The sequence below is a fragment of the Lissotriton helveticus genome, chromosome 2_1, assembly GCF_964261635.1.
Source record: "Lissotriton helveticus chromosome 2_1, aLisHel1.1, whole genome shotgun sequence".
Classification (NCBI taxonomy): Eukaryota; Metazoa; Chordata; class Amphibia; order Caudata; family Salamandridae; genus Lissotriton; species Lissotriton helveticus.
Window position 1 is genome coordinate 1,410,684,803 of NC_136059.1, and position 288,358 is coordinate 1,410,973,160.

Below are 288,358 nucleotides of genomic sequence, written 5' to 3' on the forward strand. Positions count from 1 at the left end.
CCCCTGTTTGCGGGCCTGCTGCTGCCTCCTCCTGCTGTGAGCTCTCTGATTGGGCCCTGCTGAGTCTGCTGCGGGACCCCGGAGCTGCGGGGTCTCCTCTTCATGTGCCAACTTCTTTCTACATTGGAGGGTGGCCTGACCTTGCCTTGGGGGATTCTGTGTGTTGGGGCCTGCCCCCCTCCGACTTCTACCTGTGCCTTTGCCGCTCCTGGTGGGGGTCTCCTGCTCCTGCTTCTCCCCGGGCTACCTGCTATGCTCACTCTCCACCTGCCTGGTTCTCTTCATTAAGTGGCATGCCTGCTCCCGGGTCATTGCGGTGGCCTCCCGCTTCCTCTGCGGTTCCCTGGTTTGCGAGGGAGTCTAGGTGTCTCAAGGCACTTTGGGACCCATTTTTTGCCACCTTCCTGCCATCTTTGTCGTGCTGAATTCGCTGGTGTCGGCTGAGCAGTAGTCTCCTTGTCAGCCCCCTATTCGACACTCCTGGCCCTCTTCTGCCCAAGTGGTTGCAGGACTTTCCCTGTCGCACTAGCCTGGCCACTGCCCCCTGCCTGGCTCCTCTCCAGATTTGACTGTCTGCTTCACGTGATTCTTCTCTCCCTCGTGGCCCACATCCGTCTGTAGCGACCATCGATATGGGGAAATCCGACCCTAAGCAACCCAAGATCGCCTTCGAGCTCAGAAGATCCTCCCGCCAGGACGGTGCTGGTTCAGACTGCTCCGATTCAGCTGGCGCGATAGACCCCCTCTTGAGCCGCGACAATGACATAAAGGCGATCATACTGGAAGTTAAATCCACTGCTACCGGCATAGCGGCTCAACTCTACCAAGTATCTGCGCGCCTCGATTCGGTGAAGGCCCGTGTGGACTCTCATGACAATAGACTGCTCCATGTCGAATCCAGGGTGTGTGACGTCGAGGACGCTGCTACCTAGGACAGGCAGAAGTTGCTTCAAATGGGCAAGATCCTGGCCGTAATTAGGGAGAAAAAAGAGGATTTAGAAGCCCGCTCCCGACAGAGCAATCTTCGAATCACGGGCTTTCCAGAGTCAACCAACATTGCCAGAATGGAGGACTTTGTCGAGCAGCTAGTCAGGGAACTCTTCGGGGACGTTCTGTCCCAGTTCTCCGTCGTTGAGTGATGCCATTTCCGAGCCGCACGTGACAAGGGCACCATCAAACACCAGGGCAATACTCTTTCCTTTTTTCCAGACTACACCCTCACTGTACAGGCTGCCAGGAGAGAGTTCCTGCCGGCCAAACGTATCCTCCAGAAACATGATGTCAGTTATTCCCTTGCCTACCCGGCGAAATTGAGAGTCTGGCAAGGCTCCAAGACTCTTGTCTTTCCAGACCCGAGGGAGGCTTTTGCATTTGCCAAGAGGCTGGAGGGGGAGGCCCGCTCCTCCCGCGCTGAGGCAACCCTGGAGAACACTGATAGGTTGAGCGACAATGATTGACTTTGCGGACCATTGTGATTTGTTTAATGTGTTGTCTATTTTGGATGCTATCTCCCACCCGCAGCTTGGCCACCCTGCTCCTTGCAGGGGTGTATGCCTAGCCCTGCCATGCCCTCATGGGATGATTCCCTTTTCTTCCACTGTTCTTCCCTCACCTAGTTGTGGGTTCCTGCGGTGGGGCGGGTGGACTTCTCAGCCTGTTTGGGGGGTAGGAGTGGGTGTGGGGCGGCTGGGGTTTTTTGGTCTGTGGCTTTTATGCAGGAATGGGGTGGGGGAGGCGGGGGGTTGTGGGATGTTTTGCTCCTCTATTGAGGTGGTGGCTTCAGTATGCCGCCATGTTGTTGCTCAATTTTGTCTTTGCATGTTTTACCATTGACACAGTACGTGCTTGCTGCTTTGGTCACTTGCTCTTAACTCCGTAGGATACGTTCTATTGTGCTCTTCGACTTGCCCTGCTCCTGCTCACTGGGCTTGGTTTGTAGGTCAACCTGTTGCTCTCATGGTCCTTTCCTCCCTCAATATGCAACTTCCCTTGCGGGTTGTCCGGTGTTGGACTCTCATTGTCCCCTGCAGTGATTTGCGCTTTAGGCGCTACCTGTCTGTTAGTTGCTTGCGCGCCTCTCCTTTACTTTCCCAATTGCTTATCTCCCCTGTGGGACGATCTAAGGTGTCTGTCCCCCCCTTCGTCTGGGTCGCTTGCCACTGCCCTCCTTCCCTCCTATTCCCTATGTTCGCTGCACTCCTCTCTGGAGCTTGCCTTTTGTGCCACGTGGTATAGTTTTTACTACTGTCTCCTTATGGCTGATTTAGTATGGTGGTCCTGGAATTCTCGCCAACCTTCTTCGCCCACCGCGCGCCGCTTCCAGCGTGGGCGTAAAATCCGTTTCGCGGTCGAATTTGCGGATTTTTGACGATTTCGCGAATCGCGCAAATTTGCCCAATAATTTGCAAATTCGCAAGTTACGAATTATTTTGCTTGGCCTCGCTTGAAAAATACAATATCGCGCACGCGGCGTTGACTCTGAGCCTGTGAGTTGTTTTTCTCTCGGTTTTGCGTGTGCTGCGCAATTTTCGATCTTGCTGCTTGATCGCGCGGGAGTTTTCTGAACGCAATTACGTCATCGCGGCTTGCCATCTTGCACGGCAAGAGTTTGACAACGCGAGTACGTCATAAAGGCCCGCGACGGCGTGCAGCTGAATTCCGGCGGGAGGTTTGAACAGCCAGCGTTCCTGAAATTGCAAAAATTGCAATTCTGCACAAGAAATCCACCGCAGGAAGCATAAACCTTGTGAAAATTATGATTTTGATCAGAATAACTCCTCAGATTGACATTTGGCTGCACTTTTTGGTGCAGTAGTCCATTTTTTGGGGTGGGGTGGGAGGAAGGAAGTGCCCCAGAGTCACCAACTTCCTGTTCCTCTCCAGCAGGCTCCTCCCAGTGCTTTGTCCATGTCCTGGTCACTTTTCATTTGGCTGTGGAGCTGGAAGGATTACTTTTTGTGGCTGTTGGTGGATATTTGTATTTGAGGACTTTTTGGACTTGGTTGAAGTTGGTGTTGTTTGTTTGGGGCATTGCAGTTGAGGCAAATCCAGTTCTAAAACTTTTTTCACAACTTTAACAAAATATATATTGTGGTGGGTAGCTAGCCACAGTATCCAGTAGGCCCATGGTTAGTCATGAGTGCATGATACAACTGTTTCTGTGATTTTTTTAAACTTAATTCTCATTTATGTAATGGAATTTTAGCTCACTGTTATATGTTTTTATTTTTTTATTTTGGGGTGCCTGTAAAGCCTCACTAGCCAGTAGGCCCAGGGGTAGTGAGTGGTAGACGACTTGAATGAAAGTGATTGCGCAGTATATAAGTTATGGTTTAAAACATGATTATAAAAAGATGAAAAGCTAAACATGAAACAATGGATGCATCAGCACATTTAAAAATAAGGCTGTCGCCGCTGCGGTGGGGTCAAAGAAGTACCCCACTACTTTTGTGTTTATGTTGTACACGTGCTGTGTGGGCTTGGCACGAATCAGCGAGCACGCCACTTTGAAAGAATAATGGTTGAAGAAGGAGATAAAAAACTAGGCTTGAGAAGACGGTGTGCAACTCTTTCCCTCATGTATCTTGAATTTAAACATAATTGAGGGCATGGATGGCATGGGATTAGGGTGATTTTTATGTGTTTTTTTATTTTTGGGGGTATTTTTGGGGCCTGGCCATGTGGGTGGGGGTCATTTTGAGGGCTGGTACAGGCAGGACCTGGCCATGTGCTGGGGGTCAAGGGGCCATTTTGAAGGCAGGCAGTGTGCTCAGGCCTGCACCCAGTTTGCCTTGCTTTCAACCATTATGCCCAGGGGTACTCAGTGGTGCATGGGCCCAGTCTTTCTGTGGGGTGTCTTGAATTTAAACATCATTGAGGGCATGGATGGCATGGGATTTTGGTAATTTTTATGTGTTTTTTGATTTTTTGGGGTGTTGTTGGGGCCTGGCCCTGTGGGTGGGGGCCATTTTGAGGGCTGGTACAGGCAGGGCCAGGCCATGTGCTGGGGGTGAAGGGGCAAGTTTGAAGGCAGGCAGTGTGCTCAGACCTGCACCCATTTTGCCTTGCTTTCATCCATTATGCCCAGGGGTACTCAGTGGTGCATGGACCAATCTTTCTGTGGGGTGTCTTGAATGTAAACATCATTGAAGGCATGGATGGCATTGGATTGTGGTGATTTTTATGTGTTTTTCGATTTTTTGGGGTGTTGTTGGGGCCTGGCCATGTGGCTGGGGGCCATTTTGAGGGCTGGTACAGGCAGGGCCTGGCCATGTGCTGGGGGTCAAGGGGCCAGTTTGAAGGCAGGCAGTGTGCTCAGGCCTGCACTCAGTTTCCCTTGCTTTCAACTATTATGCCCCAGGGGTACTCAGTGGTGCATGGGCCTAGTCTTTCTGTGGGGTGTCTTGAATTTAAACATCATTGAGGGCATGGATGGCATGGGATTGAGGTGATTTTTATGTGTTTTAGATTTTTTGGGGTGTTGTTGGGGCCTGGCCATGTGGGTGGGGGCCATTTTGAGGGCTGGTACAGGCAGGGCCTGGCCACGTGCTGGGGGTCAAGGGGCCATTTTGAAGGCAGGCAGTGTGCTCAGGCCTGTACCCCTTTTGCCTTGCTTTCATCCATTATGCCCAGGGGTACTCAGTGGTGCATGGACCAAGTCTTTCTGTGAGGTGTCTTGAATGTAAACATCATTGAGGGCATGGATGGCATTGGATTGTGGTGATTTATATGTGTTTTTCGACTTTTTGGGGTGTATAACTGATGTTCCTCTGTCTTCCATTGCTTTTAGGTGCACAAGAGAATCACCAGTGCCAGGAAGAAGTCCTGCAGCGGTGTGTGCAGCACAACGTCACGTGACGTCACGTGTGGCCACAGACAAGACAACTCTGCAACTCGTGCAACTGCGGCCTGCTGTTCTGACATCTCAAGAAGATGGCCCCAAAGAAAGTTGGCTGTAGCGCCTCAGCGAAAAAAGTTTCCAGTGCCACTGCCAGTAAGAAGGAGCAGAAGAAGCAAGTGGCACCACCTACAAAGGAGACTGGTGTGCCCACCGACACCTTTTTTGGGGGAAAAAAACTACGCCTGCAGCAGCAGCGGTGTCCGCCGGGGACCAAGCTGGAAGCAGCACCTCCACTTCATTGGGCTCAGTGCCACCACGCAAACTTAGGTCCAAGATCATGAGTGCTGCTGCGGCAGCCACTTTGGTTGTTCAATCACCATCGACCATTGATGTTGGCTCATCAGAAGAAAGTACCATCCAGTCAACCCCGGGTGTAACTCAGCTGACGAGTGTTCAACAACCACAGCCGCAATGACAACCACACGTGCAACTAGTACAAGCGCAAGTACATGGGCAAGGAGAGCCGCAAGGAGAGCCGCAAGGAGAGGCGGAAGTAGAACCGCAAGGAGAAGCGCAAGTAGTGCCGCAAGGAGAGGCGCAAATAGAGGCGCAAGGAGAGGCGCATGGACAGGTGCATGGAGAGGTGCAACTAGAGGTTCATGGAGCGACACAACTGCCTACAACGCTTGTTCCTCCAGAAGTAGGGGCACATCAGGAAATTGATATTCAAGAGTAGGTATCATCCGAGGAAGCCACTCCTCCTGATGATGATTATCCATTGTCTTCCAGATCCCCAGCAAGGAAAAGGTCAAGGAGGGATACTACTACTACTACAAGTTCTTCTTCAAGCCCCCTTCCTTCTGATGAACTTGATCATGATTGGAACCCAGCCATGCAGTCTGAGAGTGAGTCACGCCATGAGCCGATAAAAGTAGCTAAGCCTAAAAGGAAGGCTCCTGCAAAGCTTCCACATATGGGTGATGACGACGAACAAGAAGTGGTGTCTTCTGCTGCTGATGAACAGTCTGAGGATGACCCAGTCATCACAGTCATCAGCTGAGCGCGATATGGGCGGCGTGGCACTGGTACCACCACTGTTAACTACAACACCAACACGACCTACAGCTTCCATCTTTTTTAGTCACAAGGGCCGGCATGGACCTCCATCCAGCTCGACCTCAAGTAGTGGTGCTGTAAGTCAACAACAGAAACTAATTCAGCCATGCCCATCCTCCACTTCATCTGGCATTGAAAGTCAAAGTAGCACCTCCACCTTCAGCAGACAGCACCAGTCCCCAGTTTGGGACTGTCCTGCGCGCGTCTTGTTGTCTCAGAAGTGTCGTGGAAGCTTGTAGCTAATTACCCGACTTCCCCCTATCACCGTTCGATGTCAGGATATGACTCTAACACCAAAAAGGTAACCAGGGGGAAAGGGGGTAAACAAAACAAGGATAGAAGGGAAAGACACAGCACTCTTCAATCTTCACAGGACCAGATTCTGTAATCTTCAAAGACCAGGAACTAATGTAAAAGAAAACAGAACATCAATAAAAGTCCCCTGCCTGTCGCTTTTCTAATATTGTGTATCTGGGAAGATGGGTATACCTTATGTATGCTGTGTGTTGGCTTGAAACAGTAACTGAAACTTGTAACGTGTATACTGTCTTTCTATAGGTGCACAGGAAACCAAGTGTAACAGGAAACGATGTGTTCTAACTCCCAAAAGTAAGAAGGAATGATTAGGTAGGTTAAGGATAGGCAGAGCATATAACATAGACTTATCTCTTTAGGCTCACCTAATAGAACAGGTCAAATCGGCTATAAACTGAAACACAAAGGAAATAATACCAGATGGAAGGGAAACCCTTGTTGAATATCACAAGGTCACTTTCATCATGTAATGAGTACTGAGAGGGGAATTGTTTCATCTACTCGAAAACACAGTATGTAATCTGAGGGATACTTTATCCAGGATGTGGAAAATCCACCAAGGAATAAAACGGAACTTCAATCTATCCTACAACGGATGTAACAAAACGGCCCAAAAGCACAAAGAAAGGATAATTAATAACAAAAGGAGAATTCGTGAGGAACATGACAAACGTACTTACGACCCGCGGGAATTCGCCAAACTCGAGACGCCACAAACCCTGACTCCTCGGATGAACACCACACTGTGCCCCGGAACGAAGGCTCTGTCACTGGCTAAACGTGAAGCACTTCTGTGAACGTAGTGAGGGCTTAAATATGGTAGTAAGTTTACTGTGCATGTGCTAATAGTTGCGCATGCGTCTTAGAAGCATTTCAGGACTTTGCCAAACACGGATTTGCCAACCCCGTTTTCCACGTCGGCTAGCAAGCAGGCACGACAGGGACTTCTTTACTGTTAGCCAAAGGGCGGAAAACATGGTTGTTTGTTTGATTTGTAAAGTATTAGTTAGTCGGGGTAAGCTTGGTACCAACTATGGTACCGAAGGTCAGAGAGGTCATCTCCAAAAACACCACACTATCCAGTGGGATGGGCACCTAAGGAAAATCCGGAAAGACCAAAGTAGAACTGATCCAAATGTATCCATTCACATTGCATCTGATGCTGACGAGGGGCTGATTCATGTGCAGGGGGGAAGTGAAGAGGCGACAGACATTTTTTCTGGTACACCCAGTTCTGCTGGCAGCAGCACTGCAGTGGTATCGCCCACACCCTCTACCCCTGCAACATCTATGATGCACACTAAGAGTGTGGGTGAGACACCTATGCAAAAAACTACATCAATGGGCCTAACTAGTTTGAAGACGTCATCATCATCATCATCATCACGTAAAATGATCCAGCCCACCATTCGCCAAATGTTGTGGTCGGAGGCACCATTTGAACGCAACCACCCAACGGTACGTCTGTATAACGCAAAGCTGGCTAAAATGCTAGCGCTGGACCTTCTCCCTTTTTCTTTCGTGGAAGGGGTGGGGTTTCTAGAATTAGTGGCAACAGTCTGCCCTAAATGGAAGGTTCCTAGCCGGTCCTATTTTGCCAGAATTGCGGTTCCAGTACTACATCAAGATGTGCTGGAGGTGATTGGGGCAGCTTTGCAGAAGAGTGCTGTGCACACTATCCACTTGACAACAGACATGTGGACCAGTTGCCAAGCCCTTGATTACATGTACATCACTGCACACTGGGTCTCTTTTGCAGGGTCTTTGGCAGGGGTTAGAGACAAGTCAAGTGCAGTTGTTGACCTGGACACAGTTTTTCAAGCTACTCAGAAACATGCAACATTAGCCATGTTTGCCATGGAAAAAACTCATACTGCAAAAAACATTTTGGAGGAGTTTAACAGTAATGTCTCTGAATGGCTGCAACCAAGAAATCGCATAGTTGGTTATGTTTCCACGGATAATGGCAGTAATATAGTTAAGGCCATGCAGGATGGTAACTACTTCAGAGTGCCGTGTTTGGCGCACTGTATAAACCTGGTTGTGCAAGATTTCTTGAAAACTGAAAACACAGTCAAAAAGTTACTGACCACCTGCCGAAAAATCTGCACACATTTCAGCCATTCTTTTAAGGCCCGGAAGGAGCTGAGGAGCATTCAACATGAACGTAAAGTGCCAGTCAAAGGACTCATCCAGGAGGTGGCAACACGTTGGAACTCAACCTTTTACATGCTTGAGCGTCTGTCTGAGCAGTGCATGGTAATCAATAACTATGTCTTTAAACTAGGTTCTGATCATAAAGACAAGAGGCTAGAGTTGGAGGAATGGAAGTTAGTTAAAAGCCTGCAGACATGCTTCGTCCTTTTGAGGTCTTCACGCATGAAGTCAGCAGGGAGGACTGTTCTTTGAGCAAAGCTATCCCTTGTTGGTCATGCTAGAGCACCAACTGAAGGACGTGTCTTCAATGTTCAGAGATGATGTTGGAAAGCAAGATGCATATCAGTTGGCGGAGAACTTATTAAGCTGCCTAGTTGCCAATGAAAAGCTTCAAAACATACATGCAGAACAACATTACATTTGTGCCACTATTCTGGATCCACGGTACAAAAAGGCAGTGGCCAGCAAAGCATTAATTCCTTTTGATGATGCAAATGCTTCAAAGTACAAACATTGGCTAGCTGTGTCAGCCAGTCGGTTCGAAAAAGATCGGCAGAAAATTCAAGTAGCCGTCAGAAGTCCAACTGAATCAGCAGGCCATCCAGCGTCAAGTTCCACTTCTGAATCTGTGGGCGAAGGGAGTCACTTTCCCTCACGGCCGTTAACGACACCAGCAGCAACCGTATCATCATCCTCACCTGTACCAGGCCCAGCCATAATATTGTCGGAAGCGGATTGGCTAACTCATAAAGGTTTATTTGTTCCAGTGCTGAGAAGGCCACACATGGTACGCAAAGTGGAGCAACCGTGGTGAACCTTGAGTTGATGGTGCATGCCTATCTGGATGAGCCAACACAGGTCTTTGCTAATACGAACCCATTGCTGTATTGGTACAGGAAAATGGATCTATGGCCACTGATCACCAACCTGGCTATAAATGATTTGTCTTGCCCACTCGCAAGCGTGTCTTCTGAACGTGTTCTCAGTGCTGCTGGTGCCATTGTAACTTCAAAAAGGACCCGCCTCTTGGCCAAAAATGTGGAGAGGTTAACACTGATCAAGATGAATCAGCACTTGATACCACCAGATTACAAAGTATGTGAATGCACGCAGGAACAAGAGGACACCGACTTAGGTGACGGAAGTTCTTCTCTGTTACCTGATCTACTCCCGTCTCAATTCATGGAATTTGAAGACGAGCTCTACTTCCCTGACACCGAGCCCTGAAAATGACTTCCTTTTTTTCGTCCTTATTCACTTTTATTCCTGTGTGTCTTTCTTTGTTTTGCAACTTTTACCACAACAGAACTCTAATCACCTAATCACAACAAGTCCATCAGCAGCACTGTCTTCATCTTATATTCCTTATTGATTTGAAGGTGCCTCAGTCTGTATTCCTGAGGTTCACAAGTTCACAACTCAATCATGCTCCTTTATACTCCTCCTCCAGACTCCACCTATCCATTTCCCTCAAGGCAGATGGATGGATTACGACGAGTCCCCTCAAGTGGGACTGAAATTACTGACTATCATGCTTGCTGATTGCTGACAGAGTTACTACTGATATTGACAGGAGAGGCTGCCCTGTGGGCCCTCACTTTCCGAAGAAGATGTGGACAAAAAGTAGAACAGGTAATGAATAAATGAGAAGATGGCATGCAGTGGACAGCAATGGCTGTCTGGCTCTGATGAAACCAATTGCTGTTTGTTTTTTGTGCATGAAATGATGATTCATATGTCTTGTCTTAGTTATTATTTAATCTTACACACAGTAATTGTACCGCATGTCAACAACTCTGTTTTTTTACCTTGTTTGATTAAAATTGTACTTCAAATTCAGGGGCCACTATATTGCATTTCACAAAATATGTAAAATGACCTTGGAGCGGACTCACTTGCCAATATACCATGCTGATTGATTAAATAATATATCTTTTTTCTTTACAGTCACTCACTGGGATGGATGGATCATCAGCGTCGATTTACGGAAGAACAATGGCCAATTCTTGAGTGGCAAACAGGTAAACCAGTCTACAACAACTACTACAGCAGGACTAGATGTCTGTCTATTCGTGGTATGTATTGGTCGAGGGCGAGGCAGTGTACTGTTGTTGTTATGCCAGGCAGAGTCCACTCCAGACAGCAGTTCATGTAAAATTGGGGCTATGTGGCTTGCTGCATACAATTAGATCTGCTTTGTCTGTCTGACAAAGAGCCTAGGTATGCTACATCAGGTTGCTTCACTCAGTGGTGCCTGCCTTGACCCTCTGCATGGCACTACCTCAAGCTTGGGCCAAACATCTGTTATGTTTGCAAAATTTGCTGTTTTTCAGTATTTCGCAAATCTCACGAAAGTATCGAAAAATCGCAAATTCTTGAGCGGAACGGATTTTTGAGACATGCTTGCCGCAGGGCCATGCAGACGGTAAAGGCAGGCACCACTGAGTGAAGCATCCTCCTGATGTAGCATACCTAGGGGCAGATTTATGAAGGCCTTGCGCCGCCGGTGCGTCACTTTTTCCCATGTTAAAAATGACGCACCGGCGGCGCAAGGCCTTCATAAATCTGCCCCCTAGACTCTTTGACACAGACAGACGAAGCGTATCTACGGTTTAGGGTTCAGTCAGTGCGATTTACTAGGGTTTTTTGGATTAGGTTGGTATGGTTCACGCTGATTCTAGGGCTCGGGCCCGATGCAGGCTCGTTCATAATGATGTTGGCAATGTTTTAGGGGGGTTTGGTGTTCTTTGGTCCAGAATTGGCAGAATTTTGGCCTCTTTGGGTGTTTTGCGGGCGCGTGTGTTTGGTTGAAAACTAAGTGAAAACTAGTCATAGACCTTCTTCTTCTTCTTCAAAGAGCGCAGTGGTTCGATTTTGTTCTGCCTTGCTGAGATTCTTGTGAATCGCTGGAACAAGTGACTGTCCAGGTGAGTTTCAAGAGGATCGAAGTAGTGGAAGTGCTGAAAACAGCAATGTTTTGTGAACAGCGCAATTTGCCATGTTTTGAATATACCAGTATTGCATGTTTTTGGGGGGGCTGTTTGGGGGGCTTCTAGGTTTCTGTGGGTAGGTTTTGGGGTCTGGGAGCACTGCTGGCACAGTCTAATGTTGATTGCACTTGTTTTTCAGGAAATCCATGGTGGAAAAGGGGAGTTAGGGCCTAGCTGCAGAGCGTATTTGGACTGAATTGAAGGTAGGCCCATTTTTGCTTTTTGCCTGTTTGGGGGTGTTCTGCTTTTTGGCGGGTGGTTGCAGGGGTCTGGGGGCATAGCTCGGAAGGTCTAATATTCGATAAAAGTGTTTTGGATAAAATCCATGGTGAAAAGGTTTTTGCGTTTTTGCTAACTTGCCTGTCTTTGGGGTGCTGTTTGGGGGGCTTCTAGGTTTTTTGTGGGTGGGTTTTGGGCTCTGGGAGCACTGCTGGCACAGTCCAATGTTGATTGCATTTGCTTTTCAGGAAATCCATTTTGGAAAAGGGGAGTTAGGGCTTAGCTGCACAGCGCATTTGGACTGCATTCCAGGTAGGCCCGAATTTTGCTAAGTCTCACTTTTTGTGGTTTTGCTTTTTGGCTGTTTGGGGGTGTTAAACTTGTTTCCACCTGGGTTGACGGGTCTGGGGGCATTGCTAGGAATGTCTAATACCGGATAAAAGTGTTTTGGATAAAATCCGTGGTGAAAAAGTTTTTCCCTTTACAGAGTTTTCGCTCACTTTCGTGTTTTCGGGGGCCTGCTTGGGGGTTCCTGGTGTTTGGGGGGGTTGGGGGGTCTTGGAGCAACGCTGGGTATGGATACTTTTGATTGCAAGTGGCTTGAAGAAAATCCATGGTGGCAAAGGGGAGTTAGGGCCTAGCTGCAGAGCGCCCACGGAGTGATTTTGGAAATGTGCCTAAAAATTTCTAAGTCCCCATTTTTGTATTTTGGCTGTTTGGGGGTCTTCTACTAGTTTTCGCCTGGGTTGACGGGTCTGGGGGCATTGCTGGGAAGGTCTAATATAGGATATAAGTGTTTTGGATAAAATCCGTGGTGAAAAAGTTTTTCATTTTAAAGAGTTTTCGCTCACTTTCGTGTTTTCGGGGGCCTGCTTGGGGGGGTTCCTGGTGTTTGGGGGGGTTGGGGGGTCTTGGAGCAACGCTGGGTATGGATACTTTTGATTGCAAGTGGTTTGAAGAAAATCAATGGTGGCAAAGGGGAGTTAGGGCCTAGCTGCAGAGCGCGCACGGAGTGATTTTAGGAATGTGCCTAAAAATTTCTAAGTCCCCATTTTTGTATTTTTGCTTTTTGGCTGTTTGGGAGTCTTCGACTTGTTTTCGCCTGGGTTGACGAGTCTGGGGGCATTGCTAGGAAGGTCTAATACCGGATAAAAGTGGTTTGGACTAAATCCATGGTGAAAAAGTTTTTCCGTTTTTGCTCACTTGCCTGTTTTTGGGGTGCTGTTTAGGGGGTTCCTGGTGTTTTGGGGTGGGTTTGGGGGTCTGGGAGCACTGCTGGCACAGTCTAATTTTGATTGCATTTGTTTTTCAGGAAATCCATGGTGGAAAAGGGGAGTTATGGCCTAGATGCAGAGTGCGTTTGGACAGAATTGAAAGAAGGCCGAAAATATTCTAAGTATGAGATTTTCCATTTTTGCTTTTTGCCTGTTTGGGGGGTTTCTGCTTCTTTGCGGGTGGGTTGGTGGGTCTTGGGGCATTGCTGGGAAGGTCTAATAACAGAATCAAGTGGTTTAGACAAAATCCATGGTGAAAAAGGGGGTTAGGGCCTAGGGTTAGGGTTAGGGTTAGGGTTAGGGTTAGGGTTCTGAAATCACTGTTTCCACTTTACACATAGCTTGAGGGGAAAGATCAGCACATTTTGCCCACACTTATTTATCCTTGAAAAGGATACTCTGAGTACGTACTTTCGAAATGATGCTTGTATATTTTGTAATACTGTCGACTCTGAAACTGAAAGTGTTATTTTTGCACTACACAGCGTACCTTATATTTTTTTCTCCGTGGTGTTTAAATTTCACTTCCTGTTTTCCCATCAACAATTACAGGCCGGCTTTTCCCTGTGCAATGACAAAAAGGATGACCTCAGGCTTAGCGACCCGCAATTCAGCATCAGCCAGGCTGTCAGTGGACAAGGTGTCTTCTGGTCCCCAACATTGATCGGCGGAGCGTCAGATGGAATGGAGGAGTACCGCGAAAGAGGAATGGCTGGATGCATGCAACTTCCCAAATTCAACAGGACAACTACAACAACATAAACTTACGGTATCCATCTTCATTTCAACTTATCTTTTAAGTAATGTTATTGCTGTGAACTACTGTGAGTGTGACAGATCAAAGATAAAAAAAAAGTCCAAAGAAACAAAGGATTGCACAGATGAAAGGAGGATTAGAAAGCATGCACAGAACCATAGCAATGAATGAAAAATAAGATGGCCGCGCCCATTGAGGACCGCGTGGGTAAGTTTGCGCGATATTTCCCTTGCGAGCATGCGAAAACGCCCACGAACACGTAATCGCGCACCGCGTACGACGCGAGCATGCAACTAGCAGCCGGAAACGGAAACACGTCACGCAAACAAGATGGCCGCGCCCATACACGACCGCATGGGCAACCTCGGGGTCGGTGCACTGCAAGTGGTCCGCGAATAAGCAAAAAAACACGCGAGCACGGAAAAAAAAAGAAATCTGCAAATTCGCACGAATTTGCGGATTGCAAGTTCGATTTCGCACGAATTCGCGCCCCGCGAATCTCGCGAAATGGCAGAAAAACGAATTTGTAAGCATTCCCTGTAGTGCTTCCTGAGGGGCCCCTCCAGAGTTCAGTTGCCTACTTGCAACTATTCTCTGACCCTGCTCTGACCCTCAAAGCAGGGTCAGAGAATAGTTACAAGTATGGCACAATGCTCCTGTAAAAAAAATAACTGCAACAGGAAGCACTTACAGGTAAGGAAGCAGGTGCCAGACTTGAAGCACAAATTCAGTGACACATTAACCAGCCCCAAATTAATTCATCTCAGTTGAGGCTGGGCAGGTGTGCTTTCCCCCCATAATCTACAGTGGTGAACAAGAGGGTGGTAGTGGTGAACCAGAGGGTGACAGTGGTGAACCAGAGGGTGGCAGTGGTGAACCAGAGGGTGGCAGTGATGAACCAGAGGGTGGCACTGGTGAACCAGCGGGTGCTGTGATGAACCAGAGGGTGGCAGTGATGAACCAGAGGGGGACAGTGATGATCCAGAGGGTGGCAGTGGCAAACCAGAGGGTGGCAGTGATGAACCAGAGTGTGGCAGTGATGAGCCTGAGGGTGGCAGTGGTGAATCAGAGGGTGGCAGTAATGAACCAGAGGGTGGCAGTGATGAACCAGAGGGTGGCAGTGGTGAACAAGAGGGTGGTAGTGGTGAACCAGAGGGTGACAGCGGTGAATCAGAGGGTGCTGTGATGAACCAGAGGGTGGCAGTGGTGAGTGCTGAACCAGAGGGTGGCAGCAGGGGTGAACCAGAGGGTGCTGTGATGAACCAGAGGGTGGCAGTGGTGAGTGCTGAACCTGAGGGTGGCAGGGGTGAACCAGAGGGTGTCAGTGGTGAACCAGAGGGTGCTGTGATGAACCAGAGGGTGGCAGTGATGAGCCAGAGGGTGGCAGTGGTGAACCAAAGGTTGGCAGAGATGAACCAGAGGGTGTCAGTGGTAAACCAGAGGGTGGCACTGGTGAACCAGAGGGTGCTGTGATGAACCAGAGGGTGGCAGTGATGAACCAGAGGGGGACAGTGATGAACCAGAAGGTGGTAGTGGTGAACCAGAGGGTGACAGTGGTGAACCAGAGGGTGCTGTGATGAACCAGAGGGTGGCAGTGGTGAGTGCTGAACCAGAGGTTGGCAGCAGGGGTGAACCAGAGGGTGCTGTGATGAACCAGACGGTGGCAGTGGTGAGTGCTGAACCTGAGGGTGGCATGGGTGAACCAGAGGTTTTCAGTGGTGAACCAAATGGTGCTGTGATGAACCAGAGGGTGGCAGTGGTGAACCACAGGGTGCTGTGATGAACCAGAGGGTGGCAGTGGCGAAACAGAGGGTGGCAGTAATGAACCAGAGGGTGGCAGTGATGAACCAGAGGGTGGCAGTGGTGAGTGCTGAACCAGAGGGTGGCAGCAAGGGTGAACCAGAGGGTGCTGTGATGAACCAGAGGGTGGCAGTGGTGAGTGCTGAACCTGAGGGTGGCACGGGTGAACCAGAGAGTGTCAGTGGTGAACCAGAGGGTGCTGTGATGAACCAGAGGGTGGCAGTGGTGTACCAGAGGGTGGCAGTGGTGAACCAGAGGGTGCTGTGATGAACCAGAGGGTGGCAGTGATGAACCAGAGGGGGACAGTGATGAACCAGAAGGTGGTAGTGGTGAACCAGAGGGTGACAGTGGTGAACCAGAGGGTGCTGTGATGAACCAGAGGGTGGCAGTGGTGAGTGCTGAACCAGAGGTTGGCAGCAGGGGTGAACCAGAGGGTGCTGTGATGAACCAGAGGGTGGCAGTGGTGAGTGCTGAACCTGAGGGTGGCACGGGTGAACCAGAGAGTGTCAGTGGTGAACCAGAGGGTGCTGTGATGAACCAGAGGGTGGCAGTGGTGTACCAGAGGGTGGCACCGGTGAACCAGAGGGTGCTGTGATGAACCAGAGGGTGGCAGTGATGAACCAGAGGGGGACAGTGATGAACCAGATGGTGATAGTGGTGAACCAGAGGGTGACAGTGGTGAACCAGAGGGTGCTCTGATGAACCAGAGGGTGGCAGTGGTGAGTGCTAAACCAGAGGGTGGCAGCAGGGGTGAACCAGAGGGTGCTGTGATGAACCAGACGGTGGTAGTGGTGAGTGCTGAACCTGAGGGTGGCAGGGGTGAACCAGAGGGTGTCAGTGGTGAACCAGAGGGTGCTGTGAAGAACCAGAGGGTGGCAGTGATGAACCACAGGGTGCTGTGATGAACCAGAGGGTGGCAGTGATGAGCCAGAGGGTGGCAGTGGTGAACCAAAGGTTGGCAGAGATGAACCAGAGGGTGTCAGTGGTAAACCAGAGGGTGGCACTGGTGAACCAGAGGGTGCTGTGATGAACCAGAGGGTGGCAGTGATGAACCAGAGGGGGACAGTGATGAACCAGAAGGTGGTAGTGGTGAACCAGAGGGTGACAGTGGTGAACCAGAGGGTGCTGTGATGAACCAGAGGGTGGCAGTGGTGAGTGCTGAACCAGAGGTTGGCAGCAGGGGTGAACCAGAGGGTGCTGTGATGAACCAGACGGTGGCAGTGGTGAGTGCTGAACCTGAGGGTGGCATGGGTGAACCAGAGGTTTTCAGTGGTGAACCAAATGGTGCTGTGATGAACCAGAGGGTGGCAGTGGTGAACCACAGGGTGCTGTGATGAACCAGAGGGTGGCAGTGGCGAAACAGAGGGTGGCAGTAATGAACCAGAGGGTGGCAGTGATGAACCAGAGGGTGGCAGTGGTGAGTGCTGAACCAGAGGGTGGCAGCAAGGGTGAACCAGAGGGTGCTGTGATGAACCAGAGGGTGGCAGTGGTGAGTGCTGAACCTGAGGGTGGCACGGGTGAACCAGAGAGTGTCAGTGGTGAACCAGAGGGTGCTGTGATGAACCAGAGGGTGGCAGTGGTGTACCAGAGGGTGGCAGTGGTGAACCAGAGGGTGCTGTGATGAACCAGAGGGTGGCAGTGATGAACCAGAGGGGGACAGTGATGAACCAGAAGGTGGTAGTGGTGAACCAGAGGGTGACAGTGGTGAACCAGAGGGTGCTGTGATGAACCAGAGGGTGGCAGTGGTGAGTGCTGAACCAGAGGTTGGCAGCAGGGGTGAACCAGAGGGTGCTGTGATGAACCAGACGGTGGCAGTGGTGAGTGCTGAACCTGAGGGTGGCATGGGTGAACCAGAGGTTTTCAGTGGTGAACCAAATGGTGCTGTGATGAACCAGAGGGTGGCAGTGGTGAACCACAGGGTGCTGTGATGAACCAGAGGGTGGCAGTGGCGAAACAGAGGGTGGCAGTAATGAACCAGAGGGTGGCAGTGATGAACCAGAGGGTGGCAGTGGTGAGTGCTGAACCAGAGGGTGGCAGCAAGGGTGAACCAGAGGGTGCTGTGATGAACCAGAGGGTAGCAGTGGTGAGTGCTGAACCTGAGGGTGGCACGGGTGAACCAGAGAGTGTCAGTGGTGAACCAGAGGGTGCTGTGATGAACCCGAGGGTGGCAGTGGTGTACCAGAGGGTGGCACCGGTGAACCAGAGGGTGCTGTGATGAACCAGAGGGTGGCAGTGATGAACCAGAGGGGGACAGTGATGAACCAGATGGTGATAGTGGTGAACCAGAGGGTGACAGTGGTGAACCAGAGGGTGCTCTGATGAACCAGAGGGTGGCAGTGGTGAGTGCTAAACCAGAGGGTGGCAGCAGGGGTGAACCAGAGGGTGCTGTGATGAACCAGACGGTGGTAGTGGTGAGTGCTGAACCTGAGGGTGGCAGGGGTGAACCAGAGGGTGTCAGTGGTGAACCAGAGGGTGCTGTGAAGAACCAGAGGGTGGCAGTGATGAACCACAGGGTGCTGTGATGAACCAGAGGGTGGCAGTGGTGAACCAGAGGGTGGCAGTGGTGAACCAGAGGGTGTCAGTGATGAACCAGAGGGTGTCAGTGATGATCTTGAGGGTGGCAGTGGTGAACCAGAGGGTGGCAGTAATGAACCAGAGGGTGGCAGTGATGAACCAAAGGGTGGCAGTGGTGAACAAGAGGGTGGTAGTGGTGAACCAGAGGGTGACAGTGGTGAACCAGGGGGTGCTGTGATGAACCAGAGGGTGGCAGTGGTGAGTGCTGAACCAGAGGGTGACAGCAGGGGTGAACCAGAGGGTGCTGTGATGAACCAGAGGGTGGCAGTGGTGAGTGCTGAACCTGAGGGTGGCAGGGGTGAACCAGAGGGTGTCAGTGGTGAACCAGAGGGTGGCAGTGATGAACCAGAGGGTGTCAGTGATGATCTTGAGGGTGGCAGTGGCGAACCAGAGGGTGGCAGTAATGAACCAGAGGGTGGCAGTGATGAACCCGAGGGTGGCAGTGGTGAACAAGAGGGTGGTAGTGGTGAACCAGAGGGTGACAGTGGTGAACCAGGTGGTGCTGTGATGAACCAGAGGGTGGCAGTGGTGAGTGCTGAACCAGAGGGTGGCAGCAGGGGTGAACCAGAGGGTGCTGTGATGAACCAGAGGGTGGCAGTGGTGAGTGCTGAACCTGAGGGTGGCAGGGGTGAACCAGAGGGTGTCAGTGGTGAACCAGAGGGTGCTGTGATGAACCAGAGGGTGGCAGTGGTGAACCAGAGGGTGGCAGTGGTGAACCAGAGGGTGGCAGTGATGAACCAGAGGGTGGCAGTGGTGAACCAGAGGGTGGCACTGGTGAACCAGAGGGTGGCAGTGGTGAACCAGAGGGCGCTGTGATGAACCAGAGGGTGGCAGTGATGAACCAGAGGGTGGCAGTGATGAACCAGAGGGTGCTGTGCCCATACACAACCGCATGGGTAAATTCGCCGTGCAAGCGGCCCGCGAACACGCAAAAAGCCCCACAAACACGCAAAAAACAAAAATTCGCAATTTCGCACGAATTCGCGAATTATGCGGATCGCGAATTAGCTTTTGCACGATTTCGCAGACCGCGATTTCGCAGATTTCGCCCTTGTAACGGCCGTGTGTGACGTTGGTCCGTACAGGACTACCTCCCTGGATTACATTAAATCCCGCTTTCTCGACTTTTACTCACAGCTCTACTCCATTGGTACTCCCCTGCCATGGAAAGACCTTGATCAATATTTCGATTCCATCGCATTGGTCTGGTTGGAAGACTACCACCATAAATTCCTGGATGAACCGTTCTACAGAGAAGAAATATTGGCAGCCATCAATAGTTTACCCGGAGACAAGGCCCCTGGATTAGATGGCCTGCCTGCTTCTTTCTACAAAACGTTTGCCGATCTCCTGGAACCACATTTAGCTGCAATGTATAACGACTAATTCGACTCCAGCTTCTTCCAGGCTTACCTGCGCGAGGCGCTGATAACCCTTCTTCTTAAACCCGATAAGCCTTCCGACCGTCGTGATTCCTACCGCCCCCTGTCTCTATAAATATAGACAACAAAATCTTTGCCAAGTTGATCGCCTCCCACCTTCTCTTACTTATGCCCACCATTGCCCTTCCCGATCAATCGGGCTTTATCCCCGGAAGAGCGACTTCCCACAACCTCTGCACGATGTTCTCGGTATTGCATCAAATTAATCCGGACCTACCAGCCGCTGCTGCCCTGCTGGATGCCACGAAGGCGTTTGATACGCTGGAGTGGCCCTTCTTATTTTACATCTTGCCGGGTATGGGCTTCAGTAACCACTTTATGCGCAATGTCAGACTCCTCTATACCAACCCCTAGGCACGCCTCCGCATCAACGGCCAAGTCTCAGACCCTATTACCATCGCTCGTGGCACGCGTCAGGGGTGTCCGCTATCGCCCATGCTTTTTGCTATAGCAATGGAGCCCCTGGCCGCCAGGCTGCGGCAGCACCATTCCCACAGGGGTATTGGTTTCTCGTCCCGTTCCTTGCTCATCTCAATGTATGCGGATGACATTTTGCTCTATGTCCGTCATCGCCAAGAGAACCTTAGCACTCTTGTCCGCGAGATCATTCGGTTTAGTGGGCTGTCGAGCATCGAGGTGAACTGGAGCAAGTCGGTCCTTTTCCCACTGACTGACGCCACTGTGCCATTCTTACCTGACTTTCCATTTGTGTGGGCTTCCAGCCCCACGTGGCATCTGGACATCTGGCTCAGTAGGGATCTGGATGAACTGTGGAGATCGAACTTTGGTTGTGCGGTAGACTGGCTGGAATCCTGGATTCCATCGTGGAGCCGGCTCCCGCTGTCTTTGGCGGGCCGCATCGCAATCGCCAAAATGCTTGTCCTTTCAAAATTCCTCTACTTGTTTTTAAATATCCCCATCCCCCTCACCGCTCATTTTTTCTGCAAATTACGCTCCCTAATTATCTCATTGGTCTGGGCGGGTAAACAACCAAAAGTAGCTTACGATATCCTTACTCTAGCCATGTCTGCCAGCGGAATGGGCGCGCCTGACTTCAAGCTTTATGCCCTGTGCGCTCAGGCCAGTTTCCTGCATTTTTGGATCCACCCCTCCCCTTATCAGCCTCACGTCGCCGTTGAGACGGATGTAGCTTCCCCCTGGCCTCTGTCCACAGCTTTGTTTGCACCCGTGGTGCTCTCGGGCCGAGGTTGACACGGTCGGGATGCTTCGATGTGCCTGGTCTGGCCTGCGCTGGTTGTCCGGCATCCCCTTGCTCTCTGCTAACTCCGTGCCCATAGTTAACCACCCGGATTTTCCTTCACTTCAGGCCTCCAGCATGTCCAGGAGTGCGGCGCGCTTGGGCCTGATGACGGTGGCGGACCTCTATCCGGAGAACACCTTTACACACCCTGAAGCATCGAGCCATAGGACACGCTCCTATTTTACCAGCTGCGTGCCACGTGCTGGAAGATGCATTCCACCTTCCCTCAACCCCCAGTCAACATGCCGGCTCTGGATCTCATCTATACCTCCTCGTCCCCACACAAATTAGTAACCAAATTATATGTCCTCACTCTAGTGTCCGCCCCATCTCCTCTGATCGTGCTCGGGAGGCATGGGGTGCTGATGTAGGCACCGACATTTCGCCAGCTGACTGTTGTAATCAGACGAAGAAGTTGTCACCAAACTACCGGCTTTGTTTGATCCATTTCAAGTACTTGCATAGGCTTTACTGTACCCCGGTGCAGCTTCATAGGCTCAGGCTCACTCCCGGAGACAATTGTGTGCGTTGTGCTGCTCCTGCGGCGGATTTCGCTCATCTTGCTTGGCTTTGCCCTGGGTATCGGAGTTCTGAGGGGCGGTGTGTTCTGTCATTTCTGACATTACCAGCGCGATAGTGCGCCCCGGTCCACCTCTGTGCCTTCTCTGGTTTGTCAAGTTCTGCCCGCCGCCTCCCGCCGCCTGATCACTATGCTGCTGGTCCTTGCTAGGCATAGGGTGGCCATGTGTTGGGGTCACAGGCCGGCTCCCAAGGTTGAGAGTTGGCTGGAGGACGCCTCTTCGTGCCAGACTCTCCTGTCGGAGTTCTGGGATTTAATGCCTTCTAGGTCCCGACCTGTTGACATCTGGGGCCCTTTGATTGCCTACCTCCTCTCCCGTTCTCACCCTAGCGGCACTGACTATCCCGCGCTCCCCGCCGGCCTTAGGTCCACGGTGGCCATCGGTGCTGGTCAGTGACTGCCTCCCCCCCCGCAGCTGGCGCTTCCGCCCCTTTCCCCTTAGCCCTTCATTGCCGACAACGCTTAATCTGTGTTTCCCCATGAGGGAGGGACCTTGATGTGATGGAGTTGTGACATTCTCTTCATGCTTATTTACTGTGCTGACAATTGACACCTATGTATAATGGAGCGCATGACCTGCTTTCCGTTTTGTATATTGCACTGCGCTATTGCACGATGTACTGTGTCTGCCTTGCTTTTTCTCAATAAAGGTTTTTGAAAAAACCAAAAACAACTTTAAAATAATATAATAATTCAGGCCTAATCCCCAATAACATCCCAAGCCAAGACTGGCATGATCACTTTGGGAAGCTCTATTCTAGGGCAGAGGATGCATGTGTGGAGGGATCTCACAGACTCCTTTTTTGTTGGCAATACCAGTAAACCTTTTTCTTTGGCCGAAATAGAAGCTGCAATATGAAGGATAGTCCCCGCTAAAGCTCCTGGAACAGATGGTCTGCCTGGAGATTTATTTCTCACATACCCCACAAATTGGGCACGGTTTATTTGGTTACTCATTAATGCTATTTCCAGCGGCTGCCCAGTCCCAGAATATTGGAAGGGCGCAAAAGGTGGTCCCGATTTATAAAAAGGGTGTCCGAGAGGACCCCTCAAAGTACAGACCAATTAGTCTGATTGATTCAATGCGGAAGGTAGTTGGCAGAGTCCTGCTACAGAGGATTCAATCCTGGGCAGAGGATGAAGATGTCCTTTCTCAATACCAGGCAGGCTTTAGGGCAAACACTGGAACGGTTCACCAGGTATTTAGGCTGCTCCTTATATATTGGAAAGTCGTGGTGATTGGCAAAGGTAGTCTTTATCTCACATTTATCAATTTAAAGAATGCCTTTGACCTGGTACCCAGGATTAGGTTGTGGAAGATCCTTGAAGACATGGGCATCCTTCCCCTTATTCTTAACTTACTGGTCTGGCTTCATAAGGGCAATTACACACAGGTGAGATGGGAGACTCAAGGCCAGCTGACGGATCCCCATCAACAGGGGAGTCCGCCAAGACTCTGTTATGGCGCCCACCCTGTTCTCCTTATATGTAAACGTGGTGGTCAGATTCTTGCAAGAAGATCCAGCTGATGCTCCAGCCTTGGTGGGTGACAAGGTACCGACTCTCCTGTTCGCTGATGACACCCTGCTGGTGTCTAAGACCCCAGCTGGGCTGCAAAAACTATTGAACATATTTCAATCCTTCTGTGACTCCCGGGGGCTAGTCATCAATACCTCAAAGGCTACGTTCATGACATTCAACCCCCATAAATTGTTTAGAAACAACCTTATGCTGGATGGGACCCATTTAAAGAGAGTCTGCACCTTCGACTACCTTGGCATTCGACTCTCAGATAAAATGCTGTGGAGGCCCCACCTAGCTAAAATGGTTTGAGCCATAAACGTGTGGTCGGGGTTCTAGGTAAAGAACATCACTCTTCGCAAAGCAGACCAGTTGCCTTGGCCCTCACGATTTTTGATGCCAAGGCAGTCAGCTCAGCCCTTTACGGAGCTGAGCTATGGGGGTTTGACAACATAGATGAAATCTGCAGATCTGAGCATAAATGTTTGAGGGACCTGGTAATCCTTCCCCGTAATGTTACACTAACACCCTTAATGTATGATATGGGCAGGAGGTCATTCAGAGCTATTGCTAAGCTGCGCCCATTGCTCTTATGGACCCACTTAAGGCGGACTCCTGAACTCACTAAATATGCTTTAGCACTCACTGAGGTGATGAGCCTAGACGTTGACCATGGAGTCAACTGGATAACAAGTGTCAGGAAAACACTGACAGTCCTGGGTCTCAAGGAAATACTGGGACAGCCAAAACCCTCCTAGAAAAGTAGAGCTTGAACGCATATATTGGGACTGGGTAGATACCAAAGAACTCAGCAAGCCAATTGTGGGAAGATTAGCAGAAGAATTTTACCACCACAAGCAGCATTAACCACAAAATGGTGTCCCCCCCAAGCAGACAACAGAAGACTGTCCTTGCTGTGGAGCCCTGCTGGAGTGTGTCGCCCATGTTATGTTTGCCTGCCCAGTGTATAAAACAGCAAGGTCTAAATGGCTAAAACCAATCTGTAGACAAATGGGCACCCCTGACCACCAGGTTGCTCTGCGCATTCTGAAGTCTGACGCAAGGACCCTCTTTGCTTGTGGTGTGGCTAAGTTCCTAAGCTGTGCTTGGATGGTTAGGCAAAAAGCCTTGCGAGGGGTGGGCGAACCTATATCTTAGGCCTTATGGATAAAATACCCTAGCCTAAGAAAAATGTATATCCATCACAAAAAACACTTTTTACGCACTGGCACTTTACACAAGGAATATTGGGTTGGACTGTTATCATTATAGCATCTAATTTAAACTTAGCTATGATCTTACCAATGAATTTGTAGGAATTTTATTATACAGTTTCTTTTATAAGGCATCTTTTTTGGTTGAGTAAACTTCTCCGGCTATCTATGTACTTGGGGCCCGATGTAGGTCGCCAATTACCGGTCGGTAACGGCCGGTTTCGGCCGTTCGGCCGTTACCGACCGGTATTTGTGATTTGACATGTAGGTAGGCTTAATTTACAGAATCAGTATATTTACCGATTCGGTAAATTTACCGATTCTGTAAAATACCGAATCGGTAAATTTACCGAATCGGTAAATACAGATGTAGGTGGCACTGAAAACAGTGCCACAGGCCATTACCGATTCGTTATTTACCATGTAATACTATTACATGGTAAATAACGAATTCCAGTGTACATGCACATCTGTGCATGTACACCTGTGCCATGTGGCACATAGACATGCCCTAAGGGCATGTATGTGTGTCACATGGCACACAAGCCAGAAACAGGGGTGCAACAGGATGTCAAAGTGACACCCTGTCCCCCTTGTAAAATCGGTAATTTTACCGATTCGGTAATTACCGAATCGGTATTTGCTATTGAATCCTATGGGCTTCAAGGCCCATTGGAATCAATGGCAAATACTGATTCGGTAATTACCGGATCGGTAATTACCGAATCTTACCAAATCGGTATTTTTACCAAATTTTTTTCCTACATAGCAATTGCCGATTAGTAAATACCGAATCGGTAAAATTCGCTATTTACCATTCGGTAATTTGCTATTACCTACATCTAGCTCTACATGACAATTTGCATTCTTTTTAACTTTTTTTTAAAAATGCTGCTTGATGCTTTTATGATACCAGTTATCCAAATAAAGCAGTTGACTGACTGACTGATAAAAGATTTGGATGTTTTTTTAAAAGGGGTGGGGGAGGATTACACAATAATTGGGTAGGGGATTTTAATAGTGAAAGATGTCTTATTACAGTAGGAGGACAATGTGGCTATTTTGATGACACTGGAGAAGAAATTCCTCATTTTCCCCACGATATCTATAGGGAAGCAATACATTTGGTAATCCATAAATATAACCTAGTGGTATTAGAATTGAATGATGCAGCAGGAGAAGCACCATCCCAAACATATTTAGTAGCCCGTTCCTCCTCAACAATTTATCATTTTAGCCTGTCTGAGCACAGTAGGAAATTAGTTCGAAACTATTCAATTATAACAAGCTTACTAACTGACCACCATCCGCTGTGCATGACCTTGAGACTGACTGACCACCCCACAGCAAAAAAGGGGGAGGGCAGCAGACTTAAATATCATGCACCATGGAAGGATTGGAGTGTCAATAAAACGGTCAGGTGTTAACCCAACTACTTTTATGGAAAATCTTGTAGCTAAAAAAAAGAGAGATATTAACATCTGTAAAGCGGGTACTTCAAGTAATATTTACATTATTAGTGCTTTTTGTAATGTCACTAGTGAGATAGCAGCCGATCTAAAACAGAAGCAAAAGAAGAAAACTCCTAACCATGAACCCAGATGGTTTAATAAGGAATGCAGTAGCCTAAATAGGGAATTAAAAACTACACTAAAAAAGAGTCCTAGGGACAGTGCAAGAATAAAAACGATACGGAAATCTTATAAAGAAGCTGTGAACTTAAGAAAAGTAGAGATTCGCGAGGTAGCCTGGGACAAGCTGGCCCAGGCCGCTGAAACATGCGATACAACCCTTTTCTGGAAAACTATAGATCATCCCTTTTTTAAAGATAGTTAAAGATAGTTCAGCAGCAAAAATAGATGTGTTAGTAGGGGAAGAATGGATAGCGCACTGTGAGGCCCAGTTCGGCTTTAGAAGGGGTATTGTGATGGCAGAGCAATGTGTTAACCTGGAATTATTAATGGGAAAATATACCTTAGCCAAAGAAGGGGTTCTACATTTGTGTTTTGTGGGCATCACCAGTATGTTTGACATGGTAAACCATGCTAAACTGGGAAACACTTATTGAATTAGGGGCACCCACTGACATAGTAACCTACGTCTCACAGATATATACTTTTTTAACATAAAGAGTTCGGTTCGGTATAAATGGCGATGACAATTTAATTATGGGCGACCTCAACCTAAGATGGAATGACCACAATAACCCGCTGATTCAATCTCTCAACTCCCTTCTGCAAGACAACGATTTGGTCCAACATTGCACAGAAGAAGCACACTACAGAGGAGCGACCCTGGATGCCATCATTGCGAACAAAAATGCAGTCTCGATTGATCACATCATCCCGGTGGACTGGTCTGACCACCACATCATTCTATTTCATATCATCCAGCCGGCCGTATCCCTCCCACACACTCAAGCCCCCCCTAAGTGGGTCAGGAACACCTCCAGAGTTCCCCGAGACAAGCTTGAGGAAGGACTCAGCACTCTCCTCCCGAACATGTCGGAGCCCCTCTCTACCTCGGAACTCTCCTCGCTCTACCATTCCAACCTGAAGCGCGTCCTAGATCAGCTGGCACCTCTGAAACTAAAAAAACCCAGAAGCATCCCCTCCAGATCATGGTTCTCTACTGACAAATAATGAGGAAAGAAGACACCTTAGATCCTTGGAAAGAACCTGGAGAAACAACCCCTCCGCACTTCATCGGGAACAACTCAAAGCAGCTCGCAAAATTTACTATACTCACATCAAAAGCAAAAAGACCTCCTTCTTCAGTTCTGCTTTAGACAATGCCATAAACCGCCCCAAAGAACTCTTCGACATCATTAGAAACCAAACCTCCATTCCCAAGGCAGCCAACTTAGCTGCCTCCAAAACCCAATGCGACAACTTCGCAAGCTTCTTCAACGAAAAAATCACCAAAATCGATCGCTCCTTCAACCCGAGTCCTGCAATCATCCACTTCCCCTCAGTAACCCCATCTTTCCGCTGGTCTTCCTTCCAGCCGGTCGAGGTTGAAATGATAAGCAATCTGATCGACGCAGCGAAACCCTCTTCTCACTCCCTCGATCAACTTCCCTCGAGACTGACCAAGGATCTGAAGCTCACCTTAGACCCAATCTGGGGCAAGATCATCAACAGCTCCTTAAGCGAGGGCCACATCCCTGACTACCTTAAACTAGGACAAGTCACACCTCTGCTCAAAAAACCCGGCCTTGATCTCACAGACATGAACAACTTCAGACCGGTCTCGAATCTTCCGTTCCTAGCCAAAATTTTGGAAAGATGTGTGCTCTCACAATTAAACCAACATTTAGAGAATTCTAACCTACTGGATCCACTCCAATCAGGGTTCAGAAAGGGCTGCAGTACGGAAACCGCTATCCTAAATGTCCTTGATGATTTGCACATGTCACTCAACTCCAACAAATGTAGCCTTCTCATTCTCCTTGACCTCTCGGCTGCGTTCGACACAGTTGATCACACCCTCCTACTTAATGTCCTTCGAGAAAGAGCGGGCATCGAAAACACAGTCCTAAAATGGTTCTCCTCCTTTCTTAACAACCGCTCTCAAAGAATAAAGATCAACAGCTTCGAGTCAGACCCCCTCCCCATCAACAGAAGTGTTCCTCAAGGATCAGTACTCTCCCCGCAATTCTTCAACATCTGCATGGAACCCCTCACCTCACTCCTAAGGAACTCCAACATCCCCTTCCACCTTTACGCGGACGACACTCAACTCTACTTGGAAACCTCTTCGATCGCTGACATTCACAGACTTAATGCTACACTCTTGGAGGTTCAACTCTGGCTCTCAGTCAACCACCTCAAACTGAACGAAGAGAAAACGGCAGTTCTCCTAATCTCGAACAAAGATGAAAACCCACAAATAGTGGAATGGCTCAAAGCCTTAAATGCCCTCAATGTCTCTCTTACTCCAACGGGCTCAGCAAAATCATCCCTAGGAATCACTCTCGACCCCAAACTGGACATGAAGAAGCACATCTCTAAAACCGCTAAAAGCGCGTTCATGAACCTGAAACTTCTCTACAAAATTAAACCCTTCCTCCCCCCCAAAGATCTGAAACATGCCACCCAGGCACTTGTGCTCTCTAGAATTGACTAAGGCATTGCTGCACTGACTGGAACAGCCAAGTCACACCTGGGACCCCTCAACTCCACCCTCAACGCAGCCGCAAGAATGATCACAGGAACAAAGAAATTTGACCACATCTCGCCGGCACTCAAAGAACTGAAATGGCTCCCGATTGACCAACGAGCCAACTTCCGCACAGCCTGCCTAACACATAAAGCCCTGCATACAGGCAAACCAGAATACCTGGCCTCAAAACTCAAAAGGGCTGGTCAATCCAGGAACCTCAGAAGCTCCGAAACACTCCTACTCATCCCGCTGAAATCACAGAAACGCAAGACCTCAAATAATCCTTTGCGGGGAACGCGCCCAGGATTTGGAACTCCATCCCCCCTCATATCAGAACGACTGCCTCCTTCCCACTATTCAAAGCGCTACTCAAAGCCCTCTTCCTTGAACGCTCCGGTGCTTAGCGAGAACCCCATCGCCCAACAGCAGAAATCGGATATCCTTTTGCGGAACTCAGAACTAACTGATTCTCCCCTGAACTCCGTCTCATATTGCGCTCTAGATGTTGGTGTACAGTCTCTATTCTCCTCCTATCATGTCCGATTCTTGTTTTCTATGCTTATTGTCTTTGTTGCATTTCTCCATTTGCTGTGAAGTGCTCTGACACCCACCGGGTCCAGCTAGCGCTATACAAAACTTCAATAAAAAAATAAAAAAATAAATAAATAAAATAAATATAAAGGGTGAATATACCCGAGATTTTAGAGTAACAAGAGGAATACGCCAGGGATGTGTTTTAGCCCCTCTTTTATTTTCGTTGTACATAAATAAAGTGGACCCCTATTTACAAAATCTATAGATAGATGTCCCAAGAGTAGGCAACCGCCCAACCCCAGTGCTTTTATATGTGGACAACGCTGTCCTAATTTCAAGGAGAGTGAATAGATTGCAATGTCTCTTAGAAAAATGTACCCAATTCATGACGGGAAAAGATTTACAGCTGAATCTCACAAAAACATTTGTCATGACTTGTGGGAAAACCAGAGCAAGGATTAAACAGGATCATATGGGATGCGTTAAAATTGATAGTCTCAAGCTTTACTTATCTGGGCCTAACATTCAACAAGAATGGTACCTGGGGAGGACACATTTCAGCGACCAATTTAAGATTCCTACTTACAATGAAGGGTATTTTTAGATTTGGCAATAAGATAGGTAACAAACCTGTAAGGGAAATTCTTACTCTATACAGGAGCAAATCGATTAACACAGCCTGTTATGGGCAGCTCGAGCACCACTTCCTTACAAATTCAGGAGAACAAGTTTTTAAAAAGACTGTTGGCAGTCCCTAGTTCAACATCTAATTATATTGTGTATAGCGAATTAAATGTTCCATATATAAGTGACCTTATAGGCTTGGCAGGAATCGTCCTATGGCATGGGATATGGTCTAAAGAAGAGACGATGTTTGCCCAAAAAATAATTATGGACTGCCTGGCCGTAGGAAATTGTAGGAAAATCCCTTGGCTAGAGTATATATTCACTCACTGCTAAATGGCTGTAAGATACACTTAGACCGAAAAGATCCTTTGCTTATACAGGAGTATAGCAAAAATTAGTTGAAGTCAAGGTATATCACCGCAAAACATATGGAGAGAGAGGTGGCAACTGGCCGAATGCAAATCGTGATTTCCGATCGTGAGTATCCATTGCTTATGGGTACTGAACCATATCTTATAACGATGAGAAACACGCAGCAAAGGTTTTGTCTAACGAGGCTTAAGTTTGGCACTTTACATTATTAAAATTGCTTTCCCAAAAATGGGAGAGTGGTCTCCAAAACTCCCGAATTGCCCATGTGATTGGAAGTCTCCCCAGCCCACTTTGCACTTTGTATTATTTTGTAATTTTTATAGAGATATTAGAAAAACCGTACTGAAACCACTCTTTTTAGCAATTTTATTATTATAGAAAAGCTTTTAACTTTTTCTGTACTTGGGGCGTGGCTTGGCCGTGCAGCGACATGGCCACTTAATACAGCGGCTCCGCCGGCCGGCACCATAAATCCAACACTAATCCGCAAATTACCCCGAGTGAGGGCAGCCCGCCCGACCCTACCGGACATCCCGATACCTGTGGGATGCGGTGGAGGATCCCGCTGCAGCTGAGACCGCCCACGCACCGGAGGAATATCGGGCAGCCGACTGTGGCCTAAGCGTGAGGCCGCTGAGAGAAGACGCGGCCTCGCGTAGGAATTGCCCCTGAAGCGCGCTGCATGCCGGTCGGAGCACGGAAGGAGGGCGGCTCACGGTGGTCTCCTAAACTCCCGAATTGCCCATGTGATGGGAAGTCTCCCCAGTCCACTTTGCACTTTGTATTATTTTGTAATTTTTATAGAGATATTAGAAAAACCGTACTGAAACCACTCTTTTTAGCAATTTTATTATAATAGAAAAGCTTTAACTTTATCTGTACTTGGGGCGTGGCTTGGCCGTGCAGCAACATGGTCACTTAATAGAGCGGCTCTGCCGGCCGGCACCATAAATCCAACACTTATCCGCAAATTACCCCCAGTGAGGGCGGCCCACCCGACCCTACCAGTCATCCCGATACCTGTGGGATATGGTGGAGGATCCCACTGCCGCTGCCCACGCACCGGAGGAATATCAGGCAGGCGACTGCGGTCTAAGCGCGAGTCCGCTGAGAGAAGCCATGGCCTCGCATAGGGATTGCCCCTGAAGCGCGATGCATGCCGGTCGGAGCACGGAAGGCAGGCGGCTCACGGCGGACTCCGTGGGAGAAGGTAAGCTGTGTAGTGCAAATCAGGCCATGAATCTGCACACAGGACAAGAGGGTGGTGCAGCTGTGGTCAGAGGGACGGCGCATTGACTGAAGTTTTCTGGCTGCCGTAGCGCCGCAAGACGGAGCACCCGCTGAGGTCCCTGAGGTGTGGCTGTCTGCGGCACTGTGCGGGACATGTTGGGAGAAAATGAGTAAGTGCCCAGGAGATTGCAGGGGGTAAAGCGCACATCGGACACACGGCGCAGGACCCTGGTGTGCAAAAACAGATGCTGTGCAGCCGCCATTTTATGCCTGCAAATTAGGAACAGAGACTAGGAGGCACTGGGTTGCGGGGGTCCTTGGCTACACTGGGAGGATCACGGCGAGCCTTGATAGTGGCGTGGGACAAGAGGATTGTTATGGTCCCTGGAACAGCTCCTTCTGTGGAACCACCATTAGAGCTGGGACAGGTGGGTGACAGACTGCTGTGAGGAGACAGCCAGTAAGTAGTATAGCGGCACACGGCAGACTGAGCGCCACAGACCATGGGGGACGTTGCCCACATAGCGCTGTGAGGTGGGACGCTGCGCAGATACCTGAAGGTGTGAGGAGGGGCCACGAGGTTGGGCAGAGTGCCATAGAACAAGAGATGGGCTGGCACTCTCAGACTCATAGGAAAAATGGCTCCTTTGCGACCAGTACGACGCAATAGTGAGGAGGGCATACTTCCTGTGAATTGGGGAAGACTTGGTGCCAGTGCGGTACGGAAGGCGATCGTGAACCTCGCCGTGGGCACGCAGTAAAGGCATGTTGAACTAATTAGAATAGGGAGTATATACGCACAGTGGTACATAACTGGTTGGAATCGCTGAAGGAGTGCACTGCCCAACCCACTGGCTAGGCCGAAAGGAATACAACAGTGGCACTAATTGAACAGAGAATACTACATTCCTATTAGGAACCCCTGCGAGGTGACAGATGTTGATGTTCTCCGCTGGCGGGTAGAGGAGCAAACACTTGGGACCTGTATATGGCCGATTTACCAACTATAGTTGCAGAAAGTGAGGGTCTTGCCCCAGTTATTGGAGGGACTGCCATATCTATTCTAATGTATGCAGATGATATACTAGTTTTAGATCTGACCCCAAAAGGTCTCGCTAATCGTCTTCATACATTGAATTATTTCGCGGATAAACACTATATGAAAATTAATAGCTCAAAAAGTAAGATCATGTGCATCTTCGGTAAGAAGAAATGCAGATCTAGGAGCTTTAATTGGTCATTAAGCGGAGAAAAACTGGAGGTAGTTAACTCCTATATATTTCTGGGCAAGACAATATCTTCTAATCTTAGTGAGAAGCCTCACATTGAAAATAATTCTAGAAAAGCAATGGCCCATGGCAGGGGATTACGTTCCTTATATAATGCAACAGGGAAGAGGCACTTCTCTTCTTGCTTGGAGGTATTTCGAGCGAAGATTCCTGCCACCCTCCTTTATGGAATAGAATTGGTGGACTTAACTCAATGGGATTTTATGCAAAAAACGGAGGGAAAGGTATTAAGGAAAATTTCCTCTCTTAATTCAGCCTGCTCCACATCCTCTTGCAGACTGGAATTTGGCCTGCGAAGCTGTTGGACTCAAGGGCTGGCTGCTCTTGTAAGGTGGGTAGCATGCTTGGCCAGAGGTAAACCAGGAACCCTACGTGAAATCTTAAAAAAGGAGCTTTTAGGTAACTTTAATGAGTTCTCGCAGCTGTTAAAAAACTTCAGAAAAGCTGTTTTATTTTTGGAACTCGATGAAAGTACGTTATTTTCTCTTTCTCCATCAGAGTTAAAGCTAAAGCTAAAAAGTAGGTCCTGGGAACTGTGTTATAAGATGGATATACTTGCCCAACAGAAGTATAAAAAAAGGGAAGCCCTGGTCCTAACCTATACACCTAAACAAGCACAACAATACTTAAGGTGGAATATTCCACATGGTGTCCGGAGGACATGGTTCCTTTTACGCCATAATTTGCTCCCACTTAATACACTCCTCGCAAGATGGTATGGTGTGTCTCCCTTATGCAACCTATGTAATAATGCTGCTCAAGACCTCAACCATGTATTGTTTATTTGCCCGATATTACGCTTATTGCGTAAAAAATGGATAAAACCAATTTGTCTTCAGTTGGGAATTTTGAATATAAATATGTTTTTCAATGCTCTGTATTGCCCCCCAAACGAAATGTTCTGTTTCAGATTATTTAATTATTTTAAATAATTTTTAGACATATATTAATGTGATTTTGGGAGAGGTTGATGACTGTATTATGTGTCTATATTCTAGTGCTTATTGTTTTTTGAAGTTGTATGTAATCTTTGTTTATTTTATCATGATAATTTGTATGTTATTTTATGTGGCCCTCAATGAGAGCCAAATCATAATCAATAAACTTTGAACTTTGAACACTTGGGAGTCTATCAACAAACCAGTGTCGGTGAAGAGCGAACCTGATGCGTGTGTAAGGCAAGAAAGCAGGGGGCGTCGTTTGGCCACTCCCGCAGCGCTGTGCAAAGGGTGACACCATGGGGAAACCAGACACGCGCCAACCCAGACTTACTTTCGATAAAAAATTCAAGGCGGTGGAAGGCGTTGCAGGGCAGCAGGAACAGTGTGAGGAAGCTCGTATGACACAGCCACCACCGGAGGATATCCGTGCGATGAAAACCAGCCTCCAGGGAATAGACACGAAAATGGATTCCCTGGCAGAGAGAATGAATAGAATAACACAACGGGTTGAGAAGCGGGAGGGCCACATCAGCGTGCTGGAGACAAGAGTGACGGAGACGGAAGAGAGGCAGACGGCGGATCAGGACAAGAAGCTGCGAGGAATGGACGGAGTGTTGCAGGCCATCAGATTAAAGAATGAGGATTTGGAAGCCAGGTTGAGGAGGAATAACATACGCATAAAGGGGATTGCGGAGACAACAGACATTCGGAACATGGAGAAATACATTGAGATGATGATGCCAGACTTGTTTGGACAAGATTTCTCTGCAATGTTCCTGATAGAACGTGCGCACCGCACCTTGGGGCCCAGGCCCAGACCGGGTGTGCCACCACGACCAATACTGGCCAGAGTGCTTAATTACAGAGACTGTGACACAATATTACCATTGGCCAGGGAAAGAGTGGAGTTTCAGTATAAGGTAAACAATATCGCCCTGTACCCCACTTCACACTGCAGGTGCAAGCGGCCTGCTGGGAGTTCATTCCAGGGAAAAAGATCTTTCAACAGATTGGCACTAAATATGCTTTGATATACCCTGCGAAACTGAGGGTTCAAGGCCCTGGCAGGCCGACCTTCTTCACAGATGTGAAGGCGGCACTGAACTACGCAAAGCAGCTGGCGAAGGAGCAAAAACAGAAGGTGGCAGCTGTTGACTCACACTCTGAAAATACTCTAGATGATAATGATTGAAGCTCCAGGACATGATCGCTGGATGGGCAGATACGTGGGGAGCAGGGGGCCAGCCATTGTGATGTGTGTTGAGAAACTGCTAAATGGTCAATATTGATATGATAGATAGATAGAGTGGGTCGTGTGGTGGTTGGGTGGGCCTGTCATCCTTGGTGGTATAGCGTTTGCCTGGCCACCCTGCCGGTTAATGGAGGTGGGTGGGGACGTGACACAACCTGATTGGGGATTGTGTCGGTGGGGGGGAGTTCTATTTGTTTTGTTCACTCTGTCATATGCTGCACTGGTCATATCACAATCTTTGTCTAGACATGACACTGAGATACTGGCACCGATGTATCGAACATGTAGAGCTGGACGAGCACACGTGATGTTATATGAGAACATTGATGACTGGTACACATGAAATGCACATGACCACGCTTCGATGCCTTTCTTGGAATATACGTGGATTGAATGACCGTAGGAAAATGAGATTGGTGCACTCCTACCTTAGAAGACACGGAATTGATATTTTCCTGCTGCAGGAGACACACCTAGCGACCAAGACAGGGGGCACACTCAGAAACTGTAGGTGGGGTGAAATAGTGGAAGCGGAATATTCAACATATGCTATGGGAGTGGCCATTTTGGTACGTAGGGGGCTTCAATGGAAGACACACCATGTAAACGAGGGAAGATATATACTCCTGTAGGGAACACTATACAATACCCCAACGGTGATAGTTTTTTTTTTAAACTCTTTATTCTTGACCGTACAATAATCATTACAACAAGACGCACGTATGTTCTGTACAGCATAGTCTTTTTCTCTCAAAGAAACGCATTGACAATTTGCATAGATACCATGGCATGTCACGTAGTAAAATTTTGGCAGAGCACTCAAGATAAGTCTCTAGCTGGTTTGATATCGAAATACCACCAACTGGAGCATCAATATTCAGTGCATAATGTCAGCGAAGAACCAATGAAACATAAAAACAATCATAACCCCTAAACCACCCTCGTCCCCGCAGCTCCTACCCCCACCCACCCATCTCCTGGTCACAATAAAAACAATATGTGTCACTCCTCAACATTGATGTCGAACAATCATATTACATTACAAGGGGTCCAAAGAGCCAGAGTGTCTGTGGGCTCTTGTGCACTTCAATTTCACTTTTAACACACAATGTGTTCACCGTCCTGCTCTATCCGCCTGCAGTGGTGCCATGTCCATCCCTTCCAGGTCTAACAGCATGGCCTCCCACTCCTGCGCTATGGGATACTTCCGCTGGCCTCTCTCCTCCTCTCGTCGAAGCATCACCCCCTCCGCCCTGCCCCACTTCACTAGGTCTGCCTGCCATAAAGATGTACTGGGTGGCCTGGGGGACTTCCATCTCACAATCAGTGCTCGAACAGCTAGTAGCAGGCCAAATCTAGAAACTTTAGTTTGGCTTTTTGTGTTTTGGGATGTTTACGGGACACCACTAGGCAATACAAAGCTTTTACAGGCACCAGCAGACAAGTAACGTTACGCAGTGCCTGACAAACCTCCGCCCAGTAACTTCGCAAGTGCGGGCATGTCCATAACATATGGAGAAGTCCAGCCTCATCTGCCCTACATCGTGGGCAACTGTTGGGGGAATCCGGGAACATTCTATGTAATCTCTGGGGAGTTAGGTATGCCCTGTGTAGCACCATCACCTGTATGAATTTAAATTTAACATTCCTAGACACTTTCTTAGGATGCTCAAGAACAGTCCGCCATGCCCTATCAGACAATACCCCTCCTGTGTCCTGAACCCAGGATTCTCTAAGTGCAGTAAGCGGAATGGCCGCATGCTCCCTGATCCCAGTGTAGAGCCACCTCACCAAGTGGCCTCCCACCCCCATATAGTAAAGCAAGTGGACTAGTTCGTGTTGCGTGGGTCGAAGTCGCTCTGGAGCCCAGGTGTGTCGAATATAATGGGACACTGTGGCGTATCAGTGTATCATCTCCGAAAAAGGCGCCCATCTCATCCACCCAAGCTTCTACCCAGGGACGTATTTTATGCTGTGTGAGCCTGCCCTGTGGTGTCGGGATGCCCCGTAGGGGGATGTTCCCTGCAAGGGTACTGCCACTGAAGTGTAGGCCAGAGCCTTCCTCCAACACAGTAGGGCTGTGCGCAGGAGGGGGTGACATTCTAGAGGGAGCTTGCCTCTGGGTAGTAACAGTGAGTGTAGTTCTCCTCGCGCCAGTCGGTCTGTTGAGTAGCCAATCTCGTGAGGGTTCCTGCCTGCTACCCAGCGTGCCAGCCACTGAAGTTGGCTGGCATAGTAATACCCACGAAAGTCCGGTGCCCCCAGGCCTCCCAACCTGGTCCCAAGTTGGAGCTTATGGAGACTGATACGTCGCCGCCTGGAGCCCCAAATGAGGTTTATCAAAATCGTGTTCAGCACTTTAAATATCTGTTAAGGAATAATGACCGGCATATTAACAAAATAATACAACAAGCGAGGAAGCATGACCATCTTTGAAATGGCAATCCTACCCATAACAGAAAGGGGCAAGGAAGTCCAAAATCCTACACTGCTACGGAGGCGTGTAATAGCCCTTCGGATATTGCCCTTTATCTGGTCCTCAGGTGACCTGTACACCTGTATGCCCAGGTATTTAAACGTGGTCTGTGCTACCGGGATCATATGTCCTCCAAAGTGAATGAAAGGGTAGTGGGGCGACTCTCTAAAATAGAAGCCAGTGGACTTGTCAGGGTTGATGGCCAGGCCAGATACCTCTCCAAATCGTCTATAAATGTCAAATAGTGTCGAGTGGTCTGCCTCTAGGTCACGAAAGTATAATAAAATATCATCTGCATAGATGGATATCAGATTGTGTGTCCCCCCAATCGGGATGCCCATCTGATCCTCATGAGTCCGAAGGGCTATGGCAAGGGGCTCCAAGGCCAATACAAACAGGAGCGGTGACAGGGGACAGCCTTGTCGAGTGCCCCTGTAAACTGGGTAGCTGTCCGATATGTATCGGCTCGTGCGTGCCCGAGCCGTTGAATCCGTATATAGTAATCTAATCCATTTCAATAATGAGTCCGGAAAGCCAAAGCGCTTCAGGGATTCAAACAGAAACAACCAAGACAGGGAGTCAAACGCCTGTTTGAGGTCCAGTGCTATGCAGCCTGCCTGAGAGTATTCCTGTGACATGGCCGTCAAGAGGGAGTGCAGCCTCCTCGTGTTCTGTGATATACTCCGCCCCGGGAGGAACCCACATTGATCTGGATGCACAAGAGTGGCCCAACGGTGATAGTTAACACGTACGGACCAAATTCAGATACTCCAGAGTTTTTCCAACATATTTGTCAGAAGATACAGGCAATGGGTAATGTGGCAATATTATGGGGGGGTGATTTTAATGTTGTGCTGTCATCAGTGTTAGACAGGGAGTGTCGCGTGAACATCATCCGAAATCCGCGGAGACATTGGCTGACATAATGTTGGATCTGCAATTGGTAGATTCCTGGAGGGCACTTCATCCAACTGCTAGAGAGGGCACACGTGTGACACACCATCGAAATGCATGGTCCAGATTGGACTACTGGCTGGTGACTAAAGACATGCACGCCTGGGTAGATGACACTGTCCAGTGTCCTCGCACTTTATCTGACCATGCACCCACTTTGTTGACAATCCGCATACCACCGCCCTATAGACAACCGTTCGCCTGGAGGTTCCCTTCTGGAGCATTACTGGACCAAGTATTGAGAGAAGGACTCATGGAGAAAATAGAAGAATTTTTCTCATTGAATGAGGGGTCGGTAAAATCACCAAGGGTCCTATCTGAGTCTTTCAAAGTGGTCACCAGAGGTAACTGCATAGCTATGAAAGCGGGTGTCCTTAAAGACATTCATTCTACATTGCAGATGCTGGAATGCGAGATTGGGGAATTAGAATGGGATTTTCAGACAAATCCCTCCCCTTCTACCACAGCGTTAATATGGTCCACCTTGACGTTGTATCAGGAGGAGGCTGAAAGGGAGACGGCCTACCTGTATAAGTATACACAGGTAAGATGATATGGGAGGGAATTAGGCCAGGGAAGACACTTGCAGGGCTGCTACAAGCTCCAATAGGAGCTGACTATATCACCGAACTACAGCCAAACGGGGGAGGAATTGCCAGGATGCCACAAGACATTCTAGTACTCATGACACAGTATTATCGAAGGCTGTACATGTCTTGCACGAACCCGACTTTGGTCGACATGACAGACTATCTAGATGCGGTAGCTCAGGCGTGGTTTAACAACGGAGCCTGAGAATATATGGAGTTGCCACTAACGGTGGAGGATGTGCGACAAGGCTCCAGGAGCGGATGGTCTGACAGACCCCTTTTATAAAGAGTACGTGGATAGCCTAGCCCCCAGACTACTAGATATATATTGGGAGGCAATGGAAACTGGTGTACTCCCCCCCTCCTTGAGAGAGGCTACGATCGTAGCTTTACTTAAGCCAGATGAAGACCCGACATTGCCCGACTCATATAGACCGTTGTCTTTAATTAACCTTGACGCAAAAATGTATGCGAAACTCCTGGCCAATAGGCTGCAGCCGATGCTGCCGCAAAAAGTACTTCCAGATCAATCCGGGTTCATCCCGGGCCAGTCAACCACCCATAATCTACGTACAATATTTGGTTTTATTACATTACCTGGCCCCTAATGTACAGGCCGTGGCCGCTTTGCTAAACGCCACTAAGGCTTTCGACTCCCTGGAGTAGAATTTTCTTTTTCATTTGTTTTCCCGCATTGGCTTCAGTCCCACATTTATAAAACAGATCCAACTTCTGTACACAAATCCAGTGTCGAGGGTTAGAATTAACGGGCAAGTGTTGGAGACCTTTGACATCACGCGTGGTACCGGACAGGGTTGACCCCTATCACCGTTACTTTTTGCAATCACGACCGAACCACTGGCGGCTAGACTTCGCCAACACCACACACACCGAGCATAGGCTTCACATCCAGGGGGCTACTGATTTCAATGTATGCGGACGACATGATCCTCAAGACAACCTCGACATAATAGTGAGGGAACTGATTAGATACGGCGGCCTGACGGGTATACAAATCAATTGGGCTAAATCCATGCTCATGGCACTTACTGACGGGACTTTATCCCTTACCATGGGCGGGTAGTGAAACCCTGTATCTGGGTATTCAGATAAGTAGGTCTGTGCAGGAATTATGGACGGCAAATTATGGGAGAGTTATTGATTGGGTTGAAACTAAAGTACGCAGATGGAAACACTTACCCCTTTACTTGCTAGGGCGTATCGCAATAACGAAAATGGTACTGTTGCCGAAGCTCTTATATTTGTTTGTAAATATTCCAATGCCACTTACTGTGCACTTCTTTAGGTGCTTACTGTCGGCCATATTAAAATTGGTGTGAGCAGGCAGACAGCCACGAGTCGCATGGAGCCTCCTGACATTGCCTTTTAGCCAAGGGGGTTGGGAGCCCCAGACTTTGAACTGTACTCAAATAGTACACAGGCACAGTATCTGCACTTCTGACAACACCCGACTCCATACCAGCCACATGTGGCGATAGAAATAGACAGGGTGGCCCGACTCCCTTAAATACAGCAGTATACTGCCCTTACAAAGGAGATAGACACAGTCGAAGCAACGCGATGGGCATGGTGGGGTATCGCTCGAAGAGCGGGCATACAGGAGTTATATGCTCCATCTATGCCTTTAGGGGGAAATCCACTACTGACTACCGTAGCTAGGTGGCTACATACAGTCACATATTGTAAGGACCAGCTGACCCGATATTGGGAATTGTTACCCACCAGGTCGAGGCCTGTGGACATCTGGGGTCCCTATGTTCAGTGGTTGGAGGCTGGAGGAATAGATCACTGCAGAGTAAATAATGGATAAATTGTGAGGCCAATTGGCTGGGGAATGATGCGTGAAAGCAGTATACCAGGCATTAAGTAAGAACAATAATTACACCACGTTGTAGATGGTTGCAGATTACTTCCGGTGGCAGGTTGTCCAGGTCAAACAGCCGGTGAGATACATCGAGTACAGTGCTTGAGGAAAGTTACATGTGGAAATGACAGAGAACAGGGGGACGGGGTGAGTTATATGTTTGAATTGTTATTGTCAATCCTTAAGTATGTAAAGGACAATTGAACAAGGGGAGGTTACACATAAACTTCGATACAAATGCTAGTTTAAACCACTTTCGTTGCCGGGCCTCAGCAATGTCAGCCTAACAGCTGTGTATCATTTAATTGGTTGTGTTTATTTAGCGCTGCGGCCCCAGGGTTGTAGGCAATGTAGGCTGTGTAATCTGCAAAATGTAGAATAAAATGAGGTCTAAATAAAAATAAACATAAAAATAAAAACTTTACCGGTACTTTGGAGAATGTTAAAACTCTGAATGCTGTTATTAGTTGCATTCAGATGTGTATTAGGAGATGCAAGGATCTCTCCTTTCTAGAGGCGTTAGTCTATGAGTGATCATATGAGTGATTATTGTTTCTCAAAAGATATATGCACTAAATGAACCTCAAATCTGATTCCTATGACCTTGATGTATTTAAATTGTATTTTATGCACTTCAGGAGCTTATGTTATATATAAGGTGATAAGGCTAAGGAATTTTTTTTCAGCACTTTATTTCACAGATTTTTCATACTGGCGCAACAATAATTAAATATGTTGTTTTGCATGGTTTTTAGAAGATATTTATTAAATCCAAATCTTGATAGACTTAATATTTTGAACTATTAACTAAAATTGAACTGTACACATGTATATAAATCACTCTGTTTGGAATGTACTGTTTTTTACGACTTTATAACTATGTAAACTGTATATTATGATTAGAATGTTTTATGGTCGATTTTAACGTACCGAATAAAGCTGATTTGATGATGATGACTGATAATATAATTTGATGCCTCAAGTGAATGTATATCTCGATATGGTGAAAGAGTCCAAAGTCATGAACCATGTGTGGTACATGAAACCTCCAATTGTGGACTTCCCCAACATTACACCTCACACTCCTTGTATGAGAATAATTAAATTCAATGGCCCAAGTGTCACAGTGCAAATGAGTGTTTTAAATGTCATGTCCGCCCCATCAGGCTACACAGTAAATGCCTGCAATTGCATGATAAAAACCTCCTAAAAGGTTACATACAACATGTAACAAGCAAAAAATCCATGTGGACCTATTACAATAGGGGTATACATTAGACCACCAACATGTTGCCCCCTACACATCTTTAACTCCTGGCTGTGTACGTTATAGGATATGTAATGTGTATGTAACAATCTGTGAGCCATGACAGTGGATGTAGCAGGTGAGCCCAAAAAAAAGTATATATATATATATATATATTTGGTTTCCCAGTAGATTACCGTCACATACAAGATGATTCCTTAATGGTCCATATGGGCACAATTAAATAATTATAGGCAATATTAAAATAATTCTAGCACCATACAATGATAATACAGGGGCACATTTACTATTATTTCACGCAACGCAGCTCTGCAAGGAAACTTACTGCACTGCCTTGTGTGAATGGGAGAGAGCGGAAATGCTGCATATTTACAAAGATATGGAGCATTTCTGCTCTCTCCTTGCAGTGATGCACTGTGTGCTGCCTAGCATCAACACAGGCACCCTTGCACCATACTGCAAAGGTGACTACATTACGAGAAGGGTTGTGTTTGTGCAGGAAGGGATGCCTTCCTCCACAAAAACAATTCAAAGAGGCATTTTCTTGTTTCTAAGCATGATGCAGAATGCCAACTGTAACTTCACAGTGGTGAACGCTATGTGGATATCTTTACGGTACGCATGTGGAATTAAGTGTATTAAACCCATACTTACCCAAGTGTACATACCTTCACAATATTCAGTATTTGTCATAACATATTGACAGGTCAATATTAATACCTCAATATTATGATATTAAACCTAACAAGAACCTTTCAACAAGATTGGGATGTTCTGCCTTCTGTTCAAATCTAATTCACCAGCCTTAGTTGAATTTAATATGTAACCGGATGCAACTACAAATGGGTTTAAATGGGACATACTCTGGGACCAAAGACTAAACAGAAGGGGGACCCCCGGCACAATAGAGGCAGGTAAGCGGGGAAATTACAGTAACACAGAGGAAAAAGGATACCTGCCAAACAATTTCACTCAAGGCCCAGCTAAGGGGTCCGTTAAATACTTCAATACCCCGAAGCAAACAAAGGCTAATTCAAATAATCACGTGAACAATTAATGACAAATATATAAAGATTTTATTATATAGAAAATATTTTCTTCACTCCATAAACAAACATAATAAATATCAGACCATATAATGCTTTCTAACACAACATATCTCCATAAATACAGTCCCACATACAAAATGTGTACATTACACTCATACCATCATGCATCCCAGATTTACATACAAATCATACCACATACACACTACATATCCGGAAGGTACATAACAGCCAAGCTGATCTAGATAACCAGAAGAGAACAGTTCATCAGAGGGGAGGAGAAGAGATCAATCAAACTGTACCCAAACGAGAAAACGTCCTCTGTGTTACATAATCTGGGACCCCCAATACCAATGCTAACTCCCATATAGAAGCCAATGTATCTGTAGGGAGATTGAGAATCCAGAATCCATTTAAAAGCCTGAGGGCCAAAGGAACCAGCATTTCCAATCCTCCATAGAGCAAAAGGCTTTATGGCTTCCCACTGTACTTTTACCTTTGCTAGAGCCAGGCCCATGCAGAAACCAACCAACAGAATATCTAAAATTCTCAATGCTAGACATGATAATAACTTTATACATTTCAAAAAGCACAAGATTTGAAATGAGACCCGATGTTATATATAGGCCCTTCTAGTAGAAGTGCACCTGAACTAACCCTGGGCGAAGAACTACGCTCCGTTCGCGGAGCTTGCGGAGTTTCGGCAGCTCCGCGTTCCGCGGAGAACGCGTAGCTGTCGATTACTCCGCGATCCGGTGCGTAGCGTAGTTCTCGCGCGCTCAATAACATTATCGCGTGCGCGGCAATGGCTTACCTTCGTTCTGCGTTCGTTTTTTCCTGGTCGCGTGTGCCACCATGTTTGGAAACACTCTCGCACAATCCCGTGCGACTGTGCGAACGCGATAACGTCATTTGGATGCGCGATAGCGTCATAAGGGTGCGCGAGGATGCTTGTTGGTAAGATCGAGTTGCCGAACACGCAGAAACTGCATTCTTGCACAGAATAACTCGCAAGCATGTTAAAACCATTATAAATTACCATTTTGGTTAGGAAAAAAAAGCAAAAAAACCTTAAAGTTGTACCTTTGGCTTTATTTTTAGGGGGGAAGGAGCCCTCTTTTTGTTTCTACTCTTGTTTTGAAGAGTAAGGAGGAAGGGCTCTTGAGTTTACAACTTCCTGTTCCTGTCCACCAGGCTCCTCCCAGTGCTTTGTCCATGTGGTGCTCACTTTCCTTTGGATTTTGAGCTGGAAGGATCACTTTCTGTCTGTGTTGGCTGCATTACTGATTTATCTTGGATTTATTGAGGACTTTTTGAATTGGAATTCTCTTTTTCAAGTAAGTTTGTGTAATGTATGAGTGAGTATGATGTAGACTTGTGCTTGTTTGATTTGATTTTTTTTTAACTACAGTATTCAATCCTGGAATTAAATTATTGATGGAGGCCTGTACTTTTATGAGGTCCCAACTTGTATTTTTTTTTTAACTTGCATCCAGGCTACATAAAGAGGTACCCATGGGTCCAATCATGTTTCTGTAGTCTGTGTTTAAATGTTTATTCCAGTTTGTAAACAAACATCATGGATGGCATTGGATTATGTTCATTATGCAATAGCAATGTCTGTTGTGGAATTTCTGTTTGTGGAATTTAAAATGTTTCTAATTTTTAAGCCAATATCTGACCCTAGTACCCCATGTAGTTAGTGTGTAGGCATGCTTGAGTTCATTGTATTAACTTTCTGTGGTTGGCCTGGCCATGTGTTGGCGGCCATTTTATGTTTCCAGCCACTTTGCTCTTGCCATAGGCCTCCAACCTTGTGGCCTACTCTGGCAGTAGGCCATAGGTACTACTCATAGGGTCATGAAAGTTAATCAACTTTTTTTGTGGTGTAACCTTAATGTGAAAATCATGGATGGCTTGGATTGATGTAGAAAATCTTATTTTTATGTGTGGGGTATTTCTGGTTTTGGGTGTGTTTAAATACTCTGTCAATTTCTGCCATTAGGTAACCCTAGGAATACAGCTTGGGTAGTTTTGGTAACTTCGCACAGTGTGAGAACGTGAACTTACATTTTTTGTCTTGTTCGCGCACTCAATGTACTTGCTCGGGAACGCGAAAACGACTTTTTATTCCATTCGCGCTGCCGAACATGCCGATTTAGCATTCTCGCTGACAATATGTCCCGAGTTGCATAAAAGTTTCTCGAAAATGTTGCAGGTGTTTCTTGTGCACCCAAAAAGTCCTCATTTATGTTATGTTGTCATTTGGTTGTAGTTTTCTCTTTTTGGAGCATGGACCACTTCCATTTTCTGTCCTCTATGTAACGATTTCTTTTTTTTTGGGTGGGGTGACCAATTTGGGCGGTGGTGTGGTGTGTCCATTTTGTGAAGCAAAGCATTGTCCCTTTGCCATAGGCATTATTGTCTGTCTTCTCTTTCTTGTCATGTTGTTGTTGGTGGCCAGGCCATGTGGTGGCGGACATTTTGTGTATGCTTCCTTTGTGATTTTGCCATGTTGTTGTTGGTGGCCAGGCCATGTGGTGGAGGCCATTTTGTGTATACATTAAAGTTGTCCATGTTGTTGTTGGTGGCCAGGCCCTATGGTGGCGGTCATTTTGTGTATGCTTCCTTTGTGATTTATTTTGCCATGTTGTTGTTGGTGGCCAGGCCATGTGGTGGAGGCCATTTTGTGTATACATCCTTTGTGATTTTGCCATGTTGTTGTTGGTGGCCAGGCCCTATGGTGGCGGCCATTTTGTGTGTCCTTCCTTTGTGCTTTTGCCATAGGCATCCAAGGTTTTTGACTATTGTATTGTGGCAGTAGGGCAGAGTTACTACTACTCATAGCCATAGGTGCATTAAAGATAATCAACTCTTGACGCGACATTACATTTTTGTCTTGTTCGCGCGCTCAATGTACTTGCTCGGGAACGCGAAAACGACGTTTTCTTCTATTCGCGCTGCCGAACACGCCGATTTTGCATTCTCGCGGACAATATGTCCCGAGTTGCATAAAAGTTTCTCGAAAATGTTGCAGGTGTTTCTTGTGCACCCAAAAAAACAGAAGTTGTCATTTGGTTGTAGTTTTTGGAGCCTGGAACAATTCCTGTGTCTGTCTTCTTGTTTGTGGGTGGGCTGACCACGTGGGCAGCGGTGCGGCTACTTTGTGAAACAAAACAAAGCATTGTCCCTTTCCCATAGGCATTTATTGTCTGTCTTCTTTTTTGTCTTACTTTTCATGTTGCTGGTGGTGGCTAGGCCATGTGGTGGCGGCCATTTTGTAGGTACTTCCTTTGTGCATTTATCATTGGACTCCCAGCTTTCTGTCTGATCTCACAGTAGGCCAGAGTCCCAGAGGTAGTAGTTAGCGGGGGTGCTGCCTTTATGTAGCTGTTTTAATTCGGTGTATGCAATTAACATCATTAGGGCATGTGTGTGTATGGCATTGCATTCAACAATGTGTTGTCTGGGCAGGGGTTTGTTTGTATGTGTTTTTGCGGTGTTAGGTTTACAACCTCTGTCTTAGCCATGGGCTATTTATTCCTTGCACATTAACCTGTCATGTGCAGCAGGCATCCTCCTTTTTCTGTCCATATTGGTATATATAGGCCTGCTTGACTTTATTGGTTCTTTCTGGACTTCATGTGGCCTTTGAGCTGTGGTGCTGCTGGACTGGTATTATTAGTCTTCTGTTTTGTCTTTTATACATTGGCCTGTGTGTCTTTCAATTGTTCATGTTGCCTTACTGCTTGTTTGACTGATGTTGTTCTGCCTTCTTTACTTGTAGGTGCACAAAAAAAGACTGAGGAGGTGCTGGTTGTTTTTTCATCCATCGCTCGTTCTACTGCCAGACGGACGTCCTTCAGTTGTACGCCACGTGTGGTGTGTGACTCATCTGACCAGAAATCTCTGCAATTTGTGCTGCTGTGAGCTGACTGACATCAGAAGAAGATGGGCCCTAAGAAAGCTACCAGGTCCTCCACCGCAAAGAAAGTTGCTGAGAAGAAGGAACAGCAGAAGGAAGTGTCACTTAAGTCTGGTATGGACCCCAAAACCTTTTTTGGCACCCCAAAAGGTACGTCTGCAGCAGCGGTGTCTGGGGTGCAAGCTGGGAGCAGCACAGCTGCATTAGTGGGGGCAAGCCAGCATCCCAGGGCCAAGCACATGATGAGGGTCGAAGAGGTAGCCAGCCTTCTGCTTGCGAGCAGTGATACTGAGCCAGAACTAAACTTATCGCTGTCTCCAAGTAGTACACAATCCACGCAAGATGGAAGTGCTCAACAACCACTGCCAGCAGTAGATGTTCAACAACCACAACCACCGCCCGCAATAGGAGTTGTTCACCCACAACCACTTCCCGCAACAGTTGTTGAACAACCACAACCACCGCCCGCAACAGTTGTTGTTGAAAAACCCTAGCCCGCAATAGTACTTCCTCAAGAACAACAACCACCATCTCCGCACCAAATAGTAGTAGTTGTTCCTCCCGAAGTCGGGGCAGCTCAGGAAGTAGAGCCTCCTTCCGAGCAAGAAGAAGAGGAAGCCACTTCTGTAGGTGATCTATTTCCTTTGAATTCACCAAGGGAAAGGAGGGTTAGTGCATCGAGTTCTTCGCCAAGCATCCCTTCCGATGACCTTGATACGGATTGGCAGCCACAACTATCTGCGCATTCAAAGGAGAGACATCCCAAGAAGACCAGGCTAGGAAAAAGGAAGTTTCCAGGCAGGCTTGAACTTATGGAGGTCGATGTAGGTGAGCAGGATACTGCTGGTGATAAAGACGGGTCTGACACTGTCATCATCACAAGCGTTATTCCTGGTGCAGAGGATGTAGAGACCAACATTTTCACCCTATCCAGAAATGCTGCAATGAGTGATGAGCAGGTACCACGCATAACTCCTACACACTCATCAACACCCAAAGTAACACCAGCTCCAATTTTTTCATCAGCGAAGGCCCGGCAGCATCCGACATCCAGCAGAAGCGCCACTTCAACAGAAGGAGGTAGTGGCAGTACTAGGACTGAGCTGTCCCATAGTGAAATTCCACAATCCTCCAGTCCATCCGGCATTGGCAGTGGGTCCTCCTCTTCCTATGGCAGGAGACAAAAGTTTACCTCCCCAGTGTGGGACTTCTTTACGGTTCACCCAGTTCAGGAGAACATTGCTGTATGCACCATTTGTCATGTCAATGTTAGTCGTGGTAAGCTTGGTACAAACTATATAAGTAAGTATAATAAAATATCATCTGCATAGATGGATATCAGATTGTGTGTCCCCCCAATCGGGATGCCCATCTGATCCTCATGAGTCCGAAGGGCTATGGCAAGGGGCTCCAAGGCCAATACAAACAGGAGCGGTGACAGGGGACAGCCTTGTCGAGTGCCCCTGTAAACTGGGTAGCTGTCCGATATGTATCGGCTCGTGCGTGCCCGAGCCGTTGAATCCGTATATAGTAATCTAATCCATTTCAATAATGAGTCCGGAAAGCCAAAGCGCTTCAGGGATTCAAACAGAAACAACCAAGACAGGGAGTCAAACGCCTGTTTGAGGTCCAGTGCTATGCAGCCTGCCTGAGAGTATTCCTGTGACATGGCCGTCAAGAGGGAGTGCAGCCTCCTCGTGTTCTGTGATATACTCCGCCCCGGGAGGAACCCACATTGATCTGGATGCACAAGAGTGGCCCAACGGTGATAGTTAACACGTACGGACCAAATTCAGATACTCCAGAGTTTTTCCAACATATTTGTCAGAAGATACAGGCAATGGGTAATGTGGCAATATTATGGGGGGGTGATTTTAATGTTGTGCTGTCATCAGTGTTAGACAGGGAGTGTCGCGTGAACATCATCCGAAATCCGCGGAGACATTGGCTGACATAATGTTGGATCTGCAATTGGTAGATTCCTGGAGGGCACTTCATCCAACTGCTAGAGAGGGCACACGTGTGACACACCATCGAAATGCATGGTCCAGATTGGACTACTGGCTGGTGACTAAAGACATGCACGCCTGGGTAGATGACACTGTCCAGTGTCCTCGCACTTTATCTGACCATGCACCCACTTTGTTGACAATCCGCATACCACCGCCCTATAGACAACCGTTCGCCTGGAGGTTCCCTTCTGGAGCATTACTGGACCAAGTATTGAGAGAAGGACTCATGGAGAAAATAGAAGAATTTTTCTCATTGAATGAGGGGTCGGTAAAATCACCAAGGGTCCTATCTGAGTCTTTCAAAGTGGTCACCAGAGGTAACTGCATAGCTATGAAAGCGGGTGTCCTTAAAGACATTCATTCTACATTGCAGATGCTGGAATGCGAGATTGGGGAATTAGAATGGGATTTTCAGACAAATCCCTCCCCTTCTACCACAGCGTTAATATGGTCCACCTTGACGTTGTATCAGGAGGAGGCTGAAAGGGAGATGGCCTACCTGTATAAGTATACACAGGTAAGATGATATGGGAGGGAATTAGGCCAGCGAAGACACTTGCAGGGCTGCTACAAGCTCCAATAGGAGCTGACTATATCACCGAACTACAGCCAAACGGGGGAGGAATTGCCAGGATGCCACAAGACATTCTAATACTCATGACACAGTATTATCGAAGGCTGTACATGTCTTGCACGAACCCGACTTTGGTCGACATGACAGACTATCTAGATGCGGTAGCTCAGGCGTGGTTTAACAACGGAGCCTGAGAATATATGGAGTTGCCACTAACGGTGGAGGATGTGCGACAAGGCTCCAGTAGCGGATGGTCTGACAGACCCCTTTTATAAAGAGTACGTGGATAGCCTAGCCCCCAGACTACTAGATATATATTGGGAGGCAATGGAAACTGGTGTACTCCCCCCCTCCTTGAGAGAGGCTACGATCGTAGCTTTACTTAAGCCAGATAAAGACCCGACATTGCCCGACTCATATAGACCGTTGTCTTTAATTAACCTTGACGCAAAAATGTATGCGAAACTCCTGGCCAATAGGCTGCAGCCGATGCTGCCGCAAAAAGTACTTCCAGATCAATCCGGGTTCATCCCGGGCCAGTCAACCACCCATAATCTACGTACAATATTTGGTTTTATTACATTACCTGGCCCCTAATGTACAGGCCGTGGCCGCTTTGCTAAACGCCACTAAGGCTTTCGACTCCCTGGAGTAGAATTTTCTTTTTCATTTTTTTTCCCGCATTGGCTTCAGTCCCACATTTATAAAACAGATCCAACTTCTGTACACAAATCCAGTGTCGAGGGTTAGAATTAACGGGCAAGTGTTGGAGACCTTTGACATCACGCGTGGTACCGGACAGGGTTGACCCCTATCACCGTTACTTTTTGCAATCACGACCGAACCACTGGCGGCTAGACTTCGCCAACACCACACACACCGAGCATAGGCTTCACATCCAGGGGGCTACTGATTTCAATGTATGCGGACGACATGATCCTCAAGACAACCTCGACATAATAGTGAGGGAAATGATTAGATACGGCGGCCTGACGGGTATACAAATCAATTGGGCTAAATCCATGCTCATGGCACTTACTGACGGGACTGTATCCCTTACCATGGGCGGGTAGTGAAACCCTGTATCTGGGTATTCAGATAAGTAGGTCTGTGCAGGAATTATGGACGGCAAATTATGGGAGAGTTATTGATTGGGTTGAAACTAAAGTACACAGATGGAAACACTTACCCCTTTACTTGCTAGGGCGTATCGCAATAACGAAAATGGTACTGTTGCCGAAGCTCTTATATTTGTTTGTAAATATTCCAATGCCACTTACTGTGCACTTCTTTAGGTGCTTACTGTCGGCCATATTAAAATTGGTGTGAGCAGGCAGACAGCCACGAGTCGCATGGAGCCTCCTGACATTGCCTTTTAGCCAAGGGGGTTGGGAGCCCCAGACTTTGAACTGTACTCAAATAGTACACAGGCACAGTATCTGCACTTCTGACAACACCCGACTCCATACCAGCCACATGTGGCGATAGAAATAGACAGGGTGGCCCGACTCCCTTAAATACAGCAGTATACTGCCCTTACAAAGGAGATAGACACAGTCGAAGCAACGCGATGGGCATGGTGGGGTATCGCTCGAAGAGCGGGCATACAGGAGTTATATGCTCCATCTATGCCTTTAGGGGGAAATCCACTACTGACTACCGTAGCTAGGTGGCTACATACAGTCACATATTGTAAGGACCAGCTGACCCGATATTGGGAATTGTTACCCACCAGGTCGAGGCCTGTGGACATCTGGGGTCCCTATGTTCAGTGGTTGGAGGCTGGAGGAATAGATCACTGCAGAGTAAATAATGGATAAATTGTGAGGCCAATTGGCTGGGGAATGATGCGTGAAAGCAGTATACCAGGCATTAAGTAAGAACAATAATTACACCACGTTGTAGATGGTTGCAGATTACTTCCGGTGGCAGGTTGTCCAGGTCAAACAGCCGGTGAGATACATCGAGTACAGTGCTTGAGGAAAGTTACATGTGGAAATGACAGAGAACAGGGGGACGGGGTGAGTTATATGTTTGAATTGTTATTGTCAATCCTTAAGTATGTAAAGGACAATTGAACAAGGGGAGGTTACACATAAACTTCGATACAAATGCTAGTTTAAACCACTTTCGTTGCCGGGCCTCAGCAATGTCAGCCTAACAGCTGTGTATCATTTAATTGGTTGTGTTTATTTAGCGCTGCGGCCCCAGGGTTGTAGGCAATGTAGGCTGTGTAATCTGCAAAATGTGGAATAAAATGAGGTCTAAATAAAAATAAAAATAAAAATAAAAACTTTACCGGTACTTTGGAGAATGTTAAAACTCTGAATGCTGTTATTAGTTGCATTCAGATGTGTATTAGGAGATGCAAGGATCTCTCCTTTCTAGAGGCGTTAGTCTATGAGTGATCATATGAGTGATTATTGTTTCTCAAAAGATATATGCACTAAATGAACCTCAAATCTGATTCCTATGACCTTGATGTATTTAAATTGTATTTTATGCACTTCAGGAGCTTATGTTATATATAAGGTGATAAGGCTAAGGAATTTTTTTTCAGCACTTTATTTCACAGATTTTTCATACTGGCGCAACAATAATTAAATATGTTGTTTTGCATGGTTTTTAGAAGATATTTATTAAATCCAAATCTTGATAGACTTAACATTTTGAACTATTAACTAAAATTGAACTGTACACATGTATATAAATCACTCTGTTTGGAATGTACTGTTTTTTACGACTTTATAACTATGTAAACTGTATATTATGATTAGAATGTTTTATGGTCGATTTTAACGTACCGAATAAAGCTGATTTGATGATGATGACTGATAATATAATTTGATGCCTCAAGTGAATGTATATCTCGATATGGTGAAAGAGTCCAAAGTCATGAACCATGTGTGGTACATGAAACCTCCAATTGTGGACTTCCCCAACATTACACCTCACACTCCTTGTATGAGAATAATTAAATTCAATGGCCCAAGTGTCACAGTGCAAATGAGTGTTTTAAATGTCATGTCCGCCCCATCAGGCTACACAGTAAATGCCTGCAATTGCATGATAAAAACCTCCTAAAAGGTTACATACAACATGTAACAAGCAAAAAATCCATGTGGACCTATTACAATAGGGGTATACATTAGACCACCAACATGTTGCCCCCTACACATCTTTAACTCCTGGCTGTGTACGTTATAGGATATGTAATGTGTATGTAACAATCTGTGAGCCATGACAGTGGATGTAGCAGGTGAGCCCAAAAAAAAGTATATATATATATATATATATTTGGTTTCCCAGTAGATTACCGTCACATACAAGATGATTCCTTAATGGTCCATATGGGCACAATTAAATAATTATAGGCAATATTAAAATAATTCTAGCACCATACAATGATAATACAGGGGCACATTTACTATTATTTCACGCAACGCAGCACTGCAAGGAAACTTACTGCACTGCCTTGTGTGAATGGGAGAGAGCGGAAATGCTGCATATTTACAAAGATATGGAGCATTTCTGCTCTCTCCTTGCAGTGATGCACTGTGTGCTGCCTAGCATCAACACAGGCACCCTTGCACCATACTGCAAAGGTGACTACATTACGAGAAGGGTTGTGTTTGTGCAGGAAGGGATGCCTTCCTCCACAAAAACAATTCAAAGAGGCATTTTCTTGTTTCTAAGCATGATGCAGAATGCCAACTGTAACTTCACAGTGGTGAACGCTATGTGGATATCTTTACGGTACGCATGTGGAATTAAGTGTATTAAACCCATACTTACCCAAGTGTACATACCTTCACAATATTCAGTATTTGTCATAACATACTGACAGGTCAATATTAATACCTCAATATTATGATATTAAACCTAACAAGAACCTTTCAACAAGATTGGGATGTTCTGCCTTCTGTTCAAATCTAATTCACCAGCCTTAGTTGAATTTAATATGTAACCGGATGCAACTACAAATGGGTTTAAATGGGACATACTCTGGGACCAAAGACTAAACAGAAGGGGGACCCCCGGCACAATAGAGGCAGGTAAGCGGGGAAATTACAGTAACACAGAGGAAAAAGGATACCTGCCAAACAATTTCACTCAAGGCCCAGCTAAGGGGTCCGTTAAATACTTCAATACCCCGAAGCAAACAAAGGCTAATTCAAATAATCACGTGAACAATTAATGACAAATATATAAAGATTTTATTATATAGAAAATATTTTCTTCACTCCATAAACAAACATAATAAATATCAGACCATATAATGCTTTCTAACACAACATATCTCCATAAATACAGTCCCACATACAAAATGTGTACATTACACTCATACCATCATGCATCCCAGATTTACATACAAATCATACCACATACACACTACATATCCGGAAGGTACATAACAGCCAAGCTGATCTAGATAACCAGAAGAGAACAGTTCATCAGAGGGGAGGAGAAGAGATCAATCAAACTGTACCCAAACGAGAAAACGTCCTCTGTGTTACATAATCTGGGACCCCCAATACCAATGCTAACTCCCATATAGAAGCCAATGTATCTGTAGGGAGATTGAGAATCCAGAATCCATTTAAAAGCCTGAGGGCCAAAGGAACCAGCATTTCCAATCCTCCATAGAGCAAAAGGCTTTATGGCTTCCCACTGTAATTTTACCTTTGCTAGAGCCAGGCCCATGCAGAAACCAACCAACAGAATATCTAAAATTCTCAATGCTAGACATGATAATAACTTTATACATTTCAAAAAGCACAAGATTTGAAATGAGACCCGATGTTATATATAGGCCCTTCTAGTAGAAGTGCACCTGAACTAACCCTGGGCGAAGAACTACGCTCCGTTCGTGGAGCTTGCGGAGTTTCGGCAGCTCCGCGTTCCGCGGAGAACGCGTAGCTGTCGATTACTCCGCGATCCGGTGCGTAGCGTAGTTCTCGCGCGCTCAATAACATTATCGCGTGCGCGGCAATGGCTTACCTTCGTTCTGCGTTCGTTTTTTCCTGGTCGCGTGTGCCACCATGTTTGGAAACACTCTCGCACAATCCCGTGCGACTGTGCGAACGCGATAACGTCATTTGGATGCGCGATAGCGTCATAAGGGTGCGCGAGGATGCTTGTTGGTAAGATCGAGTTGCCGAACACGCAGAAACTGCATTCTTGCACAGAATAACTCGCGAGCATGTTAAAACCATAATAAATTACCATTTTGGTTAGGAAAAAAAAGCAAAAAAACCTTAAAGTTGTACCTTTGGCTTTATTTTTAGGGGGGAAGGAGCCCTCTTTTTGTTTCTACTCTTGTTTTGAAGAGTAAGGAGGAAGGGCTCTTGAGTTTACAACTTCCTGTTCCTGTCCACCAGGCTCCTCCCAGTGCTTTGTCCATGTGGTGCTCACTTTCCTTTGGATTTTGAGCTGGAAGGATCACTTTCTGTCTGTGTTGGCTGCATTACTGATTTATCTTGGATTTATTGAGGACTTTTTGAATTGGAATTCTCTTTTTCAAGTAAGTTATTGTAATGTATGAGTGAGTATGATGTAGACTTGTGCTTGTTTGATTTGATTTTTTTTTAACTACAGTATTCAATCCTGGAAATAAATTATTGATGGAGGCCTTTACTTTTATGAGGTCCCAACTTGTATTTTTTTTTTAACTTGCATCCAGGCTACATAAAGAGGTACCCATGGGTCCAATCATGTTTCTGTAGTCTGTGTTTAAATGTTTATTCCAGTTTGTAAACAAACATCATGGATGGCATTGGATTATGTTCATTATGCAATAGCAATGTCTGTTGTGGAATTTCTGTTTGTGGAATTTAAAATGTTTCTAATTTTTAAGCCAATATCTGACCCTAGTACCCCATGTAGTTAGTGTGTAGGCATGCTTGAGTTCATTGTATTAACTTTCTGTGGTTGGCCTGGCCATGTGTTGGCGGCCATTTTATGTTTCCAGCCACTTTGCTCTTGCCATAGGCCTCCAACCTTGTGGCCTACTCTGGCAGTAGGCCATAGGTACTACTCATAGGGTCATGAAAGTTAATCAACTGTTTTTGTGGTGTAACCTTAATGTGAAAATCATGGATGGCTTGGATTGATGTAGAAAATCTTATTTTTATGTGTGGGGTATTTCTGGTTTTGGGTGTGTTTAAATACTCTGTCAATTTCTGCCATTAGGTAACCCTAGGAATACAGCTTGGGTAGTTTTGGTAACTTCGCACAGTGTGAGAACGTGAACTTACATTTTTTGTCTTGTTCGCGCACTCAATGTACTTGCTCGGGAACGCGAAAACGACTTTTTATTCCATTCGCGCTGCCGAACATGCCGATTTAGCATTCTCGCGGACAATATGTCCCGAGTTGCATAAAAGTTTCTCGAAAATGTTGCAGGTGTTTCTTGTGCACCCAAAAAGTCCTCATTTATGTTATGTTGTCATTTGGTTGTAGTTTTCTCTTTTTGGAGCATGGACCACTTCCATTTTCTGTCCTCTATGTAACGATTTCTTTTTTTTTGGGTGGGGTGACCAATTTGGGCGGTGGTGTGGTGTGTCCATTTTGTGAAGCAAAGCATTGTCCCTTTGCCATAGGCATTATTGTCTGTCTTCTCTTTCTTGTCATGTTGTTGTTGGTGGCCAGGCCATGTGGTGGCGGACATTTTGTGTATGCTTCCTTTGTGATTTTGCCATGTTGTTGTTGGTGGCCAGGCCATGTGGTGGAGGCCATTTTGTGTATACATTAAAGTTGTCCATGTTGTTGTTGGTGGCCAGGCCCTATGGTGGCGGTCATTTTGTGTATGCTTCCTTTGTGATTTATTTTGCCATGTTGTTGTTGGTGGCCAGGCCATGTGGTGGAGGCCATTTTGTGTATACATCCTTTGTGATTTTGCCATGTTGTTGTTGGTGGCCAGGCCCTATGGTGGCGGCCATTTTGTGTGTCCTTCCTTTGTGCTTTTGCCATAGGCATCCAAGGTTTTTGACTATTGTATTGTGGCAGTAGGGCAGAGTTACTACTACTCATAGCCATAGGTGCATTAAAGTTAATCAACTCTTGACGCGACATTACATTTTTTGTCTTGTTTGCGCGCTCAATGTACTTGCTCGGGAACGCGAAAACGACGTTTTCTTCTATTCGCGCTGCCGAACACGCCGATTTTGCATTCTCGCGGACAATATGTCCCGAGTTGCATAAAAGTTTCTCGAAAATGTTGCAGGTGTTTCTTGTGCACCCAAAAAAACAGAAGTTGTCATTTGGTTGTAGTTTTTGGAGCCTGGAACAATTCCTGTGTCTGTCTTCTTGTTTGTGGGTGGGCTGACCACGTGGGCAGCGGTGCGGCTACTTTGTGAAACAAAACAAAGCATTGTCCCTTTCCCATAGGCATTTATTGTCTGTCTTCTTTTTTCTCTTACTTTTCATGTTGCTGGTGGTGGCTAGGCCATGTGGTGGCGGCCATTTTGTAGGTACTTCCTTTGTGCATTTATCATTGGACTCCCAGCTTTCTGTCTGATCTCACAGTAGGCCAGAGTCCCAGAGGTAGTAGTTAGCGGGGGTGCTGCCTTTATGTAGCTGTTTTAATTCGGTGTATGCAATTAACATCATTAGGGCATGTGTGTGTGTGGCATTGCATTCAACAATGTGTTGTCTGGGCAGGGGTTTGTTTGTATGTGTTTTTGCGGTGTTAGGTTTACAACCTCTGTCTTAGCCATGGGCTCTTTATTCCTTGCACATTAACCTGTCATGTGCAGCAGGCATCCTCCTTTTTCTGTCCATATTGGTATATATAGGCCTGCTTGACTTTATTGGTTCTTTCTGGACTTCATGTGGCCTTTGAGCTGTGGTGCTGCTGGACTGGTATTATTAGTCTTCTGTTTTGTCTTTTATACATTGGCCTGTGTGTCTTTCAATTGTTCATGTTGCCTTACTGCTTGTTTGACTGATGTTGTTCTGCCTTCTTTACTTGTAGGTGCACAAAAAAAGACTGAGGAGGTGCTGGTTGTTTTTTCATCCATCGCTCGTTCTACTGCCAGACGGACGTCCTTCAGTTGTACGCCACGTGTGGTGTGTGACTCATCTGACCAGAAATCTCTGCAATTTGTGCTGCTGTGAGCTGACTGACATCAGAAGAAGATGGGCCCTAAGAAAGCTACCAGGTCCTCCACCGCAAAGAAAGTTGCTGAGAAGAAGGAACAGCAGAAGGAAGTGTCACTTAAGTCTGGTATGGACCCCAAAACCTTTTTTGGCACCCCAAAAGGTACGTCTGCAGCAGCGGTGTCTGGGGTGCAAGCTGGGAGCAGCACAGCTGCATTAGTGGGGGCAAGCCAGCATCCCAGGGCCAAGCACATGATGAGGGTCGAAGAGGTAGCCAGCCTTCTGCTTGCGAGCAGTGATACTGAGCCAGAACTAAACTTATCGCTGTCTCAAAGTAGTACACAATCCACGCAAGATGGAAGTGCTCAACAACCACTGCCAGCAGTAGATGTTCAACAACCACAACCACCGCCCGCAATAGGAGTTGTTCACCCATAACCACTTCCCGCAACAGTTGTTGAACAACCACAACCACCGCCCGCAACAGTTGTTGTTGAAAAACCCCAGCCCGCAATAGTACTTCCTCAAGAACAACAACCACCATCTCCGCACCAAATAGTAGTAGTTGTTCCTCCCGAAGTCGGGCAGCTCAGGAAGTAGAGCCTCCTTCCGAGCAAGAAGAAGAGGAAGCCACTTCTGTAGGTGATCTATTTCCTTTGAATTCACCAAGGGAAAGGAGGGTTAGTGCATCGAGTTCTTCGCCAAGCATCCCTTCCGATGACCTTGATACGGATTGGCAGCCACAACTATCTGCGCATTCAAAGGAGAGACATCCCAAGAAGACCAGGCTACGAAAAAGGAAGTTTCCAGGCAGGCTTGAACTTATGGAGGTCGATGTAGGTGAGCAGGATACTGCTGGTGATAAAGACGGGTCTGACACTGTCATCATCACAAGCGTTATTCCTGGTGCAGAGGATGTAGAGACCAACATTTTCACCCTATCCAGAAATGCTGCAATGAGTGATGAGCAGGTACCACGCATAACTCCTACACACTCATCAACACCCAAAGTAACACCAGCTCCAATTTTTTCATCAGCGAAGGCCCGGCAGCATCCGACATCCAGCAGAAGCGCCACTTCAACAGAAGGAGGTAGTGGCAGTACTAGGACTGAGCTGTCCCATAGTGAAATTCCACAATCCTCCAGTCCATCCGGCATTGGCAGTGGGTCCTCCTCTTCCTATGGCAGGAGACAAAAGTTTACCTCCCCAGTGTGGGACTTCTTTATGGTTCACCCAGTTCAGGAGAACATTGCTGTATGCACCATTTGTCATGTCAATGTTAGTCGTGGTAAGCTTGGTACACACTATGGGACTGGAGGCCAAACGACCCATTTGAAAAAAACACACTTGATCAGGTGGGAGAACCACCTTGCAAGCTTACAAAATGTTAGCACTCGTGTTGGTGGGGATACAGTGGTACAAGGTCCACTCATGGTTGACCAGGAGGTAGAAGAAGAGGGAGACGATGACCTTCTATCTAGGAGTGGTACACAATGGACCCCTGTCGCCAGCACTGGAGTGGTAAAGTCCACATCCGCCGCATCAGCAACTTCTCAGTGGCACCAGAGTCAGCTGGAAACACCAAGGAGTGCAAAGTCTGCGATGCAAGGTGGTCCGTCTAGCATAACTCAAAGACATGCAAAGCAGCTTACCATTCCTAGCATGTTAAGGCAGGAGGGAAAGTACGAGCGGAACCACCCAGTAGCACGTTTGTACAATGCCAAACTTGCGAAAATGTTAGCACTGGACCTTCTCCCATTTTCATTTGTTGAGGCTGTTGGATTTCTGGAATTAGTGGCAACCCTCTGCCCAAAATGGAACGTTCCCAGTCGCTACTATTTTGCCCGAGTGGCTGTTCCAGCACTACACCACGACGTGCTGGAATTGATTGGGAAAGCCTTACAACAGAGTGTTGTCCATTGTATCCACCTGACAACAGACATGTGGAGCAGTTGCGATGCTACAGATTTCATGTGCATCACCGCACACTGGATCTCTTTTGCAGGTGTTAAAGACAAGTTAACTTCAGGCCTCCGTGACGTTGCTGGAATTTTTAATGATACGCGCAGACATGCAACTATAGCCATGTTTGGTATGGACAAAAGTCATACTGCTGAAAACATTTTGTCTGACTTTAACGACAAGGTCTTTGAATGGCTGAAACCAAGAGGCCTTAAGATTGGTTTTGTTGCCACCGACAATGGCAGTAATGTAGTGAAGGCAATGAGAGAAGGACATTATTTCAGGGTACCCTGTTTGGCACACTGCATAAACTTAGTCGTGCAAGACTTTCTGAAAAATGAAGCCAAAGTCAGCAACATACTGGCCATCTGCAGAAGAATATGCACGCACTTTAACCATTCTTTTAAAGGACGGAAGCTGCTACGGGTCATTCAGCATGAGCATAGGTTGCCAGTCAAAGCACTGATCCAGGAGGTCCCAACACGTTGGAACTCAACTTATTTCATGCTTGAGCGTCTCTTTGAGCAGTACATCCCACTGAATGCTTATGTCATGTCAAGAAGATTAGGGGATCCTACTGTTAATCTTAAAGCCCTGACCATTGAGATGTGGCAGTGGGACCTCATTAAATGCATCACAGAGATGCTACAACCCTTTGAGGTCTTCACACGTGCAGTTAGCAGGGAGGACTGTACTATGGGCCAAGCCATCCCATTGTTGTACATGCTTGAGCAACAGGTGAAGGAGGTCTGTCAAACATACGAAGGTGACGAACAAAAAGTTGATGCATATACCTTAGCCAAGGGCTTAGGCAACCGCTTGTGTGCAAATGTAAGGCTCAACAATATTGTGTCAGGTGAACATTACATAACTGCAACAATCTTGGATCCACGGTACAAATTATTTGTCAGCAGTAGCGCAGTAATTCCATTTTCAGATGAGGATGTTGACAAGTACAAAACTTCCATAGCTGCGGAAGCTAATGAGTTAGAAACTGAACGGCTGTTACTTAAAGGCCTGCCACTGCCAGCCCAGGCCAGTCCAAGTACTCCTGACGCAAGTTCTTCACAGCATGAGAGCAGTGCGTCTGCTTTCCAGCAGGCACCAACAGTACCAAAAGCAGCACCTACACGATCTGATTCAGCAGACCCAACCAAAAGCATAACTGCTTTTTTTCTACAGAAAGGGATGGGTAAGTCTGTTGCTGTTGCAAAGGGAAAAGAGGACCAGCAAAGCCGAGCCCCAATGAACATTGAGCGGATGGTTCAGGCCTATCTGGATGACACAACAGAGGTGTTCATGGAGCAAAGCCCATTGGTCTATTGGTATGAAAGAAGGAGACAGTGGCCAGTGCTGAGCAGGCTGGCGATAAAGTATCTGGCTTGTCCTGTAGCCAGTGTCTCTTCTGAGCGGGTTTTCAGTGCTGCTGGTGCCATTGTCACATCGAAAAGGACTAGTCTCTCCCCCAAAAGCGTGGAGCGGCTGACAATGATAAAAATGAATCAACGCTTCATACCACCAGACTATCAAGTACGTGAATCAGCGCCGGATGAAGAAAGCGAGTCAGAAGACCTCCTCACTACTGGGTTACATGACCTACTTCTGTGTGAACGCACAGAGTTTGAGGACGAGCTCCTGTTCCCTGACAACTAGGACAGGTATATTAAAGGAATGATGCAATGCATTGCATAGGATTGTTTAGCGGACTCTGAGCAAATGTGCATGGAATTAAAGTATACTAGTAACTTCAGACTCACGTGATGTGCAATTTTCCCATGTTATTTAATAATATAAATTATTTATGCACTTGTGACCCTACTACTACAGGTGCAGTCAGTACTTAATTTATCGTTCGTAGTTCATGTTCATGTTGCACAACGTACATTATTTGGTGAAACAGTCCCCCCTCCACCCCCCCAACAAACACAAATGAACTTCAAATGTTTTCTTGTGAAAATATCTTTGTCTGATTTTTATTTTTTCATAATGATGATAGAAAAATAAAATATATAACAAATGTAACCCCCTGACCCAGAGCTGTCCCTACCCTCCCCTAACCCCAACCAAATTTCAACCTTAAATGTACACCCCAACTCCCACATCCCACCCACCAACAAAAGGATTTAAAAAGGGGCAAAAAACAGGGTCCATTTCAAAGCCGGCGGGCTTTCAGGTGTTTGTCCACCATTATCTTCACACGCTCCTCTATACCGTCCTCCAGCTTCTTCCGCTCCTCCTCCAACTTACTCGCTACCCGGCGGAGAATCTTCACTTGGAATTCCCGGCACCTACACTTGCATGCATGTTGTTCCGGGGGGGGCGCCGAAGATGTAACAACGCGGCGGCGGGCGGCTGCCTGACCACGGCGACGTAGTCCTGCAGGCTTGGGGCCCGGGGCATTGGAAGAGGCAGCAGCTGCTGCCGCCGCCTCCTCCTCCTCCTCCTCGGCCTGATCCACCAGCCGGCGGTAGGCCTCTACGATTGCCTGCAGTTTCCGCTGCCGGGCCCGGACTGCCAACTCCTTCCTTGTTGGTTTTTGGGAAGGAGTAACTATAAAGAAAGAAACAGAATTGTTGTAATCCAAACTCCCCGCAAATCAAGAACACAACATTGATTCAACACATAGTGGGCGGCACAGTAGCACTAGCAAGCAAGCTGAGTACAAAAAATTGTGTTGCATCTATCTTGAACATTCTACAGCCTTTATTAATTTATTGGACTTTTTGGCACGGCATTATGCCTGCCCTATTAGCATGGGTGTACTTCAACGGTCACACACATTAGAACGAACACCTGTCTTTTTCATATCTCCTTTTGTATTATATACTCTGATTCCGGGAAGGCGGGAACACTCTCAAACTAACATTAATTAACAGGGGGCAGCTAGTAGTACATGTCTAGTAAAGACTATAATACTTTATACCGCGCAACAAACCTTATTTGGTTTGTGTTTCACCAGCAACGACCCATGCACCCAGTCGTCCCCTCCTTCCCTTGCCTTTGGGTTTGCCCAAAACACCGCTGCTGCTGAGACTATCCACTAACCACCGGTATTGGGTGTGTCTCCCAACCACACTGGCAGCTGTGTTTTCCCCTTTAAATGCTTTAACAACAACCCATGCATCCGACTGCTATCAGCCACTTACATTACTGTAGTGGTAATGCTTAGCATGCTAATGACAAGTAAAGGTAACATCATATATTTTCCAGTAGAGTACAGTGAGAAAGTTTTCCCCTCCCACCAAGTTATGCAGATCACTATTGAATGTAACTTACCATCGCCCGCCGCTGTTGGCTCCCCCCCCACTGCTGCTGGTGTAGGTGTAGGTGCCTCTGTTCCTCCTGTCCCCGCCGGGATCGCTGAAGCTGCGCCGCTGTCCCCGTCGGCACTGGTCGATGGTAAGGGTTCTGCACCTATAAAAATAAGTACACCTTTTTAGATGGATGCACAGCCCCCTTTGTACTTGTTCACCAAGAATGGAGTTCTTCAAAACAGTTAAGTACAACGTACGTAATCAGTAGGAGTCCACATTGCATAGTACAGCAGAGTCTCTACACATATTAGCATTCATTGTTATGGTATGGTACCCAAGCTCATCTCATCTGTCCTGCTACTCTAGTCCTTGGAAATTGGAAGTGAACTATGTAACCTTTGTACATCAATGTATCCAGTTTTGCGCATGTTAACTCGCAGCTTGTTGCGCAGTACGAGAAGACGCTCTGAGGCAACACATCATTGTTCAATGCATACACCTGAAGAGGTGGGAAAGTAAAAGGGCCCGTATTTAAGTTTTCTATGTGGATTGTGGAATAGAGTTTGCTTACAGGTTACAACTTCTTTTTAGCATGGCTGCATAAAACTGGCATAAATGTATTTCATACTGTCTAACGTGCACCACTTTTGTCATTAATTTTCGGCAGATGAGAAGATTGCCTTCTACGCAGCGGACATTTCCATAGCTTACAAAAAAAGAGGAATATCTGACCAGTATACGTTGGTGAGAGGTCTCCGATAGTTGCCACATTTCCCTATTGTGCACTAGTAGCTGTACAAATGTTGGTTACTTTATTCTGCCTTTTTTAACTCTGGATTTTATCTGGTGGGCCCTTCAACGTATTTGACGGAACAACTTAAAAACATTGATGTTACTTACTTACTTCTAACAAAATAAAGCTTTTGAATGACCACTTTGACTCTGAAGTTTATTTTCAGTGTCTGTTGTCTTGTAGACTCACACGAGTGAGTGAGCAAAAGGGGGTTTCTTAGGTAACGGTTTGTGTACTAAAAGCATTCGGCATCTTGGTATTGGGGTTCAGGAGTGTGAATTGAATAATTGACCAATGACTCAGGCCATATAGGTTGTCGTTCAGTGAATTGTGCGTTCCTCAGAGTTCTGTGACTGAGGTGTAAGTAAGGTCCAACCTGCCTATCAGTACCAACATCCAATTTTCGTGTGCATACATAGTTGTGTAATATGTATATAACTCCATAGGAGATAGAATACCCACAAGACTAGTAGTGGTATACTAACGTTTACAAAAATACTAGACAAACATCATTCTGGATGCATACTTGGTTGCTGTCAATTGCCAAAGCAGACACATTACAGAGGAAAAAACAAGCACTGTTGGACTTACTGGGGACAGCAGCAGGATCCTCAGTAGAGGAGCTCTGTGTATGTGGTTGTTCACCCGCCGACTCGGTCCCTGCATTCTGCTTGCCCCTGGGTTCTGTGGTTCATGTAAAAAATAATAAACAAAGAGAAAAACATTGAGTGCTGTGAAACATAGACATCATTGCAAAAAACACTGCCAGAACATTAAAAGAAACAAACATTGATCTAAGAAATGACTACTGCCTTGCAGGATTCACTGACTGTATACTTGTAGGAAACAAATCACATGTTCCATAAACATTCTGATTGCAGATTAATAAGTAACACAGAGGCAGTAACACCTGAACAACACCACTGATTCAAGAGATTCAAGAATGGGGTAATCAATTATCTGTGAGTGAGTAGTCATTTCTTTTTCATTTTTGCCAGCAAAATGACATAGATCATAAGGAGGAGACATGCAGAAATTTTGTGGATACACGATATTGTACATTACTTGCATCATATTTTGTTCTGCTACTGACTGAATGCTACTGCTGCCAAGCCTACCACTCATTAAAGAAACTACATCAGTTCTATGGAGGGCTGAGGCAGGGGTGACTCTAGTATCATGGTGGTCCTCCTGGGCAGGGAGCGTAGGTAGGGGTCCCCAGAAGAGGAGATCGGGGCGGAGGACGGAAGACAGTGAAGAGGGGGAGTCAGTCAGGGTGTTTGGAAGTGGAACAGAGCCGGAGGCAACAAATCCATGCCAGGGGCCGCAACGCAAATATGTATCCATCCTTAGAGTATTATTAAATTAAGGATATCTATTGGTGCGGTGGCCCCTGAAGTTTGGTGCCCCTGTGCAGTTGCACAGCTTGCACATGCCTAGAGCCGGCCCTGGCTGAGGTAAGAAGAACAAAGTAACGTTAGCATTCATTGCCAGAGGAGGATTCGATTCATGCAGAAGAGAAGGCCGTGAAAAAAATGCTACAATATGCAAACTACGTACAATTATCCATCCACCGCTATTTCACTGACGGACAAAGGAAGGACAATACTCTATTAATAGCATTAACTAACGTCAGTTCTCTACAATAAAGAAAATCTCACATCAATAAACAGCAACAGCTAGCGCCAAGTTGAAACAACACGCAAGAGCCAGTGAAGAAGAAGAACACTGTCATACAATTACAGTAGATATACCGGAATACATCGGAAATGTAACTAGGAGCAACAGTCATCGCATTACTTATTCAGCCAATATTTACAAAGACAAAGATACAATAACAATATTTATACTACTATATATATATATATATATATTCACAGAAAAAACCATAGGTTATAGACCATATATAGTTAGGAATTAGCATTTACAAAACCTTGAAAATTCACTGAAAAAACCATAGGTTATAGACCATATATAGTTAGGAATTAGCATTTAGAAAACCTTATTTTACTCACACAAAACCATTGAAATTCCATATATAGTTAGTTGCACTAACTATATATCGCGCACCCGCAATCCACTGCTGATGATGTCACATATTACATCATTCATGACATGGTCAGTGACATCACTGATAACAACATCCAGTGATTTTTTGTTTCTATAAAGTTTAAATATGTCTTACATATTGAAGAATGAGTGGATGTGTAAGTGTCTGGACGAAGGATTTAGTAGGTGCATGACTGACTGTATGAGTGAGTGATTAAATGTGTCTCACTGACTGCATGGGTTAGTGACTAAACTGTCTTAATTTGTGCATCATTATGTCTGTTGTTCTGTAAACTGCTGCATGTGTTGATCAGTAGCTATATGAGTAACTATATGGGTTATTGATTGATTGCCCAAGTATTTGTATGGGAGACTGAGTGTGTGTGTGGCTAGCTGGGAGGTGTGTGACTGTGCAGATCAATCTGTACTTGTATCAATGATTGTATAAGAAGGTAAGTATGTGTTAGTATATGTTTGAAAATGTAAGGTGCTCTATGTTTAACTGTATAGACAAGAAAATGGAAGTGTCATTGATTCTTTACAGGACTGACTAGGTGTGTGAGTAACTCCATGGATGAGTGGCAGACTGTGAGTGTCTGTATAGGTGTATGAGTGCATATGATAGTGTTGTAAAGATGAGTGATTGTATGTATGAATGATTGTATGGGTGAATGAGTGAAGGTGTGTGTAGACGTAGCAATCAGTGAGTGCGTATGTAGTAACTAGTATTGGTGTGTCAATGGTTTCAAAAATTATACTCTCTTTTTAACACTGGGTGAAACAGAGGTTATATTAAAATGTGAGGAGATGCATTGTATTGTCACATGAATGATATCATCAGTGATGTGGTCATTGATGTCAAATGAGATGTCATCAGTGATGTCATCAGTGATGTCATTTGAGATGTCATCAGTGATGTCATCAGTGATGTCACTGACCATGTCATGAATGATGTAATATGTGACATCATCAGCAGTGGATTGCGGGTGCGCGATATATAGTTAGTGCAACTAACTATATATGGAATTTCAATGGTTTTGTGTGAGTAAAATAAGGTTTTCTAAATGCTAATTCCTAACTATATATGGTCTATAACCTATGGTTTTTTCAGTGAATTTTCAAGGTTTTGTAAATGCTAATTCCTAACTATATATGGTCTATAACCTATGGTTTTTTCTGTGAATTTCATTGGTTTTTTAACAGCTAATATCTGTAGCTGTAAAATGTATTCTTCTTTAAATCCAAAAATATATTTTATATGTTTATGAATAATTTTTTTTTTAAATATTTTTTTTTCTTCGTTCCCGCTTCGCGAATCGGGAAGCTTCCTGTTAGCTGACCTTGATGCCGCGAAATAGACCGCGAGCCGGTAAACGTTTCTTTACCGCAAGTGCCGCGTTAGAAAACAACATCGTGACACCTCCCGTCCGCATGACGTTTCACGTTGTCGCGTGATACGTCATATGACGTGCTACGTTAGCGAACTGGTACGCGAAGCGAGTCGCAAAGCGCAGGTTTCTGGAAGCAAACCGGGAGGCCCTGCAAAGCGCTTAACGTAAACACAGCAAGTCATGTGACTTGGTAATAACACTTTTCATTGGTTCATTTCACTTTTGGTTTCCTAATGATGTAAGACTAGGTCATATAATCTAAAATGAACACTTTTGATTGGTTGAGAACTCTTGTTTTTCCCAAATGATGAAAATCCCTCCTTCTTTCCTCACTCTGACTTTCATCATTGTGAGAGAAAGACCCTTTGTGATCACTGAGCAATGGCTTCTTTAGTAGCTTCAGCTGGTGCTTCCCCACCACCTCCACCACATCCAAGGAAGAGTGGACCACCTGCTCAAGTTATAATTCAACAAGAAGAAGAAGAAGAGGAACAGGACGACGAGCACGAAGAGAGGCAGTTTTTGCCTGAGCAGCCCAGGACGTCTCACCGGAAAGAAAACTTCATTTGGCAATTTTTTAAAATTCCCAAAGGTCAGAAAAAAGTAAATGCAAGATACGTAACTTGCCTTATATGTCAAGATAGACTGTCCAGAGGAACCGAGAAAAAATACAGTTTCGGAAACTACACAATGCATCGCCATATGACTAGGTGGCATCCTAACAACTACAGTGCTGCACAGTTTCGGAACGACCTAGATAATCTCCCTATTATGGCCAGAAGATTTGTTGTACCGGAAGTAACGGGACCAGAGGGCAGGGAGATGGTGCCAAATATACAAATGAAATTTGGTGAAGTAAAACACACCTGCGTATTTTGCGATGGATTCATTTCCTACGGAGAAAAAAGCATCACTCTGATCAACAGAGCTATTGACTATCATATGCAAGTTTGTACGAAACGCCCAAAATAATAAATACTTCTTTTTTTGTTTTGTTGCTCCTGTTGAGCCCTTTACAATGAATCGTTTTCATTGCCCCCTCCAAGAAAAACCCCAAAAAATATAAAACTTCAGAAAAATTCAAAAAAAGTAAAAAAATGTTCCGAAAAATAATAAAAAAAATATAAAACAACAAAAACAATAAAAAAAAAAGTTCTTTTCAGAACTACCTCCCCGTTATTAAAAAATTGGTACAATATTTGGAACTGTGCCAACCTCTATTTCTCTTAGTTCGCTTCCCAGTTCGCTCGCCGGTACGCGAACTAGAAGCGAACCAAAAACAGTAAGTATAAGGGAAGGAAACAGACACTTATGTTAAAAGAAAGACACTATAGGGGAGTAAACTAGAGATACTATTACCCGTAATCCACTGCTGATGATGTCACATATTACATCATTCATGACATGCTCAGTGACATCATCAGCAGAGGATTGCGGGTTTTTTGGCAACGTGCCTTATCCACGGTTTAATAACGCTGCCTTTTGCTTTATATAAGTTTTCAAATTGTATGAAATATATACCAATAGGTCGTTATGAACCTTTAGGTAGTGCTTTTCTTCATGAGGTCTGGTCGCTTCCATACACATACAGATGTTTCAAAGATGATCAAGAAGTTTATCTGAATGGAGAGGAATGCACTGAGACGCCAGATCATTCACTAATGTGTAGGCACATACAGTTACACGGTTCATGCAACAAACACCGACCAAATATGGCTTGCGTGTTGCAAGGCACGCCAGTTCCTGCTATCATCCCCACGTTCAAGTTGTTGGAAAATGGTAGTTATTTGATGCTCAATAATGAAGATTGTTCTGAGTTAATTGAAAAGGGTCTGCACCTGTGTACGGGTGTTCGCTATGTGAAGCACGAAAGTTTCACGGGCCGAACTCAAGGCCACCTCTCTCTGAGACAAAAGAGCTCTTATTCTTGCCATGCCGTTGAAATCTGTCCCAAGGTTGGTATTTGTGGCCAGATTGAAAACTCCCTATGTTCATGTGTGGGAGGAAATAGAACATTTCTGCAGCAAATAACCCGTTCACTTACTGTTACGATAAAAGGAATACTTTTAATTCAGATTTGCCTTTCAATTTCAGCAAGATGGTTCCGACTATCTTTAACGCATCCTCCACAAAGACCCTGGCGCACTTTTTTAAAGTTGTTACCAGTGGTCTCGTGACTTCATTTGAGAAAATCTTTGGAGTCATCCCTGCTTCCTTTCATTCTATTTTCTCCACTCTGGTTCGTGGATTGGCATTTTTACTTGCATTACCAGCGGACGCTCTTGTGCTTTTTTACATTTTTAAATATGGATGTCCCTCCTATGCAACCTCCCACCCTGCAGCTGCTGACACTGTTCCGCAATCGCATGCTAGAATATTATGGCACAATGCCGTTGGCGATATTAAGCACGGCATATGGATTATCTTTTCGATTCTCCTACTTCACCTGTGTCCAGCCTGTATTTCACTGCCTGACCTGTGATTTCGATTGGGCCATTGATTTGTGTCTCTGCGGACCGGTTTCTCCTGACGTCGACTTTAATCAGCTGATGACTCCTATCATTACTCACGAGTTGGTTTGTCCTGGCGAAAGGATTATGGCTGTGGCATTGATGCATGGACTACTTGGTCCCTGGAATTTACTGGCGGCAGCACAGTCTTTCTTGGAACAGAGCTTTCTTGAAAACCCACCGAGCTGTCCTCTGATGGTGATAGAGGATCCGGTGCTGGGAGAGCACGTATGTTCTTTTCCGCTTTTAAATTGGATGGCTGAACTGTTTTCGGATGAAGACGGTGACTTCCTATTGGAGGCTGTTGCAGCTTATTTTGCATACACAGTTATGTCATAGACCTTTTTCATGTTTGATATGCTGAGTACTAGCATTTCATTGACAATTCATTGACTTATTTGTCAAGTTTTTATTATTTACCTTGCCTATTGGCTTAAGACTCGATAAAGTACTTGGCTGTTTTATTTTTCTTTAGCATTAAATTTTCCTAGTTTTTAATGCTTTACCTTGCGGACCGTCCACATATAAACATGCAATCTGCTCTCATGAGATGGCACTTCTATTATCTTATTCAGTTCGTTTCCGGATCATGGGGAGGTGTCATCTAGGTCCTGGATATCTTTACACCGTGTTAAGTTAGCATGGGCTCATTACCGGTTTAAACGCCATTTTTCCTTTTTTGCAACTTCTGCACACGACACTTAGTTGTTGCTTTAGCTTTCCACCTAGTAGTTCATCGTGGTTTACATGAGAATAATATGTTATTGCTCTACTATCTGCTTTGCTTGTTAAACTATATCTGTACAGCGAGTGCTAAAGTTTCAAGAACAACACGATACAGAATTGTTATGAGGTCTGATCTCCACGACTTCATACTCATAACATAAGTGCAACTTCTGCCAATTCTGGGCATGAGGCGGGTTTTATATTGCTTTGCCGAACACACATACACAACAGTTGATGCGGTTCACATGAAGAGAGAGCTGGTGTATGCTGATGTGATTCCTTCAAATCTAAGACACTAAAGTATGGGCACGCCCTAAACCAACACAAAGAGACCTTCTTAGCAAATAATATAATATGTGTATTAGGGAGGGTGAGATATAAGCAGCCGCGGGCCGTGGAGGGAGTTACGGTGAGGCAGGGAGGCGGGGAGGGGGAGAAGCAGGGTGGAGCCCTCTCTACCTTGCCCTCCCCCTCCCCGCCTCCCTGCCCCACCGTAACTCCCTCCACGGCCCGCGGCTGCTTATAAGTGTTGCTAACTCTTATTCATTTACAGCATGTTAACATACTGTCACCATTCGCTTTTTATGTACTAGTAACTATGCTGGTAATTTTGCTACTGATAATATGTGTACTTGTATTCTCCACCCTGCTTCTCCCCCTCCCCGCCTCCCTGCCTCACCGTAACTCCCTCCACGGCCCGCGGCTGCTTATAAGTGTTGCTAACTCTTATTCATTTACAGCATGTTAACATACTATCACCATTCGCTTTTTATGTACTAGTAACTATGCTGGTAATTTTGCTACTGATAATATGTGTACTTCTATTATCTAAGATACTACGCCTGAGAAGACGGCATTAGTAAATAAACATTTCAAATACACATGTGTTCTTCTTAACTCCATGTTCTGGTTTCTAAGAAATATATAACGACCGACTGTTCATGAGTTCCACGTATCCTGAGGTACTATAAGTTCATATTCTGGATTGTCTAAACATTGAGAGTTTGTTATATCCAATGTGACACTGTACCTAGCTTGCTAAGGAGTTTTTGATTACTAACGTGAGTTTTGGGACACCCTAATTCGCCGAGGTTCCAATCCTCTGTCCACAGTTCTGTGTGAGAACAGAAACCCTGCGACAGGGGCACCCCCGACCCTTGCTGGAGCTTCATCACACTTGCGATACAACTCCAGCAATGCGCCACCTTTACGGCACAGATACATCACGCATCTGTGCTGTTTTTGCCCCATGATGCGCCGCATTGTAAATGCAGCACACCATAGGTGACGGAACAGCGGCACAGAATGACTAACACATCCCTGGTGATGCGCCAGTCATCATAAATGTATCCCTATGCTTCTTATCTTGTTAGAGATGAACCGCCATATGTATCATCAAAGTTTTTTGCATTTCCTAAATAGCGAACTTTAAGGAATAAATAGCGATTCTTTACCATTCCTAGTTTGCGATGAGCTATTTGCTAATTACAAATTACCCATTCATTTCCTTCATTTCCGGTTGGACTCACTTTTAGCTCGAACGGCTGAATAGATTTCCACGAAACTTGGCAAAATTGTAGGGACTGGTAGCCCGATGTGCCTTTGCTATGTCTCAAGATATATGCTCCAGTGGTTTTTACGAAAATTAACTTTGAAAAATATATATTGGGCTACATTGGCCTATATATATGTTGGAGCCCTAATGTAGCCCAATGTAGCCCAATGAAGCCCAATGTAGCCCAATGTAGCCCAAAGATGGCCGCCAGACACACAAAAAAACAAATGTAGCCCAAATATCAGCCAGATGTAGCCCAACAATAGCCCAGTGACAGAATGACCAATCAGCTTCGCAAACCTCCGTTACGCGAAGCGGAGCGCTGTTACAGATATATATCTTTTTTTGAACGTTAATTTCTCAAAATCCACTGGAGCACATATATTGAGACCTAGCAAAGGCACATCGGGCTACCAGTCCCTAATATTTTGCCAAGTTTCGTGCAAATCCATTCAGCCGTTCGATTATTATTATTATTTTTTTTTTTTGCCCCGCGGGGCCCTTTTAAAACCTCCACATCAAACCTAGGGGGTCAGCGAGGATCTACTATGCCCCCTTATAGTTATTTCCCCCTTTGTTTTGACCTCCTCTTGTCTCTCGATCCTACCGAGAGACAAGATGGCGGCCGCTACAGACTTTTTGGAATGTTGACAGACGCCGGAGAACCAATCAGCTTCGCTTCACAAAGCTCCGTTGCGCGTAAAGTACGCGTCCTGGGACGCTACCAGGTCCGCTGTTACAGATATATATCTTTTTTTAAACGTTAATTTCTCAAAATCCACTGGAGCACATATATTGAGACCTACAAAAGGCACATCGGGCTACCAGTCCCTACAATTTTGCCAAGTTTCGTGCAAATCCATTCAGCCGTTCGGGCTAAAAGTGAGGCCAACCGCCCTATGGAAAACTCAATGTTAAAAACACGTTTTGGGACCCCCCTTTTTTCTCGGCCCCCCCTTGACGAACCCCCCCCAAATTTTCAAGGGCTGCTCAGAAACAAAATGTGCCATTTTCCTGAAAATTTCAGCCAATTCCGTCCACAAACGCCAAAGTTATTAGACATAGAATTTTCAAAAATCCCATAGAGAAAAAATCCTAACTATATATACCTACTGGCGACCGCCAGTAGGTAATATATAACTATATATATAATATATATATATATATATATATATATATATAAATATATATATATATATATAACTATATATATAATATATATATATATATATATATATATATATATATATATATATATATATATATATATATACACACTTTATTTTTGGGGTAGCCACTCACCAAGACCCACAACCTCCACACCAAGCAGGTCCAACAGGTCCTGCTCCCGGTCCAAAATGTCGGCCCAGCTGTGGGACAGCTGATGGTGAGTACGCCGGATACCGGAGCAGCGGAAGACTGCACGGCGCACCTTCGCCCTCCGCCGGAGACGCTCTTCAATGCGCTGGTAGCCGGAGCCGGGCCTGCCGCCTGCTGCCAAAGTCAAGGGGAGGTGGCGCTGGATAAAAAAGACCAGGGCGGCCACCTCCTCCTCCCCAAAAAGTTGGCGGGGCGTCACTCCTGCGGGGCGCATTCTGCCGCAAGGCAGCCGTTTTTTTTTAGGCACAGCCGCCTTGCCCTTTGAGCCGCCGATGCTGCTGGCACCCTTCACCATGGTTCTGGGTGGAGGGGAGAAGGAAAGTTGAAGACAAAAAGGTAGGGGAAGGAAGAAGCAAGGTAAAAGAAGGAAGTAATATAAAACAAGAGAAAAGTTGCAAAAAAAGTTGTAAAAGTAAAAATAAAATGAAAAATATAAACCTAGGCACAGAGAGAAATAGGTAATAAGTAAAGAAAGTTAGAAAAACTGAGTGAAAAGACCAGGATGGAAGAGATAGGAGTTAGATGCTAAAGTAGGCCCAAAACCATAGCCAGAGTGTGAAATCGAAGATGGCTCTGCCCGTCGCGACCGCCGCGGTAAGTTCGCGCGATATTTGACGCGATCACGCACTTTGGCAGTGCGAACGAGAAGATGAGTTCCCGAACATGTCTAACACAACGCGAACACGTTACTTGTGACCCGGAACCGGAAATAAGGGAACGCAAGCGGGCGGGACAAACCTCTTGAGTAACTTAGAGCGCTAGCTATCTCGAGCATGCAGGCAGCGCCCCGAACACGCGCACCGCGCTCCCGAAGACAAAAAACGGCGCGCGAACGGGTCTAGCAAGCTACTACGCATGTCCGCGGAGCTACGTGTAGCTCGCGGAGTGCAAGTGCGTCTTCGCGTAGCGTCGCGGAGTGCGGCTACGCGAACTACGCCCAGGGTTAACCTGAACCAACATCCAGGCTCCAAATTTCATGATTGACAGAGGAATCACTGAACAGGGAACCAGGGGACCCACTGCCTTTTCAACATCAAAAGGGAATCAATTCCTATGTGGTAAGTAAGGCAGCAGTATTAACACCGCTGCTTCTTCCCTCCTGATCTTGAAATGAACCTGCAGAATTAAAGGAAATGGGAGAAAACCATATAGAAGCCCCCCAGGCCAAAGTTTTACCAGGGCATCCACTCCCTCTAGGAACAAGTTGTCACATTTCGGGAAGACCTTTCTGCCTGTCATTCCTATAAAACCAATACAGGATCTGCAGATTCGGACAGCAGACACTGTAGGATTTGTGCCAAACTGATTCTGATCACCCCCACTGGGTATGTTGGCCTTTTGTACCAGCTAGCTCACAGTGCCACAGTGCCACTAGAAACTCCTCTTACCAAAGAGAGAATAGTTCTTGGCAATTATCGAAAATGACAACCCTAAACCCTCAGGACCATGGAAACAATATACTACTTTTCGCCCAGTCACTCAGGCTCACTTAGTCTGTCTTAGAGAGATACACAGAATAACAGGCTGGGCGTTTTCAATAAGTATTTATTGAACAGTTGTTATTCTGGTGTAAAATAGATGAGCTATAACAACCGTTAGACAGTAGCAGACATATAGGGTTAGAAGCACAAGGAAAGTAAACGGATGGTAAAGCTCTACCATTTTGCAGTAATCATGAATACATACAAGTACATAAAATACATGATAATAAAAAGATGCTTAATCCTACAATCTCACCCTAACTAGATGTACCTAAGTGTACCTAGCATGTTTGTAGGTGTTAAGCCAAGAATCCCTCTAGGAAAAAGTCAACCCCATTACCTGAAGTTAGAGACTGTGGGACCCTGTCATGGTCTGGAGTTGGACACCTTGCAAGGGATGTTTAGACCACTGCAAGCTGAAGTGTCTGCATGCTGGAACCTCAGCGTCTTTGGTCAGTGTGTCGGCTGAGAAGTCCTGATCTCCTCTATCTTACTTAGCAAGATGTGATGTATATATAACCATAGGTCTCCCCAGGGGTCCTACCCCGCTGTATTTCTGTTTTGGACTTAGGATGACATCGGGAATGAACTTTGTACACAGATATTATACAGGAGATCTTACTCCTGCTGCGCTTCCAAAAATCCTCATGCATAATGTATGAGATTTCGAACTAGGGAAAGCCCGCATTCTGAATGCAGTGTCGAATCTAGTTAAAAGGTCAGTCCCTGTAAACAGTTATAAGTGTAATGTAGGTAAGAATATAGGTGAAGGGTTACAAAGTTACCTGGGCCTATATCAGGGTACATATATGGAATATAACATGCCCATGATCTGATGTGCAAGACACTTCAGGCTGGACCGCGGGCGCTGGGCGCCTGGACCGCGCCCAGCGCCAGACCCCCTGGCCCCCGCAAAATCCACTCCACCCGCATAACGTATGACGCCGCAACCCTCTCAGCACTTAACTCCGGCCTACTCACAAACTGCTACAAAGCCGCCCCAGGACACACCCATGGACCCTTCACCTGCCACTCCTGCAAGTTTAACTGCATCAGGACACACACCAAATCCACAAACTCCAAACAGAGCTCCGACACTAACCACCTGAAGTGCATCCTGCTCAACACCCGCTCGGTCCACAGACACGCCATTGAACTTTGGAACCTACTCGACACCACATCGCCGGATGTTGCCTTTCTTACAGAAACCTGGATGAACGCCTCATCAACGCCCGACATCGCCATAGCCATCCCGGACGGCTACAAGATCATCCGAAAGGACCGCATCAACCAAACAGGAGGAGGCATCGCCATCGTCCATAAGAACACCATCCGCGTCACGACCAGTTCCGATGACAACCTCACAACCGCCGAACACCTTCACTTCCAGCTTCACACCAACCCTAAGACCACACTCAGAGGCACCCTCATCTATAGACCACCCGGATCCCGCACACAATTCAGCGAAGACATCACTGACTTCATCAGCCCACACGCCCTCCCCTCCGAGGACTACATTCTACTGGGAGACCTCAACTTCTACCTGGAAAAGAACAACGACAGCAACACCACCACCCTTCTGGACAACCTCGCCAATCTCGGACTCAGACAACTTGTTAACACCCCCACCCACTATGCCGGCCACACGCTCGACCCAATCTTCACCTCCAGCAAGCACATCTCCTTTGATCACACCACAGCTCTCCATTGGACTGACCACAGTTGCGTTCACCTCAACTACAAAAAGACTATGACCCACAACCACCCACAACCAATTCCCCGGAGAAACTGGAACAAAATTACAACCGACCAGCTCTTCACATCGCTTCACCAAAACGCTCCTGCAAAATCATCGGACCCAAACCAAGCAGCCACCAACCTCACACAATGGATCACCCACAGCACTGACGAATTAGCACCCTTGAAAAACCTTCAAATCAAGCAAGGCAGCAAAAAAGCCCCCTGGTTTAATGATGACCTTAAGAAATCCAAGAAGATCTGTTGCACCCTCGAGAAAGCTTGGCGAAAAAACCCAACCACTGACAACCTGGCCACCTTCAAGAACACCACCCGCAAACACCACCAACTGATCCGATCCACCAAGAAATCAGCATTGAAGGATCGACTCGACAACAACGCCCACAACAGCAAGGAATTATTCAACATCGTCAAAGAGTTTACCAACCCCACCGCCGGCACCAACGACATCACTCCCTCCCAAGACCTCTGCGACTCTCTAGCCTCGTTCTTCTACAACAAAATCGCTGACATACATAACAGCTTTGGAGACCAGCCCACCCCACCCACCTCCGAACTAAAACCCCCCTCCAACAACCTTTGCGCCTGGAACCCAATTACCACTGAAGACACCATCCACCTGATGAACACCATCCATTCAGGATCACCAACCGACCCATGTCCTCACCACATTTTCAACAAAGCAGACTCCATTATCGCACCCCATCTCCGAGACGTCATCAACTGCTCCCTCAACTCCGCTACCTTCCCGGAAAGCTGGAAACATGCCGAACTCAGCGCACTCTTGAAGAAACCCACAGCAGATCCCACTGAACTCAAGAACTACCGCCCCATTTCGCTCCTCCCATTCCCTGCCAAAGTCATTGAGAAAGCCGTCAACAGTCAACTCGCCGCCTTCCTCGAATCCAACAAATCCCTTGACCCTTCACAGTCCGGCTTCAGAGCCAAACACAGCACGAGACTGCCCTCATCGCAGCAACAGACGACATTCGAACTCTACTGGACAACGGAGAAACAGTTGCCCTCATCCTACTTGACCTCTCCGCAGCCTTCGACACAGTCTGTCATAGCACCCTTATACAACGCCTCAGCAACGTCGGAATACAAGGAAAAGCATTGGACTGGATCATCTCGTTCCTCTCCGGAAGAACCCAGAGAGTCCGCCTCCCCCCTTTTAAATCAGAGGCCACCGAAGTCATCTGCGGCGTACCACAAGGATCCTCACTCAGTCCCACCCTCTTCAACGTTTACATGAGTCCCCTCGCATCCATCGCGCGCCAACACAACCTCAACATCATCTCCTACGCAGACGACACCCAGCTAATCCTCTCCCTCACCAAAGACCCAAACACTGCTAAAACCAATCTACACGAAGGGATGAAAGAAGTAGCCGAGTGGATGAAGAACAGTTGTTTAAAACTGAACTCGGACAAAACAGAAGTCCTCATCTTAGGATCATCCCCCTCCGCCTGGGACGACTCATGGTGGCCACCGGCCCTGGGAACCGCACCCATACCAACGGACCACGCACGTAACCTGGGCTTCATCCTGGACTCCTCCCTCTCGATGACCAGACAAGTCAACGCCGTCTCATCATCATGCTTCAACATACTACGCATGCTCAAAAAAATCTTCCGTTGGATCCCCACCGAAACAAGAAAGACGGTCACCCATGCTCTGGTCACAAGCCGACTGGACTACGGAAACACCCTTTACGCCGGAACCACAGCCAAACTACAGAAAAAACTCCAACGCATCCAAAACGCCTCAGCCAGACTCATCCTACACATCCCCCGCCAAGCTCACCTCTCCGGTCACCTGAAAGACCTCCACTGGCTCCCCGTCAACAAGAGAATAACGTTCCGTCTCCTCACCCACGCACACAAAGCCCTCTACGACCTAGGACCCGAATACCTCAACACGCGCCTGTCCTTTTACACCCCCACCCGCCAACTACGATCGTCCAATCAAGCCCTCGCCGCAATTCCACGCATCAAAAGATCCACCATGGGGGGAAGATCCTTCTCCTACTTAGCGGCCAAGACCTGGAATTCTCTCCCCACCCACCTCCGCCTTACACAAAACCACCTCTCCTTCAGAAAACAACTAAAAACCTGGATATTCGATAAGTAAGTTCCCCCCCCTCCCTCAAGCGCCTTGAGACCCTCTGGGTGAGCAGTGCGCTATGCAAATTTAAACTTGACTTGACTTGAGGCTCCTCTCCATGGTTTCACCTTGAAGGTTTATGTATGTCTCGGCCACAATATTGTTTGTTCTCACTAGCTCTGATACACCCTTCAGTAAAGGAGTAAATGTCAATGGATGCTGGCTGAAAGCTTCCACTTCGTTCCAATTGGAGGATTGTGATTTTGCCCTCAATCTCCATCAACCTTGGCTTTCTTGGTCCATACATGTGGCACCCCAACTGCGTTCCATTAGTGATACCGTACCTATATGGAATATAACACCCACTCCTCTTCCGAATGGACGACAAACTTAAATTCTAAACGTACCACTAGGCAAACTAGAAACCAGTACACAAAGAACTACAAAATATTTTGTTTTCTTAAAATGATAAAAAGTTCTAAATTTTTTAAAAGAATGTTTAAAAAGGTAATTGTCACTCAACCCATAGCTTTGAATGTGTACGTAAATATAGTTTGAACCTCTACAAACATTTGAAAGCCAAGTGTGACAAGTTGGCCTGGTATATGATGTCCACAGTTCTGTGGGCACCTTGTATCAGTCCAAACAATCCCTTATGGTGGTGGTTGTAAGTTAACCTTATAGACAAGCTATCCTAGGGGTAGCATGGACTAAGCAGCCTTAAAGGCTTAACTCAAGAGGGCATGTGAAGCCAGCTGTTTTACCATATGCAATCCTGTAATACCAAATGAAAGGACACCACACAAGTTATATATTATATAAATATATGTATTTATTCTCAGAATAATCCCCACTACTCTTTATGAGCAATGAAGCACAAGCGTTTAAACAAAAGCCCAATATAACATATGAAAGTTGCACAATTATGGATTAGGCCGGTGGCCACTCAAACCATATATCAAAAAAGTGGTATAACAACCACTAATCGATCAGTGGTAAGGCCTAGGGCCTTGGGAATCGCTTGGACTACAGTGGACTAACAATAGTTAGGACGGGAGTAGCCCGCGGGATTCGGGTGCAGTGCCTAAAGCACACGTATGCACCAATGCAAAGTCAATGGTGCGTAAAAGTTATCGAGTTACAGTTTTAAGAGTCTTCCGACTTGACTAGAAGGACAAAACTTTAGACTTAGATACTAGAGGTGTAAACCACTACAGGAGCACTGGTGTTCAAGAGTTACCTCACCCACAGGAAGCGGGTGCACAGGTGCAAAGATGTGTTGGGTTTCGTCACGCAGTTCTATGGTGCCTGGAGATGAAGATGCTGCAGGCGTCCAGAAGAGAAGTGTCCGGTGTGATCCAAGGGTGGATCGAAGATGTAGAGTACCTGAAAGCAGAGGGGACAGAGTCTGGGTCACTAGCCAGTGACCAGGAAGGAACCAGGAAGGAACCAGGCAATGTTGGGCGCAATCAGGTGCTTGTTGTGAAGCTTGTCTCTGCTGCCACGTGTACTCTGGGGCACCGACGATGTTCAGGAGTGGATCACAAGCTGTCCCACAAAGGTTCTCGCTGTCGGCCGTGTCGGCTTCCGGATCGGAGTCAACAAGCCTTGGCAAAGGCAACCCATGCAGGATTCAAAGACCGCTTCTTGACCGGACCAGGAAGGTCAGATCGGGTGCTCCTTTTCAGGGGAGCGAGGGCCAGTCTGGAGCAACCAGACTAGCAGAGCAAATTCAAAGGTTCGTTGGTACTGGGGTCGCTAGCCAACAGACAAGCGACCAGACTAACGCGTCAAGCAGGAAAATACAAAAGGGCCCCACGCAGCACTCAAGCAGTGTGGAGGGGTGAGCTTCGGTGCAAAAGCTGCTCAGGGCTGAAGATTCTCAAACTCTAATGCACAGCTGCGAGGGAGCCTTGAATGCTGCACGGTCAGCGCTTTGTAGTTTTTCCAAGATGGCCGGCCCCACGCTTGAGGTCACCTCCACGGGTCTCAGCTCTGCATAGACTGTGGATCGGGCTGTTGGAAGGCAGGAACGCTGGCTCTTGTTGATCTCTGTTGCTCGAATTCCAGCGGGAACTGCAACAAAGCAAATGTTGAGGTGCTGGATGGGGCCTGTTTGCGCAGGGTGGTCACTCCTTGACCACAAGGGAGATTCTTCAGTCTTCCACGTCGAGTGGGATGTCGAAGGGTCCAGAGTTTTGTTTCATAAGTTTCAGTCAGGATAATCTGATGTGCATCTGCACAGCTCCTACCTTTATTCCAAATCAAGGGGCTGGATTACATGCTAGGTCCCTCCTATGGGTGGGACCCAGGAAGGGGGTAGTTACACCCCTTTTCCTTTGTCCAGTTCGCACCAGGACTGGGGCTGGAGTGCCCCAGAACCGGTTTGACTAGTTTTTGCCTGGGGACACCTTGAGCGCCCCAGGCAGTGTCTAGTTTCTTTCAACCCTCCCTGCTAGAATCCACTATCTCCTGTCTGGGGTGGTGTGACACCTCCCTGTGACAGGAAACCCTTTGTCCAGGCCTCCCCTGCCAAGTTTCGGTCAGCAGCAGGAGGTCAGACATGTGTCTGTGGCAGCAGCATCCATTTTGTGATGCTGGGGCTCTGGTTAGGATTAACCGCGTTTTCAGTAAAGTAACATGTCTTCTCCCTCTAGAAGGGTGGAATGCTACCCCCATCACCAGAACTGGCGAGGGGGTAGTATTCCAAAGTGTATGACACCAAACACGACATGTTTTGATAAAGCCAAGCCAAAGTTAGCATTAACCGCGAGGATTATAATGCACTTAAGAGTATATGGTATGGCAGTATCACTAGAACAGCAGTACGGAAATAGTTCCGACCACTGCAGACAGGCTCAGCTCATGCTAGAGCACCATCTCACATAAAACCAAGCACTCTGCCTCCAGGATTGTTAAGGCCAGCCATAGGAGTGACTTATAGGTATATATGTGTCCAGATATAGGTTTAGATATAGGTATACTATATCTAAGCAAGGGGTGATTACACCACCTTGCCCCAGCTGAGTGATCAGCCAGTTGTGTCGATTTAAGTACCAGCCAGGGGTGGCAAAAGATATGCTGCAGCCCCTGGTAGGCCTTGGATGCACCTATGCCCTGGGCACCTATAGTGCACTGTACAGGGGCTGATAAGGTGTTCAGTACCAAATTGGTGATGTACCTAGGGTACATGGAGGCCATTTAAAGAGAGAGCAGATAGCATGGGACCCTGATTAGCAGGATCCCAGGCCAACTAAGTCAAAAACCAGCTAAATACTAGGCAAAAAATCTGGGGTAACCATAGTCAGGTATCCACCCTCCTACATAACCCCCCCGCCCCCCCCAAACGAAAGGAGATAAGGCTTTCCTTGACCAGGTAAGCCTATATTACCTGAGTGGACATATAAGGCGGAACCTGCACTGGCATGGTTACCCCCTGTGTCATGGTCCACCAAGTAATCCCTCACCCTATGGGTATCAGAGGGTCTCCACCATGGGGAATTACTACCTGTGGTGTGTTTTGGCAAAGTAAAAGGCTGGTGTTAAGATGGAGTACTGAAGTCAGGCTCCACTAATGTAGGGCTCAGCTTCCTCCAATCATCTTCCACCATGTGTGCCTTTCTTTCCTTGACTGAGTTGCACTGTGCTCTCAGGGTCAACCTCTGGCTGCCTACAGCTGGAGGCTGGGTCCCTTTATTTGGCTTACTGGAGGGACAGGTCAGGTTTGGGGCCTTGGGGGTCCCAGGTTTGGCTGTGCCCAACAGTGTCCATTTGGGGGAGGTCCCTAACTAGTGGTAAGGGAGATCCCTCAGAAGTTTTTTAAGTTTTCACCTTGCTAGGGCTGCTAGCTTTGGTGCCCCTAATCTGCTGATGGGGTGCTTTATTTGACAGGGGGCCCTTTGGGGCTCACTGACCTCCTTGACCTCTGTAGCCCTGGGCTGACTGAGGCAGGGTAGATAGGGGCAGGTTACCTGCTCCAGACTGGGTCCCACCTTGGAAGGGTCCACTGACATCAGGGGTTCTGCCAGGCTAGGCCTGACTACCTCTGGGGCAGTTTCTTCACAAGGGGTAAGATCAGTTCCCTGAGGAGGCTGATCCTTTCCTAATGTCTGGTGGGAGGGATATTTCTCCTCCTCCTCAATGCTCTCTGTTTGTGTGGAGTGATCCATAGTTTCAGACTTCACAACACAGGAATCAGTTTGAGTTTGGGCTGTGGCCATTACAGCCCCACCAACCTTTTCAGGAAGGGACTCAGTTTGGGTATGGGCTGTTACCATAACAGCTCTGCTAACCTTTTCAGGAAGGGATTCTGCTGAAGATGGGACTGAGTCTTGCACAGCCCTACCAACCTTTTCAGGAAGGACATCTTGGATTGGGGCTGTGGCCATCACAGCCCCACTAACCTTTCCATGGAGATTTACCATTCTAGAATGGGTTTCTTGTTCAACCTCAGCCCAGGCTGAGATCTCTAAATCATTCCCAAGTAGACAATCTACAGGCAAGTTTGGTGACACTGCCACTCTCTTTGGGCCAGTGACACCTCCCCAGCTGAGATTTACCACTGCCATGGGATGATTTTTCTGCACTGCATCAATGTTTGTCACCTAGTATGTGGCACCAGGTAAAAGTTGCCTTGAGGGGACTAGATTCTCAGTCACCATAGTGATACTAGCCCCTGTGTCTCTATAGGCCTCAACTTTTTTACCATTGATTTGGGGCTCTTGCCTGTACTTGCTTAAAGTGTTTGGGCAATCGGTGAAGTTGGCAAACCCCATGCCATTTTCACAGACAAGAGTATCTGAATTAGGGGACCTGGTTAGGCAAGAGTCCACCTGAGTTCCAAAAGTAAACCCACTCAAATTCTTGGGGGTGCTCCCACTACCTGGGGGATTACTGCTGATAGTAACAGGAAGTGTTGGATCTCTACTTGGAGGAATATTCTCTTTATTGCTATTCTTTGGACAACAGCTGTCTGTTTTCCAGTGGCCAGGCTGTTTACAGTCATGGCAGTAAGGTTTCTTCTGGGTAGAGGAGTGGCTTTGGGACCCACCCCCATCCTTGGAGTTTTGGGGCCCTGTGGGAGACTTGTCTTTAGATTTATCCCCACCCTTCTCTTGAGCCTTGGAAGTATCCTTCTTTTGGTCATTACCCTGATTCTTAGGCCTAATCCTGGTTCTGACCCACTTGTCTGCCCTCTTACCCAATTATTGTGGAGAGGTCAGATCTGAGTCCACCAGGTGCTGGTGCAAAAGCTGGTTCTGACAATTACTTAGGATCTGCTCCCTCATAATCAAATTATACAATCCTGTATAGTCATGTACTTTGCTGCCATGTAGCCAACCTTCCAGAGCCTTAGTAGCACAATCTACAAAATCAGTCCAGTTCTGAGTCTGAGCTTTTTGGGTATCTCTGAACAACAACCTGTATTGCTCAGTGGTTAAGCCAAACCCATCAATAAGAGCACTCTTCAGGACAGTGTAATTTTTAGCATCCTCAGCTCTAACAGTGAGGAGCTTATCTCTCCCTTTCTCAGAAAAGGAGAGCAACAAGATTGCTGCCCACTGATCTTGAGGGACCTGCTGTACCATGCAGGCCCTCTCTAGAGCAGTATCCATTTGTGGATATCATCCCCATCTCTGTAGGAGGGCACAATCTTACTCAGGTTTCTATGTTCATAGGACCGGTCTTTATCCTTAGGGATAGTGCTGCCACCAGTGGGCATCTCCCCACTCAACTTCTGTTCTCTTGCAAAAGCAAGTCTAGCTTGGGCCAGGGCTACTTCCTCCCTCTCTATTTAGAGATTAGCAGCTCTCTTCCTGGCCTTATGCTCTCTTCTCTGGGGAGAAGTCATTCCCCTCTGAGATTCTCTTGAGGCACTAGAAAGGTGAGAGTCTCTTGAAAGAGATCTCTCCCTTCTATTGCCTGGGAGAACTCTGTTATGTACTCTGGCAAGGGGCTGGCCCTCTCCATTTCCATGTAGGTCCAAGTTGGCCTGGCTAAGCCTTCCAACTGGTACCTGGCTAACCCCCTGATCCTGATCTGAATCATTGTCATTTGAATCTGGGTTCACCTCCTCATCTTCTTCCTCTGGGGTGGTGTTCTCGGTATCTATGGGGTTCACTCCTTCTCCTGAGCCTGAGGGAACTACTCTGGCTTTCTCAATATCATCCTTCTCCAGGATGGCTATCAGGATGGGAATGGTAGGGTTGTGACCCTTTCTCAGCCCCCTTGCAGTGCATAAGGCACCCAAGTCCTTGTGGCTGAATTTGTCATAGCTGGAGGTTGCCTGTGGAGGGTCAACCACCACAGGTAGAGAGCTTGGAGCTTCACCTGTGCCAGGCATGATTCTAGTGAGGTGTAAGTGATGCACTTACCTACACTAAGTGTTTTCCTACTGTACCTTGCTAGTGAGTTGTAGTCAGGGTGTGCTAAGCCCTTTTATCTACAACTACTAAGTTCAGTAGAACTTAAATATGCTAAGCTTTGTTTATATGTACCTAAGGTACTTAATGTGATCTTTCAATTTGATAAAAAGATTGCAATGGTAAAACAACAGCAAGCTCAAATCCGCACCGCTGCCCGCCAATGTGAGAAGTTGGCCTGGTATATGATGTCCACAGTTCTGTGGGCACCTTGTATCAGTCCAAACAATCCCTTATGGTGGTGGCTGTAAGTCAACCTTATAGACAAGCTATCCTAGGGGTAGCATGGACTAAGCAGCCTTAAAGGCTTAACTCAAGAGGGCATGTGAAGCCATCTGTTTTACCATATGCAATCCTGTAATACCAAATGAAAGGACACCCCACAAGTTATATATTATAAAAATATATGTATTTATTCTCAGAATAATCCCCACTACCCTTTATGAGCAATGAATCACAAGCGTTTAAACAAAAGCACAATATAACATATGAAAGTTGCACAATTATGGATGAGGCCGGTGGCCAATCAAACCATATATCAAAAAAGTGGTATAACAATCACTAATCGATCAGTGGTAAGGCCTAGGGCCTTGGGAATCGCTTGGACTACAGTGGACTAACAATAGTTAGGACGGGAGTAGCCCGCGGGATTCGGGTGCAGTGCCTAAAGCACACGCATGCACCAATGCAAAGTCAATGGTGCGTAAAAGTTATCGAGTTACAGTTTTAAGAGTCTTCCGACTGGACTAGAAGGACAAAACTTTAGACTTAGACACTAGAGGTGTAAACCACTACAGGAGCACCGGCGTTCAAGAGTTACCTCACCCACAGGAAGCGGGTGCACAGGTGCAAAGATGTGTCGGGTTTCGTCACGCAGTTCTATGGTGCCTGGAGATGAAGATGCTGCAGGCATCCAGAAGAGAAGTGTCCGGTGTGATCCAAGGGTGGATCGAAGATGTAGAGTACCTGAAAGCAGAGGGGACAGAGTCTGGGTCACTAGCCAGTACCAGGAAGGAATCAGGAAGGAACCAGGTAATGTTGGGCACAATCAGGTGCTTGTTGTGAAGCTTTTCTCCGCTGCCACATGGACTCTGGGGCACCGAGGATGACCAGGTGTGGATCACAAGCTGTGCCACAAAGGCTCTCTCTGTCGGCCATGTCCGCTTCCGGATCGGAGTCAACAAGCCTTGGCAAAGGCAATCCACGCAGGATTCGAAGATCGCTTCTTGACCGGACCAGGAAGGTCAGATCGGGTGCTACTTTTCAGGGGAGCGAGGGCAAGTCTGAAGCAACCAGACTAGCAGAGCAAATTCAAAGGTTCGTTGGTACTGGAGCCGCTAGCCAATGGGCAAGAAACCGGACCAACACCTTGAGCAGGAAAATGCAAAAAGGCCCCACGCAGCACTCGAGGAGTGTGGAGGGGTGAGCTTCGGTGCAAAAGCTGCTGGGGGCTAAATCTTCTCAAACTCCAATGCACAGCTTCGAGGGAGCCTCGGATGCTGCACAGTCAGCGCTTCATTGTTTTTCCAAGATGGCCGGCCCCATGCTTCAGGTCGCCTCCACGGGTCTCAGCTCTGCATAGACTGTGGATCGGGCTGTTGGAAGGCAGGAACGCTGGCTCTTGTTGATCTCTGTCACTCGAGTTCCAGCGGGAACTGCAACAAAGCAAACGTCAAAGTGCTGGATGGTGCCTGTTTGCGCAGGGTGGTCACTCCTTGACCACAAGGGAGATTCTTCAGTCTTCCACGTTGAGTAGGATGTCGAAGGGTCCAGAGTTTCATTTCATAAGTTTCAGTCAGGATAATCTGATGTGCATCTGCACAGCTCCTACCTTTATTCCAAATCAAGGGGCTGGATTACCTGCTAGGTCCCTCCTATGGGTGGGACCCAGGAAGGGGGTGGTTACACCCCTTTTTCTTTGTCCAGTTTCATGCCAGGACTGGGGCTGGAGTGCCCCAGAACCGGTTTGACTGGCTTTTGCCTGGGGACACCTTATGCGCCCCATGCAGTGTCTAGTTTCTTTCAACCCTCCCTGCTACAATCCACTATCTCCTGTCTGGGGTGGTGTGACACCTCCCTGTGACAGGAAAACCTTTGTCCAGGCCTCCCCTGCCAAGTTTCGGTCAGCAGCAGGAGGTCAGACATGTGTCTGTGGCAGCAGCATCCATTTTGTGATGCTGGGGCTCTGGTTAGGATTAACCGCGTTTTCAGTAAAGTAACATGTCTTCTCCCTCTAGAAGGGTGGAATGCTATCCCCGTTGTCAGAACTGGCCAAACCAAAGTTAGCATTAACCGTGAGGATTATAATGCATTTAAGATTATATGGTATGGCAGTATCACTAGAACAGCAGTACGGAAATGGTTCCGACCACTGCAGACAGGCTCGGCTCATGCTAGAGCACCATCTCACATAAAAGCAAGCACTCTGCCTCTAGGATTCTTAAGGCCTGCCATAGGAGTGACTTATAGGTATATATGTGTCCAGATATAGGTTTAGATATAGGTATACTATATCTAAGCAAGGGGTGATTACACCACCTTGCCCCAGCTGAGTGATCAGCCAGTTTTGTCGATTTAAGTACCAGCCAGGGGTGGCAAAAGATATGCTGCAGCCCCTGGTAGGCCTTGGATGCACCTATGCCCTGGGCACCTATAGTGCACTGTACAGGGGCTGATAAGGTGTCCAGTACCAAATTGGTGATGTACCTAGGGTACATGGAGTCCATTTAAAGAGAGATCAGATAGCCTGGGGCCCTGATTAGCAGGATCCCAGGCCAACTAAGTCAAAAACCAGCTATACACTAGGCAAAAAATCTGGGGTAACCATAGTCAGGTATCCACCCTCCTACACCAAGCATACTCAAAAAGAATGTCAATTTTGTTTTGGAGTTCCAAATTTTCAGTTTGTTTTGCAAAAAGTTGAATTTCTCCCAGCACACGACGGGCCAAATGAATCAAGTGTTTATGTGTCTAGGCTGGTAGATGCAACATTATTGCTGCCTGCTGCCGCAGATTACGGTCCCTGTAACACCTCGCAGATTATGTCAATTGAGCACAGATGATTTTCCGTGCTGTCCACAGCTGACGCCGGGGCAGCCTGTGCACCGTCCAAGACATGGGGGTCAGAGGTGGAGCTGGTGTTAACCCCAACAGGAGCCGTTACTAACTGTGGTGGCTCTAGAAATCCCGCCATCAACATTGGAATATACTGGGAGTGTCAGACAGAGAGCCAACAAGGATTCTTCTCCGCAAAACAAAAATCGGAGTACAGGTAAGAAGCAGTCCATCTAGACTGGTCTAAACGACAAAAACCAAGATGTACTTGGTTCTCTCAGGTGAGGTGTGCCTAGATGTTTTACCATGCGATCACTGTATTTTCGCTCCAGGAGTACTGTTTCCATCTCCTTGGTAACTGGGACATCGATTGCATAACAGAAAAATTACGATCAGGATACCTGCTATTAGAAACAGGATCAGCGGAAGTCCTCCAAAAGTGCTTCCAAATACAGAGTGTATAAAGTTTGGTATAAGTCAGAGGATCGTCTGAAAGGTGCTTTATAGTCCAGAACCTTTGGTCTCAAATAGGTGGACGATGCCTGTCGTATCAGACAATTTAAAGATACGCTATGGAAGGGGCAATTCCTAAGTATGAGCGCCTGTATCTCTGCTGAAGACCGTGCGATCTGGATATCAAAAGAATCTTTCGAGCGGAGGTTAAGGGCAAAGACTTCTGTAAAAGCATGGCTTTCTTTCTGCTCAAAGCACCTTGATCATTCAGCATCAAGTAACTCCCATTCGAAAGTAGCCTGAACACTGGAGTGATAACGGCAGCTGGGGCACCCCTCAAATGACAGGATAAGTTTGCTACTGAACCGTTACACTCCCCATGCAGCATTATATCCTGACGTATGAGTGATCCACTTAAAGTGTCTTCACAGTTTGTACAGCTCAAAAACACTTCTCTATCCCCACTCCGGCATCGAAATTGGTACAGTAATTCTCAAGGCTCCTTGATGAATTCCCACCCATTTCTTCATACCTGCTGCCTGCTTTTGTTCAAGGCAATATTGAAATTGAAAAGTGGTGACCGGTAGAGTTATGTGGCCATGGATTAACCATTCTATGATTGGTGATTCTGCCACTGTAAAGGCTAATTTACCCAGTTTTTCAATATGCAGCATTGTATATGTTGCACCCCTTTATGCCATTTCTTTCTGTTGTTCTGTTAGGTTGTATGAATAAAACAGAGATGTACTGTTGATGGAATGCTAAGGCACATAGCCTGGGCACAAAATTTCAGCGTCTAGCTTAACAATAAAATAGAACGCAATTGCGATTGCCCGTGCTCTAATATGGACAAATCCTGTTCTAGTATATCTATTGCAGAAGATACAATGTTGCCCAGTGAATATATCCTGGAGGTTAGTGTAGTTAAACCATTGTCAACCACGGCTAGAGCTTTCTCTAGGTTTATACGATCTATTTCACGACATCTCTCCACGGCCTCTTGTTGTGATAGTTTCCAGATTTCATTATAGACAGCATGACAGAAACATTTCTGACGTGCCTTTCTAAGACCTAAACAGAATCCTGTAGATCCACATCCTTTGTAAGTAAGGATAAGTGTTGTCTCACCTGTGATAGTGTCGAGGTTCTTAGCCTATTGAGGCATAACTTTCCAACACTGTATGATGTCACTACCCCTGGATGTTCTCTCTGTACATAGCAGGGATCTGGCCTGTGGATATTAACCCCTTCAGCGCTAATGACAAGGGTAACTCGTCATGGACTTTCCATTGATTTCAATGGAAAGTCAATGGAGCTCATCGAACACCCTTAGCAGCCAAGTGGTTAAACCCTTTGTTTTACCCATGAATCTCTCCTGACATCTATTGGTGGCTGTGAGCCAAATAAACCATCCCTTCCAATCGGGGTCTGATCTATTGTATTGCATGATCTCATCTAACTCCAAACTCCAACTCCACCCTCCAACTCCACCCTCCAACTCCACCCTCCAACTCCAACTCCACCCTCCAACTCCACCCTCCAATTCCAACTCCACCCCCAACTCCACCCTCCAACTCCACCCTCCAACTCCACCCTCCAAACCCACCTTAAACTCCACCCTCCAACTTGGCCCTCCGACTCCACCTCCATCCTCCAACTCCACACTCCAACTACACTAGCCTTCACCCTCAAACTCCAACCCCAACTCCATCTTCCAACTCCAACTCCACCCTCCAACTCCACCCTCCAACTCCACACTCCAACTCCAACTCCACCCTCCAACCCCACCCTCCAACTCCACCCTCACCCTACAACTCCAACTCCACCCTCCAACTCCACCCTTCAACTCCAACTCCACCCTCCAACTCCAACTCCACCCTCCAACTCCAACTCCACCCTCCATCTCCACCCTCCAACTCCACCCTCCAACTCCACCCTCCAACTCCACCCTCCAACTCCAACTCCACCCTCCAACTCCACCCTCCAACTCTACCCTCCAACTCCACCCTCCAACTCCAACTCCACCCTCCAACTCCACCCTCCAACTCCACCCCCAACTCCACCCCCAACTCCACCCTCCAAATCCAACTCCCCCTCCAACTACACACTCCAACTCCACCTCCACCCTCCTACTCCACCTTTCAACTCCACCCTCCACTTCCACCCTCCAACTCTACCCTCCAACTCCACCCTCCAACTCCACCCTCCAACTCCAAACTCCAAACTCCAACTCCACCCTCCAACTCCACCCTCCAACTCCACCCTCCAAATCCACCCTCCAACTCTACCCTCCAACTCCAACTCCACCCCAACTCCACCCTCCAACTCCACCCTCCAACTCCAACCTCCAACTCCACCCTCCAACTCCACCCTCCAACTTGGCCCTCCAACTCCACCTCCACCCTCCAACTCCACCTCCACCCTCCAACTACACCCTCCAACTCCACCCCCAACTCCACCCTCCAACTCCAGCCTTCACCCTCAAACTCCAACCCCAACTCCACCTTCCAACTCCAACTCCACCCTCCAACTCAACCCTCCAACTCAACCCTCCAACTCCAACTCCACCCTCCAACTCCAACTCCACCCTCCAACTCCACCCTCCAACTCCAACTCCACCCTCCAACTCCAACTCCACCCTGCAACTCCACCCTCCAACTCCAACTCCACACTCCAACTCCACCCTCCAACTCCACCCTCACCCTCCAACTCCACCCTCACCCTCCAACTCCAACTCCACCCTCCAACTCTACCCTCCAACTCCACCCTTCAACTCAAACTCCACCCTCCAACTCCAACTTCACCCTCCAACCCCACACTCCAACTCGAACTCCACCCTCCATCTCCATCTCCACCTCCAACTCCACCCTCCAACTCCAACTCCAACCTCCAACTCCACCCTCCAACTCCAACTCCAACTCCACCCTCCAACTCCACCCTCCAACTTGGCCCTCCAACTCCAACTCAGCCCTCCAACTCCAACTACACCCTCCAACTACACCCTCCAACTCCACCCCCATCTCCACCCTCCAACTCCAACTTTCACCCTCAAACTCCAACCCCAACTTCACCTTCCAACTCCAAATCCACCCTCCAACGCCACCCTCCAACTCCACACTCCAACTCCAACTCCACCCTCCAACTCCACCTTCAACCTCCAACTCCACCCTCACCCTCCACCCTCCAAATCTACCTTCCAACTCCACCCTCCAACTCCACCCTTCAACTCCACCCTCCAACTCCAAACTCCAAACTCCAACTCCACCCTCCAACTCATCCCTCCAACTCCACCCTCCAACTCCAACTCCACCCTCAAACTCCACCCTCCAACTCCAACTCCACCCCCAACTCCACCTTCCAACTGCACCCTCCAACTCCACCCTCCAACTCCACCCTTCAACTCCACCCTCCAATTCCAAACTCCAAACTCCAACTCCACCCTCCAACTCCACCCTCCAACTCCACCCTCCAACTCCACCCCCAACTCCACCCTCCAACTCCACCCTCCAACTCCAACTCCAACTCCACCCTCCATCTCCACCCTCCAACTCCACCCTCCAACTCCAACTCCACCCTCCAACTCCACCCTCCAACTCCACCCTCCAACTCCACCCTCCAACTCCACCCTCCAACTCTACCCTCCAACTCCACCCTCCAACTCCAACTCCACCCTCCAACTCCAACTTCACCCTCCAACCCCACACTCCAACTCGAACTCCCCCTCCATCTCCATCTCCGCCTCCAACTCCACCCTCCAACTCCAACTCCAACCTCCAACTCCACCCTCCAACTCCAACTCCAACTCCACCCTCCAACTCCACCCTCCAACTTGGCCCTCCAACTCCAACTCAGCCCTCCAACTCCAACTACACCCTCCAACTCCACCCCCATCTCCACCCTCCAACTCCAACTCCAGCCTTCACCCTCAAACTCCAACCCCAACTTCACCTTCCAACTCCAAATCGACCCTCCAACGCCACCCTCCAACTCCACACTCCAACTCCAACTCCACCCTCCAACTCCACCTTCAACCTCCAACTCCACCCTCACCCTCCACCCTCCAAATCTACCCTCCAACTCCACCCTCCAACTCCACCCTTCAACTCCACCCTCCAACTCCAAACTCCAAACTCCAACTCCACCCTCCAACTCATCCCTCCAACTCCACCCTCCAACTCCAACTCCACCCTCAAACTCCACCCTCCAACTCCAACTCCACCCCCAACTCCACCTTCCAACTACACCCTCCAACTCCACCCTCCAACTCCACCCTTCAACTCCACCCTCCAATTCCAAACTCCAAACTCCAACTCCACCCTCCAACTCCACCCTCCAACTCCACCCTCCAAGTCCACCCCCAACTCCACCCCCAACTCCACCCTCCAACTCCACCCTCCAACTCCAACTCCACCCTCCAACTCCACCCTCCAACTCCACCCTCCAACTCCACCCTCCAACTCCACCCTCCAACTCCACCCTCCAACTCCAACTCCACCCTCCAACTCCACCCTCCAACTCCACCCTCCAACTCCACCCTCCAACTCCACCCCCAACTCCACCCTCCAAATCCAACTCCTCCCTCCAACTCCACACTCCAACTCCACCTCCACCCTCCAACTCCACCTTTCAACTCCACCCTCCACTTCCACCCTCCAACTCCACCCTCCAACTCCACCCTCCAACTCCAAACTCCAAACTCCAACTCCACCCTCCAACTCCACCCTCCAACTCTACCCTCCAACTCCAACTCCACCCTCCAACTCCACCCTCCAACTCCAACTCCACCCCCAACTCCACCCTCCAACTCCACCCTCCAACTCCAACCTCCAAATCCACCCTCCAACTCCACCCTCCAACTCCACCTCCACCCTCCAACTCCACCTCCACCCTCCAACTCCACCTCCACCCTCCAACTACACCCTCCAACTCCACCCCAACTCCACCCTCCAACTCCAACTCCAGCAGGCTTCACCCTCAAACTCCAACCCCAACTCCACCTTCCAACTCCAACTCCACCCTCCAACTCAACCCTCCAACTCAACCCTCCAACTCCAACTCCACCCTCCAACTCCAACTCCACCCTCCAACTCCACCCTCCAACTCCAACTCCACCCTCCAACTCCAATTCCTCCCTGCAACTCCACCCTCCAACTCCAACTCCACCCTCCAACTCCACACTCCAACTCCAACTCCACCCTCCAACTCCACCCTCACCCTCCAACTCCACCCTCACCCTCCAACTCCAACTCCACCCTCCAACTCTACCCTCCAACTCCACCCTTCAACTCCAACTCCGCCCTCCAACTCCAACTTCACCCTCCAACCCCACCCTCCAACTCGAACTCCACCCTCCATCTCCATCTCCACCTTCAACTCCACCCTCCAACCCCAACTCCAACCTCCAACTCCACCCTCCAACTCCAACTCCACCCTCCAACTCCACCCTCCAACTTGGCCCTCCAACTCCAACTCAGCCCTCCAACTCCAACTACACCCTCCAACTACACCCTCCAACTCCACCCCCATCTCCGCCCTCCAACTCCAACTCCAGCCTTCACCCTCAAACTCCAACCCCAACTCCACCTTCCAACTCCAAATCCACCCTCCAACGCCACCCTCCAACTCCACCTTCAACCTCCAACTCCACCCTCACCCTCCACCCTCCAAATCTACCCTCCAACTCTACCCTCCAACTCCACCCTCCAACTCCAACTCCACCCTCCAACTCCACCCTCCAACTCCACCCTTCAACTCCACCCTCCAACTCCAAACTCCAACTCCACCCTCCAACTCCTCCCTCCAACTCCACCCTCCAGCTCCAACTCCACCCTCAAACTCCACCCTCCAACTCCAACTCCACCCCCAACTCCACCTTCCAACTCCACCCTCCAACTCCACCCTCCAACTCCACCCTTCAACTCCACCCTCCAATTCCAAACTCCATACTCCAACTCCACCCTCCAACTCCACCCTCCAACTCCACCCTCCAACTCCACCCTCCAACTGCACCCTCCAACTCCACCCTCCAACTCCACCCTCCAACTCCAACTCCACCCCAACTCCACCCTCCAACTCCACCCTCCAACTCCAACTCCAACTCCACCCTCCAACTACACCCTCCAACTACACCCTTCAAATTCACCCTCCAACTCCACCCTTCAACTCTACCCTCCAACTCTACCCTCCAACTCCACCTTCCAACTCCCCCCTCCAACTCCACCCCCAACTCCACCCTCCAAATCCAACTCCACCCTCCAACTCCACCCTCCAACTCCACCTCCACCCTCCAACTCCACCTTCCAACTTCACCCTCCAACTCCACCCTCCAACTCCAAACTCCGACTCCACCCTCCAACTCTAACTCCAACCTCCAACTCCAACTCCACCCTCCAACTCCACCCTCCAACTCCACTCTCCAACTCCACCCTCCAACTCCAACTCCACCCCAACTCCACCCTCTAATTCCACCCTCCAACTCCACCCTCCAACTCCACCCTCCAACTCCACCCTCCAACTCTACCCTCCAACTTCACCTCCACCCTCCAACTCCAACTACACCCTTCAACTAAACCCTCCAACTCCACCCCCAACTCTACCCTCCAACTCCAACTCCACCCTCCAACCCCAACTCCAACTCCACCCTCCAACTCCACCTCCACCCTTCAACTCCACCCTCTAACTCCACCCTCCAACTCCACCCTCTAACTCCAACTCCAACTCCACCATCCAACTCCACCCTCCAACCCCACCCTCCAATTCCACCCTTAAACTCCACCCTTTAACTCCAACTACACCCTCAAACTCCACCCTCCAATTCCACCCTCCAACTCCACCCTCACCCGCCACCCTCCAACTCCACCCTCACTCTCCGTCTCTAACTCCACCCTCACCCTCCAACTCCAACTTTACCCTCCAACTCCACCCTCCAACTCCACCCTCCAACTCTGCCCTCCAGCTCCACCCTCCAAGCTCCTGCCTCCAGCTCCACCCTCCAGCTCCACCCTCCAGCTCCACCCTCCAGCTCCACCCTCCAACTCAACCCTCCAACTCCAACTCCATCCTCCAACTCCAACTCCACCCTCCAACTCTACACTCCAACTCCACCCTCCAACTCCAACTCAACCCTCCAACTCCACCTTCCAACTCCACCTCCACCCTCCAACTCCAACTCCACCCTCCAACTCCAACTCCACCCTCCAGCTCCACCCTCCAACTCCACCCTCCAGCTCCACCCTCCAGCTCCACCCTCCAGCTCCACCCTCCAACTCCACCCTCCAACTCCAACTCTACCCTCCAACTCCACCCCTCCAACTCCAACTCCACCCTCCAACTCCACCCTCCAACTTTAGCAACACCATACTCCTCTAGTATCTCTATAGGATGCTTAAGAGCAGGGTTTGAACCTTGCCTCAACTTTCTAGTTGTACATAAGTGTCTCAACTAATGGAAGGTAAATATGTCACATTTAGAAGGTACCTTGGGAAGGTCAACTTCTGCTGGGAGGGATCCACTAGGTTCTCCTCTCACTGACATCCTTCTAGTGAGGTGTGGTGTGTGCGCCTACCTACACTAAGTGTTATCTACTAAACCTCTCTAGGAGTTGTAGTCAGGGTGTGCTAGGCCCCTTGCTCTACAACAACTAAGTTCAGTAGAATTTAAGTATTTAAGACTTGATATATTTGTACCTCTAGGTACCTTAATGTGATCTTTCAAATGATATCTTAAGATTATATGGCAAAACAATCAGCAAGCTCTTATCCCAACCGCTGCACACCAATGTGAGAAGTTGGCCTGGTATATGATGTCCACTATTCTAGTGGGCACCCTGCACCAGTCCAAACAACCCATACGGTGATGGTTGTAAAGTCAACCTTATAGACCAGCTATCCTAGTGGTAGCATGGACAAAGCAGTCTTAGTCTAGATCTTGTGAAGCCAGCTGTTTTACCATATATAATCCCTTGAATACCAAATGAAAGTACACCACACAAGGTATATATCAAATATATGTGTATTTATTATTAACACAACCCCTCTGCACTCTTTATGAGGTCAGAGTTCGAGATACAGCACAAGTTACTCAATAAGCATGCTATAAGTTGCACAAATACAATTCTGCCCTAGGGGCCTCAGGAACCATATACTAAAGAAATGGTATAAGAACCACTTCGGGGAAAGGTGAGTAGGCCTAGGGCCTAGGAAATCGCTGGGGCTACACTGAACAACCAAGGGATTGGAAGTAGGAGGCCCACGGGAAGCGTGTGCAGTGTCTAAACACACACACAGGTTACCATAGAGTTTCAATGGGAACGTAAAAGTTACGAAGTAGTAGATTTTGGACACTTCCGGATGGACTACGGGAAAACCCTGTTAAACTAGGACACTTGGATAGTTAATACCCAAGGGAGCACCGGAGTACTCGAGTTACCTCATCCAGGGAAGCCAGGTGCATAGGTGTTCTTTCGTGTCAGGTTTCTTCGCTGTTTCCTATGGAGAGCTGCAAGAAAGTGCTGCAGGCGACCAGGAGAAAAGTGTCCGTGTGGATCCAAGGGTGGATTGGATTTGAGAAGAACCTGAAAGCAGAGGGGACAGAATCTGGGTCACTAGCCAGTGACCAGGAAGGAACCAGGAAGGAACCAGGCGATGTTGAGATGCAATCAGGTAAAGTGGTGAAGCTTCTCTCTGCAGCCACGAATACCAGGAGGTGTCGACGACAACCAGGAGCTGAAGTCTAGCTGTCCCATGATGGCTCTAGCTGTTGGCGGTATCGGTATCCAGATTGGACCCAACAAACCTTGGCAAATGCAATCCACGCAGGATAGGAAGATTGGCTTCAGTTCAGACCAGCAAGGTCTGGGGAGCTTCTCCTTCACAGGGAAGCTGGGGCAAGCCCGTAGCAACCAGACAAGTGGTTTAGTTTTACAAAGATGTCTTCAGAGGGCCTACTAGCCAATGGGCTAGCAACTGCAAAGACGCGTTGAGCTGAAATGCAGGCGCAGGCCCTACGCGGCACTCGTCAAGTGTGGCAGGCTGAGCTTCAGTGCAAATCCTGCTTGCGTCCGGGGCTTCTCAAAACCCAAGCCACAACTTCGAGGGTACCTCAGGAGCTGCACAGGTAGCAAAAAACAGGTAGTCCAGGATGTCTGGTCCCAAGTCTCTCGTATCCGCCACGGATCTCAGCTTTGCTGTGGATGTGGGTCGGAGTCAGAGAAGTCTGGAAGTCTAGTTCCTGCATGGTTAAGTATTCGGGTTCTAGCGGGAGCATCGACAAAGCAAACCAGCAAGTTACTGTTGGTGCCTGTTTGCAAAGGGTGGTCACTCCTTGACCACAAGGGAGATGTCTTCAGTCGAAGGTCCAAGAGTTTCATTTCAGAGTTTCTTTCCAAGATAAATCTAAAGTCTATAGACACAGCTCCTAACTTTATACTTAACTAAGGGGCTGGATTACATGCTAGGTCCATCCTATGGGTGGAACCTGGGAAGGGGGTGGTTACATCCCTTACCCTTTGTCCAGTTTCACACCAGAGCTGGGGATGGAGTGCCCCAGCAACTGCTTTGAACTGGGCTATACATGGAGCACCTCGTGTGCCCCAGGTAGTGTCTCATTTTGCAGCCCTCCCTGCCCCAATACATAAAAGCCTGTCTGGGGAGGTGCTAGCACCTCCCAAGGCAGGAAACCTATTGTCCAGGCCTCCCCTGCCGGAGTTTCATCCAGCAGCAGGAGGCCAGACTCGTGTCTGTGGCAGTAGCATCCATCTTGTGATGCTGAGGCTCTGTTTAACTTTAACCGGGTAAAGCAGTAACTACATGTCTTTTCCCTCTAGAAGGGAGGAATGCAACCCCCGCCGCCAGAACTGGCGGGGGGGTGGGTAGTATTCCAAAGTGTTTGACACCTTACACGACATGTTTTGATAAAGCCAAACTAAAGTTAGCATTAACCGCGAGGATTATAATGCACTTAAGAGTATATGATATGGCTATATCATAGAACAGCTATAAGGACATGGTTCCGAAAGCTGAAGACGGGCTCAGCTCATGCTAGAGCACCATCTCACATAAAACCAAGCACTCTGCCTCCAGGATTGTTAAGGAGTGACTTATAGGTATGTATGTGTATATATATATATATATGGGTAGATATAGGTATACTATATCTAAGCGAGGGGTGATTACACCACCTTGACCAAGCTGAGTGATCAGCCTGTGGTGTCAGTTTGGATGGCCAGCCAGGGGTGGCATCAGCCGCGGGCCGTGGAGGGAGTTACGGTGGGGCAGGGAGGCGGGGAGAGGGAGGGGCAGGGTGGAGAGGGCTAAAAACCGGCACATGGATAATTACAGGTAAGTAAACAATTTAAATAATAAAACGAATTTCCTAGCGCGCACTGCATCGCAAAATGCGATGCAGTGCGCGATACGAAATTCGTTTTATTAATTAAATTGTTTACTTACCTGTAATTATCCATGTGCCGGTTTTTAGCCCTCTCCACCCTGCCCCTCCCCCTCCCCGCCTCCCTGCCCCACCGTAACACCCTCCACGGCCCGCGGCTGGGTGGCATAATGCATGCTGCAGCACTGGGTAGGCCTTGGTGACCCAATCACCAATTATGTATATACCTAAAGTACATGGAGTCCATTTTACAGAGAGAGCAGAGAGCCTGGGGTCCTGAATAGCAGTACCCCAGGCCAACTAAGTAAAAAATCAGCTAAACATTAGGCAAAAAGGTGGGGTAACCATATAGTCAGATATATACCTTCCTACAATAATGCCCAGCGTAGATTCATTCTATTGCGTTTACGTATGAGTATGATGCAGTTACTTTTAGGGTAGCGCTGAAAAGAGGCATAAATTGGCAGATTTGTCATCCTGTCCTTGTAATAACCTTGCTGTGCAGTCAGACCTTCACATTTTACTATTTTGTAAAATATATTCTGATGAAAGGAAAACATTTATCCTCCAAATTCTGAGGTATCATAAATTTAAACAGTGTTGGGTGGCTATATATTTTATAAAGGCCCTATTGGACCCATTTCTATGTTTCTCTGTACCCTCATTTTTATGTGCCTGTCTACAAAAGAGGAAAATGGCGGTACCCTACCCTACCAGTATCAACTAATGTAAATTGGCCCTATATACATATTATGGACCTAGCTTGTCCCCAAAAGATCATAGTTTCCTTCTTCTTTTTAAATTGATTTTATGCGGTTTTAAATGAATTGTTCACTATGTAAATGTGTTTAATTATTTTTAAAAAAAATTGTATATATGTTAAAATATGTGTGTTGAAATTTGTATGATGATCTTGCGATTTTATGGTCTGCTGTTACAAAGAGCGAATAAAGATGTGTGAACTTGAAATTGATAACAGGGGTATCTTTATGACTTTTGGAATGTGACCAGATTTCAATCAGTCTTGACACAGCTTCGTTGTTCCTAAAATAAAACTCTCACTCGCTGATTTACTTTGGCTAAAGAAATTTTTTTCATATTCAAACAATTAGTCTTGACCTCACTGGGACACTATGCCTGTCATACTTGCACCTCTCTCACCACGGTTTGCATCTTTTCATAATCATCTGTGTGCACCTGCATTGTCTCAGTTCAGAGAGCAGCTCAAGGATGGAGCATTTCTGAGGAGACAACACAAGTATTCTCTGCCTCTTTATGTCAAGACTTCACGCAGAAACTCATTAAAACATATCCTGTAATGAGAAAGTAAAACATGCCGTTCCTACTCAACATATTTAACAACAAGGGGTGGTGATGGACAGAGTTTCTGAATTAAGCAGAATACTCTCACCCAGTCAAGAGATCAGGGCTAGATCCAACACCGTTTTTTAGCTCACTGCACCATCCCAGTTCAGAACCTGGCTATATGCAAATTAGTCTGTTCCTGTCCCAGTGCATGATGGGAACAGGGCAAACCAAACTACCAAGCCAATTCTTACACTGGGAAGGAAACAAGCTTCCGGGGACCGGTTTCTGGCATTTCAGCCATCGTCGGCCCGGCTTTCTTGAATCCTGATGGTGCAATGAGCAAGGGACTCACATCTGAGTATACCCTTCCACGCTTAGGGTGGACAAAATATTTAACAACAAGGGGTGGTGATGGACAGAGTTTCTGAATTAAGCAGAATACTCTCACCCAGTCAAGAGATCAGGGCTAGATCCAACACCGTTTTTTAGCTCACTGCACCATCCCAGTTCAGAACCTGGCTATATGCAAATTAGTATGTTCCTGCCCCAGTGCATGATGGGAACAGGGCAAACCAAACTACCAAGCCAATTTTTACACTGGGAAGGAAACAAGCTTCCGGGGACCGGTTTCTGGCATTTCAGCCGTCGTCGGCCCGGCTTGCTTGAATCCTGATGGTGCAATGAGCAAGGGACTCACATCTGAGTATACCCTTCCACGCTTAGGGTGGACAAAATATTTAACAACAAGGGGTGGTGATGGACAGAGTTTCTGAATTAAGCAGAATACTCTCACCCAGTCAAGAGATCAGGGCTAGATCCAACACCGTTTTTTAGCTCACTGCACCATCCCAGTTCAGAACCTGGCTATATGCAAATTAGTCTGTCCCTGGCCCAGTGCAATGACTAAGAACTTTTTCATATTCATGAACAAATTTTACCTACAGACATCTGGAGTGGCGATGGGGGTTCCCTTCACCCCGGATGTGGCAATTCTTTACATGGCGGCTTTTGAGGAAGACACAGTCCTCAATTCGGTGAACCCATTCAGAGACCAGCTCGGTCTCTGGATGCGGTACATCGATGACATTCTTTTAATCTGGAATGGAAATCATGACGATCTTGAGTCCTTTTTCACGTGGCTAAATCAACAATCGGCCAATCTAAAATTCACCATCCAATCTGACAGTCAAACCATCGATTTCCTCGACATTACCATCTATCAGGAATCGGGAATATTACTTACCAAATTATTTCGGAAACCAGCTGAAAGAAATTCCTTGTTGTCTTATAACAGCCACCACCCGCGAGCTCTTCGTGATAATTTGCCTTTCGGGCAATTTTTACGAATCCGAAGGAACTGCTCTAATAAAGAAAAAAATTTCTTTGAGTCTGAGGATTTGGCCAGCCGACTCCACCAACGAGGGTACCCTAGATGCTTAATCAAGCGGGCACGTAAACGTGCCTGGTTGAATCCCAGAGATGAATTACTTACACCCAGAGAGAGAAATATTCAAGAAGAAAAACGCATTGTTTGTGTGACTACCTTCAACACAAAGAGCAATAAGATCAAGCACATAATTAATCAACATTGGCACTTGGTATCTGATGAAGTAAACCAAACTGCACCACCTCTACATGCCTTCAAGAAGGCCAAGAGCATTAAAAACTTTGTGGTTCGATCCTTACTACCGACTCCTGATCAACCAACTATTGCATCCATGTGGGACATGCCTGCCAGGACAGGACATTACAAATGTGGCCAATGCAAAGCCTGTGACTCAACCATTCAAACCAATGAATTTTAATACCTTCATCACAAAATCAAGTTGAAGGGTTTCAGTAATTGCAACTCAGGGAACGTCAGTTATGCCATAATTTGCCCATGTAATAAGATCTATATTGGGCAAACACAGCAGAAGGCTAAAGTCAGGATCCTACAGCATAAAAGTCGGATCAGATGTGAGGTACAGGGGGCTCCATTAGTGGATCACTTTAAGGCTCTATCACACTCCCCAGATAGTCTGAAATGGGTGGTAATTGAAAAAGCTACTCTGGGCCCACGGGGTGGTGATATATCAGGAATTCTGAACATACGTGAGTTGAAATGGATGTATTTCTTTGATTCGATTGATACTGGTCTCAATGAGCATGACAGTTCATTTTCTCAACTGGCCACATTATCTTGAAGTGCATCCCAGTCACTATGCAATGTTAGTCTGCAATCTCATTATGCTGGTCGAGGTTGACTGCAGGAGGCTTCATCTTAGCAATTTTACACAATCAACTCTGCTTTGATATGATAGATAAGATCTGACATGCTTACAATGACTATTATGGCTTTACTCCCCTGTTAGGGATGTACGCCACCACTCATAATGTTTAATTATTTTTCTTATATGGTACATGAGGTTGGCACGTTTAGGCACTGTTTTAAACAATGTTGTGGCCTATACCCCCATGTTTGGTAGGTACGCCATCTTTTCGATGTTCGCATTGTTGTCATGCCCTTAACTTATGTGTACTACGATATAATGATTTCAAATTTTGGCACTTTGTGTGAGTGTTATCTACACATGATGGCATGCCAGTGACTTTATGTATCAGGGTTCAGATGCCAGTGGGTGGCGAATGCATTGCCATCAAGATGGTCTCCGTGAATGAAAATGATACACACTTGTTTTTCTGCCCTCGATCTAAAAAGTTTCGAAGCAACCACACTATGGCGGTAAATCCTTATTTTCTAAATCCCCATTTTCCATATTGTGGCATAGGTATTATAACACTCACACATAAGGATGTTTTATTTTGTGTTTTGCAAGTGTATAGAACTCCTGATATGACTTCAGTCTGTTTTCTAGTTCCACTGTGGGTCACATGATCCTGTAACCTAGGTTACTTTACTATCGAAACTCACTCGCAGCCTTGTCTGATGGCGCCCTTCAGCTCCGATTAACTCGGCTTTAGTAAGTTTCCTTTTGGTTTTTCTACTGGATTTATCGCTTCCCACACGTTTATTGCCAAAAACTCTTAAACGCGTGCATTTTTTATAGATATACCACGGAGGTTTTCAATCCCGTGGTATTTTCCAAACGGCACGGAACTCGTTACACGTTACCTATGGTGAGTGGTTCTGCTCCTCTTTGCTCCTCTGCATCTGTGGTGAGCGTGAATGCGGAATAACCAGTACTTAACGGCCTTTAATCTAGCGGTCTAATATCTGCACCTTCATTTTCAGGTGCGTTATTAATTACCAACATCGTCAACTGGGCTACGACTTTTTACCAACCGGTAAGCCTTTTGTCAACACTATCACCTTTTTGGTGATCGTAATTATGACACTTAGCTAGTCTTTGCACTGTCACTTTGTGAATAGCACGTGGTCTCTTTCAGATACATATCTGTGGATCAATCTGCACGTGACGCCATATGTGATCGTTGAGTGTCTTTGGACCTACAGGTATTTGTGCAGCATCTCGGCCTTTATGCCTCAGACCTTTCCATACCATCGTTTAATACCCTTTAGTATAGTCGCCTATTGATGTGCCTTACAAACTGAGCACTATCCATCTCCATTTGGGGATCAAGATTCTATGCAATCTGGCCTCCATTAGTCTCCAAATTGTATACCTCTGTGTTACTTAGAATTAATTTCGTAATTTAACTTAGTTCCTTAATATTTTTCATTAGGTTGCCTGCCCCCACACCCACCTCCCAACTGTCCTGAAGAAGACCCCACAGCAAGGGCACCATTTATCCCTGCGCACAATTGAGGGTCGAAACATCGACAACCATCTTATTTTGCGACAACTTCGTGCCATTATTGTTACATATATTGTACCATTTGAAGTATGTCTCTGAGTTGAAAGATTGGAACCTTTGGTCCTTTTTTGTGTTTTGTATTTTGATTTGTTTAGAAAATATAGCAAATTTACTGATTTTACTGTCACCAACTTTCTTTATTTTCACATCCTCACTTGACTTTCACTTCCTTTTTGCTTTACTGGGCACCTAGCAACTATTATGTCTTATGAAATTGTCATGTATATCAAATATACTTTATCCCATTGAGAATTAAACAGTGTGGATACATTGATTGCTCTATGAATGTTAGTTTGTAATGATTGTATAATAATCTTTGATTACACTGAGATCCCTTTCTCCTAGTACCAGGTTCTGAACTGGGATGGTGCAGTGAGCTAAAAAACGGTGATGGATCAAGCCCTGATCTGTTGACTGGGTAGGAGTGTTCTGATTAACTCAGATACTCTGTCCATCACCACCCCCTTTTTGAAATTATTTTGGCCACCATAAGTGTGGAAGGGTATGCTCAGACATGAATCCCTTGCTCACTGCACCATCAGGATTCAAGCAAGCCGGGCCGAAGACGGCTGTAATGCCCGAAACCGGTCCCCGGAAGCTTGTTTCCTTTCCAGTGAAGAATTGGCTTGGTAGTTTGGTCTGCCCTGTTCCCATGATGCACTGGGCCAGGGACAGACTAATTTGCATATAGCCAGGTTCTGAACTGGGATGGTGCAGTGAGCTAAAAACGGTGATGGATCAAGCCCTGATCTGTTGACTGGGTAGGAGTGTTCTGATTAACTCAGATACTCTGTCCATCACCACCCCATTTTGGAAATTATTTTGGCCACCATAAGTGTGGAAGGGTATGCTCAGACATGAGTCCCTTGCTCACTGCACCATCAGGATTCAAGCAAGCCGGGCCGAAGACGGCTGTAATGCCAGAAACCGGTCCCCGGAAGCTTGTTTCCTTTCCAGTGAAGAATTGGCTTGGTAGTTTGGTCTGCCCTGTTCCCATGATGCACTGGGCCAGGGACAGACTAATTTGCATATAGCCAGGTTCTGAACTGGGATGGTGCAGTGAGCTAAAAAACGGTGATGGATCAAGCCCTGATCTGTTGACTGGGTAGGAGTGTTCTGATTAACTCAGATACTCTGTCCATCACCACCCCCTTTTTGAAATTATTCCTACTCAACAGCACCGAGATTCCTTAAAAGACTTGGACCATTTATCAACTATCCCTCTGACAGTGGTGCAGGAACAGTTTTCAGAGTTGGGGTGGTGCAATTATTATAACATCACTGAACTTACAGGAACTGGGCAAATTCAAAGTGTTACACCAGGAACAAGTGTAGCAAATGAGCCATGCCTATCAGCAAGATAGCGGTAAGGGTGCAATATTCAACTGGTGGTGAAGTTGGAAGCACACTGTCCCGAATATACCACTAAAACATGCTACGAGAGGTAGGTGTATTTACAGATAGCACATTTCCCACTGGAATGGCCACTAACTTTGCACAGGTATTGTTTTACTTATAAAACCATATATCACACAAACAATAATGTATGGAAATCAGGTTTCAATGATTGTCATTTGGACATCACTGAGTACAGTGTCCTGATTTGCTTTGATCCTAATAACATTTTTGTTTCCATCTGTGAGAAGTTGGCCTGGTATATGCTGTCCACTAGTTAAATTGGGCACCTTGTACCAATCCGAACAACCCTTTTGGTGATTAGATCAAAGATAACCCTGATTGAAAGCTATCCTAGTGTCAGCTATGGGGAGCAGCCTTCGTAGCCTGAAGGAATGTTAAGCACCTTGTTTTACCTGAATGTAACCTTATAGTAATGGTTAAATGAGAGGGAAATAACACAGTAGTTATCAATATGTATTTATTATCTATAACACTCTCTAGTATCCTCTACATGAGGATAGAACACAAATCAAATAATACAGTTGCAAAGAATCAAAAGTAAGTAGCACAATACACAGTGGGCTCCAGGGGGAGACCGAACCATATACTAAATAAGTGGTATAAGAACCACGACTCAGGACTAGACTTAGTCTAGGAGGTGTAGAATTGCTGGGACATCAAGGAACCACCCAAGGTGAGTTAATCGGGACCCCACGGAGGACGGGTGCAGAGTGAGAACACAACAGCGTGCTCTGTACAATTCAATGGAAAAGTTGCATTTAGAAAATCAGAGATTAAGGATCCTTCCCAGGAGATTAAAAAGACAACCCTTGGAACTTAAGAGTTTGGAGAGCCCCCCCTCCCGTGGATATCTTTGAACCAGAGTTGCCAATCCCAGAGGAGCCGGGTGCATAGGCAAGAAGTGGTGGCAGAAACCCTCGTCATTTTCTATAGATATCGACAAAGTAATGCTGCTGCTGGAAGTATGAAAAGTGGTGGAATCCAAATGTGGATTCTAGATGAGAAGAACCTGAAAGCAGAGGGGCCAGAGTCTGGGTCACTTTGGAGTGACCAGGGGCTCGGTAGACGAATGCCCACCAATGTCGGCTGCTTCAGGTGTGTTGATGGTGATCTTGAGTCTTCAGCTGCAAGGACCCGGAGACGTTTAGAAGGACCAGGAGCCGCAGGTGAGCTTTCCACAAAGGATGTCGAGTGCTGAGGGGTCAGTGTCCAGCGGGAGCACCAGCAAGCCTTGGCAGCGGCAAACAACGTAGATGGTCAAATTCTGTATCGATCTGGCCCAGCAAGGTCCAGGGGACTCACCACAGCAAGGGGAGTTGGGGCAGGCCTGGAGCAACCAGGGGAGCACAAATAATGCAAAGTTGATCCTCAAGTGGACCCACAACACGGAGGCACAGGAGTCGCAAGGGAACTTCAGGTGGTTTCACAGGATACCAGCTAGCAGGGCACAGAGTGCGAGGATGCCAAAGTCCTTCTCAAAAAATATGCGCTGGGGTCAGGGCTATAAATGGCCGAATGCACGGAATTGTTGCTCAACAAAAAGCATGTGCAACTGCAAATGGATGCGGTACGCAGGAGTACAGGTATATGGTCCCCACGAGGGCTATCTGCCTCAAACTCAGTGAGAAGGCAGCTCAACCTTGGACACCTTCAGAAACCCACCTCCTGTATTGCTGGAGACTTTGGAGTCCTCAAGAACTCTAGAACAGCAAACCGGTCAGATGTGTTACGGTGCGTGAGTTTGCAGGGGAGTGACTCCTTCTTCCCAAGGGAGATTCTTCTGTTGTCTTAGAGGTCCACAGCATCTAGCACAGAGCCTGTATAGATCACAGACAATGGCGAGACTGGGGACGTCAAGGGAAGACGAAGTTGAGCCCAAGGGAGGTCCATTAAAGTCCAGTATGTGGTGGTATCTTCTTGCAGAATCTTGTCCTTGTAAAATCTAATGTCCTGTAGCCAGGTAACGCATTGTATAACCACGTGAAAGGGTTGGACATATTCTACTGGCCCCTTCTAAGGGAGGGACAGGACAGAGGGGTGTTACACCCCCTTTGTCCAGCTTCATGCCAGAACAGGAGAAAATGGCTCCCAGAACTGGTTTGAGCTGGACTATGCACAGGGACGCCAAATGTGCCCCTCATGCAGACTGTCTGGCATGGAGACCGTGCACCCACCCAGTTCCAATACACTAAATTATGTCTGGGAGGTGGTCACACCTCCCTGTGACAGGATGCCTATTGTCTGACCTTCCTCTGTGCAAGCTTGGCTCAGCAGCAGGAGGGCAGACTCGTGTCTGTGGCTGGCAGCATCCATTTTGTGCTGTAAGGCTCGAGAAAGTTGGTACCGGTAGACTGAGGTACCCCCAGAACTTCAGTTCTGAGGGAAGGAATCATACCTCCCACACCAGTTACTGGTGTGGAGGTATGATTCCGAGGTGTTTGACACCAAACACGACATCCTTCGTTGCAGTTGTTTTTGAGACATCTTTTACCAAGAGGTTATAATGCACCTCTACCTATATGTCTGGCAGTATCACGTACAGCTCGAGAGAATGGTCTCCGAAGGCTGCAGAGGTGCCCTACTCATGCAGGAGCACCCTCTCACGTAAAACCCAGCACCCTGCCTTCAGGATTGATAGTCCTGCTATAGGGGTGACAGATAAGGTTTTCAGGGTAGTGATATATATATATATATATAGATATGGTGAACCTACATTTTCCGTAAGTGGTGCAAGCACCAGCTTACACAGGCTGCAGTAGGAGACCTAAGGTTCCATTTTTCGTGGCCCCTCATGGGTGGCATAATACATGCTTCAGCCAAAGGGAGGCCCCTGGGTTAACTATGCCCTGGGTACATGTGTATCGTGTACTAGGGACTGATAAGGGTACCTCAGTATCCAATATGGAGTTGTACCAAAATACATACATGTCAATTTAGAGGAGAAAGCAGATAGGCTGGGGTCCTGAATAACAGGATCCCAGACAGACTAGTCAAAACAGTGGGAGCAAAAAGCAAAAAGTGGGGGTAACCTTAAGAAGCACCTGCTACTTTCCTACACCATCACACTTCAGAATTACCACAAAATCGCTCAATGTGTATTTTTTCTAAATGCTGACATTTTTAAATATGTGTACAATGAATTCATAGGTATTTAAAATGTTCTTTTAGTAAGAAAAGACAACATCCTTCATCCTTTCCTTGAACAGTGGCAAGAGTGGCAGGTTCTTCACTTTACATGTTCATCTCGCTGCAATCAGAGATATAACAGTAAATACCAGTCTCCGTGTTAGAAGAATAAGCAGCAATTTGTCAGAAAACATAGCCTGACATTTGTTCTTTGCCTTTGAATGAAGAGCAAATTTGGCGAGATGAAAAAAAAATGTAAATGCATCTTTATTGCTTATTCATCTTCTGAGTGTCATCGTGTTTTTTGGGGGTGCTGCAGCACTCCTACTTCCAGCGCCTATGTCCTTACGTAAATTCCTTGTTTGGATATATTCTTCTGAAAGCTCAGAAAGAGCGACTTGTCACCAGAGAGTGACTTCAACTCTTGTCAAGCCCTTTACACTGTCGGAATTGTGTTCAGACGTTTTTAATCCAAAGAAGAAACACATCAGCTTCCTACAGTGATAAGTCTTTAACTGTCTTTTAACTTGTCACAATATCAGCACATGCATGTAATCTAGCCGCATTCATATTTCTTAAGTGGCAGTATGTGACACAACTTAGTGCTTTTAATTCGTTGATAGTTATTTCTGAGCAACGTAGGTTGACATTGAAACATTGAAGAGAAAAGTAGCAAAATTGTACACCCACGTGGCAAATTATCTGGGCACATTAGACTGTTGTATGACTTCGTAAATAATAAAAACTTACAGCCTGTTAGCAGTTTTTCATTTGTCCCTGTTAGCAAGGCATTTCTGTCACATTTCTAACTGACGTTATGGTACAAGAAAACAGAACATGTGCATAATCTTTGTTAATTTATCGAAACGAACGCATTTATTGATACCATATTTACAGTACAACATGAGCTAGATGTAACAGGTGAGTGAGTGACTGAATGTTCTTATGTTGGGTTTGAAAGTGAGTTCAGTTGAACTAAATTAATGTTCATTTATGACCTGTAAAAACAGACAGAAAATACACATCACAAAAAATTAAGGGGCAGATTTACAAGCCCCTTGCGCCTCTTTTAGGCCGCCGTTGCGTCACTTTTGTGACGCAGCGATGGCTTAAAAGATGCGCCATGGTGCGGGGTATTTACAATGTGACACATCTGGGAGATGCGTCACGTTGTAAAGCCCTAGGCCAATAGTAGGCGTACCTGTGCAGGAACGCCTCCCAAAAGTGGCTGAGTGAAATCTACAAGATTTCACTCAGTTACTTTTGAGCCCATGCTGCGTCAAAACCCTGCGCCTGCTTGAAGAAGGCATAAGGATTGGCACAGCATTGTACAGATAGGGCCCCCCCAGAGCATGCTGGAGCTGCGTCGCGCTTGCGACACAACTCCAGCAATGCGCCGCCTTTACGGCACAGATGCGTCACGCATCTGTGCCATTTTTGCCCCATGGTGCGCCGCATTGTAAATGCGGCGCATCCATGGTGGGGGAGCCGAGGCGCACAATAACTGTTGCATCCCAGCTGATATGCAGAGATGTGCCACTTATTGTAAATCTGCCCCCGAGTTCGCATGTCACCATAACGTACATACGTAAAATTAACATATCTCAATGATGAGGGGGTGTGGCCAACCACCCTACATGGCGCACTGGTAACTCGTGGGCTCCCAGACCCAAGCCCTGTAATCTATTGGATTTAATGGCCTAGCAGTGGCATCGAGAAACGTGGGCATATTGGACTCAAGTATTACGGGTGTGCATGTGTTTTGGTGAACGTTATGCCCTTGTGATTGACCTGGAGCAAGGAGTGGCTGGACGCCGGACCACGTGGCCTGCGGGGAAGTGTCAGGAAAAAATCCTGGGATGGGCCGTGGTTGCGGGCGCCCTGTTGGACAAACTGGTCGCTCTTCTTGAATGCCCAGTGTGGTGCAGGAGCCAAGTGGAGTTGCACGCCGGGCCGGCTCCTGGTAGGAGCAGCCTGTCTGCCCGATTGGTAGCAGTGCATGGTTTGGCCGTGGTAGCCGAAGTCTAGCCTTGGCCCGAATATAGGATCCCATGCCCAGATATGAGGTGAGGCAGAGGCCCTGGAGGAGCGCCTGGGGGTCTCCACCATCCATTGTTGCAAGTGCTGTTGGCTGTGGAAGAGTGAAAGGGACTTGGCCCTCGGACCTGATTGGGTTGGGATACGCCACTAGGAGAGAGGCCCTACTGGCAGCTATGGGGCTGGGGGAAACTGCCTGGTGATATCCTGAGGTGGTGCCTGCAGGCCTCCACCTGTCCGGTGAAAAGTAGTAAAACAAACAGGACCATGGACCGGAGCCCTGCCACCCCGAGCTTACCCCTCCAAGACTCAAATCACTTATGAGACTGTATCTGGTTGAGCTGTGATGAGCCCCTAGATTTAGCTGGTGGTCCCTGGCGGTTAATGGCCTGGCAGTGATGTCAAGCTCTGGTAGTGGGCGGGAGTGATTCAACCTGTGGAGAAGTTGCTGGCTGGGCTGGGCCCAGTTCTAGGCTGACCCTTTTGTGAAAAGATCAGCGCTGAATGACTGCGTGGCCTCTGAGGTGATTTACCTCTGTGTCTGGTACAAAAATGGAGCAAGGCAGCCGAACAGGAGAGTAGATACGGTGGCCTAACCATTACACACAGGGCGGCTCTCTTGAGGCGCAGCGCTCCTGCAGTCTTCCAGAATTGGATTCCTTCTTACTTTAAATAATTTGGATTAATCTCACACTTGAAGACTTCATTATTGGTTGTCTACCCAGCACGGCCACACTGCAAATTGCGGACCTTCCACTCATGGATTAGATACCAGGCTCGCCCTACATTGGCTTCTGGCTACTTTTGACTAAAATACTGACGCGATCCTTGGCATCTTCATTAGGTTGCCTTATCCCCTTATCCTGAAGAAGACCCACACGCGGAGGCTTCAAGTCGCCCTCTTCGCATAAGACGGGTCAAAACGTCGACACATCTCCCCAGCAAGGGCCTGTACTAATATTTATCCCCTACAAAGCTGATGTTGCATTTAGGCACTCATGAGTAATGTAAATACATATAAAAAAAGATTGTGGACAGGCCTGATAATACTGGCTCTTATATAGACCAGTGTCCTTCTCTAATAAGGAACAGTGTGTATCTTCAAACCTCCTGATCTTCACTCTTTTCTCACGAGCACTTCTTTTCCCTTTCCCCGTGCAACCTTTTATCAATTCCATGTGGTAATAACATTACCTATTGATTGATGTCTGTACTTAACTATAAACAAAAATATATAAAACAATGAACTTACTCAACTGAAATATGTGTGGTGTAGTTTGTATATACAATTTGCATAATCTGAGGAATTAAGTGTTTTTCTAGGGTGTTTATTCATAAGTGGATTGTATTAATTACCTGTGGTTGAGCCTCCTGGCAACCCCTGTATCATACATTTTGACTATTTAATTACTTCCTTCAAGTCAGTCAAGGACCAACTTTTTCATAATATTGTGTACCCAGGTCCTGTGACGCTTATTGGGTTACCCCATTATTTTTTAATGGCACAAAAATGGAGCAAGGCAGCCAAACAGGAGAGTAGATACGGATGCCTGACCATTACACAAAGGCGCAGGGTGCAGTGAGGGGCTCCTGGTGGATGGTTGGGATCCCCCTGGGTGTTCCTGACAATACTGGAGACTTGGGCCTTGTTTAGGAATGGGCACCATTAATCTACTGGAGAACAAGTGGAAGGACTCCTTCTGGCTAAACCGGTGGAATGAACAAGTGCACAAACTACAGAGAGCTATTGAGAAATTAATGGGCAACAGAACGAAGTCAAATGCTTGGAACAGTTTGGGACCCTGGCCTTGCCTACTATCCCCATGGGATTGACGAGCTTTATGAGTGGTGTTTGACCTCCACCAATTAAGACTGTGTACACCCACTGGAGGTTGCATGGTGGAGTCCTGACTGGGGACACTGTAAATGCACACCCTTTTATATCTTCCAGAAAACTGCATTGCAGGACACACTGCAGGACCACTGGGTGGCCTCTGAACAGGTGACCCACAAGGGGTGTACCAAAAGCCAAGGAAGACAAAATCACACCCCACATTTGCTCCCGCTCCACTCCAGCTGACAGCTTGCTGGCTATGTCCACCAGAGACTGTGTACTGTCTACAAGAAAGACTCCTTCTGTAGATGAATTGGTAATAAATCTCCAAGAGATACGAGAGTCACAAGTGGCCTTGGAGCAGAGGATGTGGGTCATAACAACAAACACAAACCTGTTGAAAGATGATCAACGCAAACTATCAGACAGAGTCAAATCCAATAAATCTGCACTAAACAAGTTGTCCCTGAGTCACAAAGACCATTCTTTGCAACTACGACGGCTGCAGCAACAAGTGGATCAACTCCAGGAATGGGCAGAAGATGCGGAGGGCAGAGCCTGTCACAACAATGTGAGAATCGTTGAGATCCCTGAAGGGAAGAAGGGCCCCTGTGCCACAAAGTTGATCAAAACCTGGCTACGGACGGTGGTGGCCCTTGAGGGATTGTCAGACTGGTTCACAGTGGAAAGAGCTCATATGGTCCCTACTAGGAAAATGATCCCTGGTGCCCCACAATAGGCCATAGTGGCCAGAATTCGGGATTCAAAGACAGCATCATTATATTATAGGCCGCAAGGAAGAAAGCCCCTATTCTGATGGACATCACAAGGATATCCCTATTCCCTGACTACAACATACTAGTTCAGCGCAAACAGGCTTTCTTCCAGGAAGTTAAACAACAGCTCCGTGCCACCGGCCTTACCTATGCACTATTGTTTCCAGCTAAACTGAAAGTAATTCATGAACAGAACACCCATTTTTTGACACCACTTAACATACCTCGAGTGGCTTGAGCAACACTTCCCAGGCAGGATACCTACGAATGTCATGGGAACGATGCAACCCAAGGAACAACGCACCAAAGGTCGGAGATACAGGACAAGGAAAAAAGCAAGGTGATAACAGAGGGACTTCTTACTCTCAACTAGCATTGGAGGGACAATTGGCAGTGATAAGTTCAGCTCAAAAGATGCAGACATCTAAATCTGTCATTCATACCACAGCTGGTTAATGACTTGTTGTGATGAACAAGTTAATGCCATGAAAATGTGACTGTATGCTCAGGCATGTGGCTCCCGCTGGCTGAAGTTTTGCCAGACATGCTCATACACCAGATCAGGCATGGCCTATGGAAGCCATGGATTACTGTGACATTGTATTTTTGGATACGAAATCTGCTTTGTTAGAATGCTAACTGTTGGGCCTTTCTTTTATGTTTGTACACTATATGGGGTCTTGGGTCCGGGCGCCCACACCTAAACAGTAATGTACACGTTATTCAACAGCAGTGCCCCTACTGGGTCTGAGCTGGCCTCCTTCATAGGCGAAGGCACACAGTTAACATAGTTCTTGTTGCTACTGTTGGCTTTATAGTTTGGTCAAACGACAGATGGGTGCTGAATCGAGTATTTGATGAATGTTCTTACTAGTTTATTTATTTTTATTTATTTGAGATTTTTATTGCGCAACAATTACCCTTGGGTGTCTCGGCGCATGGAGTCGGAACGTGATTCTCTTGTTGACCGGGAGCCAGTGCAGGTCTCTCAGGTGTCCGGAAATGTGGCTGTGTCGGGGGATGTCGAGGATGAGTCTTGCTGAGGCGTTCTGGATCCGCTGGAGTCTCCTCTGGAGTTTGGCAGTGGTTCCGGCGTAGAGGGAGTTGCCGTAGTCCAGGCGGCTGGTGACGAGGGCCTGGGTGACCGTCTTCCTGGTCTCGGTGGGGATCTACCGGAAGATCTTACGTAGCATGCGCAGGATGTTGAAGCACGACGGGGAGACGGCGTTGACTTGTCTGGTCATGGAGAGGGAGGAGTCCAGGATGAAGCCCAGGTTGCGTGCGTGGTCTGCGGGTTTGGGTGCGGGGCCCAGGGCGGTGGGCCACCAGGAGTCGTCCCATGTGGAGGGTGAGGAGCCCAGGATGAGGACTTCCGTCTTGTCTGAGTTCAGTTTCAGGTGGCTGTTCATCATCCACTCGGCTACGTCTGTCATCCCTTTGTGTAGGTTGGCTCTGGCGGTGGCGGGGTCGTTGGTGAGGGAGAGGATCAGCTGGGTGTCATCACCCTACACTGCATACTCTAGGGGTGCAACAAAATGACTCTATGCATGGGTTCCACTTGCAGTATTAGACTCTAGAATCACAAGATTATCAAAGTCATTTACCATAATGATGGGGGGTAATGTGAAATGTAATCGAGATGTCATAAGTGAATGGTGCTAAACCAGGGATATCTGCTGTAATTAATACTTATAACGTGACAACATTGAATGTGAGGGCCATGGGGTTGACATAAAAATGGCACAGAATATTAGCACAATTGCATAGCCTGCGGACACATGTCACTTTCTTTCAGGAAACACAATTGGTTGACACAGAGGCAAAAAAACTGATTAGGCAGTGGATGTGAAAGGTTTTGCACAAATCAAATCAAATCAAAGCATTTATATAGCGCACTACTCACCCGGAGGGTCTCAAGGCGCTAGGGGTGGGGGGGGGTCCGCTACTGCTCGAACAGCCAGGTCTTGAGCTGCTTCCTGAAGGCGAGGTGGTCTTGGGTTAGGCGGAGGTGGGTAGGGAGGGAGTTCCAGGTCTTGGCGGCCAGGTAGGAGAAGGACCTTCCTCCAGTGGTGGCTCTTCGGATGCGGGGGACGGCGGCGAGGGCGTTGTTGGTCGATCGAAGCTGGCGTGCGTGGGTGTAGAAGTTGAGGCGGCTGTTGAGGTATCTTGGGCCTTGGTTGTGTAGGGCTTTGTGTGCGTGGGTGAGGAGTCGGAACGTGATTCTCTTGTTGACCGGGAGCCAGTGCAGGTCTCTCAGGTGTCCGGAAATGTGGCTGTGTCGGGGGATGTCGAGGATGAGTCTTGCTGAGGCGTTCTGGATCCGCTGGAGTCTCCTCTGGAGTTTGGCAGTGGTTCCGGCGTAGAGGGAGTTGCCGTAGTCCAGGCGGCTGGTGACGAGGGCCTGGGTGACCGTCTTCCTGGTCTCGGTGGGGATCTACCGGAAGATCTTACGTAGCATGCGCAGGATGTTGAAGCACGACGGGGAGACGGCGTTGACTTGTCTGGTCATGGAGAGGGAGGAGTCCAGGATGAAGCCCAGGTTGCGTGCGTGGTCTGCGGGTTTGGGTGCGGGGCCCAGGGCGGTGGGCCACCAGGAGTCGTCCCATGTGGAGGGTGAGGAGCCCAGGATGAGGACTTCCGTCTTGTCTGAGTTCAGTTTCAGGTGGCTGTTCATCATCCACTCGGCTACGTCTGTCATCCCTTTGTGTAGGTTGGCTCTGGCGGTGGCGGGGTCGTTGGTGAGGGAGAGGATCAGCTGGGTGTCATCACCCTACACTGCATACTCTAGGGGTGCAACAAAATGACTCTATGCATGGGTTCCACTTGCAGTATTAGACTCTAGAATCACAAGATTGCTTTGTATTGTTAAAGGGCACATTAGAAGGGGAGCCACTGGTACTGGAATGGAATTAAGCGCCCAACACTGACCAGGATACCTTCCACACCCACTTGTCAATGACACTGTGGGACTGGACCAAGAAGCCATGGATACTGGGGTCGACATTAACGGAGTGTTAGATACAACATTAGACAGATCCCCCCCCTTTCAAGGTATCGGCCTCGAGCTCCAAGCTTGGATGCTGAGACACTGGGTGGATGCTATATATCTGGGTGAAACAATCTCCGACCAGTGTCCTCTTGAGATAACGCTCACATGGGGTTGTGTGCCTGCCCCCATTTCTCAATGGAAACTACAGCAACTTTTACTCGAAGACAGGGTCTTTAGAGAGACCCTGGCTGTGGCTATTGATAATTCAATCTCTGGGAATGCTGGGACAGTCTCCACCCCCATACACGAGTGGGAGGCATTCAAGGTGGTTGTACAGAGGACAGCAACTACCACGGTGGTGAAAACGCCAGGAGGGAAACACTCCGGTAACTTGGGACCTTTGAGGAGTCCCGGGGTCTCTTGGAAAGAAGGGCAGCAGAGAATGATGAAAATGCACCCCAACCCCAAGAGGCCAGAATAACACATCCGGAGTGGCTAGAATGACTCCAGTTAATAGAATATAGGGTATATACACAAAAAGTGCATGCTGTAGCGGACAAATCCGGCACCTTGCTATTGCTTTTTAAATGACCTGACCCTTCCCTCATACCAATTCATAAGATTCCTACACCAGATAGGAGAATCAAGGCAACTCAAGGAAAGATAAATAGGGTGTTTTGGGATTTCTACCAAAAACTTGACAAGGCCCCTCCTCCCTTTGACCCAGCGCAGATTACAGCTTTCTTACAGCTGGCAAAATTGCCAGCTGTGCAGGCAGCAGACTGTGAGGTAATAGCTGTGCCTATAATGGTGTATGAAATCAGAGGTGCTACAAAGAATTAGCTAGCAATAGGATGCCGGGCTCTGATGGACTACAAGTGTAATTTTATTCCACATATGCTACCCGAATGATCCCACAGCTAGGGAAATTGTATAACGCCTCTCTTTTGCAGGCATGCTCACGGATTCTACCAGGAGGCATTGGTAACATCTCTACTGAAACCCAATAAGCCCACTGATGAGCTCCCCTCCTATAAACCACTGTCCCTGGTAAATACAGAATGCAAGATATTGAGCAAGAGCCTAGCCCAGTAATTGCTACCGTTATTACTGCAACTGATCCATATAGACCAATGTGGAAGTGTTCCCCGCCGCAATACCTCACTGAACATACGGCGGCTGTTTAAAATAATGGACACAGTGAGAGACCTTTACCCGAACGCTGGCTGCTGTCCCTAGATTTCCATCAGGCCTTTGTTATCCTCTGGTCTGATTTTATGCAAGTGGCACTGGCACAATATAAGATACCTCCTGCCTACATCAAGTGGGTCAACTTGTTTATTCTTCCCGACAGACAGATCGAGAACGGGTCATGCATATCAGATTCATACTCATTCAGGTAGGGTACACCATAAGTATGCCCTCAATCCCCACTCCGATTTCTTCTTGCAATCGTGCCACTAGCATAAAAGATGTGCCAGAGGCAAGACATCATAGAATTCCATGCTGCAACACAGTGCATACAATACCGCTGTACACAGATGATATGATATTTAGGCCTGGGCAGAGTTTGCAGTGTTCCTCTACATGAAACTCAGCGAAGTGACAAAAAAACTCTGCCCGAGAGCGGCGGAGTGCGTTACCTTGCGCCGTTCGCACTGATTTTCAGTGCCGGGTGTTTGTCCTCACTGTAAAATCAGTGCAAATTGTATCATATGCAGTGCAAGAGGGTGCTGCTTTTTCTGCTGCTGGAGTTGCATTCTACTTGTGCGGCAGCATCCTCAACATGAATGTAAAGTTTCCGAACGCGAGCGGTAGCTACCATCCGCACCCGCCCGTGTTGAGAAATCTCACTGGGAAGCGGTCTAGCGTTGGGTTTTCCTCGTTCACGTTTGCCAACTTACACTATGTGGAGCAGAGTTTTTCAGAACTCTACGAGCAGCTGGATTGAAATGGGCAAAAAGAAGGTGATTTATGTGGCTCCTGAAGAGGTAACCATTACATTACTAGATTTTTTCCTGGCAAAAGCGACTACTTTAACAGCAAAAGAGATCGCGCTTACAGAAACCTGGTTGTAAAACTCATAGCTAACACTATTATATTTTGTTGGACTTGGCCCTTTTTGCAGGGTCATCCCTGAACTTTTTGCCTTCCTCCTGTATTTCGTCTGACCTGTTTTTGTTGGTTTTATGACTCTGGGTACTTTACCACTGCTGATCAGTGCTAAAGTGCATATGCTCTCCCTGTCGTGAATTGATGTATTGATTAGTGATTCCATGATTGGATGTGTGGTTTACTTGTCAGACCCTAGTACAGTGCACTGAGTGTGCCCAGGGTGTGTTATCCAAATGCTGCTGGTGGGCCTGCAGCACTGGTTGTGCTACCCATAGAATCAGCCTTGTAAAATGTGTCTAAGGTCTACCATTGCGTGCAGTCTGTTACTGTCATGCTGACTGGGCAAGTGCACCCACTTGCTAGTCCCTAAACCTTCCCTTTTCTTCATATCAGTCACCCCTATGGTAGGCCCAAGGGCAAGGTGCATTGTAAGAATAAGATAGGACAAGCCCTGATGTGTGTGGCATGTCCTAATAGTGAATTACAGCCATTTTCGTTTTCACTATTGCAAGGCTATCTGTTCTCCATAAGCCAGAATGGGCTGTTAGATTATTACATTTTTATAATCCTAACAGACTCAAAGAACTTGGTAGAAATTCGAGTTTAGTATGCCTGCACACAGAATAATAAAATACATCTTTTAGTGAAGTTTATTTTATTATTATGTGTTTGCAAATACCACTTTTAGAAAGTAGGTATTTGCTTATCTAACTATTCAAAGCCTGCCTCTGCTAGTTTGTGTATTCCTTGTCTGGAGTTTGAGTGTCAGGGCTGGGGGATTCCAGGAGACAGAATGAGCCAGCCCAGTGGTGAATAGAGAGATCTGCATCTAGATGGGAGGGAGGAGTTGTACCTGGGACCTGAAATGGACTGTGCCCACCCCCCACAGTGCTGGCTCCACTCCCTGTGGTGCGGCTGATGTCTCTGCCCCGCACACTAAAAGAAGAGAAGGAGTCCTGTAAACAAAGTGCTCCAGGACTGTACTTGCCTTCCACAAAGCTGGCTCCACCTCCTGTAAAGCTTCTGATGTTTCTGCCCTGCACTGTGAGAGGAAAGGAGAAGTCTGGTAAACAGAGCGCTCAGGAACTGGTTTGGACTGGACCAAGGCCCCTCTCCACTCAGAGAACCAAGGATTTTGGGGTATAAATATTGGGACCATGATCCCAAGAAATTAGATCACTTTTTGGACTACAAGAAGAAACATTTACTGAGGAGAGGAGCCTGAAGAAACTGAGGAGAGACTATTCCCAAGCTGAAGTGCTGCTTGGGGGATTGGCCTGCAGTGGTTGCCTTACTGCCAAAGGAAGGAGAAAGGAACTTTGTGTACTTTGTTTTCAACTTGTGAAGGATCTCCAAGAGCTTGGAAAAGAGCTTGCCTCCTGCTGAAATCTCAGGGAGAACAGACTTCAATCCCCCAGCTCCCCAGAGTTCTTTGGAAGTGCCTGCTGCTGTTTTGGGCCTTCTGAGGGACTGCGTGCCGCAAGGAGCTGAAAGCACGACTCAACAAGAAGAAGCGTGTTGCCGTCGCTGGGCCTGCCGTCGCAACTCCGAAGGAGGGTGCCGCCGCTGGAACTGTCACACTACACCGCATCGGAGAGAAGCGTGCCGCGATGAAGAGGAAGCGTGTTGCCGTCGCTGCTGCTGCCGTCGCAACTCCGAAGGAGGGTGTTGCCGCTGTAGCTGTCACATTGCACTGCATCAAGAGAAGAATCTCGCAACGAGGTCGGAGTGTGTCGCTGTCGCTGTGCCTGCCGTCACAACTCCGAAGGAGGGTGTCGCTGCTGGAACTGTCGCACTGCACTGCATCGAAGAAGAGCACCTCGCATCCCTAAAGAAGCGTGCCGCCGTCGGAGCTGCTGCCATCGCATCGTGGATGTCATCGCTGTAGTTGTCGCATCATACGGAAGCTTCACACATCATGGGAGAAGAGTGTCGCCGCTGGAGCTGCTGCCGTCGCATCGCGGAACAAGGGTGTCGCCGCTGCAGTCCACACATCGAACCGAGAACTTCTCGCATCCCCGAGAAGCGTGTCGCATCCGGAAGATCTTCGCGTCTTTATTTCTTTGCACCTGAACTTTGCCGCATTTTCCTCGCTGCGACATTGCTTATCTTGGAAGCGCAACGCAACCTAAGGTACATTGACGCAGAGTGTCACATCTAAGAACTGAACTGAACTAAGCTTAATCTACCATCTTAAAGTAACAGTATTGTGTATTTTTGTCGCTTATGGTCTTGTGGTAACTCTATATAAAGTATACTTATTTTTGATATAAAAACCTGGTGTGGTGTCCATCTGTAGTGTTGTCAATGAGTTACTTTATGTGGTCACAAATGCTTAACACACTTCCTCTGAGATAGGCGTGTCTGCTCGTGCCAAGCTACCAAGGGGGTGAGCAGGGGTTATTTTAGAAGTGTAGTCCCCTTATCCTGACTAGAGGCAAGGGTCCCTATTTGTCACAAGTACCTACCTGTGCCAACTAGAGACCCCCACATATAACATTGGTGGTCAGCAGTGAGGATTCTGGACGTGCATTTGTGACTCATGTACAGTTATTGATGAACACTACGTAGTGAGTTCAGACCATAACGCAACCACATACTATTTTTTCTGTTTGATGGTGTCTTCCTGAAGGTATTTTTTGATACTATGGCTCTGGTTAGTTTTTGCAAAAGGGAACTCAACTTCTGGCACATGTTTGTCTACAAAATGAAGGAGCTACGTGTATTTTGCAAGGAAAGGGGGCTGCCTCTGAAGAAAAGGTCCAGGGAGGATCTAGAGGCATCCCTATTTCAGAATGAGTTACCCACCTGGAAGGCAACACTACCAGTTGAGTCTGAGAAGGAGTAATTCTCTAAAAATGAGGGAGAAACAGAAAAAGATAGCTGGCTTCTGGCTCATGAGCAGAGGCTGAAAGAGATTGATGAAGAGCTGTGAAAGCTTGATGAGGCCGAAAGGGCCTTAGCCCAAGAAGAAGAAATGTGGGAAGCTCAGGAAGTGAGCTTTGCTGAGTTGGAGGTGGAGTCCAGCTCAGATGGTGTCAGCAAAATTGAGGTATCCAGTGCTGAGGGAGTAGTACACACACCCAGAGATGTGACGCCTGACTTGAAGGGGGTTAAAATACACCCGGAGGTTCAAGGACATGAGGTAGCTCCAGTAGTGCGGAGCGTCCCGGAGGAGAATAGGGTAACTGGAACAGGGGTTCATGGTCCTAGTGGTGGGAGGGACACCTACTGACTCTAGATGAGAGGTGCAGGGAGTGGGGTTCCCCCAAGGTTGAAGTCCTGGTATGTAAGTGTGAAGACCGCCCAGAAGAGTGTGGGTTGAATGACAGAGACAGTCAGATACTGTCTTGCCAATCTCAGGAGAGTGGTGTGGAGTACATGTGCAAAGCACTGGATGGTGAGGTGAAGGATAGTTTGGTTAACCCCTGTAGTGGGCTGTGTGATCCAATTGTGGGAGAGCATATTGTAAGTCCCTGTTTTCCAGAGCTATGCCAACACCTGTTGGAGAGTGAGTTCTCTGACCCGAGGGAAATCACATTGGAGGCAGACCTTTTGGTGGATTCCAGAGGGTCTGGAGAGGCATTGGGGAATTACCCTGAGGGAGTGGCTCAGGTATCTTCCAACCCAGAGTGGTGGAAGTGGTGTAGAGTAGCCCAGCTAGGTCCCATTGTCGTGGGAGGGGTATAGGGGCTCACATCCTGTCTCAGTGGAGAAGGAGTGAGTGTGGGGCTGCATGTCCCCAGATGCCCAAAACCCAGTCTCAGAGCCTGGATGGTTCTTTAAGGGAACACCCGGTGGGGAGCCTAGGCTGTCCTGATGGGACGCCAGTTGAGTGGGATCCCCTAGTGTCTGGTTGGCTGGGAGTGTCAGTAATTAGACCTCCATCAGTTCTGGTGTCTGTCAGTGCCGCTCCAGTTGGGAGGGTACAGAAGTCCAGACTGAGGGGTGAGGGGGGAAAGAGTCCCTAGTGGAAGAACCCTTGGGTCGGGGGCCAGCCAGAAGGGCTGCGTCACCAGTCATTGACCATGGTGACATCACTTCTGTCCTGGGGGATCTTCGCACACTGTCAGACGGCAGGGGTCAGGAGTTCTGCGCCAGGCAGACTGTCACATGACACATGAGTTATGTTTCACCCTCGGGAAGGGTATATGCACTCCCCAGGACGTCCTGGTTTGCCAGGCAAGTGTTCAACAATAGGGTTTGGTCCCTGGGTTGGGAAGCCAGGTTCAGGTGTTGTCTGACCCGGAGGAAGGGGCAACTGTAATCAGTGTCCTGACCGAGGTAGCTTCTAGGGGTACCACTCCAGTTGGGAGGGTGCAGTGCTCTGGAGGGGGTGCAGAGGGAGGGAGCCCTCACCTCTGACCCCGATACAGCCTGAGGGTTTAGACACTAGGTTGGAGGGCCAGGTTCAGGGTGTCCCCCCTGACCTGGTAGCCCAGTTGCAGGATAGAACCCCTGAACTGATGGGCGGATTGTGCAGGACACTTGCTACAGGCACCCTGACAATTCTGGAAGGGGGTATTGCTCCAGGTGGGAGGGAACAGAGCCCAAAGGAGAAGGACTTGGTTTGGGAGATCCCACCCCAGTCTCTGGTCCAGCCTTCCGGTACAGGCCTAGGGCTGGTGGGTCAGTGCCAGGATCTCATACCTGATCTGACAGGAGGGAGAGTGGACAAAGGGTGCCAAGCACCTGGGGTTACTGCCCCCTGCTCTCTGAGGCCACAGAGTTTTGAGAGCCCTGAGAGGCATAAGGCCTGGGTCTCATTCCTGACTACTGTAAGTGGCCTGTGAGAAAGTTAAGGTTAGCTGCTGCACAGGTGGTGTCCACAGGTGAGGAGAAGGGTTCCACATGGTTTAGCTTGGTGGGCCCTGAGAGTATGGACAGAGGAATTGAAATGGGTTTAGATTGGCGTAGAACTGGAATATGCCACTTCTGTTGCGGGCCAGGTCCAGGTTCTATTGCCCACAGCAGGGAAGCCCATCAAGGTAGTGATTGGTCTACCCTGCGTTCTGGCTGGAAGGGGGTTGTGTTGGACTTGGCCCTTTTTGCAGGGTCATCCCTGAACTTTTTGCCTTCCTCCTGTATTTCGTCTGACCTGCTTTTGTTGGTTTTATGACTCTGGGCACTTTACCACTGCTGATCAGTGCTAAAGTGCATATGCTCTCCCTGTTGTAAATTGATGTATTGATTAGTGATTCCATGATTGGATGTGTGGTTTACTTGTCAGACCCTAGTACAGTGCACTGAGTGTGCCCAGGGCGTGTAATCCAAATGCTGCTGGTGGTCCTGCAGCACTGGTTGTACCACCCACAGAAGCAGCCTTGTAAAATGTGTCTAAGGTCTGCCATTGCAGAGCCTGCGTGCAGTCTGGTACTGTCATGCTGACTGGGCAAGCGCACCCACTTGCCAGTCCCTAAGCCTTCCCTTTTCTTCATATCAGTCACTCTTATGGTAGGCCCAGGGGCAGGGTGCATTGTAATTATAAGGTAGGACAAGCCCTGATGTGTGTGCCATGTCCTAATAGTGCATAAAAGCCATTTTCTTTTGCACTATTGCAAGGCTACCTGTTCTCTATAGGCCAGAATGGGCTGTTAGATTATTACATGTTTATAATCCTAACAGATTCAGAGAACATGGTAGAAATTCAAGTTTAGTATGCCTGAACTCAGAATAATAAAATACATCTTTTAGTGAAGTTTATTTTAATATTCTGTGTTTGCATATACCACTTTTAGAAAGTAGGTATTTGCTTGTCTAACCATCCAAAGCCTGCCTCTGCTAGGTTGTGTATTCCTTATCTGGAGTTTGAGTGACAGGGCTGGGGATATCCAGGAGACAGAATGAGTCAGCCCAGTGGTGAATAGAGAGATATGCATCTAGATGGGAGGGAGGAGTTGTACCTGGGACCTGAATAGGACTGTGCCCGCCCCCAACAGGGCTGGCTCCACCCCCTGTGGTGCGGGTGATGTCTCTGCCCTGCACACTGAAAGAAGAGAAGGAGTCCTGTAAAAAAGTGTTCCAGGGCTGTACTTGCCTCCCATAATGCTGGCTCCACCTCCTGTGGGGCGTCTGATGTTTCTGCTCTGCACTGTGAAAGGAAAGGAGAAGTCTGGTAAACAGAGTGCTCAGGAACTGGTTTGGACGGGGTAAAGGCCCCTCTCCTCTCAGAGAACAAAGGATTTTGGGGTATAAATATTGGGACCCTGATCCCATGAAATTAGATCACTTTTGCACTACAAGAGGAAACTTTTACTGAGGAGATGAACCTGAAGAAACTGAGGAGAAACTATTCCCAAGCTGAAGTGTTGCTTGGGTGATTGACCTGCAGTGGTAGCCTGACTGCCAAAGGAAGGAGAAAGGAACTTTGTGTACTTCGCTTTCAACTTGTGAAGGATCCCCAAGGGCTTGGAAAGAGCTTGCCTCCTGCTGAAGTCTCAGGGACAACAGACTTCAACCCCCAGCTCCCCAGAGTTCTTTGGAAGTGCCTGCTGCTGTTTTGGGCCTTCTGAGGGACTGCGTGTCGCAAGGAGCTGGGAGTTCGACTCAACGAGAAGAAGCGTATCGCCGTCGCTGGGCCTGCCATCGAAACTCCGAAGGAGGGTGCCGGCGCTGGAACTGTCGCACTGCACCGCATCGGAGAGAAGCGTGCCGCAACGAAGAGGAAGCTTGTCGCCGTCGCTGCTGCTGTTGTCGCAACTCCGTAGGAGGGTGTCGTCGCTGTAGCTGTCGCATTGCACTGTATCATGAGAAGTATCTCCCAACGAGGTCGGAGCGTGTTGCCATCACTGTACCTGCCATCGCAACTCTGAAGGAGGGTGTCACCGCTGCAACTGTCACACTGCACCGCATCAAAGAAGAGCACCTTACATCCCTGAAGGGAAGCTTCACGCATCGTGGGAGAAAAGTGTCGCTGCTGGAGCTGCTGCCGTCGCATCGCGGAACAAGGGTGTCGCCGCTGCAGTCCACACATCGAACCGAGAACTTCTTGCATCCCCGAGAAGCGTGCCGCATCTAGAAGATCTTCACATCTTTAATTCTTTGCACCTGAACTTTGCCGCATTTCCCTCGCTGCAGCATTGCTTATCGTGGAAGCGCAACGCAACCTAAGGTACATTGACGCAGAGTGTCGCATCTAAGAACTGAACTGAACTAAGCCTAATCTACCATCTTAAAGTAACAGTATTGTGTATTTTGTCACCTATGGTCTTGTGGTAACTCTATATAAAGTATACTTTTTTGATATAAAAACCTGGTGTGGTGTCCATCTGTAGTGTTGTCACTAAGTTACTGTATGTGGTCACAAATGCTTAACAAACTGCCTCTGAGATAAGCCTGTCTGCTCGTGCCAAGCATCCAAGGGGGTGAGCAGGGGTTATTTTAGGAGTGTAATCCCTTATCCTGACTAGAGGCAAGGGTCCCCTATTTGTCACAAGTACCTACTTGTGCCAAGTAGAGACCCCCACATCTAACATATTTGATAAGGTTTCTTTCCTGAATATTATGCCCCACTTTAAAATCCTAGTGGCAAAGGGACGTAATAGGGTAGATCTAATGATAATACATTTTTATAATAAGAATGTTGTCAAACCAATATCTGTGGTAAAGGATTTAGGTAGAACCATGGAGGATCTGATTTATCACCAACCTAAATCTTTATATATCATATGGGTGGGGGATTTTAATACATATAGTTGTATGAAAACTGACCCCTGCATGTGTGGGATAACAGACCTCAAAGGCAATCAAATCCTTCATTTTAACCATCAAACATTTGGAAATGCCCTAAATATCTTATTAATATCCTGGGAGCTGGAAATTGTAAACATAATAAATACCTCGATGAGTCTAATGTATTCTACTTTTTATCGTGCAGGATCCTCTTCAACTATTGATTACATAATTGCCCCCTTCAACTTCAGTAGTAATCACAAGAAGTTTGAGTTGAAGAGGACAGAGTTTAGTGATCTAATAACTTTCCAATGCAGTGCTCCCTAAAACCTTTTGTGTTAAACATGTCCACAAACCGATCCTAGGTAGGAAAAATTATTATATTTTAAAATGGAAGAAAGTTGAGCTAAATACCCTAATGACTAGGATATTATCCTCAAATTACCAGGACTTCTGCCTATGCTTCGATCTGCAAACCAATGAACATCAGGTGCTTGAGGCCATTGGTAAGATTGTAGCTGTTGTGAGAGCCCAATTAACTTATCCATTATCACCGAATAATCCTCTTCCCATCCGATGGTTTGAGAAGAATTGTTCTCAAGCCTCTGCTAATTTTCGCAAAGTGTAAAAAATGATACCCAGAAACAAAGACCTTATTAGAAATCTTAGTGTTATTTATAAAACAGCTAAGGAAGAGGGGAAAAGGCAGCTACACGTTGAAGCCTGGGGCATATTAAGACTAGCATCAATTAACAAAATAGTAAGGATTCCTAAAAAGTGGTCAACTCTCCCTTCCTACAGGAGAAGGAAGTTCCATCACTGCACCTTCACATCGATGAAGATACATGGTCTACCTATTTGAATAAATGAATGAAAAAGTTGTATAGAGCGTGCATTACCCGAGGGTGTCTTAGCGATGAGCAGATAAAAAACCGAGAGAGGTGCAGAGGGCTGAGGGTAGCTGGGGTGGCTCCGCTAATTAAAGTGGAAACAGTCAGGTCTTTAATTGCTTTCTGAGTAGCTGCAGGGTCAGTTGTGAACAGAGTGCAGAGGCAAGGGAGTTCAATAACTTCCCCTGCAGATAAGCAAGTGTGCTACTGCCCCAGTGTATTCTTCTAATTCTTGGGACCATGACCATGTGCGCAGAGCTAGATCTTAGGTTTATGCTAGGCATGTACCACGAGAACAGCTCTTGGAAATAAGAAAGGCCTGTCTTGTGAAGAGCTTTAGGCATTAAGCACAGATCCTTCCAGAATATATTTCACAAGCAAGTAAACACTGATTTGGAGGCTTTAGAAGCACCCCGATGTGACACTGTTGCGCTGGAGTTTTCCATTGAAGAAGTAGATCTTGCTCTGCCTCAATCTTCTATCTTGAAAGCCGCTGGTCCAGATAGAGTCCTGCTGGACATTTTTCTTGCTAATAAAGCATTGTGGGCACCGCTTCTGGCCATAGCTTTCAATACAATACCCAAAGTAGGCCCACTGTTATCCTGGAAGCAATCTTTAATAATCGTTATTTATAAGAAGGGGGAAGGACCCAAGCCCTGCAAACTACTGCCCAATCTCCCTAAAGCTATATTATTGGGAAGACTATTACTTAATAGGTTTGAGGAATGGGAGAGGAAAAATAATTTCCTTGCAGAGTTACAATTTGGCTTTAGGAAGGGGAGAGGGGTGATAGAGCAGTGTCTTAATTTAGTCTCAGTTGCAGCCAAATATGCAATTGCAAAGAAAAGGCAGTTTCATATAGACTTTATGGATTTGTCGGCGGCCTCTGATTGTGTGTCCCGCAGCACACTGTGGGCCATTATAGAAATAATATGCGTGGCTCCTACCATATTTTTTATTCATAAGACAGCTTTAAACAGAGGCAGGGGCAGTAATCTGCTATGGGAAATAAGAGGAATGTTTTAACCCATTTAAAATTGAAAAGTGTGTTAGACAAATCAATTACGCTTCCACTAGATGGCAGAAAGCTGGAAAAAGTAGCTTTTATGAATCTGGGTGTACTCTTCCATGATAAGCTAAATTAGAACGAATTGGTGAGGGATTAATTCCAGGGGGGGCGTGGCTTGGATGCCGCGCAAGATGGCCGGCTAGGTACGGAGCTCCGCCGCGTCGATAACCTCACGGAGTATTTTCCCTGATGTAAACGGGACGTTCCTGAATACCATCGCCGGATTTGGCTGGCGGAACATTCACGGAATCAGCGGAGTAGCTTTTCACCGCCTGTGGAGCCGTTTTCGCCCCTCTCCGCGATGACTTCTCTGCCCCTCACGGAGCCGCCGCCATTTTGAAGCTCTTCCGACCACCGGAGCCTCTGCTGACAGGAGCTGTTAATACGCGACGTGTCACTGGACACCAACGACCTTCCAGACGCCGACTCCACTTCAGGGGTGAGACTTATATATATTGTGCAAGCCGCTTTTACTGCATTTTCTCTCTCCTCTTCCACATTAGAGGAAGCGTCCGCTCATGCAGTTTTACGGCATTTCACCCCTGACAGCTGGATGTTTCCCGCCCTAACATGTTCATTGCTCTGAAATACTTTTTCTCCTCAATTTCTTCCTCATGGCGCTTTGACAACAACGTTCTCTGAGACTTTTTGCCTCTTCCTCCTGCGCCTCAGCTACTTCAGGATGCTCCTTCATGTGCTTCCATTTTAGGCATCCTCCCATTTTTGTTACTTGTTACCTATCCCACTCTAATTCCCTGTTGCCTTTTCCATTGAGCTACGTCTGGGTGCCCCATCCTTTCTTTGGTCATATCTCTGGAACATTTCATATGCACCTTAGTCGTCTCACAGGGAATTGAGACTGTTTTATCGCACGTTCATTTCTTTCTATGGTCAACTCCCGCAAACCTAAACTTGTCTTCACATCATCGGGGAGTACTTCTGGGGCCTCTTCACCTGGTACAGATAGAGCCACTGCATCTGCGAAAATGACGACTCCAAAATCATCATTGGCTCATACTAACACCAGTAAGTCTTCCCCACCCGCCCCGGCGGGCAAGCGCCTCAAGCAAAATTCTCCTACACCTGAAGACAATCCTTCACATTCTTCTATTGACCAAATCCTAGAAGAACTACGTGCGCTGCGACCATTTATTGAAAAAACAAGTACAGATATGCAGCTCTTAAAGGATAAATGGGAAAATATGGATGCCCGTCTTTCTACTGTTGAGCAGCACATTCCTGACATTCAGTCCAATACTCAACGTATAGACTCTTTAGAAAAAACGGTCCTCTCACTCCAAAAGCATACAGAGGATTTGGAAAATCGAAATAGGAGGAATAACCTTCGTATTTACAATCTGCCGGAAAATCTTGAGGGGGATAATCCAGTAACTTTCTTTACCACTTTCTTGCTGAAACTTCTGGACCTACCACCTTCCACCTCCATTAGTATACAAAGAGCCCATAGACTAGGCGCCAGACCGGACTCCTCCTCAAAGCCTCGTGGAGTCATCATTTTATTTCTCAAATATACAGACCTTTTATTGATTCTCTCAGCTGCGAGGAGTAAAAAACAAGTGACCTGGCAAGGGCAACGAGTATATCTATCTCAGGATGTCTCTAGCGTCACAGCTTCCAGACGTAAAGAATTTCTGGCTATGCGTCCCTCTCTACGCACCTTGGGAGCAAGATATGGCTTATTTCATCCTTGTACTCTCAGAGTCACCTATCGTGAAAAGTCTTGGTCATTTCAGGAACCTGGAGAATTAAGGAACTTTCTACTTCTGCACAGTGAGGAAGGGATGGACGCCTCCTCTTCTGCTTCAAACAGTGGCTGAAATTGGACTTTTATTATCTAACTTGTCTGTCCTCCTACTGGCTTGTCTTTGACTTCATGTATTCTCCTTACTTCTCTTCTCAGTTTTTACACTCTCTTTTCGTATCTCCTTTTTCCTTTATATATCTCTGGCATCTCCTTTATATCCCTCTATTTTCTTTCTCTACCTTCTGGTCTTCTACTTTTACGTTGACAGGTTGTGTATGTTAACATTTTTCCCTTTTCTTTCCTCCCCAGACGAATTTGTGTCGGATACTTCCCTCAACACCTTGTCCCATTCCATGTTCCTTTTGTGCGGTCTCGATGTGGCTCTCCTCCTGATCCTGATCCGTCCGTCTTGTAAAGCATCACCACCTCCCCACCTTCCCTATGTGTATTTTTTCTCTTTCAGGTATGTTTAATACAGTCATCCTTCTGGATTTGTACTGTCTTCTATGCATTCTCTCTTTTCTTCCTTCTTCCTTCCCCACTGATCTGCCTTTCCTTTTCCCGCCCTTCTCCTCCTCCCTTTTCCTTTTTCTTCTCCCTTTTCTTCCTGTTCTTCCTTCTTCCTTTTTGAAGAGTTTTATGGTTCATACTTCTATACAGTTTGCATTATTACATGTACAGTATGTTTTTGCACTTCTTGATTTAGAACAGTTTAATAAGCTTTCACCTTCAAAGTTGTTTCATGGAATGTGAAAGGATTTAATCACCCTATCAAAAGGCAGAGAGTACTTTCCCACCTTTCCTCTTACAACCCAGATATCGTCCTTATCCAAGAAACTCACCTATCTGACATTGAATCTTTAAAGCTAAAGCGCTTATGGGTTGGAACAGTTTTATTTTCTCCCGCTTCTCAAAAAAAGAATGGAGTAGCCATTTTGATTCATAAGCGACTCCAGTGTAAAGTCGTTCTACAAGAAAAGGATGACGAGGGACGCTGGGTCTTAGCTAAACTACTAATTAACAATATCCCACTTACCATATTCAATGTTTATGGTCCCACAGGTTTTGACTCCTCTTTCTGGCCCTCCATTACAGCCAAATGTATTCAGCATAAAGATGACGCTTTTCTATTAGGTGGAGACTGTAACCAGATCATTGACCCTTTTTTAGACCGTAGATCCTCTGTTCGTTTTTCCCCTCATAGACCACATAAACAATTCCTTGACACTATTACCCAAACTCACCTGGTAGACTCATGGAGACTCACTCACCCAGATGTTATGGATTTTTCCTTTTTCTCTCCTCCTCACGCTTCTTTCTCCCGCTTAGATTATATCTTTCTCTCCTCATCTCTTTCTCCACACCTTCTTTCTTCTTCTATTGAACCGATTGTCATCTCTGACCATGCTCCTATTATTACTGTTTTTGACCTTCTTCCTCCCACTCCTAAATCTTCTCGCTGGCGCTTCAACCCCTCTCTTCTTACTGATCCCCTTTTCTCCTCCTCTTTTCGTTCTTTTACTTCTGAATTTTTTCATCTTAATTCTACTCCTGATACCCCACCTCATATTCTTTGGGATTCCTTCAAGGCCACAGCCCGCGGTTTTATTATTGATTTCGTCTCTAAAAAGAAGAAAAAATTCCTTCAACAACGTAAGCTCACACTTGCACATATTAAATCTCTGGAACATCAATTCTACACTTCCTCTGATAAGATTATGTCTCCTGAATTGCTTAAGGCTAAGATTGCCTTTAACAAACTTACCACAGACTCTGCCTCCTCTTTTCTTCTCCGGAGCAGCGCGCGATTTTATGGTGGTCGCAATAAGTCAGGTAAATTGTTAGCTAACTATTTAAAGTCTCGTAAAGAACGTACTAATATTGCTTCTATTTATTCCCCCTCTAATGTTCTTCTTCATACCAATACAGAAATTTTGGAACAATTCCACGCTTTTTATGAGACTTTGTATACTCCGGAAAACCCTCCCACCCCAGAGCTTATTCAATCCTACTTTGATAACATACCTCGCCCAGATACTTCCCACCTTAATATTTCGGCCGTTGATTCTGATCTTACTATTTCGGAACTATCCTCTGCTTTATCCTCCCTCACTAAAGGGAAAACCCCTGGACCTGATGGCTTCCCAGTTGAATTTTATCTACATTTTTCGGACCTTCTTTTACCCAAGCTTCTATCTCTCTTTCAGTCTTTTTGTTCTGCTGGATCAGCCCGAGGCTCTTTTCAAGACGCTACCATATGCCTTATCCCCAAAGATGGTAGAGACCCTAACTTCTGTAAAAATTATCGTCCTATATCTCTAGTAAATGTTGATTATAAAATTTTTGCGAAACTATTAGCTCTTCGCCTTGACCCGCTCCTACCACATCTCATAGGCAAAGAACAATGCGGCTTTGTTAAGGGCCGCTTGACCTCGGATAATTCTAGACTCTTCCTTAATGTTTTAAGTAAAGCCCCTTCACTATCGATTCCCTTTGCAGCCATTTCAGTAGATGCGGAGAAAGCCTTCGACCGGGTCGACTGGTCCTTTCTTCTGGCCTCCTTAAAATGGCACGGCTTTAACCCCAAATTCATATCTTATATTTCTTTGATATATTCTATGCCCAAAGCTTCTGTTCTCGTTAATGGTCAACTTACTTCCCCATTCACTCTCCAACGTGGTGTTCGTCAGGGCTGTCCCTTGTCACCTCTTTTATTTATTTTGGCGCTTGAACCTTTCCTTACCTCCATACGCAATAATCCATCCATCTCTGGCTTCCCGTACGGTAAACGTCATCTTAAATTGTCTGCATATGCTGATGATATTCTTTTATTTATTTCTGACCCGCTTACCTCAGTCCCTGCATTACTAGACGAATTTCAGAAATTCTCCTTGGTTTCTGGTTACAAAATAAATTCGGACAAAACAGAGATCCTTCCTTTAACCAAACTTTGTCTCCCCCACTATTTCACAGCCACTGGCTTTGCTTGGAATTCTACGAAAATTAAATATCTTGGTGTTCTGTTTTCTAGCTCTATTTCTTCCTCTATTCAACTCAACATGAACGCGGTAATATCTAGAATAGAATCATTACTCACCTCTTGGAATCCACTATTTCTTTCCTGGTGGGGCCGCCTTGACTCCATTAGAATGATGATTGCCCCCATTCTGATTTACTTGTTATCCATGCTCCCACTTCGTATTCCAACATCTTATTTCCGTCGCATTGATTCTGCGTTGTCCAAATTTCTTTGGAAACAGAAAAAGGCCCGCATATCACTTTTCAACTTACGTAAATCTAAGCTTAATGGTGGTACTAACTTTCCGGACTTTCGCCTCTACCATAAGTCCTTTTCACTTCGACAGGCTTCCCGCTGGTTATCCCAGGAACCCTCCCCTTTCTCTCCCCTCTGGCTTTCTGTTGAACAGGAATTACTGCTTCCGCACTCTTTCCAAGAAGTAATTCGTTTTACCTCTAAAGCCCCATGCCTTAATCCCCTTTTATTCAAGCATACTTCTTCTCTTCTACGCCCTTTAGTTTCGCCTACCTCAATGACGCAGGAATCCTTCCTACTATTACCTATATGGTACAACTCACTTCTATTAATTAACAACCGACCTATTGCATGGCCCTCATGGAGAGCGAAAGGTATCATTTGGATACGTCATCTTTTTGATGGATCATCCCCTTGCTTATTTCCTGCACTTCGCTCTCAATTTCACTGTCCTCCTTCTTTTGCAAAGAAATTCCCTATCCTTATGGAAACCATTCTAGATCGTTATTATTCTCTCCCCTCTGAAGACCTACCTACCTCATCTTCCTCTCTACTCAATGTCCTTTCCACAACTCCTAAAGCTTCCATCATATACCGATACTTTTCAGCCCCCAATCCAGATCGTCTCAAATCAAAATTAGAATTGTCCTGGGAAACAGACTTACGCTCTTCATGGCCGACTCCTCTCTGGGACAAAATTTGGGCTCGTTCCTTGAAGATTTCCCGTACTGCCTCTCTTACTCAATCCCTATTTTTCTTTTACCACAGACTATACCTCTCTCCTCTTTTTATCTCTCGCTTTCATTCTGAGGCGACATCTAATTGTTGGACCTGTAATACCCCTTCTGCAGATCTTTTCCACCTCTTCTTTCTCTGTCCTTTCACTCGTATTTTCTGGTCTCAGATCTTCTCTCGCCTTTCTCGCATTTTCAACCTCTCTATTCAATTTTCTACTTCTTTAGTATTTCTTGGTAGCCTTTCAGAAGACTTAGACCTCCCCCCACATTCTTGTGGTCTTTTTGACCTTATGCTGGCTCTGGCATTACAGCATATTGTCTCTAATTGGAAATCTCTGAACAAATTGTCTCTCAATTGTTGGTGGAATCTTGTATGTCACTCACACAGACTTGATGTGGCCTTTGCCTCCTCCTGTAAACCCTCCCGAAATGTTGAACTTTATTGGCTACCTCTTACTCTCTACCTCGATCAATCCGCTAAAAAAAGCTACTCTCCACTATCTTCGGATAATTTCAAGCCCCCCTGAACACATGTACTCTTGCCTGTAGTTTTTTGCATGTTATTTTTCAATCTCAATATTGTAATTATTTAGCTTATTTGATCTCCATCCTACCTCTTTCTCATTCATGCAATTACGCATATGTTGGTTTTTTACTGTACTTTTGAATGCCATTTACTGTATTTCTTATTATTGCTTACCCATCTTCTACGATATGATACCATGTTTTTGCTTTTCTTTTCTCCTCCCTTCCCCTCCCTCCTTCCCTCCCCATAACCTAAAATGCTTTGTTTTTCCATTGTGATATTGGCTGCTTCTATTTACCTTGTCCCAGTTTATGGTTTTTTCTCATATTTGCTGATATCACCTTATTGTACTACTTATTTTTTCTCTAATAAAGCTTTCAAACATAAAAAAAAGAACGAATTGGTGAGAAATAGAGCAAATCATATGTCTAAAAGCATAGCTGGCGTTTTTAAGTTTGATAAGAATCTAGGAAATAGACATATTCAAGAAATGCTGGAAATTTACATAGCGAATACGATATCCGTAGCTACTAATGAGGCAGCAATTTGGGGCATAGCACAAGTTGAGTCACTACAAGTAATACAAGTCAAATTTACAAAAAGGTTACTGTCCACTCCTGGCTCAGGCTCAAATTTTATTGTCCACAAATAATTAGCCTGCTCTACATCACTGATACTATTAAAATGGCCCCATTAATACTCTGGATGTCGATATGAAAAAGGAACTCTGTCCAATTAAGCCAGCTTTTCATTAAAGACATTTTGAATCTCGACCCTATCTCTTCCATCCCTTGGCTAATTTACGTGAGACAGTCCCTTAGTGACTTGGGCTTAGAAGCACTTTATGAATCGCTGTCTCATTGTGTGACCTTTTCTAAATCTAGGCTAAAAGACCTTTTTATAGCCAAACGCACCCGAGATAGATGGTTAAAAAACCAAGCACAAAAATCAGTAATAAGGTATCAGGCAATGTCCTCCGCGTTGCATGGGCACTCTTCCTACCTTCCTTCCTTCCTAATACCCAGCATTGAGTTTTATTTGTAAGATTTAGTCTAAATTATATTCCTCTGATGCTGGGCTATCCGTCACGTGCACACTCATTAAATCAGCTATCTCTAAGCCCTTTTAATGATATCTCCAATCAATCTATTTCTCACATTTTATTTTTTTGTCCGCTCTACAAAGCAGAGAGGAAAAAATTAATTGTTCCAGTATTGAAAAAATTCAGCCTACATTCTTACATTTTAGCTCTCTCAGTAGTACAACAACTGGAATTCCCATATATATATATTTTATGATTGTGCCATTTTTACAGGCTGCTTTAAAATCTAGAAGGGCTGCTGCTATAAGGATAGCTCAGTGAGACATAGTTATTCCATTGCTCACAGGCATATGTGCAGTTTAATTTCATTAGGTATGTAATGTTTTGTAATTAGACTTTCGTGGCTGACTCTGCATCTAATCTACTAGGATATCATAATCCTTTTTTACCTAAATCGGATGTTTATTTGTTATCCATTTTATCCGTAAGTGAAATTTTGGGTATTTTACCAGGCACAGTTCGCCTTTTAATATTTTTTAAAAATCTAATTGTTGTATATTTTTTCTGTTTTAGACACCGTATGGATATTGACCTGCTGAAAAGGATATTTATCAGAAATGAAATTTTATGTACTTTATGCATTTTTCCTAATGTGATACAAAGTTGATATTGATTGATTGATTGATTGATATTTAGGCCTGGGCGGAGTTCACAGAGTTCCGTTGCACAAACCCCGTGAAGTGACAAAAAGCTCTGCCAAGCTACGTGGAGTTCCGGGAGCGGTGCAGTGCGTTACCTTGCGCTGTTCGCACTAACTTTGAGCGCCAGGTGTTTGTCCCATGCTGTAAAATCAGGGCAAATGGCATCATGTGCAGTACAAGAGGCTGCTGTTTCTTTCTGCTGCTCGAGTAGCATTCTACTCGTGCAGCAGCATCCTCAATGCGAACGGAAGGTTTCCCAACACGAGCGGTAGCGACTATCCACGACTGCCCGTGTTGAGAAATCTCGCTGGGAAGCAGTCTAGGGTTGGATTTTCCTTGCTCGCGTTTCTAACTTACAGTTGTTGAGCATGAGTGAGGAAAAAAATCCACTACGCTATGTGGAGCGGAATTTTTCAGTACTCTGTGACTTCTGTGGAGCGTGCAGTGTGAAAAACATCGCAAACTCCACGAATGGAGCTGAGCTCACCGTTCAGGCCTAATGATGTTAAATTTAAAAGATCTCCGGGAGGATCAGTCGGCCATGGCCAACTTACTTTCCTCTTTCAGCCACTTGTCTGTTCTGTGTAATCTCAAGTAATGCTAGATTTAAATGTATTCAATTCGCAATCTTACATCGAGCATACTTAACACTGCATAGAGTAAGACCTCCGACCCTCGGTCTAGGTCCACTCTCTCCCCGCAGCTCCCCTGTGCTGTCTCTTGCCTCCAGATCCCTCCTAGGGAAATTCAAGGCTGCTGCTCGCTCCTGCACCTGCTGCCCGCTCCAACTGAGACCAGACTGCCTGCAATCACCGTAACCTTTTTCAGCCGTTTTCTTTCCTTAATTTAATTTTTCCCTGTTGTGCCACTGTTATTGTGCCCATCTGAGTCTTGCTCTAATTCCACTACTGTTTTTATTTTCTCGTGCCTGCCTGTTCCTCTTGGATGTGTGTCTCAATGGTTAGAGTGGCAGACCCTGATGCAGAGTTCTGGCCAGGGACCAGGGTTCGATTCCCGCCTCGGCGGGGTCTCGGGCTCAATTTCCTTGGACCTGTTAATTCTCGCTGGGCAAAAGCTTGCTTAGCCTCCACACGGCCCCAACAGCGCTAAGGATGCCTGGCTTCACCCTGGGGGTGCCCAGGAGTGGACACTTCACAGGGAAAGCCAGGAGGGGTTCCACAGCGGTATGAGTATCAGCGCCAGGAAGCCGAATAGGCGACACCGCAAGGTGACCGTCTGGTGACAGTGCGCTCTATAAGTACCATGACATTTACATTTACATTTCCTCTTGCCTTTTGCCGTGGCTGCCCCTGCGGCCCCTCCCCCCGGAAATCCCCCGCTCCCGTTTCCCAGCCACTCCTCCCTACCACATCCCATACCTAATGGCGGCCACTGTGCGGTTGCGCAGCGGACAAATGCAGGGGGTGCGGCACCGGGGTGCCAACGGCAAGCCCGCTTGCACCCGTCTGTGAACCGACCGTGGCAAGCACTAGGAACCCTGGACCTCCCACTACCCATCGCTACGACACCAGCACCCTCCTCGCACTCAACCCTGGAAGACTCAGAGAATGCCAACAGGCCTCGCCGAACACTATCCATAGCCAATTCTTCTGCCTGCACTGCCGCCAGACCCGCACCGCCACCCCGTACCCCCAGGCCTCCAAAATCGCTGATGCCAGCACCGGCAACACCCTAAATTGCATCCTCTTCAACGTACGCTCCGTAAACAAACACACCTTGGAAATCTGTAACTTACTCAACTCTCTCTCGCCTGACATCGCCTTCTTCACAGACACCTGAACCAACGCATCCTCCACCCCCATATCAGCACTGACATCCCAGACGGATACAAGATCCAGAGGAGAGGCCGCCCAACCACCCAGGAGGGGGCCTCGCCATTGCCCACAAGAGCACCTTCTGCCTCACCACCTCCAGCGAAACCTTCCACTCCGCCAAACACCTACCCTTCCAGATCCAGACCACCCCCACAGCCACACTCCGAGGAACCCTCGTCTACAGACCCCTTTGCCACCACCATCACTGACTTCATCGCACCCCACACCTTCTCCTCAACAAACTACATACTCATTGGAGACCTGAACTTCCATCTCGACAACACCAGCGACCCCAACTCCACTATCCTTTGTGACAACCTCGCCAGCATCGGACTTAAACAACTCATCAACTCACCGACCCACAGAGCAGGACACACCCTCGACCCCTTCTTAGTGGCAGGAAACAGCATCCAATTCAGCTACACAATGCAGCCACCACTGACCAACCACCACTGCGTAAACTTCGCCATCAACAAGCCCAAGGAACCCAAACCCGCCCCACACCTACCATGAAGGGACTGGATCAAGGTTACTGACGAGCAAGTTAACTCCACCCTCACCCGAGACAACCACACGTGGGCACCTGATGCAAATGACATAAACAACGCAGCCAGAGAACTCCACACCTGGATCTCTAACTGCGCAGACAAGCTCGCCCGCTACGCAACCCCGCCAGACAATGCCCCAGGAAAGCCACCTGGTTCACCACTGCTCTCCAAGAAGCCAGACGCACCTGCAGGTACCTGGTGAAGAACTGGAGAAACACCAAGACAACCGAAAACCACACCACCTGCAAGGACGCCATGACGGACTGCCACAAAAAGATCAGAGCCACTAAGAGAAACTTCATCCACAATAAAATCCTGGCCAACTCCACCAACTCCAAGGAACTATTCAGTGTGATTCAAGACTACACCAACCCTCGCAGTGAAGCCACTGGCATAACCCCATCCCAAGACTTCTGCAACAAGCTTGGAACCTATTTCCACTTCAAGATCAAAAACCTCTACGACAAGTTCATCGACCATCCACCAGACGCCACAGACGGCCCCCGCCCCCCAGAAACACCAGCCAGCCCACCATTTCCAATTGGACACTGATCATGGCCAAAAAAACTGCCTCGACCATGAAAAGCATCCACTGGGGGCCCCCACCAACCCCTGCTCCCCTCACATCTACCACAGATCCACGGCCGACATTGCACCAGAACTACAACGCCCCATCAACACCACCTTCAAAACATGCACCTTCCCATATGACTGGAAGTGCACAGAAGTCAGACCCCTGCTCAAGAAGCCCACAGCTGACTTTGCCGACCTCAAGAACTATTGACCCATCTCGCGCTCCCCTTCGCAGCCAAAGTTGCAGAGAAAACAGTCAAAAGGAAACTGACATGATTCATTGAAAGGAACACCATCCTTAACCCGTCCCAATCCAGATTCCGAAGCAACCACAGCACAGAGACCACCTACTCGCCGCCACAGACGACATTTGCACCCTCCTCGACCAAGGCCACTCCACAGCCCTCAACCTACTTGACCTATCAGCGGCCTTCGACACCATCTCCCACCTCACACTAGTCGCCAGAATACACAACGCAGGCATACAAGGAACAGCCCAGGACTGGATCCAATCATTCCTCACAGGAAGAAGCCAAAGGATGAGACTCCCACCCTTCCTCTCTGACCCCACAAAAATCACCTGCGGAGTCCCACAGGGTTCATCACTGAGCCCCACCCTCTTCAACATCTACATGGCCCCCCTCGCAGCCATCGTCCAACAACACGGCCTCAGCATCGTATCCTGCGCCGATGACACCCAGCTCATCCTCTCCCTCACCAAAGACCCCACCACTGCCAAACTCAACTTCCAGAAAGGAATGCAAGACATTGCAGTCTGGATGACCAGCAGCTGCCTGAAGCTCAACGCTGAGAAGACAGAAGTCCTTGTCCTCGTCCCTTCTGCATGGGACAACTCCTGATGGCCGACCGACCTCAGAAGCCCACCTACCCCATCAGACCATGCCAAGAACCTCGGCATAGTACTCGACTCATCACTCACCATGAACCGACAGGTCAACGCCATCACCTCCAGCTGCTTCAACACCCTCCGCATCCTCAGCAAGACCTTCAAGTAGATCCCCCCTAAGTCAAGGAAGACAGTCACCCATGCAGTCATCACCAGCAGACTGGACTATGGAAACGCACTCTACGCAGGCATCAACAAGTCCCTTCTCCACAAACTCCAGACCATACAGAACACCAACGCCAGACTAGTCCTCGGCATACCCCCACACGAACACATCAGCCAACACCTACGATGTCTCCACTGGCTCCCCGTGGAGGAAAGAGTCACTTTCAAAATCCTCACTCACGCCTACAAATGCCTACACAACAACAGACCCAAATACCTCAATGACAGAATCAACTTCCACGTACCCAAAAGAAACCTCCGATCTTCCAACCTCGCACTGGCGAAACCCCGCACATGCACAGTGCCAGAGCAGGCGGAAGATACTTCTCTCACATTGCAGCTAAGACCTGGAATGAGCTACCGGCAGACATCAGACTCGCCCCCTCCTTGAACACCTCCAGGAAGACCCTCAAGACCTGGCTCTTTGGTTAACAGATCTGTGGGACCCCCCTCAGCGCCTTGAGACCCTCACAGGTGAGTTGCCTACTTACAATTCCCTGATTGATAGACTTCATCAAATTTTTGAGTCAGAGTCCTCGGAACGTCCCCATTGTCATGGCCAAGAGGCCCATTTGATACTAATGTTGTGGGACTGTTCTCTGGTGTCCACCTACTGGCAGGGCATTGCAGCAGCTCTGGGGAACTGACGGGACTTCAACAGTGGGATAATCCAGCACAGTGTATACTGAAATTGCCCCCAGGGGCTCCAGACTGGCGACCAGATTCAGGGACCTAGCGCTAAAATTGTCTAAAATACTGATAAAATCCAATGGAAATCCCCAGGAGCTCCTAGGGTTGAGGGCTGGTGTGAGGAGGTTCTAAAATGGGGCATTTGCTGAGAGAGAAGCACTCCAAAGGGAATAATATAGAGGCCTGTGCAAGATACCCATCTCCATTCAATGCAATGACTTACTTGAGAGCTTTAAACACAGGGTCTAGAGAATCAAGACCCTCATGCCCTTTGGCCAGACTGGGACAGGACCATGGGATGCTCTTGGTAATTGGCCCTGGGATTGCACGAAGACCCTACAGGTGGTGTGATGCACACCCTTTGGTCAATAGTGGTCAGCCACGGCTGTATGTCCCCAATGCACACAGCATAGATATTCACGCCACACTGATATGCAATGCTTGAGCACGCTATAACACCTAAGGCATTCACACTTTGCCATCCATAGACACCGGGTTACAAGACACAAGGGAAACCCAGTCAAGCAATTGGTCAGGGACCATGGGTACATACAGTATTTCCAAAGACAGTGGTCCCTAGACAGCGAAGGATACACATGAAAAATAAATATAGATCAAATGATTTCTATATTCTCTGTCCAGCCGGATAGGATTTAATATATCATATATGCGTGTAGTCAGTTTATCTATACAATATCAAGTGGGACACAGCCTGTGTCCTACTACCACATAAAGACAGGTGTGACACACATAAAGGGGAGTGTCAGACAAGGGGAGACAGTCTGTGTACGATCAAATTTTGCAGGCTAATAAATCATGAATACACTATTGTGACATTTCATATAGTATAGTCAAAGACATATAGTGTATATGGTGTCGACAACGTTTCGATCCCTATGCTAGGATGAAGGGATCATCCTCAGGACATTGTAATTCCTGCCTGTGTTACATTTACTTATCAACTTCAAGCCCAAATAGAAATTAAAAACACATCACATAGACGATACATACACGTGGATTGCCAGTGGGGAAAAAAAGGGGAGAAAAAAGGTGTATATACATTATATAAGCATTATGTACATATATAAGACAGGCATGTGTGACCAGTGAGTATCATAAAACGAGCCATGTGACAAGATGTCCTAATATCAACATTATGTACAATTCATATGGATTGCAGGAAGGTTGGACGAAATTCTCCAGGAAGTGGCAGTCTGGTGTAATGATAAATCATGCTGGTGTTTAATGACGGTATGCTGGTGTTTAATTAAAGACATACCGGGGAAGATCTCAAGGGGCATGGGCGGCTTTGATGTGGTAAATCGGGGCCGTGGCAAGTGCCTGAAGGAGTTATTCGAGGCGGAAAAATCATGAAGGAATATGTAAGGCCAGGCGTAGGTGACACTAAGTTGCCGAAAAGTATCAGGGAGTGCGATGCAGCAATGCGGGACACGAAGCCTACCTATAATAAGGCAGGTACGGCAATGATCATACGGGGCGGCATTTCGACGCAAATGAAGATTTAAAATCCTGCAAGTGAAAAAAGGTGAAGATTGTGATTAAGATGCTACATGAAGCATCGTGTGGGCAGTAATAGCCGGTGGTGTCCTTACCGTAGATTACGGTGCGCTGCGTTCTCAATACTGGGAGAATCCGGCAGCTGGGGAGGGTAAAGTTATGGTCAAAGAGTGGAATGGGACGTAATGAGGCATGCTAATAAAAAGCCATCGGTGCCGCTTACCTTAGAAGTAGTATACTTTCGTTAAGGTGTCAGATTGTGCCTAAGAAGAGAGAGAAGGAGGAATGAGGAGCCGGTACGCCTGTCTTAATTGCTAAGCTAAGGCAGAGGGAGCTAGTGAGTGCTCTTACCATGTGTTTTGGTCAGAGGCGGTCCTAAAATTGGGTCCACGCCGACAGTCGAGGCAATACTCAGAGTGACTGTTCGCCGCATGGAGATGAGCCTCCATTATGTTTGGGCCGGTCATGTGACAGTAACCATGTGACCGGGAGAAGGTCTCCAGCTCTTACGCACGGTGAAGTGAACTAACGTGTCGGCCATTTTGGAAGGGTGCAAAGTGAAGATCTCATGCTACTAGATGAAGGGAGGTGAACTAATGAGGTGGCCATTTTAGATGGGCTGTTTGACTAAGGCATGATGAGGCCTGGAGTTTTAAGTAATCATCCAACCAAAAACATTAAGACATTTCAATTAAACATATATGGAGATATATAGGGCAAGGTGTAGTAGTGTCATATTCAAATAGTCCAGAAGAATTTTCATGTTCAAAGCAAGGAAGTCCAGTCCTCGAGACGATTGAAACCAGTTTGTATGCTTTTAGTCTCAAGTATCCACCATTTGAGCTCTTCCTTGTTCATGAGTTGGTTGAGATCTCCACCCCTTGGTGGGACTTTTATTGCGTCAATGATTGTCCATTGTAGATCCAGTTCGGTATAATCTTTTTCGATTAAGTGGTCCACAAGAGGCGCATTAGGTGTTTTGCATCGAATCCTGCTCTTGTGCTAGCAGATTCTGATGCGTGCCTTCTGCGTTGTCTGCCCTACATATATTTTGTGGCAGGGGCAGAAAATTGCATAAATAACATTCATGCTATTACAATTCGTGAAGTGATTTCTTTGGAAGTTGGTTTGTTCAAAAGTGAAGTCTTTCCCTTCCACTGTACAATCACAGACACTACAAGAACCACATTTCACATGACCCGTTAATCGTGGGAGCCCCCACAATTCATTAATGTTTCCTCTTGTGTTTTTAGTAGGCAGAGCAGCGCGTACCAAGTGGTCCTGATGTTTTTAGATTTTTTGAAAGCAAATAATGGGCGCTCAAGGTTTAAGGTGCCAGCGTTGATTGTGGCCCAATGTTTCTTAATACTTTTTTTTATAGCATTGGAAGCTGGAGAAAAAGTTGTCACACATACTAGCCGGTTCTGAGTCTTTTTTTCTTTGGGTTCCAGCAGTACTTCTTTTGGGCAGTACCAAGCCCTTTTTAAGGAGCTACGGATTAATTTGCGCTGGTACCCTCGGGATTGCAGTTTGATTCTTAGAGTACTTGCTTCCAGAAAGTAGCCCTCTTTTCGAAAACAATTTCTCCTTATACGGAGAGGCTGAGAATAGGGAAGTGAGTCACGCAGAGCCCGTGGATAGTGGCTTTGGTAGCTCAATAGCGTGTTGTTTTCTGTTGGTTTCCTGTATAGACGTGTGAATAGTTTGCCATCATTATGTTGGATGTTCAAGTCAAGGAACAGAATAGTTTGTTTGTTTACAGTGAGGGTAAAATTGAAACCGCTGCAATTATTATTTAGCCAATGTAAAAACTGCAGTAATAAGTCATGGGATTCTTGCCAGATGAGGAAGATATCATCTACGTATCTCTTCCACAGGGCAATGTCGCTGTGGAAGGGATTCATAGATGTCAGAATGCATTTACATTCAAGGTTATTCATATAGAGGATTGCTAGGTTGGGAGCAAAAACTGCTCCCATTGATGTACCCCTGACTTGCCCGTAGTACTGATTGTTGAACAGAAAAAAATATTTTGTTAAACAAATTTCCAGGAGCTGCAAGATAAAAAAGTGTGGGCTTCGTGTGGGCAAGGGCGTTTGTCAAGAATTTGTTCTATGACCAACGGCGAATCGATTTACGGGATATTGGTGTAGAGCGACTCCACATCCAAAGTACACATTGTCTTGGATGTGAGGTCGAAGGGGTACTCTTCAATCATGTTAATCATCGCCATACTATCACGTATGTAGCACTCTGGTGTAGGCACCAGGTGCTCCAGAACGGAGCCACATTCAGAGACAATAGGTCTTCCGGGGGGGGTCACAGTATTTTTGTGGATCTTGGGCAATGTATATATCACCGGAGTCCTGGGTGATTTTGTGTTTAGAAATTGAAAATCCTTTTTGCTTAAAAAGCCAGCAGTCAATCAATAAATCAGGGGTTGGTAAAGCGCACTACTCACCCGTAAGGGTCTCAAGGCGCTGAGGGGTGGGGGGTAGGGCGGCTCAGGTCAGTTGAAAGCCACGTCTTGAGTGCACTCCTGAATGCCGGCAGGGGTGGTGTACGTCGTATTTCCAACGGGAGAGAGTTCCAGGCCATGGCCGTGGTGTAGGAGAAGGCCCTGCCTCCAGATCTGCTACGGCGGATGCGGGGAACTTCTGCTAAGGGCGAGGTCGGCCGAGCAGAGGTTCCTCACTGGTGAGTGGAAACTCAATCTGTCGTTGAGGTACTTGGGCCCGATGTTGTTGAGTGATTTGTAGGCGTGTGTGAGTAGTTTGTAAGTGACTCTCTTCTCGACGGGGCGCCAGTGGAGTCTGCGCAGGTGCGGGGTCATGTGATCGTGGCGTGGTGTTCCTAGGATGAGCCTTGCGGCAGCGTCCTGGATGGATTGGAGTCTGCATTGCAGGGATTTGTTGATTCCTGCATAGAGGGCGTTTCCGTAGTCAAGCCTGCTAGCGATGAGGGCGTGGGTGACGGTCTTTCTGCAGTTGGGGGGGATCCATTTGAAAGTCTTATGCAGGATCCGGAGGCAATTGAAACTGGTGGAGGAGATGGCGTTGATTTGGCCATTCATGGAGAGGGAGGAGTCCAGGATTATGCCAAGGTTTCTTGCGTGGTCCGTAGGGGTGGGGGGGGCGAGGGCTGATGGCCACCATGCGTTGTTCCAGGGGGAGGGGTGGGTGCCGAAGATGAAGACTTCGGTTTTGTCAGATTTGAGTTTGAGGCTGCTGTCCTTCATCCACGATGCAACGTCCTTCATTCCCTCCTGGAAAATTAGTCTGGTGTCTTCTGAGTTCCTGGTGAGGGAGAGGATGAGTTGAGTGTCGTCGGCGTAGGATATGATGTTAAGTCCGTGTTTCCTGACGATGTTGGCGAGGGGTGCCATGTAGATGTTGAAGAGGGTGGGGCTCAGCGAGGAACCCTGGGGAACTCCGCAGATGATGTCTGTCGGTTCGGAGAGATAGGGGGGAGTCTGATTTTCTGAGTTCTTCCGGAGAGGAAGGAGCGGATCCATTCGAGGGCGTTTTCCTGGATCCCGGCGGTGTGGAGTCTGGTGGTTAGTGTGCGGCGTGAAACGGTGTCGAACGCTGCTGAAAGGTCCAGGAGGATGAGGGCTGCGGTGTGTCCCTGATCTAGTAGCATGCGGATGTCGTCAGTGGCGGCGATCAGGGCCGTCTCAGTGCTGTGGTTGCTCTGGAAGCCGGATTGGGACGGGTCCAGGATGCAGTTTTCTTCGATGAATGTGGTCAGCTGGGAGTTGACGATTCTTTCTGAGACTTTGGCAGCGAAGGGCAGGAGGGAGAAGGGTCGGTAGTTCTTTAAATCTGTTGGATCGCCAAAGGATTTTTCAGGAGGGGTTTTACTTCTGCGCGTTTCCATTCCAGGGGGCAGGTACCCAAGGCCAGGGAGGAGTTGATAGTGCAGGTTTGTTCTGGAGAGATGGCATCGGAGGCTCTTTGGAAGATGTGAGGAGGGCAGGGGTCCGTGGGGGCCCTGGAGTAAGTCTTCTTCATGGTGGCGGTGATGAGGTCGACGGAGGTGGCGGAGCAAGTGGTGATGGTCGGGATGGTGGAGGTAGTGGCGGTGAGGGAGAGGGCTTTCATTGAAATTGTGGTAGAGGGTCATGATCTTCTGGTGGAAGAACGTGCTCACCTTGTTGCAGAGGTCTAGGGAGAGTGTTATGTCCGTTTCTTTGCAGGGGGGTTGGTGAGAAATTTAATGTTGTTGAAAAGCTCACTGCTGTTGGCGGCGTTGGCGTTTATCTTTTCGTTGATGAAAGTTCTTTTGGTATCCTTGATCAGTTGGTGGTAGACTCTCATGGCACTTCTGTGGTCGTAGAGTGATGATGGGGTCTTCTGGTTTCTCCAGAACTTCTCGAGTCGCCTGCAGGTGCGTCTGGCCTCAAGGAGGTCGGTAGTGAACAAGCTGCTTCAGGGGGGCGTCTGGTGGTGGCGTGCCCTAGGGGGGCAAGTTTGTTTGCGCATCTGGTAATCCAGCTGTGGAGTTCCATGGCGGCGTGTTCTGTGTCGGAGGCTGCTGCGCGGGGTTCTTGAAGGACGGTGGAGTTGAATAGGTCCGCGGTGATCTTGTTCCAGTTGTGTCGTGGGGGGCGAGGGGCTTGTTTGGGAGCGGCGCTGGACGTAAAAGTGAAATGGATGCAGCGGTGGTCCGTCCAGTGGGTCTCCGAGGTGTGGGTGACCCGGATGTTGGACCCGGCGGCGAAGATGGGGTCCTCCAGAGTGTGCCCAGACTTGTGGGTGGGGGCGTCTACCAGTTGCTTGAGTCCTAGGATGGAGAGGTTCTCCAGAAGCGTGATGGAGTCGGGGTCCTGGGTGTTCTCAAGGTGAAAATTAAGATCTCCTAGCAGAATGTAGTCCGTTGAGGCGATGGCGTGGGCGGAGGCTAGTTCTGTGATGGCGGCAGTGGGCTGCGTGCGTGGCCCCGGAGATCTGTAGATGAGTGTGCCTCGGAGCGTGGTCCTGGGGTTGGTGTGGATTTGGAAATGAAGGTGTTCCACGTTGGGAATAGAGACGTTGTTGTTAGGTGTGGAGAGTTTGAGGGAGGTTTTGTGAGCGATGGCAATGCCGCCTCCAGAGCGGTTCGAGTGGTCGAATCTCTTGAGTTTGTAGCCGTCCGGTATTGCCGTTGCGATGTCCAGGTCGGAGCTTGCGTTAGTCCTGGTTTCTGTGTGAAAGACGACATCGGGTGTGAGCGTGTTGAGTAAGTCCCATATCTCAATGGCGTGCCTGTGGAGGGATTTGACGTTGAGGAGGATGCAGTGGATGGGGTTTTCGGGGGGGGGGGCAGCCTGAGGAGTGGAGTTTGTGGCTGTGGTAGCGGCTTTTTGCAGCTGGGTTTGAGAGCGAGGAGGGTGCGGCGGTGTAGTGGCGGGGGTTTGGAGGACCAGGGGTCCTGCCGCTGGGCGCGGTCCAGGCATGGACGGGCGCAGACGGGCTTGCCTTAGGTGCACCTTCGGCGCGCCAGCGATGCGACCGTGCAGCGGTCGCCATGATAAAGGGGAGGTGGGCGGGCTCAGGGAAGAAGCGGGTGGGAGTATGGAGGGGGCGGGGCTTGTTGTCCGGCAAGGCGCTACGGCGCTTTAAAGAAATGCGGGCGAACCTCTGAGGAAAAAGGCAAAGTACACAAAAACACAAGTGGTGTTAACCTGAGCTATAAGGTTCTGTATTTCTTTTGTGGGGTTAGTCGGTAGCCTACAGTAGTGGGCTGTGTTGCTGAGTTGTCGCAGAATCTCTGTTTGGTATTTGTTTTTCTCTTGTAATACAATCCCCCCACCCTCGTCTGCTGGCTTGATTACTATGCAGCTATTCACTTTCAGATCAGCTGAAGCTTGTTTCTCCGCAATTGAGATGGTATATGGAATGAATGCTTTTTGCTTTCCAATTCGGAAAGATCTTTAAGTACACGTTTCTCGAAAGTTAAGATCTCACTGGGGATACTCCCTGAGGGGGAGAAGGTAGAGGGTGGGCGAAAAGGAGTGTTGATAGTTATTGGTATTGGTAAGGACACGACCGGCTATTACTGCACACACGATGATCCATGTAGTATCTTAATCACAATCTGCACCGTTTTTCACTTGCAGGATTTTAAATCCTCACTTGCATCAGAATACCGCCCCGTATGATCATTGTCGTACCTGCCTTATTATAGGTAAGCTTCGTGTCCCGCATTGCTGCACCGCACTCCCTGATAATTTTCGGCAACTTAATGTCACCTGCGCCCGGCCTTGCATATTCCTTCACAATTCTTCCACCTCGAATAACTCCTTCAGGCACTGGCCATGGTCATGATTTACCACATCAAAGCCGCGCATGCCCCTTCAGATCTTCCCCGGTATGTCTTTAATTAAACACCGAAAAATGAAAGGAAATGATGGACGGAGCGTTGACAATACAAGCACTCACCCCCAGTCAACTGATCTGGGTGTAATCCATCACCGTTCTTTAGCCCTCTCTGCCACCCCAGTTCAGACAGGGCCATATGCAAATCAGTCTGACCCTGTGCTTCATGGGAACAGTCCAGCCCGAACTGCCAAGCGATGCCTTCTCTGGACCGGAATCAAGCTACCGAGGACCGGTTTCTGGCATTTCAGCCGTCTTCAGCCCAGCTTGCTTGAATCCAGTGGCAAAGTGAGCAAGGAACTCTCGTCTGAGCATACCCTGCCAACTGATGGCGAACAAGGAAAAACCAAAGGAAATGATGGACGGAGCGTTGACAATACAAGCACTCACCCCCAGTCAACTGATCTGGGTTTAATCCATCACCGTTCTTTAGCCCACTCTGCCACCCCAGTTCAGACATGGCCATATGCAAATCAATCTGACCCTGTGCCTCATGGGAACAGTCCAGCCCGAACTGCCAAGCCATGCCTTCTCTGGACCGGAAACAAGCTACCGAGGACCGGTTTCTGTCATTTCAGCCATCTTCACCCCAGCTTGCTTGAATCCAGTGGCAAAGTGAGCAAGGGACTCACGTCTGAGCATACCCTGCCAACTTATGGCGAACAAAGAAAAACCAAAGGAAATGATGGACGGAGCGTTGACAATACAAGCACTCACCCCCAGTCAACTGATCTGGGTTTAATCCATCACCGTTCTTTAGCCCACTCTGCCACCCCAGTTCGGACATGGCCATATGCAAATCAGTCTGACCCTGTGGCTCATGGGAACAGTCCAACCCGAACTGCCAAGCCATGCCTTCTCTGGACCGGAAACAAGCTACAGAGGACCGGTTTCTGGCATTTCAGCCGTCTTCAGCCCGGCTTGCTTGAATCCAGTGGCAAAGTGAGCAAGAGACTCACGTCTGAGCACACCCTGCCAACTTATGGCGAACAAAGAAAAACCAAAGGAAATGATGGACGGAGCGTTGACAATACAAGCACTCACCCCCAGTCAACTGATCTGGGTTTAATCCATCATCGTTTTTCTGTTCAACAATCAGTACTACCGGCAAGTCAGGGGTAAATCAATGGGAGCAATATGGGAGCAATTTTTGCTCCCAACCTGGCAATCCTCTGTATGGATAACCTTGAATGTAAACACATTTTGACATCTATGAATCCCTTCCACAGCGGCATTGTCCTGTGGAAGAGATACATAGATGATATCTTCCTCATCTGGCAGGAATCCCATGACTTATTACTGCAGTTTTTACATTGGCTAAATAATAATTGCAGCGGTCTCAATTTTACCCTCACTGTAAACAAACAAACTATTCCGTTCCTTGACTTGAACATTCAACATAATTATGACAAACTATTCACAAGTCTATACAGGAAACCAACAGAACGCAACACGCTATTGAGCTACCAAAGCCACCATCCACATGCTCTGCGTGACTCACTTCCCTATTCTCAGTTTCTCCGTATACGGAGAAGTTTTTTTCGAAAAGAGGACTACTTTCTGGAAGCAAGTACTCTAAGTAACAAACTGCAATCCCGAGGGTACCCGCGCAAATTAATCTGTAGCTCCTTAAAAAGGGCTCAGTACTGCCCCAGAGATGTACTGCTGGAACCCAAAGAAAAAAAGACTCAGAACCGGCTAGTATGTGTGACAACTTTTTCTCCAGCCTCCAATGCTATAAAAAAAGTATTAAGAAACATTGGGCCACAATCAACGCTGGCACCTTAAACCTTGATCGCCCATTATTTGCTTTAAAAAAAATCTAAAAACATCAGGGACCATTTGGTACGCGCTGCTCTGCCCACTGAAAACACAAGAGGAACCATAAATGAATTGTGGGGGCTCCCATGAATAACGGGTCATGTGAGATGTTGTTCTTGTAGTGTTTGTGATTGTACAGTGGAAGGGAAAGACTTCACTTTTGAGCAAACCAACTTCCAAGGAAAACACTTCATGAATTGTAATAGCATTAATGTTATTTACGCAATTTTCTGCCCCTGTCACAAAATATATGTACGGCAGGCAATGCAGAAGGCACGCATCAGAATCTGCCAGCACAAGAGCAGGATTTGATGCAAAACACCTAATGCGCCTCTTGTGGACCACTTCATCGAAAAAGATCATACCGAACTGGATCTACAATGGACAATCATTGACGCAATAAAAGTCCCACCAAGGGGTGGAGATCTCAACCAACTCATGAACGAGGAAGAGCTCAAATGGATACTTAAGACTAAAAGCATACACACTGGTCTCAAACTTTTTTGCTTTGAACATGAAAATTCTTCTGGACTAATTGAATATGACACTGTTACACCTTGCCCTGTATATCTCCATATATGTTTAATTGAAATGTCTTAATGTTTTTGGTTGGATGATTACTTAAAACTCCAGGCCTCATCATGCCTTATTCAAACAGCCCGTCTAAAATGGCCGCCTCATTAGTTCATCTCCCTTCATGTAGTAGCATGAGATCTTCACTTTGCACCCTTCCAAAATGGCCGACACGTTAGTTCACTTCGTCTTGCCTAAGAGCTGGAGACCTTCTCCCGGTCACATGATTACTGTCAGTCACATGACCGGCCCAAACATAATAGAGGCTCATCCCCCTGCGGCGGACAGTCACTCTGAGTATTGCCTCGACTGTTGGCGTGGACCCCATTTTAGGACCGCCTCTGATCAAAACAAACGGTTAGAGCACTCACTAGCTCCCTCTGCCTTAGCTTAGCAATTAAAACAAGCGTACCGGCTCCTCATTCCTCCTTCTCTCTCTTCTTAGGCACAATCTGCCACCTTAACAAAAGTATACTACTTCTAAGGTAAGCAGCACCGATGGCTTTTTATTAGCATGCCTCATTACGTCCCATTCCGCTCTTTGACCATAACTTTACCCTCCCCAGCTGCCGGATTCTCCCAGTACCGAGAACGCAGTGGGCCGTAATCTACGGTAAGGACACGACCGGCTATTACTGCACACACGATGCTCCATGTAGCATCTTAATCACAATCTGCACCGTTTTTCACTTGCAGGATTTTAAAACTTCACTTGTGTCAAAATACCGCCCCTTATGATCATTGTTGTACCTGACTTATTATAGGTAAGCTTTGTGTCCTGCATTTCTGCACCGCACTCCCTGATACTTTTCGGCAACTTAGTGTCACCTGCGCCCGGCCTTACATATTCCTTCACGATTCTTCCGCCTCGAATAACTCCTTCAGGCACTGGCCACGGCCACGATTTACCACATCAAAGCTGCGCTTTCCCCTTGAGATCTTCCCAGGTATGTCTTTAATTAAACACCAGCATGCCATAATTAAACACCAGCATGATTTTTCATTACACCACACCGCCACTTCCTGGAGATTTTCGTCCAACCTTCCCACAATCCAAATGAATTGTACATAATGTTGATATTAGGACAACTTGTCACATGGCTGGTTTTATGATACTCACTGGTCACACATGCCTGTCTTCTATATGTACATAATGCTTATATAAAGTATATTCACCTTTTTTCTCCCCTTTTTTCCCCCCACTGGCAATCCATGTGTATGTATCGTCTATGTGATGTGTTTTTAATTTCTATCTGGGATTGAAGTTGATAAGTAAATGTAACATAGGCATGAATTACAATGTCCTGAGGATGATCCCTTCATCCTAGCATAGGGATCGAAACGTCGTCGACACCATACACACTATATGTCTTTGACTATACTATATGAAATGTCACAATAGTGTATTCACGATTTATTAGCCTGCAAAATTTGATCGTACGCAGACTGTCTCCCCTTGCCTGACACTCCCCTTTATGTGTGTCACACCTGTCTTTATGTGGTAGTAGGACACAGGCTGTGCCGCACTTGATATTGTATAGATAAACTGACTACACGAATATATGATATATTAAATCCTGTCCGGCTGGACAGAGAATATAGAAATCATTTGATCTATATTTATTTTTCATGTATATCCTTCGCTGTCTAGGGACCACTGTCTTTGGAAATCCATAGACACCTGGACAATATACTTGTTGACATTGATTAGTTTACAAGTTGTGACGGGGAGAGAGTTAAATACATTTTGCATGATAATGAAACAGTATTTTAATGTACTAAGATGATATAGCGAATATTCCTGAAACATTGTACCATCACCCACAATGGGATCAAGTACTGACTGTTGTATGTAAAATTTATTATGGTTAAAAAAATTGAATAACATTTCTTTTTTTGTTTAAGAATTTTTATTAAGTTTTCAAGAAAAAGAAGCAAACAGCAAAAAAAATGTGAAGGCATTGACAAATTATAGACCATATTACAAAATATAAATAATGGATAATATATAAATGCAATATGTGAAAAGAACAGTAGAAAGAAAAAGAAAAAAAAGAAAAAAGAAAGGGAACAGAAAAGAGAAAAATAAGAAACAGATTATTCAGAGAGTTAAAAGATAAAAGACAGACAAAGAGAGTTACTGCATAGGTGCATGTGAAGAGAGATATTTTGTAAAAGGCAGCCAGAGGAGATCAGATGTAATTTTTTGAGAGAGAGTGAGAGAAGCAACATTAGCAATTCTATGTTCATCACAAATAAAGTTCCACCAAATCAATGAGAACATTTTGGAATTATCTTTCCAAGATGATAAAATAACTTTAAATTCTAATGCAATAAAATGGTTAAATAGCAAGGAGATAGAGGAGGAGTTATCGACATCAGGTGAGGAACAGCCTAGAAAAACATTTTGTAATGATAAAGTAAAATCACAGTTTAAAATGTTCATACAAATAGCCCAAACGGATTTCCAAAATATCAATACATTTGAACAATCATAAAGCTGATGACACAAAGTGCCGGTAGCATTAGAACAAGACCAACATAATGGAGAAGAGGAAGGGGAAAACTTGGAAATACAAACAGGTGTAATAACAGCTCTACTGTAAATAAAATACAAAGATTGGGTTATACGAGCAGCAGCAGAAACTTTAAATAACTTAGACCAAAATTTGTCCCAATCCGAAATAGAAAGAGAAACGGACAAGTCTGTTTGCCACGCAACTTCAATGGGAGATTTAGGTCTTTCATTAACGTGTAACGACAATAGTTTCTAAACAAGAGCGGCTTTAGGTCTTTGTTTCTGAAATAAACTATATAACGGAGTAGGTGGAGTGAGAGAGGGTGAATCATCAGGAAGGTCAAAAGAGGCAAGCTGTGATTGCAAAGCATTTGAAATTGCAGTATATTCATTAAAACAAGAACTAGGTAAGTGAAACTGTGACTGCAGGTCAAGAAATGGAATAACAGAGTTTTGGTGAATTAATTGGTGCACAAAGAAAATTACCTTCTCCTTCCAGTATTTGTAATAGAACAATTTACCCTTATATTTGAGAAATTTATTGTACCAAATGGTAGAGGATAAAAAACATTGAAATGGAGTTAGACCAGTGGTGAGAGTATTATATAATAAATTCTGGGAATATTTTAAAATAGGGTTATTAGATGTAAAAGTACAATTTGACATATACACAACATTCTGAAAAGAGATATCCTTTAGTAAGGAACGTTCAAAAACAATCCACCTAGGAATAGGAATATCAGCAAAATCAAAGGCTAAAGGAAATGATTGTTTAATTAAGAAGGCCGAATGATAAGCTTTAAAATTAGGAAAACTTACGTCACATTCAGATTTAGGGCGTGTGAGTTTTGTAAGAGTAATATGTGGGTGTTTCTTATTCCACAAAAATTGTGTTCAAATAGAGTTAATTTGAGAAAAATATGATGTGGGAATGCGAATTGGTAACATAGATATTGTATATAATACATGCGCTACAATCATAATTTTGATGGTGTCTAACCTACCCCACCAGGAGAGATATAGGGGAGACCAAGCAAGGAGGAGTGATTGGATTTAGTAATTAATACTTTAAACGTATATTTAATTGTGTTGGACAAGGAAGCAGAGAACCAAATACCAAGGTATTTGATTTTAGTGGGGCACCACGCAAAATTAGTATCAGAAAACATATATTGGCAACACAAAGAATTCAGAGGTAAAACTTCAGTCTTAGAGAGGTTTAACTTATATCCAGAAATACTGGAGTACAACCGAACCTCATCCATAAATGGAGGCAAGGAAGTAAGGGGATTAGACATATAAACTAATAGATCATCAGCATATGCCGATATTTGAGTTTCTATAGAATTATATGAGAAACCAGAAATATGAGTATTAATCGAATGCGTTCAAGGAAGGGCTCAAGACATAAAACAAATATTAGGGGAGAAAGGGGACAGCCCTTGCGTGTACCTCTAGATAAGGAAAAACATTTAGAAAAGTGATTATTAACAAAAATACTGGCTCGTGGGCAGGAGTATAATAGTTTAACATATAAAATAAATGTAGGTCCAAAGCCAAACCATTGGAGAGTTTTGAACATAAATTGCCAATTAATACGATCAAAAGCCTTTTCGGCATCCAAAGACAGCGCTGCAAGGAGGGATTTGAATTTCTTTCCATAGGAGATGATATTTGCAAACATTCGAGCATTGTCCGATGCTAACCTGCCCTTCACAAATCCAACTTGGTCAGTCTTTATTAACAATGGAATAATGGGCCATATGTAGGTGGCCCAAATACCGGTCGGTAATGGTGAAATTCGGTCAATTTCACCATTACCGACCAGTATATAGGCATGCGCAATGTAGGGAAGGAATCGGTAATAAGGAATCGGTACTGATTTCTAATTTACCAAATCGGAATTACCGATTCCTAATTTACCGAATCGGTAAATAAGAAACGGTAAAAACGATAAAAGAGATGTAGAAAAATTCGGTAATACCGAATTTCATGAAATTCGGTATTTAGGAGTCGGTAATTAACACTGACTGAAAGCAGGTGGTAATCAGGTGCAGTGTATATAAGCAATCCCAAAATGCACCAGTGTGATCACCATGGCAGCCTTTCTATGTCATTGCAAGGCAGCTACGGCTACAGGCAGCAGGAGTGAGGATCTGGAGACGGGAGGAGCGCGTTTACAGACAGCACATCACATTCTTCCAACTGACTGAGGCTGAGATCCATGAAAGGTACAGGCTACACCCCCACACCATCCTGGACCTGATAAGTGACCTGCACCCACTCCTGGAGCATCCAACACCAAGGGCACACGCCATACCACCACATGTGCAGGTGCACTGTAGCCTACACCTACTTGCATCTGGCAGTTACCAAGGGGTGATAGCTGTGGTAGGTGGGGTGTCACAGAGTTGCTAGTCCCGTTTCTTCAAGAAGTTCCTGGACGCCATGATACAGAGAATGCATCACTACATAAGCTTCCCAAACACACAGGCGGAACTGCTGAAAACCAAGACAGACTTTTACCAAATGGCACAGTTCCCGCATGTCAAGAGGGCATTGATGGGACACACATTCCAATCTGCCCACCTGTAGCCACTGAGTATATCTACAGGAACTGAAAATCCACACACTCCATAAATGTGCAGGTAATCTGCGATGCAGCCAACATAATCACCGAAATTGTGGCCAAATTTCCAGGGAGCACCCACGACTCATACATTTTCCATAACAGTGGGATATACACAAGCCTGGCTGTGGGAGAATTTGGAGAAGGATGCCTGCTAGGTAAATCACTGTGACACACCCTGATGGATACTGCAGATTAATGTGTTGGTGTTTGTGATTAATGGCACTCTCTTTCTCACCTAGGTGATAGCGCTTATGCTGTGCGGTCATTTATCCTCACTCCCTACCTAAACACATCAACCCCGAGTGAGAGACGATACAATGTGGCACAAAAATCAACATGCAACGCTGTGGAGCTCACGTTTGGACTATTGAAAAGCAGGTTCCGTTGCCTCCACAAAAGCAGAGGCGCCCGTCAGTACACATCCATCATCTGCTGCAAAATCATTGCAACTTGTGCTATGCTGCACAACCTTGCCACTAAGAAAGGTAAAGAAGTTGAATTGACTGACTCAGAGGATGATGATGAAATTGCTGAGCCAGAGTCCAACGCAGCAGGAGTGGCGCCAGAACCAGATGGGAGACACAGACGGGCAGAGATCACAAGCAACTATTTTTGAGTAAGTAAGGAGACACAGCCAGTTGTTGCATTTGAATGCCATAGTTAAATTTTTGGGCACTACGCCACTACACAAAGGGCTCAATTTGCCCGTCCTATTTGTGACAACCCTAAGAGGATGTTATGGGTTAAGTCACCCAATAAAGTACACAAATTGTGGGCTGCACTAACGCCTGCAGCCACGTACAACACTACTGGATTCACTCAGCAGACTGTCTTCACTGCCAATGGATCCAGTGCCAGCCCCATGATGCCTGCTGCTCCTCCTGGTCTCAGTTGCAGGGGGCGTTATGCTGCTGAGACTGATCATCTCCTCAGTGTCCCCCACATCACATGCACCAGTATTGGCAGCCTGAGTTGTTAGGAGCACTTCAAGTGCAGTTGTGACTTTGACAAGCCCCCTAGAGACATCATAGCTGCACTGTACTATCCCTTCCTGCATGGCCACGAAGCTCCTGCAGAGCAGAGACGTGGCAGTTAAGAGGCGGTTCACCGCCTTTGTATGGTTTTCCATCTTCTGCCTCTCCCTGCGCCGTGCCATCCTGTCCTCATCAGCCATCCCCTTCATGCCCTCAGCCAGGGTGGAGGTCATAGTGCTAATGCCCTTCTCAATGTTATGCATGTTACTATTCAGGTGTCTCATTTGCCGCTGTACAGACTGTATTGCCTTCCCTTGCAGGTGTTGAACCATGACCATGTTTGCCTCCAGCCCTGCAAATACACCATTGTCCTCACCCTGCAAAGGTGGACTGGGTTCCCTAGCCCTGCGGCGTCTGGCACCTGTGTGCGATCTCCCTGAGATGGACTGCGAACCTGCATTACTGCCATCCACTGGCACAGTCGAGATTTCTCAACCCCTGGTGTCTTCCTAGGACGACTCCATCTCTTGGAGAGTAGCAACTGCATTCCTCCTGGGTCCTGCCACTGCCGGTGGTGTTGCTGCTGGTGATGCTGGCAGTGGTGGTGATGTTGGCAGTGACGGTGACGCTGGCAGTGGTGGTGATGCTGGCAGTGGTTGTGATGCTGGCAGTGGTGGTGATGCTGGTGGTGGTGGTGTATTGTGCCCTGCACTTGCACTGGCCTCCTCCGATATCTCCTTCCGGGGTGCCCTTCCTGCCTTGTCTTGTGCAGACCTACGCGATGTCTCGCCTGTGGACAGAAATTGTACATTAGCTCACTAGTCTGGCAGCCCTACGTAATAATAATACATTTTCATTTCTGGCACACTATCGTTCTGTCCTCTGCTTGCTTATCACTGATGTGTGTCACATGCCCTGGTGTTCAGTGGGATGATGGTCATGATACGCGTTCCACTGACTACATCTCCCATAATGCATTGCTGGTGATTACTAGCACCTGTACTGGAGTGGGATTCACACAGCCTCATTGGGGAATGGGGATAGGAAATGGGGGGGCACAGATTGGTGTGCATGCTTCTTAACTTGTTTGTTGGCAGCTCTGGCTGAGCTGTCTGCATCCCTGATTCCGCATACGCTGTCAGGCTCTATGGCTGTTCAAGTGCAGTCAGTGCAGGTGCCCTGTTTCTTCCTCCTCCTGTCCGGCTGGCTTGTTTTTTTCTCTCAGCCATCTTCTTTTTGGCGATGCTCCTGAAATCATACTCCCTCTTTTTTAAAACTTCAATTTCCTGGGTGGTCACTCCTATGGCATTCACTTGTGCCTGTATTCCCAGCCAGATCTTCCTTTTTCTCTGATTCAGCCACTTGCATGGACTGTTTCCCATACAGCTTTGAATGTTATTTGGCCACCTCCTCAATCAGGACCTGGAGCTCCCTTTCACTGAATTTTAACTTTCTCTTCCTTTCAGCACCTTCTTTGTCTGTCTCCTTGTCAGCCATTGTGCAGGTTTTACAGGAAAAGTTCTTCCAGTGGCTCCTGTGTTCTCCTCTGCACTCCCAGCCTCTCCAGAAGGTTCTGATTCAGTGCACCTGCATGGGTGTGGCCAGTTCCTGGTTGGGAGGTGGGGTGGTTGCACAGGATTGGCTGATTCCTCAATTGCTTGTGTTTTGAATCACCGATTCTGTATTTACCGATTCGGTAATACAGAATCGGTAATAACGATCGGTATTAAGGAATCCTTACTGCATTTTTTCAGATTTATACTGAATCGGTAAAAAATACGGATTTTTTACCTACATAGGTGATTCCGATTTCTTAATACCGAATTGGTAAAATTCGGTATTAAGAATTCAGAATTGTTATTTTACCTACATATGGCGCAATATGCTCAAGATGATAAGCCAGAATCTTAGCAAATATTTTACAATCATAGTTTTTTTTTTTTTGCCAAATCTGTTTATTATCATTTTGAAAAGGTATCGCAGTACATTAGATATTTCAACATTAATAGCCTAGTAATTGGGCATGTCAGGTATGCATTTAAAGGCATGGTAGCATATGATTAAGAAGTACAAAACCACATATGAATTAAAAAGTAAGGATACCTGCCCCATACTGGCAAAACACATGTTGTCGGGGCAGCCGCCCCAAAGTAGGTCCATAACTGTCCGCACATTGAGTTTTTGTGCATGAGCATAGTTGGGGGTGGATCTTCCTAGCTTCAGGTTTGTGCACAGAGATGGTTTTTATACAACAACTGTGAGTAAACTTAAAAGGAAAAGCATAAGAAAACAGTAGCGGCAAAACATATAACGCTGGTACCTAATAATTCTCTCCCCCCTCCCCCCAGGCTACCCCCCTCACACACACGCACGCCCCAGTCTCAACTGGACTTGCACCTGAATCCTATGTGACCCAGGAGTCAATGACGGCGTCAAGCCATCCTATTTGGCAGGAGAGTAACCCACGGCGCACCCCAATCCCAAAGGGCGACATTTAGTCCTCCACAGCACCTACGCCCCCAGCCCCACCCGCCGGCTGCAAGGCATTAAGCATACGCTCCCAGTGCTCCGCCATTGGTTCTTTTCGGAGCCCCACGTCTCCTCCCTGCGTATAGACATCCACTCTGCCCGGGCCCATACCTGAAAGGAGGAGGTCCACGCCTGTGCGCTTGGTGGATCACTCGCCTTCCAGCGCCTCGTGAGGAGGCGCGTAGCCACCACCATCCCCAGATCTAAAAAGCAGGACGACACCTTGTCTTTAGGCGGCCTCCAGAACTGGTGCAAAATGTATTCCGGCCAGTCGAGGGGTATAATGCGCCCAGTGCATCCGCTAAGCAGCACGCCGATTACACTCCACTAGGAGCTCAGCCTAGGGCAGCTCCATAAGAGGTGAAGGATCCCCGCGTCTAACTCTCTGCATCAGGGGGCGGACACATCTGCGCGGTGGAAATACCTATTAATGAGCACAGGCGTGAGGTAGGCCCTATGAACCACATAAAGTTGCATCTGGCGGAAGCACAAGTTTCTGGGGACGCGCACCGGGCTTTTAAGGATTCTTTCCCACTCCTTATCCGATAGTTTCCTGCCCATGTCGCGCTCCCATTTGTCCCTAAGCGGAGCCAAGCTAGTCCCTGTGTGTATCCTCAACGACCCCGCAAACCAACGGACCAGGTGCCTGCCCTTCCCCATGACGTGCAGGTATTGCAAAGCTAAGTGCTGCTCAGGCTCCGATGCCATGTCACCCCACCTGGTTGTCATTTTCGCCATTATGGATCGATGCAACAGAAACTCCCCAGGGGAAGCCCATCTTCTGAGACCAACGTCTCATACGCCACCAACACACCATCCCTAAAGAGGTCACCCAACGTCTTGATGCCCACCTCTTTCCAGCGCTCCACCATCGGCCGGGTAAGGGCTCCCTCGCCTCCCAGGAAACCCTCCAGAGGCACCGCTGGTGCATACGGGTGTACCCTTCGGGTAAGAAAGAGGGCCCTGCGGAAGCACTTATACGCTACTGCCAGCAGCAGCAGGGTGGGTCTCGCAGGCGCCGCCAGGGGGTGAAAAAGCCTGGTGACTTGTTCTAGCGAGTACGGTGGCTCAACTGTGGCGGTGTCATCCCTGCCCCTGTCAACCAACCAGCGTGCAATCCATTGAAGTTGTGCAGCCAAGTAATAGTGCTCAAAGCAGGGAGTGGCCAGCCCACCACTGTCCGTTGGCAGGAACAACTTCGCAAGCGCCAACCGGTGTCGGTACGTGCCCCAGATGAAGTCCCGCAGTATCGCATTGAGCGACGAGAAGAAGGAGGCCGGTACATAAAGAGGCAAATTGACAAAATATTACAGGAGTCGGGGGAGCATAACTATTTTGGCTAGAGCCACCCTGTCGGTTGTGGTCAGTGGGATGGAGGACCAAAAACATGTCTGGGATCTAAGCGCTGCCACCGCTTTACCCAAGTTGCCTTCAAAAAGGTCGGCCGGCTGCCTATAGATCTGGATCCCTATATACCTGAAGATGTCGGCTTTCCTTTGGACCCTTGTGTCTCCAAGACAATACCCCGGGTCTTCTATCTAGGCATTGAAAGCATAGAGGCAGGACTTGCCCACATTTACCCTGAGCCCTGAGGCAACCGCAAACTGCTCCAGCAATTGGGCCAGCCTTTCCGGTATGTGCGTCACATCGTTTACGAACACCAGCAGGTCGTCCGCATAAAGTGAGACTTGGTGGATGGTATCCCCCAGGGGTATTCCCGCTCCCAGTGTCTACCACAGTTCCGCCGCCAAAGGTTCCACAGCGAGCGCGAACAATAGCGGGGACAAGGGGCATCCCTGCTGATTGCCCTGGCGCACCGCCACCACTTCCGAAATATATGGGCCCAGCCGCACCCTAACCACAGGATTTTTGTAGAGGAGCTGAACCATCCGTAGAAATCCCACACCAAGGTCATAGCATGATAGCACCACAGCCAGGTACCCCCACTCCAGGCAGTCAAAGGCCTTTTCAAAGTCTATTATCAGGCAACCCGCCCTAGGCCATTCCTTTGTCGCTTCAGCCGCCACCCTAAAGAACATCCTGAGACTCAGGGATGTGGATCTCGCCGGCACAAACCCGTTTTGATCGGGGTGCACTAAATGAGGGACCACTACCGCAAGCCGCTCTGCAAGAATTTTCGCAAAGACTTTATTGGCTGCATTAAGCATTGCCAGTGGCCTTTACAAACCAAGCGCAGTGTGGTCCCTGCCCGGCTTGGGCAGGGAGACCAGGAATGCTTCCCGCATGGACGGAGGGAATGAACCTTCACTTACAGTGGTATTATACAGCTGTGGGAGCAAAATATCCCTGTTCGCCTTATAGTATTTGGCAGGTAGGCCAATCTGGCCCGGGGGCTTTACCAATCGCCATGTCCCTGATTGCATCTCCTACCTCTTCCAGAGTAAGGGGGGCATTAAGCTCGCCCCTGTGTCCCTCGGTTGCCCTGGTCAGGGGGACAGCGTCTAAGAGCATGTCCAGCACCTGCCGGGGGCCAGTGCCGCGGGCCTTATAGAGCTGCTTATAGTGTTCGGTCAGAGCGCGTGAATTTCTCGCTGGGTGTATACCATCTCCCCCTCCGCTGTGCATAGCGCCTCTCACTCTGCACCAGCCAGGCTAGCAGCCGGCCAGCTCTGTCCGCCCTGGCATGTATCCTGGCTGTGTGCGCCGCGTAGTTGTGGTAGCGCAGCTTCTCCATAAGCTCTGCGTGCTTGGTGCGTAGGTCGCTTAGCTTGCGCGAGTGCTCACCTGTCCCCTCACCCTCCCTCTCATATTGGAGGAGCTCCGACTCCAGACGCTCCAGGGAGGCCGATAGCGTTTTGCGAATATCCCATGTGGCCCCCATACAGTGCCCACGAATGGCTGCTTTATGTGCCTCCACTCCACCAGTGCGCTACCCGCCGTCCCCTCATTAGCCTCGAAATAAGCTAAAATAGCCGTGCCCAGCGAGGATCGAAAATCAGCATCCTCGAGCGCAACAGGCTGCAGCCGCCATGTGGGTGTGGGTATGGGCAGGGGGTCCGCCTCCCAGCTGATCTGGAACCATAGGGGATTGTGATCAGAGTGTGTTCTCCCTAGGTATTCTGTCTTGGCGAGGATGCGGGAGCAACGACTGAGTGCCTATTATCCGATCCAATCGGACATCCAAGTCATGGACTATGGAGTAGTAGGAGTAAATTCTATCTGTGGGATGCTGCGCTCGCCAGAGGTCACACACCCCCCAGGGACTGGCTTGTCCCCAAACGCTTGCGCATGTGATGTTACTGTCGCAGCCCGGAGGGGAGGGAAAGACCGATCCAGGCTCACATCTAGCACCATGTTAAAATCCCCACCCACTAGCCAGGGGAGGCCTGCGTATGGATGTAGGACGTGGTTCAGGTTCTCTAAGTAGGAGGGCTGGTCTGTGTTTGGGGCATAAAGGGATCCCAACAGGATTTCCTGTCCGTTCAATCTCCCCCGCACTAGGGTATACCTGCCCGCAGGATCCACCAACGCTTCCATGCATTTGAAGGGGACACCCGCCCGCACCCAAACCAGGGTACCGTGCACATGGGGAGAGAAGGTTGTACCGAATATCTGCCCCCTCCAAGGCCTGCACAGTTTATTCAGCTCAACCAGTGTCATGTGAGTCTCCTGAAGGAGAGCAATCCCCATACCATGGTGCTGTAGGTATGAAAACACCGAATAACGGCGGGACGGGGTGTGCATTCCGCGGATGTTCCAGGTCATTACATTCATATGCGTCATGTGTCAGGTCTTTTTGCATGCACGCAGGAGCAAGGGAGCGCTTCAGAAGGGGGTCTATGAGCACCAGCGGGGAAAAAAAGGTCAGTGTGCTGCAACAGGAACATGTGAACTAACACAAACAATAGAACAAGAAGGGCGGGTCCCCGATAGGGCATACGTCCAAACCTTAACAAGATCCACCACACAGCAGTGGGTTAACTCAGCGCGGTTGCTGTCTGGGTGGGTGTGCTGCCAACAACCACATTACGCTACACCCCTAACTCAAATCACTTGATAACATGAGAGGTGCTTTGGGATATCTAGTGCTTGCGATCATGCCGGGCCAGCGTGAGGCACCTGCAGGGAAGCCCGCTAGTGGAATACACACATAGTTCCCGCTAACCCCAGCCTCGCTATGACACCCTCAGCCTAGCAGCCTCACAGTTTTCGCAGCAGTGTGAGCACATGTAGAGAATACGAACCATTTCACAACTGCGCGCTTAGCCACAATATGAGAAACATGACACAATCTAGTGCCAAGCCAAGGGTAGGGGCCCTGGTATGTTCACCATACATTACATTACATGAGAAGTTCGGCAGTCTGTGGTGTTACCACCGGCATGATTATGTCCTCAGAAAGTACTGTCGATGGTGACGTCGGGCTGCTCAAATCCGGGTCGCTGCATGTCTGTGAGGCCACTCGGACCCCGCCCTGTGCTGTTCCCAGATTCACCACTGCTTCAAGCGCTTCCTGCCGCTCTAGCCGCATTTTCTCCAGACTGGGCGCTGCTGGGCCACTGCCCTGTCCACGACGGGCACCTAGTTTCCTGAGTCGTCTCGATCTCTGCACCTGCCATTCACCCTCCTCCTCCGCGCCCGTAGGTCGTGTGCCCTTCCACTGCCCCGTTTCCTGCAGCCAATCCCAGACGTCTGACGGCGCGTCGAAGAAACGGACCCCTTCCTTGGTGATCACACGGAGACGAGAGGGGAACAGCAAGGAATATGGTAGTCCCAGTTCCCTCAACTGTGTTTTCACCGCCAAATATGTGCTCCTCTGTCGCTGCACCATTGCTGTGTAATCCAGGAAAAATATCACACGGCTGTTCCCCACTGTCAGATTGTCTAGCTTCCTCATTTCGTGCAGTACCACATCCCAGTCACGATAGTTAAGTAACTTGAAGAGGAATGGGCGAGGCATAGCCTCGGGTCGGGGTCTCTGCGCCGGCACCCTGTGTGCCCTTTCCACTATGAAGTGCGGGGACAGTGCCTCCGAGGGCAGGAGGTCCTGCAACCAGTTCTCCGTGTACCGTTCCAGGTCTTTCCCCACTTCTCCTTCCGGAAGTCCTACCACCCGAACATTGTTGCGCCGAGAGCGCCCTTCCGCGTCCTCAATGCGATCTTCCAGGACGTGGACTCTGTCTATGACATCTTGAAGTGCCGAAGTATGACTGTGCACCACAGGTTACAATCCTTGAATCGATTGGCACTGCTCAGCGACTGACTCCGCCAGCTTTCGATGGTCGGCGCGGAGTAGAGTAAAATCCGATGTTACCTTGTCCATCCGGGCCTCCAGTGATACCTTTGTTTGCTCCAATGTGGTGCCTATGCGCTCCACTGCCGCCCGCACGGAGTCCATCTTGGCCGCAAGGGCTGCCGCCGGGCCCAGACCGTCACCCTTGGGCACATGCGACCAGCCCAGTCCATCAGCCCCCTGCTGTTTCTGCAGGGACTTGTCCCTGAGCCTGCCCATCGCCAACTGTTGCGCAGAAGGCATCCACACCTGCCGACAGCTGCCTGCCTCCTAGCGCCAGGCCCCCACCAGAGTCCCGGATGAGAAGACGCCTCACCAGGCCAGTGCCACTAGCTGCGGCCAGAGAGGTCACTGTTCCGGACAGTGCGCCGGCCCCAGCTAGGCCCCAGTGCCCAGCAGCCCGCGTCCGCTCCCCAGGAGCCTCCAACAGTTGACTGACCTGCACCGCGCCTCTCAGCAGAAATGTGCCCTCTCCGTGTCTCCAAAGGCCTCTACACCAGTGCCCTCTCGTCGGCTAGCCACCACTGAGTCACCTCAATGCCTCCTGATAGTGCAGCTCTCAGCACCACAGAGACGGGATCCAGCCTGCCCTGTGTAGATCTGGGCGCCTGTGGAAAATTAGTACGGTCTGGTAAACATTATCTGCGCCATCTTGCCCTTTTCCCCTGATGCCACACTTTTTGTCGTGCGCACCCGCCATTTTAGGTGCCTCGATCAGAACAAACCCTTTTGCATGCCACTGGCCCCCAGCATAGCCCTCCTCCCGCACAAAGCCCACACTCTGACAACCCCCGCTCGCACATGCCTTGGGTCATAAACCCCTCTTCAGCGCAGCCCTGCCTCAGGACCCCATCCTGTTCCCAGCGCGACACTTCCCTTCATTCCTTTCCTGGTCCCAGGCCCTTTGATGCAAGCCCCCTTTTCCTGTGTGCCCGTTTGTCTTCCTCGTTCCCAGGCCACCACCTAAGCTCTGCGGATACTGTTTATTGCCCCCCCCGTACAGTAGGAAGCTTCCCTCATTGAAGGACCCTCGAGTTGATCAAAGCCCCCTCCCTTTGAGATCCGATCAAACCCCCCACATTCCGTGAATCGGCGGAATGTCCAGCTGCGCGATAATCATCACCTGTTGTGACCGGGGTGGGGACTTCAACTGTAACTGTGTGTGGGAACGAGCCTGAAGGGGAGATTCGGAGGATATCCTTTCCGTACATCAAAGCATTACCAAGAATGCGTTGTATGTAATAAAGCAATAAACCTGTGTATAAGAGGCCAGGCCTCAGAGATGTGTGTAGAGCACCTCATGATGATACCTGCTGTCTGAACTGATGTGTTCTCCTCCGGAGAGAATAAACCTTGTTTCCTGCCTTCCCGTCTCCAGTGCCTGCCTCTTCATTGATTAATAATTCGTGGGTTAAAGAGGCGATACCGCCGGGCAAATATCGATTGTCCCTTGACCTTAGATTTAACAATTGGCGTCCCAAGCGTGGGGCCCATCAGCGACTCGTGGATCCAGTGGGAGAGGTCCTGACGACAGAGTGAACGACTGCAACGATCGGGAGAGCTCTTGCCCAATAGACCCTCGTCTGGCAGCCGATCATCCGAACTTCACTGGTTCCGAACAGACCTGTCCCGAGTGATCTACGGTCCTGACTGGGAACCATCAGGAGTGCCGCGAGGAACACAAAGAAAAGAGGACGATCGGGCGCTGGATTCGGAAGACAAGAAACTGTCCATACGGTCCGGGTAAGGTCGTGTAGACACGACGAAACACGAAATAATTGTTTAATTGTTCAGAAAATACTAGTATTACTCTTTGTTGACCTATTTGGAGATTCACTGTCTGCACACGAAGAAACAGTAGGCTCTTTCTCTTTGCAAACAGTGAAGGATAAGTAACGCAGCCAGCGTGCCTATCTTTCTCCCCCACTGATTGTTCATTTGTTCACAAATTATTTTCGGGAGATTTCCCCCTCCCACACTGATTAACGGTTTTTTGGCCTCGAACTACTGTTCGCGGATTGTTTTCTGGAGATTCTCTGTCTACAAACAGGAAAGAACAGGTTCCCCTTTGCAGATAGTGAAAGGGTAGAGAACGCAGACCTTTGCGGATCTACTTATTCTCCCCACTGGTCGTTTATTTATTGTTTTGATATTGGTTCATGAGGTATTCACTGCCTGCAAACAACGTAGAATAGAAATATTCTGTCTAGTCTTTGCACACAGTGATAAGATAGGCAGTGCTGACTTTTTGTCCCTCGTTGTGAGCTGTCATGTCTGTCTTCTCCCCACTGGTCGATAGCTGGTTCAGCCCGGACCGTTTATTAGAGGTGGATCATCTAGCTCCGCTGGAAGGCACCCCTAATAAAGACATGTTCATAAACTATGGATTAGTTACCATAGCCTATAGTAAACTGTGGCACAGGTATACCAAAGAAAATCAAGAGAAACAGTGGCCACTGATAGGATCCTTCGATCTTGATAAAATAGAAACGTTAGAAATAGCCCTTCGTGATAATAAGACAACGCCTATTATGCTCGACTGCCTCGGTATGTGGCGCAAAGAAGCAATGCAACGAAAGAAAAAAGACGAGGGCAGAGCAGGTAAAGGAACGTACCGACAGGACGACCCCAGGACACAACGTCCCGAAAGTAATCCCCCGACACTACGCACAGGACGGCCAGACTTAGGGCAAAACCAATGTGCTTTTTGTAGATATGCCGGGCACTGGAAAGCCCAATGCCCGACTCTACTGAACGTGAGTAGGAGCAAAGGACCGACAGGAATAACAGGCCGGCAGAAAGGGAAAAGGCGCGAGACAAAGATGAATCAGACTGACATGGACAGGCCAGATAGAACCACCACGTTCGATTATGCCCGATGGCACAGATTTCGCCAGGCCGATTTCAGCGACATGTTCGAGTCCTCATAGATCAAAACAACGATAAGACGGGAAAACCCAGTCTAGCTCTAAATTGACAGACGACCAACCCCGAAGAAACCCGAAAGAATAATGTACACACATGATCGAGCAACCTCACGTTTAGCCAAGTAGGGAAAAGTTTAGGGTATTTCGAGGTAAGGGTTACACAAGTATCCTTCGCCGAGAGGACTAGGGATATTGCCAATGTCTGAAAACCTACTACCCCCTTTTTTCCGCATCCTTATAGGCATATAGCTAACGCCTGCCCCATTGCTCTAACAAAAAGTATGCGTAGCATATAGAAATAAGATAATTATAGCCAATAACTGTTTTATGTTTGTCTTGGGTCTTTTTATATAATATTTGTACTGTCTCCCCGTCTGAGTTTGTGTGTACGTGATGCATGAATCTGCGTCATCCCTCTGCCTGTGTTACCGTGTTACTTAAACTTCTGTTAACAGAAGCTTTAGCATGAAACAACCTGGAAAGAAAGGAATGGGAAAACGAAATCCATAGGCCACTGATGAACTTGAACTTTTATTTAACATGACGAACAAGAAACAAATAACAGTACGTAATAATAACACCTATCAATGCCCTAACAACAGAAAACGTTTGGAACAAGAATGGTAAACGAGAAAATGAAAGTCAGCAGAACATTCGCCCCCCCCCATTCTGGAACCTTCCAAAGTAGGGCAGGGTTACGGCTACGCCCAGCCGGCAGCAACCCATATAAGGCGGGTCCTGCTGCCAACAGTCGGCCAGGAAATCGTAACATAGGGTGGAGCCGGAGGAGAGACAAGGGCCAGCGGGACCCAGCCAGGGGATCACCTTGACCACACCGGAGAGTTGTAGGGGGGGGAATGTCTATGTCCTCGACCCCCCTCTCCCTCTCTCTCCCCCAGTCCGGCCACGGTGGCACGTGAGAGTTGCAGATAGTCCCGCCACATGCTCCCCCGGTCCGGCCACCAATGGCCGGGGACTGGGGCCAACTGGATCCGGCTGCAGCCGATGAGCCAAGGAACCCGTTCATGGGGCCAGAGCAAGGGGCGTCCGGCCGACATCCACCGGAAGCCCGGCCCAGAGAAGGACGGGACACTTCTTTCTTTTCTCCTCCGTAATGGCCGCAGCAGCACGCCCGGCGGCACTTGAATAATGGCTGCAACAACTCTGGGGGGAGGGATGTCTTGTACATACCTCCGCGAAAATTAGTCCAGGTCGGGCTGGGAGGGAGAGGCGACGCGGACGAGCCTCTCCCACCTCCACGGATAGGAGGTTTCCCAGCCCCCGGCCCAGCGCCGAACTCCTCCAGCCAGGCGGTGGTGCCAATACCTGCGCAGCACCGAACATGCAACGGTGCCAATACTTGCGCAGCACCGAACATGCAACGGTGCCGATACTTGCGCAGCACCGAACATGCAACGGCTGCGCCAATACCCGCACAGCACCGAACATGCACCGTAGGTGGCCATACTTCCGCAGCACTGGACATGGGTTCACTCCAAAAGGTCTCCTCCACTCTTGCAGACTCGACGAAGGGCGGCTGCTGCAGGCCTCAAAATGGCATCTCGGCCCCCTGGAAGGCGGGTCTCGGCCGCTAGATTAACTGTGAACAGCAAGGTAACTCGGGCGCTTGCCCACCGGGGCATGAGCCCCCACCTCCGACAGCACCCCCACAGCCTTGAAGATTCTACAAAGGTCCCAGGAGCCCTCGGCCCCTGCAGGCTTCCGGTGAGGAACAACTGCCTTGATCGCTAACGAAATAAGCATGACATAGTCACTCCTTCTGTTAGTATGAATTCTCGAACTGCCGAAAAGGACTCTGGTCCAACTGCCGGTTGTAGGAAACATTTTTTTCCTTGATACTACTTCCGGACTAACCCGGCCCCGCCCAAAATGGCGCCGGTAACAATAGGAACTTACGAACGCCTCGTGGTGTTTTCTTTCGCTAAAAAAAGACTCGATGTTCCGAGATATGTTATGATCCTTTGTACACTTGACGGAAAAGAGGAAGGATTCACTCGACGAACATGTAAAAGGACCTCGTGAAAAATGTTTTTCAATGTACGATTCATTATGATATTATCATATCTGACATGTAACTCCGCTTATGACACACTCCCATAGTATACCTATAGGAATTTGATTACAACTAGTCCAACTGTGTTTCCAATTATGAAATGAATGCCCCTTGGTCCCTCAACTATTCGATAGACGTTTTTGGTTCACTGCGAATGAATGAATGAACCCTTTTTTAAACATGTTTTTAATCCTACAAGATAGCCCCCCCTCTACTGTACGCACTTTAGCCATTGCCGTATCCGGCCAACCCCGATCATACTGTCCTATCAACATGCTGAACGATTGTGCAAATAAAGGTTTTCGAAACTATGAATGGGTATTGCATGCTTTATTTGAAATGTGGGATCGGCGGGAGAGTTTTTCTTTTCTGTGCACCCTACTCTGCTCTCTCTTTAAGGTTAATAGAAGATGGTCGCCCAGCCCCGGATGGAGGATCGAATCTAAGACACGACACTCTGCCGTCAAATATGCGACTGACTCAGGGACTCGCGCATGGAGAAAGACCTCGATTTCTGGGGTTGGGTAAGGCGAAACGGTGTAAAAAAAAAATGGAACATAAAGGATGGGTAAAGTGAAACGATGTAAATGATAGAATATTATAAAGATACGACACTCAAAGGTACTAGGGAACAGAGTTGACCGAAGAGCTGATAAACCTTAGAACATCACAGCATTGGAAGAGATTTAAGGACCCCGATAGCTAAGTCCACCTACCAACTAGAAACCTCGCGCTAAGTGCTTCTGATTCTCTAACGTTTTCCTACTCACAGCCTATTAGGACACACTGCCCCCCCCCCCCCTGGCTCCAGAAACCACAACCTCAGGGATTCTATCCCGAGGAGATAAGACGAGTATGAGGTAAGTAAAAGACCTTCGTACCCGTGCTTTTGATATGCTCGAATGTTGTCCCCCTCCCCTCCCCTCTTTTTCCCCCCCCTGCAGGCCACATCGGAATCACGACCAAGGTATGGTGAAGATCTGAAGCCTCGCCATGTCTGATACACGAAGCGGACTAACACTGCCTGGTGGCACCTAAACACACACACAAACTGCTCTTGTACCAAAAGAGCCAATAAATTGTATGACATGATGAAAGCGATCACCCTTAATCCGTGTTGCGTGAATGGACGCCTGTCACGTATGTCCGAAACTACGAGATGATGTTTGTGTATGACTGACGCGTTGACTTAACTGGTTAAAAGACCGAGAATGCAAGAAATGCGACACAATGGTGCCCTTTTTACTCGATGTATGTCCCCTGTACCCGGCCTAATGCTCGTCCATCCCAAACTGCATGCTTTCAAAATTCTAACACAGACCCGCAATGTCTTATGTTATATAACGCGCTGAATAGCCTATCTTAATGCACGGTCACCCCCCATGTCGCACGTGTACTATTTAGCCTGTTGTTGCACATCTCTCTCTCTCTCTCTCTCTCTCTCTCTCTCTCTCTCTCTCTCTCTCTCTCTCTCGCTCTTCCGAACGACTAGCACCTAAATTGGCAAACCGCCACCCCTAGTGCACCACCCAATTGGCTCCAAATACCACAAGTATTTGCTCAAAATGTATCCTAAATAAAAAATCACCCTGACGCCGTGTCACTACCTCTCCTTTCTGCTAAAAAATTGATGAAACCGAGATTTTGGCCATTAGGGAAAGGACAGGTAAGACGACTGAGGTTCCCTAATCTGACCCGAAATAAGGGAACTACATGTCAGCGGCTCCTGTGTTATAAAAAGATGCCTCAGATAACGCGACCTTCCCCGTCCCGAATTGTCGCAATACCCAAACAGTAAAGGTGATCGAAACATCCTCATGTTCCCGGAACGCCCCCTGTTTCGTATCAGCTGCCCCAGACGAGGGTTATAAAACTGTCCCTCATCCCCGGTCATAAGAGATGGGTCTACTTACGCCCTTACCACAGTTTTCTATGTCCCTAGTTGTTTCCCATAAGACCCCTGTCTTTTCTAATTAAGTAGTCAGGCCGTAAGAGGTTACGTAGGAACCAGAATGATGTTTTACAAAGTTAAAAATTAGACCGAAGCGAAGAAATCATTGCAATGAACCCTGTTGAAAGCAAAAATGTTTAGGCAGGATGCATTGATAGAATGAAAAATGTTTAGCCTATGTTCGTCCCTCAGCAAGATACCTGTCAGACCATGGTGATAGCCCACAGCACCCTTTTTAAATGTAAAGCCCTGGAGAACGGTATAGCTTCGTAAGGCTCGTATTAAGAAGGTGGGTCTCCGTCAAAAGAACTGACGTAACTGTAATGAAATAAAAGGTGCCAGATCTCGTCCCACGACCAACAAACACCAAAGAAATAGCAGTGAAGGAAAGTTATAGTAAATCCAGCAGGCCCATCATCAATCATTTATATGTTAGTTGCGAACCCTAATATAACGGACGTTTCCATTTTTGCCTGGAGCTGGGAGAGAAATAGACTTATGTGATTACCTTCCTCTGCCAATTCTCTAAAGACTGTCTTTTCAAACTCATTTAAGGGTACGACTGTCGGAGGAAAGAAGGACCGGATGTGGGAGCACGTGGCCTGACTACAGATCGTGGAACATCTGCGACATTGGCCAAGGCGAGACCGCGACAGAAAGGAGTTGCAGGACGAGGCACTGTTTCCGTCAAAGTGAGAGGAAAGGGCTGACCTGATGCCCCTACTCAATGTTCAACGTGTGCTGAAAAGTCCCCGCTCTCTGAATTCGGTCATGAGCCCGCCTACCTGAAATTTCCGCCCCCCTGATCTGTTCCCGATTTGGCCCAGCTCCATCCCCCCCCCCTTTTTCTCCGACCTACCCTATGGACTACACACTCTTCTTCCATCTGAACCTTTTTGACAATCAACTCAAAGGACACAGGGCGAAAAGGACCTCTTTGACCAGAAACGCGAGGAAAAGGTCGTGCCCTGCAACGCGGGACCTAGAACAGAGCTGGACCCGTAGCTCCACCGCCGGTGCTCCACAGCGCCAACAAAAGACGACAAAGAATGCTGAGAACTCATTAACCTCGAACATTGACGCCCTCAATTATCGTTTCTACTACGTCTCATTTCTCTCCCAGCCACCATTGTATTAATTATGCTCCAACCAAACATGAACAGAACTCACATATGTAATGACCTATCAATTTACATTCCGAACGACTATAAGCAGCTATGAAATGTACCCAATGCTCGCACTACAGAATCATCTTTGTCTGTTATTGCATTACTATGGCTTTCCTGCAAACGAGTTTTTTATCGATAGACCCGCCTCCTAAGATGAAAGATTTTAAAATGTAATGTTTATAACTCCTTCACCTGGGTACCTACTTCTTTTCCTATGACCACCACAGTCGACATGAATTGGAAATAGGCCAGCAAGATGTCTTGGATATGTTAAAGGGAGGACTGTGGAAAATTAGTACGGTCTGGTAAACATTATCTGCGCCATCTTGCCCTTTTCCCCTGATGCCACACTTTTTGTCGTGCGCACCCGCCATTTTAGGTGCCTCGATCAGAACAAACCCTTTTGCATGCCACTGGCCCCCAGCATAGCCCTCCTCCCTCACAAAGCCCACACTCTGACAACCCCCGCTCGCACATGCCTTGGGTCATAAACCCCTCTTCAGCGCAGCCCTGCCTCAGGACCCCATCCTGTTCCCAGCGCGACACTTCCCTTCATTCCTTTCCTGGTCCCAGGCCCTTTGATGCAAGCCCCCTTTTCCTGTGTGCCCGTTTGTCTTCCTCGTTCCCAGGCCACCACCTAAGCTCTGCGGATACTGTTTATTGCCCCCCCCCGTACAGTAGGAAGCTTCCCTCATTGAAGGACCCTCGAGTTGATCAAAGCCCCCTCCCTATGAGATCCGATCAAACCCCCCACATTCCGTGAATCGGCGGAATGTCCAGCTGCGCGATAATCATCACCTGTTGTGACCGGGGTGGGGACTTCAACTGTAACTGTGTGTGGGAACGAGCCTGAAGGGGAGATTCGGAGGATATCCTTTCCGTACATCAAAGCATTACCAAGAATGTGTTGTATGTAATAAAGCAATAAACCTGTGTATAAGAGGCCAGGCCTCAGAGATGTGTGTAGAGCACCTCATGATGATACCTGCTGTCTGAACTGATGTGTTCTCCTCCGGAGAGAATAAACCTTGTTTCCTGCCTTCCCGTCTCCAGTGCCTGCCTCTTCATTGATTAATAATTCGTGGGTTAAAGAGGCGATACCGCCGGGCAAATATCGATTGTCCCTTGACCTTAGATTTAACACGCCCTCCGGCCGCAATGCCAATCTCACACCAGTGGCGGTCTCCCAAGTAGCAGCACCAGCTAAAATGGCGCCGGCCTCAAAATGGCGCCCGGGCCCTGTGCTTCAATGTATGTGTACTCAATACTGTCCAAAGAGTCACAACCCAAGGGCGCCCAGCACAGCCAGCCACAGGACAGCGCTCCTCTCCTCAGCCCACACTGCACAGTGGCCCACACAGCGGTCAGTCCAGCCCAGTGACAATCTCCACAGCTTGCCTCATTCCTCTGGACGGCCTCTCCTCATGGCCCCCATCCACGCAGCCCCCGACCCCAGCCACACACCTGGGTCCGCTTCAAGGGAGGACAGTTCGGGCTTCGAGCCCCAGGCACAAGTCTCGCTACGCTGCCTCTGATCCAGGGCAACTCAGCCTGCAGATCGCCACGCCTCTCAGCCTGCCCACACCGCAAGCAGCTGTCCTGCAGCACTCAGTCCGCCCTCCGGGGTCAACGGTTCCCGCCGCCATCACTCCGGCTCCTCAGGGCGATAGGTCGCTGCCTTAGGGCTCCCCCGGTCCGCCGCAGGTCCCTCTCCTCCCCCGCTCCAGTGTCCGCATCCACCAGGCGGCCGTGCCGTGTCCGGGGTGGTTGCGGGCCCTCACTGCTTCCAGGCTCCAGGAGGGGGCAGCGCCAGGCCCCAGCCCGGCCAGCCTCAGGGACTGCCACACACCCTGTCCGTTTTCCTGTCGCTGTCTATAGCCTTGCCTTTCGTGGACCGCAGCAGCGCCGGAGCAGAATTTGCGGGCCGCCTAGGCTCGAAGCAGCGCCCAACGCTCCGCAGCGGCACCCGGCAGTTCCAACGGCCACCAGGCGTGGTTCCCGCCACTCCGTCGTGGGCCTCGGCACCTCCGCCTGTCAACAGTCTCCACTGCCGCAGGCGTGGGCTCAATTCGGGATCCGCTTTGCTCCACGGGCTCCCCGCTGTGTCCCCGCACCAGCCCCGTACAGTATGGGTTGTGTAAGCGCCTCCACAAGGTAATTGTCAGGATAAGTGGGGTGATCACCGGAGCTCCACACGGACACGTCCGCCATGTTGGCTGGCTAGCCACGCCCCCATTTTACAATCATATTTGATCACGGCTGTAGGTCTATAATTTTTACAAAGGGAATGATCCTTGTCTGGTTTAGGAATGAGAATTATTAAAGCATCCATAAAAGAACCTAAGGCTTTAGCATCATCAATAAAGGAATTAAAAAGTTGTAGGAGTTTGGGTACAAAAATGGACGCAAAAGTAGAATAAAATTCAACATAGAGACCATTGGCATTAGTAATCTCCTGGGAAGTAACTTTACTCTCCAATGAGTGGAATTCATTAGGCAAGGAAGGGGGGGGATGGGAGGCCCCTGAAGAAAGTATCCCTGTCATCAGTATAAAGTGATTGATAGTATTCATGAAAAACATCAGCAATATCGTCATCTGATGTCACTAAATTTTTTGTGGATTCATTTAAGATGGGTCCGATATTTTTACGCTCAGATTTGATTTTCAAATAATTGGCTAACATTTCACCAGCTTTATTTTGGCCTCCATTATACTTACATTTAATTTTAAGAAGAATATTACAAGCTTCGACTGTTTATTAAGTTCGGATTTGGCTTTAATCAACTCATGAAGAGTTGAGGAGGATTCAGGCGTAAAATAAGTATGCTCCGATAATTTAAGTTGTTGTAATTGATCTGCATACTTTTTCAGATTAGTTTTCTTTTTCCTTGAGACATATGAAATAGTAAAGGCACGAAAAGAAGCCTTAAATGCATCCCAATTATTGGGAAAGGAAGTGTCTAATGGGTTATTGAATGTGAAAAAAAATTAATAAAAGTAGTAGCTTCTTTAATGAAAATAGCATCAGATAGTAAAAAGTTATTTAGTTTCCAATGGCTGAACTCGGGGGAGTTAATGGATAGGTCTAGAACAGAGTGGACTGGTGCATGTTCGGAAAAGAAAATAGACCCAATTTCCGATGATTGAATGGATGGAAGTAGGGATTTGCTAACCGAAATATAATCAATCCTGGAACGAGTTTGATGAACATTGGAAAAAAAAGTATACTCTAGAGAATCAGGGTTACAAGTTTTCCAGACATCATATAATGAGTGAGAGGTAATGGCCAACTGGAATGCTTTGTGGGATTTATCAGGATTAAATTTACATTTAAATTGACTGTCAGAAAAGGGGTCAATCCATTGGTTAAAATCACCGGCAATAATAATGTTAGGGCAATCAATGGAGGTGAGTACAATTTTAATGTCATTCCAAAATTTAGGGTCTGATTTTACTGGGCCATACATATTCCTCAAAACCAGAGTTTTGTTTTGTATAACAACTTTGGCCATTACCCAACATCCATCATCATCATTTTGTGTAGATACAATTTGTACAGATAATGACTTATGAAATAATATAGCAACGCCTCCTTTTTTGCTAGAAGCAGGGGAGTAAACAACTTGGCCCACCCATTGTCTTTTTAGTTTGAGCGATTCCGCGTCAGTACAATGTGTCTCTTGAAGAAAAGATACCTGAGAATTAAGTTTAGATAAGTAAGAGAGTACCTTTTGTCTCTTGACGGGATGTCCAAGGCCACAAATGTTCCACGTTACAAACTTACACATGATGGAGGGATGGGAGGGTAATACATTAAAAGTTGATACACATCAGGGATACATCTAAAAAGGAAATGACACCACTTATGAGATACATAAAGGACACATGTTACATAGAAACAAGCAATACTAATGGGCACATGCAACATATTAAACATCGTCAAGAAAAAGAGATAGATGAACATAAACAGGAGGAAAAACAAGAAAGAAAAAGGGAGCGGAAACAGAAAGAGAAGATAGATCAAGGAACAAAGTCCGGATCTATGAGAAAGTGATAATGACAGATGGATGAGGTGTAACTGCGCAAACAAGAGATGAAGGGACAGGTAGAAATATAGAAGTGATAGAGAACAAATAGCCATAATGAGTAAGATATACCAACAGAGCAACAAGAATGCTAAGGATTATAGGAAGAACCAGCGGCGGAACTAGTAGAAATGCTCTGTAGGAATGACCTCAATTTAATGGGATCATCGAACGAACGCGTGGAGCCATCATTAGTACTTTTACAAAAGCAATGACGAAGGATACCATATTGAATGTTCAATTGTCTCATTTGAGGGCGTAGAGCCAAGAATTATTTTCTTCTAGCGTTAGTAGCATTCGATAAGCCTTCAGATATGAAGATGTTATGACCAGACCATTTAAGGTGACGTTTTGTTTTGGCTGCTGAGAGGACTCACATTAAGTCAGTAATTCCAAAAATAACGTAATGATTCCTCTAGGTTTGGAGACACGAGGTTGAACTCGGCCAAGTCTATGGGCACGCTGAATATTTAATGAAGGCTCTGGTGGAAGGTCTAAAAGTTGTGGTAAGAATTTTTTGAGGAAAAGAAGCATATCTGTACCTTCAAGATTTTCTGGTAGGCTATAAAAATGTAGATTATTGCGTCTATTGCAATTTTCGAGGTCCGCTGTGTGAAGTTTTAGACGGTGAATTTCCTGCTCCAAAACCGTAATTTTAGTAGAGACGTCATGAAGATCACTGATACGTTGCTCCATGTCTAACACTTTAGCTTCCATACTGATCCACCTATCTTCTATTTGTTGAAGCTTCTCGTTAGTCATGGACATAAAAGACTTAAGACCTCTCACTTCATCCAAAATATTATCAAGTACAGGATTTTGAGAGTATAAAATGGGTGAAGGAGGATCATTTTTGGCTCTCTTAGGTTTGGTACCAGAAGATGACCCTCTGACAGAGATTGGAGCTTCATTCGCCATCTTAAAACAATGAGGAGAACAAGAAGTAATTTTTAATGATGATTTCAATCTGCCCATATGCCTAGTCTCATCAATAAAGAGCAAGGCTCCAGAGAATACTAGACCAGAAAAAGGACATCATCCTCCGTCAGCATTGTGGTAGTTGCTATCTGGCGATATAGGAAAGGCGACGTTGTAAATGTTAAAACAAAAGCCAGGTTGCACGAGGCTAGGAGGAGTGACCAACATGCGGAGACAAATATTAAAATGGTCTGGTATATGAAATGCAGCCATTGTCAATGCAATTTCCACTCATTTAACTGGCAAAAGATGAGAGAAAATCAAAAAGGGGCGAGCAAGTACATAAAAAAGCAGCTTGAGAGGAGATAAGCTGGCAGCAGAGGCTCACCATGTAAGCTGAGGGCGATAATATTGCATGGTAGGACCAGGCAGAAGAGTTCTTGTTAGAATAAAGCAGTTGGCGTTATCTATAAAAAAGGAAGAAGAAAAAACCACAAAAAACAACGTTTCTAAGCGTCAATGCATTAATCGCCGGTTTACCTGGGGCTGCGTGAGTCGGGCGGCTGAAACAAAATGGCAGCCGCCGCTCGCATCACTGAGGAGAAAAGTACCGCTGCTGCCACAGACTCGCTGATAGCCTTAGAGAGGTCAGAGCAGTTGTAATCACTGCTCCGACCTTTTAGCCACGGGAATCCATCATCGTGGCTGCTGCCGAAAGGAGAATACGGGCTGAAATTCCCGACAAAGCTCTGCAGTCGCACAAAGCTCACAGAAGAGCCGCCATCTTCAAGCGGTGCGAGACCACGCCCCCATCAATAACTTTTTTTTAAATAAAAGATTTATCGATGAATAATTTTACCATTTCTGAGAGTAGTTCTAGTGTGCCTGACCAATTTATGGAGAACATCTTCATAACCAGCGTTAGGGAGAAACATGCATGCCTTTCCTTTGGTGCCTCTCTCGATCTTCCTTAAAAAGGGGCCAAAAAAACGTGATCACAAATTTCAATACCATTGACCGAAAAAAAAGAAGTGTGACATGACCGCTTTAATGATCGTCACACAGGCAACAAATGCACACAACGCCCTATGAAGACAGTTACTTATTGGATTGGCACTGCAACAGTGTTTATTCATTTGTATCTGTCATAAGAGCTCGACATGCCATGCCTAGGATTACATCGAGATATGGTTAGCAGGCCTCAGAAGTGACCATAACATGTGAGAAATCAATATAATACGGTAAAACTGATCCTAATTCTGTAGAATTTGGTTCCTGATGGCTCCATAAATAGGTTAAATACACCAATTCAAAACAGTGAATTTCTTGCTAGGGAAATGTATGCCATCATGGATGACTTCAAACATCCGTCACTAATTGTATCCTAAAAGACAGAGAATGATTATTCTTTCAAAGTAACCCAGTGTATTGCATGCTAGATATCACTTCAGCCTCTAACGTGTCTCCCCTTCAGCTCACCATCGTGCCCACTCAAAAAACATTTTAGAAATGTGTGCGTGAGCTTCCATCAGACATCCCACCTAGCAACCATAGATCGTCAGATGCTGGGGCAACGGACGTTGCATGAATTGCATTGTGGGGGCTCTTGTTGAGCAACCACCAGTTCTGGTATTTAATAATAATAATAATAATAATAATAATAATAATAATAGTGATCTGCTAGACTGAACAAATCCTCACAAAATCTTATAATATTATAAATATTAACAGACAAAATGAGCTTAGCAGGAAAATCATAAACCCAAATGTAGTTTCACATGTAGGCATTCTTTCTTTCCTTTAGTGAAAGTGCACATCCTTTGTGAAGTTTGAGTTTGAGTTTGAGTTTAAAATTACTTATACAGCGCACATACACCAGCGGTTTCTTGGCGCTACAACTGATAAGATCAGAGAGTAGAAAACAAGGGAAGCTAATGAGAATTTAGTCGAAGGCCTTAGTGAATAGGTGAGCCTTGAGGTGTTTGCAAAATTGTGGGTATAAGGTGAGGGAACGGAGTTCAAGGGGGAGGGAATTCCACAAAATCGGGGCAAGGGTGGCAAATTTCGAACCTCCCCACTTCTTTCTCCGATAACGAGGGACAGTGAGGAGGGACTGAGAGGAAGAACGTAGTTCCCGGGTGGGAACGTAGGGGGTGATCTCAGAAGAGATAAATGCGGGTGCCAAGCCCTGTCGAGCCAAGAAGGTGATGGAGGCGAGTTTGAATTGGACCCGAGCTCGCACAGGAAGCCAGTGTAAAGATTTCAAGAGGGGGGAGGAATGGTGAAATTTCGGAAGATTGAAGACCAGACGGGCCGCCTGGTTTTGTATCTGCTGCAAACGCCGTAAACTATATGCAGGGATACCTGCATATAGGGCGTTGCCGTAATCCAGGCGGGACACCACCATGGCCAAGATGATAAGTTTGAGAGCAGAAAAAGTAAAAAAACGGGACACCCTGCGAATAGTGCGCAGTGAGAGGAAAGAAGAAGATACCACGGAGCTGACCTGAGAATGGAGGGTGAGTTGAGAATTAAGTTGTATGCCAAGAGTTTTAACAGAGGTAGTGGGTACGGGAGAGGGGCCCAGTGCAGGGGGCCAGAAGAGAGAGGACCAGGGGCTGGATGAACCACCCGTCAACACCAGCTCGGTCTTATCGGGGTTGAGTTTCAAATGATTGTGGTTCATCCAGTCCCGGATGTGAAGCATAATAGTTTGGAAATTGAGAAGAGAAGAAGGGGAAGAGGACAGATTGAAAACAAGCTGGAGGTCATCCGCATAATTAAATACGGCGACCTCCATTTGTTGAAGGGAGAAAATAAGAGGGGCAACATAAAGATTAAACAGGAGGGGGGAAAGGGAGGAACCCTGGGGGACCCCGCACTGAACTTTCCGGACGTCCGCTGTGAAATCACCCAGGCGAACGGCCTGGGTGCGGTCACTCAGGAAGGAGGATAACCAAACCAGAGCAGTGCCCCCGATCCCCGCCGCCTCGACACGGGAAAGTAAGATGGTATGATCCACCGTGTCAAAGGCGGCTGAGAGGTCGAGAAGCACAAGGGCCTGGCGCTGGTTGGTATCCATACCCTCCCTGAGGTTGTCCAAGACCGAGATGACAACGGACTCCGTAGAGTGTGCGGGGCGAAAACCAGCCTGGCGAGGAGCAAGAGCTCCGTGCATCTCCACAAAGGAGCTCAGAGCACAGGTGACATAGCGCTCGAGCACCTTTGCCAAGAATGGCAAAAGGGAGATGGGGCGGAAATTGGCAGGGACAGAGGGGTCTGCCCCTGGTTTTTTAAGAATTGGCGCAATAACCGCTGACTTCAAGGGGTTGGGTACTACACCTTGGGCCAGGGAGCTGTTGAGAAGATGAAGGGGGGGATCTGGGCAGGTAACAAAAATATGACGAAGGATATGAGCCGGACAGGGGTCAAGTGGAGAGCCAGATTTGACCAAGGGTACTATGGAGGTAAAAACTTCCTTAGATATGGGAGGGAAAATAGTGAATTTTCCCTTGGGAGAGGGGCGTCGGGGGTCAACAAAGGAGGGAGAAGGGGGCGGGATGTTGGCTTTGATGGTAATGATTTTGTGGATAAAATAGTTATTGAGGGATTGGCAGAGTTCTTCGGACGGGGCGGGCTTAAGGGTTGTTCTGTCTGAGAGCGCCAGGTTCTGAACAATCGTAAATATCTCCTTAGACTGGTTAGCAGCGGCAAGGATTTTAGAGGAGAAGTAGGTGGTTTTGGCCTCCAAGATTTTTTTTTTATACTGGGTAAGGATGTTGGTATACTCCAGTCGTAGAATGGGGCAATAACTTCTCCTCCAAGCCCGCTCCGCGCGGCGTACTGTGAGTTTGGTGGCCTTAAGCTCTACATTGAACCACCGATTGGCATCCTTGTCGCGCTTGGAGGTAATGCATTTAAGCGGGGCAGCAGAATCACTACCAGTATCAGTGCCCTCTTCACAACAATGTTGGAATTACTGTATTTATTGGCGGGACTCTCAAGACCAACCACTTTGGTGGTGCCCCACTCTGTAACTCGCGGGAATGTAATCTTCCAATCATTGTGAAGCATAAATGGTAGACGAGGCAGGGCATGTGGCTGTGGCAAACTCCACAAGCCTGACCCAAACTTCCTCTGTGTTGAGCCATTATGCCTATCTCTAATATTTTCAAGTCCTTATTCTATTCAAAAATCAATTACTTCAGACGACAATGTCCCTTGACTGACTGTGCCAAATACAGCCTTTAAGTCCATAAATGCAAGAGATACATTTAGCCAAACAATGAATATTTGTTTTCAAGCAATCAAACTGATATTCACACACTGGTTGATGGCGCTCTTTTTTAATCGGAATATCTATATTGACATTATATGATCACATAGATTGTGTAAAAGCATAATATTGTTGCCTAAGTGGGCGGGAAAATTAATATTTTTGAAAATTCATGAAATAGTTACATTTTGACATTTTCTTTGAATGACCCCTTCGTCGATGTTCTATCATTTTGGTAGGAACATCCTCCTTCAATATTTTAATATAAAGTTTCTCAGAAGAACACTTTTGCTGTGACCGAAATGTCACTTGTATGGGGATGGACTTGACCCTCTGGCTGCCCAGGCTGCAATGAAGTCTGGATCCCTGGGGCTGATTTTTGTTGTCATGCACAAAATGGATCATGCATGTGTGCCATGACATAGGCCTGTGTCTCAGTTTGCTGCCTTTTTGGACTGCGAGGGGTGCCAAAATAATTACCTTCATAGTGGGTATAGGCTACTGCCTTTGCCAGGAGTTAAGCAACACCAGCGCATTGGTGATTGCATAAAATGTATTGATTGGGAGTGAAACCTACATGTTCACTCATGTAAAGTTCTGCCTCTGTGTGCTAAACTCAAACTTTGCCTACATCAAATTAGTATGTAGTGCTGTGCAGTGTGTGTGTGTTGTATGCATGTGCATGGTGTATATGTGTCTGTGAATGGTACAACACAAGGAAGATTCTGAGCTCTATTTTGAGAGACCTACCCAGGACTGACTGGAAGAGCAGGAGGAGGTAGAGGCGTCCCCCAAGACAAATTTGTAGATTGCCGCATTTCTGTGAATTGGATGTGAAACACACTGGATGAAAGAGAGGCAGGTTCTCCAGCACATTCAAAGGGTGGTCTTTGATTCACAATAGGTCACTGGAAAGGGGTCAGGGCACTTCGCAGGAAGGAGATGGGTTTTGATACACATTTCACTGTGGCTGACATCAGGTCGCTCCCATGGCCTGGGCTGGGTGCAAATTTGAAGTCGCTGCTGTTAATACATGCTGTTTTCTGAGGAACATCAGAGCAGAGGAGAGGGCTCTACAAAAGGAAGCAAACCCCCAACACAAACTTCAAAGACTCAGCCCCTCAATCACATTTGGTGTCTGAAAATGGACTATAGGAACTGGAGTCAGTGCCCTCAAAATTGTGAACTGTCAAGCAGCCAGATGGCCTGTGTGAGCAGGGGATGTTCTGCAAGACGTCTGCCTGTGACCAGGGCTGGAAGCTAAGGCCTGCAGTATACTAGTTGGGTGAGGGGACATCACCTAGGGACATCCAATCCAACTGCCCCAGGAGCCTGGCACATCAGTGTCTGACTGCTTGCCAAAACTACTGAGCCCTGTGAGGAAGAAGAGAGCTGGAGGGAGCGGGATCCAGTGGGGGATCTTGATGAGTGAATCCCTGTAGTAAGATGTGAGGAGACTGCTGCACTAAGTGAGTATTTGCCTACAGTGCAGGATTAAGTCGGTGACACCTTCTGCCATAGTAAAGTCATTGTGAACTGAGCCATGAACTTTGCTGCAGTGTACAGGTCAATGCCCATGTGCAGGGTTAACTTGGTGACCCCATATGCCAGAGGAGGGCTGCTGTGGCATGAGCTGTGAACTCTGCTGTGCCGATCGGGTTGTTGCCCAAGTGCGAGTGTGAATCAGTGACCCCATATGCCTGAGGGGGCTGCAGCGGAGATTGCCATGCTGATTGGGCAGTCGCCCATGTACCATGTGAGTTAGCAACCCTGCTTGCCAGTAGGGGCCGCTGTGAAGATCGCTGTGTCAATCAGGCTGTCACCTGTGGGTGTGAGTCAGCACCCCTGTTAGCCAGAGGGGCTGTCCAGGAGATTGCCATGCTGAGTGGGCTGTCACCTGTGTGTGGTTGAAGCTGGTGGCTCAGTATGCCACAAGGGGCTGCCACGAAGAAGAACCTGCTGCTGAACCAATTTGGTTGTCACCCAAGTGAAGAGCAGGTGTGGTGACCCAGTATGCTACAGGGGAACCAGGAGGAAGACGAGAAGCGCAACCTAATGGATGCCATCATTATGAGGATAGCCTTCAATGGTGATCAATGTAGGCATCAATAAACATAAGAGGAGTATCACCTGGAAAAGCTCGAGGAGCGTTCTGGGTGGGACGATAGGATGAGAAGCAAGTCCTTCCTGGATTATAATAAACCCCTCACTCACCAACCTGGTTGGTGACATGCTTCATCATCGGGGTCCACCCTGAAAGCCGAATGCCGTCAGGGTGTGCTACGACACCTGAATTGCAGTGGAGCAGGTTATTGTGTGTGAAAGGTGCAAAAAAAGGGTTAAAAATTGTCCTGGTATGACTATAGTGAATAAAGTTTATTTCTAGACTACTGGACAATATGAAAATGTGTGGGCGATACAGTTATAGTTTGTTATGACCATGTGTATCTATGTGTTGAAGGTCTACATGTTTCAACCCGCTAACGGAAGTTGCCGGGTTTTCTTCAGGACCAAGGAAAATGGGTGGTCAGAGTACACTAACGCTCTGCCAGTCCTAAGTTCCTTTTGCACTACTGACAAAATATGCAGTAGAACAGTCTCTCAAAAAAATGGTGAGAGAAAATTAAAAGACCTGCGAAAGAAGAATGGAACAATAGTTACAAGCCTGTAACGTCGTGCAGTGCTATCTCTCATGTGTCTTTTTTTATTGTGCCAAACCCATTCAGATCTCACAACGAGCTAAATGTGCACAAAGGTGAAACATATTACCCGTGGCGCTGGTGGGCATGAATCATGCCGGCCCACTTGTCAGGTAGTGGGGTGCAGAGTGATCAATATAGTATTATTGCCTCGTACGTTCCACAGATGGTAGGTGCGTGACTCAACTATGTTCACTTATACACCTACCGGACATTATACGTGCATCTGTCTGGAAATAATGTGCACGGTAAAAGAAATATCTTGATAGACTGTCATACTCAGCCTTAGTAGGTGCGTGACTCAACCGGATCCATTCGCACACCTATCAATAAGTGGTGTGCACAGTGGTTGGTATATCGTTATACATATAGGTCATCAATGTAGGCACACATCCAACTGAGTATCAGAACTAGAAACCACCGACAATCCCCCACTTGAGGGGAAGAACCAAGGAAACTTACCATTCCTCTAGCAGTGCTGAGTGTGGGATATTTACCCAAGACAGCCGTTGCAGGTGTCACGCCTATGAGAAAGACACTTTCAGAGGCTCCGGTAAGTTGATCCCTGCTGATGCTGGTGAGACTGAGCTACCGGTCGGAAAGCCCCAGGGAAACCTGTCTGCCAAATAGCACTTCGGAGCTATTGTGAATGGGGAATTACTACTACCTCTATTAAGGTGAAAGTGAGACTCAGGGGCCTGCTATTAAACTAGATCCCAGACCTCAACGGGCTGTGTGTATTGTTAGTGTATGCTGTATTTTACTTTGTGTTTGTATATAAATACTACTTTTCTCAGCAAAAAAAGTATTTGACTGGACAATCATTTATTGCTGCTATATATGAGGCAAGTTCACCCCCTTTGTCTACCTCCCCCCAGAAGCCTTAGACTGCTCGATCCATGCTACCACTGAGAGTCAGGTGCTGAAAGGGTACTTGGCCCAGCTGCTCAAGGTCTATAGCAGGTTCGGCTCTTGGCATCAGGAGTAAAAGCCCCCCACCCCCACGCTTGGACCTGTAACTCCTATTTGCCGCTTGACCTTCTAAACAGGGTTCTGACAACTTTGATGAACAAAAAATCTCAAACTCACTACTTATTCAGTTTAGTGAAATGTTTCAAGAAAATGAAATCAATGTGTGTCTTTCTCCTGCTGTAAAACCTAATTGGGTGGACTTGCACCATACAGGGAAACCTTTCAATATAAAATAAAAGTACTAAATAAAACTAAAAATCTCATGAGACTGGCCAGTTACGGTTATCTGCATAAGCAACATCATACTACACCACATCCACCATCATGTGTAAAAAACAAGCAACATCATACATCCACAAACCCACCAGAGTCCGTTAAAAAAACTCCTATCATAAATCAATGCGCTCAAACAATCAAAATCATATGCCAAACATGCTCACTATCAAGGGTCCAAAATACTTAAATTAGGAATAACATTAAATTCCTTAAAAAAATCTTACATGGAAAGGGAGTTAAGGCTAAATATTAACTGTGACAACCATGAAAAGTAACAAGTCATGAAAATCATAATTTTAGGAGTGAGATTTACTTCATGTCCAATCCTGTTGTACTAAACCAACCTTACCTCTCACCCCAGAATAGTCTTCTTAATGTCACATTTTCAAACAAAAAGTAAGATATTATACACTATAATTCATTAATTACATCTTACTTCAGCACATTAACCATCATGTATTTAATATATATAATTTATCAACAAAATCACCAGAATATATGGGAACACCCAAACCTTCATATCTGAGTCTACTTAACTTCATATGACAACAAACCGATTATCATACTGTCATATGTACGATGATTAAGTAAATAATTAAAGGCCAAATAAGGGAGCAGGCAGGTCATCCAAAGTTTAAAAATAAAACAAAATGAATTCTCAGGGATGGTATAGAGTTTATAAACTTCCACATGCAAGGACTACTACCTTCTTGCCTCAAAGTTTGTAGATGATGGGACCTTTCAGTCATGTTGGGTCCTGCTGCTGTAGTACGCAGACTCGGCACAAAGTCTACCAAACTCATGGACCATTATTGGGGTCCCTGCTATTCTGATGTAGTTTGCATACTCCGCCAGAGTTCGCAAACTATAAAACTCATGGGCGCATGTTAGGTAGCTTGCTATAGTGCTTGGGGTCTCTGGAGAGTTCAAGGATTACATTCACCATTGGGTGTCAAATTATTAACACATTTCAAAAACATTTAAAATATTGAAAATCGATTAGATCTTCATTAATGTGTGGTTTAGGAGTGAGCTGTATTCAGATTCAGTGGCGGAGGCTGGGTTCGGTGCCAAAGGGGACAAAGATTTTCTCTGGGGGTACTCATCTGGAGCCTTTCTCAACTTTGAAGGAAAATATAAAATATGGATACTATTTCACAGTTCCTTGAGAGATATGGAATTCATCAACATATAGACAGCCTTCAAAACAATCTGTAGAGCTTTACCCTTGTTAGTGCTTCATATTATTAGAGCTAGCAATGTTAATATTAAGTATTCATATAAAAAAGAGGGCCTACCTGCTACCTTGGGGTCCACAATGCCGTGTTCACCTCACAATTTCCAATGTTCTTGACCTAGTCCCGGTCCTGAGGAAGAACCCTCAAAGAAATCAGGCGTTCTGAAACGCGTTGACCCTACTCAGCTAGTCAAAATCTCCACTTTAATCACAGAATCATACAGTGTGCAAAGCAGGCAATCTGCCTGTTGCGATTGTTACATATGACTAGCTGGTGTTGGCAGGTTACAGCCTTTGAAATTGAAAATTGTCTGTACCGCCACACTTCTCTGTACAACTGAACTTTTTGTTGGCATCAGGGCTATGTGCAATTTACCCCTGACAACCAGTGGTAAATTATGAATGTTCATTCCGTTAAACATGTTAAAATCTGCCCAGTATATGGTACTACCTGTACCAAGGGCCTGTTGGTTAAATGCAACAAGTGGGCTGAATCACCCATTGTGCCACCAACCAAAGTAGCTCCCTAAAACATGTCTCAAGCCTGCCATTGCAGCCTGCAGTGCAGTTGTAAGCTGTCATTTTGGCTTGGCCAATATTCTCTTTGCCAAGTATAAGCCTTCCGTTTTAACACGTATAGGCCATCCCCAAGGTAGGCGCTGATGACTTATAGGGCAGGGTGAATGGTGTTTAAATAGTAGGACATGAGTATTTAGATATTTGTATTAGTTTGCACAACAGTTACCAGCACCTTTCCAACCACCGGCTGGCGCGGGGTGGAATATGATTAATAGATGAACTGTACTTATCTACCCTCCAGGCCTCTATCCCACCCTTACCATCTCCCAACATTTGAGAACCCTCAAGAGAGAACAGCCTTGAATAGTTTACAGGTATGAGACATCTGGAAGAACCGCAGTATGGAATGTGCAAAGTCACGGGTGTAGGTCACAATAAGTTGTGGCAGTATATATGAGCAGAGATGGTATAAGGCAGGGGCAAAGTGAGCAGTTGCCACGGGGCCCTGGACAAAGGGAACTTTCTTCTCTATATCACTTGTCTTTTTCTCTATCTCAGCCTCTAACATATTCAAAATTGGTTGGAATCGTGAAGCTTCAATTAGCAGAAAATAGTTAATAAAATACAAAAAAGTGTCTGAACAGGGGTCCCTAAAGTGTGTCTTGCCAAGGGCCCCTCAATCCTAAAGCTAACACTGGGTATAATTTGCAGCACTTTAAGAAAATATTGTGTCCTAATGTCTTGACAGAGCTATCTTCTCCATTGCTAGTATTTCTCACATTTTACTTAACCACTCGCCTAGCTCAGGAATTCTCATTGCCCCCATCTCAACAAAATTCTTTTCACCATTGTGATCAGTGCCATTGAAATCTGTTGGAGTGAATTATGGGGTCTGCCCCACTGTATACATTATGCCAAACAAAATTAGCCCAGGGTCTCTGAGGATATATTTTTCAAAAGCTTTTTCAATTGCAGTTAGTACATCTTCCTAATAGCTTCTGAGTTTAGAACACATCCATAGTAGATGTAGTAGGGCCCCTTTAGCCGCACAGTTCCTCCAGCAGGAGTTTTATCTGGACATATCCCATATCTTGATCTTATCGGGAGACCTATACCAATGGTGAGGATTTTATATTGTGTTTCTCTGGCTGAGGTATTGTGAGCAGTAACGTGTTTCCTGTCATATAAGCATTCCCAGTTCCAAGAAGAGATAGTCAACCTCAATTCAGTCTCCCAGCACTTTTGACATGGTGTATGTTTGGTTGGCTTGGGTCCCAGCCAATATTTGCACAAGGTAAATATTATGAGCCTGTCAAGTGTCCCATCCTTGAGCTATTTCTCAAAGGGTGTAAGTGTAAGTAATCTTGTGGCACTTTGCTTAATAGAAGGGCTCAACACCCAGTGTCAGACTTACATGTGGGGAACCTGTAGTGTTCAGTTAATTTATTTTGTTACTTAAGGTCTTCAAAGGGTCTAATGTGGCCATTGTGAAATAAGAATCTCACCCAATCTCACCCAATGCATTTGCTTGCTCAAACATTTTGGAAGGATTCCTGCAGGCAAGAAATCAGAGTTGAAGCCGATGGGTGTGAATGGTAAAGGGTATGAAGACAATCTCAGGTTACCAATCACCCTTTACCAAATTGAGAATGTGAAAATAGTGACCGGGGAGGAGTATGGTGTCCAGCTTCTCTGGCTGCGTTGCAGTTATAACATTTGCCATATCAGGGCAGAAGCTATTAGGTAGCGCATGTTGCACCAGTGTTTGTCAGTTTCACCTTCCCCATTCTACCATATAGTTCAAATTAAAAAACTTTATTTGAATATCAAATGTGCCCAAAAAAGTGCACAAATACACACAATAAAATACATTTAAAAATGCATACATGATAAAAAAAGTTCATAAAAACGACCTACTGCATTTCAGTCTTCCATCAAATAACAGACAAGCAATACATTGGGCATTACAGCAAGTCTACTCAGTATTCATAGAAGCACAAGCTTGCACCGCTGCTCTCAGAAATTCATGTAGATGAGTTATCACTAAGCATGAGCACAAAATCCGTTCCGCTTGCGGATTTTGCGGATTTTCGGTAAATTCGCAATCCGCAAACTCCCCCGAATTTACCAAAAATCCGCAAATCCGCGAGCGGCGGATCCGGGGGGCAAAAGTTCAAGCCTTCAAGCTTGAAGTTGTTGTAACTATTTTAGGATGGCGCCGGCAAGCTGCCAGCGCCATCCTAAAATAATTACTAAATTAGCTTCATCAGGAAGCACTAATAGATAAAATAAAGCAGGTGCTCGAGCACCTGCTTTATTTTATCTATTAGTGCTTCCTGATGAAGCTAATTTCGTAACTATTTTAGGATGGCGCTGGCAGCTTGCCGGCGCCATCCTAAAATAGTTACAGGATGATGGACAGCTCACTCAAGGGACCCCTGCGCACATCGGTGCGATTGCATAGTAACACACACATGGTCGCTGGAACTAGTTGAAGCTCAAATTCAGTGACTCATTCATCAGCCCAAAAACAATCGTGAGCGTCGTCGAGGCTGGGCAGGTGTGCCTTCTTCCCAAATCTACCGTCGAAAATCAGCTGTGATGCTGGATAGAGGCCTTCGTATCCTTGGCTTTCACGAGCGCAATCCTCGTGCTGACAGCTCACTCAAGGGACCCCTGCGCACAGCGGTGCGATTGCATAGTAACACACACTTGGTCGCTGGAACTAGTTGAAGCTCAAATTCAGTGACTCATTCATCAGCCCAAAAACAATCGTGAGCGTCGTCGAGGCTGGGCAGGTGTGCCTTCTTCCCAAATCTACCGTGGAAAATCAGATGTGATGCTGGATAGAGGCCTTTGTATCCTTGACTTTCACGAGCGCAATCCTCGTGCTGACAGCTCACTCAAGGGACCCCTGCGCACATCGGTGCGATTGCATAGTAACACACACATGGTCGCTGGAACTAGTTGAAGCTCAAATTCAGTGACTCATTCATCAGCCCAAAAACAATCGTGAGCGTCGTCGAGGCTGGGCAGGTGTCCCTTCTTCCTTAATCTACCGTCGAAAATCAGCTGTGATGCTGGATAGAGGCTTTGTATCCTTGACTTTCACGAGCGCAATCCTCGTGCTGACAGCTCACTCAAGGGACCCCTGCGCACATCGGTGCGATTGCATAGTAACACACACATGGTCGCTGGAACTAGTTGAAGCTCAAATTCAGTGACTCATTCATCAGCCCAAAAACAATCGTGAGCGTCGTCGAGGCTGGGCAGGTGTGCCTTCTTCCCAAATCTACCGTCGAAAATCAGCTGTGATGCTGGATAGAGGCCTTTGTATCCTTGACTTTCACGAGCGCAATCCTCGTGCTGTTCCTGTGACCAGGAGCTTCTTTCTCTTCATCTGCTGCTCTGATCGGTCTCTGACCATTTATACACACAAGAGGCACTTGAACTCGCACAGAAGACCCCCCCATGTAAAAAATCCGCAAAATCCGCGAATCCGCAAATTAGCGGATTTTGCGGATCCGCGAATACGCAAATCCACAAATTTGCGAATCGCGAATTCGCAAAATTCGCCCATGCTTAGTTATCACATCATCATCCATAAGATGATAAGGTACATTTAGGGCTTCTCTGAGATTACTAATAAGGCACTTTTTTATAAGGAGATTCGGAAAATAGCTTGAATACATAGCATAATATCCAATCAAAAAATGTGTCCTGCAGCATTGTTTGACCAGACTTCCCATCATAGTGGCAGAGCAAGGAGTCAAGATTGGTGTTAAACCCCAAAGGGAATCATCATATATTTCAGTGCGCCGACCCTGTAGTGGAACAGTAAGCTCCATTCCCAATGCCACTTTGTTCTAGTCATATATCTTGAAATCTAGCCTAGGGGTACAGAGATCATATAAGCAGCTACACTTGTCTTCCGTCTCTCCATGAGTGTTCTTTTGGTGCCAGCTAGATCATACAGGGACGGGCGTAACTGTTTTTTATTAACATTAAGGTGTATCATGATTCCTCAGCGCAGACTCTTACATACTGCACTCTCCACAGCCAAAATTTGTATTTTAAGGTTGTGGCAATTACCTAGTCCTCCATCTAAGGAGGACTGGATGGCTGCAATGGTCCATACAGCATCACATGAGCATATAATATGCAAATTACAAGACCAAGGAGAAATATTTCAACAAGTATGGACTCCTTTTCTCCGAATTCCTTAAATAATTCTCTCATTGTTTTTTTCTTCCCTTCCTATTTCCTCTTTCCTTTTTTACTCCTCAAGTCCTATTTCTATCTTCCTTTTCTTTCCGAGTAAGGAGGTCTCACTTCTGTTTTTTTTTTTTTTTTTTCTATCCATTCTTCCATTTCCTTATTTACTTTATTGCTCATCTACTCTCTCAAATATTTATTCACTTATTTATCCATTTATTTACCCATTATTCATTTATCTACTTAACTTAATTATTTAGCTTTTTTATACTTTTCATGAACTTCCATCACTCATATGTATACATATATCATTTTTCATATTATATACGCAACATATTTTACTGTTTCTAAATTATATTTACCTATCCCATTATTTACTTTTTCTAACTTTTTCCCATGATTCTATCTAGCCTTAGTTAGATTTCCTAACATTCAATGTCCACTATTCTCCTTTTCTCTTCTTTACACTTTGTCTTTTATTTAATTTCTCCATTTCCTCCCCTTTCCTTTATTATATGCAAGTTTTTTTTCTTCATATTATACTAAATATGTTAAATACCTAGACTTTTATGGGTCTACTATAATGTATTATACTTTTATGAATGTATATACCTTTAATCTCTCAATAAAGAATTACGACACAAAAAAATATTAAGGTGTATCTCCGGGTCCGTAAAAACATTCTTAAGGTTAACAAAACGCTGGCTGGATTCCACACTGACAAACCAGGGGATCTCAGAGCCTTTGTCAGAAATGAGGCAGTCCTTCATGAAATCTCTGGCGCGATTCACCTCCTTATTTTTCCAAACAGCCAGTCATAATAAGGGTGGCTGGGCTCTAATGTATTGTATTGTATTGTATTGCTATTGCATTTATATAGCGCTTACTACCCCTGATAAGGTGTCAAAGTGCATTTTCAGCGAGTAGCACGCTACTCCAGGACCCATAGAGGATTAGTGTTGAATTAGTATATTGAAACATGCAAGTACATTTTAAGTGGTGGATAGGTTAGTCAGTTATTTGGATTTGGAATGATAGCAGAAGGATAGAGGAGGACAAAGGTTTGTATTTATATAGCGCTTGTTGACGCACACTATTCGGGAAGCCTACAAAGGATTAGGTGGTGTATTAATATGGTGAAATATGAAGTAAATTCAGTGGAGGATATTAGTCAGTTACTTGGAGTGAGAAGGATAGCGGAGGGATAAAAGGGGAAGAAAGATTTGCATTCATATAGCACTTGTTACCCCTGATGGGTGTTGAATCGCTTTTCTGGCGAGTGGCACGCCACTCCGGAACCCATAAAGGATTACTGTTGAAAATTAGTATAGTAAAAAAATATGAAGTAATTTGAGTAGTGGATATGTTATTCAGTTATTCGGGTAGTATATTAGTATAGTGTAATATGGAATTTTAGAAGTGAACATGTTAGTCGGTTAATTTCGATTGAAAAGGATAGTGGAGGGATAAAAGAGTGAAAGATTTAATATTTTTTTTAGGTCTTAGCAATGGGAGGAGGCTTTTGGATGAGTAAAAAGGAGTTTTGGAGAGGAGGACTCAGAGGAAAGAGTTTAGAAAGGTTTGTTTTAGGGGATCGTTATAGTAAAAGAGGTGTCAGATGATGCAAAGAGGGGTAGAGTAGGAGAGAGTCTAGAAAGGGTTATTTTGGCAATCATAGTAGTGGTATGGGATTTGGGATAAATGAGAGAGTGGATGTAGAGGATATATTGATAGATGTATAGGATGATAGATAGGGTAGTGCATTGGAAGGAGTATTAGAAGAAGTTTGAGATGAGTCAGAAGGTTGGGCTAGAAGATATATTGAGCGAAGTATAGGCTGAGAAATAGGGTAGTACATTGGAAATGCTAAATTAGAAGAAAGTGATAATTACATTGAAAGTATACAGATACATAAAAGAGGTAAGTATATGTAGATTAAAGATATTGATAGAGGCACAGGATGAGAAATAGTGTAGTGCATTGGATATGCTTTTTCAAGAGAAAAGTAACAGACACACAGATCCAAGTACATGGAAGGTACATAGATGCACAATGGAAGTATGTAAATGTAGACCAAAGATGATTTTTATTTATTTATTATTATTATTTTTTCTCTCAACAAGATAATTATTTTACATGTTTATACAAAGTAATACACAAAAATAGGCACATATCTATAGTGAAAAAAATGCTTGTATACAGAGGGATATGCTATAAATTTATGTTTGCATATGGTGCTTATGAGGGGAAGAGCCAAATCTTGAGTAGTTTTCTGAAGATAAGGTGGTTGTCGGTGGATCTTATGTTGGGGGGTAAAGAGTTCCATAGTTTGGCTGCTTGAACAGAGAAGGATGTGCCACCCATGTTTTTTTTCTTGTATGGTGGGATTTTGAGGCGAGATGCTCCTTTAGAGCGGAGGTTCCTTTGTTGAATGTGTTTGGTGATTTTATTCCTGATGAAGAGCGGTCCCATTCCATGTATTGCTTTGTGGGTGATATAAAGCAGCTTGAACGTGGATCTTCTGGCAACCGGTACCCAATGCAGGGTTTGCAAGGCAGGGGAGATGTGGTCTTGCGGTTTGATATGCAAGAGTAGTCTGGCAGGCGAGTTCTGAATCCGTTTTAGTCTTTTCATGGTCGTTAAAGGTGATCCGTGGTAGAGGCTATTGGCGTAATCGAGTTTGGACAGAACAAGGGAGATGGTTGCTTGGACCTTGTGTAGAAATCCCAAATGAGGGGAAATTTGTTACAGCGTTTTTATAGTAGCAATGCTTGATCTTGCTAGTTTATCCACTTGGGTATTCATCGACAGCTTGGAGTCCATGGTCATTCCGAGGTTTCTTACTTCCTTCGATACTTTAGGCAGTGATCCCAGTTCATCAGGCCATGCGGCAAGCAGGTTGTAATGTTTCCAATCACCACAGGTGAGTATTTCAGTTTTTGAAGCATTCAATTTGAGATGGCTCCAGGTCATCCACTAATCCACGGCTCTGAGACAGCTGAAAATTGGTGATTTTCCAATGTCTTTGGGGCATTCCAGTTGAAGGAGTATTTGCATGTCATCTGCATAGTTATAGCACGTGAGGTGAAATGTATTGATCAGTACTGGTAATGATTTCATGTAGATGTTGAAAAGCATGGGCGAGATGATAGAACCATGAGCGAACCCTGCTTTTGTGGAGTATGGTTTGGCCGAGAAAGGTGGGGTATGGATGACATTAGTTCTGTTTCGAAGGTAGGACGCGATCCAGTCTAAAACAGTTCCCTCTTTGCCCACTTCATAGAGTCTTTGTTTTAGAGTGTAACGGTCAACCGTGTCAAAGGCAGCTGAGAGGTCCAAGAGGAGTAGCGCAGCAACCCCGTTGCGGTCAACTGTATTCCTCAGGTCATCCCAGATGGCAAGGAGGGCAGATTCAGTGTCTCTTCCAGGACGGAATCCTGTTTGGAAGTCTGAAAATATGTCATTCTCTTCAATGAATTGTGACATCTGGGCGTATGCTGCTCTTTCTATCAGTTTGCCCAGGAACGGTCTATTTGTAATGGGTCTGTAGTAGTCAGGGTTCAGTGGGTCCAAGTTTCTTTTCTTCAGTAGAGGGCATATGTATGACTTTTTGAGTTTTTCTGGAAATATTCCAGCAGTTCAGGAATCATTGATGATTCTTCTTACTGGAGTGGCAGCAGAGGTTGTTAAAAGAATTGTCTTGAAAGTTTGTGGCGGACAGGGGTCAGAAGGGCTGCCGGCAGGCCTGCTTGCTTTGACCAGGTCCATAACTTCATTGGATCACTGACATAATATAGAATGACAAAATATAGACTTACCAAAATATAGTCATCAAAATATAGAAAGCCAAAATATCGAATTCCTATCTACAAACAGGTAAGTACAAAAATATCGAATTCAAAATATAGTCTGTAAAAAATATAGTCAGTCAAAATATCGAATTTTTTTTAAATGTCTTAAAAGTAATTTAAAATTAATGAAATAATAAATATAATTAACTAAAACATACTTAAAAATACTCAAATAACCTTAAAATTAAGATATAATTAATTTAAGTTATTAATAAAAAAATTTACAATATTTTACCGTAGGATAGCAGGAGGGTAACATTTAATATTACCACTCCAGTGAGTGCAACAGTAGGGAAAGCGTTGGATAGCGTAGGGGTAAAAAATACTATTCCCACTCCAGTGAGTGCAACAGTAGGGAAAGCGTTGGATAGCGTAGGGGTAAAAAATACTATTCCCACTCCAGAGAGTGCAACAGTAGGGAAAGCGTTGGATAGCGTAGGGGTAAAAATTACTATTCCCACTCCAGAGAGTGCAACAGTAGGGAAAGCGTTGGATAGCGTAGGGGTAAAAAATACTATTCCCACTCCAGTGAGTGCAACAGTAGGGAAAGCGTTGGATAGCGTAAGGGTAAACATTACTATTCCCACTCCAGAGAGTGCAGCAGTAGGGAAAGCGTTGGATAGCGGGAGGGTAAAAAATACTATTCCCAACTCCAGTGAGTGCAACAGTAGGGAAAGCATTGGATAGCGTAGGGGTAAAAAAATACTATTCCCACTCCAGAGAGTGCAACAGTAGGGAAAGCGTTGGATAGCGTAGGGGTAAAAATTACTATTCCCACTCCAGAGAGTGCAAAAGTAGGGAACGCGTTGGATAGCGTAGGGGTAAAAAATACTATTCCCACTCCAGTGAGTGCAACAGTAGGGAAAGCGTTGGATAGCAAAAGGGTAAAAATTACTATTCCCACTCCAGAGAGTGCAACAGTAGGGAAAGCGTTGGATAGCGGGAGGGTAAAAATTACTATTCCAACTCCAGAGCGTGCAACAGTAGGGAAAGCGTTGGATAGCGTAGGGGTAAAAATTACTATTCCCACTCCAGAGAGTGCAACAGTAGGGAAAGCGTTGGATATTGGAAGGGTAAAAATTACTATTTCCACTCCAGAGAGTACAACAGTAGGGAAAGCATTGGATAGCGTAGGGGTAAAAATTACTATTACCACTCCAGAGAGTGCAACAGTAGGGAAAGCGTTGGATAGCGTAGGGGTGAAAAATACTATTCCCACTCCAGAGAGTGCAACAGTAGGGAAAGCGTTGGATAGCGGGAGTGTGAAAATTACTATTCCCACTCCAGATAGTGCAACAGTAGGGAAAGCTTTGGATAGCGTAGGGGTAAAAATTACTATTCCCACTCCAGAGAGTGCAACAGTAGGGAAAGCGTTGGATAGCGTAGGGGTAAAAAATACTATTCCCACTCCAGAGAGTGCAACAGTAGAGAAAGTGTTGGATAGCGGGAGGGTGAAAATTACTATTCCCACTCCAGTGAGTTTAACAGTAGGGAAAGTAATGATTTAATATATTATTAAAAATAATTTAAATATCAATACCAATAAAACATTACATGAAATTAATAACCAATTTTATATTATGTAATAATTAATTAGAAATACAACTACATATTAGTTATTAAAAATTAATAACCTATTCATAATTATTTAACAACTAATTAATTTTCAATAACAAAAACTAATTCATAATACAAATTATTACCAATTAAAAATTAACAGTAAATTAATTATCAATACACAAAAAGTATTTTTAATATGTAATTAATTACAATTACATTACTTCCCACCCTATTCCCCTATAAACCCACATCCCACTTCAGAAAATACATTAATACAATTATCATAATTATCAAATATTTAATTAATACAAAATAATTACCAATTAATAAAAATTAATTGGCAATTATTAGAAATTAATTACCAATTAAAAATTAATTAACAATAAATTTAAAATCAATACCAATAAATGAAAACAATTATTTACTTAATTACAATTAAATTACTTCCCACCCTATTCCCCTATAAACCCACAACCCGCTACAGAAAACAAATTTAGAAAATTAACATAATTAACAATTAATCAATTAATACAAATTAATTGGCAATTAATAAAAATGTATTACCAATGAAAAAATAACAATAAATTCAAAATGAATACCAATAAATAAATAAAAATATTTCATTAGTTACAATTAAATTACTTCCCACCCTATTCCCCTATAAACCCACAACCCGCTACAGAACTAAAAAGCTAAATTTAATTAAAAATTAATAATAATTGCTAAAAATTAATATTTAATTTAATATAATTAAAATACTTCCCACCCTATTCCCCTATAAACCCACAACCCGCTACAGAATTAAATTAGGCAAAAATTAAATAACATAAAATTAATTACTTAAAATACATTAAACATACATTACAAAAATTAATATACACTTTTCACACATATACTAACATACAAAACACTTTAAAAAAAACTTATATTATAAAAAAATCGATATATTTAATGCCTATATTGTATACTTCGATATTTTGACTTCTATATTTTGAAAATCGATATTACTTACCTTAAATTCGATATTTTTAACCACTATATTGTGTCCATTCGATATTTTGTCCATTCTATATTTTTACTTCGATATTATGTCCATTCTATATTTTGGAATCGATATTATGACTGTTTACCAAATGCATTGTGTGAGATGTGTTGGAAGGAACAGAGAGGCTTGATTAGAGCATTCTTGGATTGTTGTTTTGTACGAGGGTTAGTGCTGGTGCTTTGTTTCTGTTTTAAGTACGATTCCAATGTGTCTGCTTTGTCCGTGTAATGATTTGCCAGTTTGTCTGTGAAATCTTGAGTAACAGGATGAGTTCCTTCTAGGCAATTTGGTTTGCGAAATTCATTGGGTATGATGGAGCGAGATTTAGAAATATATTTATTTCGACTCGCAAAGTTAAACTCTCATAACAAAATAATTATATTAACGTGAATGGAGTGAATATTACTATTCAACCTAGATTAAATTGCAGATCATGACACACGGGAACTAATATATGTGCTCATATATGTGCTTTATGTTGCAAATGCTTGTTCGTGAAAAATAATAAACTAACCTTGTCTATTGTTTATGTCAGAATTAAATGCGGCTGTTTAATTAATGGCATGTGCTTATTTGCATGTGCTCATGTTTTGTCTTTTTGTCTTTATGTTGCATAATTCTGTTTGTTGCTGAAATGCTTTGGCTAGGTAACATTTATTAATGGGTTAAAAATTAGCAAAGGTGGGTGGGTAACAGAATGAACTCTATTTCTTTCATTAATCAATGTTTTGTGTTTGTTTATACATTAGTTTTACGAATGGGCCTAAAGAAAATGGCTGGCAGTGCTGCAGTTTATGAAACCTGACCAGAGTGAAGCCTTCACTCATATGCAGACGAAAAGAGCATTTTTGCTGAGCTGACAACGTTTAATGCAGAAATAATTGTGGTCGAGTTGAATGTGTTCTTGGAGTCGTAGTCAAGGACAGGATGCTGAAAGGCCTGCCAAGATTAGGAAGTGTAAAGTTTTCTCCGGAAAAAAGTATCATTCTGAGGAAGCAAAAAGGATGGTGAAACTAAGAACAATAAGGGCTATGATGAGGCCCCGGACTTGGGGGCTCATTAGGATGGCGGACGGACTTGCGTCCGTCCGCCACCCTAGAGGAGGAGGGACCGTCCGCAGGGGCCGCGGCAATGCAATTAGGATGTGACCGCCAGTGTGGCGGTCACATCCTCTATCTTTAACATTGCGGCGGGTGCAGCTTCAAGCTGCACCCGCCGCAATGTTAAAAATGCATGCACCGCATTTACGTGCACAAAGCGGCAGGCACCGCACGGTGCCTGCTGCTTTGTTCACGCATATGCAGGGGGGTACCATAGGTACCCCCCATGTGCACCCCCCAGCCCCCCTTCACCCAGGGGGCCCGCAACGGGCCCCCGAAGTGAAGGTCCGTATGCTTTTCCACGGCAGAAAAGCCGCCGCGGAAAAGCATACATTTTACACCATCCTAATATGGCGGGCGGTGTCTGATAGACACCGCCGGCCATGTTAGAGCTTTTCCGCCGCGGTTGTAAGCCAACCGCGGCGGAAAAGCGACGGACTGAAACCAGGACCCACCAGCCATCCTAATTTGGCGGTGGGTCTTTGGTGGGTCCGCAGAGGATTTTCCGCATCCGCCGGGCCGGCGGTGGCTTCCGCCGGCCCGGAGGATGCGGAAAATCCTCCATCCTAATGAGCTCCTTGGTTAGGAGAGCATGACCTAATTGTGGACTGACATGGCTCAGCCAATCAAGAGTTTGGATTCTCAGAAAAAATGTGCGATAAAGATACTTTAGTTAGTCAGAAAAGGTATAAAAACTGTCCCCAAGGGAGGGAGGGGTTCCTTCGCTCTTCCTGATTTCCGAGAACTGTTATACGTGAGGTGCTGACGGACTTTTGGAGCACGTAAGGATCAATAGTGTTATATGACTTTTACCTCTTTATTCCTTTAGGCAAAGTCAGTTTTAGACAGGGAAAATAGGGCTTAGGTGATGGAAAATTGTTTATTCTACATTAAACATGCTAATTGATTTTGCTTGAAACTGACAGTCTATTTTGCAATTCCTCAAATAATGCTGTTTGACTAAAGAGAATTTAATAAAATGCACTTTCCTTGAATAAATAATTAATAAATAAGATTTTTGAAAAGTCAAGCTGGACTTGTTATTTCATTGGTCTTGTTACCATCAGCAGATCCATTTGCCTAAGTGACTTAATTAAATGCAAAGCTTTACGAAAACCATGGTGCAATCAATATACTGCAGTTGTATATAAATGTGTATATATTTTGTGAATAGGTTTTATTAATTAGGTCACATGATTCAGTTGCACAAAAATATGTCTTGTTAGTTTATGGGCCTTATGAGTGATTTATGATTAATGGTGAGTATTGTGAAGTTGGGTAGCGTTGCTATGACATATTTTCTATAGGGTCACTGGATCAATTCTCTGGTAGCAGAGTTCGGTTGCTATGGTAACTGACATGTTACATAGGATTACATAGGATCAATGCTAAAACATGTTAAGTTTGTCAAAGTTGTTATATGTTTTCGAAAGGTTTTTTCCTGCAGTGTGAAAAATCCTAGTTGTGCCGGCACGTATATGAGTGGTGTGACAAGTGACGTTACACAGTGCATTTGTTCTGTTTCAAAATAGTGGTATTGTCATATATCACTAGTGTTGTGGACGTACAACACAAGTTTAGGGAAATTTTAGGTGTGCTAGGTAGAATGTATAGTGAGGATTGTCTATGAAATTGTAGCTTTTGAGTATAGGGACTATGAGCCTGTTTTAAAACTCACTGTGAAAAGAGTAGTAGAATTTATCCGAGCTTGTGTGAAGGGTAAGGAAGCGTCGTCTATTCTTACTGGCAAATGTCGATTTCTATGGTTGGTTAAAGTCCTACCAAGATTTCATGTATGCATGGTTAGGTAAACTTTCCGTTTGAAAGTGCGTAAATGATTTTGTAAATTTTGTTCGAGTCAAACTTTGAATTGTTACTTTATGTGCATTCAGAGGGAAACAAGTTCGTTATTACCGGTTTGAAGGGTAGAGTGGCCATACTTTATTAACGATTGAATATTCTGTGAAAATAGCGTCGTCTATTTCACGCAAAAGAATACCTGAATGATTGTATAAAGCTGTCAATTTATTTTAGCGAAACAGACAAATGGTTTGTTTTTCTGTTGTTATTAACTGAAATTCATTGAAAAGTGTTTTTAAAATGGCGCTGTGAAAAGATTTTGTGAAGGAGGGGTGAGCTCTAGGAGCGAGAGACGAGGAGCTGCAGCGGCTGTGTACGTCACAGGGTTCGCGCTGTGATTGGCTAACGTACGTCACAGCGAGCGCGCTGATTGGCTCACGTGACTCTGACGAGCTGTTAGCTGGTTGGCTCATTCTGAAAGCAGCAATTCTATTGGTTGAGCAAGGTGGTGACGTAGCTTAACCTGATTGGCTTGTTGGTGAGTTTCGCGCACGGATTGGCTGATTTTGCTGAACAACCAGGAAACGTTTACGATCATTTAGAAGTAAACGGATTTGATTAAAACATGAGTTATTATTACAAAAAACGAAGAGAAAAAGCTTACATGGCTTCGGAAATTGAAAAATATATTTTCACCTGATAAGAAAAGTGAAACGCGAGGTGGAAAGTTACTTCATAAGTACAAAACACCTGCAGCCTATATGGAAGGTGAATATGGTTATCATGCTTGTCTTTGGTTTGACAATTGGATGGATTATACCAAGAATGATGGTGTTTTAGCCTGGCCAGAAGATGGTTCATTTAATATGAGGATTTTGAAAAATGTAAGAGAAAAATGATGGCTCTTGTGCCAAAGCCTAGACCTACACAATTTGAGGCTTTAGTTGAATGGGAGGATGAGATGTTTGAACTTCATCGAGAATCAACCAGAGGTGTAAAAAGAGGTTCAAAGTCAAACATTAATAGAGAAACTCATGAAGATAGAATGTGACGATGGAGACAGGCAGACATGTGTGATGGTTTATACTCAGTGAGAGTAATGGTTACTGAAATACCAGGTCAAAAGAATACCCAAAAGAAAAATAATATTGAAGAAAGTGAATTAGAAGATCCAGTTTTAGAAGAAATTTATATCACTAATCATCAGAAACAGACTCCTTTTAAACCAGCTTGTTCATGGTCTACCCCGATGGTTTCTACAGGAACCACTCCAAGTGCACCACCATTTAATGAGGAATCACCCAGAGTATACCCGAATAATACAGAAACACCTGAAAGAGTAGATACGAGAACTAATTCTAGTACATTTGATGAAAATAGAAATTTCCCTGAAACTCCAGTTTCGAGAAATGAGACTTCCAGAAACTTAATGGGTGCTGGAAGAGATGAGGAAACTCCAAGTACTTCAGAATATTTACGATCAAAAGAAGAATTAATTCGGCAATTAACAAAAGGCATGGAAGCAGTAACAGTTCCAGTAACGATTGGTCCTGTTCAACCTGTTTTCGATCAGGGAGAAATTAAACATCCAGGTTTGACCATTCCATTAAATGAAGAAATTCAGAAAGTGGCTGAAATTTTTTATTCGGAACTAACTGAAATACATCGAGAAAAAACAATGATGCCTGATTTAACTTGTAATCCAGGTTCATTATGCAGAACACCAATGGGTGCGGAATCTGATACTGAGACCCCAGAAAAGAGTATTGAAAAATCAGATGTATCATCACCAAAACTTGATGTTGCTAGATTAAAAGCAGATTTAGAGGAATTAATAATTGGCACAATTGGTCCTGACAGTTTAAAGCATTATCAAGATGATGAATTGTTATTCATTTGCAAAAGCGTACAATGGAAAACGAAAAATAAATATGAGCAGTTAGAAGAATTAGCTACTGAATTGGAAATTGACATAAGCAAACAGAAGAATTTGGGAAAACATTACAGATTAGAATTTTCTGAAAGAGACATTGAGAATTTTAATGCGATGGGAAGGATTCTGCTTATAAAAGATTTGATTGTGTACATTAAAAAATTAGGTGATTTAAGTAAATGGAGAGTGAAGTGGACGAAGAAAAGAGAGGAAGAAAGGAGAGAAAGGGGCATGGTGGCTAATCAGTACCCAATGAGAGAAATAGCAGGAGGTGGTTATGTGCATGTTCCTTGGTCAAGACAGGACATCTTGTTCACAAATGATTTTCCTCGGTTGAGAGAAAAGCCAGTGGAATGGTATCGACAGGTGGACAGATTTATAAAGGTCTCAAAAGTTCTGTGGATTGATCTAGATGGATTCTTTGACATTGTTGTCCCATCAGATCTTTGGACAGAATGTAAAATTGCTGTAAGTTGGCCAAAAGTGGAACCTGTTTGAGATGCTTTAACAGGTGCTCCATCATCAGAAGTCATGGAACTGTATGATAAACTGATTTATTGGTTAAAAAATAAAATCCCCCCGAAAGAAGTTGATTGGGTTAAAATAGACAGGACAAATCAGGAGCCAAAAGAATCAGTGCATTCATTTTATGAAAGACTACTGTTGGTTTTTAAACAGTACAGTGGCTATGAAAAATTAAGTGAAAAAGGCATGAGCCACTTTATATACAGATGTGTTTATGGCCTGAGATCTGAGATTGGTGACATGATCAGAAATGGTATTGTCGGATGGCAATCACTCTCAGTTGATGATATACTGAGAAAAGCAAAATACTGTAGTGATGAGATAGACGCTTAAGGAAAAGGCAATGTGGGCACAGGTGAAAGTAGCTGAACAGCAGATTGCAAATTTGGAAAACAAAAACGTTAATGTCAATCAGAATCAGGGTCAAGGTAAATTTAAGGGAAATTTTAATAAACCAAAATTCAATGTAAATATTGAAGAGCTAAAACAAAAGTTACCTTGTTTTAATTGTGGCGAAATTGGACACTGGAAGCGCGAGTGTAAAAATCCGCCCTGAAATTTTAAAAATGCATCATTAAATTTACAGATGCAGAATGATGTAAATCTGCAGCAACAGCTACAGCGACAATTAAATGAGTTGAATCTGCAGTAACAGCTACAGCGACAGGTAGTGAATCAGCCGAGTCAGATTCCACAGCCACCACTACCAAATTGTGTGAATGGACAAAGGTACAATTTGGAAACAGGATTCTGCGGAGGTGATCAGGTAATCAGACCGCAAAGAGTGAATGTGCCAAATGTTTCTCGACAATTTTTGATGACAGAAAATGGTGGAAATGATTCTGATGATTACTTATGACGGTGCCTGAGAGAGGGGGAAGAGTGTGTGCTTGGAGCCACTCTTGAGGTTGACCAGTCTGGTCCATTTGTAAATGGCAAATTGAACGATGTAGAAATCACTTTTATTGTGGACACTGGTGCAACCCGTTCTACTGTTAGATCAGTGGAAATAGAAAACCTGCCTCTCTCTGGGGAATCAATCCAAGTAGTTGGTGTAGCTAATCAACAAATTAAAACAGATTTGACAGAGCCTGTCAAGGTTGAAATAGGCACATTTAAAGACAAAAACAGATTTGTAGTTTGCAACAGCAGTCCTGTGAATTTGCTAGGAAGGGACATTTTATGCAAGATGATTTGCAAAATATATTTCTCACCGGAGGGTATTGAGCTTCAGACACTAGAAGAAGATGGGCTTTACAAATTGACAATGCTAATGGTTGAAGCAGAGGAAAGTAAATTATTTCCTGCATTTGATAAAGACAATTTACCTGAAGAACTGAAAAAGACAGTCAAAGCTGAAATTTGGGATTTGTCAGGAAATGAGATGGGCTTGATGAAAAATGTAGACCCAGTTAAAATCAAAGTGAAACAAGGAATAGATTTTCCAAACATTCCGCAGTACAAAATGAAAGCAGAGACAATTGAAGGTGTCATTCCTGTAATTGACAAATTCATAAACCAAGGTGTTCTAAAAGAAATTGAAAGCAGTCCTTGTAATTCACCGATTATGGGGATCAAAAAGCCAAACAAAACGTACAGAATAGTTCAGGACCTGAGAAAGGTTAATCAAATAATTGCTCCATGTTGCCCAGTTGTTCCAAACCCAGCAGTGATTCTTTACCAAATTCTGCATGATGCAGAATGGTACACAGTCATTGACCTTTGCAATGTGTTCTTTACTGTTCCATTGCATCCAGACAGCCAGCAAATTTTTGCGTTCCGGTTCCAAGACCGCATATTAGCGTGGTGTCGTATCCCTCAAGGGTATACAGAGAGTCCATCTATCTTTAATCAATTGCTAAAAAAATCTTTGAAGAATCGAGAGTTAGCTGGAAAATCGACATTGGTCCAGTACATAGATGATCTTCTTGTCACAGATGGTGAACAACCTTTACAACGCAACTTTTACCACGCAGTGCCTTTACAACGCAAACCATTCCAACGCATTGCGCTGGGGGGCGCTCTAGGATAGGGAATAGATTTAATTTACTATCCAACACCTTCCCTAGTGTCCACGGGGACTGGAGTTGGAATAGTAAATTAAATAATTCACTATCCAACACCCAAAAGCACTATGCGTTGTAATGGTATGCGATGTAAAAACGCGTTGTAAAGGCATGCGATGTAAAAGCATGCGTTGTAATGTCATACATCCGTCACAGATACAATCACTCTTTTGAATCATCTGGCAGGGATACTTACGGGTAACTACGCGCTTTACAAAAACCTAAGAATAATAATAATAATAATAATAGTTGAAACATGGCAAGGAGTAAAAGATTTACAAGATGAGGCAAATGATGAAGAAAAAGACACTTGGTTAAAAGCAGGTTGCAGACAGCGAGAGGAGGATGGAATTTGGGTATACAAAGATGACAGACCAGTTTTACCAAATAGCATGATTGCTGACATGGCTAGGATGTACCATGGTCAGGGACATATTGGAAGGGATTCCATGATTAGGCTTTTCAGACAAACTTGGTATAACCCACAGTTCAGAATTATTGCAGAATCACTTTGCCAAAGGTGTTTGATTTGCCAACAAATGAACCCCAACAGAAAAACAATTGTGAGCATGGGAACCATAGGACGGGAGGGTGGTCCTTTCACCAGGTTACAAATAGATTTTATTGACATGCCACCACACAACAAGTTACGTTATGTCCTTGTAATAATCTGTTTGTTTTCAAGATGGGTTGAAGCGTTTCCTACACGCCACAATGATTCAGTTACTGTTGCAAAATTACTTCTAAGGGAGATCCTACCTAGGTACGGATTTCCAGTAACTGTAGAAAGTGATTGTGGAACACATTTTGAAAACAGACTGTTAAAATTAGTTTGTGAAGCTTTGAACATAAAACAGAAACTTCTTTGTGCATACAGACCAGAAGCATCAGGTGTTGTTGAGCAAGTGAATGGAACTATTAAAAATAGGATTGGCAAAATGTGTCTAGCTACAGGAATGAAGTGGACAGATGCACTTCCACTTGTTTTGATGTCTCTGAGAAGTACACCTGATAAAAAGACAGGTCTGAGCCCACATGATATTGTCATGGGCAGAGTCATGAGACAGGCATTTATACCAGTAGGAAAGTTGATGACTATTAATGATAGCGTCATTTTGGAGTACTGCAGGAACTTATCTCCATGATCAGGAGAGTATTGAAAAGCAGGAAAGAAGTTCTGAAAGCAGGAACAGAAAATCTGAAACTGGGAAGTTAGAGGTAATAGAAGAAGAAGACGAATTACCAAGTACCAGCTATAAAGATAAAGTTCCTAACGGAGTGAAGCTGCCGAGTAATGAAAGTCCTAAGTACAAATTTCAAGTATCAGATACAGAATCTGAAGAGAGTGATGAAGAATCTGATATAAAAAAATTCAGAAAAAGAGCTTGGAGAGCAGAGTGTAATGTGACCGAGCCAAAGAAGAAATTACCAAGAAAAGGTGATAACTGGCCAAGAGAAAATGAAGGTTTGAAATTTAAATTAGTAAACAGATCAAAGGAGCAAATTAACTAAATATCAAGTCAAAAAGAAGATATTGAAAAGAAAAGGGAACAGGAAAGAAAATAGAAGTCATTAGTAGTAGGGCAAAGAGAGTTGTGAAGCCAAATCAAAAGTACAAGTCCCCTGAATGGACTTACATCATCATTCCACCTGTAGTGGAAGTCAACAGCAGTAGTCAGGAAGAGATAGATGACAATAGTGACAACGATTAAAGTGTTTTCTGTTAAATAGTTTAGGTTTTCGTTTTTGGCATAAGGCTGAAGAAAATGTGTTAGGTGACACAAGGTCGAAGAAATTGTGTTAGCTGGAAAAACACATTGATGTAAGACGCAAGGTCGAAGAAAAGCTGTTAGAAGGTGGGATTTAATGTTAAAAAAAATAAAAATAATTAAAAATAGGGGGGTATTAGAATTTTAGAAAATTAGACATTTTAAATTTTTGATTTTTGTTTTCTTTGCAAGACTTGTAAAAATGCCTTACACTTTTACTAATAGTAATTCAAGGTGTTCCATTTTAAGGAGATGCTGTAAAATGTCTTTGATTTGTGTGGCCCTAATAATCTTGCTTTGGTTAGTTTTAGCTGTCATTTTCCCTTTTGGATTTGACAAGGAAATGTATAAGGCTAATATGACTAGTAAAGCTTCAGTTAAACAAGACAAACATAGTGCAACAGGCAAAACTAACAGAGTTATTGATCACGATCCAGAGATTCATCAAGATAGATCTGTTGGTGATTTTTCTAGCAATACTTTTTCAAGGCTTTTGGCTGAATATGTAAAGGTTATGGAAGTAAAAGATTGTTACATCTGTGTGAAATTGCCTGCTTCTGTTTCGGAGGGAGTTACCTATAACATGCTTCCTCTTACTTATGGCATAACCTGTAGTGTGATAGCTGGCTTATTTTATCAGACTGGTCGATTAGAATATTACTATTCGAACCATGACGATATCTTTGCAAACCTGAAAATTGAGAAAAGCCTAAATAAGCACAAACAAGCTAAACAGATGAGGGAATTTTTCATCGTGACCAATGAACTCACCTATGAGTATGCTTTTAAAAACAATTTGACTTGTAAATTGAGATCTGAGGAAAAATCTTTCCTGAATTTAGTTGAGGAGAGAAGAGCAATTTATAAAAGAAATGAGATGCTTAAGCAAACCAAATCAAAATTCTGGCAGTTGGAGGATGAAAAACTTAATGCTAAATCTTTTGATAACGTGGCTATTCATATAGACAAACCAATTAGTGGAAAATGTTGTATTAGGAGAGACAATACATTGTTTGACAATTAGTTTGTGGGTGCAAGTCATTGTGAGGACACTTATCAAATCATGGGGGTTGGGGATTTAAAGGTGGCAAAGATCCAATTTTCCCTGGAATTTATTTTGTATGTGGAGACAAAGCTTATTATAACCTCCCTGATCACTGGTATGGGACTTGTTTTGTTGGATTAGGTTTTCCAAAAATATTCCAAGTTGACAGAAATGCAGAAGGTTCATTTGAAATCAGCAATCATCTAAATAGATTTCAAAGAGAACGTTTCTCAGAAATTTTGGGAGACATTTTTGAAGCAGTAATACCTTTAGTGGGTATAACCCTGAATGCAGGAAGAATCAGAAAATTGTCCACAATTGTTGACAGATTGTCAACTGATACAGCTAGTGGTTTTCAATTAGTGGATACTGAGCTCATTGCTATACAGTCCATGGTAATGCAGAATCGTCTTGCTTTAGACATTCTGCTAGCAAAAGAGGGAGGAGTTTGTGGCATTTTGCATGTCCAACATTGCTGTACCTATATTCCTGATAAGAGTCAGAGTATTGAAATGTATATCAGAAATATCACTGAGTTGCAATCAGAAATTGTACCCTTAGAAGAGGAAGATTTTTCAGAACGTTTGACTAAAAGAATTTCAGCAAACAAAACCTGGTTTCAAGAGATTGGTGGTTCAATTCTTGGCAAAATACTGACACCTTTATTAGTTATAGTCTTTGTGATACTGTTGTTAAAGATCAGTTGCATGTTACACAAGAGAAAGAAATACCTGAGGGAAAAGAAGAGAATATACAACCTCAGAAAGGAACAGGAGAGAGAAATAGAATTGGAAGAGTTTCGTAGAACTCAATATGAGAGTTGCAGACAAACAGCTGAGACAAGACTTTAGAAATACTAACACAGTGAAAATCAAAACATGTTCTTCTTTGGGATAAAATTTTGCTAAATTTTTGGGTGTAGTTTGGTGATTTTGAAATCACCAGATGAGGGAGTTGATGGAGCGAGATTTAGAAATATATTTATTTCGACTCGCAAAGTTAAACTCTCATAACAAAATAATTATATTAACGTGAATGGAGTGAATATAACTAATCAACCTAGATTAAATTGCAGATCATGACACACGGGAACAAATATATGTGCTCATATATGTGCTTTATGTTGCAAATGCTTGTTCGTGAAAAATAATAAACTAACCTTGTCTATTGTTTATGTCAGAATTAAATGCGGCTGTTTAATTAATGGCATGTGCTTATTTGCGTGTGCTCATGTTTTCTCTTTTTGTCTTTATGTTGCATAATTCTGTTTGTTGCTGAAATGCTTTGGCTAGGTAACATTTATTAATGGGTTAAAAATTAGCAAAGGTGGGTGGGTACCAGAATGAACTCTATTTCTTTCATTAATCAATGTTTTGTGTTTGTTTATACATTAGTTTTACGAATGGGACTAAAGAAAATGGCTGGCAGTGCTGCAGTTTATGAAACTTGACCAGAGTGAAGCCTTCACTCATGTGCAGACGAAAAGAGCATTTTTGCTGAGCTGACAACGTTTAATGCAGAAATAATTGTGGTCGAGTTGAATGTGTTCTTGGAGTCGTAGTCAAGGACAGGATGCTGAAAGGCCTGCCAAGATTAGGAAGTGTAAAGTTTTCTCCGGGAAAAAGTATCATTCTGAGGAAGCAAAAACGATGGTGAAACTAAGAACAATAAGGGCTATGATGAGGCCCCGGACTTGGTTAGGAGAGCATGACCTAATTGTGGACTGACATGGCTTAGCCAATCAAGAGTTTGGATTCTCAGAACAAATGTGCGATAAATATACTTTAGTTAGTCAGAAAAGGTATAAAAACTGTCCCCAAGGGAGGGAGGGGTTCCTTCGCTCTTCCTGATTTCCGAGACCTGTTTGACGTGACATGCTGACGGACTTTTGGAGCACGTAAGGATCAATAGGGTATATGACTTTTACCTTTTTATTCCTTTAGGCAAAGTGAGTTTTAGACATGGAAAATAGGGCTTAGGTGATGGAAAACTGTTTATTGTACATTAAACATGCTAATGGATTTTGCTTGAAATGCTTGAAACTGACAGTCTATTTTGCAATTCCTCAAATAATGCTGTTTGACTAAAGAGAATTTAATAAAATGCACTTTCCTTGAATAAATAATTAATAAATAAGATTTTTGTAAAGACAAGCTGGACTTGTTATTTCAATGGTCTTGTTACCATCAGCAGATCCATTTGCCTAAGTGACTTAATTAAATGCAAAGCTTTACGAAAACCATGGTGAAATCAATATACTGCAGTTGTATATAAATGTGTATATATTTTGTGAATAGGTTTTATTAATTAGATCACATGATTCAGTTGCTCAAAAATATGTCTTGTTAGTTTATGGGCCTTATGAGTGATTTATGATTAATGGTGAGTATTGTGAAGTTGGGTAGCGTTGCTATGACATATTTTCTATAGGGGCGCTGGATCAGGTATTTTATAGAATTCTTTATTTGCACATTTAGCGTTTTGAATTATGTCTGAATAGTACCTTTTCTTAGCTTTCTTGATAGCAGACTTGTATAATCTGTTAATTTCTGCAGGTGAAGTTTGTCTTGTTTGGTAAAGCCGGCACTATAAAATTCATTGCTTGCTGTAAACTCGCCCCATAATGCTTTGCTGGGCCCTGCTTTTAAAATGGCTTTTTATCTATAACTCAGCCTCTGGTGGTCCCAGGGCGACGGGGCCACCACTCAACCTCCAGGTCTTCAACCTAAGTTGGGGGAACCTTAAATCATCACTTTACCTGCCTTCCATGCATGTTCAATTTATTCTATGGTAGAAACTTTTATTTTTATAATTGGGAGTATTTTGTTTTGTTGGGGCTTTGTGCAGGATAACATTGTAGAAGGTCTGGAAAGCTGTAAAAGTATAATGCACTGATCATGGTGATAACATTCTCTTGAGGATAATAGTATGGTAACAGTTCAGGGGCATATTCTCAAGAACGTGTGATAACCATTGCAAAAGTAACTTAACGCAATTTCCAACATCCCAGTCTATCACGGGAAAATAATGCTGTGTTAACGAAGCATTCTCAACACAGCAGTACCATGCGATTGTCTCCAGATAACGCGTAAAAATCGACGCTACGCCGCAAAAATGCGAAACGCAAACGCAAAAGTGAAAACCAGCGACAGGCCTGCAAATCCTCGCATCTGGGCGGAAAATGCACTATAAAAACTACAGAAACAACACACCAGAAACAATCCAAAGCACGTAGCAACATGGATGCACCCTGACCGCACAACCCCCACAGACCACCAGCAAGGAACAATGAGGACGGGTACAGCCAAGGAGAAGAGGGAGGGGAAGACGGGGTGCGGCCCGCAGCAAAACCAGATCAGCGTCACAGAGGTGACAGAACACTGCCATCAACTGACTCACAAGTAGACCACCTGGAATGCAGTCGGTGTGTCGAGGAGGCCAATCGAGGATTCCAAGAGGCGCTGGCATGATGTGACAACCTAAACCAGGCACAAACTCGCTGCCAACAGGTAGGCTGCAACGGCGAGAGGAGGTGGGAGTCCTGCACCACAGGAGGAGCTGGCGGAAACCAAGGCCACAGTCATCAGTGTGGAGACGGTGCAAGGAGTAGGGAGTACGGGCACAGCTCAAGAGGACCTGACACAACATCAACTGGGTGAGTAATGACCAGCGACTGGGGGCGGGGGGAGATGGGCACAATGACACACATGTACAACGATGTGTAGCACACTGCACACCCACAATTACCCTGGATCATGTCCCTGATCCCCGTGGCACACTGCAGCACACACACATAGAAATAACAGCACACCCACATTAAAGACAATGTAGTACAATGCGCAAACCTGTCACTGCAGAACAGAGGACAAAACTGGCTCCGCACACATTCAGAAACATGCCTACTACATCTGACAGAGCTGGAAACTGTGAAATGGAAATGTACACGTACAACCTCACATCCGTCATGCAGTCCAAATGTACACGGTCCCGCATCCAAATCCTGCACCTCGCAGTCACAATGAACATTGTCATACAGTCTGCATTTAAACAAGAACAATGCGCCAACATACATGTCAACACAATGTCAACATGCATCTCCCCTTCACATTGCAGAGGGGCACACAACACCTCCAGAAAAGCACAGAAGACAACACATCTGTGATGCCAGAGAGGACCACCACCCGCAAAAGAACAAAAGAGGGACCCTGGGAATGCTAGTTCTGGGGGAAATTCCAAACCAGGAAAAGTACAATAAAGAACATGAAGGAAAACCCCCACACTCCTATATATTAATGGGCAGTAGCTCCATATATAATAACCATATCACCCACAGAAAAACTGAAGTCACAGTTATTTATTCTTCATATTAAAATTCATTACTTTTTTTGTACAAAACATGTTTTTCCATAAATATTTTCTTTTTTTCACATACATTTATTTTTTATGAATAAATGTGAATGCACAATAAATAACAACATTCACATGTATAACAAACAAAAAAATCACAAGACAAAATAATCCCTAAAAAAGAGAAAAATTAACAACACTATACAAAGAATGAACTCACTGACAAATAGACCATGACTAAACGACAAACCTACAAATGTAAAAAACTAAACAACTGTCCTTACAAGACACAAAGAAAAAACATAATACAGAAAACACAGAACCAATACATCCCAAATCACACATATGACGACAAAGTTGAGAAGCGCCAACGGGCGTTTCGGAAATGCTACTGTTTGAGGTTTCCTTCATCAGAGCGCAGACTTCATCATATAGGTTTGTGACCAAAAGGAGCCATCAACAGTAAATATACACAGTGTATACTGTATGAATAGGGCTGCAAACAATTTTCTACGTATAGAGAGGACAATCCAAAAGCCTACTGCTAGGGCCACGCTAGAATAACAGAAGGCCAAGAAGGAGTGTATCCAGACGGAAATTTATGTAATCTATTGTAATCCAATGGAAGATAGCTTCTGCATTTATTCATCTCGTATAGCCGAACCAGGGGTCTCTCAGTGAATTCAGAGGGAACCAAAGTATCTGTGGGGGTATAGATGAAGAAAAATCCCACGGTGTCCTCAGGCACACCAAAACAACGATGTGTAAAGATGATAAGCCATAATTTAAAGTATCGGTTGCCAGGGCCGTGAAAAGTGTCTCCTCCTCGGGTCCAGCCGAGAGGACTACCTCGCCTTCAATACCAATGCCCTACAACAGCCCATGGACATCCCACGCAACCCACCACCGGGACCCGGGCAACCAAGCCACTTAGAGGAGAACACAGACCCTGCAACAGACCACACAGCAGGAAGCACCCGCAAGCACAGCTGGCTCACAACATTTCACCCACCCACACATGGCACCCCAATGCCAGGTGTCAGAACGCCAAAAGGAGGTGGCTGAACAGGTGCGGGTGGGGTCTGAACATTATCTTGCCCTCCTCCCGATATACACACCCATCAACTCACCCTTATTTTGAGGGGCTTGCCCTCTTTTCGATGGGATGCCCAGTTTTCTATGACAGAATAAATGAGAGGATGAAATAGGCCCCAATAAAACCCTTCTGCAGAACCAATTCTACTTGTTCTGGACAATATTGCATTTGTGGATACCCCAAACTTCGGCCCCATATGTTGCGTTGGGTATACATTGTGTTTTATAGATTTGCAGTAGGGGTGGTAAAGGGCTCTGTCTAGGCTGAGTCAAGTTAAGAGTACCAATCGCTGTTGTGAATTTTGCCCTAAAAAAGTAACGTGTGGTACCCAGGAACCCCTAGCAGCAAATATTAGACCCAAGTATGAAAAAGTGCTACTGCAATTTAGGGTACTGTTACCTATTTAAAAAGTGAACAAAAGACATTTCTTGGGACCGCAGACCATGATAATGGATTTCGTAAAATAGATCTGCAGGTCAAGTGTGGCTATAAAATCTACAAATGCATTAATTAAAAGGGACAGGGATTTAAGTGTGTGTGCCATCAGGATGGCTTCATTAGCGTACAGGAGTGAGGGTAGTGTGGAGCCTTTCATTATTGGGGCATCTGATGTACTGATCATTAAAAAAGGATTGAGATTAATATTATATAAAATAAATAGAAGATAAGACACATTCTTGTCTAACTCCATGTAAAACGCCTTTTTCTGAAGTGACCTCCCAAACTGTGGACATTCTGACCCTGGCCCTTATATCCATGTGCAGATATGCAAGAAAGTGCAATAGTGCTTCATCCATCCCCTGTGAAAGAAGATTTGAGCACAGCTTTGAGCAATTAACACAATCAAGCGCTGAGGTCAGACCCATAAAGGCTGAATATAGTGGAAATTGTTTCGCACAAAACATTGTTCAATCATTCCAATTCCGTTCCTAAAACCGTATTGGCACGGATACAGGATAGACTTCGCGACTTCGCATACTCTTATTCTATTATTGAGGACCCTCCCAAGAATCTTTACCATGGTGTCAATCAAAGAGATGGGTCTATAACAGCTAGTTTGTGAGCGATCCCTTTTCTAAAAGATTGGCACTATAATAGAGGTAGTTAGGAGCTGGGTAGTGAGGAATGGGTCAGGTCATTAAAAGCATTCACCAATAAAGGTGCCCAGAACTCAAGACTATGTCTGATAAGATCAATTGGGATGCCATCTGGGCCGAGGGCCTTGCCACCTACACTATAACCAATATCGTCTTCCACCTCACTCAAGGTAACTTGGAATTCCTAGAGGGTATGTTCCATAATAGGGGTGCTGGGGACTTCAATGACAGCACACATTTTGTTAAAGTGGACTTTCCAGGTATGGCTGGCAATATGGAAAGTTATTGGGGTTGCTAAATGACTCAGGCGATTCATGTCAGATGCTATCCCCCAAAATGATTTGCCATTCCTTGTTGCTTCTGACAGCACTAGGGAATCACATTGACGTTGCAGTACTTCACTCTTCCTCCTATAGGTAACTTCTTTATACTCTTTGAGATGGGTTGCCACTTCCAAGGGATCCCTAGGGGTAGCTGTGAGCACCTTAAGCGACTGGTGGCTTGCCTCAGCGCATTCATGATTAAACCACCTAAGGCTTATTCTTTAGCTGCAACTTTGTTCTCCAAAGATGAAATATAATTTAAAAAAATCGGAAATTTGGTGTACGGGACATTGTTAAAATCTTTGTTATAAAATATAATAAGATACAAATTCACATCTCTCTTGAATCATACAACCTGTAAAGTATCATTACGAGTTACAATTGACTCAGCACTACCTCTAGCCGAAACATTCACACAAATAGCCAAGCCACCCGAAGCACGCCCAGACTGGGAAGGGATCACATACATAATATCGAGGGACATAATATCGACTATCAAAAATATCGGCGACAAAATATCGACAGACAGAATATGAACTTTGTATCTACAAACAGGTAAGTACAAAAATATCGAGTAAAAAATATCGTTTACAAAAATATAGTTTATAAAATTATCCACTTTATTTAAAACAATGTTAAATTAAATTAATATTAAAAATTAATTACTAAAATATACTTAAAAATACTTAAATTACCTTATAATAATTAAATAATTAATGAAAATTATATTAAAAAAAATTGTACAATCATATTTGTTAAAACATATATATATATATAGTAACATAATATAATTAAATAATATCCAATATTATTACCGTAGGATAGCGGAAGTGTAAAAATTACTATTCCAACTCCAGAGAGTGCAACAGTAGAGAAAGGGTTGGATAGCGTAGGGGTAAAAATTACTATTCCCACTCCAGAGAGTGCAACAGTAGGGAAAGCGTTGGATAGCGTAGGGGTAAAAATTACTATTCCCACTCCAGTGAGTGCAACAGTAGGGAAAACATTGGATAGCGTAGGGGTAAAAATTACTATTCCCACTCCAGTGGGTGCAACAGTAGGGAAAGCGTTGGATAGCGTGGGGGTAAAAATTACTATTCCCACTCCAAATAGTGCAACAGTAGGGAAAGCGTTGGATAGCGTAGGGGTAAAAATTACTATTCCCACTCCAGTGGGTGCAACAGTAGGGAAAGCGTTGGATAGCGTAGGGGTAAAAATTACTATTCCAACTCCTAAGAGTGCAACAGTAGGGAAAGTGTTGGATAGCGTAGGGGTAAAAATTACTATTCCCACTCCAAACAGTGTAACAGTAGGGAAAGCGTTGGATAGCGTAGGGGATAAAATTACTATTCCCACTCCAAAGAATGCAACAGTAGGGAAAGCGTTGGATAGCGTAGGGGTAAAAATTACTATTCCCACTCCAGTGAGTGCAACAGTAGGGAAAGCGTTGGATAGCGTAGGGGTAAAAATTACTATTCCCACTCCAGTGGGTGCAACAGTAGGGAAAGCGTTGGATAGCGTAGGGGTAAAAATTACTATTCCCACTCCAGTGAGTGCAACAGTAGGGAAAGCGTTGCATAGCGTAGAGGTAACAATTACTATTACCACTCCAGTGGGTGCAACAGTAGGGAAAGCGTTGGCTAGCGTAGGGGTAAAAATTACTATTCCCACTCCAATGAGTGCAACAGTAGGGAAAGCGTTGGATAGCGTAGGGGTAAAAATTACTATTCGCACTCCAAAGAGTGCAACAGTAGGGAAAACATTGGATAGCGTAGGGGTTAGGGAAAGTAAATACTTCTTATATTATTTAAAAAAATATAAATTAATATCTATAAAAAAATTAATTAAAAGTAATTACCAATTTAATATAATATAATAATTAATCAATTAAAATTACAATTTACAATTAATTTTTACTATTAGTTACCTATTCAAATTAATTACAAATTAACAATTAATTAATTACCAATAAAAATTAAATTAAATACAATTAAATAAATTGAATTATTTAATTAATTATGAATACATTACTTCCCACCCTATTCCCCTATAAACTCACAACCCGCTACAGAATATAAATTAGTAAAAGTAACATATTTAGCAATTAATCTATTAAATAAAATAATTGGCAATTAAAATTTAATTAATTACCCATAAAAAATTAATTAACAATTAATTCTAAAAAAATACCAATAAATATTTTTACATATTTATTTAATTATAAATAAATTACTTCCCACCCAATTCCCCTATAAACCCACAACCCCCTACAGAAAATAATTTAGTAAAATTAACATATTTAGCAATTAATCAATTAATTAAATTTAATTGCCAATTAAAATGTAATTAATTACCAAATATAAATTAATTAACAATTAATTAAAAATGAATACCAATATATAAATGTACATATTTAATTAATTATAATTAAATTACTTCCCTCCCTATTCCCCTATAAACTGACAACCCGCTACAGAATTAAATTACGTAAAAAATAAAAAAACATAATTCATTAATTAAAATTAATTATAACATAAATACACACTTTTCACACATATAATAACATAACAAACACTATAAAAAACTTGATATTATTAAAAAATCGATAATTTTAATAACCTATATCATATACTTCGATATTTTGACTTTCTATATTTTTAACATTCGATATTACATTACTTACCTTCAAAACGATATTTTTTATGTCTATATTCTGTCCATTCGATATTTTGTCCAGCCTATATTTTGTACTCGATATTATGTCCATTCGATATTTTGTAGTCGATATTATGTCTGTTTACCCTGGGAAGGTGTTGCAGGGTAGCTAAGGCCTTTGAACCCATCAATTAGTAGTTCCTGTGTAATTAAGGTTTCCTGTAGGGGTGGGTGGAGATTGTGGAGTGATGCCCACTTTGCGCTCTGTGCAGAGTGTGGAGTCCCGCACAACTCCGCGAAGTGATGTGGAGCAGGGTTTTTCGTCTTGCGCTGCTCGCCAGTGGTATGAGACTAAAATCACAATGGACCTCCTCTCGGCGAGATTTCTCAATTTGGGTGGGAATGTCTACTCGAGCGGCTGAAAGCGGCAGTGACCCCTGGTGTGACGTGGAGTGCTGCTCTCGCTGATTTTACAGAGTGGGACAATCCGCCGCTTGTGGAACTTTGCGGAGCGTGGCGTTGTTTTCCTTCACTTCATGGATTCAGTGGAGTAAAACTCTGCAAACTCCGCCCAGGCCTAGTTTTCAGAAACATCTGAATATCATACTGTCTTTTAAAGGTTAACCAGTCAGGTATCATAATTGTAGAGTGAAGGCCAGACACTTTCTAGCTTAAGATTCTCAAGAACGAATCTCCCGAACATTGAATATAACCAGAGGGTGTGACAGCGACACATTGTAGCGATTTCACAGGGAGGGGGAATATAGCTACATCACTGTCTAGAGGTATGTGACCAAGTCAATCTAACTCCTTGAGCTCTCTTAAAGGGAAACACCTGTTGTTAAGTGCACACTGAGAGCTGGGACTGTCAGTCAGTCAGTCAGTCAGTCAAATTTAACTTTATTTGGTTTATCACAACCATAAGGTATACATATACAATAGCAATCAAGTATAAAACATAAAATTCATATTCTTAAAATATTTATATTTCTAAAAAACGTTTACTTTCCAGACCCCTGTCTTAAACTCATTCAACTTTTGAGAGTAGAGTCTCTACTAGGGTCATGAATTTTACACCGCGACATATAAAAATGTTCGAAGCAGCACCCATCCAGCTTGTGACTGCCTGCCTGCAGGTGCGAATTTGTAGGGAGTTTAGAACTGATTTCAACAAAGTTCTTCTTTCCTCTTTTACTGTCTCGCACGTGCACATTAGATGGTACAAATTTTCTGTTTGGTACCCACATAGTCGGCATGACGTTTCTTGCTGTTTATTTTTCCACGTCGGACTGTTGTGATTTAGGGTTCTTAGTGGGGCCCCCAACACATTAGGTTTGTAAAAATAGCCTAATGGGAGTGAACAAATAATGGTGTGAAAGTTGTCAGTAATCTCCTGGATTCCCATCAAGGTTCTGACAATTTGAGGTCTAGGGAAATTCACAACAATGCTGTCCCCATCTATATCATTCCTGGAACGGTCAACCCAGCCCTCGTTTGAGCTGGATAAGCCAACTAGCACTCTTATTGCATAGCTCTATCCATGATTCTGTTTGGGATTCCTTAAGGCGAGGAAGTCCTGCCAGTACCAAAACATAAGGGCAGGATGCAGAGGGGAAATCCAGTTGTTTGTTTTTTTTAGCAAGAAAACAGGTACCAGATTTGATATGAACAGTGATAGTATTTCCCAATGTGTCAGGTTTGCGTATGTCTGTGAGACCCTCACATGAAGGGTTAGGCAATACCCAGAGTGGGCACGGTCTATCAGTGTCCTTTGATTTCTCCTGGCCGCCTTCAGTTACTGTGGGGCTACTATTTGCAGAAGATTGGCTTGAGATGACCACCCTGTTATTCGTCATAAGATTAGTCAACAGTATTGTCGCCGGGCATTCTCAAAAGTGGTTAGTTTGTGAATAATGTCAGTCATGCTACTTTCAATTTGGCTCAATTGGGCCTCAAATTGTTTCAGTGTATCCTCTAGAAGGGCACATGACCTTTCACACAGGGTATCATAGCTAGGAGAGGATGTATTAGCGCAGATCAATATATGTGTCGGCTGGGTATATGACTGACTATTATGCCAAGAGTAAAGTTGTCCCTGCAGAGTGGCATTAGGTCTGACCCCGGCGTTTGACCTTTTTCCTTTTAACCACAGGCTTGGTTTCCAATAGGATACTGATGGAGCTCTGAGAGAATGGTAATCCTTTCTTTCAATTAATAACAAAGTCCTGATGAGCAGGAGAAATCCGTAGATGATCAGAAGTCCTTATAATGCTGGGACTCGTTACAGCATTGCTCAGAGAAGGATTACCCAGGGAAACCCTTCCAACAGGGCCACAGTCTAGTGACGGTCTGTGCTCTGTCAGCGCAATCTTCATTGAACTTATCCCCATGGCTCTTTCCAACATACTATCAAAAGTTGTAGTGGAACATGGGATACTGATGCCCCGCCAGCCTTCTGTTTGCCCATAATGGTAGAGGGTGGCATTTACCAGAAGGACAATCAATGGTGCCTCAAGGGTGAAAGAGAGTAGGCCCTGCCCAGCCTCGCCTCGCCGTGGACGGGCACATACGGACCTGGAATTCGCCTGTGCACGTGCCCAGCTGCATTCCATGCTGTGGGAGCAGGAGAGGCCCTTTGTAGCACTTGCAGCAGATCAAATATAGATGAGCACACTCAGCAAGACCACTTCCTCGGGCCCTGGGCACTATGGGTGCTGAAGTGCGGGAAAGTCAGAAATCCAAATATCCTGCACTGCGGGACAGGGATTCGCACTTTGTAGTGCTTGCAGCAGATCGAAAACAGGTGAGCTCACTCAGCAGGACTGCCTCCTGGGGCCCTGTGTACTATGGGCACTGTAGTGTGGCAATGTCAGGGATACCCCCTATGCCATATAGTGCAAATGGGCGCCCGATAATATCATAAGATGTGCAAGACCTCCAATCCTCCCTCTTTTGCTGGGCGATAGAGAGTCTTAAAGGGTATTGCTGGGGCCTTTCCTTGCCAGATAAATTGGTTCATAGATGATAGTAACCGCTTTAGTATGGTCTCAGGGACTGCCAAGGGGATAGTCTGAAAAAGGTACAAAATCCTAGATAGGATATTCATCTTTACTGCTGAAAACTGACCCAACCATGAAAAGTACTTCATGTGCTATGATTGTAAGTGTTTCTTTATCTCTTGCATACTTTACATTGATTGGGAGATGTTATGACCCAATTTGATGCCTAGATTTGGTGTGAGCTGTCCAGTCCAGCGCAATTATATTCAGTGTTTCTTCTTGCGGGGAGGTGTAGAAGAGCTTCAGACAAAGTGATATTTATTTTAATACCCAACACTTGGCTGTATTTTTCAACCCTTCAAAAAGTGGGAAGAGAGATGCTGCTGGATCCACAAATTACATCATGATGTTATCCAAAAACATCATCAATGTTCCCGTGTCTTTTCCCCAGTCAACACCTTTAATATCAGGATTATGCCATATCGCGTTGGTGTTGACTTTCAAAATTAGTGTGAAGAATAGCGGCATAAGGGACAGCCCTGCTGGATACCCATACCATTGTTGAGGGGGGGGGGTTTATTACCATTTACTCTAATGGAAGCTTTTGGTACCTTATAACTTGCTATAATCCATGATCTAAACTCATCCCGCACCCCATATTTTCTGAAACATGTGATATGAACTGGCAGCCAACTCCATCTAACGCTTTCTCAGCGTTGATTGAAAACAAGAGAATTTTGCTATGTTTTCTCTGAGCCCTTTCCGTAATATGGATGAGCTTCTAGTTGCTATCCCTGCATTGTCTACCTTGTATGAAACCTGATTGATCAGGGTTGATTACACCAGGGATTAGGGAGTTGATGCGCGAAGCATGGATGCTCGTGAAAAATTCAACATCTAAGTTTAAGAGTGTTTTCAGTTTGTAATATGAACACAAACCAGGATTCTAGCCCGATTTTGGCAACACTACAATCACAGCCTCCCTAATGGTTGCAGTAATTTTACCCTTGCCTCCAAAAGTGTTGTAGAGCTTAGTCAATATAGTAGCCAGTTTATAGCAAAACATCTTATTTAAGGCTTGCCTGCAGCTGCTGGTCCTAGGAGCTTTGCTCAGTTAAGCCTGGCTATAGCCGACACCACTTCTTCTATTATGATTGCTTCCTCTAAAAGAGTACATCTGGGCTATGTTAGCTATTGGCTGTAGATGGGAGTCAATATACTCTGTGACGTGGGAAGTTTAAATCTCCTCTGCCAAATACCCAGATAGATAAAACTGGCAGAAGATATCAGCCATCTACTTATCATCCAACTCTAGCACTCCAACTCCATTGTGTATGGCCTGTACCCTCCGCTATTTACTCTAGCTCTGAGTTGAGAGGTCAGCAATTTGCCCACCTTATTATCCGATAAAAAGTATTCCATCTTGTTGCATAAGAGGGCATATTCTGCCTTGTCTAGGTCTAAGGCCCTAAATTGCGTTCAAAGCGGTACAAAAGAGGGTGGTGATGGACGGAGCATCTGAACCAATCAAACACTCACACCCAGTCAAAAGATCTGGGTTTAATCCATCACCGTTCTTTAGCCCACTCTGCCACCCCAGTTCAGACATGGCCATATGCAAATCAGTCTGACCCTGTGGCTCATGGGAACAGTCCAGCCCGAACTGCCAAGCCAGGCCTTCCCTGGACCGGAAACGAGCTTCCTAGGACCGGTTTCTGGCATTTCAGCCGTCTTCAGCCGGCTTGCTTGAATTCAGTGGCAAAGTGAGCAAGGGACTCACGTCTGAGCATACCCTGCCAACTTATGGCGAACAAAGCGGTACAAAAGGGGGTGGTGATGGACGGAGCATCTGAACCAATCAAACACTCACACCCAGTCAAAAGACAAAGCGGTACAAAAGGGGGTGGTGATGGGCGGAGCATCTGAACCAAACAAATACTCACACCCAGTCAAAAGATCTGGGTTTAATCCATCACCGTTCTTTAGCCCACTCTGCCACCCCAGTTCAGACATGGCCATATGCAAATCAGTCTGACCCTGTGCCTCATGGGAACAGTCCAGCCTGCACTTTGCTCTTGACCCCGTTCCGCCGCGGCTGTGTGCCGAGCGAGCGAAGGGTCAGCTTCAGAGCAACACTCCTTGCACCACTTCCGGTCTGCCACTTCCTGTCTCCGGCAGGTTAGCGTGCTAGCTGCTATTTACATCTGGGGCTATATTTAGGGGTTGGCCCGTGCTTCCTGTGACGAGAGCGGTGACTCAGGCTGTTCCTGGCTCACAGAGCGCGAGCCTTCCCCGTGTTTGGAGCCATTTCATTTTTATCGCGTTTGTGTGATTTAAGACACTTATGTGTATTTTTAAACTGTGCATTTTGATTTCTTACCTGCTGCCACTTTGCTCTTGACCCCGTTCCGCCGCGGCTGTGTGCCGATCGAGCGGAGGGTCAGCTTCAGAGCAACACTCCTTGCACCACTTCCGGTCTGCCACTTCCTGTCTCCGGCAGGTTAGCGTGCTAGCTGCTATTTACATCTGGGGCTATATTTAGTGGTTGGCCCGTGCTTCCTGTGACGAGAGCGGCGACTCAGGCTGTTCCTGGCTCACAGAGCGCGAGCCTTCCCCGTGTTTGGAGCCATTTCATTTTTATCGCGTTTGTGTGATTTAAGACACTTATGTGTATTTTAAAACTGTGCATTTTGATTTCTTACCTGCTGCCACTTTGCTCTTGACCCCGTTCCGCCGCGGCTGTGTGCCGATCGAGCTGAGGGTCAGCTTCAGAGCAACACTCCTTGCACCACTTCCGGTCTGCCACTTCCTGTCTCCGGCAGGTTAGCGTGCTAGCTGCTATTTACATCTGGGGCTATATTTAGGGGTTGCCCGTGCTTCCTGTGACGAGAGCGGCGACTCAGGCTGTTCCTGGCTCACAGAGTGCAAGCCTTCCCGGTGTTTGGAGCCATTTCATTTTTATCGCGTTTGTGTGATTTAAGACACTTATGTGTATTTTAAAACTGTGCATTTTGATTTCTTACCTGCTGCCACTTTGCTCTTGACCCCGTTCAAAGCGGTACAAAAGAGGGTGTGATGGACGGAGCATCTGAACCAATCAAACACTCACACCCAGTCAAAAGATCTGGGTTTAATCCATCACCGTTCTTTAGCCCACTCTGCCACCCCAGTTCAGACATGGCCATATGCAAATCAGTCTGACCCTGTGGCTCATGGGAACAGTCCAGCCTGAACTGCCAAGCCAGGCCTTCCCTGGACCGGAAACGAGCTTCCTAGGACCGGTTTCTGGCATTTCAGCCGTCTTCAGCCAGGCTTGCTTGAATTCAGTGGCAAAGTGAGCAAGGGACTCACGTCTGAGCATACCCTGCCAACTTATGGCGAACAAAGCGGTACAAAAGGGGGTGGTGATGGACGGAGCATCTGAACCAATCAAACACTCACACCCAGTCAAAAGACAAAGCGGTACAAAAGGGGGTGGTGATGGGCGGAGCATCTGAACCAATCAAATACTCACACCCAGTCAAAAGATCTGGGTTTAATCCATCACTGTGTTCGATCGGCTGTGTGCCGTTCGAGCGGAGGGTCAGCTTCAGAGCAACACTCCTTGCACCACTTCTGGTCTGCCACTTCCTGTCTCCGGCAGGTTAGCGTGCTAGCTGCTTCCTCCTCCTGGGGTATTTTTATGGGGCCTTGGCGGAAGCGCAGCGGACGAGCGCAGCGGGCGCGTCGACTTCGCGCCGAAGTTGCGCCAAAGTTAAGCCCGTCTGCGCCCGTCCGCGGCCGATCGCGCCCAGCGCCCATACCCCATGCCCTCTCAATTACTTACTCTCGTAGGGATCTGTTATCCTTCCAGCACCCTGGACCTCTGAATGCTGGCGCAATGAGTGCGGCCATGAAATGCGGCATTTACATCTCGCCTGGCCTCATCCCAGCTACTCCTACCTTAGGTCCATGGCCATGTGTATACAAAGATGGAAAACAACATGTTCAATAACAATACAGATGGATTGTCGCCTATAGGGTGGCGGGGGTAGGGGGGACAAGCCAGGTGAACTGGGGAGAATGACCATACTGATGTGCAGGTTGGTGCGTTAACGCATTGCTGGTGGTGCGAGACAGGGGGAGGGGGGCTGGGCACCAGAGTTGGGAATTTACCTCCGAGACCGAGTTGGCTTGCTACCTTTGCCCACGAGCATTATGCATATGGGGCAGTTGGAATTGTTGTTGGGGAGGGGCGGGTGGGATGGGGACCTGCTTGGCCGAATTGGGGTGGGTCTGCTGTGGGTGGTGGGTGGAATGTTGGGGACTGTATTTGAATCCAAGTTGTTACTTTGTTTGACTGCGGATGTGCTAAAATTGAACTTTTGGGGGGGTTCCGCTATGTGCGCTGCTGTTGGTGCCACGCCAAACTACATGCTCGAATGCGCCCCTTCTGGGCACCTGAGACTCTTGTATAATTACCTCATAACTCACAATGACAGACAGGGCTGCGGCTGACGCCACCACATCACTGAAGGGCTCTGTTCCACCTCAACTAAGAGTACTGACGTGGAATGTGAGGGGCCTAAATGACTTCAGAAAGCTGCGTAAGGTCCTTAGTTACTTGCGTAGGCATCACATAGACCTCGCTCTCTTGCAGGAGACTCATTTACCGCTAAACAGCAAAATGCTGACACACAAAGGTTTAGCGGGCTGTAGTGTGGCAGCGGGCTTCACCACACACTCAAGGGGGATACTCACGTGGGTCAATCCTAGCTCCAAACTCACATTGACATCTCTTGAGACTGACACTGAGGGAAGATATGTACTCTGTAGATGCAGGGGCAGGGGGCTCGATTTCTTGGTTGTGAATGTGTACGGCCCTAACTACGACTCCCCGGAATTTTACTCAGAGTTAGCCCAGAAATGCAGGTCGTACGACTATTCCAGTATGATCTGGGGAGGGGATTTCAATTTGGTGCTCAACCCGAATCTGGATAGGTCTGCGGGACCCCCCAGGTGCCTGTCGGCAGCAGCCACGGTGCTCCAGTCTGAACTGGTGCGCTTGGATCTATTGGATGTGTGGCGCAGTCGACATCACTCCAGAGGGGGGTACACTCACTATTCTGCCTATCATGCACTTCACACCAGAATAGATTATTGGCTTGCATCACAACAGCTATCCAGTAGTGTGAGGGACTGTCTGATACTGCCGCGCACGCTGTCTGATCATTCCCCTCTCCTCCTGATACTGGAGATGCCGGCACACAGGATCCCCCCCTTTACGTGGCGCTTCCCCCCATACTCCCTACTTGATGAGGTTTTCAGGGGAGAGCTCGCAAATGAAATTGACAGTTTTTTTGACACCAATATGGGCTCTGTGGAGAGCTTTCAAACGCTGTGGGAGACGTTTAAGGTATATGTGCAAAAAAAAAAACCAACAATACAGATGGATTAAATAGATGATACATTTCATGCATTTTAGAACACTAGGGGAACTATAGAGAACATGTGGCTTATACAGGATCGGTTAAATCTATCAATGCCACACAGTAACTCACAATGATGCTGAAAGCTTCTAACAATAATTGCAAAATGACATCCATAAATTGAACGTGTATCTAATCATTGTAACATTTAGTTGTTAAACACAAGGATCATACATTTCATACCTGAAAAAACAATTAATTTTTACTGACACAATACAAGGGTTAATAATCTAGTGGCTAGTTCCCAAGACAGGCAAAATTCCACTTTTCTAAATCTTCAGGAGAGCCACCTGTCTGTTAATTTCCTCCTGTTCGTTTAGTCCTTTATTCACTATATTCAGAGAGTATATCCATTTACACTCTCTCAAATTTAGTACATTCCCAAAGTCACCTCCTCATGCGTGAATTGCCACTTTCTCTATCACCCATCATCGGAGGCTGTTACAGTCATGTCCAAAGGTGGTAAAATGTTCCACCAAAGGTGCGCCGGGTGTTTTGCATCGAATGCGACTGCAGTGCTGCAGGATTCTACATTTTACTCTTTGTGTAGTTTGTCCTACATACAAGAAGCCGCAAGGGCATAAGATGGCATAGATGACCCCTGCGGTATTACAATTACTGTGTTGTGTCAGGGTGTATGTTTTGTTATTGTGATTAAATGTCGTACATTCATTCGTTATGGGACATGCCCGACATGTGCCACATTTAGTGTGTCCCTTAATCGGGGGAAGATCCCAAAGTGTGGTCTGACCCACAATTTGGTTCGTAGGCAAAAGCGATCGAACCAGATGGTCCCTAACATTCTTTCCCTTGCGAAACGCATGCAGCAGAGGCGGTAAGCCTCCTAATTCGTCACTGACCAAATGCCAATGGTGATTGATCGATTTCTTTATTGCGCTACTTTTAGTATTGAATGTGGTGACACACACAAGACGATCTTCATTTTCCTTCTTAGGTTTGGGGGCCAATAAATGTTCACGATGATTATGCCAAGCCCTTTTTCGCGCTTTCTTTAAGAGTCGCAATGGATACCCTCGCTCGTGGAGCCTTACAATGAGTAGGGAAGACTCCTCAAAATAGTCCTCCTTTTTGGTACAGTTCCTCCGCAACCTCAGAAATTGGCCAAATGGCAAATTATCTCTGAGGTTGCGGGGATGATGACTCGTGTACCTAAGTAGTGTATTTCGCTCACTACTTTTCCGGTATAGGGCAGTGTACAATTTACCTGCGTCTGACTTCATCTGAATATCAGCGAAATTAATTGAGACCCTGTCCTGCTCCAGAGTAAACTGAATGTCCTCTGAGCAGGTGTTAAGCCGCTCATGAAATTCCGTCAAATCCTCATTGCTTTCTTGCCAAATTAAAAGCACATCATCGATGTACCGTGCCCATAGGGCAATGTGATTATGGTATGGATTTGACTGATTGAGGACAAACCGATGTTCAAAGTCACTCATATATATTATAGCTAAATTAGGGGGAAAACTTGCCTCATAGCCACACCTTTTGTCTGGATGTAAAATTGGCCTAGGAACATGAAAACATTTTGTGTCATAGCCAATGTAAACAATTGAATGATAAATTCTGTCGAAACTCGATGGGGGGTGGGTCTCTCATTTAAAACATTCTCAATACACGTTAACGCAGCTTGCTGTGGAATATTCGTGTAAAGAGCCATGATATCCATCGTGGCCAATATATTTATTGCAGGATCATATGTACGTCCATCCACTAGCTGGATCATATTCATTGTGTCTCTTAAATATGTTGCAGTAGATATAGCTATTGGTTTTAAAAATATATCTATATATTTACAAAGAGGTTCTAACAATGAACCACATCCTGAAATGATTGGTCTTCCAGGTGGGTCCTCCATCCGTTTATGCACTTTTGGAAGCGTATAAATTGTGGGCATACGTGGGTGCTTATTGTTCAAGTACTCATACTCATGTTTGGTAATTATTCCATCTTCAAGTGCTTGAGTAGTGATTTTGGTGATGGAAGCACTAATTCTTTTTGTAGGGTCAGATTTCAGTAGATTATAGTTTCCCACCACAGATAGTTGGGACAATATTTCACTTTTATATTTGTCAACGCTCTGAACAACGATGGCACCACCCTTGTCCGCCGGTTTGATTACAATATTGCTATTGTTTTTCAAAGTAGCAAGGGCATCTTTTTCAGATTTAGTGATGTTATATGGGACGTATCGTCTCTCCGCAAGGATTTTATCAACGTCCCGCAGTACCACCTGTTCATAGGTTATAATTTTATGATCAATCAAGTGCGTTGGGGGATTGAACTTGGATGGCGGTCTCAGGCAACTGCCCGAGAACACAGGTTTGTAAGGAATTTTATGAAAGTAATGTTTTAATCTAACCTTCCTAAAAAACTGCTGCAGTTCCATCCTTAAAGTAAAATTGTCAGGCATTGAGGTAGGGACAAATGATAACCCCTTGCATAGGATTTATTGTTCACTCATGGTTAATTCATAGTTGGATATGTTAATGATTGGATTATCAGGTTTGTGTGTTACCACCTGTAATGCTGGTGTCTCGTTTGAATCTCGCCATGGGAGTCCTGTTGGAACTGTAACTGTTTTTTCGCTCTCCCTGTGTCTCGATTCCAGGAGGCAGAGCGTGCTCCCCTGGGTCTTCCCCAGGGGCGTCCCCTCACTCGTGGGCCCCACCATTGGTCCTCCGCTAAAAAAGTTTGTTGGCCTCGGTGATTCTGATCAGAATTGTTTGTGGCACCACCTGTACTCGTGCCAGGACGTTCAGAATCACTGTCCGAACTACTGGTGTAGGATGAACCTGAGAAGGTGTTGAATCTCTTGTACCCACCCCTGCCTCTGCTGGTTATACCACCACGTTGGTCTCTGATGAAGTATCCGTCTTGAAGGTAGGGGTATGTGGCTTTCTTATCATATGATTTTATGTCCTTAGCAACTTTGTCCAACTTGGTACCCTGGGTATATAGATCAAATTCCCTTATAGTTTTCTCCAGTCTTTCCAACGCCTCTTTTGCATTGGATAAGGCTTTATCCTCGATGATCTCTTTCCTGAGATCAGCTATTTCCCTGGTCAACCGTTCAACCTCTTCCACCGCAGTTTCAATACCCAATACCATCCAATGTCTTGAACATGTATTGGATACGAAACTGAAGTTTTCTTGAAATGTTGGGTTTTCGAGGAAAATGGCAGGTTCGTTGCGTACCTGTAGTCCAACTGGTATTACGTTAGACCTCAAGTACTTAGCTAGTATGACCATGAAGCCTGGTTCTTATTAGCTTCCTCTCCAAGCGTTCCAATTTGGAGACTTTTTCATTTAAAGACAAATTACCAGTAGAAATATTATCTGCCAGGAAAGTGCCCCCTCCTTCCTCTTGTAGGAGTTTTTCTATATAATCCTCACTATAAGAGAGGGTCTCTTTCTCAGACATTCCTGGTGTTTAAATCATTGAACGCACAATTCACAATATAAGCACAACAGTTATCAACATTACAAGACGTTCAACAAACAAAAGAACCCTCGCAGAATAACTGCACTAAGGTAACCATTATCAAAATGGGGTGACCCAAAGAGTCAAAGACCTGGGTGTTTTACACTATTCAAATACAATGGTCTTTAACCATTACTTTCACTAGACTTGAGTAAATCTAAACATATTCAATATTTCACTTAGTTAAGGGATTTTTCTCACAGATCAACCCTATACATTCAATGTGTTTTCAACTTTTACGAAAGGAAGAACAAAAAATGCAACAGCAGTAATTACAAATTCAGGGGCAATTTTTAATTCATTGCGTTTATAACTATCTCTATATAAGAGAGTTTAAGTTGCCCAAAGAGAGCGTGCATAAAATGAAGTAATGTCAAGTGCTTAATAGAAGGAAGAAGAAAGAGAAAACATAGAAATATATTTACAATTTTATATTCACAATCGATCGGTTAACACAATATACCGTTTTTCAATAACCTGGCATGTGATGTAAATTCTATACACAATTTTCATTAAGTGGAGACATTGCTTCCAAAATTATATTGCACCAGAAAATGTGTTACACCATCCAGGTAATAAAAGAATGGAGCGTCGACGTTTCGACTCGTCTAAGTTGGATAAGTTGGTAAGTTGGATCGTGGCCATGCGAGTCTTCATCAGGACTAAAATATTTCGCAACCAGAAGAGCAGTGTGGGCCCTGAAATGAAGTAAATATATACATCAAGCTGTTGCACTTAAATTTCGACCAATTGTAGTGTCGCAATAAACTGAGGTAAGGAAAATTGCTTACCCAATAGTAATAGAGGACCAAATGGAGATTTCTTCACTCTTTGTCCCAAGGTTAATGAATAATACCTAAAAACATAATAGGGTGGTCATTCGACCCACTCTCTAGTGGTTCACAAATAATACTCCAAACCATTATGGACGTATCATTACCTTGTCCGCAGGATGTAGATGTAAAACTATATTGTCTTGATGTAGCAGGCTTATAGTCTCTGCATACTCAATTTCCAAAGGATGTTGGTCCTATAGTCAAATAAAGGAACCAAATATACTTTAATGTTGTGGTTATTTCAATATAAAAGGGAATTCCTCAATATAAGGGCTAATTCATTGAATACACAATGGCCCTTAATTAGTATTAAAACCTGGGAACCTCGTCCCAGTATCTAAAATGTGGTCATAGGGATACATCTTACCTGTTAGTTGATGGTGTCTGAACTGTAAGTGGCTCAGCCCATGAATTCACAAGCAGGAGTAAATCCGCTGAAAATATAACAAAAAGCGTGTCAGTCCGAGCCAAACGGGACTGTGGAGATAACTTAACTCAACCTCCAATGAAATTTTTCCGGGGACTCACCAAAGTCAGTCGTATTCGTTCCAAAATAATCAGCGTTCTCCAGTGACCGGTGTATGCACGCCGTGTTAGTAGTTGCATGCATGGATATAGAAAGCGGACTAGTGAATTCACATACCGGGAAGTGCCTAACCAAAGAGGCCCTATCAAATGTAAAGGTTGTAATCACATAATTCTTTCATTGTTTGCCAATATTGTTATAAAAATATATAAATACCGTTCACCAGCATATTTACGAGCGTCTTGAAAAGTTCAAATAGACGCTCGAAATTACGTACATATGATCCTGCAATAAATATATTGGCCACGATGGATATCATGGCTCTTTACATGAATATTCCACAGCAAGCTGCGTTAACGTGTATTGAGAATGTTTTAAATGAGAGACCCACCCCCCATCGAGTTCCGACAGAATTTATCATTCAATTGCTTACATTGGCTATGACACAAAATGTTTTCATGTTCCCAGGCCAATTTTACATCCAAACAAAAGGTGTGGCTATGGGGGCACGTTTTGCCCCTAATTTAGCTATAATATATATGAGTGACTTTGAACATCGGTTTGTCCTCAATCAGTCAAATCCATACCATAATCACATTGCCCTATGGGCACGGTACATCGATGATGTGTTTTTAATTTGGCAAGGAAGCAATGAGGATTTGACGGAATTTCATGAGTGGCTTAACACCTGCTCAGAGGACATTCAGTTTACTCTGGAGCAGGACAGGGTCTAATTAATTTCCTTGATATTCAGATCAAGTCAGACGCAGGTAAATTCTACACTACCCTATACCGGAAAAGTAGTGAGTGAAATACACTACTTAGGTACTCGAGTCATCATCCCCGCAACCTCAGAGATAATTTGCCATTTGACCAATTGCTGAGGTTGCGGAGGAACTGTACCAAAAAGGAGGACTATTTTGAGGAGTCTTCCCTACTCATTGTAAGGCTCCACGAGTGAGGGTATCTATTTCGACTCTTAAAGAAAGCGCAAAAAAGGGCTTGGCATAATCATCGTGAACATTTATTGGCCCCCAAACCTAAGAAGGAAAATGAAGATCATCTTGTGTGTGTCACCACATTCAATACTAAAAGTAGCGCAATAAAAAAAATCGATCAATCACCATTGGCATTTGGTCAGTGACGAATTAGGAGGCTTACCGCCTCCGCTGCATGCGTTCCGCAAGGGAATGAATGTTAGGGACCATCTGGTTCGATCGCTTTTGCCTACGAACCAAATTGTGAGTCAGACCACACTTTGGGATCTCCCCCCGATTAAGGGACACACTAAATGTGGCACATGTCGGGCATGTCCCTTAACGAATGAATGTACCACATTTAATCACAATAACAAAACATACACCCTGACACAACACAGTAATTGTAATACCACAGGGGCCATCTATGCCATCTTATGCCCTTGCGGCTTCGTTTATGTAGGACAAACTACACAAAGAGTAAAATGTCGAATCCTGCAGCACTGCAGTCGCATTCGATGCAAAACACCTGGCGCACCTTTGGTGGAACATTTTACCACCTTTGGACATGACTGTAACAGCCTCCGATGGTGGGTGATAGAGAAAGTGGCAATTCACGCACGAGGAGGTGACTTTGGGAATGTACTAAATTTGAGAGAGTGTAAATGGATATCCTCTCTGAATACAGTAAATAAAGGACTAAACGAACAGCAGGAAATTAACAGACAGGTGGCTCTCCTGAAGATTTAGAAAAGTGGAATTTTGCCTGTCTTGGGAACTAGCCACTAGATCATTAACCCTTGTATTGTGTCGGTAAAAATGTATTGTTTTTGCAGGTATAAAATGTATGATCCTTCTGTATAACAACTAAATGTTACAATGATTAGATACACATTCAATTTATGGATGTCATTTTGCAATTATTGTTAGAAGCTTTCAGCATCATTGTGAGTTACTGTGTGGCATTGATATATTTAACCAATCCTGTATAAGCCACATGTTCTCCATACTTCCCCTAGTGTTCTAAAATGCATGAAATGTATCATCTATTTAATCCATCTGTATTGTTATTGAACATGTTGTTTTCCATCTTTGTATACACATGATAATTACTATGTTGTGGAATTGTAATAACTATATTCTAACCCAGTCAAATGGATTCTGACACCCGAATATACTTGGGGCATATGAGATACAAACTCTCCAGCTAATTTTCCGTTTTTAAATTATTTCGGACACGGTCCCTTGACTTATTTGTAAATACCCAATCCAAAATGGAGGAGCCGTAATTTCGAGCGTCTATTTGAACTTTTCAAGACGCTCGTAAATATGCTGGTGATCGGTATTGATATATTTTTATAACAATATTGGCAAACAATGAAAGAATTATGTGATTACAACCTTTACATTTGATAGGGCCTCTTTGGTTATGCACTTCCCGGTATGTGAATTCACTAGTCCGCTTTCTATATCCATGTATGCAACTACTAACACAGCAGGCATACACCGGTCACTGCAGAACGCCGATTATTTCGGAACGAATACGACTGACTTTGGTGAGTCCCCGGAAAAATGTCATTGGAGGTTGAGTTAAGTTATCTCCACAGTCCCGTTTGGCTCGAACTGACTCGCATTTTATTATATTTTCAGCGGATTTACTCCTGCTTGTGAATTCATGGGCTGAGCCACTTACTGTTCAGACACCATCAACTAACGGGTAAGATGTATCCATATGACCACATTTTAGATACTGGGACGAGGTTCTCAGGTTTTAATACTAATTAAGGGCCATTGTGTATTCAATGAATTAGCCCTTATATTGAGGAATTCCCTTTTATATTGAAATAACCACAACATTAAAGTATATTTGGTTCCTTTATTTGACTATAGGACCAACATCCTTTGGAAATTGAGTATGCAGAGACTATAAGCCTGCTACATCAAGACAATATAGTTTTACACCTGCGGACAAGGTAATGATACGTCCATAATGGTTTGGAGTATTATTTGTGAACCACTGGAGAGTGGGTCGAATGACCACCCTATTATGTTTTTAGGTATTATTCATTAACCTTGGGACAAAGAGTGAGGAAATCTCCACTTGGTCCTCTATTACTATTGGGTAAGCAATTTTCCTTACCTCAGTTTATTGCGACACTACAATTGGTCGCAATTTGAGTGCAACAGCTTGATGTATATATTTACTTCATTTCAGGGCCCACACTACTCTTCTGGTAGCCCAATATTTTAGTCCTGATGAAGACTCGCATGGCCACGGTCCAACTTACCAATAGGCCCTAAGACGAGTCGAAACGTCGACGCTCCATTCTTTTATTACCTGGATGGTGTAACACATTTTCTGGTGCAATATAATTTTGGAAGCAATGTCTCCACTTAATGAAAATTGTATATAGAATTTACATCACATGCCAGGTTATTGAAAAACGGTATATTGTGTTAACCGATCGATTGTGAATATAAAATTGTAAATATATTTCTATGTTTTCTCTTTCTTCTTCCTTCTATTAAGCACTTGACATTTCTTCATTTTATGCACACTCTCTTCGGGCAACTTAAACTCTCTTATTTATTTAAATTTGTTTTTATTATTGCAGTAAAATATTGCAGTACAGAATGAACAGTCTGCCGACGTGGCCTCAACATTCAGCCACGAACAGCTATGTGTGCAACGTTTACATGCTATATAGAACTGGTACACAGAAACATGACTTCGGTCAATCAGTGCATTATAATCATGTAAAGGCTCCTGCCGGCTGAGAGGTGATGGGACGACATCACCATAGGGGCGATGCATAAGATCAGATGGGTATTTCCATGCCGTAACAGCGCCGGATCTGGATCTGTACTGTGCACATAACAGTGTAACCAGTGAACAAAGGGGTAACGAAACTGTGGGAGGGAAGCATGTAGGCGCTAGCAGGGTCCAAGTAGGGAGATATTGGCGGCGGGTGTGGAGGGGGGGGGGGATTGGGGAAAGAAACCCACGGATGGCCGGGCATGCGAGAGGTCGCCTAGGACGTAGGGGATGATCGGGGCCTGACCCTGGGGTGGCTCACTTCAGGTGGAGGTTACCGAACCTCTTGGGTGGGGGGAGGGGAAGGATTAGGCGGGTCTCCAGCTTGCGTGGACTGGCGGAAGCTGTGAAGGAGTATGGCCCATTCCATGGAGATGGGAAATTTGCGTGCGCCCTTGGCTTCCTCTTCCCTTAAAGCGTCTTCCTCCGCAGCCGCCCATTTGCTAACCGCCCCCTTCCATTGTGCTATGGGGGGACCCTCTGGGGATCGCCAGCGCATGGTTATACATCTATTGGCCAGTAGAAGCGCTAAGGACACGAAGCGCCTATGCACTGGTGCACGCTTAGAGATGTGGAGGATGCCTAATGCACAGGACTCCCAGGTGGCTAGTGTAGTGAGACCCGTGAGTTCCAGTAGTGTGTTGTGCACCGCCTGCCAGAAAGGTTGGAGATTAGGACAGTCCCAAAACATGTGACGGAAGTTTGCAGCTGGGGAACAGCATCTGGGACATAGGAATGGCGTGGAGGGGTAGAACTTCTGCAATCGCGCTGGGGTGAGATATGCCCTGTGTAATATATAATATTAAATATTTTTGAAGCGGGCGTTCCGAGAGACGCGTTTAGGGGCCTCAAGCGCTTTAGTCCACTCCGAGTCGTGCAGAACACGGCCTATGTCCTCTTCCCAAGTGGCTCGTAGGGTCGTCAGGGGGGTGTATGAGAGTTCCCGGATGGATTTGTATAGCCACGTGATCAGGTGGCGACCCACCCCCATATGCAGGATAGTATGTATTACTGGATGCGTGTCTGGCTCGCCATTTTGGAGATTGAAATGGGGACGGTATCCGTCGAGCAATTGCCTGTATCTAAGGAATTGGCCTGGGGGGAGCCCGTAGTCTGCGACCAGACGGTCCAGTGGTTTCAGCTGACCCTCCTCGAAGAGTGATTCTAGAACCGTGATGCCACAGCGGGACCAGTCGGCAAGCAGTGGGGCCGCAAAGTAGGAATCCTGCTTGGGGCCGCCTATTAATGGCAGCAGCGGGGAGTATGGGGGTCTACCGGGGGACAGCCGGTGTACCCGTAGAATGCACCGGCGCGCTATCGTCACCTGGAGGGGGTAAGTACGCCGTGGTTTGGTGCCCGGGAGGAGCAGACGGGTGAGCTCCGGAGTCGCGATTCTGCCAGTAGGTGTAACCGTCTCCTGAGGGTAACGGTCCGCTGTCCAGTAGGACAGCCACTGGAGCTGTGCCGCGAGGAAATATGCCTCGAAGGATGGCGCGCCGAGTCCCCCCTGCGTTGTGGGGAGTTGAAGAGTTTTCAGGGCGATTCTGTGGCGGCCTGTTCCCCAGATGAGAGTTCCTAAGAGGGAGTCAACGTCACGAAAGAAGGATCTGGGCGGTATCACCGGCAGGTTTGTAAAATGGTAGAGGAGCCGGGGGAGCATCACCATTTTAGCAAGGGCTATCCGTCCAATCGGGGCCAGTGGTAGTTTATTCCAGAAGGCGACCGTCGGGCGCAGACTCTCTAGTACCCTGCGGTGGTTGCCCTCAAAGATGTCCGTCGGAGAATGGTATAAGCGGACGCCGAGGTATCGGGGAGCTTCCGTGGACCATGAAAGCCTATGTGGTCCAAGGTCGATGTCTCGGGGGGGTAGGTCCGGGTGTAGGGGGTAAACTGTGGACTTGTCCCAGTTGACTTGTAGACCCGAGGCAGTTGCGAAGTCCGCCAACGTGGCCCCTATAGGGGTTAGGTCCATTTCAACGTCTCGGACATATATGAGGAGATCATCCGCGTACATGGATACGCAATGGGTCCCGTCTGCAAGCGGTATTCCCCAGTCCACACCTTCCCGACGTAGTCGAACCGCCAGCGGCTCGACCGCCAGCGCGAACAAGAGGGGCGACAAGGGGCAGCCTTGTCTTGTGCCTCGTCGGACTTCAAACGCCGGCGAGATACATCTTCCAATACGAACTCGAGTAATAGGTCGGTGTATAGGAGGCGGGTATATGCCATGAGCGTCGGGCCGAGATTAAGGCGTCGCAGGACCGAAAATAGGTAGGGCCAGGTGAGGGTGTCAAACGCCTTCTCCAGGTCCATAATGAGGCAGGCAGCGCGGGGAAATCTGTCGCGTACTTGATCTTGGATATGGAAGACGCGGCGGAGGTTCTGGGAGGTATTTCTCCCGGGAACGAAGCCACATTGGTCGGGGTGGACCAGCGGGCGTATGACCTGTGCATAACGATCAGCAAGGATCTTCCCCAGGATCTTACAATCCGCCGCCAGGAGTGTGATAGGCCGGTATGACCCCATGTGAAGTGGATCCCTGTGAGGTTTAAGAAAGGTGACAATCACGGATTCCCGTAGCGACTGGGGTAGTTTCCCCAAATGGAGTGACGCCCCGAACACCCGTGACAGACGGGGAACCACCAGGGGAGAGAATGTTGAGTAGTATTCTAGTGGGAAGCCGTCTAGTCCCGGTGCTTTATTGCGAGACAGGGCGCGTATCGCTTGGGTGATGTCAGAGGGAATTATCTTGGCGTCAAGTGCGCGTTTGTCGGAATCCGATATCGTGGGCAGCGTCAGGGGGTCTAAAAACTGATCCGCGGTAAGCGGGGTACAGCATGCCGGGGCGTCGTACACTCGTGTATAATGGCGTTGGAATGCTAGGAGAATCTCAGCTTGTGATTGCACCAGTTCACCCTCCGGGTTGATAATGTCCGTGATCGGCTTGATTTCGGTGTCCTGCTTCGCCATCCAGGCCAGAAGCGCCCCGGTTTTGTCTCTGTCTTTGTGCACCCGAGAGGCGTATGCTCTGAAATTATACTTACGGAGGTCAGCGCAGGCAGTTTGATATTCCGTCTTGGCCTCTGCCGTGAGTACGGTGTGTTCCTCCGAGTCGTCAGGCCGTTTGGTGAGAGCAGCTAGAGCTTGTTCCGTCGTTAAGAGCGACCGTTCTAAGGTGCGGCGGACCCCCACTATCTGTTTGATGCATTCTCCCCGTGCTACCACCTTATACGCGTCCCACTCCACTAGTACCGATGACGCTGTGTTCTCATTGTGCATAAAGTAGTCACGTATGCTGGTTTTGTGCGCGTCTCTGAAGACCGGGTCTGTTAGACAGTCTCTAGGGAGGCGCCAGGTGGGGACCGGTGGATGCGGGGGGCGCCAGTTAAGACGTATTATGTGGGCATCATGATCCGAGAGGATCCGTCCCAGGTAATCTGTAGATGTAACCTTAGGGAGGATCGGAGCCGAGCAGAGGAAACGGTCCAGGCGGACCCGAAGGTTATGTGGAATCGAGTGGAAGGAGTAGATGCGAGCCAGTGGGTGTAGGTGTCGCCATGCGTCAGTGAGTGCCCAGTGTGTGGTCCATGCCCTGAAGAGGGCCGCCTGCCGGGGGGCCGGGGAGTGTGTGGGGGGAGGATGTGAGCGGTCCAGTAAGGGGTCTAGTGTGCAGTTAAAGTCGCCTCCCAGCACCCATGGGACTGTGGTGAACTGGGCCAGGACGCCCGTAAGGTGATCCCAGAACCGGTCCTGATCCGTGTTAGGGGCGTATATGCTGCCAAGAAGTACCCCTTGTCCATCAAGAATTCCCTCCAGGAGCGCGTATCTGCCCTCTCTATCTACTACTCGCCGGAGCGCTCGGAAGGGAGTACCAGGTCTTACCCAGATCAATGCGCCGCGCGCGAACGCTGAATATTGTGTGGCGCAAATGGTCCCTCGCCATTTGGCTTGTAGGCGAATGAGTTCAGTAGCGTTAACGTGCGTCTCTTGTAAGAACGTGATGTTGGCCGCCATGCGCCGTATGTAGGAGTATACAGAGTAGCGCTTGCTGGGTGTGTGTAGGCCCCGTACGTTTAGTGTAAGGATACTAACGTCAGAGTGGAGGACAGCCATTTCTAGGGTGATGTGGTTGGGGGAGGGGCACCTCTACAAATCCCGTGTGCCGCCTATGTGTGCGTGTCGTGTACGTTCCTGCGCGCCAAGCTTCCTTGAACGTGGGGGGGGGACTGGGGAAGTGAACAGCAACTAGAACTTTGGGTGGGCAACTGTCCCAATACTGAGGATACGTCACTGGGGGTGGCATATCCAAACTAATGTCCCACTAGGGGAGAAAGTCAACAGAAGTTTGCGGGGGTGGCAGCATGTGTCATTGCTGGGCCTGTGCGCGGGTCGGGCTCTAGTAGGGGAAGTGTCTATCGCTCGCAGGCGCTTACATTTATTTAGCAGGTCTGTCTAGGCTTCTAGACGTCGCGCATCATCACAGGCATTCAAGAAAAGGATATGTCAAATGACAGTTCAGTTGTTCACGAGGAGGTGACAGGTTGGCAGGCGAGGGCAGCGTCCAGTGTGCGTGGCACAACAAGGGGGGAGGAGATCGGGCCAAATCCCGACATAGTTCCATCGCTGTCCCGGTCTTTCTCCGGGGTGAACAGGTGTGGCTGACCTTCCAAGTTCGAAGCAGGGGGTGACGAATGTAGTACAGTGACCGCCCGCAGGGCGTCTCGTCGTTCCTGCATGATTTGGGTGAGATCGGGTGAGCCCGCTGGGTAGGGCGCCTGGCTCTTGGGGTGGGCAGATCGCTCATTGTTTGCGCCACGTCTCCTGAACCGTCTGGAGTCCTTATTGCGTGCCTTCTGGGGTCCGGGCTCAGGGATCAGCGGGCAATGAAATTCGGTCCAGTCCTGTGCGTCTGCCGCCGTGTCGAAGAAGAGGGCTTTCCCTTTGTGGATCACCTTAAGGCGGGCAGGGAACAGCAAGGAATATTGATGATCGTTTGCGCGGAGGCGCCTCTTGACTTCTAGAAACGTGGATCGACGCTGTTGAACCTCCCTGGCATAGTCCGGGAACACCATAACGTGTTGGTCCTCCACCTGTAGGGGGCCCGCCGTTCGGGCTGCACGAAGCACCGCATCTCGGTCTCGGAAATGTAGGAACTTGGCCAGCATGGGCCGCGGGGGGAGACCAGGTTTGGGTGCCCGGGCCGGGACCCTGTGTGCCCTTTCGATGGAGAAGTATGGCGACCGGTCGCACTCCGGGGTGAACGATTTAGTCCAGGATTCCATGTAGGTCAGGGGGTCCGAGTTCTCAATCCCCTCCGGCAGGCCCAGGACGCGAATGTTGCAACGTCTCGAGCGCCCCTCCAAATCCACTGTGCGTTCCTCCAAGGTCGTCACGCGGCGCAGGATCTCCTGCATATCCGCTGCCTGCGATTGCACCGTTGGCTGCAATTCAGTCACGATCCGCTCACCCTCCTTCACTCTATCCGCCAGCTTACGGTGTTCATCTCGGATTAGGCTAATGTCCGTTGCTAGGGTGCCCAATCTCTCCTCCATCGAGAGGCGAGACATTTCTATTGCAGCCAGCACCTGGTCCAGCTTCGCCGATAGCGTAGGGTCGGCGTGCGACACATTAGATTGTGTCCCTGCCCTCGTCTGGGGCATCCTCTCGACAGCCGTTTCCGGGACTGTCGTCCCCTGGGTGCCCCTCGGCTTCCCCATGTCGTGTGTCCTGCGGGCGGTAGGTCGTCGGTGGGCGAGTGGTCCGCCACCTCGGTTCCTCCGGGTCCAAGGCGAGGCTCGTTTCACCTCGGGGGGCCACCACCGAGGGCGTCAAGGGTGGTACCGGGGTCTGTGGGTTCGGCCGCGTGGGGGCCTCTTCACTCCGCAGGGCCCAGTACCCGCGTCGACTAACAGGGCAAGGTCGGGTGGCGTGGGCCAGGGGAGGCACAGACAATGGCTTCAATGTGAGTGGGGCGCTCCCGTCCCCAGAGCGGGACTCGTGGCTGTCCCCGGCGTCAGGTCTGCACAGGCGCCATGTTAGGGTCAGGCACTCTGATTCACTGGGCAGTTTGTATATGCGGCGGCGTGCTCCGTGGCTGCCCTCGTGGGTGGACGTGAGACGGGGGCCCCCGGGATGTCGACTTGAGATCTTCGGGGTAGAGGAGGGGAAATGGCAGCACAGCGCTCACCGATGATAGTATCTGGTTTTCTGAAGCGCCCGGCTTCGCGTGAGTGGCGGCCCCCCTGTAGTCCGCGATGGCAAGCTGTCAGGACCTGGGGGCCGATCAGGCTCCTGGCAGGGAAACAGCTCCAAGGTGTCGGAGCCCTGGGGTGGCGGCCGCCGTCTTGGGAGTCGGGGCTCCGGGGTGAAAGAGGGCGCCGTTCGGTGTCTTGCCCTCGCAGGGATGTCTCCTGGTCGCTGGCTGGCCGTACCCTCTGGGGCCGCTGTGCAGGGATCTAGTGCCTGGGGGCTCAAAGGTCCGAGGCTGGGGTGCTGCGGTCAGGGTCTCCGGGGGGGGGCGGGAGAAACCAACACTCACCGCCCACGATGAGGACGTCGGGCATCTGGGATAGTCTGCTTCGCACCGGTGGTGTGCACGCCGGTAGCTTGTGGTCAGCGGTGACAGGCCGTTCGGGGCCGAGAGCCGATCAGGCGTCTGGTGGGTGTCCAGCTTCTAGGCATCGGAGCCCCGGGGCCGCCATCTTGTGTGTCAGGGCTCCGGAGCGCAGAGAGGCGCCATTTGACATGCCCCTCCGTGGGCTTACGTCGTCCCGTTCGCAGGCTCCTCCGTGGCAGTTGCTGGCCGCGTCCTCAGGCACCGCCGTCCAGGGAGCCGGGTCTCGGCGGCTCACAGATCCGCAGGGTCAGGCAGCGTCCGCCATTTTACCGGGTCGGTGTCCGTCGGACCAGGCAGGATACAGCTCGGCAAGTGTTGTCCGCTCGCTGTGTTTTCTGGTCACTCGAGGGGTGCCCCAGTGTGCGGGGGCATCCCGGGTGTCGATTCAGGCAGGCTGAGGCTCCCGGCGATCTCGGGAACTGGGCAAGATGCTAGCCCGATCGCGGAGCCTCAGCAAGACACAGCCGCCATCGTGGCTTGCTAAGCCACGCCCCTCAACTTAAACTCTCTTATATAGAGATAGTTATAAACGCAATGAATTAAAAATTGCCCCTGAATTTGTAATTACTGCTGTTGCATTTTTTGTTCCTCCTTTCGTAAAAGTTGAAAACACATTGAATGTATAGGGTTGATCTGTGAGACATATCCCTTAACTAAGTGAAATATTGAATATGTATTGATTTACTAAATTCCAGTGAAAGTAATGGTTAAAGACCATTGTATTTGAATAGTGCAAAACACCCAGGTCTTTGACTCTTTGGGTCACCCCATTTTGTTAATGGTAATTTTGGAACTAGTCACTTGCTTTAGACCTGCTTGTTTCGACAGCATGTTAAGCACATATTTGCCTACATGGGTTAGAATATGAGATAGATGGACCAATTCAAGGACCTGGGTATTGGCAGTGCTTCCTGCACACATACCAGAAAACTGTATCAACTGCAAGGAAAAACTCTTGCAGTAGGTACGGCCTGATTAGTGTAGAGAACCTAAAGCTCACCCAAAAGAAGTCAACTCTACTGACAATGGCCTGTCAATATTGCACCAAGTGCTAAAGAGTTATAAAAACCTTTGGGGTCATATTTTGCACCAGAAAAGGCTAAGATGTTCATGTTTGCTTATACAATATGTTTGTTCACCTGTCTCCCAATAAAAGTTCTATTTTTTAGTGCGCTTAATTTTCTGTTGTACAGTGTCTGTGTTTCTAACCCGTAACACCTCAAACAGCACTTCAGATTCCACACCAACAGGCTACACACCATTCAGCCACTACACTCCTTCTCAAAAGCAAACATATTTTGTTAACGCTAACAAATAGTCACATGTTTAGTTTGTCAGTCAAAAAACTTATTTCGGCTGCAAAAGTAACCATAAAATTGTGTCGAAAATCACATCAATTATGTATACATATTGTTTATTTGAGCAAAATACAGCATATAAAAACAGTCAGGCCAGACAAAACAAGCTTGATGGAGAGTAAATTGTAAAATACCTCAATACTCCAGCTGCATGAGTAAGACCATACCAAGCCTATTCAGAGCCATCTTTCTGTTTACTACCAGACAGAATAAGGGCAGATAACATATACATATGGAGAAAAGGGATTTTTAACCAAGCCACATAAAAAGATGACAAACAGTGCAGGAGCATAAAAATGTATGATGCCCACATATTAACATTTCAGAAAGAAAAAAAACACCCTCAACAGCTCCCAAAATTGCTAATAATCAGAATAACATAAGTTGTCCTTTATTAACTACACTTTCTAAAAAGCAGAACAAAAATTTACAAAGATGGAAGAGGAGTTTAGTTGTTGCTAAACTCCTCGTCCATCTTTGTAAATTTTTGTTCTGCTTTTTAGAAAGTGCAGTTAATAAAGGACAACTTTAGTTGTTGTACGGATTCTGGGAAGCAAGATGGCGGTCGCGTAGTGGTGGCCATTTGCAGTGAAACGGCGATGGCATGAGGAACCTTGGTGCTTCCCCGTAATATCATGGATTTTTGAATGAGAAGACAAAAAAGCTACTTGCCTGTACCTGGCGCGTTCTTGTGCTACGGACATTAACATCGGCGGTGTGCTCGGCTGTGGTCAGAACACCATTCTCTCCTGGCTGCAAGATACGAGTGAGGGGGCGGAGCACGCTGACTCTGGTGCGAAACTACACAGAAGAAACACACCCGAAAACAGGCTCAAAAGCCGCTGTGGTGGCCCGGAAGAAAACCGAACTGGAGGAGGTGACGCCCGATGAGGAGGGGAAGCCTCAGGGATCAGAGATATCCACGGAGGAGCTGGGAAAAAAACAAAACAGAATACGACCAGGACCCGCCAGAATACTGCGTCTATTGCAGAATTGGTTGCAAAAAGCGGTAAGGAGAAGGGCACGAAAACTGTGGCTGACTCGGATGTGGTGGGGCGGGGGATGGCAGGCGAAAAGCAGGGGGACTTGGTTGGCACAGGCATTGGACATACCCCCTCAGCAAGGAAGGTTACCAGAGGGGGCTATGAATTCCGCCCAGCATTGGAGATCTCCAAGAAAAATCGGAAAGTGATAGATCAGGATATCCAAGGGAATCTAGCTGGCGAAACAGAACAAGACGGGACTATCAAGACAGGCGATGGGGGTAGCTCTCTCCAGACTCCTCAGGCAACTATAAAGGACCCACAGGCTCAACAGCTCCCTGTGATAGACACAGATAATGGCAATGATGCCGGTGGCATGAATGGTAGAGACAATATCGGGAATTCAGACTTACCGGATACCAGCAGCGTCAAGAGTCTTCAGGACTCAGAGAAAAGGATCCCAGTGAGTGCTTCTTTTCTGTATCAGAAGGCACAGAATGGTCAGAAGAGGACGAGGAGCACAACTCCTATTTGGAGGACAGTAATCTGGAGTCAGGGAGTGACGTGGAACAAGAGTTGGCAGCAACGGCAGTTAAACTTAATGTAGCGCCTAAAATACGGGAGCTACCACACAGTGATTTGAGCTGGGATCATTCCTCCGCAATGCCGTTACAGGGCAGCCCTATCTTGGTAGTATCCCACCCTCCAATACTAGAAGTGATTCACCAGGAAATTTTAGCACATAGGGAGGAAGCTCGCCAGGACAGTCGCAAAGCCCAGGCGGCGATGAGAAAAATGCAGAATGTTTTGAGGAAACTTTCCAAAGCCTGTGCTACTGTGGGGGATAGAGTCTCTAATCTGGAGGAGAGGGTAGTTTCAACTGAGGCAGATGTAGCGGCGGCCACCAGCAAAGTTGAGTCCCAAGGTGCCCAAGTCATTGATATACAATGGAAACTTGAGGACATGGAGAACCGCTTGAGACGGAATAATCTTAGGATTCTGGGAATCCCTGAGGGGGTGGAAGGAGCTGATGTGAGACTCTATGTTATCAAGTTATTTCAGTCTGCATTTCCTGAATTGTCTAGCTGGAACTGGTCGGGGGAGATACAGAGGGCGCATAGAACACCCTTTAAAGTAAGGCGCAATGCAAAATAGGGAGATAAACCAAGGGCAATTTTAATCTTTCTGGGCAACTTTATTCTGAGACAAGCTATAGCTATTAAAGCGAGACCGGATGCAAAGAGGTCTAGCGATGGGATCTCGTTTTTTGTACGCCCTGACTTTTGGCACTCGACGGTCGAAAGGCGCTGGAGACTAAGACAGTTGATCAAGCCCTTTCAAGACAAGAAGCTGCAAGTATACTTGATAAATCCAGCGCAGCTGAAAATATTTAACGAAGGTCGGGTTCAATATTTCTCCTCAGAGATAAAGGCACAAGAATATCTGGACTCACTGGGCAGGCAATGAATGAACTTCTCTTTTTTTATGTCTTCTTATTCTGTGTTTTAAGAAACATGATGGTAAAATAAGGTATTACGGGGTATAGTTAGAAAAGTATGGTTTAATAGGTATCACGGTTGTTAGATGTATGGTGCTTTATAAGGTATCCATCGCTGTTTTTCATTGCAAATTCCTCACATGCTCAGACGTGATCTGAGCGCTTCATGATGGGGGTGCAGGGTGGGGGAGGGGGTAGCGGGCGGGAAGGGCAGATGGTGAGGGCGTGGGGGAAGGGGGTAGGGTGGGGGGTGCAAGGGAGAAAATTCTAAAAAAGAGAGAGTCTGGTACTTTGTAGCTATGTTTTGTTTTTCGTTTAGTTCTGGTAAAGGTATTATGGAGCTTCAAGTGCAAATGTCACAATGGTTACTAGGGATTGGAGGTGGTACAGATAAATGCCATGATGTTGAACATTAGAATCTGTACGATTAACAGCGGAGGGTTGAACGATTGGAGGAAACGCCAAAAACTTGCTCACTTTGCTAAACTAAATGGAATTGATGTATTATGTCTCCAGGAGACACATCTACCCTGGGCAAAAAGGAATCTGATGAGAATAAGAGGCTATGATATGCGAGATTGTTCTTCTCAAACCTCTTCAACAAGGGGGGTTGCAATTTTGGCCAGATCATTCCTGGGGGTGGCCAAACGGTGTAAAACGGACTGCCAAGGGAGGAGGGCAATAGCTGAGCTAAGCCTGGGCTGTACATTATGTGTGACCCTGAAATTTTTGATGCTTTAGAAGTGGATTTAGCAGGCTGGTGTACCCCATTGATAGTTTGTGGGGATCTTAATATCTCTGCAGACTGGTCTATTCAGGCGCTATATACCGGACGTAAACCCAGAGTATTCCGGGCTCTAACTGCTCTCATACGCTCACATGGGTTAAAAGATGTTTGGGGGTTAAGGTACCAGACAATCCTGGTTTTACGTATTTTTCAAATCCCTTTAAAAAATATACAAAACTGGACTCATTTTTTATTTCCGCCTCGGGGATAGGGAAGGTTAATATTAGGAAACTGCTGAAAGTAATATCGGATCATAACCCGCTGATATTGTGTTATGAGGTGGAAAACATAGAAAGGGTCAAATCTAGTTGGACGTTTGAAAGAAAGCTATTAGCGGATGTCAGATTTGTTGAACATCTGAAGAAGTGGACAGTTGAGTTTTTTTATGCTAACCGCTATAGTACATCAAGGAATGGAGTGTGAGATGCTTTTAAAGCCGCTTTAAGAGGGGAGACCATAAGCTGCTCTGCAAGATTAAGGAGAGAGGATAGGAGTGAGGGTGAGAGACTCACGGATCTATTAATAGAAGCAGAAGAACAGCACATTAGAGATATTGTACATGGAGGAGACTGTGTTGAGAGCCAGCAGAAATTGACGGTTATAAAAGCTGAACTTCAGAAATTAATGACACAGAAAGCAATTTGCGATTATCAATCTTCTAGAGCAAAACTCGATGAAACCGGGGAACAAGTGGGTAGAGCACTGGCGCTAAAAATTAGACAGGATAAGACTAAAAATATTATCTCTAGTATAAAGGAGGGGGGGACGGGCTATACAGAACTGAAGGATATTCAACGAGTGTTTAAAAACTTTTATCAATCACTTTACAATGAAGAAAAGGATGCTAGCAGTATTTGCGAGGAGCCCTGGGATAGAGGTCCAGGTCTGGCGGAACAGGAGAGAATAGAGCTGGATAAGGACCTGTCAATGAGCGAGATAAGAGCGGCGCTATAGGATCTAGCGGTAGGCAAAGCTGTTGGTCCCGACGGTATTCCCTCGGAAGTTTATAAGAGTATTGAAATGGAGATTGCCCCTATGCTAATGGATCTTTTCAATGGGATCATATACTCAGGTACAACACCAGAATCATGGACAGAAACAAATATAATTGTGTTTCACAAAAACAGAGAAACCAAAGGAAGACCCGGGGTCGTACCGAGCAATCTTGCTCATAAATGCAGATACAAAGCTATATTCAAAGGTGTGGGCTAGATGATTGGTGAGGGTCATTGGGGGTCTCGTCTCTCCGTGGCAGCATGGGTTCGTTCCTGGGCGGGGTACCACTGATCATACCAGGCGTGCTATAACGCTGTTCGATGCCCATGCTGTATCGGGGGGGGGATGGCCATGATCCTCCTCGATGCTGAAAAAACCTTTGACCGTGTGGTATGGAAACATCTATGGGGCATACTGGTTGGTAGAGGTTTTGGCCCTAAGATTATGAGCGCCCTCAAGGCAATGTACCAAGATCCAACTGCACGAGTACAAGTAATGGGGGAGCGATCAGATAAAATCATAATTAAGAGGGGGACGCGCCAAGGGTGCCCCTGCACCCCGATTCTTTTCTCACTATATATCGATCCCTTGATTCAGAGGATTCTAGGCTGTGCACAGATTAGCCCAGTAATGTTTAACGGCAATGAAAATAAACTATTGGCATACGCTGATGATTTAGCAATCTTAACTCCTGATCCTGAGCAGGTGCTTCCAGTTTTGGGATAACTAGCTAAGGAATTTAGCACCCGGTCTGGGTATTTGTTGAATGAAAGGAAGACGCAAATAATATGTACCAAAGATATGATTAAGACTGATGATAGATTTGTAGATTCAGCGGTATACCTTGGGGTGAGAGTAAATGCATCTGTTGATAAAATTGTCGAGGATAATTATGTTCCTCTGATGAGGAACATAGAGGATAATTTGAAAAGTATTGATGTGCTACATCTATCCCTGATTGGTAGGGTAAATGCGCTAAAAATGACAATGCTCCCTAAGATATTATACCTGTTTCGGGCTATTCCCCTTTTTGTGGAAGGAAAGCTGATGGAAAGATGGAGGCAATATTTATAAAATTCATATGGCAGTATGGAAAGATCAGGCGGTCTTCAAAACTTATCTCATTGCCCCGGGAAAAAGGTGGGCTGGCTATGCCGAATCTTAGGCTTTACCACTGGACATGCCTGCTGACCCAAATGACCCAACTTTTTCAACCGGGCGAGAACTCGGATAGTGGAAACGAAGGCATTCTATCTCCACCTTCTATCTTTGAGTTATTATTGGGGAGAAAGGCTATAGGTGTATTGTTGCCTGAGGTGGACCACAGCTATTATAAAAGATCACGATAAAAGGTAGTTGAAGGGGCTTGGAGTGCTTGGAATGCGGCTCAAAAATTGTTGAATATCCCAAAAATAAACTCCTACCTCCATTTGTGGAACTCCAGCCTCCTTCCTCAACTGGGTATAGATAGGAACAGCCTGATTTGGAAAGAGAGGGGAGTAAAAACTCTGGATGATATTATGATAGGGGATACGATTCTGGGGTTTGAAAGTATTCAACAGAAGTTTGATATTCCCTCTAATCGGGGAACATCCTTTACAACACACTTTTACAACGAAGTGCCTTTACGACGCAACCATTACAACGCAACTTTTACAACGACTTGCGCTGGGGGGCACTCTAGGATAGAGAATAGTTTCCAACACCTTCCCTACTATCCACGGGGACTGGAGTTGGAATAGTAAATTAAACTATTCACTATCCAGCGCCCCCCAACGCAAGTCGTTGTAACGACTTGCGTTGTAAAACTTGCGTCGTAAAGGCATGCGTTGTAATAGCATGCGTTGTAACGTCATACATCCCTCTAATCAGTGGTTTCTGTATGCCCAGATAGCTAGAACTTTGGCGGCCGTTAGACCGCGGATCTCTTTGGGAAATAGTAATGTATTGATCGAGTATTTATCAAAGCGGGGTAAAACGATTAAAATAGTATATAATTTCTTGTTATCAGGAATAAAGGATGATATGGAAAAAACTGAGGCATCTTTAGCAGAGAAAATGGGTGATCCAGATGTCGATTTTGATAAGGCTCGACTTCTGAACAAGAAGCTATTCCGTTCATCAAACCTGAGGGCACAGCATTACAAGACTTTATTTAGTCTGTATTATACCCCAGCAAAACTCTATGTTTGGGGGGTAAGGGGGGATGATAACTGCCCCAGGTGCAATCAGGGCCCTGCGGATTTGGCACACATGTTCTATCTATGTGATAAGTTAATTCCAATACGCAGGGAAATTATGAAATTTTGGGAGGGGGTGTTAGCCTGTAAAATTAATCTTACCCTTACTTTGATGATATTGGGCATGGATAACAATTTGGAACTGACAAAAGATGTAGAAGCCTTGGTTTTTATCTCAGTTGCGGCACTCAGGATTCTCATCTCTGCTGGGTGGAAGGATACCGTAGCTCCATCTTTCCAAATGTGGCTTGCCAGATTGTTGGGAATCCATAATATAGAATCGTGTTTATATGAGTATAAGGGTAGGAAAACCCAAGATCTGGGCAGGAATATCTGGGGACCAATTAAAAGATGGCGAGATTTAAGAATTTTAAAAAAATGCTTTGATAATGGTATGCTTTCACTCCCTTATAATAATGATTAATGTTTACTTATTGATAATGTACTGAGATAATGTAAATGAACTTATGAAATGATGCAACACAGGTTTTATCTTTTTGTAATGGGATTCGGATTTTTTCAATTTATGTATATTCATAAAGCAGACTAATAATGATATATTTTTGTACCAGAGACTCTCAATAAAAAAAATTAAAAAAAGAGGAGTTTAGTTGTTGCAAATAGACCTGAGATGCTCCACATCTCTTAATTCCCCATTCCCTTATGAATGGAATTACATTTTATTTTAGTAAAACAGACCAAAATTGACTCCCAAAAAATGCAGCAGACTCTGAGGGGAGATTTAATCTGATGGACATATTAAAACTCTAGATGGATCAAACTGCCCAAGGGGGAAACCGAGGTGCCATCTCATGAAGCCTCGTCTAAACCAAATTAAGAGCAATCTGTCTCAGTTTATCCACCCACTCAAGATACGGCTCCAAGGCTGGTGAGGTTTGTAACATAACATACTCCTTAATAGTAGTATTTGAGATTTCGTGTTTCTCCCTTCGGCAGTGTCACAATGCTTTTAAAAAAAAGTTATAGCCCAGACTATATCTGATTTAGTCATGGCGGTTGGATTAGAGAAGAGGGCCAGCCTTCCCAGATTCGTCAGCTCCAGCTTCATATATTTAAGTCAGGGAATCTTCAATCCTTTTTAATATGCCAATCTAGTGCACTGATCTTTTTTTTGGCAGTGGCTCCCTCCATGTTAGGACCTAGCTTTCGCTTAGCCATCCAACAATGCTAGTGGGCAGAAAACAAGATAAGCTAAGGTGCTTTTAATAGACAATTACAGCCGATTAAAGTCGCAGGTTAAGCTCATTACAGTCTTGTAGTCCGAAATTACAATTCCCCTAGCCGCAAAACCAAGGGCGATGGCCAAGCCCAGCCTCTTCCGTGCACAAACAGGCACGCTTTTGACCCGGTCTTTGCCTGGGAGTGTCCTGCGCAGCGGGTGAAAGATCCATTATTTAGGCGTCCAATTGGTGCAAATTTCAGGTCCCTGCTTTCTGGCCTTAAGTGTGCTGGTGCGAGCTGAAGCTAGCAGTCCTGCCCCCACAAAATCTGTTGTGCCAGCCACTTCAACAACTAAAGCAAAGAGCAACAAAAAAAGCACATGAGAACACAACCAAAACAAATGTGAGGTCTAAATAGTAGGCCAGAACTTGATGGACAAGATGGCTCCTCTGGTTTTATAATACTTCTGCTTTCAGGTGGCACTATTACAAGACGACCAAAATTAAAAGATAGTGTGGTACATACATTTAAAATTTACACCTTCATGTCAAAGGGTGGCAATGCCAGATGTAGGAATCAGAGGAGATACATAAAAGCTGTTATGTTTCTAGAGGGGGCGTGGCTAGCAGCCGATGAGGAAGGTCGCAGCCTAACGAGGCTCCCGACTCTCCGCCCGGCGATCCTCGAATTCATCCTTCCCAAGGCCCGGGATCCCCGCGCAACTCGGGTGGATCCCGAGTGCTAAACTTGGACCTGCTCCGCTGCGAAGCTCGAGCTAGTGGAGCTGCTGCGGTGGCCGCCGCGAGCTGCGGGGAGACCGGATCACCGACAGTCAAGATGGCGGCTCCTGCATAGCCGAGCGCTGCGAGACCCCGGAGGCTCCTTCCCCGGCGCCTGCCTGCGCCGAGTGCGGCCGGCGGGCCCTTGTCGACAGGACCGGCACCTTCTGGGGATTTGCCGACCCCCGCCTGCGGAGCGGCCTGAGGCAAAGGACGGCCTGCGGTGAGACCCGGCGAGACCCCGCCCCCACCCGAAGAGCCGAAATCCACGCCCCGGCTTCGGGGCCTGCGGTCCCGGCGGGGACGACCCAACCGGGCAGGAAAGGGGACCCTGAGGTGACCGTGGCGGCGGGAGGCGGCTGGATGAGGGAATCCCGCCGGCCCGACTGCTGCGACCGGGAGAGGACAGCGGAGCTCCGCCCCAGCAGGGAGCTGTGATCGGAGCCCCGGCTCGGGGGCCTGCCCAGCAGTTACCTGCGGCCCCATTCCCATGGCTGGCCGCTTCCTCGGGCGGCATTGCTAGGATCCAAATTGCGGGGAGAGACTGGCCAGCGCTTTGCTGGACCATCGTACCTGTCGCGGCGCCCTGGGGGGCGGCAGCCCTGCGGGGGACCAATCCCATTGAACGCCTGCGGCCGAGCTCCCCTGCTTGATGCAAGGGGCGGCTGGGACCCTGACTGCCATCCTGGGAAGTGATTCTCCCCTACGACTGGCCCTGGCTGAGGGGCGCAATCCCCTGTGAATTGTGACGAACACTGGGAGCCCGCCGACAGCTACCACGTGCAACAGGGCCTGGGCTGTACCTGAGGTGGACGCCAAGACACTGCGTTCTGTGGGGACCTACGGCGACCTTCACAGGAGTGCCCGAGGACCCGACTAACCTACTACCCAGAATGGTGCGAACACCCTGGAAAGAGTGAGTCCGTCTTGGGGGCGCAGCACTACTGACCACCAGGGGCCAGATTTGCGTGAGGAGCCCGGCTGCACCCGCTACTGCGGCCCCGAAATTGTAGTTCGGGCTTGAGGGGAAGACTTTCACGACCCCAGGCTGATACACGGAGGCCAATCCGGACCGGGAGAAGCTTACCTCCGCTGCATGCCCCCTGGGACTCAGCTCGACGACGCGGGTGAGTCATGGGTAAGCCCAGAGGCCCCAAAGGAGACGGAAATCCTACTTTGGACACGCCCGAAGATCCCACGCAGCCTGCAACGGAACTACAACAAATGCAGGAAAGATGCCTTGCACCACGACATTGCACAGGTGTCGGCTGGGCTGGGTCTCCTGCGCGCTGACCACGTGAAACTAACGGACAGAGTCAAAGAAGCAGAGACCACCCTGAAGGACTTGGTGCCGGCGCAGAAGTCGATGGATGGGAAGCCCACGGAAGCGCTAGATCGGATTCATACCCTGGAGAGGAGAGCCGAGGACGCTGAAAATCGTAGCCGGCCGAACAACGTGCGCCTCGTGGGCCTTCCGGAAAAAAAAGAGGGAACGGACATGGTAAGCTACTTACAAGAATGGCTGCAATCAGTGGTGGCCCCGGAGGGCCTGTCCCCTTTCTTCACTCAGGAGCAGGCGCACCGAGTGCCGTCGAGACCCCCGAAGCCAGGACTCCCGCCTCGCCCGGTGGTCATAAAACTACTACACTACAAGGACAGGGACTGGCTGTTGCAGCGGGCAAGAGAAGCGGGTCCATTCCAGGTCGACAACAGTAAAGTGACATTGTTCCCGGACTACACGTTCGAAACCCAAAAACTGCGCGCCTCCTTCCTTTCTATCAAAAAAGAGCTCAGGGCGGAAGGCATACAATACTCGCTGCTATTCCCGGCCAGACTCCGAGTGGTAGTGGACGAGAACACCCTGTTCTTCCCAACGTCGGCGGAGGCATGGGCCTGGTGGGACACCTACAAAGCTGGCACGGATGGGGCTCGGTTTCGAGCTGAGGAGGAGCGCCAGGAACAATCACTTAGGCGATCGAGACGACACAGAGGGCGCGGAAAGGGCCCAAAAAGGCCGACGAACTTTCAAACAGCAGATGAACAGAGAGCGGCGCTACAGGCGGTGAAGGAGGTATCGGGAGCGGCACTGACGCAATCGGAGAAGGGATCGGGCTCGGAGGATCAGGGTACGGGCTCGGACACTGAACTATCGGAACTGGGAGGAGCCAGAGGCCCGAAGGTCACGCCGCAGACATCGGAGCAAATCATCGAGAGCTGAACCCTCGACAAGGTACCGGGGGGAGCTGAGGGGGCTTGCTGCAATTTCTAGGAACTTTGGAGCAGACTGCTATAAGACTGAAATGGTATGGGACTTGCTGTGTGTAGTAGGGCGGGGGGTTAGGGGACAGCACCTAGAGGGTCCAGAGGCTAGTGTGCGCACCCCGAGGCCCATAAGGCCAACGTAGCATTGACTACGCACTAGGAACTTAGAGAGCACGTTGCTCGACTGTTTGGATGGGAGCGACTCTTTTGAAGTTAAGCCCTGTTCTGGGGGAGGGAGGGCCTGGAGAGATTGGGGTGACTCTAGGAGCGGCTTGGGGTGGGGGGGTTAGGGGACGGTTGGGGAAGGGAGGGGTCAAGTCTGTGGCCAGGATGCTAAATACCAGAGATCCGTTTTATCTCCAATGGGACAATGGCTAATGTTGGCCCGTTGAAATGTGTGTCCTGGAATGTGCGGGGCTTAAATACAATGGCGAAGAGACACAAGATCCACTTGTACCTGGTTCGTAGAGGGGTGCATATAGCGTTCCTACAGGAGACCCATTTAACCAAAAAAGAGGGTATCACGCTCCAGCGTAGGTGGAGGGGCCACTTGTTCTACACTGTGTATTCTGCGTTTGCTAGGGGAGTGCTCATTTGGGTTAGAGCGGGACTCCCCCTTCAGGTGACTAGGCACACAGAAGACCCGGACGGGAGGTATGTGGCAGTCGAGGTGCTACTTAGAGGCCGACACATAGTGCTCTGTAGCATTTACGCACCGAATACGGAACAAGCGACATACTTTACAGGTCTCTCCAGGGGGCTTGCCAGCTATTTCACAGGTCCAGTGCTGATGGGAGGGGACTACAACTCTGTAGAGGACGTTACATTAGATCTGAGGAAAAAACTACCTAGGCAGTATATCAAAAATGTCAGACAATATTGTAAAGACCAACACTGGAAAATGAACAGTTTCTAAGTAGTAACAAAATTTATTACAGTCACATAAAAAAATATACATGTATCTTGCATCAATAATTAAAAATATACCTTCCTTGGAAAGTACATATACATAAAAATTCGTGAACATAAGCGAATAAGTTGTGTGTCGACGCGTTTCGGCGGCCAGCGCCTTTCTCAAGGCTAATATACTGATGGCCATTAATGACACGCGTATGTAACAGTTATAAGATGTATCAGTCATGCTTTAAAGCCATTTAAAGACCTAAGCCAATTAGTGGAAAGTTACAACAGAGGAAATGCTGTGTAATGATTTCAATGGTCATTAATGGCCATCAGTATATTAGCGTAGGTAACAGCCACATGATGTATCATCCACGTCTTAAAGTTATTCAAAGACCTAAGTAATGATCCTATCAGTAGAAAGCTACAACAGAGGTTATGTTATGTTATATCATGTATGTTATGCTATTTTTGTCAGATCATCAGTTGTGTTTATATTAATTTAAGACCTAGCTGGTGGAACAGTTCTTTCTAGGTGTAGAAATTAAATTGTGTATATATGTTATTTTTAAACATTTTCTCATTGTTTAGCTAAAACTATAATGAATGATAATACTCTGTATATTGATTACTGTTTTTATTTTCAGAAAGTTGTAAACTGTCTTGAGAAAGGCGCTGGCCGCCGAAACGCGTCGACACACAACTTATTCGCTTATGTTCACGAATTTTTATGTATATGTACTTTCCAAGGAAGGTATATTTTTAATTATTGATGCAAGATACATGTATATTTTTTTATGTGACTGTAATAAATTTTGTTACTACTTAGAAACTGTTCATTTTCCAGTGTTGGTCTTTACAATATTGTCTGACATTTTCGATATACTGCCTAGGTAGTTTTTTCCTCAGATTTATTCCCTGACCTAGGGGTTGATTGTCACTTGCTCTAACAGGGAACCCTTGTTGTTTACAAGTGAGGACGTTACATTAGACAGATCACACCCACCACTTCGCACCTCCCCTGTACACCGATTGGCGAAATGTAGAACTGAATGGCAGAGCACATGGGACCTAACCGACTGTTGGCGCGCACAGCACCCCACTGAGCGGGATTACTCGTTCTACTCTAGCATACACGACCTACATGTACGCCTAGATTCCTTCCTATGCTCCCCCCCGGTGCTTACTGCGGTGGCCCGGACGGAATACCTAGCCCGTACGTTTTCTGACCACAATCCGCTCCTCCTGACGCTGGACTGGATGACTGAACCTCCTAAAATCCCGACATGGCAACTGCGGCCGGATACGCTGGATGATCCGCCCTTCCGAGCTGAGCTGGGGGAGCGGATCGCCCAGTATTTTGTGGAGAACGAGGGCACCGCCTCGTCCAGGGCTGTAGAGTGGGACGCGTTTAAAATAGTGGTGAGAGGACACAGCATTGGGAAATACGCGGGAGTGCGCAAAACGTTAATAGACGATCTAGACAGGGCTGAGCGCACTCTTCGTGAAGTGGAACTGGACCGACCGAATCATCCTGAACTACAGGAGAAAGTGAGTGGGGCACGGGAAGCGGTAGCGGTAGAGATGGAGCGCCTTCGAAGCTTCGATTATAAGGCATACTTAACGAAGACTCTAGCTGAAGGAGACAAAACGGGAACACTCTTGGCCTGGCTAGCGAACCCCAATAGGAATAGCCAACCGATCTTAGCCTTACGGGGGAAGTGAGGGCCACACCCATACTGCACAATCTGCAATACTAGACTGTTTCAGATCATACTACGAAAGATTGTATAGTGCGGAGCTGAATGACCACACTGAAGCGCTGGACCCTTTTCTGAGTGACCTGCAGCTACCGCACCTAGAGCAAGAACAAGCAGACGCTCTAGGAAGCCCAATTGCCTTGACTGAAATAAGGGGAGCAGTGAAGCAGATGGCGCGTAATAAAACACCGGGGATTGATGGGTTGCCCATTGAGTTCTACGGGAGATACTTAGACCAACTAGCCTCGAGACTTCAAACGATTTATAACGAGGCCAAGGAAGTAGGCAGACTCCCCCGATCGATGAGCGAGGCCATAATGATCCCATTATTAAAACCACATAGAGAGAGTACAGACCCTGCATCCTACAGAGCGCTATCTATGCTAACGACCGACTACAAAATACTGAGTACGGTGCTGGCCACCAGGCTGCTAACCCATATGCAAGATTTGGTCCATAAAGACCAATCAGGTTTTATTCCCACGAGAAACACTACACACAACATCCGTAGGTTGCTTAGGTTGGTGGACACTCCGCCCTCCGAGGCGCGATCCCCCCTGGTGTTGGCGGTCGACATTGAGAAGGCCTTTGACAGCCTTGAATGGAACTATCTATATAAGGTGATGCACAACTTCGGCCTAGGAGAGGGATACATACAGTGGACAAAGGTGCTTCACTCCTCAGCGAGAGCGAGGGTAAGGGTCGGATCGTTAGTGTCGGACCAATACGAAGTAACTCGGGGAACCAGACAGGGATGTGCACTGTCCCCCCTGCTATTTGCGCTTGCGGTAGAACCTCTTGCGGCTCAGGCTAGAAAGGGGGAATATTACACCGGGCTGATCCACGGGGGAGAACTCCATTATATCTCCTTATATGCGGACGACCTCCTCCTCTTTTTGGACAATGCTGAAGAGGCTGTGGAGGGTGCCGAAAGGCTACTGGAGCACTTCGGCAATATGTCGGGACTGCGGGTGAATTGGTCAAAAACCTGTCTCTTCCCACTACGGAGGGGGGAGGAAAGCTCTTCACTCCGCCAGAACCTACGCTGGGAACCCCATTGCCTGAGCTACCTCGGGGTGCACGTCTACCATGACCCGACGGACCTCCTCGACGGTAACATAGGCCGCTGCATCCGCTCCCTGAAGAGTTGTATGTCCTTCTGGGCCACTCTGCCGCTCTCGACGGCGGGCCGAGTTGCACTTTTGAAAATGGTGGCTCTGCCGCGACTACTATATTTCTTCCGGACCCTCCCCGTGTGGATACCCGGAGCAGTCTTCAAACAGTTGAAATCAATGCTGGTGTCCTTTTTGTGGGGAACGGGCAGACACAGAATAGCACTAACAATGCTGACCCGTCCTAAGGACGAGGGGGGCCTCGCTGTCCCGGACTTTGAGCTCTACTACTTAGCAGCTCAGTTGCAATTCTTCACGCAGGAAGTAGCGAGGGTGTACCGCGGCCCGGAGCAGGGGAGGGAGTTCGGCACGCCCCGCCATGTCCTAGCATATATTACACTACAACAGAAACTGCTTATGCGGGAGCTCTCCCAGGAGGAACGGACCCTTCGCCTATGCTGGAACCGCTCGCAAAGGCGAACCGGACCTGGTCACCCGTATGCTCCAGAAATCCCGCTGGGTATGGTGACGGCGCTCCCGCATGGCGGTGACTGGTCGGGACTGCATCTTTGGGAAGAGGCGGGGCTGCAGATGATAGGTGACCTCTACCAGGATGGGGTGTTGTCCCCGTACCAGACCTTGCAAGAGCGGTACGATCTCCCGAGGGGGGACTACCTACTGCATGCGGCGGTGGTGAGAGCCATACAGGTGCACTGGGGGGGGCCTAATAGAGCCTGTAACATCGCTAGCGTGCCAGTATACCATGATGGCGGCGGGAACATTTAAAGCCGTTGCGTGCCTCTATCGCAGAATGCACACGGAAACCCTACTACCACTCACGTCACTTAAGAATAAATGGGAAGCGGACCTGCATTTAGACATCCCAGACACTGTATGGTCACATTTAGTGCGGAGAGTCAGGAAGGGCACTAGGAACGCACGCTTCCAATTGATACACCTTTATATCCTCCACCGAGCTTACCTCACCCCGAGCAAAATCGCAGCGTACTTTCACGTAGCAGACTCAGCATGCCCTAGATGTAATCAAGTGGGAGCTGACCTGGTCCATATGTTAAGGGGCTGTCCAGGACTACAAGAATATTGGACGGAAATCGAAGAGACCCTGAACGCAGTCACTGACAGGAACTTACACTACGATAGTGCAGTATCCATTTTACATTGGTTCCCTCACACGAAGAAGAACAAGCTGTCGAGTAAATTTATAGATATGGGCTTACTCATAGCGAAGAGAGAGTTGACTAAGGGGTGGAAATCGAAGGTGGCACTGACACATAGAAGATGGTTGAATGAATTCCTGAAGTGGGCGACTGCAGAGAGCATGATACGCTACCAGATGGCTCGCCGTAGATCTGATGACAAGGCGCAAGAAGCGGCAATGATATGGGAAATGCTAGTGCAGGCATTAAGGGATAGCATAATAGAGGAGAATGGAGAGGAGACACAAGTCGCGACAACTCGAACAGGGACAATCACGCCCGCAGCACTTCCGCTGGAAGCACACATGCAGAAAAACGCATCAAGTCCGTGTTCCCAAGATTAAAGCACATATGATTGCGCTGAGCCCTGACGCAGACACAGGGAGGGGAGGGAAGGGGGGGGTTCACTGTTAAGGGTTCCTGCAGTAGACTACGCACATCATTATCAGACAAACATTGCGATGCACCACATTACATGGATAAAAGCAGAGAGCGGAGATCCTGTAACATTGACAGTGATGTCGGGCTCGGCCCGAAGAGTGTACAATATAGCGAACTAACGCCGCCCTGCCTCCAGGATGTGGGCTAAATGGCTGTGTCTAACGTAACTGGGAAACATTCGAGATACTGTAACTCTGGACTGTGTGATGCTCACTATGTCACTGTGTGTTCTGCATAACCCTGCAATAAAAATTGTTTAAAAAAAAAAAAAAAAGCTGTTACAATTCTAAACGAATTGTTGAAGTTCCTAATCAAACAAAGGAAGTCATCAGAATATCCAAGAAATAACGAACGCTGAAATGACACAAAACTGTGCTCTCTCAAACCTTTACAGTGCTATTGCACACATCTGCATACGGAAGCATAAAGTTGAAAATATACACTTAAGAGGACAATATGTTCTTTGCCAAACTTCTAAGTGGCTAGCCCAATGCTTGCCATAGAGCAGTTGAAAATAAATGATGCATCACCTGGTTTTAAACTGTTCGATCTCTGTCTTCCTCGCTTTGCCCTAATCTCTTGATCTTTCAATGTTTTTTCTAGTTCATGTTCATGAACGCTGTAAATATCTTGTTGTCATGAAGCTCCAAGGAATCCATCTGTTAGCACCTCCGAAGTAGCCTTTACATTTGCCAAGTAACCATTAACATACATTTGCATTTCTTTGGGGAAGCAGACACCCTGGGCTTATTTCTTTCAGCCATCTGCCCCTCCATCCGGAATGCAGCACCCGGAGAATCCCTTGCACTTCAGCTGGGGAATCTAAACTGTGGAAAAAAAACGTATGGTATTTATCTTACAAGCTAAAATTACGGACAAATGCCGTCCGTTAAGACATTCATCACGGACAACGGACAAAGGCTCTAATTTACGGACCGTCCGTGAAATTTACGGACGGTTGGTCACCCTAATCCCATCACGTTCTTCAGCAGGCCAGAGGCCTGTAGAAAAGGGGCTAAATGTACGCCCTCTAGATAACGACATGGATGGACACTGCATTTGGGTGTGATTGGAGGGGGGGGAGGGGTGCCAGCAAGGGGTCAAGAGATGACCAGAGCTGGCCAAACCAAAAAATCAATTAGTGATGTCCGCTGGGTGGGAACCAAGCACCGAAAGGAGGGACAGATGTACAATATTAACCAACCAGAGAAAGTGGATTTTAAAAATCAGGCCAACTAATCAACCAAAAACTGTGGATGTGTCCAAAGTCCCCTATAGCCCTTATACTGAATACAGCATGCCTCGCAGAGCAGTGCATGCGCTGGCCAGGATCATCATAAAATAATTGAAATGCATTCTGCCCAATTGCCAGTGAATGAGATGTGGGCAGACATTCCATCAATCACATATTGTTAATGGGACTCCTTAAAAGCAATGGGCATTCTCCGACTTTAGTACCTCGCTGACTGTACCCTAAGATCAAAGCTGTGTCTCAATAATGAAGATCAACCAGGATGAGGCCGGTTTTCGGGTTCTAGTGTAATGTTCAGAGGGGGAGGTATCTGTCAGTCAAGGGTTCCCAAGCCTAAAAACATCTGCAGCTAGCAGACCAGTGTGGAGTAACCCCAGTCTTGATGTTGGCCGTTTACACTACCAGTAAAAGGGGCTTCTCTTCTATTTAGTGTGGCCCTGTCCTGTTAACATGCACTGCACTACAATAGACATTCTCCACACCATTCAAGACCCCTGATAAGTAGTCGGTTATTTAATTAATTACAAGGTTGGAAAATCCCAGACAGGATAAAATACATGATTGTTAATTGGCATTTCCTTAAATATGTAACATATCGTATTGGGTGCATTTGCTTAGCCGTCCAGTGCGACGGTTCATCATGTTGGTGGCTTCTAAAACAAGTAAAAGGATTACCAGGTGTCTAACACCCAACATAAGTGTAAAGTTTTATGATGTCGCATGAAATGGCGTATATATTTGCTTCTTAAATCTCAACTACTAGGTGTGAATTATTTCATGGATATAAACATCGAGATGGCTAAACGGATGGGCTTGCACTGTGCTTCCCAGATTCCAAATGTATTGAAAAATGTACGTATGTGCTGCGGACATCATTACTATATCAATGCTGCTTTATGTTTTTCTTTAGTTTTTTCCTTCATCAACAAAAACTGGCTCATAAAAAAAAAGCTTTATGATGTCATAGAATCTTTTACTTAACCCCTTCCATGCTCATGACGAGCTGAGCTCGTCATGAGTTGCGCCGCTCGCATGCTCATGACGAGCTCAGCTCGTCATGTAACGCAGTTATTTTAAAAATGCAGCACAGCGCGAAAAAAGCCGCCGCACGCATGCGGTTAAATAAACAAATGCAGTTTGGAGCGGCTATACAAGAATACAATTGCCAGAATGTTGTCTGACATAACTATCTCGTCTAAAATATTATTTACAAAAATACCACCCTTTATCATTCCCCCCCAAAAAAATCAACACCAAATGGATACAATATACTTACATTGAAACCGATCAAAGAGGTCAGATGCTTTTCAGAAAAGTCAATTGGGCTGATAATGGTTTGCGGTGATAGCACTGGCCCATTGAGTCAAATGCAGTGAAGTGTAACACAGCAACTTCTCTTGTTACAAATTTTGTGGAAGTGCAGTGTATGAGGTTGTATAGATGTTGGTGTAAATAGCATGTATTTGTAGCAGAGAAGGGAATAACATTGACATCATAAGCAACAGGAGCAAAAAGTACGCGAGTTGGGTGTACAATTTCCCTTTCACTGATATCTATCCATATATATGGGCATATTCTCAAGGAGCTATCGCTGAGTTAACGGCACTTTATCGCAGCCAAAGTCCCAATAAATATATCGCCCATTCACAAGCTGGTCAATGAGATGCAGAGTAGGCGTTCCTGTGCCAAAAGCCGCGACAACACCACTCCGCAACATTCACAACAACCAGCCAGATCGGCGATATGAACTCAAAACAGGCAATAAGGCGCGTTAGCAGCAGAAAATTAACACCTGCTCTGACCTGGTATAAAGTCGGATGGCAGCCTGCACCACAAAAGGGAGCCCAGACCCACACCTGATGAACAACAGATGCCATGGAGCCACTGAACATGGTGGCCGGACACCTGAGAGGGCCACAACACCCACCGCCACCACCCCCAGGACCACCCCTCCCAGATACCCCCCGGCCACCCCCCTGTACCAACACTGAGGCAGCGCAGACAAAGACAGCGACCCTCTGAAAATGTACCAACCTCACAGACCCAACACCAGAGAATGTCATTGTCCACTACATGCTCAAAGGGACAACCCTCTTCTGCATACTGACCACCATTGCCCACAGGCCGATGGTACCAACACAGCGGACAACCAACATCCCACCTCAGACAAAGCTGTTGGCCGTGCTGCACGTGTTGGCCTCTGGTACCCTCCAACCAACATTCGCATGAGATGGAGGAGTCACACAGCCAAGCCAATCCAAGTCCCTCACGACGGTCATGGATTACACCATCCGCTTGGTACCCCACTATCTATACTTCCCACGCACTGCACAGGAACAGCCGGAGACCAAGCAAGGTGTGTACGCCACAGCTGGCTTCCCGCACGTGTCAGGGGGCAATTGACTGCACACATGTCCTAATAGTGGTCCCTGGCAACACTGCACACAATAAGCGCAACAGAAAGCGCACGTATCCCGCCAATGCGCAGGCAATAGTGGACCACCAGGGAATCTCTGCCAACGCCGCCACAAACCACCCAGGTAGTGTGCATTATTCCTACATCTTCCGACAGTCCATCATCAACCTGCACCACCAGGATGGCACCTACGGAAAGGCACTGTTCGTTGGCCAATACTAAATGCACACACCACACACTTCAACTCCACAATCATGCAACACAGTAAATGTACATGTCACAAGCTCACATACAACATGCACACCAACCAGACACTACAGCACAACTCACTGTGGGAACCTGGGCCAGTCATGTGCCTTAGCCATCAACGGCATGGCACCTCAGCCATACAATAGCAGAATGTCGGAAGAGGCTGGGACCAGGCATTTGCTAAGGAGGCAAGTGACCCATGAATGAGAAGGTGCACAGTGCCAAGTGTGGCGTGGATGTGCTGGGCAGGCTGCAGTATGCATACCACACACAAATTCATGCCGACACACACCGCTGGTGTTTAGAGTGTTATGGAGAGTGGACGCAGCCATGTCACTCCAGCCAGTGTGGAAGATCACGGAAATGTAGCTTGTTACGTCCCCCCCGTAAGCGTGAGCAGAGTGGGCTGACCCGGCATACGCCAGGCCAGCGTACGGGGGTGAATAAAAGGCACGCAACTCTGGGCATGGTCCTCTTCCGGAATGCCCAACATCTCTGCCAGGGCGGCACCTCTCACACCGCCACGAGGCTGACGCTGTGAGCGTTGTTGCCAGTGATCCTATGCGCCTGCTGCACCCTGGACGCTGGTCCCCAAACCAGTCCTGCCTGCCCCTGCGCACCCAGGCCTCAATGCCCACCTGCCGACACCGGCGTGTGTCAAAGAGGGCCCACCACATGCCAGTGCAATCTCTAATCTCGAGGCCTGTGACCTTGGCAGCCACCTCAGACCATCACGGCCTCTGCAACACAGGCCCTCAGTACTCCTTTCTCGTTGACGTACTCCACGTGCATGCACAGCGGACAAGTAGGTCACACATTTGGAACTGAGTCTTGATTACACCATGGCAGAGCACATTAATTATGGCTGAGTGTATGTCACTATACACCCTTGGATGTGGTGCCACCAGGACTTAGTCGTACATCACAACCGCAAGATTCTGTGGGCCCACGCAGACTACTGCTCTCGGCCTATGCCGTGCTCGAGTAGGTCACAGAATTGGAACTGGACATTGATTATTCAAAGGCATATCATTGCATGCAAGGAGAGGCGTAAGAGGATGATGCGTTGCATTTGGGCGGAAAAAAGGATCATCATTACGGAGGTGATCAAACACTACCGACAACTGCCCTGGTGTCACTTAATCTGTGCATTGCGAGCCATCGACACATGGCTGTGGACCACTGCTGACTGCTGCCGCCGGCCTACACTGCGGTCCAGTAGGTCACAGAGTCATGATTTAGCAATGGCGGAGTTCATATCAGTGTACCGGCATCATCGCAGACTGCATCCCCTCTCAGCCCCGGTGCCACTAAGTCTGTTACCTGACATTCATGGGCACTCTCTGGTCGTACATTGGTGGCGTCTGAGTCTATGAACTAGGGGGTAGTTTACATCCTCATGTAGCTGATACCGATTGGGTGGTGGCAACTGTGAGAAGTTGGCCTGATATGTGATGTCCACTATTCTAGTGGGCACCCTGTATCAGTCCAAACAACCCTTATGGTGATGGTTGTAAAGTCAACCTTATAGACCAGCTATCCTAGTGGTAGCATGGACAAAGCAGTCATAGGCTAAAACTTCAGAGAGCATGTGAAGCCAGCTGTTTTACCATATGTAGCCCCTTGAATACCAAATTAAATGACACCACACAGGTTATATATAAAATATATATGTATTTATTACTAACACAACCCCTCTGAACTCTTTATGAGGTCAGAGGCCAAAGCACATAACAAGTTACTCAATTATCATACAATAAGTTACACAAAATAACCATAGATTAAAATAGTGGTATAAGCACCACATCAAGAACAGTGAGTAGGCCTAGGGCCTAGGGAATCGCTGGGGCTACACTGAGCTAACGAGAGTTAGGAAGCAGGAGGCCCACGGGATGCGTGTGCAGTGTCTAAACACACACGCGAGTTACCATAGGGATACAATGGGAAAGTAAGAGTTAGAAACTAGTTGATTTAGGACACTTCCGGATGAACTAGGAGAAAGCTACTGAAAACAAGGACACTTGGATAGTCAATACCCACAGGAGCACCAGAGTACTCGTGTTACCTCACCCACAGGAGCCGGGTGCATAGGTGTCAAGTTGTTTCGGGTTTCGTCGCTGAATCCTATGGAGACCTGTAAAAAGATGCTGCAGGCGACCAGGAGGAAGATGTCCGGTTGGATCCGAGGGTGGATTGAGGATGAAGAGTACCTGAAAGCAGAAGGGACAGAGTCTGGTTCAATAGCCAGTGACCAGGAAGGAACCAGGAAGGAATCAGGCGATGTCGGGTGCGATCAGGTGAAGATGCGAAGCTTGTCTCTGCAGCCACGTGGACCAGGAGGCATCAGCGATGACCAGGAGATGGATACGGACTGTCCCACAAAGGCTCTCGCTGTCAGCAGTGTCGGCTTCTGGATCAGAGCCAACAGGCCTTGGCAAATGCAACCCACGCAGGAATCAAAGATGGGTTTCTGTTCAGACCAGCAAGGTCTGGGGGGGCTTCTCCTTTTCAGGGAAGCAGGAACAAGCCTGGAGCAACCAGGCAAGCAATGCAAATTTAAAGGTTCGTCGTCACAGAGGCCACTAGCCAACGGGCAAGTGACCGGACAGACGCATCAAGCACAAAAGTACCAGCAGGCCCCACGCGGCACTCGGTGAGTGTGGACGGCTGTGCGTTGGTGCAAAAAGTGCTCGGGGCTGGGGCTTCTTAATCCCCAATGCACAACTTTGAGGGTGCCTCAGAAGCTGCACAAGTAGCAATGAGCAGGTTTTTCAAGATGTCCGGACCCACATCTCTCGTCACCTCCACGGGTCTCAGCTTCACTGTGGCTGTGGATCGGAGTCAAAGAAGTCTGGAAGTCCAGTTCCTGTTGGGCTCTGTGCTCAGGCTCCGGCGGGAGCGTTGACAAAGCAAACCCTAGATCACTTGAAGGTGCCTGTTTGTACAGGGTGGTCACTCCTTGACCACAAGGGAGATTCTTCAGTCTTCTAGTTGCAGTAGAATGTCGAAGGTCCAGAGTTTCGTGTCAAGTTTCAGTACAGGATAAATCTAAAGTCTCTAGACTCAGCTCCTAACCTTTATACTAATCAAAGGGGATGGATTACCTGCTAGGTCCCTCCTATGGGTGGGACCAGGGAAGGGGGTGGTTACACCCCTTTCCCTTTGTCCACTTTCACGCCAGAGCTGGGGCTGGAGTGCCCCAGCAACTAGTTTCAACCAGACTATGCATGGAGCACCTTGTGTGACCCAGGCAGTGTCTCATTTCATTCAGCCCTCCCTGCCCCAATACACTAAGGCCTGTCTGGGGTGTTGCTAGCACCTCCCAAGGCAGGAAATCTATTGTCCAAGCCTCCCTCGCTGGAAGGACTCCCAGCAGCAGGAGGTCAGACTTGTGTCTGTGGCAGCAGCATCCATTTTGTTATGCTGAGGCTCTGGTTAACTTTAACCGGGATTAACAGGAACAAAATGTCTTCTCCCTCCAGAAGGGTGGAATGCTACCCCCGTCACCATAACTGGCGAGGGGGTAGTATTCCAAAGTGTATGACACCTTACACACATGTTTTGATAATGCCAAACCAAAGTTAGCAATAACAGCGAGGATTATAATGCACTTAAGAGTATATTGTATGGCTATATCATAGAACAGCAATAAGGACATGGTTCCGAAAGCTGCAGACAGGCTCAGCTCATGCTAGAGCCTCATCTCACATAAAACCAAGCACTCTGCCTTCAGGATTGTTAAGGCCTGCCATTGGAGTGACTTATAGGTGCATATGTGTCTATATATAAGGTTAGATATAGGGATACTATATCTAAGCAAGGGGTGATTACACAACCTTGCCCCAGCTGAGTGATCAGCCAGTTGTGTCAATTTGGATGGCCAGCCAGGGGTGGCCTAATTCATGCTGCAGCCCCTGGTAGGCTTTGGATGCACCTATGCCCTGGGTACCTATGGTTCCCTATACAGGGGCTCACAAAGGTGGCCCAACATTCAATTGGAGATGTACCTAAAGTACATGGAGTCCATTTTACAGTGAGAGCAGATAGCCTGGGGCACTGATTAGCAAGATACCAGGCCAACTAAGTCGAAAACCAGCTAAACACCATGCAAAAAGTTGGGGGTAACCATAGTCAGATATCCATCCTCCTACACAAACCCCCCCCCCAAACAGAAGGAGATAAGGTTATCCTTGACCAGGTAAGCCTATATTACCTGAGTGTCCATATAAGGAGTACCTGCACTGGCATGGTTACTCCCTCTCTCATGGTCCACTAAGCAATCCCTCACCCTAGGGGTATCAGAGGGTCTCCACCATAGGGAATCTCAACCTGTGGTGTGTTTTGACAAAGTAAGAGGCTGGTGTGGGGATGGAGTACTGAAGTGAGGCTCCACTAATGTAGGGCTCAACTTCCTCCAATCACTCTCCACCAAGTATGCCTTTCTTTCCATGACTGAGTTGGATTGTGCTCTCAGGGTCAACCTCGGGCTATCTATAGCTGGAGGCTGGGTCCCTTTTGTTGGCTTACTGGAGGGACAGGTCAGGTTTGGGGCCACTAGGTCCCAGGTTTGGCTGTGCCCAACAGAGTCCATCTGGGGTAGGTTCCTAACTAATAGTAAGGGAGATCCCTCAGGAGTTTTTGGAATTTTCACCTTGCTAGGGCTGCTAGCTTTTGGTGCCCCTAATCTGCTGATGGGGGGTGTTCTTTTGGACAGGGGGCCCTTTGGGGTCCACTGGCCTCCGTGACCTCTACAGCCCTGGGCTGACTGAGGCAGGGTAGAGAGGGGCAGGTTACCTGCTCCAGACTGGGTCCCACCTTGGAAGGGTCCACTGACATCAGGGGCTCTGCCAGGCTAGGTCTGACTACCTCTGGGGCAGTTCCTTCACAAGGGGTAGGGTCAGTTCCCTGAGGAGGCTGACTCTCACCTAATGTCTGGTGGGAGGGAGATTTTTCTTCCTCCTCGAAACTCTCTGTCTGTGTGGAGTGATCCATAGTTTCAGGCTTCACAACGCAAAAATATTTTTGGGTTTGGGCTGTGGTCATCACAGCCCTCCCAACCTTTTCAGGAGGGAACTCTGTTTGCGTGTGGGCTGTGACCATCACAGCCCTGTCAACCTGTTCAGGGAAGGAGTCTGCTTGAGATTGGGCTGAGACCATCACAGCCCTACCAACCTTTTCAGGGAGGAAATCTTGAGCTGGGTCTGTGGCTATCACAGCCCCACTAACCTTTCCAGGAAAACCTACCATTTTGGAATGGGTTTCTTGTTCTACCTCAGCCCAGCCTGAGAACTCTAGATCATTTCCCAGTAGACAATCTACAGGCAAGTTTGTAGACACGGCCACTCTCTTTTGGCCAGTGACACCTCCCCAGCTGAGATTTACTACTGCCATGGGATGATCTTTCTGCACTCCATCAATATTGACCACCTGGTATGTGTACCCAGGTAAAAGTTGTCCTGAGGGGACTAGACTCTCAGTCACCATAGTGATGCTAGCCCCTGTGTCTCTATAGGCGTCAACTTTCTGACCATTGATGAGGGGCTCCTGTCTGTACTTGCCCAAAGTGTTGGGACACCTGAGTTCCCCAAGTAAACCCAGCCAAATTTTTGGGGGCACTCCCACCACCTGGGGGATTACTACTAATAGTAACAGGAGGTTTTGGAGTAGTACTTGGAGGAACATTTTCCTTATTGTTGGCTTTTGGGCAACTGCTGTCAGTTTTACAATGGCCAGGCTGTTTCCAGACATGGCAATAAGGTTTCTTAATGGTAGAGGAAGGAGTTTGGGACCCACCCCCCTCAGGGGAATTTTGGGGCCGCCCTGTTGTGGATTTGTCCTTAGATTTATCCCCACCTTTCTCTTGAGGCTTGGTATTATCATTCTTTTGGTCACCACCCTGATTTATAGGCCTAACCCTGGTTCTGACCCATTTGTCTGCCTTCTTACCCAATTCTTGGGGAGAGGTCAGATCAGAGTCCACCAGGTGTTGATGTAGAAGCTGGTTCTGACAATTATTAAGGATCTGCTCCCTCATAATCAAATTATACAATCCTTTATAGTCATGTACTTTGCTGTCCAATAATCAGCCCTCCAGAGCCTTAGTAGCACAATCTACAAAATCAATCCAGTCCTGAGTCTGTGTCTTCTGGGTATCTCTGAACCACAACCTATATTGCTCAGTGGTTAAGCCAAACCCATCAATCAGAGCACTCTTCAGGACTGTGTAGTTGTTGGCATCCTCATCACTAACTGTGAGGAGCTTGTCTCTGCCTTTTTCTGAAAAGGAGAGCCATAAGATTGCTGCCCACTGACTTTGGGGTACCTGCTGTACTTTGCAGCCCTCTCCAAAGCAGTAATCCACTTGTGGATGTCATCCCCAACTTTGTAGGGTGGGACAATCTTGCTTAGGTTTCTATTATCATAGGACCTATCTTTATCCTTAGGGATAGTGCTGCTACCAGTGGGTTCTAACCCACTCAACTTTTGCTTTCTGGCAAGGGCAAGTTTCTCCTTGGCGAGGGCAAGTTCTTCCCTCTCAATCCTCAGATTGACTTCCTTCATCCTTGCCTAATGCTCTCTTCTCTGAGGAGAAGTCATTCCCCTCTGAGCAGAGGCATTAGGGCCCCTTGAAACATTAGAGTGGAGAGATTCTCTGGAGCAGGATCTTCCCCTCCTATACCTCTGGTTAATTCTACTTAAAGGCCTGTATGGGGCTAGCCCATCTTCAGTCCCATGTAGGCTTAGGTTAGCCTGGCTAAGTCTTCTAACTTGGTCGTGGCTGTCTACTTCCTCCCCAGAATCTTCCTCCTCCACTTCTTCCTCATCATCTATGACAGTAGGGTCAGGGGCATCTTCTGTTGAGGGTAGTACCTCATCTGCATTACCTGAGGGGCCTGAGCTAGAGGCTTTCTGAGCATCATATTCTTCCATCAGCTCTATCAGGTGCTTGAGGGTAGGGTTGGAACCCTGTTTTAACCTTCTAGATGTGCACAAGTGCCTTTAATCTTGGAAATTTAGGGTATCATATCTGGAAGGTATCCTTAAAGGATTTACCTCCACTGGGAGAGATCTACTTGATTCTGCTCTCAAAGACATGATCTAGTGAGGTGTGGTGTGTGCACCTACCTACACTAAGTGTTACCTACTAAACCTCTCTAGGAGTTGTAGTCAGGGTGTGCTAAGCCCTTTGCTCTACAATAACTAAGTTCAGTAGAACTTAAGTATTATAAGACTTGTTATATGTACCTATGGTACCTTAATGTGATCTTACAAATGATATCTTAAGATTACAATTGGTAAAACAACAGCAAGCTCTTATCCCAACCGCTGCACACCAATGTGAGAATTTGACCTGATACGTGATGTCCACTATTCTAGTGGGCACCTTGTATCAGTCCAAACAACCCTTATGGTGATGGTTGTAAAGTCAACCTGATAGACCAGCTATCCTAGTGGTTGCATGGACAAAGCAGTCTTAGGCTGAAACTTCAGAGAGCATGTGAAGCCAGCTGTTTTACCATATGTAACCCCTTGAATACCAAATGAAAGGACACCACACAGGTTATATATAAAATATATATGTATTTATTACTAACACAACTCCTCTGAACTCTTTATGAGGTTAGAGGCCAAAGCACATAATAAGTTACTCAATTATCATACAATAAGTTGCACAAAATACAGATGTGCCCTAGGGGCGTTGCAAACCATATATTAAAATAGTGGTATAAGAACCATGTCACGAACAGTGAGAGGGCAGAGGGCCTAGGGAATCGCTGGGGCTACACTGAGCTAATGAGAGTTAGGAAGCAGGAGGCCCACGGGATGCGTGTACAGTGTCTAAACACACACGTGAGTTACCATAGGGATACAAAGGGAACGTAAGAGTTAGAAACTAGTTGATTTAGGACACTTCCGGATGAACTAGGAGAAAGCTACTGAAAACAAGGACACTTGAATAGTCAATACCCACAGGAGCACCGGAGTACTCACGTTACCTCACCCACAGGAGCCGGGTGCATAGGTGTCAAGTTGTGTCAGGTTTTGTCGCTGAATCCTATGGAGACCTGTAAAAAGATGCTGCAGGCGACCAGGAGGAAGATGTTCGGTTGGATCCGAGGGTGGATCGAGGATTAAGAGTACCTGAAAGCAGAGGGGACAGAGTCTGGGTCACTAGCCAGTGACCAGGAAGGAACCAGGCGATGTCAGGTGTGATCAGGTGAAGATGCGACGCTTGTCTCTGCAGCCACGTGGACCAGGAGGCATTGGCGATGACCAGGAGCTGGATACTCTTGCTGTCAGCGGTGTCGGCTTCCAGATCGAAGTCAACAGGCCTTGGCAAATGCAACCCACGCAGGAATCAAAGATGGGTTTCTGTTCTGACCAGCAAGGCCTGTGGGGCTTCTCCTTTTCAGGGAAGCAGGAGCAAGCCTGGAGCAACCCGGCAAGCGATGCAAATTCAAAGGTTCATTGTCACAGAGGCCACAAGCCAATGGGCAAGTGACCGGACAGACGCATCAAGCACAAAAGTACCAGCAGGCTCCACGCGGCACTCGGTAAGTGTGGAGGGCTGTGCGTCAGTAGAACAGGTGCTCGGGACTCGGGCTTCTCAATCCCCAATGCACAACTTCGAGGGTGCCTCAGAAACTGCACAAGTAGCAATGAGCAGGTTTTTCAAGATGTGCGGTCCCACGTCTCTCGTCATGTCCACGGATCTCAGCTTTGCTGTGGCTGTGGATCGGGGTCAAAGAAGTCTGGAAGTCTAGTTCTTGTCAGGCTCTGTGCTCGGGCTCCGGCGGGACCGTCGACAAAGCAAACCGCAGATCACTTGATGGTGCCTGTTTGCACAGGGTGGTCACTCCTTGACCACAAGGGAGATTCTTCAGTCTTCTAGTTGCAGTAGAATGTCGAAGGTCCAGAGTTTCGTGTCAAGTTTCAGTTCAGGATAAATATAACGTCTCTAGACTCAGCTCCTACCCTTTCCCTTTGTCCACTTTCACGCCAGAGCTGGGGCTGGAGTGCCCCAGCAACTGGTTTCAACCGGACTATGCATGGAGCACCTTGTGGGCCCCAGGCAGTGTCTCATTTCATTCAGCCCTCCCTGCCCCAATACACTAAGGCCTGTCTGGGGTGGTGCTAGCACCTCCCAAGGCAGGAAATCTATTGGCCAAGCCTCCCTCGCTGGAAGGACTCCCAGCAGCAGGAGGTCAGACTTGTGTCTGTGGCAGCAGCATCCATTTTGTGATGCTGAGGCTCTGGTTAACTTTAACCGGGATTAACAGGAACAACATGTCTTCTCCCTCTAGAAGGGTGGAATGCTACCCCCGTCACCAGAACTGGCGAGGTGGTAGTATTCCAAAGCGTATGACACCTTACACGACATGTATTGATAAAGCCAAACCAAAGTTAGCAATAACCGTGAGGATTATAATGCACTTAAGAGTATATGGTATGGCTATATCATAGAACAGCTATAAGGACATGGTTCCGAAAGCTGCAGACAGGCTTAGCTCATGCTAGAGCCTCATCTCACATAAAACCAAGCACTCTGCCTTCAGGATTGTTAAGGCCTGCCATAGGAGTGACTTATAGGTGCGTATGTGTCTATATATAAGGTTAGATATAGGGATACTATATCTAAGCAAGGGGTGATTACACGACCTTGCCCCAGCTGAGTGATCAGCCAGTTGTGTCAATATGGATTGACAGCCAGGGGTGGCATAATTCATGCTGCAGCCCCTGGTAGGCCTTGGATGCACCTATGCCCTGGGTACCTATGGTACACTATACAGGGGCTCACAAAGGTGATCCAACATTCAATTGGAGATGTACCTAAAGTACATGGAATCCATTTTACAGTGAGAGCAGATAGCCTGGGGCCCTGATTAGCAGGATCCCAGGCCAACTAAGTCGAAAACCAGCTAAACACCAGGCAAAAAGTTGGGTGTAACCATAGTCAGATATCCATCCTCCTACAGCAACTAGGCTGTCGCTTTCCACTCCTCAATTTGCTGCTTCCGGATAACACCAGACCTCTGCATCATGCCCTGGAGGACACCCTCCACTGTCTCAGGCTGCCCCTCTGCCACATTCACCTCAGACATCGATGAGGACCCGCACAGTCTGCATGGCCCTGCCTCAGTGCACCACAAGTCACCGTCCGGGGAGACGACCATTACAACGCTGTCTTTACACCGCAGTACCATTACGACGCATCATCACAACGCAAGTCGTTACAACAACTTGCGGTGGATGGCGCTATATACTAAGGAATAGTATGATTTACTATTGCAACACCTTCCCTACTGTTACGTGGGCTGGAGTTGGAATAGTAAATCAGACTATTCCTAAGTCCAGCGCCTACAGCGCAAGTTGTTGTAACAACTTGCGTTGTGATAACTGCGTTGTAATGATAGCGTGGTGTAAACACTGCGTAGTAATGACATACATCCCACCGTCCCATGGCAGGGTGCCTGTGCCGGCCACTGTGCATCCGAGGCCACTAACTCTATGCTGGTCAGGTCCGGGACCCCTTCTTCAGAGATATTGGATGGCCTCTGAGGCGATGGCCTTGGGGTCATCAACGCCATGTGTCTGTGGCCCTGAGCAGTCCACTGCCTCCGGCCTCAACTGCGGCCCACAAGGGCTCACACATCAAATCGAGTCCCGACCTGCCCGGACGTCACATCACCTCAGGAGACACATGCCACCACCACCAGGACCAACTCCAACTGCCAACTGCCAGTGTCGAAACGGTTATACTGACAGACTGACGGAATTGCTCGCACCTGTCATGGATGCTCTGTTCTGCCTGATCCCCTGCTGAGCACTCCAGGTGCCACTAACTCAGTGCACCACGAATCATCGTCCATTATTGTTTTGGTTATGTGCGGTGGAGAGCTCACGCAGCCCTGTCACCTCAGGCAGTGTGGGGGACCAGGGATGACGATAAGGAAGATGTTGCAGGTGTGACACCCCCCCCCCACTGCAGCTATATCAGGAATGTCCAGAAGGGACAAAATGCTAGACATTTTCTTCACATTTTCTTCACATGAGTGCGCTCAGCTCTAGTGTCCCAACCTCAGCGCACTGAAACTCACGGACACTTCTGTTTGTATGATGGGTGACCTCTGAACTTTCTCCATGTTGCTCAGCAGTTCACTCTGTTATGCAGGTGTTTTCTTTTTCCATTGCACTGGTGTCCACTGTTCAAGTTGTTGCCAGCACGAAGCACTAGTGCGGGCTGGCTTATACTCACCCCACACACATCCAGCACAGGCATCAGTGTACATAAAGGGGCTGGGCACACATGCCCGTAACCAGTTCAACATAATATCTGCGTGTGTCCCTGGGGTCCTGTTGTATGCATGAGGGCCCTGGGCCCTACAACATTACATTTTGCTCTGTACAGTGGACACAGGCATGTCACCTCAGGCAGCAGGTTAGAGCTTGGGCATGTAGCTTTGTCATCCCCCACTCAACTCGTAAGGGGAGTGGACTGGGCCATCGTACTCAGAGCCAACGTGGGTATGGGACTGATATGTGAGTGTCCCAGGGCGTGGTTCTGTACTGGGATTGTGCATCTGCCTGTGTCTCTATGGCAGTGTGGGTCTCCTTTGTGGGGTGTAGGTGGTCCCTGAAGGGTAGTAGACACCCAAGTATGTGATCTAGTTCGCCTTCCATGGGTTCGGACGTCACCCGCACCTGTTCAGCCACCTCCTTTTGGCGTTCTGACACCTGGCATTGGGGTGTTGTAAATTGGCAGCAATGGTTTAGCATTAGCAGAAGCCATCTTGTATTTAGAAGTTATCTCATCCGTTTTGTGAAAGCCATTTTGTATTTCTGGCAGCCATTGTGCTCGCCATGTGCTGTGTGCTACCTTTCTGTTAACTGCTCTTGAGATCTGCCTAGAGACAAACTATATTTAGCATCTTCCACCTTCGCATATGCCCAGAAGGGCCTAGCTAGTAGAATGCACCTGCTTCTCTAGTATAACTGTCAGGCTATTTTTGCTGCTGTATGGAGAAGTAACTCTCCTCCCACTTTGTTGAGCAAGCAGATCTTTCAGGTCCATATTAGTCATTTTTGCATGCTTACATGAGCCAGGACTGCACCTTGGTCATATGCTTACTATGTAACCCTAAGCATATATAAGGCCCCAGTTTTCTGTCCTCCTCAGACTGCCTCATTCAGTTGCTAAGGCCTCTGTATGACGTAGTCTCACTCATTTGAGGTTAATAAAGATGCTCTTTTATATTTCAGCTTCTGTGCCAATTTCTTCTTTGTTGGTTTAAAAGGACCAAGTATCAGTGGGACACCTAAGAAGGTTAATTGATTTCAACAAATGGCGCTCCAACGTGGACCTCATCAGAGAAGTGGCTATCTAAGGGAGTGATCTTGTCAGGAGACAGAAATCTACTGTGGAGGACAGGACAGGACTCTACTAAGGAGGTACTCTGTGCACGGAGATTCTGGGGATTCTCTGTCTCTGCAGCCCAGTATATTTCTAGTCTTCCTGATTTTGATCCTCCACATGCTGTCACCCCTGACTGAGAACATTGTTGGCGTGAGTATTTAAAAAAAAGACCGTTAGGTCATTCAGAACTTGGCAGTTAGAATTTGGACAACTATTTGTTTGGTAAGAGTCGGTTTGATGCCTTTGATTGGAAAGGCAGTTTAGTAACACTTACTGTGGCTTAGATTTGTGTTGGCCAACTTTGGATTTGTATGAGTGTGGACTGGGCCTGTATACCAGGGGTTGGGGCGGTATCGGGTGGTGGTGTAGGAACAGGCAGGACACCAACTCTTGGGGTCAACGAGGGTTTTATTGGTATTCCACGTTGGGTTTTTAACATAAGAGTTCTCCGTGTTCTGAACGTAAGTCTCTCCCTCGCAAACTGACTGGGTTCCGTTGTGACGTTCGGGTGTTCTTCCTTCTAGGCTGGGTGTCTTTGCCCCTCCGAGGTCTGGTCACGGTTGGGGTTGGTAGCCGTCGTCTTGGCTCCGGTGTCCCAGGGAAAGGGGAGACCAACAGAAAGGGACCGTTAGTTCAAATGTCCGCGGGGAGTACATGCACCGGGGCCCAGGTGTAGTGAGTTGGGAGAGTATACACCAGTGATCACACAACTCTAGCACACTTCAGTGCTGGGGAGAGGGGTGGAAACAGACTGTGAGGGTAAACGCGGGGTAAAAGGAAACAAGAGGAGGGGGGGGGACGCAGGACCTCAAACAGGGGATCTGTACACTATGTTACACGCTTGTTCCCCACCCAAGCTGCCATACGCTGCCGTACCTGGGCAAGCCACGCTCCTCCCCCGGGAGAGTGGCACGGCGGCTCACAGGGTCGTTGGCCTCCTGGCTTTCCCTCGGCCGCTCCTCCGCTTGCTCCCAGCTGTTCTTCGTGTTCTCTGCTTCTTCCTTCGGTTCTGCCGTCTCCGGTCTCTGGTTCTCCGTCTTCACTCCTCGCCGGCACTTCGGGGGTGATGTCACACGCCATCCACATCGCTTCCTGTCTTTTGGCCAATCCGGTCTTGCTGACGTATACACTGGGCGGATCCTCCTCCTCTGTGTAGATCCACTTAAAGGAGCTGCGTTCTTCTTCTTCGTGATTCTCGGACTCCGTACCCCATGGCTCTGTCTGTAAGGAAGGAGGTCGTACCGGGTCAGAACCAGGTGCCCACCAGTCTCCTGCAGCACGCAGCCTCACCCCGTTACAATGAGATAGATATGTAAATTGCAATTTATGTAGGCAGGTAATGAGGAGATTTTTCTCTGTTTGAATTGTTTGAACGGCGCAATGTACGAAGAGTACCTTAAGCGCTATTTTATTTATATAATATTTGCATATTTTGCAATATTTTTGGCATGCCTGTTTCAAGCACACCATTAAAGTAATGGGGTGACCCAGAAAGGTACTGGACCCGGGTTTTATACGATATAGAAAAATTGGTCCGAGACCTCTATATTTTGTGAGACCTGAATAAATCAGTAACCTTTATGATTCAACAATTTCAAAAGCTTGTCACAGGGGATCAGCTCTATTAAAAAAATGTATCTTTTTACGAAAAACAACAAAAACATTTTGAAAAAGCAACAGCAAAAAACACAGTATCCAACCAGGAACAATTTTTAATTTCTACTGGTCAACAAATTAATCATTTTTTGGAACTTTTTCAAAGTTAATATCAATGGTTGCCCCAATTAGAGCGTGCAAATAGAAAAAGAGTTGTGAAAAAATGTGTGAGAGATTAAGAAAGAAAGGAATTCATAGAAAATATTTGTGACATAAAATATTCAAAACAATTTGTACATCACAGTCCGGAAAATCAATTAACCATGCTGTTCAACCTGGCCAAAGCAAAGCAAATTAAGTCAAACTTTTTCTAAATGTTCAAGACACATCAATGTCAATTTGGTGTTTCCACATCAATATTAGAAAGAACACATTGGTCCAGGTTTTTACTAAAAGTGTCGGCGTTTCGACTCGTCTTTTCGGCCTGTCGATCATTTAAGCCTGGGCCATGCGAGTCTTCTTCAGGACAAAACTGAAGGGGCAACCCGGGATCATAGATGACCCTACAACGAAAAACATTTAAATCTATAAGCTGTTGCTAGGACATATATAAAAGTAATACCCTAATCTATCTAAGTTGCTTACCCTCGCAGGAAATGAAGTGGTGCTTGTTCCCACGTTCCAAAGGATTAGTTCAATCCTATAACAATAAGATATAAAATATATCACACAATAGGGAAAACTTAATCCCAATGTGAGAGTCCTAAATGATAGTGGGACTACAATATCAATATTTACCTAAAAACACTTACAAAGAGAAATGAATCACTCCATGGAAAAGCGAACACTGTCCACGTCACAGAAATCAAGCTGTAAAGAATAACAAATAGCTTTAAGTTCCTTCATCACCCCACAGGGGTAATAATAGGGAAGAGGTATTAAATTGCCCAATTGTACCTTCTAGTGCTCCGTGTATCTTGTATGTTTAATCCTTAGGCATATGACGTTGGCTCAATTACGGAGTCCTAAAGAATGTGGCCCAATTCAATATGTGGGTGCCACTGTCAGATGCAGAGCCCTGCAAAAATAATGGAGCCATAGTTATATACTCCATATACGCCGATAATACCACACCGAACAGCTTAGTGAGGAGATCGACTGTACCTGTCTTCTTCTCCTTATGTCTTCACCCACTGTATTAAAAACCAAAGTCGGGACTCTGCGATTTAACAGCCAGTATCTGTAAATAAGTAATAACCGAGCAGCATTAGAGACAATGCGCTGGTATTAGATCTTAACTCTACTCAGCCAGCATACAAGTTATTATTCACGCTTACCGGATATCTTTTTTGCCCATGTATCCATGTATAGTTCCAACAAAATTATTCCAGAAACGAAGTCACGGCAGTGTGTTTAAAGACAGCATCTGTAAGTAAATAATTACCCAAACGGCATTAGAGGCAATGCACTAATATTCCGGCTTAACTTTACTATACCAGCACGAAATTATCAATCGTGTTTATTGTGTATCGCAGTAGTCTCCCCCAAAGTGTCCACTTTGTCGCACAGTATGTCAAAGCAACGCCCGGTTGCTATTCACGTTACCCTTGAACGTTGCGTTGAGAGTGGTAAACACCAAAAAAGGACTAGTGCTCCTAGCACCCGGGAATGGAGAGCGAATGCGGTTATTTAATTGGTACACTTTTGGGAACCCGTTATTAAAAACATTGGGGAAATAAAGTGGGCACCTTGCCATTGTAATTCTGAATATTTAAAGCCTATTTACAACCACGATGGTTAAAAAGACTGTCCGCCATCCTGAATAGGGATCATATAGTTTAACCCTGCGCCATCTTGGAACAGGACCGCGTGAATAACCACGTGTAGTACATTCTTGTGTTTGTGACCCAAATCGATCAACTCAATCTTAATTATTCTGTAATCTGTGGACAAAATATGAACCACAATGTAATTAGAAAAACTTTCAAAACATCTTCTTGACAATTCCTAAACGTGGGCCACCATCTTGATCTGGGATCACAGAATTGGACAGTGACATTGAACAGACACATTGTTGCCACCCCACTATTTGCTGGCAGGGGCTATAAAACAATTATATACAAACACAATACAATTTCATGTAGTTTAACAAATTTACATTCAAAAGCTGTCATAACAATGGCTTATACAATACAGATAAATCATAATGTATGTGGTGATATGTTACCCGTGTTATAGCCCTATTACAAATAACGCGGGTAAGATCATTCATAATCCTATAGCTGAAATGTGGATCACTACTGATGCTCAGAACGTGATCATACTCGCAACAATGACACCTGTCTATTAATCTCTTCTGATTCACTCAATCCTTTATTCACGGTGTCCAGTTGGTGTATCCATTTACATTCCCTTCTGCTTAACACACCACTAAGGTCGCCACCTCTTGGATTGACCTTTACCTTCTCAATGATCCACCACCTTAAGCTATTAGCTTCATGTTTGAAGGTGGTAAAATGTTCCACTAAGGGCGCCCCTGTTGTTTTACAGCGTATGCGGCTCGTGTGTTGTAAGATGCGGCATTTCACTCGCTGTATAGTCTGGCCTACATACATCAATCCACAGGGGCATACGATCGCATATATCACCCCTGTGGAGTTACAATTGCTGTGTTCTTTCAACACATATGTCTGATGATTCTGGGTGAATGTGGTGCATTCTGTGGTCAAGGGACATGCTTTGCACGTCCCACATTTCATGTGGCCCATCACTGGAGAAAGGCCCCATAGTGTAGTTTGCCTCTCAGTCTGGACAGTTGGTAAAAGGGATTTTATTAGATGGTCCCTGATATTTCTTCCCTTCCGAAAGGCATGAAGCGGGGGCGCAAGTCCACCTACTTCGTCTTTCACTAGATGCCAATGTCGATTTATTGCCTTCTTAATGGCATTGCTCTTAGTATTAAATGTGGTCACACACACCAGTCTTTCCTGACCATTCACTTTTTGTTGTACATCCAACAGGTGTTCTCGGTGGTTGTGCCACGCCCGCTTCTGGGCCTTCTTGAGTAAACGTATAGGGTACCCTTGTTCACTTAACCTGGCAATGAGTAGTGAGGATTCATCAAAGAAATCTTCTTTCTTAGTACAATTTCTCCGTAACCTCAGGAACTGCCCGAAGGGCAGGTTGTCCCTGAGGTTACGGGAATGATGGCTTGTGTATCTAAGAAGCGTATTTTGCTCACTGCTTTTTCTATACAGGGTCGTGTACAGACTACCTGAATCAGCTTTTATTTGAATATCCAGAAAATTGATTGAAGCATTATCAAACTCCAATGTAAATTGGATGTCTACCAGACGTGCATTCAGCCACCCATGAAATTGGACCAAATCCTCCTTGTTTCCATCCCAAATCATAAGGACATCATCGATGTACCTAGCCCACACCGAAATATGATTGCGGTATGGGTTACTCTGGTTTAACACATAGTCCTGTTCGTATTCACTCATAAATATTATCGCAAGATTTGGGGCAAAACTTGCCCCCATTACTACGCCCTTCGTTTGTACGTAATACTTCTCCTGAAACATAAAGAAATTCTGAGTCATGGCTACTGTTAGGAGTTGAATGATAAATTCGGTAGGGACCCATCCGAGTATGATCACGTTCTGAGCATCAGTAGTGATCCACATTTCAGCTATAGGATTATGAATGATCTTACTCGCGTTATCTGTAATAGGGCTATAACACAGGTAACATATCACCACATACATTATGATTTATCTGTATTGCATAAGCCATTGTTGTGACAGCTTTTGAATGTAAATTTGTTAAACTACATGAAATTGTATTGTGTTTGTATATAATTGTTTTATAGCCCCTGCCAGCAAATAGTGGGGTGTCAACAATGTGTCTGATCAATGTCACTGTCCAATTCTGTGATCCCAGATCAAGATGGTGGCCCACGTTTAGGAATTGTCAAGAAGATGTTTTGAAAGTTTTTCTAATTACATTGTGGTTAATATATTGTCCACAGATTACAGAATAATTAAGATTGAGTTGATCGATTTGGGTCACAAACACAAGAATGTACTACACGTGGTTATTCACGTGGTCCTGTTCCAAGATGGCGCAGGGTTAAACTATATGATCCCTATTCAGGATGGCGGACAGTCTTTTTAACCATCGTGGTTGTAAATAGGCTTTAAATATTCAGAATTGCAATGGCAAGGTGCCCGCTTTATTTCCCCAATGTTTTTAATAACGGGTTCCCAAAAGTGTACCAATTAAATAACCGCATTCGCTCTCCATTCCCGGGTGCTAGGAACACTAGTCCTTTTTTGGTGTTTACCACTCTCACCGCAACGTTCAAGGGTAACGTGCATGGCGACCGGGCGTTGCTTTGACATACTTTGAGACAATGTGGACACTTTGGGGGAGACTACTGCGATTAAGCATGGGCGGATTTTGCGGATCCACGATTCACGAATTTGCGAATTCACGGATCGTGGATCCGCAAAATCCGCGGATTTTGCGGATTGGCGGATTTGGGGGCGGGGCTTCCTCGAGTGTGTGGGCGGGGCCAAACGGACGGGGCTTCCATGCGAGCGCACATGCCTCTTGTGTGTATAAAAGGTCAGAGACCGATCAGAGCAGCAGATTAAGAGACAGAAGCTCCTGGTCACAGGAACAGCACGGGGATTGCGCTCGTGAAAGTCAAAGATGCAAATGCCTCTGGCCAGCATCACAGCGGATTTTCGATGGTATATTTGGGAAGAAGGCACACCTGCCCAGCCTCCACAACGCTCACGATTGTTTTTGGGCTGATGAATGAGTCACTGAATTTAAGCTTCAACTAGGGCACATGCTTTATTGATATCTGTAAGTGTTTCCTGTTGAGGTTTAATTTTTGTGCCAGGACCGTCGTGCCAGAATGAACCCTGCCCTTCATATTTATTCAAGAAGACACCACCGTTTTTCCCCATCGTAAATAATTTACGATGGCGCCGGCAAGCTGCCAGCGCCATCCTGAAAAAGTTACTTAATTAGCTTCAACAGGAAGCTCCAATTGATAAAATAAAGCAGGCGCTCGAGCCCCTGCTTTATCTTATCTATTAGAGCTTCCTGTTGAAGCTAATTAAGTAACTATTTCAGGATGGCGCTGGCAGCTTGCCGGCGCCATCGTAAATTAGGCTTGAACTTTTTACCGCGGAATCCGCCGCTCGCGGATTGCGGATTTTCGGTAAATTCGCGAGAGTTCGCGGACCGCGAATTTACCGAAAATCCGCGATCGGAGCGGATTTTGCGCTCATGCTTAACTGCGATACCCGGTAAGCACGATTGATAATTTCGTGCTGGTATAGTAAAGTTAAGCCGAAATATTAGTGCATTGCCTCTAATACCGGTTGGGTAATTTTTTTTTTTTCAGATGCTGTCTTTAAACACACTGCCGTGACTTCGTTTCTGGAATAATTTTGTTGGAACTATACATGGATACATGGGCAAAAAAGATATCCGGTAAGCGTGAATAATAACTTATATGCTGGCTGAGTAGAGGTAAGATCTAATACCAGCACATTGTCTCTAATGCTGCTCGGTTATTACTTATTTACAGATACTGGCTGTTAAATCGCAGAGTCCCGACTTTGGTTTTTAATACAGTGGGTGAAGACATAAGGAGAAGAAGAAAGGTACAGTCGATCTCCTCACTACACTTTTCAGTGTGGTATTTTCGGCGTATATGGAGTATATAACTATGGCTCCATTATTTTTGCAGGGCTCTGCATCCGACAGTGGCACCCACATATTGAATTGGGCCACATTCTTTAGGACTCCGTAATTGAGCCAACGTCATATGCCTAAGGATTAAACATACAAGATACACGGAGTACTAGAAGGTACAATTGGGCAATTTAATACCTCTTCCCTATTATAACCTCTGTGGGGAGATGAAGGGACTTAAAGCTATTTGTTATTCTTTACAGCTTGATTTCTGTGACGTGGACCGTGTTCGCTTTTCCATGGAGTGAATCATTTCTCTTTGTAAGTGTTTTTAGGTAAATATTGATATTGTAGTCCCACTATCATTTAGGACTCTTACATTGGGAGTAAGTTTTCCCTATTGTGTGATATATTTTATATCTTATTGTTATAGGATTGAACTAATCCTTTGGAACGTGGGAACAAGCACCACTTCATTTCCTGCGAGGGTAAGCAACTTAGATAGATTAGGGTATTACTTTTATATATGTCCTAGCAACAGCTCATAGATGTAAATGTTTTTCGTTGTAGGGTCATCTATGATCCCGGGTTGCCCCTTCAGTTTTGTCCTGAAGAAGACTCGCATGGCCCAGGCCTACATGACCGACAGGCCGAAAAGACGAGTCGAAACGTCGGCACTTTTAGTAAAAACCTGGACCAATGTGTTCTTTCTAATATTGATGTGCAAACACCAAATTGACATTGATGTGTCTTGAACATTTAGAAAAAGTTTACTTAATTTGCTTTGCTTTGGCCAGGTTGAACAGCATGGTTAATTGATTTTCCGGACTGTGATGTACAAATTGTTTTGAATATTTTATGTCACAAATATTTTCTATGAATTCCTTTCTTTCTTAATCTCTCACACATTTTTTCACAACTCTTTATCTATTTGCACGCTCTAATTGGGGCAACCATTGATATTAACTTCGTAAAAGTTCCAAAAAATGATTAATTTGTTGACCAGTAGAAATTAAAAATTGTTCCTGGTTGGATACTGTGTTTTTTGCTGTTGCTTTTTCAAAATGTTTTTGTTGTTTTTCGTAAAAAGAACATTTATTGAATAGAGCTGATCCCCTGTGACAAGCTTTTGAAATTGTTGAATCATAAAGGTTACTGATTGATTCAGGTCTCACAAAATATAGAGGTCTCGGATCAATTTTTCTATATTGTTTCAAGCACACATTGAAGAATTTGTTGCTTTTTGGAGGTACTATAGTGAGATGTGAATTAAATTAGCCAGCTCCCTTGAGGGAATAGCTAGATAGGTTTAGGTATAAAAACATATTTCTTTCTTGGTGATTCCATATACCCATGAAATTTAAATATGAACTGAATAAAAACAAGGATCCTTTGTCTGCGCAATTTTATGAATGGAGATATGCAGAGCGATTTTCTGGTGTTCTGCCAGCCAAAGCTAGTCAATTGAGTGTATTTTGGGTTCTTGAAAATAAAACAGTTTGTTGGGCTGTTGGGCTGTTTTTGCAGTCTTTTGGAATACTATTGAGAAGCGCTTCTTACAACTAGTATTTACAAATGGTTTGGTTTGAGAACATTCTGTGGACTGTCCTTTGTTTCTGTCTTAAGTGTTGATCTGTGGGTTAAATGTGTGTTTAAATGTCTATGTGGTTCGTGGTTTTACATTGCAACTTCTGTAAGTAAATAGCGATTGCGCTCTTTGTGTAAGGATTGCTAGCCTTAAGCACGCTGTATTATGTGTCCTGAGTGTTTGACCCCTTCTGTATATGTCTAAAATGAGCTCAATGCGTGTGTTTATGTTTTTTTTGTTGTCATCAGTCTGTTATGCAAAATGTCATTTATTTAATATTAAATAAAAATTAAATAAACATCAAGAAACGAACAATATGATATGCTAAATAACTGTATGTTATTATTAAATTGATAAGAGTAAGCAGTTATGCACATGTAAAAACTGCTAATGCTTAAAAGATAAAATTAGAATTCAGATTCAATAGTAAAATAGGCCTCAAAAACGATATTGTGTGTTTTGTAATAAATAAACAATTATAAAGCATTTTTTCTTAGATGCATTGTATTAGGTATTAACAGGCAAACACATCATCTGAGTAAAATTGGATGGTGCTGGAACTAAAACACATATTATAGAACATGCATTGAAATGCCTCAGTTTTAGATAGACTGCCACCGTGCTTACGTTTCAACACTAAAAAAAGGCTTTCCGACAGCTGTGTGTTTTACTGCCCCTTAGCAACAGCTGTTGTTTTGATTGTAGGCCACGGAGAGAAAGGGCTATTGACTCAGCTAAGTGGAAACATGGTGTAAAATGCTGCATTTCAGACTGTTGTTTTCAAAAGTTACAAAAATCAGGTTCATTATTTTGTATAACAGGAAAACATTTCAAGTGAGGATTTCCTTTCTTAAAGTTGTTTTTTATAAGCACATTCTTGGTTCTGATGTTAAATAATTGTCCTTTTAAAAAAAAGTGGCGCAAAAATGTTTCATATTTCAAGTTAGGCTTCTGTGCTTAGGCTTGTGAATGAATGCGGCTAAATATGATAGGTAAGGGATGCAGGTTGTTTTTCATGTGGAATTATCAAAAATGATTTGTTTTATTAAAAAATAAGATTAATTATGAAAATTATTAAAAAGAATAAGTGCTTTTAAATTCGTTTTTTAATATTTATAAAGCTTAATACTCATACTGTGACCTCCTAGTATTCAAATTAAATGTAAGTTGTGTTGTACCGCATAATGAGGATATTTGCATATGGAATTTCACTCTGCGCAGGCGTAAAAAACTCATTTTTATAAGGGTAAACATGAGATATTTCTGATGTCCAATCTCTGGGCTATGTAGAGAACATTCTGATAATGAATATTATGCAAACAAATTATAGGATATTCAATTTTAGGTGCCCCAAATATCAAGGTCGAAATTGGGTCAAATGCACTATTTAAACAGCATTTTTTCATTTAGAGTAGCTTTTAAAGTTCCTTAGGCTTCAGTAAATGCATACATTTAGGTATAAAACAAATAGATGACCTTTATATTGCTGCAAAAGTATACTGCACACTGCTTCTAATTAAAAATATGTATTAAAAAAACAGCAGAAGTTATTGAACTGACAAACAGGGGAATGGGTCAGTTTTCTTCTTTAACAGTGACTTTGACTTAGGGAAAGCTGCATTCGCACACAGAATAGGACAGCTGGGATGAGTTAAATGTCAGCTCTATATTTAGAAGCATAGCATGGCTCCCCGAGCAAGGTCTTCGTCGCCATTTTGACCTATGAAATTTTTTGAAAGAGACCGGGGGAAAAGGAGAAGTTTTACCTTTTTTTGGCAAAAAACAAGCACTTTATGCACTTATGTGATAGAAAATGATATAATGGTATATGTAAATTTTGATTAACAGATAAGCTTTGCCATATTTATACAGCACTAATGCTTAAAAGCTGAGGCAATGAATTTGCTAAAAGGATTGGGGTTTGGGTATTCATATTTGTTTACCTCCTCAAAAGTGATATGTACCTCCTATAACTTTGTTTATGGCCAGTTGCTATATATAGGGGTTGATAGTGTTGATAGAAGTGAAACCTGTTTCAGGTTTCCTACTGTCAAAATGGGGGAAGGAGGCTAGCTCCTCTACAAATTAAGGTTAGCTTATATGTATGTTGCTCTCTCCTTTTCTCAATTTTTTTTTAGCCTGTCTAAACTGTCTGTGAAATAGCAATGAGACATTTAATGGGCTATTCAGTAATACTGTTTTAAACATTGTTAGCATTAATAAAATGAATAAATATATGTTTTATCACTGCCCATCCTGTTTGATGAAATTATGATAGGATCAGTAGTCTAGATTGCTGTTCCCTTATTTTGATCTTTAAGGGGAATTAGATGTGGGTAGTTTTGTTCTAAAAGTCTTAGATGATAAATGTGGTGTTTTCCACATAAATGAATACAGAGAGTAAGTTAAGGTTAAACGAGGTATGATTTAATAAACCTCATCCACAAACAGCTCAAGGTCAACTGCCAGAAATCCCGGCTTAACATTCTTGCATCTGAATATTACAGAGCCCTGATTCTATATTCTAAAAGAAACATAGACAATGGAAAGCAAAGAAGTACACAAAGCTGGGCATTACACATCTCCCTTCTCAACAAAATAAAGAACAACATGCAATAAAATAAAAGTTAAGTAAAAGAGATCATACATAATCATTCATGTAGGCAGGAGCCCTGCGTATTCTTTGACTCCTAGCACGGACTCCGGGAGAATTACTGGAACAAGATGGAGGAGCACTGATTGTACTAAACAAATGATTATCAACATCAAAACTACAATGCTCACCAAACATGGATTTAACTACAACAACACGACTTTTGTTCCAAATTCTCCCATCATTACTCTTAATAGCGTTCTTAAAAACTTTTATGACAGATCTAACCCTGGTGTATTTAGACCAAGCTTTACGTCCCACAGGTGCTTTTATTTTAACCAAATCACCAATCTTGACCTCTTGGAAAAGAACACATTTCTTATCATCATAGTACCTTTCTCTGCTGGCTTGCTTCTCCAACTCCCTCTCCCTCCATGGACCAATGCGATTATCTACAATCCCTTTATTCAACTTCATCCAACCAGGACACCACATGGTATTAGGAACTCTCCCTTTGAATAATTCAAAAGGGGACCTACCAGTGGTGGAGTGAGGCGAACACCGATAGGCATCTATCCTTTCCTTGAGAGCTAATTTCCAATTTAAGCCATTAGCTCTAGCAAGTTGAATACACTCTTTCAATGTTTTATTCACTCTCTCAACAGCACCATTGGTCTCGGGATGATACAAAGAAGACTTCTTGTGAACAACCCCACGATTGTTCAAGTAATCACTAAAAACACCAGAACAGAATTGAGGACCATTGTCCGACAAAATACTGTTAGGAAAGCTTTCCCTTTTGAAAATTTCTTCCAAAAACTTAATCACAGAATCAGAGGTAATGTCATTAACAGCGCATACCTCAATCCATCTAGAATACAAATCAATTACAACGATCAAGTAAGGAGTGTCAGACACCCCAGAAAGTGGCCCTAGGATATCAATAGCAATCTCATCCCACGGAGGATTAGGTAAATTCCTGCAAACCATGGGCATGTGTTTTGTCTTAAGAATTTTATCGTTTGCAGAACACTCCACACAATCTCTAACCATTCTTTCTATTTCTAGATCCATTCCAGGCCACCAAAATTGTGTTCATAACATCTCTTTAGTCTTCACTATATCCAAATGACCACAGTGTGCACGCAACAACAATTTTTTTCTCAAGGAAG